This window comes from Tachypleus tridentatus, chromosome 7 (assembly GCF_004210375.1).
Source record: "Tachypleus tridentatus isolate NWPU-2018 chromosome 7, ASM421037v1, whole genome shotgun sequence".
In the NCBI taxonomy this organism is placed as follows: Eukaryota; Metazoa; Arthropoda; class Merostomata; order Xiphosura; family Limulidae; genus Tachypleus; species Tachypleus tridentatus.
In genome coordinates this window covers 145,666,610-145,954,967 of record NC_134831.1, presented here as the reverse complement: position 1 = coordinate 145,954,967, position 288,358 = coordinate 145,666,610, and the positions used below count along the sequence as shown (strand labels likewise).

Sequence of the window (288,358 nt, the reverse complement as noted above, 5' to 3'; positions counted from 1 at the left end):
GTGTAATACTACACAACGAGCTAACTGTTCTATGGCCACCGTGAATACCCAAACTAACCTTTTAGCGTAATAACCTTTGAGCGTCTATGAGGAGGAGTCATTGGTAGGCTTGAGGACTTATAATGCTGAAATGCTGAGTTTTGTATTCCAATGCATTCTGGTTCGTGCAACTGACAGAACTCTGACTATTTTCACATATATATGTGTTAGGTATTTAAAAGTTTCAAATTTCAGATGTTTCAAAGTATAGTATTTTCAGAATGAACGATATTTTATATCCAAATTAAAAATGAACTTCTAAAAAGCTTTCTATACGTTAACGTCACATTATTTTACGCTAAGTGTGTGTGTGTATATATATATATATACATGTACATTAAATTCTATAGGGAAAAGGGAAAGGTCTCTTCTCGCCTATACAAAATGGCACGTGCATCTCGGCTTTCTTTTGTCTGTTATTTATCAAAACTGTTTTCAAAAGAATTGTTTACTTTAGAGGATGAGTTGACACGTTGACCACAGCGAAAATCATAAGAAAAGCAGGGTTAGTGCTATACTGGATTCCTAGGGCCTCAACTCTTGGCCACTGTTAACCCAACTCATGGAATTCTCCTCTCTTTAGTAGAATTCTTTAGTGACAGGTGAAAAGCGAAAGCTGACAGAGAGTATTTTGTTCAAGGCGTGGAAGGTGGAAACAAATTCCGTCTCTTTTTACTTCCCCTCCTCTTTTATGATAGTTTCAACACATGATCACATTCCAATGTCTGAACTCTATGTTAAGAAAACGGTAGAACACTTGGCTTATTAATTAAATCTTTTGAAAACTGAAATTGAATTATAGAATACGTGTATATATATATATATATATATATATACTTTAGAAGCTGTTGTTAATTAAACGGTCGAAGCGATTAATTACGAAAATCAGCAATACTTAAAAAATATAGTCCCTGGTTGAATAGCGGTGAGCTTACGGAGTTGGCAACACCAAAAATTGGGGTTCTTTTTCCGCGTTGGAGAGTTTTGTGAATAATCTCTTGTGTAACTCTGCGCTAAAGAAATAACAAGTACAATTTTATAGACAAGTTTTCTTGCTAGCATTGATGTGATTATTTTATAAACAACAGGTTTACCAATAGTCTATAATTTAATAATAAATAGTGTGTTCGAAGTGAAAAATCGCACATTTTTTCCTACGAAAAATGTTTACATGTTCACTAAAGAAAAATACATTGTATGTCATGTACTTGAGAAGAGCTCTTACTTTTTGTTAATAAGTCTCCGGATTATATAAAGTCCAATGGTTTGGTAAACAGTCATTAGAGTAGGTCATGCCAAATACATATGCACACTAAACTATTCTTTAATGTGTTTCGCAAAAAAACATTATGTGTAATTTTCGAACCGATTATACAACAGTCATGATTTAAAAAACAAATGAGCATAAAGTTTGAAATAAAACCATAAAAAGGTAAAATTCTTTGTTTAACATTTTAAACATCATAAGCCTTCAGACTTACCTCTAAGCCATAGGGGAAGTGATGGAAATACTAAATTGTGTGCATATGATTCTTAAATGTCAATAGATATTTCTTTTTAGCTATAAAAATTCATTTAAAACCCAGTCAGTTGTGAATACTGAAATCAATTTATTTACAAGAAAATCCGATTCCTTCTTATCGCAGTTTTTATTAAAAGTGTAAAATTGTTTCGTGATCATTAATCAATAGCCTCTTGGATTTTGTTTTGTTTGTTTGTTTAAGATTAAACGCAAAGCTGCACAACGGTTTCTCTCGTTGTAAGTCGCAGACGTGCCGCTGTGCCACTAGGCGGGCATTCTCTTGGAACTTTTTCAGTCTTTGAGGCTACTCCAGTTTCATTCAGTTTTAACTAATTTAGTTGAAACTAGTTCCATTTGTCTTTTCCCCCCTTTTTATTGGAAACTCTACACATACATCTATACCGCACCGCTAGAAACGGGGTTCCGATACCCGTAGTGGGCAGAGCACAGATAGCCCATTGTGTACAAGTATTCCAAAGAAACATCATATCTATATCTATCTACTTCTAGTTTCGACAAAGAACGAAATACTGGAAACACAATTATAAATCGTTTTTGGATTTTATTATCTACCACTTTGCACATTTGAGAACTTTAATGATTTACGCTAATATGATGAATGTTAGAAATATTAACAAATTTAGTTGTTATTTTCAATCGGTTTCCAACATGGTTTTGTTTGTTTGTTTTTTGAATTTCGCGTAAAGCTACACAAGGGCTATCTGCGCTAGCCGTCCCTAATTTAACAGTGTAAGACTAGACGGAAAACAGCTAGTCATCACCGCCCACCGCCAACTCTTGAACTACTCTTTTACCAACGATTAGTGGGATTGAACGTAACATTATAACGCCTCCAGGGATGAAAGGGCGAACATGTTTGGTACAGACTCTATCATTCAGAATGAGTACGTTTCATCAAACACATAAAGCTACTTATCTTCAAACACTTAGTCAGTAAACGTTTGTTTATAATATTCAACTGTAGGAAGATAAGTTATTCCAACTGATCTGAAACTTTCAGCTAACATTAAATGCATAAACTTGGTATGAGCCGATCAAGCAAATAAATGTGGCCTAGACCACAAGTGCAGGATTCTAGAATTATTATGATCCCACGTTCTTCCAATAAAAAAAAAGGTTGTCGAAGCTTTAATGATGAAAAGTTAAAATTAAAAAAAGAGAAACGATTACACTACTGGTATTCTTTCTTCTAAAGCAGTGAAGAACTGTTGTGGAAAGCGAGTAGATTTTTTGTCATGTACAAAGGAAAGTCTTGAGACGAACTTAATAAAAGAATTGACAAGACTCGTAGATTTTCCAAACTATAGAACTAGCTTACAAAAACTCTGTCACGCCCGTTGTTCCCTTGTTCACGTAAGAAATATCTTGCTCTAGTTCTAAAGAATATTTATGTAGAAGAGGCTAACGCGAGAGTTCTCATTACTTGTCAACTATATGAGATCAAGGTTAGGTGGGTCGGGTTATTCATGCACCAGGTGGGTCAGGGTTATCTAATATATACATGCATATATGTGCCTTATGAATAATTCTACTTTCTTGCAGTAATAAAAAATGAGCTAAAATGCTTTTGTTGTGTTACAATGGTACCGCAAAAGCTATGAAATTTGCTGTACCAACTTATCATATCATGAAGCGAAAATGGTGCTTGAACGGTAACCAAAAATGTCACATTTATATTGCAAGAAAATAAGCGTAAATGTGCTTATGCTAGTTGCTAACTGGCTTTGAGATTAGTAATTGCTTATAAAAATAAATAATTTATTAATAAGGACGGTTTCTTAGAGCCTTAAGTGTTAGTCCGAAACGCCTGTATTGGTAGATCTGTTTCTTTGATTGTTTTAAACAATATGTACACAACGTTTTGTTCCTAAACCAAAAATGTTATAACAAAACAAACAAAAAAGATTTTTAAGCCACATAAATAATTTTTGTGAAGTTGCTACAACCAGTTCATCCGATGGAATAGCGATAACTTCATGACCTTTAAACGATAAAATTAAGGGTTAATTTCTCTGCAATAGCAGAATTAGAAATTATATATAAACATATATATCCATAATTTTAGTACAAAGGCAAAAAATATGAAAAAAATATTACTGTTTGTTTATTTTGAATTTCGCGCAAAGCTACACGAGGGCTATCTGTGCTAGCCGTCCCTAATTTAGCAGTATAAGACTAAAGGGGAGGCAGCTAGTCATCACCACCCACCGCCAACTCTTGAGCTACTCTTTTACCAACGAATAGTGGGATCGACCGTACATTATAACGCTCCCACGGCTGAAAGGGCGAGCATGTTTGGTGCGATGGGGATTCGAACCCGCGACCCTCAGATTACAAGTCAAACGCCTTAACCCATCTGGCCATGCCGAGCCAAAAAATTACTAATGATAGTGATGGAGATCATTCTAAATCGTGTTTTTTATTAAGTTTTTACTAATTATTTCTTAAGTTTAACTAAACCATGTTAAACAGTAAGCGGAATTTAAAACTAAACAAAAAAGAAAGAAGGTGTTTATTTTCGATCTCTAAACTTTCTCGTACATTACTGACGTCACATGATGCTGCTAATGCGACATCGAGCTTAGAGTGCTCCTACTGGCGTAGCGGTATGTCTGCAGACTTACAACGTTAGAAACAGTACTTTGATACCCGTAGTGGGTAGGACACAGATAGCCCTTTCTGTAGATTTATGGATATTTACAGAGAAATAAATAACTGGAACCGAATAAAAGACACTTGAAATTAAAATACAGAGAAACAAATAACTGGAACTGGACAAAATATACTTGAAATTAAAACGTATGTTATCTAAACGATCTCAACATGCAAGTTGCCTTTAATCTGTTCCTCTTCAAAGTATAATTTGATTAGACATACTTATAAAAATAGAGTAAAATAACTGAATTTTTGTGAATTAGCAAAGGCATTCAGCGACAAATCATTAGTTTTGTATGGTATTTTACCATACTGGGACAAGGACGGACCAATCGCGGGCCAAGTTATCGGTTACGTTTCGTTATCGCAAAAATACATATACAAATAAGCGTACTTATGCAGAGTTCCCGAAAGTGTTCTATTTCAAGAATAAATGAAACCAAAATTTAGACTAACATATATTTTTATTTCTTGTTTTTGAAGTTCATGTGTCATGCTACGCTGTCAAGGTGCATAACTCTTCTCGTTATTAGTGGCATGCGCACGTTTTACTGACGTCACGAGAGTACAAAATGCAACGTTAAACATCCCCTATGTAACGTCATTTTAGTTTCTAATGACTGACTGACAGACAACACACAACTGTATTGTGGTGTAAGGGACTAAGATATATAACCTAACCGCCTTCAACACTATGGGGATGTGAATGCTTATAAGAGTGATAATCAAATCCTACTATTCAGTTTGACAACAGCTGATTGTTAAATGCACTTCCTAATCTTTAATTACTTAAACAAATCTCAGACAATTGTTGTTATTATTTTCTTTGAGCAAAACTCCACAATGGTCATTCAGCTTCTGGAGGAAAAGTAACTGAACGACCGTTGTGTAGTCTTGATCTAAGAAAATAATAACAACAATTGTCTAAGATCTATTGAAGTAATTAAAGATTAGGCAATGCATTTAATACATTTTTAGAAACTATTTTTTTTTAATTTTAATTGTTTAGACAGTATGCAGCGTATGCTATTGCCCGGGCTGATCCTTTAATATCAATTCTCTAGCCTGTTACTTTAACATTAGGGGCTATCGTGAATACTCTCGTGTAGCTTTGCGCGTAATCCAACGACGAGCCTAATAAATAATAATACTAAAAATTCACTAGACTTTCAAATAAGTTTTAAATTAAAAAGTTACATTTGAAACATTCTAAATCTAGCATTTGACAGTTTGTTCTCTCTACTGTACTTATTGGTTCTTCGTGAGATTCCGGTTTAGTAATTGGTATATTATTCAATTTGAAGTGTGAATGGCGAATAGTTTAATCTTTAATTACTTCAACAAATTTTAGATAATTATTTTTATTATTTTCTTAGTGCAAAGCCACACAACGGTCTCTTCGAACTTAATTCAATGCAGGATTGAACCTCAAATATTAGCGTTGTAACTGTGGGACAGAGTTGAGCAGAATAATATAATCAGTTATAACTGCTAACTGGACGGTTGTTCAAATGGTTTAGTAAATCATGCATTAAATTTCGATTACATGTTATAAATTAAAGTAATAGAACATGTACTTTTTTTGGAAGTGAATGAAAATATTAATCTGTTTCAATAGGAAAAACAAACAAACATTTTCTTTTGATAAAATGTTTGTTTAGAATGGACATGAATTTCAAGCAATGTCAATAGAGTTCATATTTTTTTCAACAACTATTTTGTAGCCACTGGCCACGGAAGTGAAAACTAAAAACTTTTACGTCACATGGGTTTGCAAAAGGCGGTATAAACACCTGCCTCAAATATAAACACTGATGAGGTTGAAAACCTTTTAACAGCACCACATACAATAGTTCCTGTTTCAAAAAATTCCAAAAATGCAGCACTGTGAGTTTCAGAGTTTCAAGTTTGGGCTCAAAAATCTTTAGGGTTAAAACTTTGATCCCGTAAGTGTCAATCATTTCTACTCGCACATCAGCAACTTACTCTCTAACTTCCGCCATTTTGAGTCTGCATTCTAAGGTATACGTCTTTAAATGTACGGAAGAAGAATATTTACTTCAAGAAGCCCCGCATGTGTCTAACTGTTGTTCAATCGAAATAACCTCTAAGGTATTATATCACGCTGTTATACTGAATCAAAACAGGTAAGACATGAGCAATCAGAGAGATGTCATACTCTCGCTCCATTGCTCTTTATTCGAACTGCATGCGTTTATGTTGAATAACGTCAAATTTTAACTTTGAAAACTCAGGAAATCCTTCTCAGATCCAGAATGATCAATGATCGAGATCCTTTTTTGTAGTATAATAAGCAATCACAACCTTAATTTGTCCGTGATAATTGGTACAAATCTTATCACACTTTGCAGAGTTGTTAACCCAAAACCACGAAAATGCCTTATCTCCCCAGTATAAAACATGCTTCAAAGTGATCCAGAATCCGGATTCGGATTTGGTGAACCACATTTGTGGAGGACTGTCCTATAGTGACTTTCCTTTCTTGTGTAAAATTGCCGTGTATATGTCAATTATTGTTCGAGATACGCGCGCGGAAACGCAGACAGACAAACAAATACGGACCTGATTGCAATACCCTCTCCAACCTCCACTTAGGGTCTGGCATGGCCAGGTGGTTAAGGCGCTGGACTCATTATGTGAGGGTCGCAGATTCGAATCCCCGTGGCACCGAACAAGTCGCCATTTCAGCCGTGGGAGTGTTATAATGTGACGGTCAATCCCACTATTCGTTAGTAAAAGAGTACCCAAAGAATTGGCGGTGGGTGGTGATGACTATCTGCCTTCTCGCTAGTCTTACATTGCTAGATTAGGGATGGCTAGCGCAGATAGCCCTCGTGTAGCTTTGCGCGGTTTGGTTTTGGGCGAAATTCAAAAACAAACAAAACCTCCACTTATGTTTACAAGTTCGTTGTTAACAACAAAACCATTTAATGGCCTATATATGTTCTTCGCGAGTATCAAACCCATATTTTAGAGTCATAAGCTCTCACACTTACTGCTGAGTCACCAGGGGGTGAGTCAATTGATGTTTGACAGTTTGTTTTAGAGCAAAGCCACATCGGGCTGGCTGCTTTGTCGACGTGTGAGAATCTAACCGCGGGTTTTAGCACTATAAGTCCATAGACTTACAGCTACCCCACCAGGGGGCTTCACTTTATGAATGGATTGTTTTGAAGTTTCGCTTCTGGACACTTTACTTTTTATTCTTACAGCTGAGAAGTTTTTTTCACTTTTGTTTTTTTGTAACTTAATTTAAGCTGTAAATCTTTCTTCTAGGAATAAATAGCCCATTTGTTTAATTTCTATTCTTGTCAGTATTCATTAATACTCACAACAGCATGTACTCCTCCATGCGGAAGAGGAAAACCCTGAGGCATGTGTCTACACATGTGTTTTTTTCCTGTGCTGATAATAGCAAGACAATAACGGTTGACACAAAAGAAAACGTAAACTAGAGTGATATCCTGTAAAACGTACAAAAGCATATATGTATATATATATATACATATAAGTTACTTTTTTAAATTACAAATCTTGACCATTTAAGTCTGCAGTAAACAATAATGACAAAATATTCAAAACAAAACTTCTGGTTACAAAATGTAAAGTCTGTAAACACAGAATAGCACACGGTTATATAAGACATCAAAACTGTAAACTAACAGCTTTTAGATTACTAGTTGTTTAAGAAAAAATAAATAATAATATACAGCAGAATAGTCTCAGAAATATTAGTATTACCCCATTAAGAAATGATGTTCTGTTATTTTGAACTAATTATGACCAGTTAGGGGGAAAAAAGACATTTACTCTAGACAATAATAAAAAGTACTTTTATTTCAGTCAACGTTTCGCCATTTGGGCTTCATCAGAGATAGTAGTATCAAAATTGTATCCACTCGTAATTTGAAGGATGCGGGTTCGAATCCTCCTTACACCAAATATACTCGCTTTTTCAGCCGTGGGAGTGTTATACTTTTACGGTCAATCCCACTATTCTTTGATAAAGGAGTAGCCCACGAATTGGCGGTGAGTGGTGATGGCTAGCTGTCTTGCCTCTAGTCATATATTACTAAATTATGGACGGCTAACGCAAATAACCCTCGTGTAGCTTTGCGCGAAATTAAAAAAAACAAACAAACAAATTCCGTGAAAACCAGATTTGTACAAGATTTATACAAGCACGTGTCTGGTGAGTCCTCCAACAGTGTTTAGATGTATCCTAAAAAACTCTATGACAAAAATTGAAAATTCTATATACAGATATTAAATGATCTTATATCTGGCTTTTCTACTTCAAACTATGTCTTCCTTACGAAAACGAACCTCTCAGTCTTTCTCTACAAATGTCACTTGATCTCTAAAGAGAATTATATTTGGCTGTTCTTCAAAACTTTGTTACTTGCTACAGTTTTAGATTTTTTTTTCTTCTGTTAAAAGAAGAAGTAGAAATATCTCATGTTATTACTGATGTTTTTTTTATAGTAACAGAAGCTTTATAAATATTGTGATAAATATGTCGGATTGAAGACCCTTGCTGGAGGGGACAGCAGTAAGTCCACGAACTTAGAACGCTGACATTCGCCAATCGATTCCCCACAGTGGGCACAGCAGATAGCCTAATGTAGCTTTGCTTTAAAACAAACAAACTTTTTTTTGTATTTATTTCAAATAGGAATTTTGAGGGTCACTGATCGAGAAAGAACACAAAGAGAAAGACGTTGTTTTCTTAGGACCCAAAAAACATTCAAAGTATCAAATGTCGAACTATTCGTTAATAACATAGAATTAAGTTGGCAAAGGATAAAGTAACTTATGCAATATCAAGATTTAACTTATTAACAGTAGGGCGGCTGTAAACTGAAAAATTCGTGTTTCTGTAGTTTTGTACTTTACTTAGATGTGTCGCTATCTGGCTTGAACAGATAGATAAAACACTCCAATAATAATTTCATTTATTTATGGAACTATTTATATGAATATAGTATCATAATGAGTTTTGCCTCGACCTTTTCATAAATACGTTAAATGCGTTTTGTTGACGTATAAAATGCGTTAAATGTGATTTAATATTTTTATTTAATGTTTTTAATTGCTTTAATTTGGAATACTTTTATCAAAGCAGCTTTTAATGTATCTCGATAAAGATTTCTGTTTCATTTTTACCTTACATATTAATAATACCAACAAATGAGTTCTTTCACTTTAGTTTTATGTACAAAATTAGGTTATACATACCATGTGAATGCAGTCATCTGACTGCCCTAGTCACAAGTTCATGTGTGTGTAATATATATATATATATATATATATGTTGTGGTATCAATCTGTCACAGTCTGTGTGATTATATATTGTTATGATATCTAGTATGTCACTAGTCATCGTTCTCAGTCCTTCTGTTATGAAATATAATAATAAAAAAACATTTTCACACTCAAAACTCCAATAGTTGTCACAATACAGGGTGTTCAAGTAGGGTAGACCTATAAGGGAAAAATTATTATTATTTTACTTGTTGTTCAAATTGCATGTGAACAACAGCCATACACATATAAGTTATTGGTATACTGTACCATTAGGGTATTTTCTTTCCTTAAATATGTACAATTCACATTATAAATGCGGTTGTTTAACTTTAACAATATAATATCTGTATTCCCTATCGGTCTAAACTTCTAGGATACCCTGTATATCTCACTCAGCCCAACTAAACACATAAAAAAATGGTCAAGAGTCAGAATGCATGTTTTAGGTAACCCTGACAGTCTATGGTAAAGTTTCTGTCGACTTTTACCTCGTGTATTTTTATTTAGTTATGAATCATAAGCATTTCAAATTCAGAAGATTATGTTATACATGGATTATTTTATGTCATTATATGAGTGCTTTTTTATAGGTTTACCTTAGTTTTAGTCCAGAAATAGAAAAAAGAAGCAGTAGTAGTTTTTTTTTTTAATGGCTTAGTTTAGCTTTATTGTAGAGAGAGGGAAAGAATGGACGAGGTATACAAGTCATTTGTGTTTTATTTATATAAGTAAATCTAGTTCCTCTTTCTAATACCAAAACGTATGCTTGAAATCATTGAATAACTACACCCACAACTGTCATTCATTGCTCGCAACTAATGTGTGTGTTTTGTTATAATAAAACTACCTCAGGCTGGCCCGGCATGGCCAAGCGCGTTAAGGCATGCGACTCGTAACCCCCATTTCAGCCGTGGGGGCGTAGAGTAGCCCAACAGTTGGCGGTGGGTGGTGATGACTAGCTGCCTTCCCTCTAGTCTTACACTGCTAAATTAGGGACGGCTAGCACAGATAGCCCTCGAGTAGCTTTCTGCGAAATACCAAAACAAACAAACAAAAAAATATCTCAGGCTATCTGCTGAATCCACAGAGGGGAATCGAATGTTTTGTACAAAAGTGGATCATAGAGACCGTATATTAGAAATAGTCGTGTAAAATATTTATTTATAATCTTAAATATTTCTTAGTTACTACAAAGAACTTACTGAACTTGGAAAACGTTATAAAGCCCACGATGGGTTATGACAAAAATTCGCGAATCCTTTTTTAAATAATCTACTTGTGTATATAATAAAATGAATTGTATATAAATGTTATGAATTTCTTCATTACTTACCCAATAAAAATTCGTTTTTTTTAGTTTAAATAGTAGCAAAATTTAGAAACTATTTTCATAGGCTGTATATTTCGATTTATCCATTGAGTTGTAAATTCTTGTTGTGAAGCACAATATTAAATTCACTAACTGGTCATAGAAAAATCTCTCTTTTTATTACTTATACTTAGCTCTACAGACATTATCTATCAAAGGCAAAATTGCGATATAAGTAATGACTAGAGATATGAGATGTATTATTTGCAAGAGTTCCCTAATATATATATATATTATACTGACAAATGTTGCCATGATGTTTACTGCCATGTTCTCAACATACTTAAGGTTCAATAAAATATCCATCTTGCTTGAAATTTTATTTCAAGTTACACGAATGCAAATTTATAAAATTAACCTACAAACGATAACTGCCTTCTCTGTATTTTTCACCTCAAAAGAAGGGACATCTAATGTAGATGAATTTCTAGTAGCTTTGCGCGAAATTCATAAAGAAACAAAGTCAGTGAGATGTCACATATCAGATGTGTTGCCCATATCCGCGAGCGAATCAGAAGTAACTATACACACACTGAATATCAAAAGGTGTACTGGTCTGTTTATCTCCTGATATTACGCTGTCAGGGAATAAAATAATCAGAAAAAGTAAGAAGAAAGAAACCATTCAAAAAGAGAAAAAGTGAAACCTGAATTTTGATCAAGATATTTTTTGTTAAGAAGAAGAATCGATTATTTTATCGTACCATTGTTAATAAGTACTTGTATTATTTCACCATATAATAGCACTTAGCATAATTACATCTCAAGCATCAGAGCAGCTTATAATTTACAGATGTTTGTTTGTTTGTTTGTTTGTTTTGAATTTCGCACAAAGCTACTCGAGTGCTATCTGTGCTAGCCGTCCCTAATTTAGCAGTGTAAGACTAGAGGGAAGGCAGCTAGTCATCACCACCCACCGCCAACTCTTGGGCTACTCTTTTACAAACGAATAGTGGGATTAACCGTCACTTTATAACGCCCCCACGGTTGAAAGGGCGAGCATGTTTGGCGCGACTGGGATGCGAACCTGCGACCCTCAGATTACGAGTCGCATACCTTAACACGCTTGACCATGTCGGGCCTCAAATACAATTTACAGATGTTGAGCGGTCGTTCACAAGGTTTCAAAGGCCTTTTTAATAAAGTTTAGTATTCAATTTTATGCGATTTATATTGTGGCTTTGATTAATTAAATACATATATAACGGCCGTGAAAGTGTAAATTAAAGTTTTAAAACAGGTGTTTTAGTTGACACTCATTCAGCACGTTTTACTTTCAGAATTAAATATTTTCACTCTGTTGACTACGTGTAAAACCAGTCATTCTGGAGATCGCAACATAATCCTGATCATTGTAGTAAAAAAGCAACGCTGTCTTTCCTTTTCATTGAATTTGGAAGAAGTGATTTCCATGTTTGATTTCCGCGATTTCCTGCTGCCACAAACAATATCCTTCTTTTTATAATGAGGGTTAGAGCGTTCGAATCCTGGTCGCGACAAACATGCTCGTCCTTTCAGCCGTGGGGGTGTTATAATGTTACGATCAATCTCACTATTCGTTTGTAAAAGAGTAGCCCAAGAGTTAGCGGTGGGTGGTGATGACTAACTGCCTTCCCTCTAGTCTTACACTGCTAAATTAGGGACGATTAGCGTAGATAGCCCTCGAGTAGCTTTGTGCGAAATTCAGAAAACAAAACAAACAATCTTTTTATGCTCTTAATTCCTTTCTTTGATGAAACTCTCGCGACACCCAAGTATGTCGTGACACACAGTTTTGAAACAACTGAGCCTTAATTATAAACTTTAAGTACAGAGCTGGCCATATTAAATCTTCAAAAAATGGAAAACAATACTAAACCTAACGCAACAAACATTTCTCTTTGCAATAATCTCTTAATGAATTAGTCTGATACAAATATTTACAAATTACACAGCTAAACTTGTTAATATTACCCCAATAAAATGTACATGAAACACAGAGGATTTAATATCATTTAGTATTTTTACTGAAGTATTGGCGATGATCCACCCTGTACAACAACGACTTGGGCTTTAACAACAAATTTATAAATATTTATACAATACTCTAATTCTGTGAAATGCTGCAACGAAATTAATACACTGTTATAACTGTGACTCAGCCTGATCAGACTAGATCGATTTGAGGGGAGGAGGCAGAGCTAGGCACTTTGCTCATTTTGGGCAAACGCATAAGGGGCACAACTATGAATCACGCCCACTGTGTGCGACAATCCCCTATGCCCTTCCCACTCGGGATGATTAACTGGGATAGAGGCAAATAGCAGAGTACTTCAGTACGTCATATCCGCTTGGAGGGTGCAGAAATGTTGGACGTGGTGGCGCTAAAGTGGGTTTTAAAAATCAGAGTTAATAAATTGGAAATAAAGTACGGTGGGGCTGAAGTGAGTTTTAAAATACAGAGTTAATAGATTAGAAGTAAAGTAGTATTCGTTTACATTTAATACTTCACAAGCGAGATGATTGTTTGTAGGCTAAGCACAAAGCTACACAATGAGATATGTGCTCTGCCCTCCTTGCGTATCGAAACCCGATTTATAGTGGTGTGAGTCAGCAAACATACCCCTGTACCACTGGGTTGGGGTTGTGGACAAAAACGTATGTAGTGATAGTTCGTGATAATTGAGACAAAACTTCTTGTACATATTGAACTAACACATGAGTGAACGCAATTCATTGATTGATGTGATAAATGCTATACGTAGCTTTTGTGTGCTACTACTGACTCAATAATATCCATCTGTTTTATGAATTAAAAGAAAAACCTATAAACCATGACGAACCTTCAGATATGTTAGTTACCACGTGCGCTATGTATAGCTATGGCACGTTTACGTAAAACACCTGCCCACAACCGTGAAAGAAACAATGAGATGTAATTTGTGTGGATAGAGGGACATGATAAATTTAGAGCTCTGTAGCAGCTATGTTAAACATTTTGTGACATCAGTGGACATTTTCTTTTACATCTTAGTTTTTGTATGATATGTTTGCACTACACGAGTTTAGTTCGCTACATGTAAGACTACTGTAACGCATTAGTCTTGTTTCTCTAGACAACTAAAGACTTCACCAAACTTCGCAGTGTGAAGGATTTTTTGTTTATTTGTTTTGAATTTCACGCAAATCTACACAAGGGCTATCTGTGCTAGCCGTTCCTAATTTAGCATCATCACACACCGCCAGCTCTTGGACTACTCTTTACTTTTATAAACTTGTTCATATTTCTGAGATTTCAGGAAAAAATAAATCTAAATTTGCTTTTAAAAGATCCCACATATCATTACTTCCTAACTTTGTTTGAAAGACATAGGGGTGGGGAGGGCTGAGTTAATATAATATAGTTATTAAGAAGAGAAAATATATATACACTGCTGACCAAAATCTTAAGGCCAATGAACATAAAGAAAAAATATGCATTTTGCGTTGTTAGACTCAACCACTTATTAGAGTAGAGCTGCGAAAGATGAAAATAAGAAAAGGGAAAATAAAAATAAATAACTTTTTTAGCATTTAATAGGGAAAATGTGAACACTATGAAATTAGCCTAAATACTAGCTGGTCAAAAGTTTAAGACCATACCACAAAGAAGTCCTAAACAGGGTAGGAAATGCCCAACAAAAGATCTCAGTACTGAGTCGCACGACCGTCATTATGAATAGCTTCAAACATTCGCTTTGGCATGGTCGATATAAGCGTTTGCAGAAGGCTGGCTGGAATGTTACTCCAAGTGGTGAAGATGGCTTCACGAAGATCATGCATTGTTTGGAATTGATGTCCATTTCTATAGACTTCCCTAGCCATCCACCCTCAAACATTTTCAATGGGGTTCAGTTCGTCGAACACGCTGGATGATCCAAAAGAATCACGTTATTCGCCATGAAAACTTCTTTTGTCCTGCGGGCATTGTGGATTGCAGCGTTGTCTTGCTGAAAGATTCAGTCATTTTTACACAAGCGAGGACCTTCAGTCAATAAGGATGCTCTCTCCAACATGCCAGTGTAGCCAGCTGCTGTTTAATGTCCCTGTATAACCTGAAGCTCCATTGTTCTATGGAAGGAGAAAGCACCCCAGATCATGATGGAACCTCCTCGTGTAGAAAATGTCTTCGGTGAGATATCCTTATCGTGCCAGTAACGTTGGAAGTTATCTTTACCATCCAGGTTAAATTTTTTCTCCTGAGAAAACAAAACCTTCTTCCACTTTTCTACGTCCCATGTTTGGTGTTTCTCAGCAAAGTTTAACCGAGCTGTTTTGTGGTGTGGAAGGAGGCGTGGCCTTTAAAGACCTTTAGGGTTTTTAAATCCTTTCTCTCGTAGATGCTTTCTTACTGTTCTTGAGTTGCATTCTGCATCCGTAAGGGCCTTATTCTGGTTCGACGATCGGCTGGTGTCTTGCCGGACAACTCGTCGAATTCTCCTGCTCAACGCCGGCGAAATTTTCTTGGGCAAACCACTTAAAATTCTCGTTCCGTATCCCTCAGGGTCTTTTAAGAAATTTGCAATAGCAGTTTTGTTACGCCCAACCTCACCAGCGATGGCACGTTGAGAGAGACCTTGCTTTTGCAGCCACGTTCTGCCACGTTCAAACTCTGTCAACTTTTTAGCTTTTGATATGTTTTTACCCAATATAACAAAGAATATGTCAGTGAGAGATGTTGACAACGCTAATGCTTGAACACAAATGACTAAATTTTGTTACGTGTTTACCTATCAACGCTTCGTTTCAGTATGGTTTTAAACTTTTGACCAGCTAGTATTTAGGCTAATTTCATAGTGTTCACATTTTCCCTATTAAATGCTAAAAAAAATGTTTTATTTTTATTTTTCCTTTTCTTACTGTCATCTTTCAAAGCTCAACTCAAATTAGTGGTTAAGTCTAACAACGCGAAATGCATATTGTTTCTTTATGTTCATTGGCCTTAAGATTTTGGCCAGCAGCGTATATTTACAATATAGTATTAAATAAAATATAGTTTAAGATAGCATTAGCCTGTGATGGTACATTTGGTAGCTCACATAGCGTGATAATTTAATGTTAAATACTACTTACATCTAATAAAAATATGATATGTTAAGAAACTCTAAAGTATCCACGAACATGTTTTCTTTTATACGTGGAAAAATGTTCTAAAGTTGCTTAACACAATATTAATTCCACGAAATGGCTCTGAAATCACATCTAAAAATATGAGATCTTAAATTAGTATGAAAAAGGTCTGTAGCTTTACATGACCAAATAGCATGTTCAATTTCCTATTTGCAAAACAAACAAATATTATGCTGTTGAATCCCTAATTTGTTTTAAAATCTTTAAAGATTTCCTGTGCGTAATATTCTATATGAAATTATTGTTTGAAACCATCTTGATCTTATATCTTTTGTAATTATAAATGATAATTTATATAATTGTCCAATACTTTGTATATCATTATTTTTAAAGAATTTTTTCCTTTTTTCAAAAGTCTTCATTTTAAATTTTATATTTACAAAAGTTATTATAAATTTGTTTGATCAATTTATTTTATTTCAAAATAATTTCTACTGATTTTGGCATCAAAGGATAATTCAGTTTAGCTGATTTGTTTTGATTATCATAATCACTATAAATTTATGTCTCAATTATTTTTGTGATTCATCATTATTCAGTTATATCATATTTATATACATCTATAAATTCAAAATAACTAGTTAAAGTTTTTTTCAGAAGTAAAGCCATTTAGCAAATATATTCTATTTTGTATTTAAAAATGAACCTAAATTTTGGTTATTAATTTATACTTTTGATTTATACCATTATTAACTTTTTATTAAAAATATACACTATCCATAAAATGCGCTTAAGCTAACAAAAAATTTTATTACGTGTTTACCGATTAACGCTTCGTTTCAGTATGGTTTTAAACTTTTGGCCCACTAGTATTTAGGCTAATTTCATAGTGTTTACATTTTCCCTATTAAATGCTAAAAAAGTTTTTTATTTTTATTTTCTATTTTCTTATTTTCATCTTTCGAAGTTCTAGTCAAATATGTGGTTGAGTCTAACAACGCAAAATGTTTGTTTGTTTTGGAATTTCACACAAAGCTACTCGAGGGCTATCTGTGCTAGCCGTCCCTACTTTAGCAGTGTAAGACTAGAGGGAAGGCAGCTAGTCATCACCACTCACCGCCAACTGTTGGGCTACTCTTTTACCAACGAATAGTGGGATTGACCGTAACATTATAACGCCCTCACGGCTGGGAGGACGAGCAGGTTTGGCGCAACCTGGATGCGAAGCCGCGACCCTCAGATTACGAGTCGAACGCCTTAACACGCTTGGCCATGCCGGGCCCGACACAAAATGCATATTTTTTTTTCTTTATGTTCATTGGCCTTAAGATTTTGGTCAGCAATGTATATACTGACTGGAAAAAGTGGGGTCATGTGTCCCTTCTGTCTTATATGTTAAACACCTATAACATGCATCGTTTGATTTTGTAAACGCTTGGCTACTCATTGAATGATTGATTGTTTCACATTAAGCACATAGCTACATGAGGGGCTGTCTGTGCTCTGCCCACTACGAGTATTGAAACCTGATCTCTGGCGGTGTGAGTCCACAGATGTAACTAGGCTATCTACAATGAATTCATTCATTGTGCGCATTTAAATCTATAAAAGAAAATATTTTTTGAGTAGCATTCTAGAAATGCATTTTGAAAAATTATAAATCGTTGTACTGAAGCTCAATGTGTAGAATTTAATACATTTTCAGAAGATACAATTGCATATACTTTTCCAAAATCTATAGCCCTGCAATGTCGGGTGGTTAAGGGACTCGACTCGTAATACGAGAGTCGCGGGATCGATTTTCATCGCGCTAAATATGCTCGTCCTTTTGCCGTGTGGGCGTTATAATGTAACGGTTAATTTCACTTTCGGTGGTAAGAGAGTAACCCAAGAGTTGGCAGTGGGTGGTTGATGACTAGCTGCCTCCTTCTAATCTTACACTAATTTAGGGACAGCTAGTACAAATAGTTCTTGTGTAGCTTTCCGCGCAATTCAAAACAAACCAAATCTTTCAGGTTTCATTCTGCTTATGCTCCCACAAATTATGCCACCACTTCTATTTTTCTACTTGTTCTTTCTATGGTCATTACAGTGTCAAGCAAACAGTATGGCTAAAAATACACTTTCGTTTCTTCTGTATCGGCAAGATCTTAAAATTTAATTTAATAACTTAAAGTACACATTCCTACAATTTTCATTTGAATTACGTGCTGTTTTCTTATAGAATCCTAGAAATTATATTCTTGGTAGACTTTGTTTCAGATTATAATTTGGACCAGCGCGCCTACTTCTGAATTTTCGCAGATATGTTCCTTGGGCTTCTCACCTCTATGACAAATTCCAACCTTAACAGTTCTCCCTCCCCCCCTCCCCCACATATACACTGGTCTGTTTATGAAACTAATCTGTAATGATTGGCAGATAAACGAAGAGTACAACGACTCTAGGGTTGGATTATTCGATTCAACAAATTAGCTTCATTTCTCTTTTTAAAGAAGTTCTCATTTTCGTCTTTGGAAGCAGAATATGATGACCAATGACTAGAAAATATGTTGTTTCTGTGATATTGTATTTATTTTAAACTTATTTTTCAGTTTGTGTAATTTCTTAAAGTGTTTTTGCTCTTTGTGAAAATTGCCTTAGTTTGCAAGTTAGTTCACTTTTGAACAAACGAGTCATATTTGAACTTTCTCTTCTGTAGCTCTACTTACATATGAATATATATCCTTTAAAGAGAGAGAGTTTGTGTATGTGTGTTTTCATATAGCAAAGCTACTTTGGGTTATCTGCTGAGTTCACCGACGGGAATCGAACCCTGATTTTTCTTTAAATAGAAAACTAAAACACCAACATTATAGCATATATCAAAACGTTAGACACAGTATATGGAAAGTGTGTAAACAACATAATAAAACTATACGTTAGATACGTTCTCATTTTCCAAACTGTACTTATACCTTCCTTCATTCAAAAATTCAAAAGACTTGTAAAAGAAAGAAGATTAAATAAATTAAAGATTTCCATGTGAATATTGTCATTATTTCCTAACAATACTTAGTGTCTAAGGTAAGACCACTAAATCAACCAAAACACATTTACTGGGTTTTTATTTTCAAAGTTAATTTTACTTCACTTTACGCTTTCAGTGTCACGGCAATACATCTGCGAACTTACAGAAATATTTAATAGTCGTGGTTGGCAGAGCACAGATAGCCCTTTGTGCAGCTTTGTATTTAACAAAAACAACTATTTGGAGAAGGCATTCTCTACCATAAGCCGATTCAATTGCTTTCGAGAAAAAATCAAAATCATTGTGTTTACAGCTGCTATAAATGCCAAATATTACTCGGTTGTTCTTTACTATCTTCCTTGCATAAACCATTCAAAACAGTTGACAATGTAACTGTAACTGAAAACGATGAAGTGTGTATCAACTTGCACTATCTTGAAGTTTGGTTACTGCAAGATACAGGTTGTGCTTGCATGACTGATGGTGTTTGTGGACATTTATAGAAATGGTGCTATTCCTGGAATATTTACAACGCCAAGAACATGACAACGATGCTAACTTCAAAGGCAAATACAATGGAATTCTAAAACAAATTATAGACTGAAATTCAACAGAATATTTCTGTAACTTAAAGCACACTATCCGTCAGTCTCTTGTTGAGTGATGCAAGTAATAGTTACACAGACGTTCTTCGACTTGATTTAAAGCATCATTGAGAAGTCTGGCTATATCATGTTTCCCAGTACTTAATGTTGCAATAGTTACTGATCGAAACGGGCCCAATACAAGATGAGTGAGGTTTATGGCGATCTCGTTGCCACTGAAGAAGACAACACACTCACAGAAGCCAGGGAGAAAAGTCTCGTTTCGAAATAAAATGAATCATTCCTCGACACTAAGTTAAAGTTTTGGAATATGTGGTACAGCACAAGTTACTGAATGAGAACAATCTTGCCAACAAACTGCTGTAAGATATTGATCCTAATATATCTCGAGCTATTCCACCATTAGATAACATTAAACATTTCCTTCATCATAACAGGCTGATAAAGATTTTGCAAAGGCATTTGGTAGATGTAAAGGACGTTACTGAAAAGATGGAAATCGATTTTTTTGTAAAAATAAGAGTTTAAATCAAACAAACAACACGACAGTTTACAATCGAACGTTGTAATTAAGCTAAACTCAACCCGTACATAACAATTCTTTAAAGTGAATGTCTTTAACAACGTGTTCGATACATTCATCGAGTCCATATTAAAGAGATTTCAGCATCTACAAAACCAAAGTTCTTGTTGCGTTTTCTTTACTGCATTGCTGAAAACGAATTAAAGGGACTTGCTGGAACATTGCATGAATCCCTAAGTTGGTTTATTAGACCCAACTCGTTATCGCACAAATATATAACAGAATTGATTGACGGTTATAAGTCCGCACACAGAGACTCACTAACTTGTACTGGAATATGGAAATACGTGTAAACAAAAGAACATATTAATGTTGACCGTCGTTTCATAAATCTTTCATCGCACTGACATTTCTGTTGATTTTGCCCAACACCGTTTTCAACGGATAAAAAAGCTTTTCCAAGCTCAAATTAACTGAAAGATATTTGTCACAAACAAAACTGGTTGGACTGGCAACAATTCCGATAGAGCATAAACAGTTGAACAACAAATAGAGTTGGAGAAAGCAGCTTGCGATTTCGCCTCAATAACATCAAAAAAGTGAAGTTGTCGTATTTATAAAATTATTAACTGGAACACCATCCACGTGTCATCTTTTACTGTAACGTTCTGTCCAGCTTTAATAAACAAACATAAATAACCAAATTAGGGTTCAGATTTAGTCCTTCGATTTCGTTCGCAATTTGAAGTACATTTGAAAGGGGGGTGCCTCCAGTGGGTCAGCGATAAGTTTATAGTCTTAAATTGCTAAAATCTGGATTTATATTACCCGTAGTGAACAGGGCGTTTATGAATGGAGGAGCAGAGTATTAAAAATTAGTCTACTGAGGCGAAATAGCCGGAGGGGAATTAACTCAGATTCTGAAGATCTACGTAATACGAAAGGATTGTTTGTTTGTTTTGAATTTCGCGCAAAGCTACACGAGGGCTATCTGCGCTAGCCGTCCCTAATTTAGCAATGTAAGACTAGAGGGAAGGCAGCTAGTCATCACCACCCACTGCCAACTCTTGGGCTACTCTTTTACCAACGAATAGTGGGATTGACCGTAACATTATAATGCCCCCACGGCTGAAAGGGCGAGCATGTTTGGTGGGACCGGGTTAATACGAAAGGAAAGTGATATATTATAATAAAATATTTTTAGATTAATTTTGTATATAACTAAGTGAAAGGTAACAAGACAAATGAAACATAACGCATAAGACAGTAATGTATTTTCATCAGTGTTGTTGTCCAAACAATGCATCGATTAATGTATATCCAAATACGTGATTTTACTTTCCATAGCTGTACCATGTTCGACACGATGCTGCTATGTAATTTTTCGCTCACGTGCCATATCACGAAAAACGTCACAGTTTACGAGTGCTGCTAATTAGCACGCACCACCTGAAGTGTGGCAGATATTATGAAACTGATCTGCTAATCTTCTCCATTTAAGTGACATTTCCCATTTATATATACATATATATATGACTATTTGTATACGTAAACAAATTCTATATATTATTAAAGAAAGTAAAACAGACATTAAAATGTATCCAGATTAGGAAAGATATGATGCGTGTGAATAGAAAAAAAACAACAACAACTGAAGTATAATTTCTTGAGATTACAGAACAGATGGCGTTGTTTCATATAATATTTTCATAAGCCTTTATTTTTTTCGGCTTTCAAAAGTCAGCGGTTTTAAGTTTTTCTCGTTTTCCAAAATAACGGAATAATTTTGATTACATTACAACCTCGGGTTAAACTAATCTGGTAGTATTTGAATGCACAATGATACATTGACAAATGACATTTATAATTATCCTGAGTCGAAGCAGAAATAGATGATTGCTAGATATTTCAATGTAAATATCTATAATCTTCCATCACCAAAGCTTTTCCAGTGGCACAGCGATACGTCTTCTGACTTACAACCGGGTTTCGACGCCCGTGGTAGGCAAAGCTCAGATGAACCATTGTGTAGCTTTGTGTTTAATTACAAACAAACAAGCTTTCCCACTATCAGCTCTTCTCAGCCTTACTCCTTACATGCGGCTGGTATTTAAGATGTAACACGTAACGCGAGTTACACTAACGTTCTTTAAAGTAACAAAGTTGTAGTTAATAAATCAATCGATTAAATTTCATATATTGAATTATTATGAAAAAAAAACTATGACTTAACTTCACGAATGTCCTGGAAGGTTTGCATATTTCTCGTTTAAATGATTCTTTCACAAGGGACCCTGGCCTGGCATGGCCAAGCGCGTAAGGCGTGCAACTCGTAATCCGAGGGTCGCGGGTTCGCGCCCGCGTCGCGCTAAACATGCTCGCCCTCCCAGCCGTGGGGGCGTATAATGTGACGGTCAATCCCACTATTCGTTGGTAAAAGAGTAGCCCAAGAGTTGGCGGTGGGTGGTGATGACTAGCTGCCTTCCCTCTAGTCTTACACTGCTAAATTAGGGACGGCTAGCACAGATAGCCCTCGAGTAGCTTTGTGCGAAATTCCAAACAAACAAACACAAGGGACCCATAAATATAGTCACAAGTTTTATGCTAGAGAAAGTTTCAATATTTTCACAAATGATCTCGATTGTTACTGGTATTTGTCAATAAAAACTTAAATTTCATGTTTTCGTTATTTGTGAAGTGTTACGCTTATAATATATAGATTCAAATAAAACTTACGACGAATTTTAAATAAGTCAAAATTTAAACTTCAAATGTCTATAGTTTTCAGTATACATCAGCTATAATTTCATACTATAACAATATGTATCACTGTTTACGTACAACATCCACTTTTGTGAACAGATTACCTGGTACAAATTGGTATTAAAATACAACTGTTATGGGAATTTATTTTTTGTTTTGTTGATAAATGCGTAAAATGCAATTCTTACAAGCAAAATTGTACTTGTCACAAGATAGGTATTTTGTTAAAAGACAATGTTGTTAGTTTTATACGAAATTAAATTTATAAAATTCAGTCGCGTATGTTTCCTAGTGTTTTACTACATCACATTTAAATATCCTGAGTTCTTTTGTTGTCATTTCGTGAGTTAATTGCTATGCAAACATAAATATCATTTCACTCCTGTTCTTGCCTTGTTACAGCTTTTTGTTTTATTGTTATTATTAACCCAACTTGAATTAACGTAAATGTCGCAGCTGGCTTTTAACTTACAATGACAGCCGCTAGAGGGCTAGGGCAGGTGGTTTTATTTCCTATTAAAGCGTGTTAGCTTGATATTTGTTAATATACTTTTGCAAAACATTAGATATAGCTGTTTCTTCCTAAAATACATCTTAAATTCAAAAATAAAATTACAGGAAATAATCTGTAAATATTTGTCTACTTAACACAAAACAACGCTTTATAATTTAGAGTAGTAAATAATGCGTTAAAACGCATTAAAAAAAGGTGCGTTTCAAAAAGGAATTGAGGTGGTTTAAAATGTTTGTATATTCCAAGAGCTTCAGAACTTTTGTTCTTGGCTCTCCATTAATAATTAAGCTTAAAAATCACAACAGTGTAGCAATATAATGCGTGATAACTGTTAGCACTGTTTAAATAGCCATTAAAAATTTTAAATTAATTTTGTTCTGGTATTGTGTGTGTTTTCTTATAGCAAATCCACATTGGGCTATCGGTTCTAGTAAAGCCTAAAGTAAAAACTTAAACGTCTAGATATGAAGCACCCCTATAGTTTTCAATTCATGCGATATGGTTAGTTATTTACATATGATATGACACGAGAAAGACTCTATTAAGCTCAGGTTACCTACTGGTAACTTTAGGCGCTTAGTATTTTATCATTCTTTCTCTAAAAGGATGCTGAGAACACTTAAAAATGTCAAAGTTAATCAAATATGTTACTAATGGAAGCAGTGATTACGAAAGTATTGAAAACCTCAATGAATAAGTGTTTCGTTAAAATTCGTTAAGGCTCCTCACCCTGAAGGAAAACATATCGTGGTCTTCCTTATAGGATTGTTTCTCTCTTCCAATGGTTACTGTTGCGCGCTAATCCTTTATTTATGACCATATCGTCTCGAAGATTTGAAAACTTGGTCCAACATTTTTTTTACTTAAATAAGGTTCTAGTTTTAAAGTCATAAAAATATATTTTAAGAAGCGGTTCTCTTAGACACACGTTTTGCATAATCCAAACATGGTTAGTTGTTTAATACACACTGCTGGCCAAAATCTTAAGGCCAATGAACATAAAGAAAAAATATAGATTTTGCGTTGTTAGACTCAACCACGTATTTGAGTAGAGCTTCGAAAGATGAAAATAAGAAAAGGGAAAATAAAAATAAAAAACATTTTTAGCATTAAATAAGGAAAATGTGAACACTATGAAATTAGCCTAAATACTAGCTAGTCAAAATCAAAACACAAAATCTATATTTTTCTTTATGTTCATTGGCCTTAAGATTTTAGCCAGCAGTGTATATAGGTCAAACAAACCCGTCTTTCACATTATTTCACATATGTGGTAATCCCTGTCTTCAGCTTTTTTAAATTAAATATTGCTGCTCACCCCCATAACAGATGAAAACACTCGCCTACTAATAACTGAACAAATACAGATATATAGACATTAAGAATAAAGTTTAGTCTAAATAACGAATGAATTTTGCGTCCTTAAACGCTGACCTTAACTTTCATAAAAATGTATTCATTGACTTTTTCGCGTTACAAAATGTTTCGAATTTATGTTTAAAAACAAAACTCTTATGCTAACACTAGTACAGAGGTAAGTCTACTGATTTACAACGCAAAAATCAGGGGATCGATTCCTCTCGGTAGACTCAGCAGATAGCCCAAAGTGGCTTTGCAATAAGAAAAACACTTTACATACACTATATTTTGTTACTCGCTGGTACAGCGGTAAGTCTTCAGATTTACAACACTTAAAAGCAAGGGTGCGCTTCCCCTCCGTGTACTCAGCAGATAACCCGATATGGCTTTGTTATAAGAAAACAAACCAACTTTAATAATATAAACGTGTAGTTTATTGAGGTTGGAATGACTTTTATTTACTTATCATAAAAGTTACATCGATGGCGAAAAATTCCGAATGAAGCGCTCGTGATATGAAACTTAAAACGAGTCATAGAAATAGAGTTTCAACTAAAACCTTTTGTACTGTAATCCTCTTGTATTGAAGGGATGTTCAACGTGATCACACGAAACGTACTGTTTAAATATGGTTTACACATATTTTTTACTAAAAACCCCGTATAACACTAGTAAAGAATGTTGTACATGAAATTATCATCAAACTTATTGTGAAGTAAAAGTTATAGAAAACTGTAGATCAAATACATCTTCTGGATATCAATCACCTCAGAAATTATGGCTCTATATTATTTGCTCAGCGAGGTTTCGAGCAAATACTCTTTTTCAAGACAGGAACAAACCGAAACATCGCCGAGAAAGTAAAGTATAACCACAGTTTTTAAGATTATTTATCTCCAAAAGTATATTATTTTATTTTATCACCTTGGCATTAGTATACTCATTCATTTACCGTTCAAGTTTGTTTACTTAAAAACGTTACTTTCTGGACATTTTTCTTGCAAACAAATGTTAAGTGCTTCATAGTACAAATTATATACAAAATGAAGTGTTCAATATTCTTTATCGAACTAGTGTCGAGAATTATTGTATCAAAACGCGCAGATTGTTCGCAAAATTCACCTTATGTTGATTTTCTACTATTTATTATTCAATTAAGTAAGATATTCCACATATTGACATGGTGAACATTGATTCCATCTATATGTATACAAATCTATGTATTTCTATGGTAACTTGCTTTATGAACTCCTCCAAATAGCTTGAAAATCCGAATGCCGGGTCTTCTCGCCTCCGCCAGAATATAAACAGAATATTTTTGAATAATTCGTTTCACGACCGTGATTTGGGGAGATCCCAAGACTGGACGCAAGGATTTACTTGAAAAACTGACAAGAACAGGTAAATGGACGTTCAGAATAAGGTGTGCAAATATTTTGCGAATTATAATTTTGTTTCACATGAACATTCATCAGTAATTTCTCACCTTTTACATTTGTCTTATCTATCACTCAAACCAAAGTTTATATTTTTAATATGAGCAGACGTGATTACTCTCTCTCCATACAATACAGTATCAGTACGAATGTGTTCCAATAAAATACTACAACAGAGAATTACATAATACGTTTCTGAGTGCAAAATGCCTCAGATGTAAAACCTGCATAGAAAGTCTTAGCGTTCAAATGTTGTATCTAAAATTTGCTCCGAAATGTTTTATCCAGCTCATTAAAGTTTTTAAAATTTTGCTTCTTCCCCAGAACAACGGCTCACAAAAATATCATAGTACCCTAATATTTAACTTAAACGTATCATAACAAATGACAGAAGAATGATGTAGTTTTAAAACAACGTAATATAATTATACCAGCTGGTATGGTAACAAAATAAATTGGTATTAGAAACAACTCAATGAACCCTAGACGTATTAATATGATCATTATATTTTGAGTTTTAAATATATTTTTCTAATCTATTTAGATTTTCATTTGTTTGTTTGAAATTAGGCACAAAGCTAAGACACTGGAGGACAGTCTCTTACACATATGAATCGCATAAAAAACATACCACTAATACTGTAATCGTTTCAATAAACTACTGTTGAAATTATATGCGTTTTATTTAGAACATGAGTAGTTTCACACTTTGTTTCAATTTTTTTACAGTGAGTGTCGTAAAATACGCCAAATCACAACACTATTTAATATGATGGAATATCTGAACAGTGAATTTTATAAAAATAAATCTGTAGTATGAAGGTCAAAAAACAATTAAATTCTTGGTATAGTGTTTCATTAGTTTGTTAATTTTCTGTTGTAGCAGAAAATACGCAGTATTAAATGATAAGCATTTCACATTATTTAGACGAAATTTAGAATATTTAAAAAAAGCGTAAAACTAAACTTCTGGTACTTGTTTTAAAGACATCACGAGCTCGATTTAGCAATTCAAATCACGCAATCTATCAAAACTATAGGGTGATTAAAAATTATTTTTCTATTTTAAAACTTAATTACTAAACAACTATATAAATATAACTGTGTGGCTTTCAACATCTTATAGCCCAAATAAAACAGTTTTTATTGACACAGTTAGGCTACAAGATTTTAAAAACTACATGATTGTATTTCATAAATTATTTGATTATCAAATTTAAAAATAAGGCAGATAGTTTTGGAGCAGTCTGTGTTTTATTTACCAACATACGAGCATCTATCGCTAGTGCTAATTTACAGATGAACATCCTGATATGGCAGGACTCGTCATGAAGCTCACAAGTTATTAATCAAGGTTTATTGATAAGCCTAAGATATTTGATAACTGTGAATAAATTATAAATTTAACAAGCAAAAGTATTCGTCCCTAGTGACGGTAAAGTTTAACTTAATCCATCAACTTAAATAACTTCAATAAAGTTAACTGTTTTACTCTGTTTATTTTACTCTGAGCCGAAGATCTGAACTACTTATACCGCGCACCGCGAAAAATTATTGAGCATTTCAGTCATTCTAAGAGCAGTTGGACAGTAACCTATTGTAAATCTACATTTTTATTCTTTATGTTACGTCATATTCTGAAATGTGAATGGAAGTGTGGTTAATTCCTAACACTTTAGTGTAGAATATCCTGCTCGTGAAATAAAATTTGGCATCATCATTATTCAAGCCGATTCTCCCGTGCGCAGCTTTACCAACGAAAAACAGACGATCGCTCAGACAGAAGCCACGGTTAGCAATATAAATAAAACAGAAAAACAAAACTGGGACAAACTTGTTTACTCCTTACTGGTAGAACAGCAAAGGATCCTGCATGACTCACATGTTTGTTCTTTGTAATAGATAAAATAAATATTAATAACTACTGATAATAAGGAACTTGTATTAAATTAATAGGATAACCCAAGGTATGTACCTATAGACTACATACAGTAAAATTAGTGTTAAGATATTGAGCTAAAATTTAAAGCATTTTATATATAAAAATAAACAAAACCTACGTGGCCTTACCTCTGTATGTATTACACAATATTTTATTTCTGACTTATGGCTTTATAAGAATTACTATAAAAATACTTTTTAGTTAGTACAACTTTAATTACGAAACAACAGGAGTATTAAACTGAAATAAATGCTTATATAACTTTTAAAGGTTAAACTGCATCATATATCCAACTGTAAAGCTACGCCCTTTGTCAGTGTATCCAAACATAAACCAAACAGAATAATTATAATCAATGAGATATAATTGACGAACATCATCTTACTGTATCCAAATTAATTTTAGAATTATTCGTGAAATTGAGCACTGAATTAAATGATTTGCAAAAAACACTAGAGATGAAAAACGGCCCGGCATGGCCAGGTGGGTTAAGGCGTTCGACTCGTAATCTGAGGGTCGCGGGTTCGAATCCCCGTCGCACCAAACATGCTCGCCCTTTCAGCCGTGTGAGCGTTATAATGTTACGGTTAATCCCACAATTCGTTGGTAAAAGAGTATCCCAAGAGTTGGCGGTGAATGATGATAACTAGCTGTCGTCTCTCTAGTCGTACACTGCTATATTAGGAACTGCTAGCAAAGATAGCCCTCAAGTAGCATTGCGCAAAATTCAAATGATAATAATACGATGAAAAACACATTAGTGTTCCCGTTTATCTGTGGCTGAAAAGGGTTGTTTTTTTATGATCTTGATAAGAGTGATTTACCCCAACACCTGTTTAATTGGACAGCAATTTGTAAGTTTTGGGTATTATTTCTTTAAAAATTAACAGAATATGACATCATGAAATATTGATACACATATAAAAAAGGTTTGTCTTTCTGAGCATTCGTGAGTTCTAAAGAAATCAGAAAAAAATTCCTAAAAAGTATCATTTTTAAAATGCACTTCATGTTTAAAGGCTAAACATCTTGATGAGCAAGATGTTGGCAAATATAATTTTCTAAAATAAAAACTTCTTGGAAAAGTCAAGACATTAAAAATGTAGATAGAGATTAAAATTATATCATTTACGTAAGAAATTTTATTAAATGAAGTTTAAGAACGTGACTTTTGAAACACGCAGCTCAGCCACTGAAACTAGTTATGTGATTAAAGGTAGAGGAATCTTGTCCATATGTGTTTTTCGAGGTTGGCAAATAAACTTTTCTGAAATAAAAACTTCTTGGAAAAGTCAAGACATTAAAAATTTAGTTAGAGATTGAAATTATGTCATTTATGTAAGAATTTTTATTAAATGAGTTTTCAGAACGTGCTTTTCGAAACATGCAGCTCAGCCACTGTAAACTAGTTATGTGATTAAAGGTAGAGGGAGCTAGAACCGTCTTCTAACATGTTAATCGTATAGAGCCGTGAGGATCTGGCCAGTATAGTAGCGCAATAATAATAATAAAAAAAACTTCCTTCTGGTCACTACATCATCTGCTGCTACGTCACTTTGTCTGCAGAAGATTAATTATGGTCTACCTGAGTGTAGCAAGCAGGCCGAACCCATATATATCCACCTTTTTCATAAACCCCGGTTACAGTAGGAATAGGCTCTGCCAATGTAGAATAGAAGCGTCTTAAGAGGTATGAGTCAGACTTTGCTAAGATTTTTATGTTTAGTTTGAGCGGGAAAATGCTTTGTGTTTAGGATATTGAGCAAACCTTCTGAAAGCAAGACCTTTTTTTACCTGCCTTAAGACGACGACACGTAATTTGACCTTTTCAATCTACTACCTCTTTTCATAAGTCCTGCGATACTTGTTCATTCTAAGACCAATCCTCACGAGCATTATAACCACGTACATTTTTAACACAATCTTTTGTGATTTTTCGATCCAACAAAAGAGATAAAGGGAGACCAGTTTTGTAATAACGTTCAGATAGACAACCTGATAAGTACTATGTGTAAATTACGTAATAACAGCATGTATTGTAGCGCGAACAACAAATCCAAGTATTAGTTTTTACTATTTGGAAAACCTCCAAGTTTACTAATATATTCAGAAGTAGTTATTATTTATATTTAAAGAGGACAGTAAATTCGTTATTATAAAAAAAATAGCAGTGTGTTATGTTTTTTTTAATTTCTCCAAATACAGTTAATGTTTTAGAACTAGCACCTAGAAATTCAACATGATTAACTAGTTGTCTGTTTTGGAGACAAGTTGCATTGGTTTATCTACTGTGTCCAACGCGGGGAATCTAACCTTAGCTTTTAGCGTTGTATGTCCACAAACTTACCACTGTCCCACTGAGGGCATTCAACACAAAATCTGTTACACAGTAAACTATATTACGTATGTAGTGCCTTGTAAATATAGAGCAAATATCAATTTTGATATTTCGATTTTTTTTAGATAATTCTGTAAGTACTCGTAAGGGTGCTCGACTCGCAACCTGCAGGTCGCGAATTCAACATCCATCACTGCACATGTGAGGGCAATATAATCTACGGTAAATCCTACTATTCGTCGTTAAAAGAGTAGTCCAAGAATTGAAGGTGGAGATGCTAAATAGCTACCTTATCTCTGGCCTATCGCTTCAAACTTAGGAACGACAAAGGTATCCCTTGAATAACTTATAGCAGAATTCAACAACAAAAACAATCAATAATCTGTACATTAGAGCACTTTAGTAGTCAAAAATACCAAAATGGTTTTGTTTGTTTTAGCGCAAAGTCACGTTATAAGCTATGTGCACTCTGTGAGTCGAAGGAAATTGCATTCTGTATTTTAGCGTAATAAATTTGTAAACATCCTGTTGACTCAAATGAGAACAAATATTCCTTGAAATTTACCGGGCACGAAAATTAAATGTTAAATCAAAATGACATCTGCATGTTGTCAAGCAAATGTCAACATGCGAAGAATGTTTTGATTTAATATTTAATTGTCATTAATGTTTATTTTTTTTCAGCGTGCTTATAACATTTTACGGAATATTTGACAGGTTATTTGCACAAAATATAAAAATGCAACCAGAAGCAGAATGCTGTATATTCCACAATATGGCATGACATCGTACATATGTATGTCAGCTTAAAGAGTAGGGTTACAATAAATAAACTCTAACAGTACAGAATCGCAACAAACAAGATGTTAATAATAAGTGTGGATGTTACAACAGCCAACCAATATGACGATCCACTTTGTTAAGATGTCTTTTTAACGTCTTCGTTTCTAAAACTTTTGCTTTTTCGGTTCTTTATTAATATGATTATTCTATGAGTAATAAATTGTGTATATATAATATGTTTATCCTTAAAATATATCTATATAAACTTTGAATAATACAAGAAGCATTTAGAATAACTTTGGTTGCCCCCCGCTAGTACAGCGGTATGTCTCCGGACTTACAACGCTAAAATCAGGGGTTCGATTCCTCTCGGTGGGCTGAGCAGATAGCCCGATGTGGCTTTGCTATAAGAAAAAACACGTTGCCCCCCGCTAGTACAGCGGTATGTCTCCGGATTTACAACGCTAAAATCAGGGGTTCGATTCCCCTCGGTGGGCTGAGCAGATAGCCCTTTGTGGCTTTGCTATACGGAAAACACACACGAATAACTTTGGCAACACCAAGAGACGCTTTACATATTAGCGCCACCTCTAGGTATTAAATAAAAGTAACCACAATCAAGAAAAAGTGTAGAGATATTTATAATGATGTTTAAGTCTAGTTAAGTGTTTCGAGTATTGAAACTAGAAGACTAAAGGGTGTTATATATTCAGTATTTTCCCATACTATTTAGAACCTTACATTTTTCACAAAATTATTGAGACATTTGTAATAATTTCATACACGTTTTCCGATATGCGTTTACATTTCAGTCCAGTATACATCAGTTTTAGGTTTTAGACGCACGTAATTAATTAGTTTGTTGTTTATGAGCAAAATTACGTAGGACTATAAGATATTGAACTCAGGATTTTAGCATTTTAAATCCGAAAATGTACTGGTGTCACACACGTAACTACTTCGAAATTATTAAGGGCTCTAAGTAATATTTTATGTGATATGAAATGTTATTGTCAGCTGTTAAGTTTGTTTGTTTGTTTTGAATTTCGCGCAAAGCTATACGAGGGCTATCTGCGCTAACCGACCCTAATTTTGCAGTGTAAGACTAGAGAGAAGGCAGCTAGTCATCACCACCCACCGTCAACTCTTGGGCTACTCTTTTACCAACGAATAGTGGGATTGACCGTCACATTATAATGCACTCAAGGCTGAAAGGACGAGCATGTTTAGTGTAACAGGGATTCGAACCCACGACCCTCGAATTACGAGTCGAGTGCCTTAACCACCTGGCCATAAATTTCATCTTGTTCAGAGCTCCCAGGACTTCTGTGATAGTTTTAGCAGTTGAGAACAACTGTTTATTTTGGAAAGTGAAATCAAATAATGAGTGTATTTGAATCCTTGAATTTTTATTTGTCTTGCATTTGTTAACGCATAAATGCTTCTAACACTGACATCAAAGAAACCGCGAATTTAAGAAATACTTACTTCTGTTAAATACTTTTTCCTGCTTCCTGTTTCCGTACGTTACTATGTTTTCTTGGCAAACCTATGTAACGTTACACCAAATTCAGAAAATTCCGAATTGTTGAGACTTAATATTTTTAGCAACTGAATAAGGCTTTTGTGATCTTTTTTAGTTCAATTTATTTGCACTTTTTGTATTTAAATCAGGAACTATTTTAATTCAACAACTCCATAGTTATACCAGTGTTTACTCTTAGCCGTAGAAACAAATCTCGTTTTCAACATTGTACAATCTTTTACTTTTGTTATAGCACTAACATTTGGGAATTTCTCGCATTTTTTTTTACTCTTTCAAGTTAATTTAAGGGTTGTTCGTGCTTGTTAAAATGCGCCCAACTTATATACAAGTACCGATCTGCAGAGCGACTTAGGCTGCAAAATTATTCGGTTTCGATACTTTTTTACCACCTATTTTATTCGACAAAGAAAATGTTTTAGTTTATATTTCGGACTAAACTACATGGGGGGGGGGCTGTCCCAACTAGCCAACTCTTGGATTATTCTTTTAGCAAATAATAGTAGGATTGACCACAAAGTTATAACTACCTCACGGTTGAAAGGACGAGCATGTTCGGAGATGGAGATCCGAACCCTCGACTCTCATGTTGCGAGTCGAATGTCTTAACCACCAAGCTATGTCATGTGGTTCACATTAGCAAATAACCCTCAGTCCAAGAGTGGTAAAATTCGGAATGAATCAATAGCGGACACGACTGTTATAGATAGTCAATTGGGAAGGTTGAAAAATAGATAAGTGTGTGTGTTGTTGGGTTTTTTTTTTAGCAAAGCCACATCGGGCTATTTGCTGAGCCCACCGAGGGAATCAAATACCTGATTTTTAGCGTTGTAAATCCGTAGACTTATCTCTGTACTAGTGGGGGTCAATAAATAGGTAAAATATATTGAAGGAAGAGCTGGAGATGAGAAATTGAATTTATATTTCATTGTTGTTGCTTGTGATAATTTTTCATACCAGGTTAGCCTAGTGGGTTAAAGTACTAGGTTATAATCAAATAGTTAACGTTGAAGCAGCAATGTGTATCTGAACACGTCCGCATTTACAGTTGTGAGGATATTATAAAATTGTGACAGTCGTTTCGTTAAACATAGAGAGCCTCTGCTTCTGACTGGTTATCCTCTCTCTGGTCAGCAGCTCTATGTTTATATTTGAAGGTGAAGGGTATTTGATTTGAACATTTTAACCAGTGTCGCATAAAGTCCCATTTGGGTTAAAACTATCAGCAACAACCAGGAGTTTCCTTCAGGACAATAAATTCACCTAGCGACATTCACTAATTAACAGTCGAGATCTTTTGCGATGGACAAAACCAAGCATAAAGTCAGTAAAGAATTACTAAATGCCTCAAATCGCAATCTTTGGTCATGGGTTTGAATCCCCGTCATGCGAAACATGCTTGTCATTTCAGCGATGGGGGCATTATAATGTACAGTCAATCCCACTATTCGTTGGTAAAAGAGTAGCCCAAGAGTTGGCGGTGGGTGGTGATGACTAGCTACCTTCTCTCTAGTCTACATCGCTAAATTAGGGTCGGCCAGCACAGATATCCCTCGTTTAGCTTTGCTCGAAATTTAAAACCAAAAACAAACAAACAAAGCATCACAATCCAAAATACAAAAATGCCTTCATACATACATACATACATACATATATATATATATGATGAAAATAGTGATTTGAGACGATGAGAGAACAAACTTCTTTAAAATGCTATATATAAACCTGCTGTCAACAAGAATTTTATCACCAATTTTTAAGCCTACTAATAACAAACATTTTTCTATCTTTTGGCGATCAAACTATAACAACATATACGATAGCAGTTTAGAGAAACTGTTGTTTCTCTCTCATCACGAATGTTGTTTCTGTCAACGTTCAGTTCAAATGACATGTTTTAATAATGGTGAAGATCACATTGTGTAACAACGTGTGAAAAACAAAAGACGTTTTTGAAATAATGTTTATATAAACCTATGGTATTGAATTCGCAATGCACAAATAAAAAGAAATAAAATAAATTATTTCCAGTGAATGTGATTTTTATCACCACATAATTGTGATAAACAAATAGAAAAAAACACTTCTTTCAATACCTTCTAAGAGAACATCGCCATGCAATATAACTTAATGAGCTACACTCTTTAAATAAAAAGCTGTGTTTTAATTATTTTTTTAATATCTAACTTGCATTTAATAAGTTTGTGTGTCGTTTCTAAAGAACTGAAACTTCAAGAAAACTTGTATCCGGGCCAGGCATGACCAGGAGGTTAAGGCACTTGACTCGTAATCCGAGTGCCGCGGGTTCGAATCCTCGTCACACCAAACATGCTTTTTCAGCTGTGGGGGCGTTATAATGTGACGGTCAACCCTACTATTCGTTGGTAAAAAGAGTTGGAGATGGGTGGTGATGACCAGCTGCATTCCCTCTAGTCTTACACTGCTAAATTAGAGGCAGCTAGCTCAGATAGCCCTCGTATAGCTTTGCACAAAGTTCAAACCAAAACCAAAGCTTGTATCCGAAAATTTGTGCTTTTTCTTTAAAATAAATGGAGTAAAACAGTTTTCATACTTGAAAAGGAAAATCCCACTATTCGTTGGTAAAAGAGTAGCCCAAGAGTTGGTTGTGGGTGGTAATGACACTAGCTGCCTTCTCTCTAGTCTTACACTGCTAAATTAGGGACAGATGGCGCTCGTGTAGCTTTGTGCGAAAATAAAAACAAACAAACACTAATGTTAAGGTACGTTTGAACAGAATTTTTTTTTTCGGTTAAAAACAAACTATTTCATAATAAAAGTCGTTACTTTAGATTAATTTATTTTTTGTTATATACAATACAATTATGATTTATAAACATAATGTAATTATAACATTAATTTTCAAACATTTTCTGATTCATTTAAAATATGGACGGACTGAAACCACCTAGAAAGGTAAAAACAAATACATTTGTACTATTGTCTTCGGTATTAGTTCAAAATATTTTTTCTTCTTTAAAGAGTCTACGTGTCAAAAAAGTCCATAAGTTTTATCATATACAGACTGTCATATACCTTGAAAAGATTTTCATGGCGATTCATAAAACTCTAATAACTCTGCCTTTATTTTTTTTAGTTCCTGCTTTGTGATTTCCTGAAACATCGTATTATCAGTAAAATCTTAACAGTTTATATGTAAAACACCCTACGACAATATTTGAAAAAGAAGTCGTTTTTAAAATAGCATTTTAACACAACAGTTAGAAATAAAACAGAATATAATATGTGTTAAGAGAAATTTTTTGTTTACGAAACACTGAGCTTGGTGCCAAAGTAAGATAAATTAGACCTTAAATAATGAGTAAAGATAAAAATAGAAGTGACTAAAACTGAAACATAAATGTTTCGGTTTAGAGTATGGAAAAAATCGAAAATTATTCACTAATCGAAAGCCAGTTCTGAACCAGAAATAATTAACAAAATAATACTAATTAGAGTAAAACAATATCATAAAGTAGCAGAGTAAAACAATATCATAAAGTAGCAGTTAGGAAGGTAGTAATTAGAGTAAAACAATATCATAAAGTAGCAGAGTAAAACAATATCATAAAGTAGCAGTTAGGAAGGTAGTAATTAGAGTAAAACAATATCATAAAGTAGCAGTTAGGAAGGTAGTAATTAGAGTAAAACAATATCATGAAGTAGCAGTTAGGAAGGTAGTAATTAGAGTAAAACAATATCATAAAGTAGCAGTTAGGAAGGTAGTAATTAGAGCAAAACAATATCATAAAGTAGCAGTTAAGAAGGTAGTAATTAGAGTAAAACAATATCATAAAGTAGCAGTTAGGAAGGTAGTAGAAGATATTTTTCGAAGCTCATATCACATCCAGTACAATATTCGAGCGCATATTTTTAATCCGTTTTCTGATAAGACAAGTGTGATAAAGGAACAACAATGGTTAACTTTCATATGTTATTGTAAGGTAATATCTTAAATGGTAAATATGTATGTTAAATCGTAAAAACAAGGTTTAATTATACAAATGTTTATTGGTGTTTTCATCCTTGTCTGATGAATGCTTAAGGCCTTGTTTAAAAGCAAAGACACAGAGGGTTATCTACTGTATCCACCACGAGGAATCGAGCTCCGGACTTGAGCGTTGAAAGACTGTAAACTTACTGTTTTCCCACCGGGAACCAGGGAGAAACGTTTACACCAGTTAAAAACATTTTCATTTTATTTATTTTTTTTTTTTTGGAGTGACATCTGGAGACATGCTCAGAGAAAAAGTTCATTTTAAACACTTTTAAAATTTTCAGTCATAGTTTTAGCCAATAATATTTTCAGGAGTTTGCATGTGTAGATTACAATTGATAATAAATCACTTGATATTTCATCAATTATCAGTAAGTTCATAACTGAAACAGCTGAAGACAGGTTATTTAAATTGTGGCTGAAAGTTTTGAATCGAAAAACAAAAATAGAAAAGATGTGAGAAATATATTCACTGTTACATTTTAATATGCGGTCATCAGATTTGCTCTCCACCATTTTGGAAGATGTCACTAGGATATAAGTAAGTGAACTGAGTCATGTTTGAATGAAGATCTTTTGGCTTAATAATGATCTAATAAAAGAAACAGAGAAAGGGAGAGAGTTTATTAGAAATAATTTACCTTAAGCTTGGGTCAAAGTTTAGAATGTGTTAATGAATGATGTTGTCAAAGTTGTTACACTTTATCATAAGTTCCTAAACTGATGTGAATAGATCACTATTGTATCAGATGAGTCTTGTCCCCGTCATCGGCATAACTGGTAAAAATATTAACAATTCATTTCCATTCAACTTTGAAAATATCATACGGGGTCGAATTCAACAGTTTCTTTGGGGTTTTTTTCCACAAAAGCTCTTTGTTCCTTACTTATCACTAGTGCTTGTATACTGAACAATATATTCCTCTTTCATGTTGTCTGACAGGAAATTGAATGGTATGTGGGTCACCACAAGATCTCATCTTACTTAATGCAAAGAACTGGATATTTTTATAAATCTTTTGATCTCTTTCAGTCGCCTTTTGGTATGACATGTGTAGAGTATTACAAGGACACCATACAACTATTTTTTTTGTTGAAACTGTCTTTTAATTGAACTGGAACTTCTTTCCATAAAGAGTAAGTTTTTAGTGCACTTATGCCCCCAGCTAATCTATCACAATCGACTTCACATCTGCTTAAGTACTGCATACAAGAAAGCACAAACATACAGATTAAAGGTCACCAACCATTCCTATGAATAACACCGTGGGAACCTAAGTCAAATAAGTATTATGATGTTCTACGGAATTTTAGAGAGCAGATATTGGAATAAAAACAACAACACTTATTCATTCACCGTATCCTCAAAACAGTTTGAAAAGAAAGTGACAGAGTGAGCTTCAAGTGTTAAGTGTAGTGCATATATCTGAAAAATAGAAATGTCTTTCAAATCAGGAAAAATATGCATATATATATATATGACCCTCTAATCTTTAAAGCACAAACTATCCATCTAATCAACTTAAATGTGACCATTTGAAATTTACCATCTCGCTCCTATGTGTAGTCAATGTTTTACAATTTCCTAAATCATTAGCGTACAACGGTTTTCTCCTAATACAGCAAGTAAACCAGTGAAATAAAAGGCAAACAAAACAATTCAAGACAATTAACAACTAACGAATTCACGAAAGGATTATCAGAAGGTAGAAAGAAGGAAGAAAATGAACCAAATCTTTAAGTAGTCAAAAATGACATCTTCAGTCAGAGACTCTCCAATCCAAAAGATAAATTATATTGGAAGATTTTCACTTCTTAAGGGATAAAGTTGCAAGAAAAACAGGTTTTAGTTATTGTTCTTTGGTTTGATATTTCATCAGATTTAATGTTTACAGAGTCGTAGTCAGTATTCTTTCCTTAAATAGATAAACTTTTATTGTTAACGTAACTACGCATGCTGATAAATATATTTCCTTGTTTTCTTTTTCTCTTTTACAAACATCAACACGTGCCAATGATCCGTTTTCAGCCTTTAATCTTCTAGTGCAAACACAACACGTACTGATGAAGCTGCCTTCTCAATTTCTCTCAGGGTTTTTAGAGCAAATCAACAATGCATGTTGACGAAACCCGTCATTATATATACCTGTGTGGACTGCTTCTGCAACCAATCCTTTAGTGGAAAGTTTATTTAATGGAAAGAAGCCAAACTACATTTTGTGAAGGAAGTGCTGTTTATTTTACGTCTAATTTTGCAGGTTACAGAATACATTTCCTTCACTTCAAACCTTTGTCCAGTCACGCTCAGTAATTATAGTTGTTCTCTTTATTGCTCGACACGTTGCCGACCAATTAAATACTGTATTCCTCACGTTGCCGACCAATTAAACACTGTATTCCTCACGTTGCCGACCAATTAAACACTGTATTCCTCTTTTTGTTCCTGTGCTAACTTACTTGATGACAATTCTATGAAGAAAAACATCACATATTTTATATCGGTAAGGTGCACGTTTTCATCTTAAAATGTCGAGCGGGTCCATGCTCATAGATGTTTTACTTACATTTGTCTAAATTATGTACGCACGCTTAAGTGATTGTGGGTCATCAGCTTTGTTGGATCACTTGTTATGAAGTCCAACCTGAGCTCAAAAATTAAGAGTGTGGTAAGGGGAGATGAGAGAATGTCGGTGGTGACTGAAAATCAAAAGGTAACGTCTAGCGGTTTGGGGGAAATTCCACACCCTTCATCCATAAACCTGTACACAGACAAATCGAAAGAATGACCCTAGCCTTTGTCCAGGATTACTGATGATTGATGAAACCCCCGAAACCGGTATAATTCAATGATAAGCGATTAGACTTCATATTTATTTTTAAATATTTCAAAGAGTTTATCAGCTTAATATTTCATAAGAATAAACTAATTGCATCAGTGCTACATGTTATTGAAATTTCTGTATAAATATAGAATCACCATATAAGTAAAAGACCATAAAACACCATACGTATAAAATAACACAATATGCAATACAACTGTATTGAAAAGTGCTTTTGAACTGAATTTTTAGCTCTACTGTTATTGTACTTTTGATTGCTCTTTGTTCTTAAAGTTATTGAATTTTAATAAGTTATATATTTCTTGAACGCTTGTTTACTCATTTATTTTACTCTCACTATATATTTCTTGATAGACCGTACTGTGTTTTGAAATCCAGGCACTCCGGGTTTCCTGTGTGGAATGTCCAAAAATGTCTGAGGCGTTAGTCATTTCATCCAGGTTTTACTGTGTTAACCCATATGATCAACCTGACCCTCACCCAAAACTCTTCCATTTTTCTCATCCTTGCTGTATTGGTATAGACTCAGACTTCTGTGTACCTTCTGCTTTTGATGTATCATCAACATGCAAATGTTATTGTTCCTGCTCTCCCTGTCATCACGTCGTCACCACTTTGACTGTTCTTCCTTTATTGCCTTCTTCACAAGTCGTCCTCGAAATGGTGATTCTTGTTTAGATATAACTTCTATTTTGCCAAATTTATTTGTCAATTTACCACATAGATCTTAAATTTTACTGTACTTGGACACTATATTTGAAAGTTACGAAATAATGTCCCCAGGTCAATATCCATCAAGTTCTCCTAACCCGTAGCAGTGTCATCATCAATAATTACAATAATTTACTTCTTTGCCCCTTTATCATCAAATGAACATATTAAGCCTGAGTTCAAACATCTACCTCTAGAAACTCAGTTATCCATCCCTCAAATAACAACTGCCATCTAAAACTATCTCCACAGTTTTCGTGTGTTATTGATTTTGTGGATCCTCCAATCACTGAACAGGTTATTATTTTTTAACTGCTTGAGGATAAGTTCAAGGTTCACTGGATCAGCAAGTTTTACAATTCTCTAGGTCTGACCTACCTCTCTTATGTCCTTTGTAAAAGCAATGATGTCACTGAGGTTTCTTGAACATATCTTTTTTTCTCTTGCGTCACAACTTTCACTTACCGTTTTCCCTCTTTATATTGGCCTACACGTTGTCTGCCAGTGCACTCAGTTGGAAATGACCCCAGTTTCTAATACTTGCCACTAGAGCCACCTTTAATATTCTGACAAATGCTGTAGTAAATCTTCTATATTGGATGATCCTTTCACAGTAGTTCCGGTCATTATCTCTGACCCAAACTCAGTTTTCCCTTCTTCTGCTCTAGAAAATATTCCTTAAAGTCTTCCAGTTTCATCAGCTGAAGATATTGCACATTAGTTATGTTTTTTTTTTATGTCGATATCATCAAGAAGTACGATAAAAACAAAACTTGGTAATCGTCAATTCTGAGTGCATGTTTTGCACATTACTAAACTAGAATAATTTTAATGATATTTGTGGTACTGAAAATAAACGAATCGGGCCCTTTAACTGTGAGCGTATGATAAAGTTTTAGGTTTTTATTAGGTGAAAATAATTTCTGTTATATTATGTGTACTAATAAACCATCCTAGAATTCCAGCTCCACCAAATGTTATAGTGAGTTCTTTTAACTCGAAAGCTAGAAAAGTTTTACATTTTATTAATTTTTTATATCTGGAACTACATTATCAGAGCTTCTTGGTTCGGGTAAGAAAACACTTCCGTATTTTCTTGCTCAATATTTATATTTGACATTGAAAGCGTTAAACAGTACTACGTTTACAAACTTTACCGCAGCAGGAACCGTGTTAATTCTTAATATGCTCCTGCACATCTGTTGCTATTAGTTAACTTTTCTTCCAAATATTGAAGCATAGAGCCAAATGCGCATGTGAGATGAAATACTACATTAGCTTCCCTGTTTCAAATTAAAACGTCACAAAGTTATTATATACTAAAAAATAAAAACTGTTGGCTGTATTTCACATACAGCTGTCTCAATGTTTCCAAAATAGCTTTAGGACACACCAAAGCAAGAAATATATATAGTGCAAATTTCAGAAGTAACAAACAATCTTACATTCTGCTGTCGAGTTTTTAGATTAGTCAGCAAACCTGATTTTAGCTTACATTAATCTAAAGTCACACCAAGGTGCCACTGTATTTAGTGTCTGAATTTACTTCGTTTTGTTATTATGAGAAAGAATCGCATGAGAACAAAACCAGTTACGATAAGATCATGAATAAGTTAATACATGTTTAATTTAATACCTCATTAGTAAGCATTAGAGTGTGGGGATCTGTAACCAAACAGGATTAACTGTCAGTACGAAGTTACTGAAACCGAGATATTATTAAAACATAAGTTGATAATCTTCTGTTTTGTCTGCTTATTTTTACTAAATTAGAATTACCTTAATGGTATTTTTCGTAAGGATTGCACATTACCTAAATTATAACTACCTTAATGATATTTTTCGTAAGGATTGCACATTACCTAAATTAGAATTACTTTAATGATATTTTTGATAAGGATTGCACATTACCTAAATTAGAATTCATTCATCTGCCACTCAATTCCTTTTAAGGAGCATAGGGCCGCAATCACTGCGATTTCTGTAACAGGTTTTAAGTGAGTAGGTGGTTAGCCCACTGCACCTAGCCGTCCCTAATTTAGTAGTGTAAGACTAGAGGGAAGGCAGGTAGTCATCACCACCCACCGCTAACTCTTGGGCTACTCTTTTACCAACGAATAGTGGGATTGACCGTCACATTATAACGCCCCCACGGCTGGGAGGGCGATCATGTTTGGCGCGACGCGGATGCGAACCCGTGACCCTCATATTACGAGTCGCATGCGTTAACGCGCTCGGCCATGCCGGGCCGAAATTAGAATTACCTTAATGGTATTTTTGGTAAGAAATGCTGAGTACTAAATTAGCATTACCTTAATGATATTTTAGTAAGGATTGCATATTACTAAATTAGAATTACCTTAATGATATTTTTGGTAAAAATTGCACATTACTAAATTAGAATTACCCTAATGGTATTTTTGGTGAGGATTGCACGTTACTAAAGTAATTCTAATTTAGGTAATGTGCAATCCTTACCAAAATTAGAATTACTTTAATGGTATATTTGGTAAGGATTGCACATTACCTAAATAAGGATTACCTTAATGGTATTTTTGTTAAGGACTGCCGAGTACTAAATTAGAATTACCTAAATGATATTTTTGGTAAGGATTGCACATTACCTAAATTACAATTACCTTAATGGTATTTTTGGTAAGAATTGCACATTACTAAATTAGAATTACCTTAACGGTATTTTTGATAAGGATTGCACATTACATAAGCTAGAATCACCTTAATAGTATTTTTGGTAAGTAAAATAAATAAATTCAGCCTTTTAAATGTGAGAGCGTGATAGCAATTTGTTTGTAATTACATGTGAAATAATTCCAGTTATATTACGTCAAATAAAAAGCCCTCATTACGAGCGAAACGCGTCTGGACAGTTGTAAAACAAAATATCAGACGTGTTTTTCTGTAATGAACCATGAGTTAGATACGTTAATCAAAACAGACTGTACATCTAAGTATATAATCCACTAAATATGGTTTTGCTATTTTGGTAATGACGCCCTCTAATAAACAACAAATAATTATCTAGATACTTTAACCTGGATTAGGCTATAATTTGTACTGGAGTCTTTACACACTTTAAAGTGAGTTATGTATGCATGCATTTTTTAATACAAATATTTTTCAAATAAACATATTCACACCTTTCTTGAATCATTCGAGTTTAAACGTTTGATATTCGATTCTGGAATAAAACAAATATACTTATTTGTATAAAAGCATTCATTTCTCCAAGTAAATAAATTAGTTCAATAATCATATAACTTACGAGTGAACAAATTCAATGACTTGTGAAAATTTGCATTAAAAATTCTAACTTTATTATTTCATCTTTCAAATAATTTTATTTAAATACACACACACACATTAGAAGGTGTTTATAATCCCAAAGCTTCTTTTATAAATTATACGTGTTAACATGGCTAACATCTTCATTCAGTTTTGTTGTTTCAAAATTTTTATTGAATTAATATATGTTTGCTACAGTTATGAAAGCAGAAGCGTATCTTTGAATATTGTTGCTAAGTGAGCTTTAAAGAATCTCACCCAAAAGATTTATAAACCAACGCACCAAGAGACAATATATATTATTGGTTTGCTACAGTTAGTGTTTTATAAGCCTCAAAAGTTATAACTGTGATAAACCCTTATTAATAGGAAAAGTACAGATATTTGACAAAGAACGTTAATAGATTCTGAACATTACAAACTGTTTAACTTCAGCAAATTAACTTAGAACTTTAGTATTTCGACGAAGACATCGCATATCAACGGAAAAAACTCACATATGAAAAAATAGATAACTTCCGGTTAAGTGAAGTGTACCTGTGCATCAACTCGAACTTAATTCGCTCATCGTGAACCGTCAATAAAATACTCGGTTCCAGAAGACTCAGTACTGCTTGTAAGTTTGTGAAACAAATTGTATATAAATCATTATTTGTAATAACCGCTAAAATAAATTGTGTTGTTGTTTGTATAATCAAATATACTTCTATTAAGAAAGAAAACTATATTTATCAATCTCGTTGGCAAATATCATAAACTTGATACATATCGACATTCAAGTGACTTCTAAATTAAAATCCAGCTATTTGAAATCGTTATACCTAATATACGTAACATGAGACTCTTCCGAGATAAATTATAACACGTAGCAATAATAAATTTAGGGACTCGTCCGGGATAAATTATAATAAATAACACAGCATAAAATTTGTCGTTTGTCTTCATATTTCAGATTGCTGAGAAATTATTGTTCAATGAAGTGTAATAGACCAGCATAATGGTTAGCGTGCTATATGTTAAATCTGAAAATCTAAGATTCGTGTCTCTCTGCAACAAATAACACACCTGATTTGAACATTTGAAGCAAAATGTAATACTGAGCATTGTTTGTTCCTTAAGCTTCAAAGGAATAAGATTTGTTTGTTTTGAATTTCGTGCAAAGCTACACGAGTGCTATCTGCGCTAGCCGTTCCTGATTTAGCAGTGTAAGACTAGAGGGAAGGCAGCTAGTCATCACCACCCACCGCCAACTCTTGGGCTACTATTTTAGCAAAGAATAGTGGGATTGACCGTAAATTATAACGCTCCCACGGCTGAAAGGGCGAGCATGTTTGGTGCGACGGGGATTCGAACTCGCGACCCTCGGATTACGAGTCGAACGATTTAACCCACCTGGCCATGCCGGGCCCGAGCTTTATGCACGAAGCTATAAAACATTATTTAGTGGAACTGGAAAACAATTTCAAGATCAAGGAATTGATAAAGAATATGATGAATACTCGGGATAACATACACTCTTTGATTTTTCAGCAGATAGATCTGGCGAAGATTCTCACTTTAATTCTTGGTGAAACAGAAGAACTTACGAACTCAAATATATGTTTTGGTAGTACTTTAATAAACTCTCTAAACATTTTAGAATACACAGAATTCCAGTCATTTTTAGAAACTGATCAGTCTCGAAACATCGTATCTGATATCTAAGAAGTTATGAATACATTAGAAATTTATTTAATACTTTTACAATACCTGTGTACACAAAAGACGTTTGGAGGTGTGTTTTCCAATGGCCAACTACCTGATCATGCAGAAAAACAATTGTATATTATCAATGTTAATACAACATAATCTGTACTTTAATCGAACTGAAACAGGAGAATATTTAGATTCTTTAGGATCACCTTCACATAATCTCAATACAAAAAACTTAATCAAGAAGAGCAGATGAATGTGGACTTAGAACAAAAACAGCACTGCAAGGACCATATTCATCTTTATGTGGACATTGCTGTATATATATATTATACTTGTCATCATGTCTTGAAACGAAAATTCTTATATAAATATGGACCCCACAGATATAGTAATGACAACTTTATTAGTGGTTTTGTTGCGAAACGTTTTCATGTAAATATGTCAGTAAGAGATGTGTCTTTTTCACATAGATCACACTGCAAAATCTTTATTGGAAGAAAATCAATCAAACGCTATAAAATTGTTTCCAGATTTTTTATTATAAACACGTTACCGAATATCTTTGAAATAATCATTTGATATATAATTAAAGAGTTAAACTGATGAAATAATAAAATTTAAATCATTGCACGATATTTAAATAAGCGTCTTTTTCAGGATGATTTACATATAAATGGTTAGGAAACTTAATAAAATACAGAAGTAATGAATTCGTGTTTTGAACTGATTGTATTAAATCTGGCCATGTTGAGACACGTTGTTACATTTCATGGACGTTATTGCCTCTGATATCATGATCACCTGTCATGGCGACCTAGCAGTATGCCCTCTGGCTTCACGTCGAGAATCTAGTATATAATCGTCTTTGACGTCATGTCCCTCGTCATGGCGCCCTAGCAACGCACTCGCTCTAATAACATCATTGTATCTACCCTTTCACTCCCTCCCCCATTGTAATACAACATATTACCATATTATCATACTAGGAAAATCAACGCTTCTCAAAATTAGCATTATTAAAGTATAGCCTGAAGCTTAACGAAGAGGTTTTCACAAAGATTAAATATTTATACAAGGTGGGGCAAAATATATTATAAATTGGGTACTATACGGTTGATACTAAAAAAAAAATATTGCAAAGACAACTGACACTAGTTTAATTGCTGTTTGTTTTAGAGTAGGCATTAGAAAGTGAAATAAATAAACAACTGTATATTCATTTTCTCTTCCGCTCTGTTCGTTGTTTTGTTACAAAATACTCTGTGATCACGTTAACTGCTTGAGACTAAACTAACTTGACTTTAGGTTAGTGTTTTCACACACTCCGTCTTCGTGTTTAACTAACAAGGACATGCGGGAAAAGGTTTTGTTACAGGTTTTACACTTGTACTTTTTCACGTCCGAATGTGTCTGGAGGTGAGACCGCAAGTTAGACCGATCAGCAAAAGCTCGATTACAGTGTGGACAGAAGAAAGGTTTCTCCCCAGTGTGTGTCCGGACATGACCTTGGAGAAGCCAGGGTCGAGAGAAAGCTTTCCCACATACACTACACTTACAAGGAAGAGTGTGAGTTCTAATGTGCATCTTGAGGGCCGGAAGAGAGGTATACACTTTATCACAGTGCTTACAACAAGAAGTTTTTTTCTCTGAAACCATGCAATGAAACTTTTGATGTTTGGATAGACCAATAAAAGTAGAGTAGCTTTTGCTACAATCGGAACACTCGTAGCGGGACTTCATTGTAGGTTTATGACGATTATTTCCGACGGTGTCATGACCTGAGTCACCGTCTGAGCTCCCGAGAGGCGACTCCGAAGAAACTGAGGCATGTCTTCTTTTGTGTACTAAGCTGTACAGTTCTTCTTGCCTTACACTATCTGTTTGCATACCAGAGTCTTGGAAAGTTGGACAGGGCGACGGTATGCTATAGTTGAATCTCGGGGGTTCCCTGCTACATGAAATATGACATGGCGAAGAAAGTTGCTCCAGCTGAACAGGTGAGGTCCTTTGCTCAAGGGTTTCAGGCAACGAAGACGAAGGGATGAGCGGATAAGAAGTTGAATAATACGAGTCATTAAAAGGGAGATAGGAAGAGCTAAAGCAATTAAACCATCTTTGAAGACCATTGGACTCTAAAGGCAAAGAACATTCATATGGTCCTATCATTGATATGCCTTTAAAGTGTGGTGTCGCCGCTGTCAGAACCACACACAGCTTACATTGACAATTAGTTGCAAAGTGAACATCTTCAGAATGAGTTCTTATGTGTGGCTCACGATGTGGACTGTATACTGTTAAATGTTTTAATCCCGGCATGAGATAGCGATCGAATATCATGTTCTCATCTAAAAGAAAGTATATATGTATTAAATCAAAAGGTTAGACACAATTAATAAATGATCAAACACTAATAAACAGAACATCAAATTATAGTTACTGCATGAAAACAGTACATGAAACTATAACCTGTATGTTAACTTAGAACGTTATGTTACAATTGATATAAAATAATGAAACTTCAAACCACAGATAAAATATGTTAAAACAGTAAATACAACCAGAATCACATCGTCAAGACAAAAAATCACGACAAAACATACAATTACAACACGTTTTGAAGAACAAGTAATCAAAGTATAGAATTTATCAGGAAATAAAATCCACCAATAAAAACGCATGAAAATACTTAAGAAACAGTTTATCGTGATAGCGCAAGACGAAAATACGCAGTATATCAAAGCAAATTAGGCTAGAAGATAAAAAAAACAGTAAACCAGAACAGAAAATATCATTTTCAAAAGTTATATATACAAAGTAACATATCGCAACAAGACATGACACTGCTAACAGTATTTAAAAATAATACATGCTCATATCGAACAACATGCCAAAACAGGACTCATAATTACAAAGAACACGTCATCATACATAACACTTTATCACAAACAGTGACAACTCTACAGTTTCACTGTTGGGAGGGTGGATGGAATGATTATATTTCATTAATCCCACTATAATTTGGAGCCCCTCTAATGATTCCTAGAGAAAATGTTTCTTTTGTCTACCCCTCCCGATAGCACCTTCTCTGTGCACAACCATGCAATATCTACAAAAACGTTTAGTTAAAGTTAGTTAAGCAGTCTGTGTTAGTAAAGCAACACACATTATCATTATTAATAACGTGTTCTTTGTTATGTTATTCATTGTTTTTTTCTTTTTTTGTTACTACAATTCGTGTTTAATGTCATTACACAACAGTAACACAATTTATATTTTGTTCCTCATAATATTTCGGTAATTTGACAATTACATTGTACTTGCTTGACGGTAAAACAAAAAACTCATTAGTATTACAGTTAATACCATATTTATGAGCTGTTTGGATCCCCGATGTATTTTACGTAAAAAGTGAGCGATTTTCAATTTGTGGATTAATTTGTGCAAAAGAGAAAGAAAAAATGACTTATGTTATATGAGAAATATATTTGTATGTTCATTGCAGTTATTAAAGCCTCGAAATAATTAATTACGGAAACCAAAGCATCTTACGATAGCGGCAGAATGATCTGTGTTAATTATAAAACATCTTCTAATTTAAAATAATATGTTTACCTTTTGATGCAAAGGTTATCGGTAGTAAGTAGCACTCCGCATTGATGTCAACGTCTTGTTTAGTTTTCGGAGATCCACTCGATAGCTGATTCTTTCTGATTAGGAAAGATTTGGGCATTCTACTTTTGTAGTTGTGGCAGCCCGAGAAACTAATTGTTTGATGATGTTTTCCTCACGAGAGTCATTTTCACGAAGTAGGAACAGCTAAACCGGCTCGTTTTGTGGCATACTGGTTTTGCTTTCTTGGCTTGATGCAGATATTACAAATAGACGTTACTAAAGTTTGCTTTCCGCATGCGAACACAACGAACCCAATGACAGTACCCATTTTTCTCCTCTCGCCAGTGCAAGATGGTTTAGCCAATAGTACACTCGCAATAACTTCTCTGGTAAGTCGCTATCCTATTAGCGCACTCGGAACACAACTCGCTATTTTGTTTCATATGTGCCAAAAACCATCTGAAGTCCGACGAAAAAGAGCAGCACGCTGGACCGACGCAGGTGAAACAGACGTTAGCGGACTAAGCTCGTGAGTCGCGTCTTCTGTAAATCAAAAGCCACAACACGTTTACAGTTATAAATGGAAGTAACCACAACACATTTATTCTTTATTTTCCCAAGGCGATAGATTTGTTTGTTTGTCTTTAATTTTCACGTAAAGCTGCACGAGGGCTGTCTGCGCTAGCTGTCCCTAATTTAACAGTGTAAGACCAGAGAGAAGGCAGCTAGTCATCACCACCCACCGCTAACCCTTTGGCTACTCTTTTACCAACGAAAAGTGGGATTTACCATCACATTATAACACCCCCACGGCTAAAAGAACAAGCATGTTGGGCGTGACGGGAATTCGAACCCGCAAACCACGGATTACAAGTCGAGTGTCTTAACCACCTGGCCATGCCGGGCACCATTATAGGAAGATTAACAACAATTGACTGTAACGATTATATTCCAAAATATCACGTGCAAAAAAAAAAAAAAAGAGTTTATGTAATGTAATAGCTAGAAAACATTAAAATAAATAACCTAATAATAGAATTACAGACAACTAATGTGTACTTACGCCTGTATCCTTAGTTTTTTATCTGTATTGGTGTATCTTTAGTTCAGAGTATAACTATGTGCGTATCGTTTAATTTAATGATACCTTTCTCCCATAGTCACTATGAAGATTTGAGTTATTCAAGCATATGTTATTACATAAAGTGCTGTTTTAAATATCTTTTAATATAAATAGATAAATGAAATAACAGCAGCTGGTTTTCTTTTATTGATCACATACACCTAGTTTTAAAACACGTGTCTGTTCTATTTTATTCGTATGAATAATTTAAGCTTGTCGTAAACGAGTATTCAATTGGTAATACTAAAGGCAGCTGATTATAACATAAAGAATACGCGATCAACATGCTTGAAACTAGTCAATTTCCAATAGTTTGCCCAAGTATCCCACCTCTGGGTCGGATGGCTCATCAGTATTCCAAACCACAGAGTGAGAACGTAAAACATGTCTCATAATTGTTTTTACTTTTACAATGAATCAGTAAATTATCTTCCTGCTCTCTTACTCTCACTCCTCCTGTCCGTGTGAGTGCAGGATGATACTTGTATATTTATTTCCTAGTAAAGTTGATAAAAAAAAAGCCTCAAAGTCCTCTTAGTTACTAGACTCTAACTAAGTTAATAGAAATGATAAATAGATAAATGTTTGAATAAATCATATTCTTAATTACGCCTTAATTACAGTCAAACATCGATATAAGGCGCTAGTTGGGTTCCAAAAAATTCGACCGCGTTGTATCTGATTGCGCCTTATACCGATTTGATTATATATTTTTTTGACCCTCGGGGTGAGCGATAATGCAAAATTTACGCGTTTTGTAGTGAAATAAAGAAGAACAAACAAAACTACTTACACCAATGATATAGCATTTTTTTATTTTTTTTTATTTATTTAACTCAATTTTAAGACTGAAATTAAATGTAAAAAGCAGAATTCTAAAGAAATTTATCGAATTCATTACTTTGATGGGGGCTGATATTCTAAAAGTAGTTCCGTCAGAGCAATCATGTGATCGTTTTTACGATTAGACGCTGATTAAAATTAGTTCAATTTTAAAAGTTAATACATATAGTAATTAATTTTGATAATTTATTTACTAATTATTAAAATCTAAGTACAAACTGAAGTCAAATAATTACCAGATAAAAAAAAATGTCATGGCAAAGTTTAAAATACGAATTCAGTACTGAAACAAAAACGGATTTTTCAAAAAATTTAATAACAATAAAATATAGTAAGCACATAAAACAAGTTGAAATGCACAAATTTATAGTTACTCAGTAGTCTTCTTTCTTTCAAAAGCCTCCAAAAGTGTCTGTTGTCTTCCTCCTTGGTTCCGCATCCTCTTCGCAGTTCTCATTAGGTCCTGGATCTGTAGTATCTTGCAAATTCCTAGATTGTGGTGTTCTGCCCAATATAGAAGTTGTTCTGTGTACTGTACTGCCTGAGTTGAGGTGATGCAATTCCTGAGTTCTTCTGGAATGGGGTCATCTTCTTCTTCTTCATCTGGAGTGGTAAAATCTGTGGGTGCTGCCGCTGGGTTCTCTATTGCTTTCTGGATCTCTTCATCTGTGAGGGGCGGCTGGGTAACTGGTGCTACTTCGTCAATCTCGGCCCACTGCTTCACAAGGGTTGTCAAGGGGAGTCCATCCTGGTAGTCTACAAACTTCCTTTCTGCCTCCGCTACTTCTTCTGCTGTAAATCCATGGAAAATGTCATCTTTTTCTTCTATTGGTTCTGGTTGTGGTTCTGGTGCTGCTTCTTTGAGTCCTTTATTCCAACAATTGATGATGGTGCTCTGGCTTATCTGGTTCCATGCTATGCTGCTCTTCTGTATCTTCTCTTGTACTGTGTAAGCATTCCTTTTGGTGCCTCTCTTCTCCATGGGTATAAATACGCTGTATGTTTAAAAAATATGAAAATCGCAGTCTGTCGCCACCGGATGATCACTATCCCATTCACTCACGACAAAATTGATTCGGTTGACGAAATTCTGCCTACGAGCTGGTGTTACAAGACCTTTCAGTTATTCGGCGATATTAGAATAAAAGGGAATAGCTGACGTCACAGATTTCCAAGAAACTATTTCGTCTGAAAGCTTCTGGGGAGCGAGCTGTTTCTTAGAAATTTATATGGTTTCAACATTGACGCTATCGTTTGCAGCACTTCATGCCACTGTCACTGGTGTATGAGTGTATATGACTCATCCTTCGTCATCCATCGGTCGATCAAGGATGACTTGTGGTTTTAATGAAAATAAAGTTTTGATACTTCTTGCCTACGCACTGAGAGCTATCCTATGACTGGCAGATTATGTACTTTACTGCAGTTGACAGCGCCAGGAATTATTACATGCAGGCCGGGGTTTGATCACAATATGCGGCGTGAAAACCATACAAAAAGATTGAAGTGGATTTGGTTTTTTGATTTTTGATCACATTAACCGGCTGATTACATTAAGCAGTGGTAATATTAAGCGGCGGCCTCTGTAGAAACCCCAAAAAATTTGGGGCCTAAGACCCCATCGCGCCCAACTGATTATCGCGCTTTATCGATGCGTTTTATATCGATGTTTACCTGTAATATTAATATAGACACAATTCGAGTTAGATTTTTATATAAATTCATCTGTACGTTGTTATTACGTTACGATCCATTACGTTATAAAATAAAACATTACACAGAACCAACAAAAATTAAATATCTACCCTTTGTTTATCTATATAAAGCCAGTGTATATGTGTGTTTTTTTCGTTTAGCAAAGCCACATCGGGCTATCTCCTGTGTCCACCGAGGGAAAAAAGCCTGTGTGACAATAGTATTTATTGGAAACTTCAGCTAATTAATAAACACCATTTACCACATCAGTTGAATAAGCTATTTAACCGACGAACACACCTTTGGTAATTACATTGTTATCATGACGTCAACGATAATAGGCAAAACTTCAGTGCTTAATTAATTTCCACAAAGACACCACAATAACTAACGCATATAATAAGCACATACGTGTATACGTACGCCTGTCAGTGGTCGTCTTTGGTCAGGGGAAATTGATGCAGGTGTCCCACCAGTATAAAGAATGCATCATGACGGTTATAAATTTGAAGTACATGCCTGAATGTTTTGCATTTTCACACAGCCCGTCGACTAGACGTTCTTACTGGTCGGAATGTGTATAATATGTTAATAGGTAGAGCTTTGCTATGCGCTACGAATTTTGTGTATCGGAGCCTATTACATGACCTTAAACCACAGAAAATTGTACCATCTGGCTGTAAGGTACGTGTAACGTAATCTCCCACGGTCAAATAAAATTGATCATTCGAAGTTGTCCGAGTCTTTGTCTGTCAATGACTCAAACTGCCTCTTCTTTCTAATACAACATTTTGTTTTTATAATCTTTCTCCGAACGATATATACTACATTCATGTATCTTTACTTCTTCCTGTCTGCATTTTTTTTTTTTTTTGGTACAGAGTCAGATTTGAGTGTCAGTGTCTTGAAGAGTTATTGTCTATCATAAATTTTGTTTGTTCAACAGTTTTCCAATTATTTCTTTCCTTAATTTGTCTTACTAGTTTTTCTCTCTTCTTTGTATGTTCTATTTATGTCCATTTTGTCTATCGTTGGTCATGGTTCAAAAATGCTGCTTTCTTATTCTTGCTTTCTCAACTCATTATTTTATTTCAGCCCCTTTGTTGTTTGTTTGTTATTTTTCTCATTTTCAACAGGTTCGTTTTTGTCATTTTTATTTTATCTTACGCTACTTTGTCTTGATTACTTTATTGTTGTTTCTAACACAGTTTTGTATTTTCTATTATAAATTCAACTTCCTTTTTCCCTGATATTTTATTATCATATTGTAATAGTTGAGCCTAGTCTAGCAACTTTATTTGTTTACTGAGCTTCGCTTAAAGTTACTATATGGCTATCTGAGCTAATCGTCCATAAATATTAAGTGATACATTAGAAAGACAGATAGTCAACACTGTCAGTCGTAGGATTGGTGGTGATTGCTGAAAGTTTGAGCATATTCATTGAAGGGCCTAACAACGTTAGATCAACAGGTTAGCTAATAGCAAGTAATGAAATACCCCAAACACATTTGTTTTCAAATGTAGCAAACTAACTATCAATGACTCAGCACAACCTGCTTAAGATAATGTGGATTAATTTGACAGTTTGCCTAATGATAAAATCTTATGAGAGAAAATCGCGGAAAATGTAATAACATGTCAGTCATAATATATCTGTTCGAACAAAGCCCTTCGTAAATTATTTAAATGTGATGATGATATTAAGGTTTGGGACGATGCAAGTTGTGAAAGGAATACTGCTGCTTTACAAAAATATTTGATTATTGTATGAATTGAGTGAATAAATGATATATGGATTTTACTTATAATAAATGCAAGATAACATATGTGGTATATCTTAATTTGAACTACGAGTAAAATTTTGATGTGAATAATAATTTTAACAGTTGTATGGAAGAAAAGTATATACAGTATAGTTAATTGTTTGGAATATTTTTCAAGTGTTATAGTTGATAAATAAATATCTAAAGATATCTAAGCAATGTGCTGTTGATAATATCAGGGAAAATAGGACTTTAAGTTATTTCTACAGAAATACTGAACACAAGTCTAACGACATTATAAGTTCATTGTATATGTCAGTTGTTATGCCATATTTGGAGTACCGTTTTTCATTTTTGCGTGCCTTACCTTATTTAGGTGTTTAAGGTTGTTAGATGAGCTGACCCTTTTAGAGTGTCGTATATATGCATAATATATCGTAACCAATAACTCGAATGACTGTTTTTTTCGCCAACAAATTTGACAAGGTGTATTGTCGGCGCGTGAATTGTTTGAAATCATTGTCAATTCCCGCTATTAAGTATTGGCTAAAATCATCAGCCTCTATGAACAACTGATGTGATGTAAACTAGTAAAAATGAGTGAATTATAATTTTTACCAATCTTATTCAAATCAAATAGGTTGTAAGGGTAAAAATTATTAACGCAATATCATTTATTTACTTTTAATACTGTTCGTTATTAGTTTATTTTGAATTACCTTTACTATGATTTAGAAGAAATGGTGAACTAGCAAGCTAGTCTTAACGTACACTCGTATTTTTCGGTCGGGAAGGGGTTAAGTGACCACAGAATCAACAGGAAAAGACTACATTATTAGTAAATGAATAAAAGAAAAGAATTACTATGTCGATCACACTATCTCTGCTAACCATCCATTGCCAATGAAGCTTTCCACTCATCATTTATGCTTCGATACACAAAGCAATGTGTCAAATTAGGCATAAAAAATAAATTACTTCATGGAAAAAAATAATAAAACAGTTGCTTAAAACCGAAAGACAACGCAGTAGTGGTACATAAAAGCATATGCTTGATATTCGAGTGTATGAAGCAACGTTATCGGAGAGTGCACTAGCACTCTATATATGGAGATGGCACGAATGACTGTATTAAAATAATGCAAAAGACATTTCGATTTCCTTCTATACAGGTTATGAGAAGCTGGATATGATTATCTGTTTGCATCTGTACTCTTTGTCTGAGGTATATGATGCTTTTCAACTATCCAGAGCATCACAAAGTCGAAAATCCTCGAATATCCAAAACCGATCTTTCTCAATATCGTTAACATCATTTCTCTTCAACAGGCCTAGTGCCGACCTAGTTCTAGCAGGAACTGTAATTTTTAACATCATTTGATAGAGCAGAATAGTCTTCACGTACTTTCTCTACTTATATTTTATTATTATATGCAAGATTTTAAATAATGATAGATTGTTTGTTTCTTTTCTGAATTTCGCGCAAAGCTACACAAGGGCTATCCGCACTAGCCGTCCCTAATTTAGCAGTGTAAGACTAGAGGGAAAGCAGCTTGTCATCACCACCCACCGCCAACTCTTGGACTACTCTTTTACAAACGAATAGTGGGATTGACCTTCACATTATAACGCCCACAGGGCTGAAAGGGCGAGCATGTTTAGTGCGACCGGGATTCGAACCCGCGACCCTCAGATTACAAGTCGAACGCCTTAGCCCACCTGGCCATGCCGGGTTCTATAAAGAGAGAGAAAAGCAATCACAATTCTTGTGCAAAACGATGTTATTCCTTTTCGAAATTAGCTTTTTTACATAAATCTACTGTTCGTTTCCAAAGTATAAGTACAAGATGAAAAAGGAATTGCCAGCCAAATAATAGACAAAGATTAGATGACTTTCAAGTGTAGAATACTCCAATCTTACTCTGTACACTATGCAATTGGTGTCTTTAGGAAGCCAACCTCTATATTATATTTGAAATAATACCAGATTTTCGAATCGTAAAATGTAAAATAATCATAAAAGCAGTATTCTAAAGTTAACTAAAGAAAGTTATAATGATGGAAGCTGAGATTCTATTCAAACACCGAGCTTTCGGTCGACGAAGTGGAAAGCCTGTATTGTAAGGATTTTATTCTCCATCTAAAGTTGAAACAGTTTAGTCTGCTATGTGACGATCAAGTGATATGTCCACCTCCAACTTTATTTTGTTTTGTTCTCTTTTCTGCAAGTTCAGTAGCCACCACAACATGCCTTTTTTATTTAACTAAAACGATTTCCTTATACTTATATCAAGAAAACAAGCTCTTAGTGATATGGAAAATTAATCATAAATGTAATATTTGTTCAGTTTAAACTTATAATGCAACATATATCTATATGCATTATTGTGCATATTACAATTCGTTTTAAAGGCAAGAGAGATTGTAAATTTTCTATCATTATTCGTAAATTGGTCATTCATGATTTGCTGCACGTGAAACTGACATACTCCTCGATGATGTTCTTTCTTCCAAATCGCCTGCTGTCTGTCCCCCACTAGTACAGAAATAAGTCTACAGATTTACAACACTAAAATCAGCGGTTCGATTCACCTCGGTAGACTCAGCAAATAGCCCGATGTGGCTTTGCTATAAGAAAACACCTACACCAACCCCTCTTGACATAGCTTATCAGTCGAAGTTTTGATATACTTGGACAATTTTTTGTTAGTAGTAAATTTAACAACATTAATCCTATCGTACACGTGCTTAATTGATAGGTTAAATTAGAAATAACAGTAATGTTGTCATAAATTTTCAACGTTTGATGTTAATTAAATCTAAAACAGATATTGCTCCTACCTGTTACTGGTCTGAGTGTATCCTAGTGTTTAATAAGTTAAAGGACGGTTCTTTCAGGGTTCGAAGAATGGCGCCGCTAAAGGTTCTTCACATTTTTACCAGTGAGCGCATGTTATAAGCCTCTACCCATGACCCAGTTACACACCGGCATATCTGAGAACTTACAACTCGAAAAATCGGGTTTCGATACCCGTGGTGTGCAGAGCACAGATAGTGTTGTAAAATTAGCACTAAATCGTATTATCCACTTCCAAAGAGCCAAACAACACCTTTGTGGTGGTGATAGTGCTGACTGTTTGCTTCTCTTTGGACCACTAGTTCAAGATTAGAGACGGCTACGCTTGAATTTCATGGGTTTTTGATGTAACCGTTTAGGCCTAAGTGTCTATACGATGCAGTTCAACTTGAAACAGTTCCATTTCCTTCTCTTCATTAAACATGAGCTTACACGAAAGCTTAAGACCTATCTTATAAAAGCAATATGTTTTATAAACAAGTTTTCAACCATTAGTATGAAACTACTTTCTTAACTATCTTAAAATTCTTCACTAATTAACATAAAACCTAATTTAATCACCAAGTACAAGCGTACATTGATATGAAAATTACACAGAAACAACTTGGTAATACCCATTGTCGTCTAATTCTGATAACTTAGTATTGGCAGAATTTGAAATTTAATCAATGTGTACTTAGCCAGTTTTTATGTGAAATCTCCTAATACTAGTGTTTCGTTGCAAGATACTGTTGGTTTGTATGCTGAATTTTTGTCTACAGTTTATTATGGATGGACTTTATAAATATGTGTTTTGTAAGCAAGTATTTTTTGCCGCTAGTGAATCATATTTATAAACAAACTGTTAGTGTTTTGTATATGTTCTCAGAGTTTGCACCCCCTGTATTTATGGGTTTTCATCAAAAACAATGGTTGTAAGTATGACTTATTGACTCATGTTGGTGAATTTTAGAAATAGTTGGAGAAGAAACATTCAAATATAAAACCTTCATGTGAGTGTGAACAGGACCCTTTTTAGATACCTTAGTATATAACAAACAAGGTAGTTTCGAAGTGGATGTTCACTAGAAATCAACCTTTTTCAGGTCTTTATGTCCTTTTTAGTTTCGTTTTTAAGGGATGTAAGTTCTGTGCTGTGTAATGAAAACGCTTGTATTACAAACAGTTTAAAGGTAATCAATATGATGGTGATTTTATTCATAGCAATAAAAATGAAAAACTAAACGCATTGACTATCCCTGATATTTTGAAGTTTGGTATAAAAAATTGTAAGAATACTATTATATTTAGAACATTATTCACAGTACAAAAGAAAGAAATTGGTTTTAATTTTAGACAAGACGTCTTCACAGATAACAAATTGATGTACATTCAAGTCTATGGCAATAATAAAATAATTGTTTCAATTTAAGGTTCCTTTGTCATCCATAAATTTGTATTTCTTGTTTGTGTAGATAAACATATAGGTTAGACCATTAAGTAGCTGTCGCCTTTGGAGTTAAATCATCGAAGCTTTTTTCCGAATTTCGAGATTTTGGTGGCTCAAATCCTGAGATCTCAAACAGATTGTTAAATATTTTATTTATTTAAATTATGTGTTGTTTCAATCAAAACTGTTTTCACTCGACATCTAAGTTATATAATTAAAAAGAATGCCAAGAAGATTGATAACACATTACGCATTTCCACGAATAGATTTTTTATTAAAATGTTATCCTACCTCTTAAATAGGGTCCTTTTGTACATACTTCGCCATCATTCAGAAACAAGAGTCGTTCATTATCCAGTGTGTAAGTAATTAAATTTGATTATAGGAAGCTTTCTATTAGCTTATTCAAGAAACCGCATTCTTTAAAAATGTGTTTAAATACGGATAGATCAACAAAAATTACAGACGAAAACCAATGTTTATACACTTTACTTCAAATAAAGAACATAAATTGAAAACCACATTCAGTGAATTACCTTTTGATATCCTTCACTGAGTGAATTTTCTTTAGTTACTTGATTGATAGTCATACGTATGTTTTAAGTGGACGCTTAAAAAGGTTTATGTTGTTGTAACTGTTTAACTTACAGCTGGTTATCTGTGTTCTGTAGTAACATAATATTTTGTGCAGCTCTTATAAGGCTTAACGTTTTACGACAAGAATTTGGAAGACAGTAAGTGTATTTTCCAAATTATTCGTAGGATAATTATTCTAAAATAAAAATTAGTGAAGAATGAGTTTGAAAAATAACTATTTTTTTATATTTTGACTATAACTACAACAAAAGTAACCATGAGCATTTTAATGTTTTATTTTTTTATATTTTGACTATAACTACAACAAAAGTAACCATGAGCATTTTAATGTTTTATTTTTTTATATTTTGACTATAACTACAACAAAAGTAACCATGAGCATTTTAATGTTTTATTTTTTTATATTTTGACTATAACTACAACAAAAGTAACCATGAGCATTTTAATGTTTTATTTTTTTATATTTTGACTATAACTACAACAAAAGTAACCATGAGCATTTTAATGTTTTATTTTTTTATATTTTGACTATAACTACAACAAAAGTAACCATGAGCATTTTAATGTTTTATTTTTTTATATTTTGACTATAACTACAACAAAAGTAACCATGAGCATTTTAATGTTTTATTTTTTTATATTTTGACTATAACTACAACAAAAGTAACCATGAGCATTTTAATGTTTTATGTTTTAACCATCATCAAATGATTTTCAACAATACAAATGAAAAGTAAATAAAAAAATGAAGGCACATAAAGCACGTGAATTAAGAGCTAAATTTTTAGTTAATTAACATCTAGACATAAATTAGTTAATATCTAAATGTTTAACATCAATAGTGTGTCTGTATGGATATGATACTTACAAATACAATGTTCCCTTTTAACCCAGAAAGGTAGACTGTTGAATTTACCAGTCTAGTCAGAGTTTCTGATTTAACTCTGTACTACAGATTCTATCCTTTTTTTTAAAGTTATCTCCAATTAGTACAATAATTTGTTCGTAATCAATAATCAAAGTAAGACAGTACAGTGAAGTTTTGATGCTGTAACCAGGATTTGTTTTAAGGGAGTTTCAATACTGTTTTTTTGTGAATGTACTTTTCACTCTTACACAAGATACATTTTATTCTTCACAAAAACTAGGAAATGGAATTTTCCGGGCAAATGACTTATGCACAAGGAGAGGAGTTTGACATTGAGGGCAGACTGTGATATGATAGAGTAGCAAGGTCAAGGAGACCACCATGGGTGTCTCGGCCTAATGTTGGCCAAGACGTTGGTGAAGGTGTCTTTTTTCCCTAATCAGAGATCCCTAAACAAGATGAAACATATCTCTTCTCTGGTGTTCAAGAGTACAAATAAGAAGGAGCTTTACTATTTCCTTAAATATTTCAAACAGGTCAGTTGGAATGAATGGACTCAAGGGTAGAAGCTTATACACTTGAATTTGAGTCACAATGACTTAGTTGATCACCAAGATAAAAAAGAGATCAGTAACAGAAATACATTTAGATCTGAGTTGATTCAACATTGTGACCAAGCTATCTGACTTGGCTGTCTATGCAAATTACTTGTACCATTTACATGTAAAAGTATATCCTAATATGGCGTCAGCATATCATGAAAATATTATCAGAGATAAGTTCATGGATAGACTATCAAGCAAAATCACAGAGGCAGTATATGTTTACTAGGCTGAAAGTATTAACTTTGATACAACCATCATACAGCTGTATCTTAGCCAGACTGCCCTCATATGATGATTACATCATAGAAATAGCACCTTGACACTATAACACAGAGATGCTGCTGATGCTTCAACAGACATACTACTCTGGAAAGGAGAAATAAAGTTTTTTAGATGTGTGTTGTTTTAGATGTGTGTCTTACCGTTCAGCAGACAAAATACAATCACCCTTTCAGCCCAACTGCTCAACAGATGCATGAAGGTTATAATTATAGTTAATGCCACTTCTGCTCTAGAAAGCTAAGGAAACCAGTTCAGGTTGACACTGAATTGGAGGACTATGGTAGTCAGACAACATGAAAAGTTTAGTACACACCCCACCTTGTTCAGGGCTGAAAGGTTTTTAGTATCTACTAATATAGTTATAACAGATGTGAGGTTAAGTTTCTTGTTGATAACAGAGCTTCCAGAATTTCTGCCGACCTTGTGAAGTAGCAGACTATCCAAGTGAATTCATCATTTTGTCCCAAACGTGCTTCATCCGTGATCAGCTAGATATGAATAAAAAACACATCTGGGTTCTAATATTAGAGTTTTGAAGATAGGCCTACTGCAAAAGCCTTCAGTCGGTTTTCTAGTGCAAAAGGTTAGTTATTATTCAATGGAGAAATTATCCAACATCAGCCAGATTGAGCTTAGGAGCTGTGGGCGTGTTGAGTATAGAGTGACAGTATTTCTAAATGACCATTGGTTTTCTATACTGTAATATGGGCAGAGTTTAATGCCTTGTCACCAACACACGAAATATGCTGTTTCTGTGCAGAAACTAGGCTGCACTTGCTCAAACAGTAATCTGTTTGATTGGTGGCAAAGACCTGGTATCTCTCTGTAGTTATGAACATTTAACTGCCCAGCTTTATGCTAGGATGGTTGTGAACAAAGTAAGTGAATTAGAAAGTAGCTGGAGCCAGCTGTACATCTAAAGTCACTCCTGTTACACTGCATCCAAAAAATATACATGACTGCCAGAATTTCTCTGGTCGTTGATTGATGGTTATGCAAACAATATGTATTCAACATAACGACAAGGACTCGATAAATTACTGTCTAAATATGCCAGTGTGTTTGTAAGACCAGGTAGCCAGTTGGTTCAGACAACCATAACATCATAACTTGTCCACACATAGATACAGATGTTACTTATCTGATAAAACGCCAAATGTAGACTTTCTTGGAGTACATGAGATATAGTCAGTCCTGAGATATTGTGAATGTTGAATACAGTCTTCAGAATATGCTTAGTCATAACCAGTGGTGATTGTCAGAAATAATGACAAACCAATATTATATCTAAGTATACTTGAAAATGTCTATCAGTTCAGCACTTTAGATATGGCTACGTAAAATTGGTAAATCTAGTTAGATGATGAAGGCATGTCCAAAACTGCTTTAAGCACTCAGGAAAAATTTTACAAATGATTTGCCATGCCACTTGATTGATGTAGTGTCCCTGCATCTTTCGAGTGACTGATGAGCTTACAAAAAAAGGACTCAATAGAAGATATGCCTGATCGATGATGTCTTGATGTTTGGTGAAATATTTCAGTCTGTTGCTGGAAAACCTACAAATACTAAAGGCAGGCTGAAAGTAAAACTATGTGCTTATGCATAAGGAGATGAAGTTTGTCAATTACGTCATCACAGTTACTAGGTGTTGTGTTATATTGTCATTGGTTCTTTCAAATGCTGCATCATTACCGTCTCTGATTAAAGATATACACATTTCAAGTAGATCGATATCTGTAACTATACATTTCAGCCTCTAAAATGTGCTTTAGCAGTACCACTACCGTTAACTTACTGGTAATGGGACTGTCCGTTCCTATTGAACGATGATGCCAATAACAGTGAAATTGGAGCACTATTATTGAAGGTGCAGAATGGAATATAATGTGTAATTACATACACTAGTCTTGTGATGACAGCTTCTGACTTCAAATACTATATAAAAGAAAGAACTGCTAGCAGCTGTAGTCCTTATTAAGCATTACTGAAATTAATTACATGAGAGAGCGTTCTCATTTTTGTGAAGCATGGTTATACATTTTTAAAACTCTGGAAGAATAAGTGAACATTGAAGAACAATATTTCAAGTATATAAGCTTATTGCATAGCATGGTCTGAGACCACAACATGCATCTAAACAAAAAATAATCACCTGAACCAATTATGAGAAATTTATTATCTATTGAATACTCAGATGTGAGTGTGAAAGCCAAATGTAGTACATCATGTAGTACATGATGGTTTCACTAATGAATGAACAACAGAGATTCTAGAATGCACAACTTAGGACCTAAATCTAGGTTGGCACTAATTTTCTCATCCATGCTGAAAATTTATTTCAACAGCCTGAACTGCGTAAAACGTTAGGTGTAGTAAAGATGTTTAATTTCACTATATTATCCCGGGCAGTGTGGACAACGCAGATTATCAAGTGGACTCTTTAAAACTTTGTAAATCCTGACCAAATTAATTAGAATAAAAGCTGACCGTATAGAAGTCAACTTGTTTGCTTAGCATATTCATCTTTGGTTAACAGCTTCCTAGGGTTTGCCCTCAGAGGAGATGTGCTTCAGTATCCAACCTACATTGAATGATTGAAGTCTGTATTAGTTGATGCACATAAACTTGCATGCAAGTAGCTATGGAAAGCTGCCATATGACAGAAGATATACTATGATAAGACAATGAAGATGTTTAAGTTCAAGCAGGAAGACTGGGTACATGCTTCTGTACAGAAGTAATTCAGCTCCAGCTAAAATGGTCATTTTCCCAATCTTGAGCAACACAGTCAAATAAACTAGAGGACCAATAGGTAGAGTGCATACCTTTGCCACACAGCGCCGATCATATTTAGCTCTGAAAAAATATGAAAATGTGTTCGGACACGGACCTTTTTTGGCAGAACAATGACGAATCATATTCGATGTATGTCCACCAAGTTTCATCAAAGTCTGGTAATTTTTAACTGAGTCATAGAGAAAAACATAAAATGAGAAATAGGTCCCCATATTAAAATATTTTGGTATATTTTGTAACCTCGATCTTTGCCCTAAAAATTACTTATAAGTTGGGTAATAGTGCAAATGAATACCAAATTTTGTTCAAATCCATTTTGCCATTGGAGAGAATTCTTGCTGATACACACACTCACACAGAGGTGGAAACATAACATATTTACAATTTACAGCTTTCCTGTGGCATGTATAAGCATGTTGAATATGAAGACATGCAATAATGTATGTCACTTATGAATTTCTCATGAACTAGTTATGGTTAGATCAGAAATTTGAGGTTCAGGTTAATAAGCCAGACAATAGTGAAACTACATTTTTATCATCTCAACTCATCCAGTCAAGAAGAATATGCTGAAAAACTTGTATAATGTCCAGAACATTAACAATTTGTACAACTGGGGACTATGCTAGGACTTAAAAACTACGTTGAAGTGGAGTTTTGACTCTTACCTTCAAATATGTTGACTGATTTTTAGTGTTAAGATAATTTGATGTTTAAGATATTTATATATGTATGATATTTTGCGGTAATTGCTCACATTCTACAGTTTAATACTGGAAGATAATTATACGAAACATCGCGTGGTTATTGCTAGGCTTTCTAATGCATCTGAAGACTGAAATAACTTCAATTCTTGTTTCCTGGTAATAACAGTGGAACTTTGTGATAAGCATTTACAGGATGCATATTTAACTAGCACCTAAGATATCTATATGAAAGCGTGGCATTTAAGTAGCATTTACACACAAACAAACAAGACGTAAATCTAACTTCTTGGCCTGAAAAAGCCCGGTAGTTAGAGTGCTCGACTCACGGGTTCCAATCACCGTCACCAAATATGTTCGCCCTTTAATCCGTGGGGATGTTACAATATGATTATCGATCCCACTATTTGTTGTTAAAAGAGTAGCCTAAGAGTTGGCAGTGGATGGTGTTGACTAGCTGCCTTCTCTCCAACTATCAGTGATAAATTAGGGCTGGCCATCTTTAGTCAACTTATTTTTATGTTTATTTGAAAAACAATATCTGAAAAATTGCCTGCAATAGTTTAAATATCTTTAAGAATGTTGTTCAATACCCAAAAGTAGACACAACATTAGCCTTCTGTTTGGGATACCATAATTATTAACAATAATGGAGAATGTCAGTGTAAAATTTACCGTAAGAAAACATTTACAGGATTATATTTTAATTTTGGAAACTTTAAAAACTTTAGATAAAATATTATTTTATTATACTTATAAAATACAAAGCATGTACGAGTTACGCATAGAGAATTTAATATTAAGATTTTTATGCAAAACTATGTTTCCATGTCTTATGATTGACAGAATACTTCGTACTTATCTGAATAAATATAGTTTTAATAGAATGAATCCAATTAATGTGTCTAAATACCCTCTAATTATCAGTTTCCCATTTATGGGTAATAATAACTAAAAAATAACAGGTAGAACAGATTTCCTGAAAGGTATACCCACAGATGCATACTTTCTTTCTTTAAATTTAAGAACCAAATTTCAACTTTATAACCATTGTTAGTAGTTTATAAATTCATTCCTAATTTCTGTCAAATTATTGAATGGTTCTTCAAAAAGGAAACTATTAAACGTATAAAAAACATTCCAACTTTAGATCACAAATTGTGTCAAGTATATAAGAACATGCCCTAGACAAATGTGGGGTGGTCGTTCATTATTTTCTTTTTAAGGTCCTTGGAAGGATCAATGATGAACAGACCCTCCGTACAAAAGAAAATCTTTTGATTCACAACGTGAGGTTTAAAATCAACAATATGTTTGGTTCTGCAAAAGCAATGATTTGATGCTGATTGATATTCAACAGTCTCAAATTTACAAGATTCCAGACACATACGGTTTATATATATAAAGAGAGAGGGGGACTTTAGATAACTATTGTAAAATACGAGTAAAATGTAACAAAATCTAGTAGTACACAAAACCTAAACATAATTAAATCACTGCTTACAGTTAAACTAATTTCATATAAAATGTTTATACAAAACGACTGAGAGAAATAAAAAAATATTTACACACTCACGAGCTGGTGTACTGACCCTTGGTGTAAGTTAGTAAAGGTAACCCATCATTTCCTATCATTAGTTCACCTTTACGAGATGGAGATGGATAAAAAGCTTACCAGTTTTTTTCAAGTACTGTTTAGTATTGATTGTAAGTACATTGTTGCTCGATGTTACCTCTTCAACTTACCAGGTAGTATTGCTTCTCTAACAATGTAATATAATAAATTTAGAAGTTGAAGGATAAGTTTTATACCTATTCACAAGTGATACGCTTAGAAACAAGAAAGATTCAGTCATTGGTCCCCGTTAATCCTAATATGCACAAACCTAATTATAACATTCATACCACTAATGAACAGGAAATATAGATAGCGTAGCAGCAGTTTCAATACTGAGCTGTTTCCTCAATATTACTATCTACTACACAGCATTCTTTAAAACTTTGTATGCAGATTCTACTGAAACAAGAGGCCTCGCACTAATTTATTTATGGAATATGTGGTTTTTGACCAGCGAAATTTTTTATTTCTATGTGCTTTTCATATGGCATTCGAAACTGGGAACCACCATTACTTGACATAATGTAACTAGAATGAAACATTCTGATTAATACAATGCCAACAAATCACAATGAAAGCTATCAACATGTGATTGTACTTTTGTGTACCCTTTTTTCTCGCTACTTTTTAAATATTTTAAATACTGTATATAAATATATATTTACTGAAGAAGCATTAGACTAAGCAATGTTTCAGTTTGAAAGTAAGTAAAAAGAAAATCAGGAAATACAAACTTTTATCTCAGTGACTCTCAGTAAAATCCTGAATACTACATTTCTATCAATATCAAGACTGCCTATGTAAGCAGGATTGGTTTGGTTTGTTTTGAATTTCGTGCAAAGCTACACGAGGGCTATCTGCGACAGCCGTCCCTGATTTAGCAATATAGGACTAGAGGGAAACACAGCTAGTCATCACCACCCACCGCCAACTCTTGGGCTACTCTTTTACCAACAAATAGTGAGATTGACCGCACATTATAACGCCTCCACGGCTGAAAGGGCGAGCATGTTCGGTGTGACGGGGTTCGATCCCATGTAAGCAGAAACTGAGAAAATAAAAATTAAAACTTTCTCTTATCTTCAAGATAGCGCAGCCATTCAGGTTGTGTTTAAAAGCATGTGGTTTCATTTTAATTCTCAACTTCTATATATCTATGTCTAAAACACTCAGTAACATAAGTTTCCAAGTTGCAACGTTTCAACATTACAATGAGAATACCAATACTGTCTAAAACTGTGAGAAATCTGGCAGGTGTGGCATCCTTAAGATATTGTTTCAAAAGTGGTTGTTTCTGTATGTGTCTTTTCTTCTCATGGAAGTCAATAACAAAGTATAGTTCCGTAACAGTTGACTTTACGACAAACTTATTGAACTGTGGCAAACGTAATGAGTTTTATTACCTCTTGAAGAGTAAACGCTCACAGCTTTGGCCATTGATGTATGGTGTCTGTAAAGATGTAAGCATACCTTTTAAATTACTTTCAATATATTTCATTCTAACCTCACAAAAGTTATGTAAAAAAAGACAAGATATTTCATTTAGAACAACTCGTATTTATAATTATTATTTATAGTAAAATATGTAATCATGACCTTTCTAACAAGTAAACTATTTTAAACAGGAAATGATATAATATTTAATTATTACTTCACATTATGCATCACATATTTAACTTGCAAATAAAAGTATTGTTGTTCGACTTGCTAATACTCTACAGGTTGTAATATGGTTTATGTTAAACCAATTTATTATCATTTATTTTAGATTTTCAATCACTAATTTAGACCAGATGCTAAACATTTTACGAAATTCTCACAGTGTGATACTTAGATACACTTATAACCTACATAAAATTGTAAATATTTGCAAAATGCAGGTTACAAAAAATGTTACGTAGAGAACCATTTCTAACATGAACAACAAATAAAACAGTGAACCATCCTAATCCTGACTTATACATACAGATTATGTTATTTGCATTATTGCTCTGTTGCAGGAAAGTTCTGTTTCTATTAATATATATGTATATGTGATCATTGGCGTCGTCCCAGTTGTCTTAGCGTTGCTTGCGTGTCGTAAAATGATAGGTTAACGTGGATTTTCTATGTAAATGATCTAACTCGTTTACTTACAAACAGTAAGCAATTGCACTAAATCATCTAACTCATGTTTACTGATAGACAGTAAGCAACTTTACTAAACAAGTGTCACCGAAAACTCGGTTTCACTCCACAGTGCCATTAAGACAATATTTCATCTATTTGTTTTTACTGTATGACAACGGCATCAGAACCATGTGTAAGAGATAAAACAAAGATTTTGGCTGGCGCTATTTGTTATTAACTACAGTGGCACCAACGTTTGTCTCGTAGCTAACAATGCGTGCAACAAGAAGCGAGGCTATTTTAGTCGCCTTTGTGCACGCGTTTGCTGCGCACTTATTCAGACAATACCACCCAGTGTCAGCTCGTGCCAAGACCGCTAGTTGCTTCCAATTAAAACGCCAAATACCCATGGTTTCCAGAAGAATGTGAATAAATCCACCACTTACAACGCACAGGAAAATGATTATTGTATATCACACCCAGAAGCGCAGTTCCATCTGATCTTTCAACCATTTATTTTATCCATCTGTCAGTATCACTACAATTGGTAGTAACTGATAGCTTGTTTGAGTTCTCTGGTGTCTGAAGTTTTGCAGACCTCTCTTTTATTGAAAGGTTTGTTTGTTTCAGAACAAAGCCACAAAGAGCTGGTTGCTCTGTCCACTGTGAATAATCAAACCACGGATTTTAGCGTCATAAGTTTGTAGACTTATTCCTGTCCCTCCCGAGGAACAAAAAGCAATAAGATCTATATGATATTTATGTAACAAACTTTAGACACAAGTTTTATATCCACCATATTTGCTACTCTCTCACACTAATTTTAAAACTTAAAACTAGCGTCTACCTCTCCAAAAGTACAGTATAATAGGCCTAAAATATTTGCGATGTCTATGGAAATATAAAGTTTCCCCAATATGTTAGATAAATGGATAATTTGCGATATTAATGCAGGTATAAATACTTCTTAAAAATAAAAATAAAAATCCTAAAATAATACAATTTCAAGACCACATTAGACAAATGTAGGATACTAATAAGAATATACAATACATATGGGAATGCAAAATATGGTATGTGTATATAATTATAAGAAAAATAAGTAAATAAATAAAATAACAGCCTTGTGTAACAATATAGTTTAAAAAACAGTTGGCTCAGCATGACCAGGCGGTTAAGCCACTCAACTGGTAATCCGAGGGTCGCAAGTTCGAATCCCCATCACACCAAATATTCTCGCCCTTTCAGCCGTGGGGCGTTATAATGTGACGGTCAATCCCACTATTCGTTGGTAAAAGAGTAGCCCAAGAGTTGGCGGTGGGTGGTGATAACTAGTTGCCTTCACTCTAGTCTTAAACTGCTAAATTAGGGACGGCTAGCACAGATAGCTCGCGTGTAGCTTTGTGCGAAATTCAAACCAAACAATCATTAAATCAATTAATAACTTAGTTAAATATACGTAACATATTTTTACTTTGCTTAATATTACAAGAATAAACCTATTAAATAATTCTGTACATTTAAGATGAAAAGTTATTAATTCAGTAAATGTTCTTTATCGTGTTCAAACACAGGTATAGATGATTACATATAAGTCCGCGCATTGAAACTTTTTAAAATACATGCTAAACATGTACATTTTTATGTATTTAAGAGCAAAGATACAGAATAGGCTATTTTCATCATTATAATCCCTCAAACTTACCACTCAGCCACAGGTTACACGTGGGTGAATTAGAAATGTTAAACGATTAATCTTCCTATTTCAGTTTTTTCGAGTTTTCACCACAAACACTAAATATCTCCAACAGAAATTACTCGATTTTGAAAGTACAAAATCAGTTATTTTCAAGGCTATTAAATGTTTACACGCAGTGAATCAATATACAGGTTCCGATGATAGTCATAGTAACAAAAGAAGTAGCATTTACTGTGCAAATATACTTGAGAAAGTATAATGTCCTATCTTAAGCACCCTAATAGAACAAATACGAAAGCAGGTGGAGATAAAATGAGCAAAGACGACCAGTTTTGAGTACCCGTATGAAGAAAGAAAATCAGAATTCACTCATTTTAAAAGCACAGACTTTGGAATGAAGAAATAATTTGAAATGACGACTCTTCGAACGGAAAATCGGTTTATACAAATTTAGTATCAAAACTAGTAAAATGAGCTATCAAACTTCAAATTTTGAAAATCATTAAAAAATTTAAAACTGTCTTTCAGTATAAGTTTATCACTAAAACAGCGCTTCAAAAACTAAGCAGGCTCCTAATACATCACTTCAAGTACAAATGTTTGTAACTCTAAGTCTTAACAAACACCCTATATTATGTACTTTAGTGAGTGTTGAAAGTATTCTATTGATCTAATCACTATATACTCTGCTGAATTTATAAATTATCGTTTAAATCACAAAACTTTCGAAGGTGTGCAGATGGCACTTTTACTTTCTTTAACACTTTCACTGTCATGGACACAAGTAGTCCCACTTTAGGCATGTATAGATAGGCACACCAATATGTAGAACATAGAACACTGTCATAAACATATATATGTGCTCTCTCTAAAGTGCTGCCATAGGCAGAGACGTGTCGGTCTCTAAAACATTCTCATGAGCACATATGTATGTTCCCTCGTAGAGAACTGTCATAGGCATATATACACAAACACATATGTATGTTCCCTCGTAGAGAACTGTCATAGGCATATATACACAAACACATATGTATGTCGAGCCATAGACACACATGTATGTCTTTTTCTAAAGTTTTGTCATAGACACGTATATGTCGATCACTAGAACATAGCCATAAGCCCGTATACGTATATGTCATGAACACATCTGTCCCGCTATAGAGCACTGTTATAAATATATATATATATATATGTCCGTCTATAGAACACTGCCATAAACTCATATATGCTCTTTTCTAGAGTATTTTCATGGATACATATACATCTCCCTATAAAGTATTGTTATGGAAATGCATATGTCCCCCTTTAGGACACTGCCATGGGCACATGTACGACGACCTATAGAGCACTGCCGTGGACAAATATACGGAACACAAAGTTAAAAGTTTTCAAAGTTAAAACAAACTTTGAAAACTCTACATATTTTGGTGGAAATAATTCCACCACCTTCAGGAGAACAAACCACGTAGTAAACATAATGTTACATATAAACCTAATGTGCAAATTACATACGTACAGTAGAATCAGACATGTGTGTTTTATTTTAAATAGTTTCAAACTGTGTTTCCCATTAAATATCGCATACAGTGTGAAAGGGAAGCATGCATTTATCGTACTGTCTTAGAGATCTCTTTCAACTGTTTCCATACGAAACTGAATTAATTTAACCAAAATGAGGATGCTAAATATACAAGTTTAGCAGCGCCCCTGTACTTGTATAAATACATTGTCATAACGCCTTTACTGGTATATTTTACTTCTGTCTATTGGATGAAATTGGCTAAACATTGGTTAAATGTCAAGTCCTGTTTTCTAGTAGCAAATGAGTTTCTCTCTTCTAGACTATTTAAATATTGGCGATTACGAGCAAAACAATAACACAAATTACCCCTTCAAAAATGGACAGTATTGTTCGGAGAATTGATAGACTATTTTGAAGTTTGCGCAAAGTTACATGAGGTATATCTGCTCTAGCTATCCATAATTAAGCAGTGTAAAACGAGAGAGAAAGAAGCTAGTCATCACAACCCACAGCGATTCGTGGAATTGACCGTTATTTGTAACGCCCATACGGCTAAAAGGGCAAGCATGTTTGTTGTGACGGAGATTCGTACTTGTGATCCTCAAATTATCAGTAGAGCGCCCTAACCATCTGACCATGTTGGGCCGATATCTAATGATGTTAACTTATGGTAAGCAATAGTGTCACTGACAAGGATGAATAGAGAGGACTATGATAATAAAGTAATAAATATTTTGAAAGAGCCAATACAGATGTATATATTTAAAGGATGTTTCGGGAAAAAAATTAACAATAAGGTATTTACTTGAATTTAAAAGGTAAATTTTAACTGAAGAATTACACAAAGATGTGAAACTCACTGGTTCACGTGTATTTTACAATCTGCCAAAATTTCATACATCAGTTGTTTTGTAATGCTAATAATTCCTAATAAAAGGTGCTATAACAAAAATTTAACGATATGTGTGTGTGTGTGTTTTCTTATAGCAAAGCCACATCGGGCTATCTGCTGAGTCCAACGAGGATTAACAATATGTTTAAGCATGTTGTTAAAAATTTGATGAAAGGTGATTACAACTTAAATTGCAGCTTAGTTCAGAAAAAAAAGCTAGAAACTTGTTATTCAATGACTGGTTTTGGGGCTAATCTACATGTTCAGTCGTTGTTAACGAGAATTTCCTAAAATGAAACAATATTATTATACACTACTTAGCGAAAATATTCATTGCCTGCAAAGTTTTCTCTCTTTTTGCCATCTGAGCTTGCAATGATGAAATTTTCAAATGGGACTTATATTTACATTCTATTTGAAACTGAGAAGGCTAAAAGAAATGCTGATATTATGTAAGTGAGTTACATTTTCAAAGAAAATTAGAATATTCGCAACTGCATAAGTATTAAATTTTACAGCAACCCTAAATCATTTCAGGTGCAAAAATATAGTGTAATGGTCTCTGCCTGTGTGTAATCAAAGTGGTTTGACTTGACTGATTTCAGAGTAAATGCATCTTTTCGACCTATAACTCCCATTGTGATAAAACAAACCAAACATAAAGACAAAGGAGCTCTTCAAACAAATCAGAGATAAAGTAGTAGAAGTCAAGAGAAGGCTACAAGAAGAAAGTATCCAATTATCACTTCGAGTACGGTGAAGTCCATAATAAGAAATGAAATGGGCTTCATACCACCCAGTCACTACCCAGAGCATCCTTTCCAAACTAAGCAACCCAACAAGCAGAAAACTAGTTAGGGATGCAACTGTAAAGCCAAGAGTGGCTTTAAAAGATTTGTAAAGTTTCATGTCTCAGGTAAGAGTCAGTGTTTGTAGATCAACAATACTCCAGTCTCTACACAAAAAATGGCTTGTATGGGCAAATGGTAAGGAAGAAGCCATTATTGAAAAATATTTACCTTAAATTTTGTATGGAGTTTATGATAAAGCATGTATATGATACTGCAGACATGTGGCAGAAGATTTTGTGGTAAGACGAGACAAAATTGAGCTTCCTGGTATAAATTCAAAGCGTTAAGTCTGGCACAAGCTCAAGAAAGCACATCACCCACTTAACACCATCTCAACTGTCAAGTATAGTGGTAGCAGCATCTTGTTATGGGAATTATTCTTATCAGCAGGATCTGGGACGTTTGTCAGGACTGAGGGAAAGATGGGTGGTGCAAAGTACAGGTGAATGCTAGAAAAAACCCTTCTTGAGTCAGTCAAGAATCTGAAACTTGGTCGAAAATTCGTATTTCAGCAGAACAGTGACCCGAAGCCACATTGGAATGGTTTCAAAAGAAGAAAGTGCACGTCCAATAGAATATTTATAACGAGACTTCAAAATTGCGGTCCATCGACGATCCCAACGAGCTTTTCAGATTTGGAGCAATTTTGTTAGAAAAAATGGACAAACATCACACCATCCCATTATGCAAAGCTGATAGATACCTATCCAAAAAAGACTCATACATAAAGAAAATATTATTAAAAACCTAGATTTTTATTTGTCAAGTACTTTTCTTCGCTGTTTAAATAAGAAAAAAACATTACAAAGAATTTTTATTTAAGATAGATTTCCCCAAAATGTGTTAACAAATTTGTAATGTCAATTTCCACCTCAAAGAAAGTGCCAACTCATATGCCAAAACAGAAAGTTCAGTGATTGTTCCCTTTTCGTGGCGGATTGTATTGGCTAAACAAAATACTACACGGAAAAACTAAAAAGAAGCTTTATTCACATGGTTTGTTTATGAATTTCGCACAAAGCTACTCGAGGGCTATCTGTGCTAGCCGTCCCTAATTTAGTAGTGTAAGACTAGAGGGAAGGCAGCTAGTCATCACCACCCACCACCAATTCTTGGGCTACTCTTTTACCAATGAATAGTGGGATTGACTGTCACATTATAACGCCCTCACGGCTGAAAGGGCGAGCATGTTTGGTGTAACTGGGATTCGAACCCGCGACCCTCAGATTATGAGTGGAACGCCTTAACACACTTGGCCATGCCAGGCCCTTATTCACATGGAAAGTGTAATATGTACTATACCAACCAGTTAAGTTCTATCAAGATTCCCAGTTCAGTTACCATATCATCTGGAACAACAACTACAAGAATAAAATTAACATCACGGTGTTACAATGACTTTAAGTTATTACTTTTACTAATCCTTCTTTAAAGATTAAGTGTTTGTTGACACTTGATAGACCACGTTCCTTCTTTCTGGGCCAAATTAAAGAGATTACTTTGTTCTTCTATTCTTGAACCCCACTATGGCCATGTGAAAATCAAGGTGTTTCCAGATGTAGCTTTTCCTCTTCAAGGGTTTAACATTATAACTTGGTTTCCTTTTTACATAGCAAAAATGTAAAAGTTTGACATTTTTAATGAAAGAACTCAAAATCCTCTAAGAAAGATTGAAAATAAACTTCAAAAAACCCTAAAAAACACTTTAAAAATAAAAATTAATATTCGACTATAGAATCGTTAATTAAACAAACATATATTTGCTTTGAGCGTGACTCGGGGCAGGTGTGTGAAGTGGAATTTGGTAATAACCGCTTATAATATGCCCCTTGGTCAACCATATCATCTTACTAAATTTGATTTAGTTTGTTCCAAAGACCACGACATATTTCGTAGACAAACAAACAGTTAAATAAACAAACCGTTTTTTTCCCCTTGCTGTTGTTTTCACTATTATAATGAATAATTGGCTCGCCATGGCCAGGTGGTTAGGGTGCTCAAGTCGTAATCTTAGGGTCGCGGGTTCGATTCTCCGTCACACCAAACACCCTTGCCCTTTCATCCGTTTGGTCGTTATTATGTTATTGTCAGTTTTACTATTAGTTTGTAAAAAGATAGCCCAAGAGTTGGAGGTGGATGGTGATGCCTAGCTGCCTTTCCTTTAGTCTTACACTGCTAAATTAGGAACGGCTAGCGCAGAGAACCCTCGTGTAGCTTTGCACAAAATTCAAAACAAATAAACAAATAAATGAATAAGCAGTAGGTAAATTTAATGTATAGAATCACATCTTAGTGTTCTAAACTCAATATCAATAGACATTTACTTTCCTCACCTTACTTCTGCATGAATGATCAGATTTTCTTTTCAAGAAATCCGTAATTATCAATACCTCGATACGTTAAAGCTGTGTTTATTTAATAGCAAAGCAGAACAACGAATCAAACCACGAAGTTTAGCGTTATAGAATATCACGTTTACCACTGAGCCACAAAAGAAGGAAGAATCAAGGTAAAAGGGTGATCACCAATACAGTTATTTATTAATTCGGTATATAATTATGTACACTGAGACATGAGATGCTGTTATACTGGATCGAGTGTGGTCCAAAAATCTTATGATGGACTGTAATACAAACTGTCAAATCCTATTATTCAACCTAAAAGGAGTAATTAACAGTTGACAGAGAATGGTTTTGACTAACTGCTTTCCCTCTAATCAGGCCCGGCATGGCCAGGTGGTTAGATCACTTGACACGCAACCTGAGGGTCGCGGGTTCCATCTCCCACCAAATATGCTCACCCTTTCAGTCGTGGGGGCATTATAATTTGACAGTTAATTTTACTATTTGTTGTTAAAAGAATAGACCACGGGTTGACAGTGGGTAGCGATGACTAACTGCTTTCTCTTTAGTCTTTCACTTTTAGATTAGGGTCAGCAAGCGCAGATATTCTTCGTGTAGCTTTGCGCAAAATTCAAAACAAAACAAACTCTCTAATCAATTACCTCAAAATTTCAGATGGCTAGTGCAGGTAATCTTCGAATAACTATGTGCAAACTAAAACAAACAACAGAAAAGTTTTTATTTCAGTCAAACGTGGTTAAACATTCAATTCCAACAGACAAATGTGGTGAGATACACAGACAGAAGAGATGAGACCTTCAATACAGACAGACAGGCGTGGTAAAACATTAATAAAGACATATATGGTGAGTAAAAATCTATCTCAGAACGGGTGGTAGGAGTATTAACATTTTTACCAATATAAAGCAGAAAACAACGTTTCAACCTTCTTAGGTCATCTTTTCTTAACATGAAGATGACCTAAGTCGAAACGTTGTTCTCTGATTTATTAGTAAAAGTTTTAATACTCATACCACCCGTTCTGAGATACATTTTTACTTGAAGTGGGCTTCTCGTCATCACGAGACGTAGTAAGTGCACAATAATAGCAACAGTCAAATTGAGCTCATTGTTTGACCAAACTCGAGAATGACGGTGGATGCTATTGACTAGCTGCCCTCCCACATGTTTCTGAGTTCAAAATTATGGGCATCTGGCGCAGGTAACCGTTGTGTAGCTCTGCATGAACTTTCGAAACAAATTATCTATTTAGACGTTTACCTTTGTAGTTATCTACTACCATGAACATTTATTGGTCCATCTTCCTAACAGTTCGTTAACTTATGAAACCGTTTTAAAAACAAGAGGGTTTTCTAATTCTAACATCAGAATATGAATAATGCTCATCATTATGAATAACGGACACTGCAGAATCACTGAAAAGAAAATGAATACAGCTGGTTTAACATCATTATACCTTAAATATCAGAAGAAGAAAAAAGGTACTCAAAAACGTTAACTTCATGAGTAACTTAAATGTCTAATAATCATGAGAATGACATTTACTAGGAAAGAGTATTATGACATACAGATAGAGTAGAAGGAACTGGACTGAAACACCTGCCCACAACTTTTTTCTTTCTTCTTGTGATAACTGTAACTTAATTCTTAAAAGCAATTTTCACTCGTTGTAACAGAGCTTGCTCTTAAAGGTATGAACAATGTGATGTGAAACGCATCACTTGGCGGTCATCACTGGTAAACGTAGGCAGCTGGTACCACTAAAACTACTTCGCATGCATCATCTAGTCTACTTTGGATGGTAATTCACCACAAAAGAAACACCTGCAGAGAGATTCATAGATCTCAGTGCTTAGTAGGAGTAAATTATTGCAAGCGCACAAAGCGTGCTACGCGCGTGTGAAATGACAAAATCTATAAGCCAAAATATCTGTCAAAAACCCAGCATGTGAAGTGGGTTCGTTCGCACCTGCTCGACTTTACTTACCTGTTGATTTTAATTAGTCATGAACATAAAATCGTCAAGAGGAAATATTTTGATATTGACCAAACTAATTGTAGAAAAAAAAAAATCCTTTTTCAGCTTAAACTAATAACACAAACACTTCTGGGCTCAAGTTAACCAGATGTGAAAACAAATTGATCGAACTGACTAAACTTATTATTAGTTTAGTTCAGGTGTCTACGGATGAGTGCTTTAATTTCTTTTTTTTGAATTTCGCGCAAAGCTACCCGAGTGTAAGACTAGAGGAAAGGCAGCTAGTCATCACTACCCACCGCCAACTCTTGGGCTACTCTTTTACCAACAAATAATGGGATTGACCGTCACATTATAACGCCTCCACGGCTGAAAGGGCGAACATGTTTGATGCAACCGGGATTCGAACCCGCGACCCTCGGATTACGAGTGGAACGCCTTAACACGCGTGACCATACCGGGCCCATGCTCATTTCGACGATTTTAAAAACAACACCAACCAAGGACTCATATACCTTCTAATGAAACGTTACAAGTTTATGTACCAGTTGTTATAACGATTAATATCTTAAAACACATGTTTATAATTACTTAAACACTTGTTTATCTGACAAAGCACAATTCATTTTCGTACTAATAAACAGGAAACTGAATGCAAGTTATACCATGTTGTTTCAAAATATTTTTTTTATTTACTCATGAAAACGTACAAATGTTTGTATGCTTTTGACACAGAGATACACGAAAGACTGTCTGCGCTTTTTCCACAAGGGAAATCGAACCCTGAATTTATCATGATAAGTCTGTAAACTTTCTGCTGATCCACCGGTAGACGTATATTAATGTATGCATCTTAAATTTAAATTTGATAAATATAAAAGTGGAAAATCTTTATTTCATCTAGAAATCTTGACGGCCAGTCATCGATAACCCAGTTAATAATCTAGTCGAGAGAAACCTTATGAATTCAATGACGTTTTTAATTGTGGTAATTTGTATTTGAATGTACAAATTTTATAAAATGTAAAGTCAGTGTTGTGTATTTAATGTGATTAAAACAGATAAGTAGCATACCTAGACTACTCACTATGACGTTAAGTAGTAGAGTTTTGAGTGAATATGATGACCGTTCGAAGCGCCTCAATGACCATGAGGTTAAATCATGGTTGTGTTAAACCTACTTCACATAGTTTGATCAAAAATGCCATACTGATCGACGCAACTGTCCCGCGCTGGTGCAGCGGTAAGTTTTCAGATTTACAACGCTAAATCATCGGCTCGATTCGGTTCCCCTCGGTGGACTCAGCAAATAGTCCGATGTGGTTCAGCTATTAAAAAATACACACACACATTCGACGCAACTAGTAAGAGACACCGGATTTAGCGATCTTTTCAAAATCCTTGGTATAGGGGGTAATTATTAAAACTCAACAGAGTGAAGATACAGGTACTCAACATAAATAAATGAAAAAAAATCACATATAAAAACAACTGACTAAGATAGGACTCTAGCGTAATTCAAGTACATTCTCCAAATACCTTTCCCTTTGCAGTGCATATTGCTATCTACATTCATCCATTCATTACACATGTGGTGCCTTTTATCCGTAGTACCCTATCCTTCATTGAATTTTTACATAATTTAATAAAGTTTCCCATACACGCACGCACGTTACTCTTTCAATAGATTATATAATCTATCTAACCTGTCCACATGTGTGTGTGTTCGCCTGCTTGTCAATCACTTACACGTATTTTATGAGTAGAGGTTATGTATTTAAGGGTACAGAGCCATCTCGATTTTTTCTTATATTGGTTACCTGATATTTAATGAAAATTGAGTGGTCAGTAGCAATCGAGCAGTTGATGTTTCGTTTTTGTTTTTATTAATTTCTAATTTGTAAAATGTTTACTTCGTGACGAGTCATGAAAAAAAGATTATAATTTCCATTGTATGAACAACATGACTTCAAAGTTTGCCGTTAGAAACTTTTCCTTCTTGAAAAAATTCTCGGCTTAGATAATTTAAAGGCCGTTTTCATATCTTTAAAACTCCAATGGCTCAGCGATAATTTTGAAGGGTTATAGCACGAAAAAAAAGTCAGGTTTTGATACATATGGTGGTCACAGTACAGATATTCCACTGTGTAGCTTCACGTTTAACAACAAACATACCTACAGGAAATTTATATAATCCACTAATCATCCTGAATAACTCACTAATTGGTGAAGATAAATTGGGGCCAATAGCCAAAATTTCCATTATTTACACCGTAATTACAATAGCTTCTGCAGAATTTGTAATATATTCTGCATTTAGGTACTTTACTCGTTTTGGTTTTGTTTTGTTTTCTATAGTTGTTTCTTTGTTTCCATCATTGCTGACCCACGTGTGCTAATAAGGGTTGGCATATTAGAGCTTACGGTCTTCGGATAATCATGAGAAGAATCCAAAAAGTGTTTGTTTGTTTGTTTGTCTGTCTGTAATTAAACACAAAGTTGCATAATGGGCTATCTGTGCTCTGCCCATCACGGGTATTGAAACCTAGATTCTAGCGGTGTGAGTCCGCAAACATACCGCTGTGCAACTGGGGGGCCCAAATAGTGTGTAGTAGCGTAAAAAAGCGAAGGGGGAGGGGCGCCAGACCCAACACACTTTTCAATATGACCTAGTAACAATGCATAAAAATTAGGAAAATTACCCTGAGTGAAAACAGGAGAACGCATAAAACTTAACCCAGAACCCGGAAGCCGCTATGACGACTCTTGGAACTTGACCGTAATCAATTGGTCAAATAAACCTTGGGTTCCTCCACTTTTAATGTGCTTCGTACACCTCAGTAGTGAATTGTATCAAACTGCTAACCATTCTCTCCTCAGAAGGAATGTATTCAACCAGTGAGAAGTGTACTATTACTGTCGCTTTTCTGTTACATTAATCAAATTATGTGAGGTGAAAATTAAAAGCGGCGTCCTTCGACGTAAACACAAGCTGTCGGTTTAAAACGTAGTGGTTACACCGGAAAATATATTTGATAACAATATTAGATGAAACAAAATGTGCATCGAAGATAAGAAAAACAACCGACAATAACTCTAAGGAGAAGTTTACCGAGTGAAACCTACAAGCTTAGGTACTTACTCCTTTGAAGTGGCTATTTTTTAGGCTAGCTGGAAAAATGACCTATAGACAATTTGCCCAGCAATAATAGTAGCGATGTGAGATTATTGATTAAATTCTCATCATGATAGAGTAGCTTGTTGCTCTTAAATATAACAGCCTCGGTCTTTAGTTTTCCATCATAGCGTCTAACTTCGAGCGTCTATCCGACTGTATAATGTGACGGTCAATCCACTATTCGTTGGTAAAGAGTAGCCCAAGAGTTGGCGGTGAGTGTTGATGACGAGCTAAATTAGGGACATAGCCCTCGAGTAGCTTTGTGCGAAATTCCAAAACAAACAAACAAACAAACAAACTTCGAGCATAATAGCTACTACGATACGACTGTGTTTCGAGGTCAGTTAAAGAAACATAGCTTCATAAAATGTACAATAAACCGACATTTCGTTTGTTTTTCAATAAAAAAAAATAAAAAAATCATCTGGAATAAAATATTGAATTGAATTAAAAGGATGAAAACTTAAAAATCAAACAAGAAAAAAAAATATTGACGCTGTATTCCTCCGGTGGGACAACGATACTATTATGGACTCACATCAAAATCCAAGGACCGGTTCCCCGCAATTAACATTATCGAAAACTAAATGTTATTCTCTTCTAAAACCGACGAGCATTAGTGTTATAGGCCAATCGTTTTATCCAATGTGCAAGCACCAGTGGTGCCAAGTATATTATTTCGATTGTCAAAAACCTGAGTCATTGTACTACTTTTCGTAGTATCGCTATTAGCTTCTTTCAGGAGTTTACGGAAATACGTATCAACAGTCGGGTCCTCTGAATAAGCCCAGCATGGCCAGGTGATTAGGGTACTCAACACGCAATCTGAGGGTCGCGGGGTGTAATGCCCTTCCCATCAAACATGCTCGCCCATTCAGCCGTATGGGCGTGATAACGTTACGATCAACCCCACTATTCGTTGGTAAAAGAGTAGCTCAAGAGTTGGCGGTGGGTGGTGAAGACTAGCTGCCTTTCTTCTAGTCGTTCACTCCTAAATTAGATACGGCTAGCGCAGATAGCCTTTGTGTAAGTTTGCACGAAATTAAAAAAAAATCAATCAGTTCTTGGAACAACACAATCAAAATTTGTAGGTGAAATTTATTACCGTTTTACTCGCAATCGTGAAACTTTGATTAGTCTGTCTTGGCATGTTTCTTTTTCTTATTTCTAATTATCAAAACTTAACAGGTTACCTAAAAGATGCTAAATTACATTTAGATGTAGTAAGCATAAACAACGTAATTATTATTCTAAAAGTGATCAATCAGTGTTCGTTTAGAATTTCGTGCAAAGCTACTCGAGGGCTACTTGCGCTAGCTGTCCCTAATTTAGTAGTAATAAAACAAACGGAAGGCAGCTAGTTAACACCACTTACTGCCGACTTCTGGGCTACTCTTCCACACCTAGAGAATGTCACCAAAGTACACCAACTCTGATCGTGAATGTCAAACTTTCGCGTTCCTTCATACTCGTTGACAACTTTCTTTTAGCATACTCAACGTAGGCTTGCTGAAGCAGAGACAAATACCTTTATAAACTACTTTCGATAACTTAAGAACACATATTTCTTTAATGATGTGATGTTTAATGATCACAAAATATTTCCTCATGTGTGCCAAAAAGTTACTTTGGGGTTTAGACAAATATTAACTCGATGTTACATTTGGTGATTTTAACAGACCAACTGTTTCAGTTACGCGCTTGCATCGGAAGAGTCCAATATTCTATTTCTTTCTGCACTCACATAAAGTATACGTATCACAGAAAAGTGCTGCCATCTATTGCAATGTTTCAACCTAACAGCTTTATTTAACACTTAAAAAAGATTAGAGGGAGACAGGATGATACAAGTTCGTATTGATTTAACAGGTAATTAACTTAATTTTGACTGTTTTACCCATCAGGTTTAACGAAGAATGTTTTCTTTATCTTACTTTTGTTTTAACAAAATGACCCCTGATTCAAAACCTGACTAAACACACTTCCCCGTTATATAACTTAAGTAAAAATTACTTATCCTTGTAATTAGACTTTTTCATTACAACTTTTCTTCTGAATATCACACTGAGCATGACTACCTTGAAAGTACTCTGATGACAATATTCTAGTCTTTGTCATGTATTTTCTCATATCGAAGCTGGACCTGCCTGTGATACCCAGTAGCTCTTGGTACATAAAGAAGGAATCACTTTCATACAAAATGTATCAATTTTGGTCTACTTTAATGCAAAGAAGATTGTAAAATGTTTTTGGTCAATCACTTTGTAAAAAAATGTACTAATAAATGTTTTGGAGTTATTTGGAAAGGAAAACAAAATTGAAACAAATTTTATAGATCCTAAAGCTTAATACTGAATTAAAACTAGCTGTAACCATCTACAAGTGTTTAAGGTGAGGTAAATTAAATTTCTACTAACTGGAAGTTTGAGATGGTTAATGATAAACTTTTAATATTTAAGGCAGAACATTTCAATAAGTATGTAGATACAAATACCTCAACAGTATTGCGTATTTGCCACAACCACCACTTTGGAAAAACCTGATTTAGGATTCCATTTCATTAAAGATTTTAACAATTTATTCAATTTTAACATTTACATTTAAAAAAAAAAAAACATTTTATTTATTTTGTATGTTTTGAATTTTGCACAAAGCTACACCAAGGCTATCTGCACTAGCCATCCCTAATTTTACAGTGTAAGGGGAGGCAGCTAGTCATCATCACCCACCACCAACTGTTGGACTACTCTTTAATTAACAAATAGTAAGATTGACCATCACATTTTACACCCCCACAGCTGAAAGGGTGAGTCTGTTTGGTGTAACAGGTATTTGAACCTGTGCCCCTCAGATTACAAGTCAAATGCCTTAACCACCTGGCCATGCAGGGCCATTTTATCTATTTTAAATTAAATTTAAGTATTGTATTATAATGCAGCAGTTTAGAAAATTTCTTAATTTCTTGCATTCTATCACAAAAGCATTTTCAACAAATAAAATATAATCTACCAAGAAGCCACATGCTGTTTGAAGATACCCACTAGTTCCAATCACTCATTTAAATATACAAAATATCCCAGAGGTCTAGACCCATAGGGAAAATAGACATTATATTCTAAAAGTTAAGCAAACACATTTCTAATGCAAATTGTACACATTTCAGGAAAGAAAATACCTTATTGAAATAGTATACCAAAAAGTGATACATGTAAGGTTGTTAATGGTGTACAATTTGAATAATAAATAAATGAAGAATACACCATGTATTTTTCCCTATGAGACCAGACTTCTATGACACCCTGTATATAGCTTAAGACCTCCTGAAGTCTGTTGGTTTATTAGTTACCCAGTCAATGTTATAGAAACTGTCAACTGTATGTTCATCCAAAATTCATTGTATAAAAACCATTCTATGTTCTCTTATGTGATCCCCACAATGTATGACTAGTCTAATAAATGTAAACTGATTATTAAAATTTATTCCTAAACAAAACTATTGCAAAATAGTTTTTAACATTATAAGCCCCCAAATTTACCTCTGAATCACTATGGAGCAAACTAAGGCTAATTATGATCCTTACAGGAGTGACTCAGTCATTTACTTGACATTTGTAGAATTTAAAGGAATTGCTAAACATTCATAATTAAAAACGTTTTTGGGTATTACCATGTTTTTAATATTTATCACATATTACAAATTTGTATCATATGTACATTAATTACTAATTTAACAAATACAAATATTTCAGAATATGTTACTAAACAACAAAGCATATCACTCAAAATTTTCTAATGTCCCACAGTTCAAACAATAACCAAGGAATGTAAAAACAAACTCTGAGTATGTATGTCCATGGATTCAACAGTATGATGTAACTGATCACCATATAACTCTTAAGAATTAAGTTGATCCTTTGTTTTCTTTTTGTTAAGTGCAAAGCTATATAATGTGCCCTCCACAGGTATCAAAACCCAGTTTTTAGCATTATAAGTCTTCAAACGTAGTACTGAACCACTAGAAAAAAAACTAGGACTAATTATGATACTTACAAGAGTGATTAAGCTATTCACTTCACGTTCTGAAAGCCATTTAAATGTTAGTACATGAATCAACTAACTTCAGCATTATTTTACTAATTTGCATTATGAAGTTCCACACCATACATATCTTTAATAAAGATAATAAGTATGCAATGAATGAAAATAAAACTCAAAATAATTGTGAGAATGTTTTTGTAACAGAATAATATTTGTCAAGGAACACTGGTTATTCATAGTTTCTCTCTTTAATAATGATAAAATGAATCAAAAATAACTTAACTGTAATAAGTAACAAAAGATAAGAATATGAATATGAATATTTCTGTAAATCTTTCTTTAATACATCACATCAAAATACAGATCCACTGAAAGTTTAAGTACAAAAAATAACCATTTACTTCAAGATGATCATAACTTTGATACAATAATAGATGGAGTGACAATGAATGAACCAGACTGTACATTCTGCACAACCATACAGAGGTTTTCTTTTATTTATAAACAAGTGTTTGATTAATGAAATATAACAATAGTATAACAGAATCTACATCATCCACATTTCCAGAGAATTTGTTTAGACAATTCATCTACACATGATACAAATCCAACTCTTTCTTTTGGCATTACTCATAAAAGACCAGGAAAAATTGCTATTAATTTTGTACACAAGAAACATTAATCATTTTAAAAATATGATAGCATGTTTTTGTGTGCATGTATATAATGAATGGTACTTCAGTTCACATGCAAAAATAATACTTGAAATTTGGTAAAATAAAATAAATGCACAAGATCCCAAAATAATGCATTAACCCTATGAGCATAGGTTGGTCAAAATGAACATGTCATGACGTTTTTACATTCAAATTTTAAACATCTTTATCTTAAGGTATGTCAGTAAACTTGGCACCAAAACTAACTTTTTTTATTCAAATTTACTATCATGTAAGACTTATTTTTTTAACTTGATATGGAAATATTTCAATAAAGTATCAAACTTGACTTCTTTATATCAAGTGATACTCTGTCATTACAAATTGGTCAAATTTTCTTTCTATCCCAGATAAATTTCAGTTTGTCAAAAATTACACACTCAAAGTACTGCCAAGTCATAATACAACTTTATAACCTCCAACCTTCTCACTTCACTGAGGTATAAACAAAGAAGTCAAACCCATATACCATGTCTCTCCTGTCTTTCAATAAGTATTAACAATTCTCTGTCATTTGCTATTGGATTATCTATAACAAACAAAAAGAGATTCTGCTTTACTAAATTTATAATGAGGCTAGTCTGATCAGGTATCAATTTTGGAAATATTTAGTCTCAGTTTCGTCATGTACCTATGTGACGTTTAGCTCTACCGGCTAACGGAATTTTTGTATCCCGTTTATAAGTTTGTTTAGAAAGTCAATTAAGTTATAGTTGCTTCAAGGCATTCTGTTTTTGTGCATGATAATATTCTGTATTCAAAATCATGTATTAAAAAAAAAAAAACTATTTTGGTACACCAACACTGTTACAAAAAAGCAGGCTTACAGTGCTTCATCTTCCAATGACAGAAAAAGGCAAGAGTCCAAACATAATGTATTAAATTTGTTTTTATGTATATTTTTTATTTTATTGTAAAAGTAACTAAAATGTAAAAATTAAAGATATTAGGTTACATAAATCATATATAAAAAAATGAAATAAAAACCACTTGTGATACTTCATTATAGCACATATACATCACAAGGTATAATTATAATCCAGCTGTTGTGCACTTTTAACTCAATTGTCTGTTCATATTAAGGTTTCTGGGTGTGATAAGTGGCTTTTGGAGTATTCTAAGAGAGTCAAAGTGCAGCTCTAAGCAATGAAAACATAAAAAAACCCAGGTTTAAAATTGCCTATTGGATTTGACTGTAAGAATAAATAGCATGTAATAGTCAATTACAATATAGTCATTCTGAACAGAAAAAAAAGAGGTAATTTTGATTTTTTTCTTAACTTTTCATTTTACTTACATTGATGATTTCTGTATAGTAAGTGTTAAAGTAAAAGATATTGCTTTATTCAAAAACTTAATTTTCATTTAGAAAGATCTAAAAATTATGCAAGTGAAATTTGAAACTAAGATGAAGAAAAATCTTTTTTATTCTTAATGAGAAAATCACCATGCTCTCACATAGAAATCTTTATTAAAAAATGTTTTGTTTTTTTTTTTGCATATACTATAAAAGTTAATTAAACCTTCCAAATTTTGTGAAAGTATAATTAGTACATTCACTTATAGTATGCATAGTTTCATGGTTACTTGATGGTTACAAGGTTTATCAAAATGATAGAGCTCATGTTCAAAGTTAACATAAAAACTACAGCAAAAAATTTCAAACTATTTTTTGTTAATTATTTATTCAAAGCAAAATTAAGAATGTTCTTCAAATTGGATTTTAAAAAATTCTACAGAAATGAATTACTTTTCAATTAATGTTTTATAGATATGTTATCACCAAAAAAAATCACGGGCACATGATTAATACATCAGTTAATTCAAAGTGGTAATGTTATACAAATTCAAGGAAAATATGTGTACTCGTATATAAATGCAAATTTTTAAATGACCTCTCACATTTATTTACAATTCTATAATAGACAAATAACTCATAAAAAGTAAGTCACATAAAAGCCATTTAAAGATTGTAAATTGTGTTGTTATTCTATGATCATTGTTTAACACACATGTAGACATTTTAACACAGAGAACGTAATTGAAATTCTAATTGTCAAATAGTTACTATTCAGAAAAACTGAAATGAAATAAAAAGGCAAGGACAAATGTTTTTATAAATTTACATCTGCATTAAAATGATTAGTTTGTTTACCTAAAAGTCTTACAAATATTTAGAAATATAAAATCATAAAAATTTCAACAGTAAATTTTCTATTAAATTGTAGCTAACAATGAAATATTTGTCATAAAACTATGAGAATCATAAGATTCCTTAACAGATATGCAAGAATATAAAATGCTTTGTCTTCTGGTATTTACCTGCAACAGGTCACTGCTATTACCTTTTATTTAAAAAAAAATCAGTGACTGTCATATGATGAAAAAAAAGGGGGGATTCAGAGTCTTCCAAACCCATCACAAATATATAAAACAGAACCTAAGGATAGAAAAAAAAATACTTCAGTGATTCTAAAATATTTATTATGAAGGTGTATCAATTTCAGGACTACATAAAAAATTACTACTCTTAGATTTATTATAGTATCAGTTCACATTTATTTTTGGTCTAAACTATTTATGTACAAACACAGAACTCATAATCTTACTGAAAAAAATACCTTAATGATTTAATAAAGTATTATATTTTAAACTAAATTACACAAAACTAAATATTCAATACAACATTTAATAAATTTCACTTTCCTCAAGCATATGCTTAAAAATATCCATTCAAATCCAGTATACCTTAATTTTACCTAGGTTTACCCCAGTGGCATACCTACAAAAGATGCCTCTCCCTTCACATAAAAAAAAGTAATTAGGACCCATACATTTATTCTCCTAGCAAAATAGCATCAGCTTTTCAGCTCAAATAATTTTAATTCCAATCTTTTGTTGGCAATCCATTCATTTGTTAGGCCCTTCAGATCCTCACACATAATTGATGGGGCATACTTACACAACTAGTTTAGTCTCAATTTGGACTGTTAGCTTGATAATGACATTATAAAATTGTTAAAAAGATATTGTGTTCTTTGCACAATATGTCATAAAAGTGGCAATATGTTAAAGCTTAAAAATAAACAACTTACTAAGATTTTCAGAAGTTATCCAACATTTTCTAATTCAACCAGTGAATTTCACAAACCTTCTTAATAAATCTGTATTGTTTCTAATGATAAATCTTAATTATATTGCTTAAATACCTTTCTGGTTTCTACAATAACTTCAATCAGACTAGTTTTTCTTTCACTCCAAAAAATAAATACAAAGTCAAAAAATAAAAACTGTTTCCAAATTATTAAGTGACACACTGGTAATTAAAGTTAAATGTACAGAAGTCTGTTTGTGAATGCAAGAAATACCAGTACATCCTAACATAAAAAAAAAGTTTAAATTATCTATGCACACTTTCTATATGTGACTCACCTACTCAAAGCCTGAGGAAGACTGGAAATAATAGGTCCATAACCTTGAGCATTGTCATACAACTCAAACAGTGGTGCTGCAACAAGCTTGTAGTTTTTTGGTACAGCAAACAACGCTGAAACAAAAAAGTTAAAAACTTGGTAGAAACAACAAAGAAATATAAATACTTGAATGTGTGACAGTTACGTTGAGTCATTTCCTTTTCAATATAGTATTTGCTTAAATACAATTCTTTAAAATATAAATATGTATTTGATCACCTAAAAATATATAATCCATAATAATATAATTTTAAACTTATAAATAGCACAGCAGGAAAAACCCTCATACTTAAATAGCAAACTTCTCTAATTCAAAAATTACATCAAATATACATTTGAAGTAAGTGACTTTATATCCTCTCCTCACAAAACTTACAGTTTTAGTTCTTTATGTCCATTAAATATTAATTACTTAAATGAACTGGACAAAAACAGCTATATTTTGTAAAAAGAATCCAATGGTCAGACGACCTTACAGCCAAAGTACATACACACTTTTCTTGCTATTACAGATTTCAAAAAACTTTGGTTCAACTGCAAGAGTTCAGTTCATCTGGTGTCTTGGACAACAATTCATTTTTTAAAAAAGGCATTTTATTTCTCTAGGAATGTGTCAATTTATCAATTAGAGTTGCAATTTTATGAAACAAATGTTCTTCAAGTAAGCTTATAAAAGTTATTGGTAAATACTTTTATTGAGGAATAAGTTCTAGCAATTGTGGGAGGGAGAACATACATTACAAAATAACTATCTTTGCTGCTTCCAGTGTCAGTAACATGTTGTATACTAATACAATAGAAGTGAAATAACAGTTATTACAACAATGATTTGATACGACAGTTTATAAACTTAAATGTATTTATTCAAATTTTAAAATCTTGATCCTGATTACTTGTTAGGTAAATATTTTTAAAATTATCATTAGTATCACAGCCAATGTGAGCTGATTTCTGCTCATCAAAAAGTTACAAATGCTTAAGTGCAAGCAGTATGTTACTCATTACAATTTCATATGCCTACAGCTCAGTTAAACTACAATTTAAACATTAAATAAATGCCAATATGTATCTAATTCATGACATTTGCCAACAAGATACAGTTTTTCTTTAATACAAACATATTTTAATATACGAAAAATAATACAACAACAATAATAGTTATTACAAATAATAATCCATGTACAAAAGTTTTGCAAACATACAAGCAATATCAAGTTTTCCTTTTGGTCTGGCTGGAACTTCCTTGATGTCTTATCAAGGGTTTACGATGAGTGAGTTAATTTCAAGTTAAGTTAAATGGTTTGTAATGTTCAAAATCTATAAACATTCCTGGTCAAATATTTGTAGTTTCCCAATTACTAAGCATTATTCACAATTATAGCTTCAAGGTTTATAGTATAATGACTGTAAAATCAACAAATATACTGTTTATAAGTTACAAATACTTATAGACATGAGAAACTTCAGTTTATACAACAATATAAACAATACACCAGTGTTTATATAAACACATACTGTTGAACCTCACATTTGGGAGAGTTCTATAATTTTATGAATAGGCAGAAATTTTGCAATACAGTTTTAACAGTACACATTATGTACATTTCTGAATATATATATATTTAACTCAAACATCAATATTAAAATAGATATATAATAGTAAATTTGTCATACTGCCCTCCTTAGAGAATTAAAAATTGGTGTTTATCATTTTTAACTAAGATATTATATACATACATTAACAACAACTCATTAAATATAATACACTGTCAAAGAATTATGTAACTTTAATAATTATGACAGTATATAACATAATCAACACAAATAATCCAATGATCACAAAAGTACATAACACGTGAAAATGCATCAGCACAAATGTTATCTTTTTTGGTAAAGGTACAACACAAGTAACAGTCACATGACTGGAGGGTTCTTCTGAAGCTGGGACAGGTTTCAAAGGAGCAATAGAAAATTTCTGGTTAGGGTTTTGACCAACTGACAGGTTTAGCAAGTTTTAGAAAAGTGAGCGACATCTTGCCTAATTGTTGACCAAAAGAAATGTCTCATAAATCTGTCACATGTCTTGTTGACACCAAAATCATAGATTTGAGGATTTTCTAGTTTCTTAATATGTTATTTTTTTGTTTGGGTCCAAAAATATGTTCATGTTAAATTACATTTGTTTGAAAGCTATATAACTTTTCTGTTATGATAAGATATCAACAAAGTTTAGTTAAATTTATCAAGTAAGTGAAAGCAAAATATTCTGACAACTCAAATCCTTATTTATTGAATAATGTTTTTACATTTATTGCATTTAAACAATGCACAAAATTAAAATAACTTATTATTTACTGAAAACAAACTACACATATATTATAAATTTATGTCAATCATGAATATTGTTAGCGAGAATCACAATACCTATTCTGACAAAAATAACAGAGCTCACACATCACTAGTAAATTAGCATTTTCTTTTATAATTTATAGACAGAAGTGGTGGAAAAGTCACCTGATAAAATACAATATAAAAAAAACTATTCCAGTTGGAACTTACTGGATATAAAAGAATAGAGCTTTCTGATCAACAATAAAAAAATTAGAAACTCTATGATGCAAGAAGTATTTTAAATGTTGCTACTGTTTCAGTTTTTTCTTTTCAAAATTATGTCTCAAAACAAAATTAGAAAATTTCACAATTAATAAAATGACTAATATACTAAATTAAAGCACATGATTTTTTAAAGTATAAACCTGATACTTTTTAGTAAGTTTTTTTTACTGAATTTCACACACTTTGGTTAAGTATTTTCATTGTGAGAGTGAAAAAAAATGAAGTATCAGTGACATCTCCTAAAGTACAGAAAAAGTTACATACGATTAATGACAGAAGAATACTGAGGAAAGAATCAGAAGCAGTAAGACTTATTTACCCATTAAGCTATCTATACTCTACCAACCATGGAAACTGAAACCCAATTTTTAGCATTATGTGCCCTCAGAATTGCCACTGAACTGCAAAGAAGCTAGCAGTAAAAGAGAAAAGTGTCATGTTGCATAATAACCTATTAATCTTTGAGAAATACTACTTTTCTTTAAAAATTAATTATTTAAATGCTTTCTCACTGAAATAACTTTTGAGAAATCTCTATCTCTTTTCTAAATTGGAAATATGCATTCAAGAATTATATTAAGTAACTAACATGTTGAAGCAAAGCAGTTTAACTAGTTAAACTTTTTACATTTCATTAATAACAGTAAACAGTAAAAAAAATTTATTTTTTTATTTCAAATGGCAAATATATTTTTTTAAGGTGTAATCCAAACCAAGAATAAAATTCTTTGAAATCAAATACACGAAAATTAGTTGTTTATCTATCTACAAATGCAATCTAATAAGCATCTTACCTTTTTCTGGAAGCTGTACAAGAAATAACTTCTTGTGTTCTTTAGGTTTTGTAATATGAGGTGGTATATAGGGGTACTGGAAATAAATGTAACATCAAAACTAACTAAAGTTTGTACTGATTTAATTTTGTTACATAACAAAACAAAATCACTTTAATGAACAAAAAACATTGGTGATTTGTTCAACATATATTTTTTCTTAATCTCAAATAGTTCGTTTCATTATACAAACATTTTCTGAATTACATTTTTGTCTGTGGTATTGAGCAACAATTATACATGATGTCTATGAAGAATTAAGACCTTAAACTCTTATCTAAATTATATATCTGGGTTCAACTTTAAAAAAAATTTCTAGGTTGTTCTTCAGACAACGTGACTTGTATCAGAAGTTGTTCTGAAAGTTGAATTGGTTTTCAAAAAAAAAAAAAATACACAGACCCACAAAAAAGATCTAATTATGATAATATTGGTATAAAACCACCCGAAAAAATGACCCAATTACAATACTTTTGATGTTTTTATATCTTATTTATTTCTAAAAAGAACAATTAATATTTAATTAGTAATTTTGCACCTGTAGGGTCCTGGAAAGGCCGTCTCATTCACTCTGATGACTGATGCCAGAGATGTACAGCACTGGTGGGGTCAAAACCTCTCCTGCAGTCATAATGGATAGTATTACCCTCACTTCCCTGTCTCAGTCATAAGAAATGAAATATGTCTAATTTTTAATGCCTTATTTCCCAGGAAGTTTCATTACCTTGGAATAATAACCCAAACCAAGTTAATGTTTCACAGCATCTTAAGGAAACAAAGAGTCAATGATCTGTAAAACCATAAACAACACATTAATCTTGGCCAATCATTCTAACCAGCTTTGCCTGTGACCAAGTACAGTAAAGTACAGCCTTTAGTAAGATTAGACTTGTATCAGAACACTCACACATACTAGTATACCATAATACATACACAATACCAGAGCACTGTACATGAATACACATACACATACTACTGATATGTACTGGCATTCATATTCGTAGCTTGTATTGACCTGGAGAGAGGCAAAGCTAACCTTATTTTATTTATTGTTATTGTTTCATACTGATCAAAATTTTCATAAAATGTTTTTTGCAGTTGTCATTATTATCCTCTACTTCCTACTTTCCTCATGGTAGCTAGATCTTTTATATTTCCTAGACTTGGTTGATCATGCTTGTCTAACAACAGCCTTACACCTATATTTGCATAATCTAAATGGGGTCAGAATATCAACTGTGACAATTAATGATAAAAATTCCAAGTTTGATTTTGTAACTTTGATCACTTTAGTTCCTACTGATGATTTATTGGTAAGAAGTTGAGACAGCCATGTTAGTTTTATTGTCATCATCATCTACAACTGATATTAATCTCACTAAATATTCATGCTTTTAGCATTTGTTTTCATTGTGAATTCCTGCCCACCCATATATATATATATGCATATATACATTGTGCAGTACAATGTATGGTAATATAACTAAAAAAGCTACATACAGTTTACTGTATTACCACACAGCCATTCATGCTCACTTGAACCCTATACAAAACTAACATGCATAAGAAAGCACAGAGATGCAGCTTGTCCACAGTTTAATGTTTATTGACTAGAACAGTATTATTAGCCTATCACAAAAGAAAACTTTTCTTAATGATTTCTCCCACTTTTCATGAATTGTTCGATCATTTCTCTTGTAAAAAGTAAAATCATTTTTAAACAATAAATAGGCCAAAAGATATTTTTGTGGGGGCTCAAATTTTCAAGTTCTGAAACTTACCAACAATCTAGATCGAAGATCCGAGTCAACATCATATGTGCAGTGTGGGGATAGACAAGTTTACGGTAAACTACAATGATGTTTTGAATAAATGTTCCAGGACACTTATTGGACATGGGAGGGGGAGTAAAACAGAAGCAATATTCTTGTAAAAACTAATTTACTAACAAATACTTCAGAAATTAGACTTTAAGGCAAATATTGTTCATGTTTGTTGTACTGTGGTATGTTAGATTTCTCTAGGAACTTTACTGATGTAAAAACAATACTTATAACAAGTCTATATTTAGAAATAATGAAATGACTACAAAAATATTAACCTGTGGAGGTTCAAAATTAGGTCTCCACCATCTTCCTACAATATCTTCAATAATCCACTCTTGTTTAATACCATCTTGTCGTCCTAAAATCTTACAGATGAAAAAAAAAGAATGAAAAAACACTTCAATGTATTCTAGCTTAACACTTGTTATAATACATTGTTTTATAAAACATATACTGTTCTCATTTATGAAATAGCCATTACAGATTTATTTTAAACTGATAAAAATAAACCTAAAAACTCTCTCTAAAATCACATATCATGCTTCTTAGAAATGCCATCAGTGACGTATCTCTCTTTTTAGCACGTTACTTCAGAATAAAACATATTATACAATACAGACATTTAATAAATAGGTTAAAATTAGGTCAAATATATAATCTTTAAATACTAGGTTTGGTTATATTTTGACCTTAAGGTATTTTTATTTATTGATAACCAATTTTCTTATTCTGTGATAATTTTTAAACATTTTATTCATTCTTAATATTTAGAAAAATGTTTTTGGTTTCTGTGACTTCCATCAAAAATTATCCAAACAGTTAAGGTTATTTGCCACAGCAATGTCGTGTCTCATCAACAGTAGGCACAAATCCCCAATTTGAAGGAATTATAATAAATTAAGTAAACTTTTGAAAAGATAGCTTCCAGAAAATAAATAACAGAAGTGAATTGAATTATAAATAACAAATGCTTTCTATTATTTATAATATGACACAGAGGGAAAATAAGAATAAGCTTATTCAGGCTGATCACAATTGACTACTATATCAACTCTATAATGTTGTGGTTTATTTCCGTGCTTCAACAAAATGCACCATGTAGCACTGTAAAAAATTATCCCTTAAAGTGAAACTTGAAAATAAAATTTTTTTTCTAATTATCTAATACCACAAATCCTCTTGCTTGTATCACATCTCATATAAAAATCAAAGCAATTGCATTTAAAATACATTACTCACACAGTAACAAAGTAGGAATATGGCTTGCTTTCAATATAAGCAGGTATGTACCATTCTGCCAGCTAATATACCTAATAATAGACCTAAGTCTAATTCTGATCATTTTCTTCAATCTAATAATTTTTTGTTCAAAAATTTTACTTTTCAACTTATAATGAAGGTTTGATCACAGTAATGCAGCACATTTCAATTGTGTATAATGCCAGTATAAAATAAAATATAAATTTTGATAAAGGAGACCAACTTTTAAATAAATTCATTTAGAAAGAAACTGTAGCTTTACAATTCCTAGCTAAAGAAAATTCCATAAATCAGTTTTCTGTCTAAACAAGGCTGGTCAACCAATTAAACATATAAACATTTACTAAAACATGAGTTTTCAGCAATAACTACTGATAAACAACTGATTCTGATCACCTGAATTCTTATACCTCAAAGACACAAAAATACCGAAGTGTGATTTTTTTCTTTTCTTTTTGTGGAGCAAGATGAGGTAGAGTTAGTTATATCACTTTGCACTTCATTATATCAAATTTTACTCTGCTAACAAAGTTGCTGAGTTTGGATTTGCCTACTTTAGGCCTTAGTGGCCTAAGCTGCAATTTGAATGTACAAAGAAAATCACAGAAAAACTTAGAACAAGAAATACATAAAATAACACAAGTTGAAAATTTAAATTTATTAAGAGAAACTTTTTGATTAACAACTTAAAACAAAATTTTAGCTTGCTTTAAATTTTCTATGGTAAAAAGTTACTTTTAATTATGCAACATTCAGAAACAGTGAAACTATGTCAGTTGTTTTTTGAATCAAAACAAAGATAAAATTTAGGTTTATAAAAAAACTGTATAGAAATGTTTTAAAAGAAAATAAGAAGACAAATATTAATAAGTAACATCTACAATAAAGAAAATCATTTTGAATTATTTCTTAAAACACACCATAATGAAATCTTTACAAAATTTCAAAGCTACAAATAAATGCAAATATAACTTTAAAATTAGACATTTTATTTGCAGACCCAACAATTCTGTCAAAAAGTTTCAAACTAGTTCAATCAGTAGTTTTCTTTTTCACCATGCAATATAACAAACCATACAACAAGGGCATTAAAATGATGCACCTATGTCTCATATAATTAAAGAAAAAAAAGTATTTACCTCTGCCATTAACCTCTTCAGTCCTTCTACTTCATCTTCACCAGCATTAAGTTCTCCACCAGGTCTGAAAGATAAATACTGAACATTTAACAAATACACAAAAATATGTTAATATACATCAGGCTCACCAAGTTCCCATAGGTGGTGAAGAAAAACAAAAAATTTGAGTCACCTATTTTTGAAAGTTGAAGTCTTTGACCTCCTTTTATGAAACTGGTTAAACCTTACATATGCAAAAACAGCTGGTTTGGGTTGAAAAATTTTTTTATGTGGAGGAGCAAACAATGTTTTGACCTTCTTCGGTCATCGTCAAGTTCACTAAGAAAGAAAGAGATAATTGGCCGATAGCTGACCACATATTTGAAGGGGGTTGTGTAACTGAGTATAGGAATGTAGAGGGTGTGCTTAAATGTTTGATATTATATTATATTATTAATATAGGTATAAAGATGTTCCTTTGCATTGGTTTATTTTGAGCCTAAGCTGTATAAGTAAGGCTTTTTTAATTTTGCGTTTGTTTATGTTTGTTTCTTTATTTAGTATTTAAGTGTTTTCTATGGTTGTGTATATTTGACTTGCAGTGTTCGAAAACGTGTGAAGGTGACTTTTGTGTTCTTTGAATCTGGTTTTCAATTTTCTACTTGTTTCTCCAATATAGAAGTCGTGGCAGTTATCACATTGTATTTTACAAATAATGTTGGTGTGGTGTTTGTCAGTGTAGTTTTTACATAGTATAGACCTCAGTTTTGTGCCTGATTTTTAAATAAAGTTGGTGTTAACTGAAATGTCATATTTTGTTACTGGTTTTTGCCAAATGTTGGTTATTTTTCTGCTGATGTCAGGAATGTATGGTATGCAGCAGTATATGGTTTTGTGAGATATTTACTTTTGTTGGTTGATTTTGCTTTTTGTCTAGGTGTGTGTGTATAATGTTTTCTACAGTTTGTGGAGAAAACTTACTGATGTTGATGAAGTATTGTTTTATTTTGTCTAATTCATCATTAATATTATCTGGTGAGCATAGTTTCATGGCTGTGTTTATTTGGTTTCTTAGTATGTTGAGTTTTGGTTTTGTTTCATGTGCTGAGTCCCAAGGAATGTATAGCCCAGTATGGGTGGATTTCTGTTTTAAATTGTGTATCGGTTCTTGTAATTTTGAGGTTAAGAAATGGCATTTGATTGCTTTCTTCTTGTTCACATGTGAAGTTGATGTTGGGATGTATAGCATTAATGTGATTGAAAAAACTAAGTGTGTGTTCTGTAGATGCAAATCCTGCAACCGTGTCATCTACATATCTGTACCAGTATAGTGGTGGATGTAATGCTGTGTTAATTGCTTGTGTTTCAACTTGTGTCATAAAAACTATTGGCTAGAACTGGTGATACTGGGTTGTCCATACTTAGGCCATTTGTTTGTATATAGTTGTGATTATTGAACATGAAGTTTGTCTTCATCGTGGTGAATTCTATGAAGGTTGCTAATAGGTTGCTGGGAATGTCTATAGATGGGTTAGGGTCTTGGATATAGTGTTCCAAGGCTATCTTGCAAGCTTTAGCAGTTGGAACTTCTGTTTTTACACATATATTTCTCTACATTTGGGTTTTCTCATCATCACTGGTTAAACCTTATTTGGATCCTGAGTTTTAAAATTATCTCACAATTATGAACACAATGTTAATATCCTGTTAAGGGAGCCAAAGTGGTATTAATTCAAAAAATTGTAACTACTAAAAAAGATTTAAACATTTATTTCAAAGAGCTCAAAATTATTTGATTCAGGTGCTCAAGAAGAAGGTTACAATTTGAATATATTTACTTGTGAAAAAACTTGCACCAAAGACTATTATGTTAAATCAATAAATAATCACTCAAAACATTTAGTTAGGTTTAAAATTCTGCCACTAATGTTGTTCTAAGCAAAACAAAAGTCAGGATGATAGGGTAAAGGATTCAAAGTATTTGGTTGGTTGGTTGTTTTTGTTATTTTTTTTCTAAGTTGCATGGCAATTCCAAATATTATACAAAAAATGTATTTGGAAAATAAATATGCCAGGATATCTGAATGTTCATTTGTTGAATAAAAACAAAAACAACTAAACCTAATCTATCCTATCCACTTCAAAGCATTCTGAACATTATGTAAATGAATCAGATTCTAAAAAGCTAGAAGTGTTGTATTTAAATCAGCCTTCTGTGCCTCCCTTTTATAATTAAAAGATTTCAGTGAGTCATGTAAATCATCAAACATCACTAAAACACCAATAGGAGTATAGTACTATCACATTATGCATGGCTTCCCTCTTTTCACAAGATCAAGTAGAATTCCTCACTCATAATGAAGGACAGGTGGAAAGGCATAATAGAGCTCCCTCCCCTCCCCAAAAGGGAAATAAAGGGTACCTCCACATTTTAAAGAATCAAATTGAAAGATCTGACCAGGTTTACTCTTTGCTCATGTGTGGAATAAGTAAGAAACCAGAGTGGAAAATAAGAGCACATCCAAGTGGGAAAGATTGTTTTAAAAAAGTGATCCAAACCAGAAAAAGAAATAGTAACTTAATTTCACAATAAAAAAGTTGGATAAAAGAGGATATGTCCAACAGTGTGGAGTGGCTAGAGAGGGGTGGATAGTGCTTGGTTAAGTCAACTGCATCGAAAACCTACTCTGGGTACCGACATCCACACAAGGGTTGGAGGAGGATCATACTCTCTTCACTTCAAACCCAAGAACCAGAGAATTGAGAACCACTCTAATTCCTGGGTATGGCACAGGATTAGCTTTGAGATATCAATCCAAGAATGAAACATCCAGTATCCAAAAGAAGTCTCTTACATGAAATCAACTACTATGACCATGAAACAGTTAGAATTATCCACAGAGCAATAACATCCAAGCAATAATAGAACAAGGGAGAGCCAAAGATAAAACCACAACAATCCCAAGTATCCTTTCTATGATGCACAACACAGAAAGAGAACTCAAGGGAAGAAGACAGACAACATAAAACATGTGTGAGAACAATGTTGATTGGTTCGATCTAAATCAGTCGTAGAATACTGACATCAATGTGAGGGTAGAATAAGGACTTCCAATCAAAGGGATGAACTGATCATACAGTTAATCACAGATTGGAGGATGTCATCTACACTGACAGAGCAGCACTGCCCTAATCTGAATAGAGTGGCTATAGCCATGTGAAGCACATCAAGCTGGGTGCCTCAATGGTGACCACCCCAGTGGCTTAGAACTGGTAAGTGGTACAGTATCTCCCATATTTCACTAGGAGAAAGGAAGGCTGAGAATGTGTTGGAGAGCCTGGAAGAACATCAACACCCAAAACAGTACAATGGATGATCACAAAAACCCTATATTTTATTTAATCAAAGCATGGCAGAGTTGAGAAGTTATTCCCTTCTGTTATACCAATAGTGGTAGAGTCAAGAATGGGCATATTTATGCAGAAAATATCTTGAAGTTATCCATCTAAAAGTGATCTTGTGAAACATACAATCTCAAAGGTGAGTGTGCAGAACCATGAAAATAAAGCATTACTGAACATGGTATGCAGTAAAGATTTAGAATTAAAGAACAGCTGGTCAGGTACCATTCACCACAAAGTGAATTGAAGAAATGAAAATTAGGCTACTGAAAGAAAATGATTAATAAAAACTTACCCAGTGTCAGAATCATACAAAAGGTTGGAGAATAGCTACAGGTGGAAGGCAAAAACCATGATATAATATAAATAATGATATGAGTATAATAAGATTGGTCCACATGCCTGACTGCAGAATTCCTCCAGAAGTTGATAAAGACTCAAAACGAAAGAAAATAAAAGCTGTAGGTTTCGATGAAGAGTAATACAGTACAAAGTTTACTGGGAAGAGGACAAGTAGGGAAAAAAAACCAGTTGGATCATAAACTGAGCACAACTAGTGGGGATAGAAGGAAAAAGATTCCTGGATGAAGATGGCTGCCAAGGGACAGAGAGACAGAAATGGGAACTATGGAAGGAAACCATGTAAGCAATATAGCAAAGTAGAATATGCACAGAACATAGAGGTCTACCTAAATCAGGACAGGGACAAAGATGAGAAATATGAGGTAAAAAAATCGCCAATAAAGTTTAGTTACACTCCCAAGCCACTGAGATTTTGGAAAGGAAGGACACTATCTGGATAAAGTAGAAGATTGGTATGATTGTAAAGTGTAAGTGTGTGTAACATCAATGCCCACTGGCCAGAAGGAGGAAATACACCTGAAAAGACAAGTGAAACAAAGAAAATGAGGATATAGGTTCCAATAGAGACAAGGTAAGGGAATGGAAGACCACATTAATGTCCCAAACTGGATGGGTAGGTCGCAAAGGGCACTGATTAATTCAGAAGGAAAGGATTAACATGGTAAAAATGGGTGACAGAAAAACTCTGCAGTAATGGGATAAAGCTGACCAAAAACCTGAAATCAAGGAGACCAGGAACCAAAGGACAAGCAGCAGTAAATCCCCAAGCCTGGGCCAAGGTGTGAAAGACATTCCACCTTCACTGATACACTTTCATGGAGGAAGGAAAGATATGGTGTGCCAAGTGGAAAGCTATATGATGGGAAAAACCAAAAGCCAGGCACGAAAAGGGAAGGTGTGAAGTGTGCAATACAGAACCAGCAACTGGGTTGGATATTAAGGAAAATGATACTAGAGGAACCAAATGTTGGTGGAGTAAACTGGGAAACCATGATTGAACTTGTCACTAGGGAGCAGTCAGAAGGGCCCAGCATGGAGTAACATGGATCAGGTAAACAACCAAATGAAGCAATCAGAAATGACAATAAACATGTAGAAATTTGTGTGATAAATCCTGCAGAAGGCATGTATAGCTAGAGCCAGAGGATGGGAAACCTGGAACCATAGAAGGGCATCTAGTAATTTAGAGTGGTGGCAAAAACATCAGTGTGAGGAAAACCCCAGAGATTGCAAAGTCACCAGTAAATGTGAGGATAAAGGGAACACTCCATTGTTTAAACCTAGTCAGGGTGGGAAAGACTATATACCATATGGTTGAAAGCACCTGAAAGATGGCATGGAATTAAACAAATATGTTGCATGTGAACCCAGTACAGGAAATCCAACATACAAAAACAGAGGGATCTCAACCAGATGCCACTTTGGTGATTAATATAAGTCACCAATATAGAAATGTCAAAATGAATCATTACCAGACAATGTCCTGCAATATGAATAAAGTGATCCAAAGCCTGACAAATGGCTAAGAGTTCCTGAACATTGATTTGTAAAGACTGTTCTTCCAGAGATCAATGACCCAAAAACCGCTGGTGATAGACCTTCACACCCCAGCCCTGAAAGGATGGCATTTGTAAACAGATGTAAATCCAGATAAGGAGGAGAAAACAGGACACCTGCTGACGTGCAAGTCTTGTCCAGCCACTAAAAGAGATTGTCTACAAGGGAAAGAGGAAGAGTTATGAGAGGATCCAAGGGATCTGTAACAGAATTACCATTATTCTTTTATTTTAATACCTACATGTGTTTCAGTTAGATGCATGTGACATATATTATCGGATGTGTATTGCACAAGTCCTACATGTTCTGTAAATTTGTAGAAGATTCTTGAAAGCAAGAAGCAACAATATACATTTTAGAACAATGTTGAAAGTTTGAGAATATCATATCATTAGTATATATAAATGACACACCAAGAGACACTGTTATTGTTTGTCAGCTACATAAATATACTATAAGCCTCAGAAGCTATAATTGTGAATAACATTTAATTAATTAGAAAACTACAGAAATTGGACCAGAAATGTTGACAGATTTCAAACACTGTAAACAGTTCAACTTTAGTGAATTTACTTTGGATGTTAATATTTCTACTAGGGCATTAAATATGTTCATCAGTAATAAGTCAGCAGTGTGAATCCAACCAAGCTCACTAGCTTAAGTGAGGTGTGACAATACCAACTCAGAATTGATTTGTTGAATCATTGATAAAATATTCAGTTCTAGACCTGATATAATACTCAGTATTGTTTGTAAGATTTTAAAACTCTTGTATATAAAGCAACACTTGTAATAACTATTATTAATAACCATTAATATAAATTGTATTTTTTTGTTTGCACTCTGAAATATATTTGTGTTAAGATAGAAAATTCTCTCTCAATCTTGTTGGCAAATATAAATTTGATACATATTAATATTTAATTAACTTCTAAATTAAAATATATATTTTATTTAAAATCTTAATACATAATACAGTACATTGGAGACTCATCCAAGATAAATTATAATACATAACAGATTTGAGCAAGGTTCCAATGATCATGCAGAGTCCACTGAAAGGAAAGAATGGGTGCACAGTTAATTGGGATTAGTGATATCACAAAAGATCACATCCTCAAAAGCAACAGAATACTAAGTGCAGAAGGTGAGAGAGCAAACAAGATGTAGCAAACTGACAATTCCATAGAATGGAGTCTGAAAGGAAAAGATTAAGCCCAACTGATGTGAATGTTGAAAAAGACATGCAAATGTACAAGGTATTGAGTAGTATAGAGGATGGACTTCTTCAAGTTTATCAACCAGCCTACAAGAAAAGCTTCAAGAAGAATCTGATAAGTACGACTAGTTGACTTCTGTTCAGAATAAGCCAGTTATCCATGTAAAAATTGATATTCAGCCCTAGGACTGAAGAGAAAGATCAAAAGATTGTACCACCTGACAGAAAACATAAATAGTTGAAGACAGCCCAAAGAGTAGGATGTAAAATTGATAAACCACCCCTCGATGGATGAACTGAAGATAAAAATGAGATTGTTCCAAAATGATAATATGCAGATAGGTTTTGGAGGCATGCATCTTAGCCATTCATAGACCTGAAGAAAAAACCCACCTAAGAGCAAGATAAAATTTCCTGGTGAAATGTGGTAAGTGAACATACCAAATGTGGCAGAAAAAACCATTAACAGGCCTCCAGTCCCTGATCCTTTTGGGAACAACAAACAGACAAAGACTAAAGCCTTGGTAAATGATGTGAGAAAGGTTCAATAAGCCTGATGGATGAGGAGGTCCTGTACCACCTTACACAGACAATGGCAAATTACAGGATCACAAGGAGAATGGAAGGAAACAGAGAAGTGAGGTGGAGAAAAAACAGAATTTCAGATAATGTAGACAAAACGTCAACAACCCAAACATCTAAGATGAAGGGGTGCAAACAGTGAATAAAAACTAAGGTAAACTTTCACTGGGTGGTTACAGAACTGTTAGCAGCATATCGTGCTTCATTGAGAAATATAACAAGCCATAGCACCATGAGAAGAGGAAGGATGGTAAACCAGAATTGATGCTACATTTGGCCCTCACTGAGATAAACAAGCAACCAGATGGTAAATGGTGGATTATTGTTGGGCAGATTCCACCTGTGACTCCAAAGTTTCTGAGACTATATCAAAGATGAAAAGTCTTAAAAATGGAGCCATACTTAAATCCCAGACATAGGGAGAAGGCAAATGGGTTTGAGATAAAATCACATCATGATCCAAAAGGTCCCAACAACAAAGAAATTACACTTGTAAAACCTGAGCTGATGATGATAAATGAGCTAACAAGACAAGGAGTGAGAGGATGTCCCCACAAAACCCCTCATGAAGATCGTCAGAGAGAAGATGGCATGTGGAAAGATACTGAAATAGGGTCATGAGGGTAAAACAGAAGCAGGAAAATTGAGTATAGGTGAGACTAATGGGAGATTTGAAGCCCATCCAACAAATGGGCAAAACTGAATGCAACAGCTGTCTAAAAATATGGACAATCAGCCCCATGAAAAGTGAGAGCCAACTGATCTGAAGAAGAGAAGGCATACTAACACCATCACACAACACAGAGACAAATTCATCAGAATTAATCCAAATATCTGGGGATAGGGAAACACCAAATTGGGTTGGGAAGTATGTGCATGCAATATCAAAGGATGCAGGCAATAAGATATAGGGATAAGAGATAAATCATCACATTCCTGAGAAATAAAATCAGCAGAAACCATGGACAGCTGAACAGAATAATTGGGAGGGTATGTGATGGCCTAGCAAAATCAGGATGAGGAAACAAGTGATTAAAGTCCTTGTCAATCTGACTTGGTTCTACAGGTTCAGGAGGAAGAGGTACAACATCTGGAGATAAATGTTGACTCATATAACTTTCAACCTCCTAGCAAATAAACACAAATAAATTTTCTGTGGGGCTTCCAGCACCTGCAACTTGAGGTATAGCTACCCCTGTCAACAGAACTAGAAAAAAAAAAAAAGACATCCAAGTACAACAGCTGCTAAACAAGAAGTGATAGTTTGTTAGAGGTGGATAGTGGGATATCATATGCATCAAATGATAATACTATGCTCCTGTTGGTGAAGTAGTGTTGCACACTGATTTATTAAAAATTCATTAGAATATTGTGATTCTAGGAGGGACAGGGGGCACAAGGATTATGGCACGGGTAATAAAAATATTTGCATATAGAGGAAACACTAAATGAGAATAACTAATCTTGTGACATAAGGGAAGTAACCATATTGGAAACACAGTTTGTTATATATTTTTTTTAACTTTAAAATAAAATATTCAAACTTATCCTCAATCTCTGTTTTGTATGTCATTTGATATTTTTGTGATAAAATTCTCCTTTTTAAAACTTTTTATCTTCACCAATAGGACACTATTTTTTGCATAAAGGACAAAACTTCCACTATAATAATAATAATAATGTGGTTTAATTAGTGTTGACCATGTACTACTGAAGTAACCTAAGTAAGCCAAAGTAAAAAATACTCTAAAATATATAAAAGCCAATGAATGTCATGTCACCTCAAGCTTGATTTCTCAAAGCAAAAGCCACAAAAGCCAAAATATGTATATACAGATAGAATATTTTGATGCTGTGCCCAATACGATTTTAGCAACAGTGATGCAAAGGTGTCATGAAACCTTATAAGTGCACCGAGTGGTGAAGTAATAAATCTAAAGTAAAGACAACCATCTGATCACCTAGCCTTAAGTCAAGAGTGCAAGTTTTAACAAGAAAGTAAGAATATTGATTCAAATTTAAATTAAATTGTTCCTGAATTACTTTCTGTTATATCCCTACCATTTTTAGGAGGCACTCACGAGCCAATAGGGGACCATCTTTGCTGAAAACAAAAACTACCCAATCTTGTTTTTCTCAATTTGTACCAAAATTTGACATTTTTACTGGCTTAAAAGAAGGCATTTCCTGCACTATTTTAGTTTTTGCACTGCAAATGATCTGAGGTGGTAAAGTGACTGAAATCCATAAATGCATCACAAGCTTAATGGCCAAGCACAAGAATCACAAAAGTTTCCAAATGACATGAACCTATTAAGGAACTATTTAGAACAATTTTGGTAGATAAAGTGCAACAAGATAAGGGCAGTATCATGCTTGCAGCTGTTTATAAAGTGTTCCTATCTACTCATCTTACTGGTGATTACCATGAATCTTAGACCTTCCCTACCAAATCACAGGTGAAATTATTCATATCTGAATTAAAAGCTCAACACAAAAAGGTGACAGCATAAGCACAAAAGTTTGGCAATGGCAATTTCTGAATTAATGATGCTAAGAATGTGACTTTATAGATACATACGGTATTTACTCCCAGCAAGTAGACTTTAGTACTAACTAGTATGGAGACTTGAGGTTGCTGTATTTCACATATAAACTTATCAATTACAAGTTTCTGTATTGAACTTACTATTAATATTCAACAAATTGTAGTGTAAGTACACCCATTGGCTCTTGAGAGACAAAAGCAAACCTTTATAATCAATGAAGTCTCTTAATTAAGAAATTAGCAAATAATTTTCAAGTTTTGTTGTCTATACATTTCATTTTATATTTTCAGTACACAGACTAACAATATGTTATAAATTTGTTGCTAAGCAGCATAACATGAAAGCTGTTGTTGGAATGTAGTGTTACCAGAATGCACTACATGTTAGAAGCTGTTAATATGATTTTTACCAATAATTATTCTATGAATACATTACAAATTAATTTCATAATGATCTTAATTTGTATTGACTCATAAAGAAATTTACTAATGTTTTACTGCCTCTACTGCACTTTCTGGCCTCTTTGTTGGTGAAGCTTGATTTTGAAAAAAAAATTATTTGGTTAACTATGAAATATGAGGTCAAGGTGTAATATGGAGTGGGGATGGTAGAACTTGTCCTGTCATTCTTGATGGGTTATTTTCTAGTGTTAATATATTCTGTAAGTGACTAGCTCAGTCAAATTATAATTCAACAGTTTTAAAACTTATCTTTATTTTTTGCAATTTGACTGATATAAATATAAATACAGGTAATAACCAATATTTAAATTTTTTAAATTAAAAATAAATAGTTATAATTATTTCTAATCATAATTAAAATGAAAATTATAGGACTGGTGAATAAGATACCCATTTTCTAGATTTTTCTAATAACAAGTCATTACTTATTCATATACTTGTATTTTCACTTATTTTAAACATCCATAGTACAAAAATCTTCCTTCTGAGAATTCTCACTACTAAACAATGAAATATTGATTATGTAAGAAGTTTGTGTTGAAAGAGCTGCAAGTTTCCTAAAATATAGTAACTGATGAAAATGTTCTGTGGAATTCAACAGTCTTTTTGAACGTAACTCTTACTTGATGTCATCTCACTACTACGGTTGAAATATAATTATTAAAATCAAAGTTTGCTCACTATAAAAGTTGCTGTTATTATATATTTGAATTACTTGACATTCATTGGTATTTTAGCTTAGAAATAACCAGTTATTAGCTGAGGCCTTAACTATAGATTGCTGTAGATTCTAGCCACAAAAATTATATATGGTAATTAATAGCCTGATCAAATAAAAACACTGATATCTATTGTTCATTTTTGATGCAATATGGTCTGTTGAGAACATATCGTTGTTTTTATTAATTTCTAAAAAAAAAAAATGCAGAAAGATTCAGCCTCCACCTTCTTAAACAACATTAAAGAGTTGTCCCTTAAATTCTTCTCTCCTACATCCATGCCTGCTTATACAACATAAAAAAAATTTAATTTTGAAGAAAAAAATGGAGGGGAATTCTAATTCTCACTTTCCTAAATATGCAGCTGTTTATACAACATTAAAAAATACAGCTATGCAATTATGCATTAGAAAAATCACACGTATAATAAAAATAGTAAATCTAAAATTTATTTGATACCTAAGTTGCTGTTGGTTGGTAGCACTGAATGTTACAATGGGAATCAAATCCAAGAACCTTAAAATTGTGAGGCACCCCCCAGTTATGTAGATCTGTACTTAACAACAAATTAACATAATTGCAATACTTCAAATGTCACAGCAGCTGGAGCAATCAAGAACAGTAAACAATCAGAAACTATAATTTTGATCAGTTGATTACTTTTGTTGCAACTGATTTAACCATAATTTCAATTAATTAATAAATGGAATAATTCAAACACTTAATAATTAAAAATACTAATTTGATTAGTTTATTATTTTTATAATATTAGCTGATAAATCCTAATTTTGATTAGTCAATTAGTTACAAGACACTGATCAATGTAATTGCTGCTCCTAGGTAATCAATTAAATCACCCAACTCTCTTCAAAACAATAATATGCATTTTTATAACATTTCATCAAGTCACATTTACCTAGAATATTCCAAGCTTAATTAAGCCCTAAACAACATTCATCCATGCATCAAGTTGCATAAAGATAACAATGACCTTCATATGAATATCAAAACTATCAAGTAACCAATAATTACTATTCACATAAATTACCCTGAGTTTTTGTAACCACACTCATATTGTGTCACCTAGTTCCTTCAACCAACATTGATAATTCCAATGGTGCTCCCATGTACCAAGTTTTCATATTATATGCAACTCTAACTACATCTTTCAGTTTTGGTCAAACAGAAATAATTAACATTAACTAAACACTTACAATTTAAAAAATGTGGTTCCCAGTTGCAATAAGAGTAAGTGTGGAAGACCATGTTCATGGACCAAAAGAACACCTTCTACTGAATGCCTCATTCCAATCTTATCAAACTCATTCTTCATTCGTTGAAATCTTGCAGGTACAGAACTATCTCTTTCAAACAAAGGCTCTTTAGTTCCAAATGTATAGTTAGTTAAGGGATACCTAAAATATCATCAACAAAATAAAAATATTTTGTACATTATACATTAGTTCCTCAAATTCATAACAAATATTTTATTAATATTACCCTAAGGTAGCTCAGGCTGTAAAAACTCCAAGCTGTTTAACATCAGAGAACCATAATACTGTTTACTGATGAAATATGTTAATGAAATATTTAAATATTTAAGTACGTAATGAAACAAATGAAAAATGCAGGTTAGAAAGTACAAGCAAAATATTAATGGTCAATGTAACTTAGTTGAGGCAGCAAATACCAGATTACCATTCTTAAATTAGCAAGAATGTGACACCTTGTCTGTTACACACTTTAAATTCAGCTGAGAAATGAACCAAATGATAGAGCTGTTGACATGGGCTTGTTAGTTAAAGTAACGTATTTAAGTAATAAAGAAAATCTTTATTTTATTACTTATTTATTTTGTTCTGTTTATCACTATTTACTATTTGTTTTCAGCCCATAATTATAATTTCACTCTTTTTATATTCAGTATTCTACAATTTCAGACTTACACTACGTCAGGATACTTAATTAACTTACTCTTTCACCAGATTTGAATGTCAAATTTTACAACAGGGCCAATTTGAATTTTATATAGACCAAAAGGAATATTATTTTTTTTCGATGCTATTTTCAATGAGCACAGCAATGCTATACATTCATATGTAATATTAACTTCTCACAAGTAACTATATTTTAAAGATTGTTTTTTGTTTGTTTTTTTGGAATTTTGCACAAAACTATATGAGAGCTATTTGCACTAGCCATTCCTAATTTAGTAATGTAAGACTAGAGGGAAGGCAGCTAGTCATCACCACCCACACCGCCAGCTCTTGGGCTACTCTTTTACCAACAAATAGTGGGATTGACCATCACAATATAATACCCCGCAGCTGAAAGGGCAAGCACATTTGATTCAACAGGGATTCGAACCTGCGACCCTGAGATTACGAGTCAAATGCATTAACCCACCTGGCTATGCTGGGCCATATTTTAAAGAATATAAAATGAAATGAAGTATTGCTATGATCTTTATAGTTGCTAATTAGTACTTTTAATTTTCCCTTACAAACATGCAACCTCAGTTTTAAAACAATCTATAATTTTGTGTTTGTATTTTTTGCACAAGTCAGTGTTCTCATAACACTGAACAAACCATATCATAATAATTGCTGTTTATTATAACTGTTGTAATTTTTTTATTATTTGAGATATTTCGTCAGTTTTATTTATATTCTGATTATAATTTTTCATGATTTAGTAATTATCTTTAAATTGCCAATATTTATAATATTATCTGTTGTTTAAACTTACTAAACTTATGTTCTGTTTTTTGGTGACAAAAGATATATAAATTATCATAATCCATTAAAAATATTATTAAAATGCTCAAAATTCTGATTATCAGCACTTTCTTTGTTGGTTATTTCACTATATAATTTTAATTGGAACTATATGACATATTTCTCCATCAAAGATATTACACGAATTTCATCTAAAAAATTATTTGTTTAATTAGAAAACATCTAACTGAAAGCAAAACAATCATACAAATTACAATTCAAAAGTAACTTATTTACAAAGTGAAAAGAAATACATATTCATATCCAACTATATAATGCTACAATGACTGACATGCACTGAATCACCAACTGGGTTTATCTTTACTATTTAAGAGCTTTGAAGTTCTCTTAATGTTTGGTTTTGTTAGTTGACAAATCACTGGAATCTTAGTCCAGGGTAAGAATGAATGTAAAGTGAGAATCACAGATCATACAGTGGGGAAAGCTAAAACAGATGTACCTCTTAGCACAGAGTGGCTAGGGTGCTTCAGACTATACTAAACAGGCCAACTCCAATTCAAAACCATGTGGCATCAGACATACATAATCCAACCTATGGTAGGAAGAAGGCTCACGCAGTCTTCACATTACATTGAGTAGAATGGAAGGAAGAAAATTCCATATGAGTTAATTAAAAAAGGGCACATGCAGAAATCCACAGCCAACATCAGTCATTCAGGAACCCAACATCTGAATGTCAGTAAGAAGGTACATGTCAGTTCTCTTCAAATCCAAAACCAAGTGAATAGGTTCCATTTTGCACATATGATTCAGGTATTGTGTTCAGTTTTGAATGTCTTATTTTTTGGGGAAGGACACTGCATTCTCAAAAGGGTTCAAAGGAAGGCAACTAATGTGATATCTGGGATGGAAAGGTTGGTGTTAAACAAGATAGGATAATATCTTGGAAATTTTCTCTCGAGAAAAATAAAATAGTTAGAGGAGATAACCAATTGAGATATCTTAGGTTGTTAAGGGGAATCAATAGTGTTGAATCATTATCTTTTATTTTTATACTTCATGGTAAGAATGGTAAAACTAAAGATATAAAATAAATTTTGGCAGAGTAGGAGTTACCTTCAGCTAAGACACTTTTGTTATTCAAACAAGGAATAAGTTACTTTCTGATGTGGTGGATGCAGTTAATCTGAGAAACTTAAATATTTGAATGACAAGAGCTGACCCTCAGTGATTATTTTAAAGTTTAATGGATGAGTTGACCTATATGGACTAACAAGTTCCTTACTGTCCTCAAACTATGTTTTTTTTTTATTTTTGAATTTTGCACAAAGCTACTTGAGCTCAATATATATAATGTACTGTAATTTGTAAAACTAAAAGGAACTGAACAAGAGCTTCATGCTAAAAAATAAATAAATGCTACAAGTTCAACACAGCTTTATGTACAATTTCAAGCTTCTCACATAATTTGAAGTTTTGAGTAAAACTAAAAGTAACATCAAGCCTTAAAGTTAAACAAAATTTGTATGTAGTCTCCTAATAAAATTAAAACAAATTTAAAATACTCTCTTTGTAATTAGTTACAAATTAGATCGTTCTATTACTATTAAGCAGTAATAAAGTAATATTATTACCAACTGGCACTATATTAGTTATATTAATATTACAGCAAGCAGATTACTACTAACAGTAATACTTAACATCCTACTACAATTAATACTATTAGTTGCAACACTTGTCTTAATCATACATATTATTATAATTTAAATAATTTATTAATTATAGATACATTGATAAGCCTTGTAACTGGTTTTCAGTTTGGCGTTTTAAACACCCATAAGTCATTTATCATAGAAACTTGAAAAAGCAGATGCTTAGTTCTTAAAAAAAACATACGTACAAATTGATACTTCTGTTTATAGTTAACGACAAAAGATTACTGCTTTGATTTGAGTATTTTCCTGGTATTTGATTTTGTGTTTTTCCTTTCGGCCAACCCGGTGCTGAGCTCCTTCCATGTGACGCCATATCAGTTGTATAAATCAAAAGGTGATACATACTTGGGGAAAAAAAAAGAGTTTCAATACACAATCTACATAATTTCAAATCAGACCAATTAGAAGTTGTTATTATATTGTCTAAAGCTTATTTATTTTTCTATTTTTTTGTTGAGTAAACCTATTTTATCCTATTTAATTCAATAACATTAACTAATACTCATATTTTTACTCCTGTTATCGCTCGTTGATGTAAGTCTTAATAGTTGGGGCCCGGCATGGCCTAGCGCGTAAGGTGTGCGACTCGTAATCCGAGGGTCGCGGGTTCGCGCCCGCGTCGCGCTAAACATGCTCGCCCTCCCAGCCGTGGGGGTGTATAATGTTACGGTCAATCCCACTATTCGTTGGTAAAGAGTAGCCCAAGAGTTGGCGGTGGGTGGTGATGACTAGCTGCCTTCCCTCTAGTCTTACACTGCTAAATTAGGGACGGCTAGCACATATAGCCCTCGAGTAGCTTTGTGCGAAATTTCCAAACAAACAAACAAACTTCATAGTTATTTGTAATAACAAAAAACCCACTTGAGATACATAAGTGTTAATAGATCTAAAATTATCCGTTTGTACACAACTCTCGAGAAGATGTGTATTATTAGCATTAATAACAGAAATGGTCAATGTTGCAGTCCAAAATTTCAGAAAACTAGTGGTCGTGTAATAGTACGTAACATTTTAATTAACCATATATATGACTATTGAGTAGAAATATTACTGATGACCTCACTTTAATACACTGCTCGAAAACTTCTACAAAGAAAATTATTTGTTTGTTTGTTTTTATTTCGTGCATAATTACACGAGGGTTATCTGTGCTACCCGTCTCTAAATTTATATTTGTATGTACTAGCCTTACTATTCTCATTGTTAAGTATAAAAAAGAGGATGCACTAGCATTATCGTGTCTCTTTACAATCTTAAACATCTCAATCAGATCCCCTATAACTTTTTTTAAAAAAAATTCTCCTAGTATGACGAATCTTCCATCCAAGGCACCATTCTAGTTACTCTTTCCAACAATTCAATGTATTTTCTAAGGTGAGGATTGTTGGTTTGTTTGTTTTGAATTTTCCCAAAGCTACACGAGGGCTATCTGCGCTAGCCGTCCCTAATTTTTCAATCTAAGACTAGAGGAAAGGCAGCTAGTCATCACCACCCATCATTAACTCTTGGGTTACTCTTTTACCAACGAATAATGTTTGGTGTGGATTCGAACCCGCGACCCTTCGATTACGAGTTGAGTTCCTTAATCACCTGGCCAAGCCGGACCTCTCAGGTAAAGAGCACAAAATTGAACACAATTTCCAAATAAAGCTTAACCAGTGACCTGAAAATGATATTAAAACATCTTAAGACCTATATTTAATATTTCTGTAGATACAAAATAAAATCCTGTTTGTCCTACCACTAATTACAGCATACTGCTTGGAAGGCATAACAGACTGATCTACTATTACACTGAGATTCTCTTTTTTCAGAACACTATTAAGGTTATTCCAATCCAAATTATACTTACAATTCAAATTATGGTAACCCACATCCATTATCTTACATTTATTATAATTGCAACCCATTTGCCTAACTCACTAAGCAATCGAAATTCTTAAAATCATTGGCAAATGTAACTAATTAATTTCTCATTCCTCCACTTGTGTCGTTGATGTAAATCAAAAAGAGCAAAGGTCCTAATTGAGCGATGGGGTGCTCCACATGTAATATTAATTCAGTTTGACTGAACTCAATTTGTCATAACTCAATGATTTCTTCCATCCAGCAGCTCTTATATCCAAATTGCTAAATTATCCTGTACACCTATAAAGAACATTTCTTACAAGCCTTTCATGTGATACATTGTCAAAAGCTTTCAGAAAATCCAGATACACCAAATCTACACAAACAGTACGTAATATTTTCAAAAAATGTCAAAAGATTTTTAAAACAAGAATTTTCCTTAGTAAAACCATGTTAACTATCCAATAAGATTTTAAACTTTATTAAATGACTTTAAAAGCATCTTTTATCAGACTTTCAATGACGTTTCACACAAGCGATGGAAGATTAAGATGGTTTTTGAATTGCTGGAACAATTTTTATAATTTATATTGAAAAGAGAAGTTACATTAGTTAACTATCAATCTTCTGGAACTTACCCACTATTTAAAGAATTACAAAAAATAGTAACAAGAGGCTCACTTATTCAATCCTTAACCTTCTTCAAAATCTTTGGCGAAATATTATCTGACCCAAGAGCCTTAACGTTCTCTTAACTTCCCTTTTTTTTTTTTTAGTAGCGCAAAATTAATGCAGTTCGATTTTGTTTCTATGTATCAACTGTTCGAGATATGGAATGCTGCTTAAATATTAATTAGTAAAAACTGAAGAAAATGCAAAATCTAATAAACTCGAGCATTTTATGATCACCAGAAACCTTCCTTTATATTACTCAAGAGTCTTAACACTTTGTTTACCCTTAATGTATTTAGATAAATCCTTACTGTTGTTTTAGTTTTTGCATTTTCAGCAAATCATTTCTCATACAACCTTTTTGATATCCTAATTTTCTGTTTCACAAATATAATATTCTAAATATTCTGTTATACCAATCAATTTAGGTCCGGCATAGCCAGGTGTGTTAAGGATTTGGAGTCGTAATCCGAGATTTGCAAGTTCGAACCCCCGTCGCACCAAGCATGCTTGTACTTTCAGCCATGGGGGCGTTATAATGTGACGGTCAATCCCATTATTCGTTGGTAAAAGAGTGGCCCAAGAATTGGCGGTGGGTGGTAATGATTAGCTGCCTTCCTTCTAGTCTTTCACTGCTGAATTTAGGCACGGCTAGCGCAGATAGCCCTTGAGGAGTAGCGTTGTATGAAATTAGAAAAAAAAAAACAATCAATTTAACTTTCTTACATTTATGATGGTTTTCTTTAACTTTGTCTCTTATACTTTTTGTGAGCCAATCTGTTTTGTTTTTATTTGAAGCAACTCTTTTCTTTCTACAAGGAATATGTTTATATTGAATATTTAAAAGAAATTAATTCTGAATATCTTTCACATTTGATCAGTGTCTTCAAATAACTCAACTGCCCAGTTTACATGAGATAATTCTTGTTGCATCCATTCAAAATTTACTTTTTCAAGTTTGCAGCATAACATTGTACCTAACAGAGTAATGATTACTTGCACAAAGATGTTCCCGATTTCCACCCTCTTGATCATTTTTATATTTGAAGTTAACAGTAAAAGTAAATTATCATTGTTACAACTTATTTGATATGCTTCCTCTTAACTCTTCTTTTAAGAAGTGCGGACTTATAAAAAGTTGTTTTATTACTAATTTAATATTTTTTTTTGCAATTTTTTTATATTTTTTTTCTTTTTTTCATATTCCTACCTCCCTCTATATTTATTTGCATTAAAATTGGAAGAAGACTTGACCTTAAGCCTTAAAACCGTAAAATAGAGAAAAATGTCAGGGTTTACTGATGCGGCTTTTGAGAAAAAACTTGCTGAGTTGAATTGTTCTCAGCAGAGTATTCAAACGTTATCTCTGTGGTTAATTCATCATAGGAAGCACCATAAAACCATTGTTCAAGTTTGGTATCGTGAGCTTTTAAAAGGTATCACTTGAAGTTGCCCTTTTTAAGTTTCTACTTCAATTGTTATAATATTACTTCAGTAATTGTGGCGTGTTGAGTAACTCACGCTTAGTAACTTGGAAGTTTAATATTTGTTTTTAAATTTTAGTATTTGGTGTTAGTCGTACTACTAATATGATTAGTACTAATATCCTGTAATCACTCTGTATCCCTAGATATACCATATATTGAAAAAAATCGAATTAGTGATGTTGTGTGAGTTAGAAGTTAGAGAAGTTGCTAAGTTAGACGTAAGTTCATTACATTTAAATCTATTTAGTACATCACGTATGGTTATATGGAGTGCTTATTTGTGTTTTAAAACGTGATGTATTACACACGTGTAAGTGAAAACGTATTGAATTACCTTTTTACAGAAAAAATGTAAATTTTCATTATGTTTACACCTGATGCAATATCCCAAGTTTGTTACTTGCTTTTGGTGTCTACTATTAAGTGATATCTTGGGATCAGCTGTAACTAAATGTTTTTGAGGCTCAAAGTATGTAAGAGGTGTTCCAAAAAGTGTAATAAACAAACATGCAGAAACAGTTTTTATCATCGACAAATCTCTGATTGGGGTTAGTCAGATTTATCTACAAAATACCTTGTTCATACTCACTGGAAAAAAATATGAATACAACTTAGGGAATTTTTCAAATGCTGCAGTTTTTCCACAACTATCTTTTCTATCGAGCACTGACAAAGTCTACTGATCATGCATCTTTCATTTAGCTGAAGTCTTATCAGTAATTTTCTAGCCTCAATTTTGCTCGAGGTTAAATGAGCATCAATGTTTTCAAACCAAGGCTTTTTTTGTTAACTAAGTATGGGTGTGTGTGTGTGTGTGTGTGTGTGCGTGCGCTATGTTATACCACCATCTTCACTATCAGATAACCTGTTTATAATTAATTTTTTAAGATTCTGTAAAAAAAACTTCTGGATTAATTGGAGCTCCTTTTTGCAATCTTCGTTGTGAAATTAAACTTCCTGGCAGTGAATATTTTCAGTGTCTGCAACACCATTTTTATAATATGGTCCTGGAATCATTCATCTGTGTTTAAAAGTTGTACAAGAGCTTTTATCTTTTGATTTGCCTTGTACGAATCTATCATGCTCTTGTAAAAATCTAAACTCAACTTAAATAATTCTTGAAAAGTATCAAATATCAATTGTTGATGGAGTATGAATTCTGTCCTTCTAAATTTTTGCTGTAAGCCTTTATCAGCATATTTTATTCCTCATTTCTGTCTCTTGTTGAATCATGCTTCACTTCTTTGATGTATTACACTTTGGCTTTCACAGCTTTGCTATTGCTTCCTGTGTTCCACAGTTGACAGTTTTCAGCCACAACACACTTCTCTCATTATCGGTAGTTTATTTTTAAGCACTAAAATATAAACTACCAGATCAAATGTGTTCTTAAAACAGTTATAGACAAATTGTTTAAGATTATTCTAGGTTAGGAATAAAAAATTGCACAAATGCTTGCTTTATTATTAAAGCAAACTTAAGGACTTGGAAGGGTAGTTCAGGTCTTTTCAACTTGTTATTGGTGCATATGAACACACAATAACTCTTCACCATGTTTGCAGATTTGAAACAACAAAAGGTCAGCATAAACACAAATAATCCTTATAAAAAATGAGTTTAGACAATGGGCAGGTGTACAAAATGAACAAAATTTCCTCTTTGTTTTGTGTTTTGTTTGCCAATTCACCTTAATTGGTATGTGGACACTGCAATGTGTTAAGGCAAAGTTCCCAAATATTTGGTCTTAATCTAGATTTATTCTCATGCTCATATGCATAAGTGAAAACAAAATCTTGTATTTTGAAATCACATACCAAATTGTACTATTTTGCTTTATAGAATAAAGAATTTCCAAGGGGATGTCTTTACAGCCCCCTCTCCCCCCACAAAACATATGACAACGTTAATCACTTGCAACACATTACTGCACCCTAAAATTTTACTTTTCCAAAGTTTCATTCAAATAAATTACTAAATGTTTGTAGCTGTAGTTTAACTGTGGTGATAAAAACAAAAAGATCCTAATTCTTTTTATACATCTGAAGTTTTTAAACATAAGTTATAATATTGCATGTTTGAGACTGGTCTCACATTCATTACTGATGAAGTTTTAGTTTCTCCTATACTCTATAGGAAGGATATCAACATGCTAAAATGAATGAAGAATAGGTTACAAGTGGTATATTAAGGATGTAAGATGGTCAAAGAAATTTTGGTTTAGAAGAGTGGTCTAAGTTTATGGACTTGCTTTTTCTGGAGGCTGGAAAAGATAGGGTTGAATTGTCTATTCAAAATTGTAGGGAGTTTGCTTATACATAAGTAAATGTGTATGTATTATAGTCTTATTATTTTTATCCCAATTTTTTAATACATAATGATAAAGAAACACAGAATTTTCTATAAGGAGCTAGGGTGTTTGCAGCATCCTATAATTACATATACAACTCATGTTGTATATATGTTAACCATAGCAACTAATCTATGGCTTGTAGATTGTTTTAAATTTGAATAAGTATTTGAACTTTTTTGACATTTCAATATTAATATTTTTTAAAGATGCAGCAAAAAGTAGATTTTGACACATGAAGATTTGGAACCCATTATTAAACAAAGGTTCAAACCTTGGTAGTTCTTAGTTGTGCAATTTGCTGTTGATGTAACCATAACATTAGTTTATATTTGATTAAAAACTATTTTGAACATAATCTGTATGAATGATATACATGTACACATGTAATTTAAGATTATATATTATTTTCCTCCATATTTTTATATTTAAAGAACAAATGCACATTGTTTATATAAAAACATTTGATGCAATTTGAAATAATCATGTAGCTACTTACAATAAGCATGCATTAAAAGAGGACCCTGTTGCAACCATTTAAAGGATTTGTATCAAATGGTACAGAATCACACTTAACAGTTTGATAATAAAATAAACACAACTTTCATCTATACCAAAAATGTTACAAGAGGAATTATTATTATTAGTCCTATCTCTTAACAACATTGTTGATTAAATAAACACAATTTGTGTTGAGAAGTGTAAAATTACCCTAGTGCCCTTTTGTGAACATTATCATTGTTGGTTTATATTTTGTTTCATACTTATCCTGTAGTAAATTTTTTCTTTCATCCTGTGTACTAAGTATTCAGTATATTAAGGCAGTAAGCTGCTAAATATATTCTACTCCCACTTCCTTGTGCTCCACTAATGGTTCACTCCAGAGCGTGGAGAAACTGCTACATATAACATTTTGGTGGTAGTGTGTGTTTTAATACCATGTATTTTAAGTATTCATTATACAAGAAAAAATCAGATTTTTCACATGAGTTGAATTTAAGATGTGAATACTATTCAAGCATTATTAAATGATTTCTGTGATGAAAAGGAAAAAAAATTTGCCTTTAGTTCAATACTGCCTGACGAGCCTTCCAAAGTTTGGACCTTTCAACACAGGCTTTTTTTTCCTCACAAGAATTAGTACAGTTTTATTAGCTGTTTGCACCATTTTCATAACTTTTATGCACTAAAGAAAGCATGTTTTTGTTACTTGTTTAATTCTTTGATCACTGGTTATGGGTCCAAAGCCATGTCATCATGTTTGTTGACTTGCATTCAAAATTTTATTGAAATACAATATTATGGATTTATGTCAATAAGTTTGGAATCAAATTGCAAATTATAATTACATATGAGTCAAGTTTTTTAATTTAAAAGTGATTATTAAAAGAACATGCCTAAACATAGATTTTAATGAGTCAAGTGGTATTTTGAATGCATTACTGGTTCACATTAGGAGTTTTTGATGTTAGAATGCTAAGTCTATTGTTTCGTACAAACTAAGGACTCAAATTACCAATATTAACAAGCTAGAATATAAAATATGAACCTCGTATTTTTTTGTTTTGCTGAGATCGGGCTTATGTACTGAATCAAACACACTGGCCCTGTTCACCCCTTATATACACTTATTTCAATACATGATGTGAATTACCAATCAACAGCTTAGAATGTCCCCCTAGTGGTTTTTTCAGTCATTTTAATTTGTGAAAAGGCTATTACATTCTTTTGACCAAGATTTCAAGAAGATAGGTTGTGTCATTAGTATGTTTTTAAACCTAAATACATCTTGGTTACTAAGCTTAATAGATAATAATGGAATTCTATGCTATCAGTATAGTTATTTACAATTTTTGTTTATACTCCATGTGCAAAATTTTAAAAGGCTTGACAATCTGTGTCTAGCAGCAACTGAGTTCAATGGAAACCAGATTCAAAGAACATAAAAAGTCACCTTCACACGTTTTCGAACACTGCAAGTCAAATAAACACAACATAACCATAGAAAACACTCAAATACCAAATAAAGAAACAAACGCAAAATTAAAGAAGCCTTACTTATACAACAACTTAAACCCAAAATAAACCAATATAAAGGAACGCCTTTATACCTATATTATAATAAAATAAATAAAATTATATTCAAACATCTAATACCGCCCTCTACATTTCGACACACAGTTACACAACCCCTTTCAAACATGTGGTCAGCTTCCAGTCAGTTACCTCTTTCTTTGTGAACCTGACGATGACCGAAGAAGGTCGAAACGTTGTTCGCTCTTCTATGTAAAATATTTTCTCAACCCAAACGAGCCGTTTTTGCATATAAATTTCTCAACAAGTGGGTTTCTCGACATCACTGAGTTCAAAGGTCATAGCTAGAAGAGATAATTGTTTGTTTTACTTTATTTATTGTTCTATATTATACGGAAAATAAGTTTTTAATTTATTTCTAAATAGTAATAATCTATAAAAATGTATAATAATTGAAATGTAACTATATATTATAAAATACCAACCACTAAAACACAGCCAAATCAGGGAAGAATAAAGGCCAGCTTTATGTTATTGGATATGTAATATGAGTGCACATGCACTGAGTTAATGTTATGTAATATTAGCTTGACATGACTGGAAGATCAGTAAAATAAAAAGTAATAAATATGTAGCATTATGAGATTTAAGCTACTCAGAATAAACATTTGTATTTTGATATTATGTGTAGTCATTCTAGCATAAAAAAAGTATAACCTTTTTATTTCCTAATTTTTTTTATGATTATTACAAGGTTGTTCAAATGGCAGACTACATAGTTAAGATATAGAAAATAACATACAATATCATAGTGAAAACAAACATTTGAAATGTATATGCAAATAATATTTGAGATTTTTTGAGACAAAGTATACTTTTTTTAATTATGATATGAAATCACTGAGACTAGTATCAAAACAGTCTTGATATTTTCACAAACAAATCTTTAGTAAAAATATTTCATTAAACAACAGATTTTTTGTGTACAAAAAACAACTTTATTATTTATCAAAATCTACTAAATTTTGTGAGAATACACATGCTGTATCAAAACTTACAGGGCAAATACTTAACCTGTGCAGATGTGTAGACATACTCTTATATTCTACCAAGTCCAATGTGAAAGGGTTAATAAATTACACCTTAAATGTTAATGGAACCTGTGAACAGTCCTGAATTCATGGTGTAACTTGACAGATTTTCCTCATTTAATTTGCTGTAATTTAAGTATTAACAATTAAAATTAAGTTTGGAATATAAAATTTATTTCAAATACCACTTTTTCATTTTGTATGTTTTATAACTAATAGTGCTATATAAACCTATTTTTGCAATTTGAAAACAAATCCATGTTAAATTATTTCCTACCTCAACCAAATATCCTTTTTCAGGAATATTTTCATAAGAGTGATCCATAAAATAGGAACACCGTAGTAGAAATCATAATGTTAATTGGTTTAACCTCTGTATATCATTTATTTTTGTATATGTTTGTCATGTGTTATTCCTAAAAATTGTTTATATATATAAAGTAATGTCTTTCTTTCCCCACACAAGCTCATTATGTAACATATTACTTGTATTGGGATTAGAATATAAAACAAGACCAACCTTGCACAGAATATTAGCAGATAATTTTGAAAGAACAGTCTCTCTTCTCAATGCATTAGCATGGTATAAGGCACCGTGTAAGATCACCCAAAGTAAAGATATATCTTATTTGTTTTGTAGAACAAAATTTTATATGAAATAATAAAAATAAGATAATGTGTGTGTCCTGACAACAAAGAATACTATTTTTTGTTCTAAAAATTCTCAGGCAGATAGCAACATTTAGTTCAATCTATGAACAAGACAACTACTGTTGTATGTATCTAAAAATTCAACATTATGTTTTTATTAAGAGATGCTTTTTTCCTGAGGTTTTTTTATTTGTTTTTTAAACAGCAAAACCAAGTCGAAAGCTTACCATGATGTACCTAGCTAATGATGTGATTCAAAACAGCAAGAAGAAGGGACCAGAATTTTCAAGGGAATTTTTGTGTGTTCTGTACAAAGCTTTTCATAATGTGACAGAGTGAGTAATTTATGTCTCCAGAACAATTTTGGCCTTAATGATTTCAGATTATCATATATTTCTCCATATCTCAGTAGCTAAATGTGAAATAAACTATGAATTCTTGAATATCTGCATTTTAACAATTACTTAGGTATACAACTTTTATGGGGAAAATAGAAGTTCTAAACACTGTTTTAAAAGAAATAGAAGATAAATTTAGTATATATATATATATATGGAATACTTTATAGACATCCAAATCATCTTTCTACTGACTAAATAACCCTCTTAAAATCTCAGACCATCTGTTCAGATTGTTGACCCTGATGAGACTATGTATGTATAACTTAATTATGTTGTTTATAGAAATGGGCTTTTTAAAAATTTGAAAACGACTAGGTGATAAAAAAACACCTAGTATAAATACACAATATTTTAACAAATTATTTTATTCTCAAGTAAAAGTAATCGTAGATAACTTTACAACAAATGAAGGAGAATATAAAAAGAAACCACAATCTGTTCTTGTTATCAGCAGATTAGATTGACCACTAAACAACACTGAATGACGACTTCTGAGCAAAGGCCTGAACTTTGCTGTCAACTAACAAGACAGTTCCATACCTAGAGTTAAAGACCAGTCTGAAAGATTTATCCAGATAATTGGTGATACACAACATGAAAGAACTAGAAGGTACTTTCACATCACACAGCACACAACAACAAGAAATTCCAAATGCAGACCAACAAACTTTTGTAATAGTTGAGAACTTCAAGAAACCAGATTTTGTTATAATTACCTCTTTTAAGGAATTCTCTAACAAAATCAGTAATGTAGTTACCCAAACCTGTGAACTGAAGACCAATCTTAGAAGTAATGCGATAAAATACATCTGCAATCTGTATAAAGATATCAGCATTAAAATTCTAAAAGCTGACAAAGGCAATCATGAAAAACACAGTATACATTGACAAAATGAACATCCTTTTGGTCAATAAGAAATTTTAACCTTTCCCAAACAACAAAACAAACGCACAAAAAAACAACTGAACAAAACTGTTACAAATGAAGAAAGATGACTTGATTGCTGAACAGCTTTATTTTTATCTGAGGAAAACTAACTTGTGCACACTGCAACTCTATGGCATTCTCAAACCACACAACAAGACTGCCCCATATGACATGTACTATTGTCTTATGACTCATTTAACTATATCCTTTGAAAGTACATAGCATATGACCACACGCCTTGCCTAACTTCTGCAGGTTCCTTTTTTAAAGATGTCTTTAACTTTAGAAATGCATTAAACCAACTAAAGCCTTAAAGGCAAGTTTTGACATTGTCACTTTTCATTGAAGTTCTCATCAAAGAAGCTTTTAATATTGCACTTGACCCAAATCCTGTTAATTCATATCTGCAATAAACTTTTTGTTTCCATCTTAGATTTTGCTGCAACAAAAACTAACTTCATTTTTAACATCAAAAGCTTTTTTCTGACAGATGGTTTAAGTATGAGCAACTCTGTTTCACCTGTTCTTACCAATATATTTGTGACTTAGATTGAAACACAAGTCATACAATTCACACTTTATATTCCTATGCTGGTGCAAATATCTTGTCACCACATTTATACAAAAAGTGGTAATTTTAAACACAGAATCACACATCAATAATGCAGAATAAATGAAGCTGTCTCAATATTACGAAATAGCCCTATCCTAAACCAATACTTGCAAAACCAGGATACTTATACTAGGCTTTTTTACCTCTTTATTATTTGTTATATACTGTGTGTGTGCATGTCTAACACACACATACACATTCATTGATCTCTGTAAAGTAGTTGTATGATACATGAGGATGGCATAATCTTGTCAAAACATCCAACATGTATAATAAAGTTTTTTCATCATTCAATAAAACTGTCTCCAAAAACTGTCTTGTTTTCTAAAAAGTGACTTCCTTATCATCAAATTTGAGCATATTTTTTTATTATAGAAGACTAGTTTTGAAGAAATTTACTGTTACATAAAACCAAAATGGGAAAATAATTTAAAAATTATTTGATTGTATTTCACAAAAGGGAATATTTCTACAAATTTTTCCATTTCAATTTGAACCATTCTTGAACTTTCCAATTTATTTAAATATATGTATATTAATGCATCTGGTATACTTTTTGGTCATCTACATTATGAAAAAAACTTCTGTATGAAATAGTTCGAAACTTCAAAATTACTTTTTACAGATTACGTAGATTGCAAAGTAAAATAATTTTGTGTAATATTGGATTAAGGCGTTCGACTCGTAATCTGAGGGTCTCAGGTTTGAATCCTCATTGCACCAAACATATTTGCCCTTTCAGGCATGGGGGCATTATAATGTTACAGTCAATCCCACTATTCATTGGTAAAAGAGTAGTCCAATAGTTGGTGGTGGGTAGTGATGACTAGCTGCCTTCCTTTTAGTCTTACACTGCAAAATTAGGGATGGCTAGTGCAGATAACCCTCATATAGCTTTATGTGAAATTAAAAAACAATAACAACAAATATTGAATGAATATGCAAGTGTGAAATTTTTTCAGTATGATGTTTAGGGGGTAAAATGCTTAATCATGTTATATATATATATATATATATGAATTGACTGTTATGTCTTTCAACATATTTGTTGAAACTTTTTCTAAGGTTTTTTATTTTATAAGACTTTAATTTTATAATTTTTTAATTTAAAAAAATAATACATTTACTTTTACTATGTTTAAGCTGACTTTTTGAAAGTTTAGATCAGAAAATTTGATTTGATACATGAAATAAGTTTTTCAACACATTGTGTATTCATTCATATATATTTCCATATTTTTTCACATTTAATTTTGGCAGTTTTCTTTGCCCTTTCAAGAAATTATTTAGGTTGACATTGCTTAATTTGGGGGGGAAAGAGGCTTAACAGTAGCTTTCCTGATGAAATGACACTTGATTTGGTCAAGGGCAAAATGATGCGAGTCACCTTACACCATCTTCTTTCCCAAAGAACTCATCCCAGGTTTTTTTTTCCTTGACCTTGTTCTTTATTCCTGTTCTTCATCTGGATTAATCTGCTAGTTTCAGCCCTTCTTTTATCTTGTCTTCCCTCTGCCTGACATCTGGCTTATTGCTCTTCTCATCAGTAACTGTCATTTTATATTTTAACATTTTGGATACACATTTTTTCTCCTGTTGTTGGTCTAATTTTCTGCTAATAGTTGATTTTAATTGTTTTACCTTGATCTCTTTTTCTTGCTTCTCTTCCCATTTGCTTTTTTTATCTCCTTCAGGTCCTGCTTTTGGTCTTTTTCACCCAGTCAGCCTCCTAGAGGTGGATTCCTGTGTATGGTGAGGGACCTCCCATAGAAGATTTTATATTTGCAGTTTGCCTCCTTGGGAATCTAAACATTCATCCATGTGTGGCAACCTGTGATAAGGAAAGGATCCTGGTAGTTGAGGGGTGCAACTCCACAAACTACTCTGGCCTTGAATTTTTCTAGACAGACAGCCTTTAGTTGGACTCCCAGGGTCAGTTGACTGGTTCAGTTTGGCTAGGGTCAGCAGAGTACTAGTGTTGGATGTTTTCAACAGGTATTGTGGACATTGTGTCTGATGATGGTGTTCGGGTACAGTGCTCACAAAACCCTGATGTTGCTGCAGTGTCCTTGTTTGGCATTGTAGTGCATCCCCTCATGATGCTCAATGGTAGGTTGGGTCAGTGGGCACTAAAATGTATTGTCTTTATCATAGATACCCCCATTTATGAAAAAATAAATACAAATGAAAAAATTGAGAAAAAATTTTTAGAAAAATGGCCTTACATTGACGACTGTTGCACAGTCCAATTCTGTACCTTGATTTCTAATTATGCATTCTTTGTCAGAGAAATACTTAGGGCAGATGTGCCCCATTTTTATTCAGAAGGTACTAGAGGGACTTGCTGGTTCTCCTAAGTCAGTTAAAAAGCTTCATTTTGGGACATGAAGGAAATCTCCACTCCTACACACAGTGAACTCTTCTTGCATTCAAAGGCTATTGAAGATGTACCTATTGAGTTACTCTCCATGTTACTTTGAATTCATCATGAGGAGTTATTGTTAAGAGGGGTTTGAAAAACATCCCTGAGTCAGAGATCTTTCTTGGTTTCTCCTCCCAAGGAGTTTTTGCAGTGAGGCATATCTCCACTCACAAAGTTGGAATTATGATGCCAACCAATGTCCTGATCCTGACTCTTGCATCTCCACGTCCATCTGCCACCATCAAAGCAGGTTATCTTAATTGAAAGGTATGGCCATATATTCCAAATCCTCTCAGATGTTTCCAATATCAGCAGTTTGGTCACTCAAAGACATCATGTCTTTTGTTAATCTTATTGATAAACAAACAATAGTGTGCCATTTTAACAAAAACCTTTATAAGGAGTGTAAATGTTATTTGGAAAAGTATGAGTTTAAACTTACAAATATATTTGTAATAATTTAATTGTTAATATATATGTGTTCTCTCTTTGTGTATTGTTTGAGTTGTATCATGGTATCCTTACAAACAACAAAAATGGATAGACCCTTAGTGCAAGCTTTTTTTTTTTTTGTTACATTGTAACTTCATCATATACAGTCCTTTAATAATTTAAATGATTATACTCACTAAAGATAAAAATTATTCATCAAACTTAACCAACTTTTTACATAAGATCCTTATTTTTTATGATAGTTTTATTAAATCTTGTGTCTTCCAAAAATACAAAAAAGTATCCAAGTAGAAAAAATCTTCAGTTATTAATAAAAATCAACATGTTTATGGGCTTTGGTGTTAGTACTGTGTGCAACCAGTTTGTGGTAATCACAGCAGTGGAAAACATGTTTTCCAGACAAAGAAGATCCTGGAATTTCGTTTTTCAAGCCTCAGAAGGTGTTATATATTGATTTTCCACCACTTCAACAAAGTGCATTCTAATGAAAAGCATGACTCTCTGCATTAATTTTAAAGCTTAAGTTTGTTTTGCATTTCACTCAGTGATTTAAGTTGCAGTACTTGAAGCTGCCTCACTTTTGAACACAGGCACAAGTTACGAAATATTTTATATTTGAATTAACAGCAGTTTGGAAACTGCAGGATCCTGTGGGGATGCTGTAAGTGGAGATTTCATAATTATAGTAGGATTATGGGGTTTCATGTGATGCTCCAGAGAACTAGTAGCAACAGATTTGAGATAAACTATTTTATCACTTTTAATAACAGCATTACTTTTTAGGGTAATTTTGAGAATATGTTTTAAAACAGAAAAGTCAGATAAGATTTTCACTATTAATTTATAGTGCTAATTGTGTAGTTCAAGTGTTTGAGTTTGTCAAACATTTCATATACTGAATTCCAGCAAATTTTGTAAGACTGGATAAATAGTGTTACTTCCAGACCCCACCTCTTTACATTGATGTTTAACTTTTCACCAATGTTTTCTGCAGGATATTGTTCTGGCAATGGTTTGTTTGTAGAACAGTGATCAAATTTCCCAGTTTTCAATGTAATGACAAGTGATTGTCATGTTTTGTTATTTACATGAAACAGAAGTATGTTTAACCTTCAGACAATTTAGCATCGTGCAGGGACTGTTTATACTCATCAGATCTGTATTACGTCTTTCTAGTGATGTGTTCTTGTAGTTTTCCAAAATGATTCCATGTGTAACTTATTTTCAACTGCCTCTTTTTTTCTTTTTTTTAAACACATGCTTATTGTTGAGAAGTAGATACCAAATTGTGATACTTCATGCAAAGTAATTTGATGAGCTGGTACAATTAACTCCCTCTCAGCAACTGTGTTTTTCTGATACCAGTTATTTTACTAATCTGTATTATACATTAAGTGCATTATGTTAAAGGTATATATGTTTTTCACATCCTTAGAATTTGTATTTTTATATATGCTTATAACAGAGTGCAACATTGTACTTGTTCTAGTTCTCATTGTATTGTATGATATTTATGCAAGTTATAGTTCTTATTTTTAAAAAGTGTCCCAGATGAAAAGACCCAAATAGGGGTAAAGAAGATTTTGAAAGTTTGGGAAGATAGAAATGTGTACAACATCAATGATATTGAAGAGTTCCGTAAAGCTACACATCATCATATTGATCAGACTGGCACTGCAGGTAGGTTCTATATGTATGTTTATATTTCTATCAAGAAATAGAGATGCTAAAGATCTTTAAAATATATATGCAATGTATTAAAAAAACATTTCACATCTGGTGTTGCATTAAATGTATGGTAAAGAGTAAGAACAAATAATGTTTGTATCAGTATGAACATGTACTTTTCTCAGAAGTGTATTTGGTAAGAATTTGTAAAGCCATATGGAAATTATTGTATTTTGATTGATTGTTATCTGAGATCAGTATTTATTTGGAGACTTTTTTAAATTCAATGCTGCATAATTTTTGTGATTAACAAAACTGAAGAAGTTAATTAGCTAATCCATAATACAGAATTCAACAGATTTTGATACTCTGTTGAGGCTAATTATGAGGAACCTATGAGCCAAAGATTAGCAGAATGTCTTACAAACCACCTAGCTTTGTTTGTTGGAATTCTGATGATGTTATTAGGTTATAGTGAAATATATAGAATTTTCATGAAACTGCTTTTTTTTTTTTTTTTTAGAGACCATTGTATTCATACAATGGAAAGAGTACAAGTACATATAAATAACATGGGATTCATAACTGCTTTAACATTGTTGGACATTTTTCCCTAACATGGTTCCTGAAATTTGCTTATGAGGCATATGTGTCAACAGGCATAATTATTGGGTTTTGTGTATCGCAGGAGCTTTGAATGGAAACGTTGTATATAGACACATGTAGGTAGAATTCAACAGTATTGAAAGCGGTAATATTCATAAGGATTGCATTGTTTTTATTGCAGTTTTTGTCAGAATTTTGAAATTGCACAAAATTAATTGTAATTAATATAACAGATTCCAGAATCTGTATAGTTGTATTTATAAATCTTACATTTATATAGAAATACCTATTTATTGATAAAATTCTATATAAACATGATCAGTACTTTGCAGTACAAAATGTGCTTTTTTTTTTTAACCATTAATATTACTATAAAAAGCTATATAATACAGACACTGACTTAAATGTTAGTAATTCCTTGCATGTTAATATATACTCTTCAAAAAAAGAAATGCAAAAGGCAAAATATGAGACAAATTGTTAACAAGTTTATTCCGGGTAGTTCTGTATGACATGTGTGAAACTTTGCACATTCACTGCTGAACATCCAAAGTCTGCAAAGGCGAAGTCCACACCACTAGGTGAAGTTTAACGTCACTCAACGTCAAGGACGGGTGTACCCCCCGTGAGTATCAATAACTGCTTGGCATCTCCTGCCCTTGGAAGCGATGAGATGATGAATCACATCCTGTGGAATGGCTGTCCACTCAGCGTGCAAAGCTGCTGCAAGCTGAAGTAGAGCCTGCGGTTGAGGTTATCGCTGTTGCAGATGTCGGTCCAACTCGCCCAAAGATGTTCGATGGGGTTTAAGTCTGGTGATCTGGAGGGCCAGGGAAGAACGTTGATGTTGTGGTGTCTCAAGAAGGCAGTGGTGAGTCGGGCTGTGTGAGGACAAGCGTTGTCATGTTGAAAAACGTCATTGACGTTCACCATGATGGGTTGCACATGGGGCCTAAGAATCTAGTCAACGTATCGTTGAGCCGTAAGATTCCCTCAAATGTGCAAAAGGTCTGTTCTGGCATTGTAGGCGATGACAGCCCACATTATGACGCTGCCACCACCAAATCTGTCAACATCCTGCACACAGTTTGCTGCAAAACATTCACCTCGACGACGGTAAACATGGGTCCTTTTATTCTGCCTACGAAGCATAAAACTTGATTCATTGCTGAACCAAACATGCCTCCATCGTTGATGAGGCCATACCTGATGTGCCCGAGTCAACTGCAGCTGTGCTCGACGATGTTGCTGGGTGAGGATGACGCCTGTGACTGGACATCGATGTCGGATTCCTACATGTCGTAGACAGTTGCGTACGGTCTGATCGGAAATCCTACACAGCCCTGGTATGGTTGAGGCAGTAGACGTCGCAGTGGTGGTCCTATCCCAAAGGTGACGTAACCGGATGTTGCAATCTTGTGCGGGCGTGGTCACACGAGGTCTGCCAGATTGTGGACGGTCACGAGTTGATCCATGTTGTTGGTGATGATTCCATAGCCTTGTGATGGTGCTTGGGTGGACATTCTCAGCTCTGGCAACATCTGATCGAGATTCGCCTGCTTCCAAGCGACCAATGGCGTTGTTGCGTTGCGCTTCAGTCAGTCTTGGCATAACTGTATTGCGTGTCGGTGGCTTAACTCTGAGCTATGGAAACCGAGAACCCGTCACTTTTATAGGGATTTTGCACATGTTGCACTTGCAGAACATGCAGATCTCTCAAACAAATTTATTGGACACGCATGCGTTTTGGTGAAAAATCTGATGTTTTCCTCCGTTTTCAAAGTGCACAAATTTTATTGTCATTTTGGTCTGACAATCAGTGCCTTAACATGTGTAACATCACATACTCTGAGCTTGTAACGTTATTACATATATTTCTCTTTAAAATAACAAAAATATCCCTTTTGCGTTTCTTTTTTTGAAGAGTATATTACTAGCCTCTCAAAAGTGACGGGCACATTACATAGTCTGAATATGAAGCAAAACTTGTACAAACCATCTTGGGTACAGCGAGTAGTTTTAAGTTTGTTCTCGTTAACAAGTTTGATTTGCCAGTATCCAGATGTCAGGTCTAAATTACTAAATCACTGGAAACCTTCTAATGTATCCAGACATTCTTCTTATGTTTATGGTAATGGAAATGCATCAGTGTGGATCAACTTGTCCATTTGTCTTAAGTTAACACAGCATCTTAAGATACTATTCTTTCTGAAGGCCTCTGGTTAAAATGACCATGCATTCTGAAATAACTGATGCATACTCTGAGCTTGTAATGTTATTACATATATTTTCTTTAAAATAACAAAAATATCCCTTTTGCATTTTTTGTTTTGAAGAGTATATATAAAATTCTTTTCAAACAAGATATAGTAAATATATATGATAGTATGGTCAATTTATTATTGTGCTTTTAATCGTGCATCAAACAAATGCATCAAATTCTGGAGTAGTTTTTGATATTACTTGGGACTGTAACCTTCACATTTATTTTCATGTAATAATCATCTTCAACCTTTTTATGTGTGAAGGAAGCTGCGACCTCACATTTTTTTATCACAAGCTAAATTTTTAGTAATTACCTGAAGTTTGAGGAGGTAATCTTGTTTTGAACAGAAGTTAGTATTAATTATAAAACAGATTAAACCTTAGCAATTTTTTAAATTCATCTCAAAATGGGTTTTTAATCGAAAGCTAATAAGCTTTGTATTAGGTCATATTAACCTAGAGTACCAAGTACTATATCGATCACTGATTTTCATTTTCAAATGCGTACAAGGAAGTGAAGTACAGCTTGGCATCTTTTAACTAGTCTAGAGTTCCAAAACCAGCCAGAATTCTTGAGATATCATTGGATTACAATATAAAATATCATTAAGAGCAAAGCTACCCAACTGGCATTCTAATGTTTACAAGTAGGATTATAAGAAAAATATATTTAAATAGCTGTACTGGTGGTCAAGTTGATTTTGTTTTGCTTCAGTTACGTAGCTTGTGTGATCAGAAATTAACTAATATAAGAGAAGTCTGAAAAGTTGGTAAAGCTACGATGAATTTCAGAGTTTTATATTACAGCGGCATGTTGTCAATATATTTTTCATGTCAGAGAAGTAACATTATACTTTTCTGATAGAAATAGAACCTCCAGTGAAGAAAATAAAACCAGTCCCTGAAGAAAAGGAACAAGTCCAATCTTTACTTCCTGGAGATCCACCAGATGTAAGTGTTCCCACAGAAGTAATGGTAGATGTTAGGAAAAGCACAGTATTCCAGCTTCAAATATATTAGTAGCTGAAATATTGTGTGAATGTGTCCTGCTGTTAGCATTAGTGTCTTATTTCTTTTGTCATTTTATTTTGAGTACTATCAATACAGAGCAGCAAGTTGAGGTAGAGCAGTTCTTGAACCATAACCTTTCAATAGTCTTACTTCCTCTTCTGCCCTCTAAGCATTGTAAAAACATTTTTGAGATCAGTGCACCAGTCAATATATCCCATAAATTTTGCATCATTTCTGAGCATGTACATATTATGGTACTGCTGTCCACCAAAGTATTGTGCCAACTGTATTGGTGCATCTGGATCCCTCTGGTGTTCATGCACAATCATCACTTTCTAAATTGATGCTACACTGTTTAGACTCGTGTTTTTTTGAGTATTACTACAGCTTCTGATTGTGCTTTGTTATAGTTTCTTTAAAATTTTTATTCAGTAGTTTTCTTCAACACTTTCATGTTTCAGTGTCTGAATTGTTGTTTTAACCATTTTGTATTTGCAATTACTATGAATTTGTGGATTAGCATATTGGAAACAGAAATTCCTATGACAGTTGACAATGCAAATGGTATGACTTTCCAGGACTCATGTTTGACTTGATTTGTAGAAAAAGTCCAGGAAGCTTGACTTGTAAGTTCAGATGATGATAATTTATTTTCCTATTGAACCTGAACAAAATTTTGAGGAAGAATACCATCATGGTGAAGAAAATCTGGACTCTTTTTCTTATTTTGGCCAGTCACAATCTACACCTATTCAGGATATTTCACCTTCTACCACCTTTTTACTACTTGTGAATCAGGTGGGTAGTATTCCAAAACATACTTTCCATCCACTGATGCTATAGCTATTTCTCAAACGCCAGAGAGCATTGTGATTATTTACTTTTATGTTGTAAATTTGAATGCAGATTGCATTTCTATAGTCATCTTTTTGTTTATATTTACACATTGCTTAATAAAAACAAAAAACTTATTCACAGGTATAGATTTTCAAGTTAATGTTTCTACTACAGTAATAAACCAGACCTCTTTCACTTTTGCTTCCTGGTGTTTAACAACAGCCATTGGAGGGGTCATTTTCAGTCGATGCTATCTGTAATATGATCCATTGTAAGATGGTTTTCTCTCTTTTTGGGGATGTGGGCATCCCTCGAGCCTCTCATTCCATTGAGACAAGCACATATGAGACTTTTCAGTGGTCATTGCACAACCAATGGATCATGCATTCTGATTTTTTTAATTATCCTGTCTCATTACTTTGGATTAACATTACCAGTTATGAATGGTGATTGGATCCGAGCAACACTACTATTTGGGTACCTATTCCACCACCTCTAACCAAGATGCCATCAGTTTATAGATATATCTTTTAAGAGATGGGGAGATTATCTTCAAGGTTAGAAATTCCAGGGTACGTATACAGAAGACAAGTCTACTCTTATTGTTATCGAACTTCTTGTAGTATATTGGGCAATGGTTCAAGATCTGTATTGACACATTTGGATTCTTCTTACAGAATGGATTCTATGTCATGAGGTTTTTCAATGGTTTTCTCTCAGTTTGAGTCTCCAATGATTGATGCTACCTTGGCTCATTAGAATTCTTAACTGCAGTTGTTTTGGTCTCCAGTACTTCATCCTCAAACAAGGACTGAACAATTTTACATCTATATTCCTTTTCCTCAATTTGGCTATTGCCCTGGGTTCTGACTATGGTTTGTTTTACTCCCTTCCAAGTTCTTTTGGTTGTAACTTTTTTGGTCAGTTCAGGCATGGTTTCTGCTTCTTCAGTATCTGCAGGAATGTCCACCTCCACCTCTTCCACATCAGAAGAGTCTGTTGAGATAACCTTGTTCAAACATTCTTCAATTAGATGTTTGGAAACTCGGCCTTCATGCTTGGATATTATGTGGTCCTTTGCCTGATATAAGGGTTTAACTTCTAAAGTTTCTCTGTACTTAACTAAATCTTTCCTTAAGCCAACCACTCTCATTTATAAGTGGAACTGGAATATTTATCATCACTGGTGTATTAAAAGGAATTTAAACCCTTTTCATCTAAAAGTATCTTTCATATCCCCTTTTCTAACTTTAGCATTTGAGAAGGGTCTTGCTAAATCTATGGTAGCTTCATATAAGGCATCCATATTCACTAAATATTGGAAGATTTTTGAATCCCCAGTTCTATCAGGTCTACTAAAATTCTTTTGTATTCTTCAATCCAAATGACCTTTTTAGTTACAGAATTGGAATTTTACAGTTGGTGTTACAGGCATTGTCTCATTATGCTTTTGCACCTTTAGCTTCTTGTTCTTCGTTTCACCTTTTTCTCAAATTGTATTTTCTGTTCATGGTGGCTTGTGGGCATTGTTGGTCTGAGTTTTTTACAATCCATATGCACAAGACTCTTTATTTTTCACATTGGTTCTTATTTTTTCCAATAGGTCTTTTCTCTGGGAGCCACAGAAGTGGAAAGATCTTTCTTACCAATCCATTTACCAGCCATTTCTCACCTTTATGGTTGCTCCAATCCTGACTGTTTGTTATATCCTGTCAAGACCCTCAAGTGTCATGTGGCTCACGCTAACTCATTTCAAGGTACTAGTAACTAATTGTTCATTCATTGGGATCTTTTTATTTTCTATGACTTACCTCCCATGACATTCACAATATAGCTTCAATATTAATTCATATGGCCTGTAATGGATTATTATTACAGGAGAGAAACCTTTTGTGTCTCGCATCTCATCATATTCATAATATCTTTCTCATTAGTCGCCTAGTTGAATTGTCCTCTGGAAGACATTGTGTGGGCTGATATGTGGATTATTCCTAATGCTTTCCAATCTCTTTACTTACCAGATCTAGCAGCTTCCCCTTCTGAGTTTTTTTATAACTGCCTTCTATAGTTGTTTTGACCATATCTGTTAAATTTCAACCAGAAGTTAGTATTTTCTCAATTGTGTACTCTTTTATTTCCAAGATCCCACTTTGTGGCAAGTGTTCCCCAGGTAGGTATGGCTTCTTTTCTCAATTTCACATTAGCAACCACTTTTACTATAATTACTACAAGTTGCAACAGGCTCTGTCAAAATGGAGTGTTTCATAAGGCCATGTAGATGCCTGCTGGATGGTGTCATCTGACCACAACCACTATTCATGGACAATCATGAGTAAAACTAAAGGGGATCTTGTCTGTTCCTGCCGATTTCCAGGTGGAATAATTTATGGTTGATCTGCTCTTCAAAATAGAGAATTGCAGACACCCATTGCACTTTTTTCGGTATACTGTTCCTCCAGAGTCGCCACTGTATTTACTTTCCCCTTTTCTTTTGTTTTCTGTCAGTGGAGTTGGGATGGTGAACCATGGAGGTTTCCTTCTGAGTGAGCTAAGAAATTTACTTTCTCATGCATACTTATGATTATACACTCATTGAGAAGAGGGCAAAGCTGGTTTCCCTCCTTCCATTTTCCCTGGATGTCAGTTGGAGCAGTTCTATCTAGCCTACACAGGATCCTTCTTATAATACTGGTATCAGAATGACACCAGCTTCTTAATTCTGGTTGCAGAGGTTCTTTCTTTGCTTCATGGTTGAGTTTGAGGGACTTCACCTGACTCATAATGTTAGCTACAGGACATACATACACTGTTCCTACAGTTGAGTGAATGTTCAATGTTCTCATGATTCTGGATGCAGAAGGTCTTTTTCATTGCAGTTACAGTTGAGGGACTTATGATTTCTGCTCGTAATAACAGTTAAAGATACACTGCTGGCCAAAATCTTAAGACCAATGAACATAAAGAAAAAATATGCATTTTGCATTGTTAAACTCAATTACTTATTTGAGTAGAGATTCAAAATATGAAAATAAGGAAAGAGAAAATAAAAAAAAACAACCTTTTTTAGCATTTAATAGGGAAAATGTGAACATTATTAAATTAGCCTAAATACTAGCTGGTCAAAAATTTTAAGACCATACCAAAAAGAAGTCCTAAACAGGATAGGAAATGCCCAACAAGAGGTCTCAGTAGTGAGTTGCATGGCCGCCATTGCGAATAACTGTAAACATTCGCTTTGGCATGGTCGATATAAGCGTTTGCAGAAGGCTGGCTAGAATGTTGTTCCAAGTGGTGAAGATGGCTTCACTAAGATCATGCACTGATTGGAATTGATGTCCATTTCTATTTCCCTTGCCATCCACCCCAAAACATTTTCAATGGGGTTCAGTTCGGTGAACACGCTGGATGGTCCAAAAGAATCACGTTATTTGCCATGAAAAAGTCCTTTGTCCTGCGGACATTGTGGATTGCAGCGTTGTCCTGCTGAAAGAACCAGTCATTTCCACACAAGCGAAGGTCTTCAGTCAAAAAGGATGCTTTCTCCAACATGCCAGTGTAGCCAGCTGCTGTTTAATGTCCCTGTATAACCTGAAGCTCCATTGTTCCATGGAAGGAGAAAGCACCCCAGATCATGATGGAACCTCCTCCACTGTGTCTTGTAGAAGATGCCCTCTGGTGGGATATCCTTATTGTGTCAGTAATATTGGATGTTATATGGACCATCCAGGTTAAATTTTTTCTCATCAGAGAACAAAACCTTCATCCACTTTTCTATACATCCCATGTTTGGTATTTCTCAGCAAAATTTAACTGAGCTGTTTCATGGTGTGGAAGGAAGTGTGGCCTTTGAAGACGTTGATGGTTTTTAAAGCCTTTTTTTCATCTATGCCGTCTTATTGTTCTTGAGCTGCATTCTGCATCTGTAAGGGCCTTAATCTGGTTCAATGATCAGCTGGTGTCTTGCCAGACAACCCGTCAAATCATCCTATTCAATGCTGGCAAAATTTTCTTGGGCCGACCACTTGAAATTCTCGTTCCGTGTACCTCAGGTTCTTTAAAGAAATTTACAACAGCAGTTTTACTATGCCAAATCTCACCAGTGATGGTACTTTGAGAGAGACCTTGCTTTTGCAGCTCAGCAATTCTGCCACGTTTCAACTCTTTGTCAAGTTTTTACCCAATATAACACAGGAGATGTCAGTGGGAGATGTTGACAATGCTAATGCTTGAACACAAATGACTAAATTTTGTTATGTGTTTACAGATTAATGCTTAATTTCAGTATGGTTTTAAACATTTGACCAGCTAGTTCATAGGCTAATTTCATAGTGCTCACATTTTCCCTATTAAATGCTAAAAAGTTTTTTTTTATTTTCCCTTTTCTTATTTTTGTTTTCTTTTTTCTTTTTTTCATCTTTCAAAGCTCTTCTCAAATAAGTGTTTGAGTCCAACAATGCAAAATGCATATTTTTTCTTTATGTTCATTGGCCTTAAGATTTTGGCCAGCAGTGTATAACTCCTCTTCCTGTTGAGTTGAGGCTACATCAGAACCCTATAATTCTGGATTTCAATTTGTTGTATTACTTGCTTTTATGGGTATTTTGGGTATTTGTCCAGTTTCGGCCAAAAGCTACTTCCTCTTTGTAATTCTAGATGCTTGATATATGACACTTAGTTTATTCATGGTTGGGGTTGATAAGTATATATAACATGGTTCACATGCTCTAGTTGCTATGTTTATGTTGCCAGATGTTACATTATGTTACAGTATTTTTTTTCTTATCCTCGGCCTTCTAATGCTGAGGATGAATTGAGGAACTTATTCTATTTATATTTTACTGTGGAGTGCTACTTTCAAAACAAATTGCATTTGTGCATATCTTTTTTTTCAGTCATAACAGATTAATTTCCTAGTTCAATGGTGAAAAGCATACCTGTTTCAGAAGTGGGATGATACCCTATAAATGTGCTTCATTTTAATCCTGGAGAATACCCATTCAGTATGGATGGTTGCTTTCTCCTTAATTTCCATGTTGTGTGCCTTAATCAGCCCATCGGCCTTTGCAATGTGGGATTCTAATTTTTGTATAAGAGGAGGTAAGACCATATCTGAAGTTAACATTTTTCTTACTTTGAAAATGTATTTCCAATAGGTACTTTCCATCCTCCTTCTCCTCTGTGGTTTTCTTCTTTTGAAGGCTGCTAATTCTTGAAAGTGAAGATTGAACAGGAATAGCAGAGGCAGCTAGTTGCACAATGTAAATGGTCTAATATCTGTTGGTATAAAGTAGTTACATGATCAGAAATTGTGTAAAATTGATAGGTCATATACAGACAGATGCACTGATCTTGAAAGGTTTTAGCAATGCTGAGAGGGCAGAAGAAAATCAAGATATAAGCACCAATTGGATATGCATTTTCAGTGTGAGGAATATGTTACCTTATGGATGTTTCATGTATTGTTGCAATGTTTTGGTTTCTAAAGTGTTTATTAGAAGGTTTGAATGTTATGTTTCATGTAATCATTAGTGGATTTTGCTATTACTCTTTTTTGTTTTTGCCCCTTAAGTATAATGGAGTACAAACATTGGCTGTGGGGTTTAGTAGATTCTTCATGCTTAATTTTGTGAGTTTTAATAGAGAAACCTTATAGTATTGATAAAAGAATCTTAGATAACTGATTAAGATCCACCAATTGGATATGCATTTTCAGTGTGAGAAATATGTTACCTTATGGATGTTTTATGTATTGTTGCAATGTTTTGGTTTCTGAAGTGTTTATTAGAAGGTTTGAATGTTATGTTTCATGTAATCATTAGTGGATTTTGCTATTACTCTTTTTTGTTTTGGCCCCTTAAGTACAATGGAATACAAACATTGGCTGTGGGGTTTAGTAGATTCTTCATGCTTAATTTTGTGAGTTTTAATAGAGAAACCTTGTAGTATTGATAAAAGAATCTTAGATAACTGATTAAGATCCACCATCATCTAGGGCTTTTCTGTATACAACTGAAAGATGTGTTAACAATTAATAATGGAAATCCTATTGAAATTTTAAACATTTTGTAAACAATTTATATACCAAATTGCTTGTTAATCAGAGGGCCCCTAATAACATGAGTTATGCAAAACAAATGTACAAAACATACATTACTTAATTTTGAAAAATCCTCAGAGGTGTCTGTGATGTCAAGTTCACATTTGATTCACAGAATGGCAAAGTTGTTCAGCTGATTCTTACACATAATCAGTTGGAGAAAATGTTTGATTATGTTTACTGAAAGCTACTGGCAACATGCAAAAGATCCCAATAGTGTTGTAAATTTCCTCAAAAATAGTTTGTGGTTTCATTTTGTAGATTGCATTCAGTAACTTCAAAGGTTTTAAACTATTTTGAAAAGGAGCAAAGATTTTGAATGTTGAACTTCACTTCCCAAACTTTTTCAGATTCTGGGAATATTTACTTAACTAGCTTTTCACATGATGTATTGATTTCATCAGCACACATGCTCCTAAACTTCAGAACTGTTGCAAAGTCATCACAAACTCTTCTAATGGATTGAAATTGACTGCTTAATGTATAATATTGTTCATTGTCACATAATACACTGTATTATGAAACAGTCTCTGCACTTTCTTTGTCGATTTAACACAGAAGTTACTTCAATTGCATTTGCCACAGTTTTAGCATCAGGAATAATGGCATTTCTTTTTGCAGTTCAGTTATGTTGGCTGATTCTATATTTAACAAAATACAACCAGATTAAAGAACCAAATTTTTCTTTTCCAAACTCTGTAGAACTTTTACCCAGAATGTGGTAAGCACAACTGCAATAAAAGTCTTGAAGTAGCTTTTCAGATCGTTTGCTTCAAATTAAATTATGCTACCTAGAGTTGCAATATTGCTAAGAAGGTGCTTTTTTAATAGTGCAAAATTGTTTCTATTCAAGTGATTCACCTGTTTCACTCAAGTGATGTAGAGAGCAACTTGTCTTTTCTTCCAAAATAGCCCTTCTTTCAGAACTGCCACTGAAAAGAACATATAGCTAATTCATATAGCCAAAAAGTGGCTATTTTGGAGCATGATTCTACAGCATGCACTCCAATTAGGTTCAGACAACAAGAAGTGCAAGGAAAATATTTGGCAAGTGGTTTTTTTCAAAGATACAAGCTTGTTCACCCATAACATTTTTGGACGTTTTGGCTTCATTATGAAAAAAAATCTTATCTGCAATCAGTGATGTCAGTACCGTTTTTGCAATCCTTGTTTCAGCATTTCTGACATTTTCTGCCCACTTTCGCTTGCAAAATCACTGAATGTAATAAAATATTAATAAATTTACCATTGTCTAGCCACTTTATCATTATTCACTTATCTTAAGAAAAGTATATTTTGTTCCATATGGGAGGTGTGTGGAGTAATGTTGCATTTCATAGAAAAATGAGAAGATTAAAAGCAACTTATGGCATGAGTTGAATCCAAAAAATATCTTGGTGTGCATTAAGAAAATATTTCCAGGACTTGTTACGAAATGTTTTGGTCATACAATTAAAATAACAAATAAAGCAAGCACAGTTAGCCCACCCTGTTGGTACTGAAATTAATCCCACTAATTACTATTAGGATCAATGTTTTCATCGATTTTTTTTGTACATGTATTGTTTTCAACTTTTACCATAAAATCATTTTCATTTTTTTCCATACCTTGCAAAAAAAAGTCGTATCACGTGCTGCTGAGACCTACGTATTTCGCTGTTAGAGTAATGATATGTTTTTGCCTGTTAAACATCATTGTCAAGAAATGTCATTAACTAATTTAGAAGGATATTTTAGGATAGAAATTAAAATATGTAATATAATTAAAGCTAATATTGATAGACTAGACAACAGATATTTAACCTAGCATGTGAATACCCATGATTATTATAAAAGTATAGTACCTTTTCAGAAGGATATTTCTATTGTGAAAGAAAAAAGTAGAACAGTTTTAATCCAGACTAGAGCATTTTGAGAGTTTCCAAAAAATAATGTATAGATTAATAAGAAAAGTTTGAATGAAAAGACATACAAAATTTAGACTTTAAGTTTAATTTTCTTGACAAAATTCACTCAATTTGATTTATCCAGGCAGTTTTCTGTAAGACAAGGTCTATACAGTTAAATGGCAACTTAGCCCTCTTAAAATTTATTTAATATTTAATATGCATTTATTTTTATTATTCCACAAATATTAAAAATTGCAAAAGTACACCAGAAAAATCATTTTCAATCTTTTCCATAACTTACCCAAAAAGTCACTTATCACACACTGTACAGTACATTTTCACATTCCACTTTCAGTCGTTTCCAGTTTAATCAGAAAGTGTCCTCAATGACTGTCAAAACATCTTGAACCACTTAAGTTCTGGAAGCAGGTCTTTAAAAGCTATGTCCATTATGGCATTTGACTTACAGTGCCCATACCGTTAATGATGTGTGTGAACAATATCCCAAGTTGTCTCGCACTTGCATGATACAAGCTATATGAGGCTAGCGTAGATAGATTTGTAAAACCTTGTTGTGGTGCTACCATCATCATCATCCTGCAGAAGAGAAATCATGCCTTCAAATTTTGTGCATATAAACTATATTAAGCTTTAGGTGACTGTATTTAGATGTGCACTGGCTGTGTTATTGCAAAGAGATTTTCCAGTAGCTTCAGACCAGAAAAATTTTAAACTCCTACATGCTATCAATGAACCAAGGAGCTTTAATGACAATACAATATTATAATGTTTTCTTTGGCCAATCCAACAAACTGCCATACTGAGCTACAAATGACATCACAGCATTGCCTTGCAAAACCCAAGGTTTTCTACAAAAGGAGTATTTAATAAATGTGACAACCTATTGTAGAACTTCCTGTGATTCCACTCTATTAAAATGAAATTTTGCTGTCAAGTTCAGTTCATGACCAGAATAATAGCTGAAGGTGCATTTTGAATGTTCATTTAAAATTTGTGTTGCTACTCCACCATCACTTTGCACAAGAGCTTGATCAGTATTTAATCTATGTGATAATAGTCCATGTTTGTAATGTTTTCAGCTGTCATATCACTGAGAATAAAGAATGCTATCCATTTAAATCATCATTGACCTATCTTGCATGTAAGCGTAATTGATCCCACTATCCAGAGTCACAAAAACACTTATTCCCAAATGAATCCAAAAAATGGTTGTTAACAGCTTTCACATCACAGAGTACTTTGTGAGCTATGTGCTTTATGATTTCTTTCTGTGGGACCCAGCTGCAGTATTTGTTATGGATGTATGAAGAAAAAAATATGTATTAAACTGGGGGTTGTGCTTTGATACCATTTTAACAATTGCATAAAGTCACTTTCATAAGCCTCAGTTCCCCTTTATACCAAACCTTGTTTTTCCCATTATATAATAATTTAAAAAAATCACCTGGAGTGCTTTTCTACTTGCTTTGATTTTTCAACTTCTTTGCTGCTAACGTATTTCCCCGTTGCATCTTGTGTTTCAACATTGATTGTAGTAATCCATTCTCTATGATTCTGACTTCTGTCGTGCTTTTGTAGACCATCTTTGCTTTTTCTAAAATCATTCCATCCTGTTAACCATGGAAATGTCAAAACTGATGAATGCTGTGATGGGAGTAAGTGATTACTTTACACAGTGCAGATACATACAAAAAACATCATTCATATCATACTTGTATTAAGCCCATGGGATCAGTTTTCCAATTTTCCTGGAAAATTTGATCTTTTTGTTGCTATTGTGGATGCTAATACCAACAGACTCATTGTTACTAAAGTGGATGTTGATTTTCCACATTGTAGTGTTGATACTTACAGGTTTGTTATTATTGGAGTGAATGTTGATTCAGAATGTTGTGATCTTGAAACTGGTAAGTTCATTTTTATTGAAAGTTCATTATTATTATTATTATTATTATTATTATTATTATTGAAGTAAATGTTGTTTTGCACTTGGCACCAATATTGGTGAGATACTTGTTACTGATGTGGATGTTGGTTGAGCACATCAATTTTACTGGTACCTCCAACTTTAGAAATGCTGTTAAAACTGCCTTTGAAGTTTTATGCTTCTTTGGAGGATTCTTTGTCTAAAATATTAGACATAATATTGGTAACATTTTATGTTGTAGATAATTTAAGAAATGATATGTGCATAAAGCTGAAAAATAATTAGGTTCAACACACGTCACGGCAGGACTTGTAATAGGTATATATTTGAATTCTGTCCTTATTACAGTTGGTAAGTTGCTAAGAAATTTTATAATACTCACAATGGTAATTACTAATTGTGATTTATTAAAATTTTGGCAAGTCTAGCAGTGTGTTTATATTGTAATATTACATACAGAAAATCATATAATCAAAATTGACCTACAGAAGGAAAGAACTCACCTTATCATGAACCATGCAGCAAGAATAAAATGACTGTGACTTTCTTTAAATGATACAACCCTCTCTGTCTTGGCATCTTTTACTACACATGTCACAAGGGTTTTAGTGAGTTACATTCAAAATTTAATTAAACTTCTTTTTGTTTGTTATACCAGTTGGTATACTATAAATTTGTAGTGAAGTCATATTTTAATAGTATATAAGTTTTAAGTTCTTAATTTTATAAGACAATATTTTAAAAAATATTTGACTGCTTTTTATTGATTACTCTATACAATTTTATCATTTAGATTATTCTATATGATTGTGATCTAAAAATATATAGATAATTCAAAATATTTCTAAATAATTATGATTTAAATTTCATTTTTCATTAAACCTGTTTTAAATTCTACAAAATGTACTTAGAGTGTAGGAAACAAATATTACATTTAAGTCTTTTATAAATATCCATGGACACATGTAATTGTCAGAATGTTTAGTGGAATATGTGTTGAGTTTAAAATATCACTTTTTTATATGAAATTAAAGCTGTCTACAAAAAGATTTTATTTAAATTAAAATAATCAACTAATAAATATTGGTAGTTGTACACTATCTTGGGCAACAAATAATGTTAAGTTTGCACATTAAGGGTTAGCAGTCAGACTAATCTTAAGACTAATCGAGAGAAGTTTTTACACAAATATCCAAGTTATTCAGGAAATAATTATTTACAATTTTCTGAGAATTTGTGAAGAGATTTCTTGGTTTAGCTCTCCATGCTTACAAAAAGTTTGGTGGCTATGATAAGGTAACCTAAATATTATTTTTGTTTTTTTTACATTAGAAAAATCCTAAACAATACGTTTTATTGCTTGCTTTGATTTCTTCTAAAAATGTCATGCAAAACATGATGAAAATTTTGTTTTCTGCATTTTTCTTAAGCTTTTTATCTGAAAGTGTAATCTTCTACTTTTTGTGTCATAAGCTATTTCTTTGAGTAAGAATGATTAAAAGTTCATGAGTTAATTGTTTGAATTGGCTCTTGTAAAAAAGAAAAAAAAATTTGTTATAGCCAGAAGAGTTAATCAAAGCACTTCAAGATCTAGAAAATGCTGCTTCTTCTGATGCAATAGTTCGAGAAAAAATTGCAAACCTTCCTCCTGAGGTTTCTGATGTATCACTATTAGAGAAGTTGGATGGTAAGGTTGTGAGTTTTGAGTTTCCAACTTTATTGCATGATTCAAAGGTATAATTATTGGTGTGTTGTTTGTAGTAAAGTATTTTTTTTTATCTTTCCTGTTACAATCCCAAAATAAATTTCTGATTCTGTACAAAATTATGAATTATTTTTTTCCATAATATACTTCCGTATGGATTTCAAAATTTTATGAGGAATTTGTAGTGAATAACAATTTTGAGGAAATAAAGGTACAATACTTACAAAGAAATTGATCAAACTCAAAAAAAATTATTTTTAACATAATTTCACAAGTTGACCTGGTTGTCTTGACCATTAGTGTAAAATAATTATAAAATGTAGAAATTATGGCTCATTCTAAAATGTTCTCTTCTTTTATTTTCAAAACTTAAAAAAATACATATTACAGTTTTAAGTAGGATATTAAAAGCCAGTCATCAAACTTGTTAATCAGGTAACTGGTATTGTATATTGCATACTTCTGCTGCTGGGCTCTTTTCAATATAATTACAAATTCTAATCTTATTGAACTGAAATAGCATTCTCCATCCAGAATTATTAATTTTTAAAAAGATTAATTACCAGATAGCTTTAAAAAAAGATTATCTTTTACCTCTGTGCTAATAAACTTGAGAAAACCATTGTTAAATGTTTTAAATAAGTAAAAATGTGGAGACCAAAGCACAGAGAGAAATAAATGGACAAACCAGTAGTTTACAGTTGTCAGAATATGTGCCACAGACATGTATTAAGGTACATGTAATTATGTTAAACTAGGAAGCCAAAGGAAAAAAAAATATTCCTTGCACTTCAATATATATTTCATATTTATTTGCAAAATGCTTTAAGAAGTTGGTCATTTTTGTATTTAGTAAACTTGTTGATAATTTAAGATAAGGAGGCTGCAGATAAGTTGTCAAAACAGGTGGATGAAGCATGTTCTTTACTGGATGACTACAACAGTCGCCTACAACAGGAATTAGAAGACCGGAAACAAGTAGCCAAGATGTTGAATGATTACACGTATGCACAGCGAAATGCATTAGCTTTAGCTGAACAAAAACTTGAGGTATGCAAATATTCTAAGAAATATAAAAGTTTTTCAGTGTGATGTGGTTAAATAACAGTAATTATTGAATAGCATATGTCCATGTGTATATGCTACTTAGTAAATCTTTTATTACAATAAATGTTGGATATGAGATCCTGAGACAGGTTATTATTTGTAAATTTTTAGCCCATCTTCTTAAAATTACCTGTAAATAAAACATATATTTTTACATTAGCTGACTAATGTGAAGTCTAGGATGTTTTAAAGTGACCATTACAAAATATTATTTTGTCTTGTATTCTCTTTCAGTCTTATAAAAAGCTGATCAGTATTTTGAAATTAATCTGTTTTAGTTATTTAGTTACATAAGTTATATCAAAGAAGGGTGAAATCTTTTAATATTTATTTATGATACTTCCACATGAATAAAATATTCTCTATGTATATTATATCGGGGATTATGTTCTGAAACACAGAAAATTGTACTTCGTGTTTTTGATACAGGAATACAGAGAAAAACTTCAAAAAGTAACAAGAGTACAAAATGAATTGAAATCACACCTTCAGAATCTCCCAGACCTGACTTTACTTCCAAATGTTACAGGAGGCTTAGCTCCACTACCCTCTGCTGGAGACCTTTTCAGTCATCGTTGAACCAGCATTTAGATCACTTCTGTAGTTAATATATAGAACAAAGCTATATTCAAGTCACATGAATCAGAATAAAAAGACTAATTTAAGGAGAATATGATTGAAAACAGGGTAAGCTTAAACAGTTGATAATGTTTGTTGGTAAAATCATGAGGTCCCTTTTACACATCTTTTAGTACTCGTAGAACATAGCCAAGAGTGAGGCACTGGGCACAGTATGAAGTCCTTAAATTTCATTGTAAATATCACAAAAAAGGAACATTAACATGTAGAGAAATACAATAGCATATATGCACACTTTGCATCACAAACAAAGCTTTATTACACAAATAAAAACAAGACCATTAAAAAATGATGTCTCAGGTGAAATCAAAAGGTTGAGTATTAGAAAAATAAACTGATGCTTATGCAAGTTATGAAAATTAATGGATTTGTTATTGTAAATTTACAATAACAGATGCAATTATCATCTATATACAATGTTTTTTTAAAAAAGGGTAAAACATATGAATTTTGGTTGAATAGTATTGCTTAAATAAAACAGAGCAAATCTTAACTTTTAATTTAGTTGTATGCAACTCTTTTATATCTTTTTATAGTATTTTGTTTGTACTTCAATTATCATAGGCTTTTGTTTTTTAAATTATATATTGTAGTTAAACTGAAAATAAACTTAACTAATGTGAGTTTGGTCAATTTGACCAACCTTGTGATCTCTTTGTACTGGTTTAAAGTCTCTATAGATTTACCACTTTTAACTTTGTATATCTTCACAAAATTTGGCAGTCTTTCATTTAACACTAAAAGACTTTCACATACAAAAAATATTTTTAGGGAAGAATTTTTAATGAACTAAGATATTTACATTAATATATTTAGCATTTGTTTTGAGTAGTCCATGTTAAAAGTAGATTTAGACAAATCTAAATTTAGATTTAACACAAATTTAGATGTCAAGATTATAATTAATTTTTTCATCTCAAAAATCTCAGATTTTCCTTGTGTAATCCCTAAAACCTAAATTCATTTCAAACGTTTTTTTTCAGTAAAACATTATATTTTATCTGTTATTTTCTCTACCCTAACTGAAAATAGGAGCAGTCAATTTGAACTTCATAACCACCAAAACAAAGTCAAAATATGTTACACTTTTTGTCTTTCTAGAATGACTTCAAATTGTAACATGAAACAACATCTGTTTATCCTAATAGCTTTAAGCTTGTAACAGTATACATCTATTTGAAATTAAATTTTATTAACCTTTTGATTGCCCTTTGAACTGTTTAACCACTGTCTGCACCATTATAAGTTGTAAATCATTTGGGGTATATGTAGCTCATGCGATGCTGTTGAATTACATTACCCATGTGCTTACCTCATGAAACATTTTTACATTGCTGTTATATATTTTACCTAATCTAACTAACCAAAAAAATTCTCTTGACATTTTAATTGCTTTTATAATAATAAAGAATAAACATTAAAAACAAGAAATAAGTTATTTACCCAGTCTTCTTTCTTGCCATCAGTTGTTGAGGACATTTGATCCTACTTTTTATACAAATAGTAGTAATGCACTAAATAATTTTTATTTAATTAAATAATGCCACAAAGAATACAGATTAACAACATGCAAAAAATAGACAATTTCCCCTACCTTTTACAATTTTTCTGTCTTTCTAGCTGGTTTTACGTTTTTTTGTAGAATTGGGAACATAAAACTTGCATGCTACTGAAACATGGGCTGTTAGTTAAGATTTTATTATGTACTAATTAGTATAACATATAGTAGTTCAATAAAATTTCAGATGTAAGACGATATAATTTTCTCTTGCACATCGTAGAGTGTCCAGGTTGAAAAGGTTAAGGATGTTTAACTGCTTTTTCAATAAACGTTGCATGATTGATAACTTGCAGTGTGATCTAAAACTAAGAAAATAGTTATTTTGTACTTTGGACACTTGAACTCCTCAGTCTTCAAAAGGTATGTAGCATTTTTAAACACTCACCAGCTTACCTTTTGAAATGCTACACTGTAGAACACTTGGAGTTCAACAGGACCTGAGCACAAAATGGACCTAATAGTAAGCTTTGGATTGAAATTTCAAAAACTAATTGCATTATAGCTATTATTAGGGTTAGTGTGCAATGTGAAGAACATAAAAATATGTGTATTGTGAAGGAAATATGTTGATAAATACTTACAAAATTTCATTGTTTTCAGTAGCCAAATAAGTAGTATTAAACAATTTTAATATAAACAGTATATTAAACAAATGTTAAAATTTTATTATTCTTCTATATTCAAGTCGTTATCTTCCAATATATGATGAGATTACCACAGTACTATTGCAAAATTTAATTTGAAGAAAACTAAAAGATGTACGTTGTGGGTCACCTTGGGTCTGGCTAGACCCTAACATGTGTAGTAGGCTATGAATTGAAAATCCAATAAACATGTTTTTTTATAACAATTATCCAACAAAGTTTCTATAAAATAGGTTACTATAGGTAATCATTACAGAGAACATTTGTTGACTGATGAGATGTGCATACATGCTTACCACAATGTTATAATCAAACAGATGAGATGACACTATACCATTTTGATTATTTATACTGTGTAACATCCTATATAGTGAAATAAACATTTAGAAGTATTGGTATGTTATAGGGTGAAATGCATGTATAGTGATGGTCAATGATAGTATGGAGCTCAGATAAATATTATATGGAGAATTTAGCTACAATTTGAGTGTTTTGAAAAAAAATAGTCGTATTATTAGAGGATTTCTGCTTGACAGTTACATGAATAGATAAATTTGTTGATTGTGTAAAAAGATGTACAACTGAAAAAGTTGTTGTGGTCTGTGTGGACCCCAGGTGAGCTGATGAGGGTTAATACATGTTTTTTAAATGTAAATAGCTACTTCAACCATTAACATTCATTTTGAAAACTATACTTACTTAACTTCTGTTAGAACCTCATATTTTCTTCTTAAAAAAAGGTTTTTAAAACTGCACTTAATTAGTATGATGGAAACCTTTTTGTCTTTCAATTGATAATTTTTGGTTTTACAAAGTTCAAGGAAATGAAGTTTCATATATGTTATGAAAATTTGCACTGCCAGAGTGCAATGTTGGTAAGGTATACAAAGTGGTTTGATTTATGTTAAAAGTGCAGTTAAATATAGTTATAAGGAACACATTTCTAAAGTTACAGCTATAGTGAAAATTTCATAAGAAAATAGCTGGCTGGCCACAAGGAACATGTTATCTTTTCATGTTTGCAGTGATCACTAAAATAAAATCAAGCATATAAAGTAATAATTGGCAGTCTTGAAAATAGAAAAATTTCATTTCATAACAAAATTCAATATAGTTTTATGTAAGTAACCAAAATTTGTTGGGAAAGTCTACTGTTTTGTACATGTACAATATCATCATAAATATATTTATATATCTATAACTCTCATATCAATGTACACGAACAGGTTACGATACACTTTTTTCTTTTTTCATAACAATGCAAAAACAATTATTCCAATTTAGTCGTGTGGTTCGGATCGCGGTCGCACCAAACATGCTCTCCCTTTCAACCATGAGGGCATTATAATGTGACAGTCAATCCCACTATTCATTGGTAAAAAGGTAGCCCAAGACTTGGCATTGGGTGGTGATGACTAGCTGTCTTCCCTCTAGTCTTATAGTGCTAAATTAGGGACGGCTAGCGCAGATAGCCTTCGTGTATCTTTGAGCAAAATTCAGAAACAGTTATATTCGTGACTGTTGCCTTATTCAAATATTAGCCATAAGTTAGTATATACTGTTAAATTCTTACACAGTGAATGAGTGAAACAAAGAAATGGAAAGCATTTACTTTAGATACTAAAGCAGAAATTATTAAAACATTGTATTCTGGTGTTAAAAATGCATCCTAATAAATTAATTAATATAAAAACAAGACATTGGTCATACTACATGCATTATTTGCGAATTCATGTTTATAGTGTATAGTGGATATAATAAATTACCATTATGAAGAATAAGTTGCATTGCCACATATTGTGCATCAGGTTTTAAATTACAAAGTTTGACATGTTAGGCATTTGGAAATAACAGTTAAGAACTGGTAAATTTATGAATGATAGGTTTTAGCTTTGAAATATATCCTTACATATTGTGAATTTATCATACTGACAATGTGTTTGAGTCTTAGTATAAATTATATCAGAGTTAATAATATAATACTTCATGCATTGTTCATCATGAAACAGAATATTGAACAGGGAGAGGAGTTGACTTCATTAATGCTTATATCATTGTTATAAGTTTTAACTGCAGAAATTTGTGATTATGTCTAAAAAATCTCATGATCTGTGGCCATTGTTTTCTTGTATCTTTAAATCTTCATCTTACTTGATAGCTCAGAGATAGTGTGTAAACTTGTAAGATCAGAGGATTTTTTTAATTTTATAGGTGTTTTCCAGTCCTTTTAGTACTCTAATATCAAAATTGTTGAAGGAAAATATTTTCATTTATATCTAGAGTGTCTGTTAACCTCTTTTCAACCAGGCTGAAGCAAACATCATCATTTGGACCTAGAGTACTTGTTAGCTTGTATTTACTGTTAGCATGATGGAGAGAAATTTCTAGATTTGATTTAATGTACTGTTTTATAGTTGGGTAGTAACTTTCTTTGTTATTCAGGTTAAGTAACAATAAATTTCAGAATCCCTATTTCTTTATTACAAACTGTTGTATGTGTTCTAGCATTAGCTGCTATTGTAAAAACAGACATGATTCAATTTATATTACTACTAGCATTTTTATTCTTTTGTTTGAATGTGCCTTTTACTAACAACATTTGTGTTTTTGACAATCTAGTAGGCATACACTTTTTCAGTTCAAATGAACATCAGCCTGTATTATATTTCATAAGTGATTTAATATTGCTATTGAATGGATAACCCACAATAGAAAGCAAAATACAGGAACTTTCATGGAAACATTATTTTGACATGAACATCAATTAATTTTTATTTTTATAATTTCTGAATATCTTAAGTTTGAAATACTATTAGTGTAACTTGAAGTCAAAATGATAATGTATAAAAGTACATTTTTCACTGTTTTGTGTGATAAAAACAATTAGTGATATGTTTCACCATTACTGGCATTATAATTCTTAATGGTTTTATCATTATAACTTTACAGTTACTTTTGTAATATGTATTACTTACACTCAACTAGTATATTAGTAGAAGTTATAAATTTTTTTATGTACATATGTAGAGTGAAGTAATTTGTTAAACGACACATTTATATTCTTATTGAATGGATCCTAACTACTGTGGTAATGTGCCATAAATACTTTCAGGCTTGAATATAAATTGATTGCTGCTAGGCTTACTTATCCAAATGTCTTTAAATATGTGAAGAAAAATAAAAACGTACATTGTCCAAATGCTTAGAACTAAATTGTAAAACACCACTAATTGAGAATCAAGAAAAAAAATTTGTGTATTATGAGATTTATTAGTTGAATGACTATGGAGTGGGGTCAGTAACTATGAGTAGGTTGACTTTTGTTGAAAGTGTTGCAGGGGTGACTTTTGATGTACAAACAAATAGGAGAAGTGGAAGTGTGAGAAACATAATTAATAGGAAAAACATTCAAAAGAAATTATTTTAAAAATTCCATACTTGCAGTGGAGAATAAAATGATTTTGTTTTATGTAAAAGAATGTTAACAAAATTATAAATGCAAAGAATGGAATATAAATTGAAAAATAATTTAATACAAAACTTAATGCAAATTGAATTCAAAAATTATGTAAACTGTAATAATTGTCCAATAAAGTTTAAGAGTTTTTTTAATTTTTCTTTTAAATTTAAAATGCAATACAGTGATTGGCCCATACGTACATAAGTCATACTTCAAACAGACATCATGAGTAAATAAACTGTCATTAAGATAATCTGGTACAGATTATTGAAATTACAAGGTTGAAATTTTGTTGTTGTTTTTTTGTAAAAATAAAGTAAGATCAGATGGAATATCTTAAACTAACAAAAAATACATTCAGTTTGTTCAATGTAAAATAATTCTTCATCTTTACTGACTAGCTGTTTGCCATTAAAATATTTTGATTGTCCTTTTAATATGTATTTTGTATTAAGTAATATGCAGTGTTTCAGTGCCTTGTAAACATTTGTATTATAGTAAGCAGGGTAAAAGGTATGGTTACACTTGGCACTTAAATTGTTATATTAAATGCAACATTTTAAACTTGTCATATGAGGGTATTGAAGAGACAGTTTTCAGGTTGCTTACGTACATTGGTTTTTATTTACATTATACATACTTTTCATATCACATGTTTTTTAAAGTTGGTTTATTTTGTAGATCTTTGTTAAAATTAGAATAAGTTTCTTATCTACACATATAATGTGTTATGAATGATTTGGACTCTGATCACCATCAAATTCATCAGGATGTACTTACAAAGTACTCGCAATATAATTTTCATAGATGAGCTTTTAAATTTTGTTATTGAAGTAATTTTTGAGGTTTTAAGTACTTTAATACTTAAGTACATAATTAGAAAACTGGTGTTAGATATAGACGTTATAGTAATGTGATTTTTAATTTTTTTTAGTTTCACTTTTTTATTGTGAAATAATCACCCTTTTAAATTTTTTCTTCCAATCTTCAGTAATTGTTCCCATCAAATCTGAGATTATTCTGTGTATAGGAATTTTTATATTTTTTTCATAATCTGTTAACCTTCCATAAGTTGTGATCAATTCACAAAATGTTTATCTTTCAGTCTTAACAGCCCTCCATAAAACTGTTGTTCAATAAGTTATCTAAAAACAAGTAATTTTTATATGTGTGGTTTAATAAAACATTATTACAGTTCAAGCTATAAATTAACCAAAATTACAGGAATGAAAGAAATTATTGAAATTTAAGGGTTCCAATATTAGTTGCAAATGTAAAAAATTCAAATGAGAAATAAAAAGACCCTGAACTTCAAACTTCAAATAATAAATTTTGTTAGTAGATGACAGTTGGATATTTTTTCTTTATTTGACCTCAGTGTCATTGCTTGTATTAATTTGATTAATTCTTGAAATTTTAAAATTTAGTTCCAGTGTGTATAGGTGAATGTATGAAATAAAACAAATTTGTAAATATTTGAATTGAAAATAAAACTTTGAATTCAAGTTAGTATTGTTTCTTTTATTGTAGAAGTATTTGGAACTGAATACTGACGCATTAAAGATCTCTTAGTGGAATAGTAACACGTTTACAGACTTGCAACACTCAAATCCTAGATTCTATTCTATGCAGCAGACATAGCCACTAGCCTGATCTGGCTTTGCTTGATAACAAACATAAAAACGTAGGCTAAGAGATGTTTTAACTGTTAGAAAAGAACATGTAATATACCTGTTAGAGGGTATAATAAAATATCCGTTTATTTTGGTCTGTCACCTATTTCATTTTACAGACTTATTTTACATATTTTAATTCCATATGTGGTTTGTAATAATAGTGTTTTGTTTGTGGTAAAAATAAATATTTACATGTGTACAAAATGGCAACTAGCCAATTTTAATGTGATTAGAAGATCTGAGTCTGAAAGAAAAATGAGTTAAAGTAACACACAGAAAGTATGTATGCAACATAGTTACTTGTCTTTGAACAACTCCAAATGATTTGGCTAAAGGTACTTAATATTTTTAAGGATTTTAAAAATATTTTGAACTTACTTGCCTAGTTATTTGACATTTATTGCCAAGAGCATGCACAGTTGTACCTTTGAATCCAATTCTAAAGTAAAAAAATATTTGCTAACCAACGTTCTCAAGTTGCAAAAATAATTTGACCCAGCTTGACCAATAATTTGTTGTTACTTTATTTGTGTGAAAATTATTCAATAAACTTCACAGTACATAAGTGTTACAGTACTAGTTGTCTGTCTGGCTATCAGTACTGTGTTCATGAATGGTAAAAACAAATAAGATACTATTCTTATAATTTAGATACAACAAAATAAAAATGCATGTATCGCATAACAATTTCTGAAAATATAGTATGTAAATTTTATTGTATTCTCTGCAATACACATTTATATAAACATGTTGATTATATATATATAGTGGCCAGTTACCCTCCGAAGGAAATATATTATGCTAATCTCAATCATTGTCAAAGGTAAACCAGCAGCCAACACAATTACACTGGATACCTGTGAAAGGAAAGGGTTTCCATGGCTTTCTCATGACACTTTTACCACAATCAGTTCTACTAATGTGTATATCAAGATGAGGAGAGACAAAGTATGGGTTTTATGTATGTGTAATTCGGCCACTTTAAATTTTATTTCTCGCATCTTTTATCATGGCTATGCAGGTAAGGCTACTAGTTTCACCCAGCTGTGCGTCAGGTTCAGATGAATCAACTGCAAGCTATAGATGCTGCTGCTATGTCCACCAACCTCGGAAGCACAGTGAATAGTTTGCACTAGGTTTGGGTGATGTTTGATATATGCTGTAAAAAGTACAGGAGCAGGAGACAGAATTCCTGGTTGACATACATCTGTCAGTATAGGGTTAACTTCACTATGCATCAGTTATTTCAGAATGCATGGTCATTTTAACCAGAGGCCTTCAGAAAGAATAGTATCTTAAGATGCTGTGTTGACTTAAGACAAATGGACAAGTTGATCCACACTGATGCAATTCCATTACCATAAACATAAGAAGAATGTCTGGATACATTAGAAGGTTTCCAGTGATTTAGTAATTTAGACCTGACATCTGGATACTGGCAAATCAAACTTGTTAACGAGAACAAACTTAAAACTACTCGCTGTACCCAAGATGGTTTGTACAAGTTTTGCTTCATATTCAGACTATGTAATGTGCCCGTCACTTTTGAGAGGCTAGTAATATACTCTTCAAAAAAAGAAACGCAAAAGGGATATTTTTGTTATTTTAAAGAGAAATATATGTAATAACGTTACAAGCTCAGAGTATGTGATGTTACACATGTTAAGGCATTGATTGTCAGACCAAAATGACAAGAAAAGTTGTGCACTTTGAAAACAGAGGAAAACATCGGATTTTTCGCCAAAACGCATTCGTGTCCAATAAATTTGTTTGAGAGATCTGCAAGTGCAACATGTGCAAAATCCCTATAAAAGTGACGAGTTCTCGGTTTCCATAGCTCAGTGTTAAGCCACCGACACGCAATACAGTTACGCCAAGACTGATAGAAGCACAACGCTAATGGTCGCTTGGCAGGCAAAATCTCGATCAGATACTGCCAGACCTGTGAATAGCTCATCACCATCACAAGACTATGGAATCGTCACCAACAACATGGATCAACTTGTGACCGTCCACGATCTGGCAGACCACGCCCGCACAAGATCGCTACATCCGGTTACGTCACCTTCGGGATAGGACCACCACTGCGACGTCTACTGCCTCAACCATACCAGGGCTGCGTAAGATTTCCGATCAGACCGTACACAACCGTCGACGAAATTCTTAGGCCTCATGTGCAACCCATCATGATGAACGTCAACGACGTTTTTCAACATGACAACGCCCGTCCTCACATAGCCCGACTCACCACTGTCTTCTTGAGACACCACAACATCAACGTTCTTCCCTGGCTCTCCAGATCACCAGATTTCAACCCCATCGAACATCTTTGGGACGAGTTGGACCGACGTCTGCGACGGCGACAACCTCAACCGCAGACTCTACCCCAGCTTGCAGCAGCTTTGCAGGCTGAGTGGACAGCCATTCCACAGGATGTGATTCATCATCTCATCGCTTCCATGGGCAGGAGATGCCAAGCAGTTATTGATACTCACGGGGGGTACACTCGTTATTGACGTTGAGTGACGTTAAACTTCAACTAGTGAGCGTGGACTTCGCCTTTGCAGACTTTGGATGTTCAGCAGTGAATGTGCAAAGTTTCACACATGTCATACAGAACTACCCAGAATAAACTTGTTAACAATATGTCTCAAATTTTGCCTTTTGTGTTTCTTTTTTTGAAGAGTATACTTATACTGTAAGGGCTGCAAGTGGGTAAACGCCTGGTCTAAGTTGATTATATTTTTGGTACTTGATTGCACATTCAATTTTGTTACTGAAAACCTGAACTTAGTATTGTAGTGGACACGAATAACAGACTTGAAGCTCAAACCACGGAATTATACACACACATATGAATGCAGGTGTAATTTCTTGGTTTCTTTGTGGTTAAAAATGAAGTTAGTTTGATCCTGCAAAGATTACAGCGGTATGAGACTAGCCTCAACTCGTATCGTGGTAAGATGTCTGCAGCTTTTTTGATCTTGTATAATTGTTGTCACAGTTGGAGAATAGAATAATATATAATCTAGTTAAGTGGAGATGACCCCTGAATGCACAACAAAGGATGAACAGCATCGACAAGCACTGCTGACATCGTTAATGATAATCGTGCATTGCTGCAGTGGCTCACGAGCCTTAAAACTATGGCAGAGAATAACTGCACGTTGTATCACAATGTTGCAAGAGTATAACACCAACGTTTATATGTGCATGAAAACTATTTGTATTATTTTAAAATAAATCTCACTGTACATTACTTATTGGGCAGGAAGATCCACTATCTGTAGGAAACAAAAAAGGACACATGAGGTTCGTTTATGTACTAGAAGCAAATGCTCGAGTTTAATTCGCATATTGTACAGTAGCGCCATTTAAAAAATACAACTCCAGAAATTTACTTACGTGATACCTGAATTTAAAATTGCTATTCAAAATCGTTTTATTTTTAACAATCACTAATGATTTATATTTCATTCGTTTTTTAAATTTGTCTACTAAAGTAATTTCACATTTTCCCAATCAATGACGTGAAGATTTCGCTATATGTTCAGCCACTCGTCTTTAATACATCAACAACTATATTTTCATACTCTCTTATTCTAAATTTCATATTTTTACGCTTCTTCCAATATATATTTAGTATAACTGCGTGAAATTCCACATATCCTATATTTACCCTTTAATTCAGTTTTATCTTTCAGTCCACTGGTGATACGAATTAGCTTTAATTTAGGTGTAAGGATTCTTTGACAATTTTTATCGTTCATAAACTATTTATGATGTTTCATCATGCAAGCTCTTTTTATTATTATTATCTGTAACAAAGTGTCTTCAGTGCTTCAGCAGTCTAGTGGCTGCTAACACTAAAAACCGGTTTTTAATACTAATGAAGAACACAGCACTGATAACCCATTGTGTGACTATGTCCTTAAAAACAACAAACAGCAGTACATTCAAATATTTGTAATTTATTGCAATAAGTGTTAGAATTTCCATCTATGATATCAGATTTATACCTTCTATCAATCGTTACCCATTTAAGTAATTTAATTCTAATATTACGCCTTTCTTATATAAGCAAACATTAAGAACTCTATCTATACAAGGTGATGTTTTGTATTAATTTGCTACACGATCTCGCATGTTACAGCATGATAATTGAAAATGGCTTTCTGTATTCGGAAGTAGGTAGAAAGATTGTTTTTTTTTAACATATAACAAAATTTGAACAACTCTCCTGTTCAACATCAAAAATGGACTGCATCATAAGGTTCATTGAATCAAGGTGCTTCTGAGCCCACATTACGGAAACATCAACAGGCTACATGATTTCGTCTGTTCATGAATGTCCTGATCCTGGAGACCATTTTGGAATTAAAGTCATTTCTATTATTGTTGTGTTAAATCATACTGAAAACGATTTCAGTAATGATTAGGAACCATAGCTGATAGTTCAAATCCTCTGGGAAGGGAAACTGAAGGACTCGGATATATGACCTTCAACTAGATGGAGCGTTAGAAAATACTTTAGATGTACATAATATGCAGCACTTTTACAAGCAGTTGAGTGCGAGAAGGTTTGCTGTACCATTTTATAAGAGGCAGAGACATGGTTCTCAATCTATGTTGCAGCCAGTGGCCCTCACAACTCTTAGGCTGGATGTACTTCAGTTTGCATAATGCAACAACTGGAAGTCACCTGACCACGGTAATGTGCAATGGTAGTTTGACTCACTATGTAAGAGTTCAAATATGTCAAAATGCATGATATGCCCCTCCCCCCAAAAAAAAGGCGTAAATAAACTCTACAGAACTGTTGGTCCATCTTTACAAAAATAGCTTCAGATTTTGCTGATCTTCTCCCAGAAAATGAATCTGAATGTGATAATTTGTATATGTTGGTCATCTTAAATTAATTCACTGAGTAAGGTAAAGTTTATTCATTAGCCAAGGCATTAATACTTTCTATCACTAATGTATTGGCAGAACAATAGATAGCATGGTTGTGTGCACTCGAAAAGCTTCTTATGGATCACGGAGCTAATTTCAAAAGCCAGCTGTTCTCTGAATTGTGCAAACTGTTCGGATTATTGAAGACATGCTCTTCAATTTATCACTATAACTTGGCTTACCATAATGGACAATAAACATTATAACCTGAATGATTGAGGTTTGCTAATCCAGACAGAACTGACTGGAAGGAACACTTGTTATATGTGTTGGCATATTGTGCAATAGAAGAAACACTGACTGGTTATTTTGCCAAACATTCTCATGTTTGGTGTGGAAATACTTATTTCTGTAAATGTATGGTATACTTTCTAGAATAGATGTGACAGAGTGTCTACAATAATATATGAAGTAGTTAAAGTATATGTTGGCTTATATGTGCAACCATATTTCAGAAACGATGTTAAAAAACAAACAAAAAACATTCCAGTATGGTGATTGAGTATGGCTTTGGTATTTGTTATTGGCATGAAATCAATTTGATTCTGGTTATACAGGTCCTTATAATAACACAATATCGTGCTTTGATGAATTGTCGCATTGCACTTAAATTGTAAGCAGTCTCGTAGTATAATTGGAACACGCTTACAAGCTAAGGTTTTACGCTGTTGACAAAGTTAGTGTGAATTCGCTAGACACAGGAATCAGATACAAATAAGTGAAAGCAGGATGAGAGTATTGTATCATAGCATGATTAAAGATAGTGAAAATGCTTTTATGGATATGGAATATTAGGGTTAAATGATGAAAAGCCTGAAGAAAAGGTGCAAGATAGCTGTGGTGATAGGTCGAGATGTTGGCAGTTTAACAGTCACTTATGGTATAAACAATGACTGAAAAGTACTACACTGTGTAATTACTTGTTTATTATACAGATAAAATGATTTGCCGAATGCAAAATTAAACGAACAGAAAGAGTATTCCGATCGTCACTCTATGATCTACCTAGTGAAGTTTCATTGAGAAATATTTACAGGATTTCAAGTAATATCACGCGATTATTAAATAGTTAGGATGTCTGCCAGCAGTATGTCTTACACTGCCAAATTAAGGACGGGTAGCGCAAATAGCCCTCGTGTAGCTTTGCCCGAAATTAAAAAAACAAACAAATAAACAACCGGGTAAAAGTAGTTCATGATAACAAGAGACAGAGAAACTAAAACGCAAATAAACAATATAAGAAATCACATCAGAGCACAAATAAAACAACAAAAACAAGCTAAATGGGATAATTTATGCTCAAAACTAACCCGAAAAAATTTTGGACACACCTTAAACGACTCACCAACGACAATGCAGCCGCAAAGAAATATCCTGCACTTAACACAATAATTCAATAACACATACGAATAAAGAAAAACCTGAAGTTATCAAAGCCCAACTACAAAATACATTTAAAACTCATTCTGATCCAGATATGAAAACATATTTCTACGACAAAGCCATCAACTATATACTAAACATTAAAAAAAAAAAAAACCAATTGTCCCAACGAGTATATCTGAGACAAATACAAAACACGTCACAAACTACGAAGACACGATACTAACGAAAGAAATATTCCTACAGGAACTTCTTGAAGCAATAAAAAACACAAATCTCCGGGTAAAGATGAAATACAAGTCATCCTTCTGAAAAAGGGCACTCCGAAATTGTTTAACCACCTAAAAACACTTTTCAATTTATCTTTATTCTCAGGATACATCCCAGTTTCTTGGAAGCTCACTAATATATTAATGTTCCATTAGGAAGGAAAGCCAGCCAATAACCTAATAGCTACCGATCAATCAGCCTGACCAACTGTGTAGGCAAAATTCTTGAAAGAATAATAAGTAATAGACTCTCCGCATTCTTGGAGATAACATCAAAATTACCAAAAGAACAAAATGGATTCAGGAAATTTAGATGAACAACAGATCATTTAATTAGATTAACTGAAACTATAATAAATAGATTCAATGAAAAAGAATGCACTGTCGCTTGCTTCCTCGATATCGAGAAAGCATTCGACATTGTATGGTACGATGGTCTAAGATTCCGTATGAATGAAATGGGACTACCGCGTGGAATTATTCACTGGTTATCTAACATTTTGGAAAATAGAAAATGTAGAGGGTACCTTTTCTGAGTACTTTACTCCAGAAGCTGTCGTCCCTCAGGGAGGGGTGGTTAGCCCTATACTCTTCATCACGTATGTAAACAATATGCCATTGAAAGATCCTAATCATGGATTCTCTTCACAGTTTGCTGATATGTGGCAGTCTGGAAAAGTGCCACAACACTAACAAGAGCAGCCACAAACACACAATCACAACTAAATAGAATAAGCGAATACTGTCAAAAATACAGAATAAAAATAAATACAGCAAAAACACAACTTGTCGTCTTTACAAAATTGACAAAGTACAAAAAACTAGTCTGAAATATGTATGAATGGAACACTACTTCAGACTGCCACATCGGCAAAAGTTTTAGGTCTAACCTATGATTCAAAATTAACATGGATTAACCATGTAAACGAAATTAAAAATAAAGTCTGGCGAAAAACCAACTATTCTAGAAGTCTAATTGGCAAGAATAATGGAGCATCTACAGACAACATAAGAAAAATTTACAAAACATACATTAGACTAATAATTGACCATACAGCTCCAGCACGGATAACTGTAAGTGACAAAATATTTAAAACCAAACTACAAACAATCCAAAAGACACTCCTCACAACAGCATATAGAGTTCCTAGAGCAACATTATCTCAATTTATACATAAATATTCTAACATACCAACCATACCAGATAGACTCCTACATAACACAATAACATACTTCGATAAAAATTGGATGAAAAACGAATTACTATGCGAACTAAACAGGTACCTCATACATGATGAAGTTAGTCCTAAACACCTCTCTCCGATCAATATATATTTTAAACATAAAAAAAAAAACAAATAAATAAAATAATAATAATAAAATAAATAACAAATGAAAAGATATATATATACATATAAAAATATAATGTAAAAAAAAGTGCCACCAACAAATTTATAGGGCAAAACAATATCTATATATGTATAAATACATGGACAATGCCCTCAAAATGGTCGGAGTAAATTCAGCTCACTCTGACCCAAAAATGCAATAACTACCACCATCAAATACTGCACGACCACACAAATACAGGAAGAGGTAAAAGAGAACCTGACCCTCCAGGGTACGTAAATATCATACCCAAACCCCGAGAGAGAGGGTAAAAGTTGTGTTTTTATTACGACACTGGACTATTATAAAGTTCTGTGTGTATTGATGTCTGTCATGCCGCCAGATTGCACTACATGTGTATCGACATTAGGCAATGGAAATGTTTGCATTTCTTAACAAAGTTTAACTATTTTGACATCATTATCTACACAGAATGTGCTATAATGGTTGTCTCGCTGACTTTTGAAAACATTGTCTGAAAAAAGCTATGAACACTTCAGAAATGTATCTGATATTTTCACAAGATTTGTGTACGCGAAAGAAGTTTAGAGACTAAGATAAATCCATTAAAAAATCACGAATAAAATTAAATATTTTATAAAGTTATATTGATATCAAAGTAAAACTAGTGAGCGTGTAAGGTGTTGCATGATAAGTAAATACTTTTTTTTTTCTGAATGAATTATTGTCAAGCGTTCTTTTACTTGACGATTTACATATAAATTATGAAGAAATGCACAAGTATTATTAAGATGATTGTTTTGAGTTTATAAACCAAGTTCGTGTGTAGACAATATTTTGTATATATTATACTTACTATTTTTAATTCATTAAAACTTTAAAAATATGGTTTACAGTAATACTATCCCGCAGTTTGATAACTGTAACATTACATTGATTTACGTTTGGTTCTGATCTAGTCCTTAAAAGCCAGTTTTTAAACTGACTATCGATAGAAAATTAGTAATAACCAGACTGTTTAGTCAGGTATCTATAAACAATGTGCCACGTAGCGAAATGTATATCAGGTATAGCACAGTTGTATAGAAAAAAATTACAACAGATTTTATAATTACATTAGTCCAAGTAAGTTTAAATGCCTGGGATAAAGGCATTCGCTTAATTTCCATGTGATAAGGGTAGTCTATAACTAATGGGAAACTTTTGTAGTTAATGAGGCGCAGGCAGAATACAATTTGTTCTATTTTTGTATAGCTGCACAAAGCAACTTTTAACCATTTCACTACTGCCTGTTAAAGCATTAAATGTACTTTATCAAAAATGTGTTTTTTCTTGTGCAAAAGCCTTGTAATGTTTACTCAATTTTGTGAACATTTACTTAATATATTAGAAATTAGTAGTGTGTAAACCGTAACGACAACAAATGATTTGGACATTGGTTATTTGGAACTAATAGATAACTTCAATTGTCGACCCTAGTTTTAAACTGATAAGTCCAGGTAAGGTAGCTAGTCGACAGCGTTTACTATTACATGTAATTCTTGCCTGAGCGGTAAAGTACAAAAGTAAAAAAAAAATTAAATTATAGTACATGTACTTGCCGCCAATACTGACAATTTCGGAACTATTTCATTAAAGTATAAGCATGTATTCCAAATAATGCCTACAAAAAGAGCTACACACACACACACACACACACATACATACACATCTAGCTTTTATTCATTTAATATGTAAAAAATTACTGCTGAAAGTCTTGAATTATAAGATATATTATTATAAATATGATGAAATAACAGTTGTAACAGGAGGGACTATAGTATTAAGATCGCTTATGACTCAATTTTATTTGACATCGTTTTTATTGTTTAATACGTATACTTTAGTTTTTGTCCTCCTGTCTGAAGCGACACAAATGTTTACATAGCCCATGACAGCGTACAGTAATTACGCCAAAGCTTTGCAAGAAGTTAAATTGATTTCCGAATCTTCATTGACTTTGCAATTTTCCAATTAGATACAAGGGAGTGTTTATATGAATCATGTAATGTGGAAGCAGAAACAGCACGTATGAAATGTTCCAAACGATTTTATTTGTCGTTGAAACGTTCGATGTAAATGATAGTGTAGGTGGTGACAAGAACATTTTTACAGCCTAGAACAGCTATCATAAAGTAACAAACAATCGAAGCTCAAAGATTACTGCATGTGAGTTAATTTAAAATAAGACAAAATATGCTACATTTATGTGGAGCACAATTAATTATGTCACATTTATTTCAAGAAACAAGTTTTGTACAAAAAACAAAATAATCAGGCAAGATATATTACATCAAAGAATGCGACATAAATACATAGTAACAAAAAATCTAATATTAACGTAATCAGTATAGAATTAGAAATTATTTTGTGTATGAAAGTATAACCACTGCGAATGATTAACATACAAAAGAAAAGGTTCTAATTCACTAATATAAAAAGTTCTGTTATCTTCTACACATACAAAAAAGAAAAAGAGGTGAAAGAAAGCACTTATTTGGCAGTAAGTTACATAAACATCCTTGTCATTTAAGTACACGGAGGTGTCATTGAGCTCATCATTAAAAATAAACTAGTTCATGGCACACATTCTGATCTCTTTAGTAAAACTTGTGTCAAACATTCTTGGCAAATTTACACCACCTGCATTTTATTTATGTGTACGTCATAATAATTGCAACAAAGAATAATCACTTGTCGCTAATGTTTAATTAGGGCGTTATACAGAAGTAGTGTTCCGTAAGGTTTAAGTAATAAAACGTAAAACAGTTGTATTTATAGTTGCAAATAGGCCTAAAATTTGGTTAAACCTACGTTGTTTGCTTTTCTTAATGCGACATTTTCCGTCATAAAAATAACACAATAATAAGCTTAGTGAACGGAGAGCACCATTGGCAAAATGAGTAAAACCAAACAGACAAGTGGTAGGGTTAACTGGCGGACTATACTGCTGTGACAAAACCTTTTCAAATGGCTGTTTTACTTATGCTTGTAGCATATTTCTATACGAAACACTAAATACACCATAGTAAGTACTGTAACAGATGAGACAATTTTCTACGAAGTGTATTTAAATACTTTGTTTAGTAGTACTCTCAAGTAACTTGTAAATAGTTATCTTTCTTCAAACGGATAGACTACAACATTATAACACGACCTAAATGTCAGTATCAACCGCTTTCATCAATTTATAGCGTGTGTAAAATCAAATTTGGCAAATATTTTACTACCACCATTATCTCTCAATGGTGGTAAATACTTCAGTATTTTTATGTTAGGGAAACACACGTAAAACTAATTTGATTCACTGAATATCTTTTCTTAATTGTTGAACTATTTTAACAGATATTCGAATTTTATTACATTGACACAAAATATAACGAAGGTTAAAGACATTTGACACTAGTTCTAACTACTATTAATCCTTATACAAATTTTCGTTACTTTAATAAACCATTTTGAATAGATACAATGGAGGTCACAAAAAATGTTAATTATAAAAGGTTTCTTTACAAACAGGAGTACAACAATCTACTTCATATGAAACAACCTAAAAGGCAAAAAAAAAGCTATAATACAAACACTGAATTAAATTCAAAGTGAATGATTTGCAAGCACCGTGTTTCTTCTGAGGTTTATGCATAAAAACAAGAAAATTTAAAAGAAACTCTGGGCCTGTTGTGACTGGTAATGGAAGACCAAAATTTAGGTAACTTATACTACCACAGGAGCAATAGTTAGTGTCACAGGTAATAAATGAATGGTGTGACCAACCATAAACTGAGCTAAACACCTTAAATATCAAAATAGTCAGTCACAATGAAAATTCTTCTATTCATTATAGCATTGAAGTAATATAGTTCATGTTAATAAAAAAGGTTTTTGCTTCTTAAGACAATGATACAATATTTAAAATACTTTTCTCCAAAGTACAATATTTTAATTGAGAATTTAAAAATCAGTAACCTTTGAAAAGCACTGTTCATTTCCAAAAGCTCAAGTTAACTCATTGTCACACTACCTTAAGCAATACTGAGTTACCACAGAAACATTAAGTAAGCAAAATTGTCTGACTATATAAAATCAACCTTGAGTTACTCTAGAAACTGAGAAAATATGCAAAGACTGAGTCGACCATAAAAATAGTACAAAACACTGATCGTGACATAAGTACAAAACAAATCATATGCACACATTTTCACTAAATATAACCACACTAATTCTTGTGGACAACACTGACTTGTACTATCTTACCTAATTTTCTAATTCCATTAGTGATATTAAATATTGTAAATGTAGTGGAAACAAAAATTAAAGATGAAGAAAAATATATTCTGCTCCCATCTAACTACATATATTATGCTGCCCAGTGTCTACAATAACAAAATTTACATTACTTTCACCTAACAAAGTGCTTTCCTAGCATGTAAAACTTTCTCTTAATAATTATAACCCCCAGCTATTAGTACCAAATCTTATTTTGGCAGAAAAAATATGAACTTTTCTTATCAAGCCTAATACTAGTACAAAATCTCTCATTAAATATCATAACCTAATTTCTGTAAATGTTTCATTATAATATACTATCCCACCTAAAGGTTGAATAATATTAGAAAAAAATCACATAAGGCCATATTTGGTTAATTAGACAATATTCTTGTACTTGTGTACAAATAAATTCACAGCTATTCTTACAGTGGCAAAAGTATCAAAATTCGTTATCTTTAATATTTTTGTCAAAAGAAAACAATTACAAAAATATGCCAAAATATCATTATAAAATTAAAAAATGTGACTTTACAAAAATCCAATAGATGTATAATGAATGAAAATAGTCTTATCAAATCCACTTAAAATAAATACAATTGTAAAGAATACAGCTCATTTGAACACAAACAAATGGGATCCAACAAGTTTTCAGAGAACTATTAAAATACACTGATGGCACACATTCTATTATAAACATACACAGGTTACTGATGATTTTACAATATGAAGTTTTAGTACAGAGGTAATATGCTTTGAGACAAATTCAGGCTAAATTACTGGGTAAAAATATAAAAATCAGTATGATTCTCCCAATCTAATCATGTGACTATGACATATGTATACTATTTCTTTGAACTTAATGTTTACCTACATATGTAATAGTTAGCAGTTACAAGTCACTGATAATTTTGAGTTCCATACAACAGCAGTCACCCTATTATAACAAATGTCTTACTTTCTCTATATTAAGAATTCTGCCATAAATAAAATTAAATTAAACTTAGTTTTCAAATTTTGTATACACTTCAGGCACAGTTTTTGAGATGTTAAAAAATGTTTTACTGATATATCTAAGTGAATCACAATGTTGAGGAAAGTTTCTGAATGTAAAACAAATGTTTTATATTTATGGTAACCATCAAGTTTTGTTTTTATAACTTCATGATGTAATAAACACAACTCCATCTTAAAGCAAGTCTGAGAAAATACAACCCCAGTGATATTTCTTTTTTATTGTCTTTAAATAGTTAATTATGAATGTTAATTATATATTTTTCTCTTCACTTATTAGAAGCTTTTTTTTTTAACACATTAAGCAGATAATTTCTGTTTGTACAGTTTCCATTTGCATCTTTGCCAAACAATAGAAATGTTCTTCACAAGATGACCAAGGATTAGCCAACTTGGGTCAGACCTCTCCCCCAGTGGTGTGTGTATGTATGACTTGAAATATCAAATACTTGTTAAAAAAATAATTTCCAAACTCAAATAAGTTTAACAGTAGACAAAGTAAAATACATTCAGTATGTTCAAACATCTAGCATATTCTAAAATAGTATAATTTCAAAAAGACCAGGTTTATGTATGCCACTTGAAATATGGTTATTTTTTTAATCCAGCATAAGACAAGTAATTTTGTGACCTGTAGCTGGAAAAAAACCCAAAAAATACAAAAATTGTCAAGACAGTAAAACAGGTACAGTTTGGATATCTATACACACAAAAATAAATTATTTTTTTGGGGGGGGGCTAGTCTGAAGTATGAAATCATAGAATTGAGAACTAAATTTAAGAGTTTTCCATTGAAATACAACAAAACATCAATTATTTGTTACTATTTAAGTAACAGCAGTTTTCATAAGGCTTCTTATTACTATGTATTTGGTTTAGAACACAAACCTAAATATACTATCCCATCTGAAAGTTTAGTAATATTAGAAAACAAAAAAAATGATGTAAGGCCATTTTTGGTTAATTAGACTGTATTCATGTATGTGCTTACAAATAATTTTACAACTAATCTTATAAGGATATAAATATTACAAAAAACAAAAAAACATCACTAATGAAAAAGTTAATCTATGTTTCCTAATACACTATTTTAAGGATAACTTTTTAAATATTTAGAAAGAATGATTATTTCATGAAAAGCACTAATTCAGTGAAGTTATGCTAACAATTAGTACTTCTATATTTAGAGAAAAACATTGTTTCTATATACAAATTTTGTAAACTTTTCTACATTTCTTATCCAGTTCAAACTTCTATAATAAACCACACACAGTGTAGCTAAGACCTACAAATGTTTTTCATTGTGAACACTTACTAATACTTTGTTTTTAACCATCAATTGGATTGTTTGTGTTTCAGCCATTATTAAAGGCTCCTTTATTATGACAACATACAAACATTAGGCCAATTCTAAACACACACAAACTACATTTAACAAGGTTTGTCTCAAAGCAAAATTCATACATCATGCTAAAACAAAAGAAAGACTAAAGTTGAAAAGAGAAAAGTTATTTATTCTAATATAAAGCATGGCAGACATTTTCAATTATGCTCAATGTAAACAGACTGCTAAAAATACAAAAAATAAACCTACATAGTACTGCATGGAAAAAAAGCAACAAGTCTGACTGGAAATTCAAAAATTTAGAAAACAAAAATCCAGTAAGTAATTACAAAAGTAGCAATAAACCAGAATAAGGTACAACAACAACAGGTCCATCAGGTGATGGGAAGGATAGCAGCAGGTTCTATATTGATGAGAAAGATGTGGTAAAGCAGTAGATCCTGTTAGGCTGATGAGAATGACAGTAATGAAGCAGATGATCCTGTAGTTGGTAAGAATAACAGCAGTAAAGTGGTTGGTCTGTAGTTGATGTGAATGATTGCAGCAAAGCAGAAAATCTGGAATGATAAGATAAAGCATAGTGGATCCTGTACTAGGTGATAACATAGCAGCAAACCAGAAGATAGGGCAGCAACAATATTAGCAATCTGTGAGAAGGACTGCATATGGCAGAAGACAGGACAAATGCAGTCCCAGCATTTGATGAGTAAAGTACAAGCAAAGCCACAGGTCCTAAGATGACAAATAGGACTGAGGCAAAGCATAATCAGATGATAGATCTAACAGCAATGAAAGGTGAGTAACAAAGCAGAAGGCCCACACAGTAAAACAAATGATAGTACAGTGGCAAGTTGAATGATAGGTAGAAAAGATAATGAAAAAAGAAAAAAAAGAACAGCAACAAAAATATGGAAGAATGTGATAAAGCTTTGGTCTTACTGGATGCGAGGATTAGTTTTTGTGTGTGTGTGGGAGCAGACAAAAAACATTAGAAGAGGCCTTTCTTCTTTTCCTTTTTCTTCTCTTTGCCATCCAAATGCCTGCAACACAAACACAACAAAGCTTTTCAGCATCTTCAAACAACACTTAATGTTTTAAATTATTATAGCTAAAAATACTTCAGATTTAAAAACTAAATTAATTAATTTTTATGTGTAATAAATGATTTAAATATGCCAAATCAAACTGATACAAAAATAAGGAAGACAAAACATTTGAGATCATTCATGCATAAATTGCAAACTACAAACAAAGAATAACACATTTTGAGTTTATATATATGTGAAATATATTTCTTGAAATTCAAGTTGATACATCCTCAGATACTCAGATTTGAATGACCAAAGGACAAGTTAAAAATTATGAGCAATAAAACAACTGACTTTATTTGTTAATGTTGTAAGTGCAAATACTTGTGTAAGAATGCAAAAAGTTTATAAGCCCATATTAATCAACCAAAAGATAAGCAGTACAATCTATGGCATCAATTAATGAATAAAAGTTTTATTATCATGTTTGTATGCCTAACCGGAAATCCAGGGATAAGTCAAACAGTTAAGCACTCCATTATCAAATGGAGGAATTTGTGTGGAGCAAGTACTCACTCAGTGAAATGTTTGTATCCACCCTAAGAATTGTATTCCAGAATACCAGTTACTTATGATATAAAGGCATTATTTCCTGATAGCAAACACTCAAAGGTTTCAGTAAATCATAATTTAAGAATGCTCTTATATAGAACATAGTATAATAAATATGACACTTCCTTCAAATCTTGTGAAACATATTTAACACTTCTTGCACTCAGAAATATTAAAACAAAGCCCAGAAAAATCTATTTTCTTTTGTTCTCGTTCATTTTAATGAGTTAGTATGTCTATCTGGGCAATTAGAAACATTCATGACAAGGATGTTTAATGTAAAATATGCTAAGAGTAATTACTAATGTCTGAGAAAAACCACATGAAAAAACAAACAAAAATAATAAAGTAAAGAATGACATGATCAGTTTATGATTTAAACATCATACACTATAATACAACATGTAGGGCAGAAGTCAGTAAACTAACTAAACTATATATTAAACAATACAATTAAGTGAAAGTTATCTCAGGAACTGTAATGAAAGGTGTGTGTGTGTGTATATATATAGATACACACACACCAGATTCTGGTCAAGTATATCAGTATAAAAGCAAAAACATTTCTAAGTTACAGTAGCATAACAGCCTTTAGGGTTATTTTGGTTTCAATAAAAGGCTGGAACATTTATTAATACAACATTTTATAAGCTAATTAAGTTCAATGTTCTATCAGTTACATATGGAAGTATGAAGATAATATTCTTTGCACTTTAACATTTTTCAGTTATAATAACCAAGTCAATGTCATAACCCACAGTGGCAGGATTCGTGGTTTATAGTTATAATCTGCTGTGTTACAAACTCATATTTGCTTTAGCAATAACTAAGATTTACAATAAAGAAAAGAACACAAAACCTGCCCAGCACTGAGATCACATTTTCTTTTACTTCAAAGTCCGAGTCCATCTATAACACTTACAGATGTATTGCAAATTACTTCTCAACAACTAAAAGTAACATCTTTACAATTTTTTGTAAGGTATATCTACTATGTTTTCTTTAATAATACTTATTTATATTTCTTTTATGTAACTAATTAAAAAAGGCCACTGGAAACCCTGAATACAATTATTAATTATACAGAGTAATTATGAAGATATTTAACAGTTGAGTGTATTTTGTATCACAAACAATATAGCACAAGAAGATGAAATAGCACAGAGGAATTAATAGTGTCATACAGATGCAAATGCTACAATTGGAATATTGCCACTAGAATCACCAATCACTTCTTTCATATATTTCTCATGGAAATAAGCAAGCCTGTCAATTGCAGGACAGTTCATTCAACAAGCATGAAACTGAAAAGTTCACAGAGAAGTAAACTAATAAAATATTATAATGCCAAAAGATGCAATGTAGAAATAGATCTCAGGGAATACTGTATAGTGCACAAGATCCATGAAGGACTTTGCTCCAGTGTTGCTATCCACAAATTCATGAACAAATTTAAAGATAGGCTGCACTTATGACAAGCCATGAACACGCAAGTCACAGACACCTGCTGAAACAATTGCCAAGATTAGCCAAACCATAGAAGAACATGACAACAGTGTTCATTATGCCATCTTATGTCTGGATTTGCCAATTTTAAAGGTTCATAAGACTCTTCAGTCAACTTTGCAAATGTTTCCTTACAAGTGGCATCACTGAAGGAGATAGATTTAAGCTAATGCACTGATGTCACATTACAGTTCTTGGCAAAACTGTAAGTCAATGACCTGTCAATATCTTATGGACTGATAAAGCATACTTTACCCTTTTTGATAGTGCCAACACATTCAACTGCATCATTCAGTTGGAAACTAATCTAAGTGTTACATTTTCTATACATCTATATGATGCTAACATAACAGTTTTGTATGGTTTTACAGCTGATTTTGTTACAGGATAAGACGTTTTAAAACCCATCATTACATGGACCAAAAACTTCTATAGTCAATGCTGCATGGTATCATAAAATGCTCACAACTGATGTAATCCCTATGCTGCAGCAATGAAGTATGATGTACATTATGGTTTTCATGCAAGATGGTGCCCTTCTACTTAATAGTACCCAGGTGAAACATGTCCTGTAGAGCATTTTTATGACAGAGTAAGTTATCCTGTGAAAGACCACCTTATTCACCACACCTCCCATCAGCTGGTTTATAGTTGTGAGAGTAGCTGGAGTCGCTCATTTACCATGGGAAGCTGCACATAATGCCAGACTTCAAAGATGTAATTGTCCAAAATCGATCAGCATTATTGACAAGATGGATGTTCTTCAAGTAATGTCTATTGCTACATAGATGCTGAAGGAGCACATTTTCAACAGTTACTGTGATTGATCAGACATTAGATCACAATGGTGTCCTGAGGGTAACCTATGACAATTGTGTCATTTATATCCCCATGATATCCTGGACATCCTTGTACAACTTCACTTTCCTATGCTACACCATTTGTAAAATATGTGTTGAACCCGCAAAATTTTCTTTATAATTACTCAGTACATAAGCCACATTCTCCATTCAATTAATTTTCAAACAAAACGTTGAAGAGTCAGTGGAGGTATTGACATGATTTTCAAAAAAATACTTAAACATTAAAAATTACCCTGTATAAAAATGAGCATTTCTTGATACAATGACTGCAATAATTTTCTGAAACAAAAATTATAAACGTTTAACACTAGGACCAAAAATCAACTGTATAACAAATATTGCAAATAAAATAACAGAAAAGGAGCATAATCCAACACACTTTTCTCAAGATATTTGGTCACACAAAAAAGTTCTCTGAATATGGATACATAAGACTTCCAAAATACTTATCCAATAACAGGAGTTTAAGATTTTAAACACAGTCGTTTTTATTATTTATTATAATAACAAAATGTTTAAAAAAAACCTCTTTGTTTAGATATTCGTCCTTACAGAATTAAATCAAGAAACTATTGTTATACAAAACTACATGAAAAACAAAGATAAGCACTTAAATATAAAACTAGACAAAGAAAAACTTTTAAAATATCATGAAGGACATACTATATACATTCACCACTATATACCAAAACTGTATAAACTATGAAACTGAGCTTTAACTTCTTGTTTCTAGGTTACTTCAATATCTAGACAGTTAGAATAACAATTACTGCCTTTTATCAAGTTTGATTTAATTACTTTCTAGTTTAAAGATTCAACATTTACATCCAAATGCTTAATTTATTTTAATGCGATGTATTTTTCTTTTTTACAGTACAAAAATACTGAATTTGCAATAATTTGACAGTACACTTTATAAAACTGGTAGCATCTTTTCTTACAGAATGTTTTTCTTAAATATTTAATATTTTACTAGTAAACTTTACATGAAAATATACAGAAAAACAACAAGAACAAGAAGTTACTTTCCGAATACTGCTTAGAATATTGGCACAAAGAAGAAGTGATGTTTAGTGGAATGTGTGTAGTATCAATTTTCATATCTTACAAAATGTGTTAGCTTCTATTTTATAGAACAAACTTACAAACTTTTCTAATGTTTGTGTGCACATGCATAGTTTCTTTTATAATTCCTAAAACTACAGCAACTGTATATGAGAGTTATTACTTATGCTGAATGGTGGTGTGTAGTGAAACAATATTTATTTTCCCACTTAACACTACCAATACTTAATGTACCTTACAGAACTTGTAAAAGTTGTTATTGCTTTATCAATAAAGAGTGAAAGTAACATGGAGCAAATTCAATGTGGTTCACTTTGAACTTCAAGTGATGAAAAAACATTTGATATTTGGTCAAAGAGCCTTCCAGAATTCATGGTCCTTCTTACTATCTTATTGATTAAATGTAAATACAGCATAGCTATTTTATGGAAATATTCATAGCCTCAAAAAAAAGTTATTCATACACAAAAACAACAAAAGAAATGTCAAAATGTAAATGGATGATCAGAAATGTTTTATTCCTCTGTGGGTATCCCTTTAACACAATATGAATAATTTTAATCAAATTACTTACAAAAAAGGTCACTTTGAAAAGTGAAATAGTTCTTTAGGATAAGAGAACAAGACAAGCACAAAAAAATCTCTTTTAACCTCCATGATAGCAATGATTCCTTAATCTCCTTGTTAAAAAATTTTAAAACTTAATTTCACTTTAATCATACCTGCACTACTTATGGAAATCCTGTTTACTATAACATATGTATGTTCACGTTTTCTCACAAAGTCTTCTCTGTAAAACATCTGTACAGTGTATGCTACAGTCTAAAAAAACTAGAAAACTTGCATATTTTTTTTAAAAAAAAAATAAGTAAATCAAAGAATTTTGAGAGTTAAGAATATTTTAATAAATAATTTAGTTTTCTCTTTAAAAAAATTTTACTTTCCTAAATTATACATTTCATTTAATGTGACAGTAAATGAATCACAGCATCTTATTAATTCAAATACAGACACACACAGAACACAGCAAGTAAAGAAACTGTTTAAACTTTATAAAGAAAAAAACAAACAAGTTCCCTGTAGCCAAATGTGGTTGAATTCTGGAAGCTAATAATTTGAATTTTATTGAGTATACTATTTAGAATGAGACCACAGGAAAGTAATGTAGTTGACAGTTATAGTAACATCAATTTGTACTGCAACCAAGACAGTCTTAAAAGCAACGATAATGTTTCTGTCTGAGTAAAGATAATTTAAAACTGAATAATAGATCTTGTATCAAACAAAAATGAAGCACTTAAGTGTTTCTGTTTCTTTACAGACATAGCACATAGAAGGCTTGCTTAAAGATAAATAATTACTTACCTTACAGTAAATTTTTTTTCTTTATATAGCACTTAAATATAAACGTGTGTGTGTGTGTGTGTGTGTGTGTGTTTTGTTTTGACTTTTTCAAAAGTCTCAAAATGAAGCAAGTAAATATGCTACACTAAAGAAGTAACATTCCTGATATACAAGTAATGTTTACCAGATGAAAAAAATAAAGTTTTTCCTTCATGTATCTGCAACCTTTTCAAACTTTGTACTGGCAAACATAACATTAAAATCATTAAGATGTTTCCTCTTTCATCACAAACCAAGATATTTCAACCCTACAGTTATGCAAAATAATCAGTTTATAATGAGTATTGATGGTAGTGTAGAATAGAGTAACCCATATTTTGCTAACTAGATTTATACACATGTGAATTACTTTATTTCACAGTATGAAAGTGTATAACTTAAATTCCAAAAGTTGTACTCTTACTCTAGGAAATCAGTAACTTGCAAAATATCATTGTATACTTGTGTCAAAAAATCCATTAACTTAATAAGGCATATAATCTTTATGCTGCTTCAACAAACTACTGGTATATTACATACATATTAGATATAAATGACCAAAGTTATACAGTATTTTACATGGGATGACAACGAGCAGAAACAGACTGTGACAAGTTCATAAGTGAGGAAGTTTTGGTCCTTCTTGCAACATACCTATGAATGTTTTAGGAAAAAAAATATCAAGGTGTAATCTTATTGTATCAAAAAAGTAAGGCCAAAAGTTTCAAAATTTCATTTCTGCAATTCAAATATTTTACTACAATAATAAATGAGCATTATGTTTGTCATAAGAAAATGACATATGTATTTCTGGTTGTAGGAATGGACTCTGTTCTTACCTAATATATTTGTATACATGAAAAAAATGTTTTATTACAATTCCGTATTGGCTGGAATTGTTGAAACAGTGTTCATAACAAAGTACAAGGTTTTTATTAATTCCAGTAAACTTAAATTTTCTGAATGATATCATTTATGCCTACATACACATACATAAAACAGTATAAAATTAGCATAAACCAATTAACAGATTAACAAAACTAACCTTCTATACAAATATTTAAAGAATGAAAGTTGGTAAAAATGATTAATAAAAGGTTATTCAGAAACACTTTGCAGTTTTTGGAAGGTTCAAGTCACCTGATTTCTTAAAATCCTTCATAAATTTTACATTATATTCAATGTGTAAAATTAACATATTCTGATCACCTGCAAGGATACTTTGACATCTATTCTAATTTGAATATAAGTTACATTGCATAAAGGCTCTCTATAGAATAAAAGCTGCCACAGTTAGTTTTATACAAGTCTTAAAAATGAAACCAAAAGGATGGTGGTTGAGAAGACGTACATTTATAAGATTGTAGTCTAGAAATTTTTTAGTCTTCAAATCACTTTAATTAAAAAACAAGAAACTATGGTTTCTGCACAAAAAAAAACTAGTTATATGCCTACAAAAAAAGTTTAACCTTCAATCTCCAGCACATTTTGTAAGTGAGCCTCTCTCTTTCAAAAGTACTAGAGTTTTTATGTTTTAAACTATTATTACAATCAAGGTCTTGTAGTACACATTGGGGGTAGTAATTAAATCTTCATTTGTTTGTTTGTCTCATATTTGTGCAAAACCTCAAAAACGATATCTGAGTTTGTCATCCCAAATTTTAAACTGGTAGATTAGAGGAAAGATAAGTCAACAGTACCCACTGCCTGCTCTTGGACTACTCTAATCAAATAGTGGAGTTGACCACCTCCATTAAAATGTTCCAGCAACCCCAAAGTGAGGAGCATGATTTTTGTTTTCTTTTAGCAACCAAACAGGAATCATGGAACCTGGAACCCACAATGAAACAATGCTAACCACTAAATTATGCCTGGCCCTAAAATGTCTTATTTATTCATATCTATTGCTTAATTGTTTCTATAAATACTAAAGCAATAAAGTTACAGGAGAAAAAAAAGTCATACACCAGTCATTGATACTGTAAAAAGGTACAATAATTAATACTTTTCAAAATAAATGTGCCACTATTACTGATCTTAGCAAAATATTCATTATGACAATACAAGCTGCATGCAGCAAATAATTTAAATGCAAAACAAATTATTAGTTAATATATTTTGAAACTAGGCCTACTTTTTAGGTAAAAATGGATGAAATATATATTTATGAACTTTAACTTTTGACTTGAATTATCAAAAGGAATGTTATAATGAAAAGGTTTTATCATAAATGATATTACATGCAAGAAACAGATCAAACACTTAAATGTATTCAAAACAAAAAAACTTCAATGATAACAATACCCTAATTCATCTTCATTTGGTCACTTTCACTCCTACAGTTCATTTGCATAGCTCAGCTCAGAACAAGAATTTCACCTAGTGACTGCTGCTTCTGGCTCTTTCTCACACATTTTCATTATTAATGGTAACACACTTTCGAATTTCTTCTAATCTACTTCACAATGTGTTTAATATTTGAAATGTCTTAAGTTGCTTCACTTTAAAAGTGTATTTTAAACACTAATGATTACAATGTAAGTGTCTAGGGTTGATGAGATACACAAAAGATACATTGAACAGATTCAAAAAACACTTAAACAAAAAAGCCAGATTCCGATTTAGTATTTGAAATCTCAAACAATGCTAAATCAAATAATTGCAACATAGCCATAGAAAACACCAACACACTAAGTTGGGAAACAAATACAAACAAACACAAAATCAAAGAAACTCTACTTGTACAAGAACTCAAACCAAAATTAAACCAATATAAAGGAACACCTTTGTACCTGTATTAATTAATAACCTAACACCTAATTGCAATACTCCCTACAATCTTGCACCTCTCTCCATTCTCATCCTTAAGGCTTGCCCAGCAACGGTCAGTTGCAAAATCTTTGTTAACCTGAAGATAGCCTAAGAAGTTCAAAATGTTGTTCTGCACATAATTTGAATTAAAGTTTTAATACCCATACCAGCCATCTTTAGAATGCATTTGTACTTCAAATTGATTTTTCATCATCATGGACTATTTACATTTAATTCTATTCATTCAACATTCAACAAATAAGATTACAGACAGTGTTTTCTCATGATCAAATAAAGCAAAGAAACTTACTCTTTTGAGTTAGCATCCACAGACATTCTATGAAAGGTATCATTTCCATTAGCACTTTCAAATGCTGCTTTCTCCTTTTCAAAAGTTCTTCTTTTTTCTTCCAACTCCTGTCTCTGCTGCTCTAAGCTTTTGTTCATTTGCTCATGTCTACGTTGGAGCTGTACATTTTTTTTAAATTTTCATTAAAAACTTCGGCTCAAAATTGCCATGGACAAATATTATAATTCTTTTAACTTTTTTTATATTAGCATACATAAGATACTATTGCAATGTAATATTTTGACAATAACTGGCTTTTTTAAGTTGAGAGTCACATGCCCATTAAAATTAACATTTTAATGTTGGCTAAACAATAATTCAATTAGTTGAAGATTTTCAGAAATAAATAACCTTGTATCATTCAGACAAATATTCAGTGTAATGGATAAAACATTTAAGAAATGGAATGTTAATGGAATTTTACTTTTTCCTTACATCAGATTCCGAATCTTTCAGTTTATTCATTTTTTCTTTTACTTTCATTTCAAACACTTGTTCCATTTCCTTTTCCATTTTCTTCATTTTAAAATCATGTTCTTTTTTTTCTTCTTCCATTTGTGAAAGGGGGTTTCTAGGTTGATAAAACAAAAGAAAATATAAAATTACTGAATAAAATTGAAGTGTTAATAAATCTAAGTAAAATATTTTATTCAATGTACAAAAATAACTCATGTAATCATGGTTTCAAGTAATTTATAAAATGTTTGTCTTTACATTTAATTTCTGTCATTACAATTAATTTAATTTAATAATAACACAGTAGATTTAACATGTTCAGATTATTCTAATAATGCTGCAATTTCACGATTTAATTAATTCTGTCAAATGTTAAGTTATAGTTGTGTTCTTCAGTTGTCAATTACAGGATTTTTCACGTACTTCTTTATAGTATAAATATACTGTGTTATTACTGGGACCAAGATTCTTCTATAACAGATGCCTGTTACTTTTTGTCAATAAATGCAAAGATAAATGGACAGCATGCTCTCCTCTTGTTTTCAAAATTATATATATACACACAAACATGTGTGTATTTATATTTGAGCAATATATATGTATAACAAATTCTTTACACTAAAGAGATTACAGAAATATCAAACACAATATTGTTTTCTTCTTGTCAAAAGGCCACTTAGGTTTATTCATTTACTTTAGAATTTCAGTTGATAAGCCAAAGTACTTTTCCCTATTTCTATTGTACTAGTATTCTGTGTATAATTCACTTACAATTATGCTGAGAGTTACTGTAGTCATATTGTGTTCTTCCAGTAATCATCTGTTCATTTTGTCAAAGTGCACTCAGACTGGTTCAATTACTTCAGAATTTGTTTTGACAGAATAAATTACATTGTCTCTTTTTAAGACTTAAGATTGTTTTCTAACATATCAAACATTAGGGCTAACAATACTGCTGCAGTTAACTTTATGCAAAACTCTTCCTTGGCTGTAACTTTACTCTCTTCTGCTACTGTCTGTCTATTATTGTCTCATACTACTTGTATGTTTACTAATAAATTGTCTGCTGGCTACATCCTCAACATCAATGAGTTACAACCACAATCTCCAATAGTTGTCTCCTTTTAATTTTCTTGGAAAAACTTCACACTCACACAAAACAATAAAAACATTCTTCACTGGTATCAAAGACTTAATATATTTTTCCTTCTTGTCAAATACTTTGAGTTATGAATGATTTTACAATGTATATAAAACATCATATGCCCAAATTCGATAACAATAAAGTATTAGCAGTAACATAATTTAACAACAATAACAACAGAAACAGAAAATACTTGTTTGGTATAGCTCCTGGTTTGCCATCTGCACCAACTCCAGCAAGCTTTCGACATCGGTAGTTTTCATAATGAACATTGTTTGTCACATCTTTAAGGTCTTGCATGTGAGTTCTTTAGATAGTAAGATATCTGATTAAAATCCACTTCATAATACAAGCATAAAAACATGCTTATATTTATGTCACTTGTAGTCAAAATACTAGATTCCTAAACAATTACATTTGTTATATGTAATCAGTAAATGGTGACTTTAGTAACAGAAAAACTTTAAATACTGTTTTATAAAACATTAATTCTATGTAACATTGACAGGTGGTTAAATTATTACAGTACTTACAGGAAATATTTTAAAGTAAAATTACAAACAAGTATATATGTACAAATATTGTTTTATTTCTTGATTTTTCACCATTCACAAATGACCATTTTCAGCATCTAAACAAGTGGTTCCCAACCAGGGGTGCTCGCACCCCTTGGGTGTGCAAGATAACATTTGTTTTGGCCACCTTCACCTTTATTCTTAAATAAATAATTACTGTGAGGGGTGCGAGAACATAAAATTTTTTAGGGGTGCAGGGCATAATAAAGGTTGGAAACCACTGATCTAAACAATGAATGACTATCAATCTTACATGAAAAGCTTATTACTTTCTTTTACTTATATTTAACAATGATGAAAACTATTCTAAACATGTTATGGAAGGCTGAGTCAAAATTTAAAACTAAATGCCTAAGAACATGAAACATTCTCTCTACAACTACACAAGACTCGTTTTACAAGTTTTTAGTCACTATCAATGTAGCAACTTCAGAGTGAAATTTGTAGTAGTTAAATTGGTTGAGTCACAATAATTTTGTTATCTTTGATTATTTAAAAGATAAGCATCTACATAACATAACAATGATGAGCCACTGTGTAAAAAATACACTCCTAATATTCCAGCAATAAAAAGAAATATACACAACTATTATTTTTCTAAACTAAAACAAACCAAAAGTTGGTACACATTGCCCATAATAATTACATGACCATAATATTTAATCTAAAATTTTATTACAAACTTTAGCTACAAAATAGATGCTGAAAAGGTCACTACCGTCATATAATAGCATACAAAGAACAAGTAATAAAGCCATAAATGAATACTTAAAATTAATTATGAAAGTAGACTACAACAACATTTTAAAGATTCACTTTATAGCATTTTTTATATGCAACTTACTTTAAAATCTAAAAGGTTGATCTTACCTTACTCCTGGAAAGTATTCTTTTTTTTTAATTTCTTTTTCCTAGTTATGTTTCCTTTGAAAAACATAATTAAGAAAAAGAATAACAAAAATTTCAGGAGTAAGATCAGAACAAAATCTTTGATTTTAAGAAAATGGATTACTTCTGTTTCTGAAAAAGGTATACACCAATTAATTTAGTTTTATAAAAAATATTCTAAAAGATGTTCTTACATCAATCATATGAATTATAGAAAAAAAACGTTTTTGTGGCATTATTTCTTCATTTGTTTCCTTCACAAACAATGTTATAACAAATATACAGTGAAACCCCTCTAAAGCAGCCACCTCCAGGACTGAGACGAACTGGCCTGATTAGATAGGTTCCACTGTACATAATTAGGGATTATGTAAACAAAAAAGGGACTGTGATTGAATGACCTCTTTCAAGGGGTGAACAAATCTGAGAGGTGACCACTTAGAGGGGTTCCACTGTATAACAAAATCCTTTTATTAAACCTTTCTAAGAAAGAATGTTTTCATTCCTTCAAAAGATGCTCAAAATACAGAATTTTATTAATTTAAATTGCTGCTTACCTGATCAACATATTCCTTAGAGCAATAAAATCACAATGTTCTAAATTTTCAACTGAAAATTAAAACATAAATTTTAAAATACATTTTTAAATCTGAAATTACAATAAGAAACAGATAACTAGCATACCACCTAATTCTTGATTTCCAAAAGTTTATCAATTACAGCTTTATACAAATATTACAATAATTTCCTTATACTTTTACATGAATGTTCACATCATACAGACAGAATTTAGTTAATGGCTATTTGAAGATGTCTAAAACCAACAAATCAATATTTAAAAAATAAAACAACTAATCCTAACTATTGTTAAATTGATTGAAGATGTACAACATTAAGTAGGAAGACATTAATGTAAAAAACAACTCGTACATAACCTCAGTAGCAAGATGATTTCAGTAACCAACTGTATCAAAATACATATAGCATGTAAAAGATACAAGTAGAAATGTTCAATGATTTTACTTTTTTCAAGAGGACTTTCCTTTACACAACAGTCAAAAAAATGTTATCATGCAGCTTATTTAGATTAGGCTTACTGTAAAGACACAAGATATGCTTTATTTCAAGGGTTATTGAACCTTTCAACTCACTTTGCATCCTTGACATACCTCCTGTCATTTTAGTTAAAAATGTTTCTTACCTTCTGCTATACCCCAGGGATACTTTCTACCACGCACTTTCTTCCCATTTACTTCTACTAGAGTGTTACTTCCTACTACTGCGAAAGGGACACGTGCCTATAAATATGTAATAAACAAAACTTTCATGAAAACATAATGAAGCTAAATCAAAAAATCTGGTTTCAAATGCATTAAAAGAAACAAATTTACATAAGAATTAATTAACGTATAATGATTACACAGAGCTAGTTATATCCTATAATGATTAATATCTTTTGAGTTCTATACAAATCCACATATGAATCATCATTAACTTTGTCTATATACACTCCAATTAACACTTAAGTTATTGAAAAAATTTTTAAATTGTTTAAATGCCACTTTTTAAAATGCAAAACATTCCTTTCTATATGTTAAGATTTCTTTCCATGCTCAAAAAGTAAATTGGTCTCTAAAGTAAGATTAACATCACTTGGTTTTGAAAAGGAATTATGAGCTTTCCATTATTTGAATTCAAACACTAAATTACTTAGATCATAATAATAATAATGAAGAGCTATATACTACTTTTAATGTTAAGTTTATCTTAGTATTGAAAAATTAAAATACATTACCATAATAAAAATAAAATTTCTTATGCACTTTTAGCTCTCAACATAAAATTCCTTTTACTTAGAGATGCAGCAAAAAAACTATTGCACATAAAAGTCCCATACATGAAATGAATAACATAATGTGGATTTCCAGAAGCAACAGAAGGAATTTTGTACAAATACATTTTATTGTGTTGCATCTACTGAGTGAATTTTTCATCACCAATAAAGCTCATCATATTAAAGTGCACAACAGTCAGTCTTACAAGAAATATTTAAAACAGGAATTTCTAATTTATCACTGATGTAATTAAAAACAAAATTATCACTATAAAACTGTTGCTATTTTAATTTACCTTCATAGGTTTCTGCAACTTATTCTCTTCTTCATCATCACAGTCAGGAAATTCATAAATCTTGATCTTATTCTGTGTTATTTCATTTAGTATCTGAAATGACAATCATGATACTTAATCTCACTTATTATACTAGTATAATGTCAGAAAAGCTTCTGCAAACATAAGTACCAAGTCAAAAATACAACATGAATGCTTCCATGAAAGTTCCATGGACTTGCTAGACTTAAGACTGCAAATGATATGATTGATATTGTTTTCATTTCTAAGGCAGTAAGGTTTTGTGTAGGATGAAACTTTTTATTCTAATTTTTTTGCCATGAATTCATCCACTAGCATGGGAGAAATATTTGATGAATGTGCTCATCTGCAATTTAATATCAGCAAACCATCTTGATGCAGTACTACCTGGGGAAATACCAGTTTGTAACATTTCAAAGCAGTATTTGATAACATTCATAATCAAAACCAAACTTCCAATAATGTTTCAAAAGAAATTTTCATGTTAAAAATTAAAAATCACTAGATTTTTATGATAAAAAGTTTACTACGGAGAAAGACTCTCATAGCAAAAGTAGTCATTGTTCCTGGGGGTGTTATGTAAAGATATATTTATAAATACAATCAACATTACCTCCTAATAAGAAAACTCCAGATAAACATCTTATGACTGATGTTAATTAAAAATTGAAGTTACTTGAATCAATATACAGGTTTACACACACTTCTATAAATTGTTTAATTCTGTATATTTTAAATAAATATTCATCACATAATTTTATCATTCTATCTTGCTTATTTATTGTTCCTTTCATTAATAACATAGATATATCACTTACAGTATCAATATAAGTATGTTTATTTTAATTTGCTGTTAAACTTACAAATATTGATTGTAATTGTTAGCTTAGAATTTGTGTTTAGTATGACTGACCTAAATCTACAAAGATGGCCAAACCTCAGACATATTACTGAGTTCATAGCCAAATGTATCATTGAAAGTTTAAGTTACCCAACTGATGAAACAATGCATTATACTCTTTATTAGCACAAACATAAGGAAAGTATATTTAAATAGCTTTGGTGAAGAACAGATTAATTTTTATTTTCACACCAAGTCTATAGGTTATTTGATCAAAAGTTGTTTTATTTCATTTTTATTTGAAATAAAATACTACAGCAGAACTCCTTCATAACATAATAGTTAGGATCTATGAAGCTATGATCACACTAAATTTGAAGCTGCACTATTTTAGGTACCCACAAATGGTCATTTTTCATATCTCTAACATTGCTATTTGGTATGAGATGTTTTCTTCTGAAACACAAAGCAGGGTATGAAGTTTGTTTGTCCCAACCTTGTTGGGTCCCCAGGTCACACGGCAAACAGCAAATTGAGGTTCCACTTTCAATTTAATCCACAACATAAAACATCTTTGATGCTAAATGATTTGCATTTATATTTGGTTTTATCCATCATATTCAATAAAAACAAATTAAATCATGAAAACCAAATGTGATGCATAAATTTAAGAAAAAAATGTCTTGAAATGCTAGAAGACAAATAAGTTGTGTTAGAATTGCTTTTTTGTTTACCTCTTATACACTAGACTACCCTCTAAAAAGCAGTATGCTTTAGTCATGTGACTAAAAAGGTTTCTCGCAAAAACGTACATGACAAGGACAATTCTTTTAAGGAAAAATATGCAAAATTATTGAGCTACATTATAAAATTGTAACTGAAAACTATCAAAACTCACAAATTTAGTAATAGAAAATTGGGAACCCAATATTAATTTCATTGCATACAAATTCACATTAATAGGGTTCTACTGTACTATTTTTAACTGTTCCCTTTACGTAGAGTTTATTTTTAAAATGTGTCTATAGTGCTTTAACATTACTTTTCCAAAAACTGCAAACATATTAAAATGTAGTAACAAGCTATGTTTACTATTTTATTCATGTGGTTTGTCTTCACTAAGATTATTCTAAAAATTTAGTAAATGCATTTTAAAGGATGTTTAATTGTTATTCTTATCTACCCATACAACTCTTTACATAACTGTAAAGTCTAGTGTGAAGATGTTTAAATAAGTATAGTTAGGCCTCTCAAAACCTATAGTTAACCCAAGAAGTTTTAGTTAGCAATATTTTAAAGGTACTCTCAGCAGTTGTTGATCTTTAACAAATACAGTGGTACCTTGATTCTCAAACTTAATCTGTTCCAGAAGGCTGTTTGAAAACAGAATAAATTTTTCCCATAAGAAATACTGTAAATTAAATTAATCCATTACAGACCTCCAAACATTATGCATTATGAAGCATTTTAAGTAAAAATATTGTTTATTTATACCTGTATAATAATACTTACATGCATAAAGTCAACCACAAAAACTATAAACACAATAAAAAAACAAATGAAAATTTAACTGCACTTTACCTGTGCTGAGGAGAGCTGATGGCGTAAGTGAAAGGTGGTGAGGAACGTGGAGAGTAGGAGGGTTATTATTGTTTGGAAGGGGAGTAACCGTCCATAAAAACGTCAGGTAACTCTCCTTCTGGGGTTCTTTCTCTTTTCTGTCTCTTCGCACCGCTACAACCTGCTTGAGACTCACTGGACCTATTTCTCACTAAAAACTTGTCCAATGAGGTTTGTTTCTGCCTGGCACCTTCCCCATGTCTCACCACACTATGTATGCCACTTCTCTTCCTAAATTTTTCAAACCACCCCCTACTAGCCTTAAAGGCATCACTTGTATCAGCACTCGTTGCAAGGGTGTTTTTCAGGAGGTCAGCATGCAACTGCTTTGCTTTCTCACAAATGATGGTTTCAGAAATGCTATCACCAGCTGTTTTTCATTTACCCAAATCAACAACAGTTTTTCTACCTCTTCCATTGTTTGTGATCTTTGTTTCATAAGCACTGTCACTCCTTTTGCAACAGCAGCTCCTTTGATGACCTCTTTATTTTCCAGTATGGTGCAGACTATAGACTTCACCAAACCAAACTGTGTAGCAAGGTCAGACATGCAAACACCACTCTCATACTTCGCTATGAGATCTTTCTTCACCTCTATTGTGGCTCTAACTTTTTTTCTTTTGGTTTGCTGCTTTCATTATCCTTCTTTGACAACATAGTGGCTTATTTAATCAGAATATTTAGAAAAACAACAGAAAACAAAACAAAAAGAAAAACAAGAATGTTCACAGCAGATTTTAGCAGGGGTGTGGACTGAGCGACAGGTGCAGGTAAAATGTTTTGGGCAAGCTTGGTGTGGACCTAAAATGGTCGAAGGGTAGTCCGGGTCATCAGTCGGGTTATTTTGGGGGTTCGGGCCACGACAGCTTGGTTCAGGAACCGAGTTTATGTTCAACAACTGAGACATTTTTTTCTCAAACAATATGTTTGAAAACCAAATTGTTCGAGAACCGAAGTACCACTGTATTAACTGTTTATCAATTTGTTTTTGCACTTTGAACACTTCAGTGTGGGAGATGAAACTAAAGCCCCGATAGTCATTCATACGTTTTCATTGAACAAGGTTATTTTATTCTATAAAAGCAGTGTTACTTAAAAAGCACAGATAACATTAAATGTTCATACATTTTTCAAACACTGAAGTTTATATAGAAAAAAAAAAAGTCAATTTTAGAGCATTGTTATTTACTGCAACTGGATAGCCATTAGAAAATTCAAGGTACAAAAAACAATTTTCTGAACTGTAATCTCAGCCTATTAGAAAATCTGAAACAAAAAACTACACTACTTAATGAATCATAAAAATTACAAACCTATACAATTTTGTTGTTGCAAGTAAACTAGCATTACATTTATCTAATCATATGATTTTTCTATGAAATACCAACCTGTCAGTATACATTAGTATTTAAGTTTTTTTACACTATATTATTTCTGTTATACAGTTAAGAACAATTGTTACAATCTAGCTCACAGCAATTGCATGTTCCATAACTGTACCGATCCCAGAATTTTTTTTATAATTAACAATATTTAATATATGGCAACAGAAACAGACTGATATGATAATGAAATGGCTATAAGCATTCAAATTGCAGTAATTTGTTTCACAAGTTTTACTGTCTACTGTATCCAAAGTTGTTTTTATTTCTATTTAGGAGGGAACTAACACAAGTTTGAAATACATGCATCTTTGTACATGCAGCTACTTTAGAATAACTTATTTTTGGCAATGCAGTGACTGGAAACAAACATTAACAACATATTGGCAACTTCTGCACATTTCATTCTGATCAGGACTACTTGACACTTTATATATATGTTATGTATTTCTTACTCTTACAGTAAATGTGTAACTACAGCAATTCAGACCAGCATAAACTATGAAAATAACTCAAATATAGTTTGAGTAACTTTTTACAAATCAACATAATATAAATGCACACCTTTGATATTTTATGTTTAAGGTTCATATTGTAACATGGCTCCAACTAACAGTTTGGATAATCAGAAGGACAGTATACAGCCAGAAAGCTATTGGTAACGTCAGTAAAAAAACTTTTCTATCTCCTCTGAGGAAGTTGGCTTCCAAATGAGCAGCCATCATTCATTAGCAAAACCCTTACGATTGCATCTCAGAGTTAAATAAATTACCAGTTACATACTACAAGTGAGAAGTTTGGCAGCTACACACAGCATTTACAGTAACACACGCTAATTTTGTTAGCACAAAAAGGTCACAAGCTTCATCAGAACAACTGTTAAATTGCTATCTTGTCATATTCATAGGTCTACAAATAGAGTGAACTTCAAATTTACAAACATAGTGATAATTTCTTTTTCTATGAGTACAATGTTACAAATATTACAAAGCACAGAACAGATAACCAAAAACAAACCTTAAAAGTTGACACAGTTTTGAAGTAACTGAATACAAGAAACAAAACCTATTTCAGAGAAGTGTTATTTATGAGGTTATATTGCTAATATCTAAAAACCATTAGACCAATTCTAAGCTCTAATTCCTTAAAAATAAAGATCTATAATTTATACCAACAAATACTTTTACACCAGAACTTCTTACAAGGAGAATGGATGTTCATAGCTAAAATCACAAAACTACCTCAAAACACTTATTTCTCTAGTTCACACTTTATGTCAAACCATTTTTTAAGGGCATTTATATATATATATATAAATTACTAATTACTTAAGAAAGATATTTCTTGTGATGAATGAGTGATGTTTAAAGAAATTAAACCTTTTGTTAATTTTGTGGATCTGGTGAACAGTGCAACTTCTCTTGTTTTTTGCAGAAGTCCTTGAAATGCAATCAATATAAAGTGACTTTCTTTCTAAATAAATAGAGGTATTCTGTAAGTGTTGTAACAAATCATTTTGGATTTAAAACAAAGGGTATTCAAAGTGTTAGAAACAATTTGAATGACACCATAGAAATATCAAACTTATTCAAAGGAATACAAAGTTAGAAATAAGTTATTTCAACAGAAATAATTCCTATTTGTTAAAAATAAATTAAACAATTAATCAGTAATCACTGATAAATTATGTTTGAATTCTTGTATAAAAATAAACCAATAAACAATAATTATGATGTGATTCCTTATGTAACTCCATTGTTCATGTTATATATCTTTAAAACATCCAGTTTACTTACTGTCCTTTTAAAAAGAGAACACTCTTCAGAAGTCATTGTGTCAGCTTTGGCAATGAGTGGAATGATGTTAACCTTGTCATGTAGTCTCTTCATAAATTCAATATCTAAAGTTTTCAAACTGTAATGACAAGTCTGATTAAGAATTTACAAATACAAAATGTTCACAAAACTATGAATTAAATAGTAATACAATGAAGTTGAGTGAATATAAACAAACCATTTCAATGAATATGTATCATTTTTTTTTTACCATTCTATTTAACCATAAGAAATAAATCCATTGCAGGTAATGTACTGAGACAACAACTGGATATAATCAGGTCTGTTGATTTAGAAACAAAGTAACAACTATGATATATATGTTTTTCCTGTGTTTACAAAGATGACTACTGATAGTGATTACCCGTGTCCAGATGGTGCAATGAAATACAGACAGCAATGTACCCTAGAGTCTACAATTGTTCCTCGATGAACCCTGGATTCTGCATTCAGGTATTCTTCATACTTATTTTCAATGTAGTTTGTAACTGGTTGCCAACTGTAGAAATGAAAGGTCTATGGTAAACATTCAAAACAATTACAGGTTACGTATTAACATTTTACGTAAAATGTGTTATTAAAAGTAAGCATGGCTATTAATGTTTTATAATAAATTTTTAGAATTAAAGAAACTACAAGGTAAGTTAAGTAAGAAAATCTTTCTCAGAAGATTTAACTTTATATAATATTTTGGAATTATTTGTCTTCTATACTTAAATTATGAGTCATTAACCACGATCAAACAGTTACTAAATATTAGCTTAAGTCTGTGATATACCAATCACTGTTATCTACAGCATCCCCAAATCCTGGTGTGTCCACAACTGTAAGTGTTAAATTGACACCATTTTCTTTTAGTAGCACTTTTGTGGTTTCAACCTTGAAAAAAAAAAATAAATATGATAAAAAACTTTGCATTTTATAAATGTTTAATAAATTTAAATATATTAATATGATATTAAGGCTTTATATCATAGCAGAAAGGCAAACATTAAATCACACAACACACTAAAAAAGGGGAAAATTAAACAAACTCCTCCAGATTAACATTTAAAAACATCTCGAACATAGAAAGAACAAATAATTAAAATTAACTTACAAATATTTTGGTTTGTAGTGTTGTAATTACTTTAACAGATGGTACTTACTACATTATTTCAATCCATTCACAGATATTCTAACTTTTACAGCAAATATATATATGTACATTTCTGTTATTGTAGTTTTTTTAAGAGTTGTATTAGCAGATTATTAGTTTGTAAATGCACAAGTATCATTTTTTTACCTATGCATATGTATCAGGTTAATACACTTAAGCTCAATGAGTTCCTTGTAATTCATCTTTGCTTAATGATGATATATACAAGATGTATTCGTACATCAAAAATTTACACTACAAATCCATTAAAGATCTAAGTAATCTCTACTTACAGTTTTCAAACATTTTCTCTAAATACATGTATTTAACACACAAGTTATATTCTTTTATTATGTTTTGCTTTATTTACATACTATTGTAATGTCCAACTTCATTCCCATTAAGTGGAAAATCCACTTAAAAACAATGAACTGATAACATACACACTTAGAAAAAAACTTTCATACTTGCACTGTTTTCTTGACCCTCAGGGCTGGACCAGGATATTCATTTGAATAAATATCTGTTAGAAACATGGAATTGATGAGGGTTGACTTTCCAAGACCTGACTCTCCTACATAAAAGAGAACAGTGGAATTAACTTGTTTATTATAGCAAATTAAAGCTTTGAATGTCTAATATACTCAAGAAGAGTTGAACCTTTGACAAACATTTCCAATATACAGAAGCTTTGGTTTTATTGTGCAAGGTCAGTATTTTCAGAAAGAACTGTTTTCTGTATTTTGAATATACGTAAATAATTTTACATTTTATTACACTAAGAAAATTCTTTCAAATATTAGCCCAAGGAAACAGCTTACATTAGATAAAATTACACCAGCTAATATTTTTCAATTTAAATATCACAGGATATTAAAAATGACTGATTTGTTTGTTGAAGTATGCACAAAACTATATGGGTCATTAGTGCTAGCTATCCATAATTTTCAAATGACAGACTAGAGGGAAGACATCTGGTCAACACCAAGAGCTAACTCTAATGCAATTCTTTACCAACCAACAGTTGAATTTATTCTCACATTTTATAAAAATATTCAGAGTTGCTATATGATTCAATGAATAATACAACGGACAAGAAAAAAAAAATTTCTTGGAATTTAAACGAATGCCAGACACAGAGGAAACAGTTATATATTTAGTTGGTCTGTTGGTATACACAGAAATAGCATCTATTTTTGTTATTTAGTATTTGTCTATCCATATTCCCTTACGTGTTCAACAAGCAGAGCACACGAGCTAAGACGAGGTAGAATTAAAAAACTAAATAGAGATTCATGAAAATCTTAATATAACTATTCAACTACCAAATTTGTTCATATGCTTGCTCAGTTAACTGTTTCAGAGAACTAATAAACTAACATCATGTTAAAGAGTATTATAAGTATTTAAAGTTATAAAAATCCATCGCCTCCTCAATTACTTAGGAACATTTGACCCAAGTTAAATAGCGGGTTGACTGAACATTTCGTCATTTCATCTCTTCTACCTAACGTTAAACATAACACCATTTGATTAACTTGGTGTAATATGATTGTGCTACACATTCCTCCAGATTCCCAAGACTTCTACGAAAAGTTACAGTTCAAGGCAACTTAAAAAAAATGCTCATCTTATCACTTAAAGATTAAAAAAAAAACTATAATCTCTAGCTCGACAGATCATACTTATTTTTACAGTATTTTATGAATAATAAAACATTTTAAAGAATAAGTTGCATAAAATCATATAACTTAATACTTTCATTATTCTATATTCTTTACAAGAATACTTAAAATAGATCACAGAGATCAAGTTTAACAGTAGATACATGTGTAAAGTAACATGCAATTGCTTTCAGTTTCAACTTTCTTCTCTTGTCAGTCTATAGATCCCAATGAACATTTGATTTCTTCATAAATGTACATTAGTGCTATCATGTGTCAACACAGCAGTAACCACCTTTTGGCATGATTCCAAAAGGCATGATATTCATAACAAACTAAGTTGGTATATCAGATTAAGTATGAGATTCTGTTTTTACTGGCGACTGATTCTTTCGAATACAATGACAGTGCTACAAAAACCCTCTCTAGTATAATCTTGAAACTAAAGTTGATTATGCTTTAGTTTGGTAGACCCTGCTCAATCTCGTATTACTATTTTTTAATACTGATGCTTATTTGACAAGTTATTTGACCGTTTAATTTTATAAATCAAACCAGGGTTATTATGAAGAAACAATGATCACACTAATACTTTAGTTTACACTGTTTTCTAATATTAAATTATTCCAAGAAATATTCACAAATCTAAGGTATTTTTGTTCCAATAATGTCCTCGCCACAACACACAATTCTGTGATTGAATGTTTATTTTTAAGCAAGAAGCTACACAAAACTACATATCACAGAGACAGAACTCAAAATTTTAACAAAAATTACTAGTGGCATACATCATCACTAAATAATACCTCAATACTTCAAGAGCTTTCAATGCATTTCGAACAAATAAGAACTTACAATTTTTAAATGCATCATTTTTAAAAGTTTTTTGACAATGTATATTTTTTTAAATATCCTGCATGGCCAGTAAACCAAACGTTCAAATTCCTTGTGATCTATAGTAAAGAACATGAGCTTTTGAAAGCTACAGAGGAATATCAAATTTTCCAATGTGACATGTGTGTCAATTATACCTCATACACGTAAGTTTGGAATATTTATTTAATATTATTTTATTCTCGTGTACTATTATTTCCAAAGCGACTGGTGACGTAAGAATGTCTTAGTGTTAGGAAGACCGAATGTTTCAAGTAGGCGAGTTGATTACATACAAGATAAAAACAAGATGTTTTTATTGCAAGATAGATTTGGAGAGCAAAATTACTTGGAACTGAAAAAAAAGGATAAAATTTAACTAGCATTATTACTACAACAAAACTACTTAATTATTAAGGGATGTCTACAGTTTTAATCATGTTATTTATGTTTACGCGGTCACAACGATAGGACTACGGAGTACATTTTAAGTATCACTCAGAGGTGTTGGAATCATGCACTATGATCATGCAGGTTTCATTTTCAAAAGTAATCAGTTACCAGCAGTTTTCAAATATGATTCTTGACCATATGCATTCTCAAAATAATAAATAAACCAAAAGTGGCAGTGAGAAACGTGCAGAGGTAAATTAAAACCAATATAATATCTGCTGCTCTTAAAATAATTTGGTATATAAAAACTGGTACATTTACACTAACACAATAATTTGTAAACAAACAAAATTTTGTAATCAGGACCGGATTAAAGCACAGACTCTCGGCCATCCAGGGGTCCCTGTCACTCAGAAAAATTATGCTTCGTAAAACTAGCAGAGCAGGGACAGGGTGAGCTATTATTATTACTATTCCCAAATATTACCTGGACTTAGGGTTACACTACAAATTAATCCGGCCTTGTTTGCAAATTATTTTTTCCCGATAACGTTTACAGTAACTTGACTTTTAGAACCCCCGTGATAAAATACTTTCCGTCGCTCCTGAAAATGTGCGTGCACTTTATTACCATGGATGTAAATATACCCCAGTATGCATATTAAAATGTATCAATTTTAAAAAAGGGCTATCGTTAGGTTGTACAATAACATTAACTTTATTTGTTGATAGTATTAAATACGGTAATCAGCTCTAACTAATCTAAAGCAGAAAACAAACACTACAGTGTTGATTTATCTCTTCAATGAAATTTGGCTGCATTTAATAGAAGCTTAACTAATGTTAGGTCTAAGAGTAATATACTCGTAAACCTTAGTTTTTTTATTAGAATTATTTTGTAGTATTCTATAAATCGTATATTTACAGAAGCACTGTTGCAATGAAGATAATATGATCGTAAATTTTGTGGGTTTCTGCCAGATGAATAAAAAAAACCTCACAATAGATGTATTAAAGATACTTGTGAATCGTGCCCGATGTCAAACGATGCGTTAAATTTCGCAAGTTGTATATTTCTGTAAACTGCTACCATACTGTACAAATACTGTTTCAGAACAGTTATAGTTATTGAAATAACTAATTAAAAATTTAAAACTCATGCAATTCTTTTTTCTAATAAAAATCAACTACATATTCATTTCCCGACTTCTTCCATTGGTATTTTTTCTTAATAAAAAAGCTTTGTGGAAAGTTCTGAAATTACTCAGTAGACAAACAATGAACGAGTTGATCATATTAAGCGTAACATTAAACTTTTTTTTTTTTCTTTTATATTAACCGTTTTGATAAACCCTAACTAAGATTTGAGGCGCCACAACCATCTCGTCGGTGGACCGACACTACTGTCAATAAAGTTCAATGTTGTACTTATGTACAATAACTTTTTTCAGAAAAAAAAAAAAAGTTAAAGAGAACAGAGGTTCGGAACTGGACACCAGTTCCAAACCTGTGTTTGTTTTACGTTCCCTTTCGACTATCAGAAAAATGAGTTAAAAAAAACAAAACATCTAATGTGTTAAACGTTAAGAGTACATATTTTGATACAATGAAAAACGAACATATTTAGTTTTTTTGCTTCTCAAAACAATACTTTCAAAAACATTTTAAACACGAAGATGAAATATTTGATTTAAATGAAAATATGTGAAAGAACATATTGGAGGTAAAAATAGAACAAATAAAGAGAACGGATATTTAAACTAGGAAAACTGCCAATTTACAGACGGCCTAGGTCGGGTTTATTTTTTTAAGAGTAAGAGAGGAAGTTTCCATGAATAGCCGAGACAGTTATGCTACGAAATGTTTTCTTTTTTGTCTTCTCGTCAGTGTGAATCATGTATTGTAGACTGTGAACTTCGAGAAACACTACTAATTATAGGTGAAATCATATCTATCTGATGTGTGGAAACATGCTGTTCCCATATGTAGCTTTGATATAGTACCTTACCCGGATTAAAGTTCTTCAACCGTCTTTGACCTTAAGCCACGTAGAAAAATAAATACATTCTAGTTCTGGATTTATGATGACTTAAATTAGAATGTTAGTCCTAAATGTTTATCATACACTGTGGTACAAAGTTACAGTTTTTGTTTTAAAGATGTTTTGATAAATACAAAACAGTTTTATAAAATGAAGATTACATTTTATTTAGTACATCCAAAACATTCTGGTGGGGAGCACGTTTAATGCAATATAACCATTTCAATGCAACTACAGCATTATTCATATTAACACTTTAACAATATAACTGGACAATGAAACTGAAATTTATGTTTGAATATTTGTTGTTTTTTACTTCGTAATCCTTCTGTAATTTTTCTGTTTATCTCGAATATACAGTTTTGAACCAGAAAATCAAGTTGCTATACAAATCAAATCGATCCTACGTTCAGTTTATAAATTATCCGAAGACTACTTTCGTAGAGCTACCTACCATGCGATATTTAATGGCGTACGATTCGAAAATTGAAAGCCGACAGCAACTATATATAAGAATCCCTACTATATTATATAAGCCCCTAAGACGTATCCAAGGGAATCCGGGGCCCCTAAAAATGTTGATATATTGATCATATATTATTTTCAGCTTTTTATATAATAGTCGTTTTTTTATCATTTAATAAAAAATAAAACCTCTATAAACACCATTATATTTACTTTGTTTTAATGAACATTTTATTACAAATTACGTTATATATACCACATGAACAACTACACAAACGTTGGTTGATTATCACAGCAGCCAAGCAATGAGATGTAAATTACGTAACGTGTTTATCCCTGCAACTGTACGAAAACATGTATTCTTATAGCATCATATGTGATGGACAATAAGCAAAGTGAATATTGACTAAAGACATCACACGCTTGTCTTCATTCAGAAACTGAAACACTTTTATTGGTAAAAAACATCTTTTTTATCCCCATTCTAACCCACATGGCCTTTTTTAATTCTTTTTTAATCGTGTACCCTTAATGAACAATTAATATAATCATAGCAGCAAAACGTCCAGGATCTTCGAGGTCAGACTCTAAACCTTCGGGAAATTTGGAGAACCGCAGGGGGTCACAGACGATACTGCAGCCCTTCACATAATCGAATCCTCGCTACTTACAGGACACATGGAAAGCAAAAGCAACTCGTGTATTACACCGAGCCCTTCAGAACTTCCATGGCTATCGATCGTAAAAATGTAATTATGTATTTGTTCTAGTTCATGTACGGTATTTACTGTTTTAAATCAGTTTGCTCTTCTGACGTTACTTTAACTGTCAGGGTGATTAACTGATTGTCAAACATTAGGCCACATCAAAACTTACTACTGGAAAAGTCTGTTGACTACCATGTTACCCAACTAATCCAGTTTTGATAGGCAAGTTTCAGTTGTCAATGCATATACTGTTGAACGTAAAATATTGAAACACCGTAATATCAAATTTCACCCTGATTAATTAAATTCGCTTGTATTTCAAATGCCATAAAGTATTTAAAAAAAAACACATTAAAATAACATTCGATTGTCATGCTTCATGGTGTCAATTTATACCTTTGTTTATTTGTTTTTGAATTTCGCGCAAAGCTACTCGTGGGCTATCTGCGCCAGCCGTCCTTAATTTAGCAGTGTAAGACTAGAGGGAAGGCAGCTCGTCATCACCACCCACCGCCAATTCTTGGGCTACTCTTACCAACGAATAGTGGGATTGATCGTCACATTATAACGCCTCCACGGCTGAAAAGGCGAGCATATTTGGTGCGATGGGGATGCGAACCCGCGACCCTCACATTACGAGTCGCATGCCTTAACCCACCTGGCCATACCGTGCCGTCAACTTGCGGCAAGTTTACAGCACGTCCATATTCAAACTGAGCTACCTTTAAAAACAAAGTACGTCAAGCTTACTTTCTGTGGTAATTATCTTCCATTTATCAACATTTTTTGTCGTTAATTTAAACTAAGAAAAATAAGAGCAAAACCTATATTTAACATCACTATCAACAAATTGATAACACATTTCCAAGTGCAGCAAGAGTTGATTACAAAATTCCTGGCCTCAAAAAAATTAGAAAAGTCACTTGGAATGCACACGTGTCTGAACAGCTTCTTGGCCAATCTTCAATTGCAAATTCCTGTTTAAGTTATTAGTCACAAATGCTTGACAAACAACGGATCACGGACATGCAATATGATAATAGAAACTGTTACATGGGTGTTACTTAAATGACGAAAATAACATTAAACATACAAAAATCTGACATGTAAACATAATAATCAGTGTTCTTAATTATTATGCATGCAGTAAAATATTTGTCAGTATGTTTCGTAATTTCGATTATTGGCATAACATTCAGGGTTACTGGTAGAAACTGGTTTCCGAACAAAAACATTACATAATTCATTGCGTCACGACTTACTCTGTCCCTATTGTGTAATAAGTAAAGCAGCAGTTACTGTACACGTATCTCAGAACGGCTGTTTACACATATTGATAAGGAGAGAACGTTCCGACCTTCCTAGGTAATCTTCAATACAAGTTTTAATATCCATACCAGCCGTTCTAAGATACATTTTTGTTCCAAGTGGATTTCTCGTCATTAAGAATTACTGTACATGCTTCATCTTACTAAAAAGTAAACAATTAACTGTCCAATTCAGTGTTTGCTAAGATGGTTCAGAATTATTTCTTCCAAGATTATGATATACATGATGACGTATATTTGTGGCCACTTAACTATTTAGTAGTAAGTAAAAAAAAAAGTGCAAAAAGCTATAGCAATGACATAACACTAAAGGAAGTGACGCACGATCTACACGGCAGTGAAAGAAGGTGAAGCACCATCTACACGGCAGTGAAAGAAGGTGAAGCACGATCTACACGGCAGTGAAAGAAGGTGAAGCACGATCTACACGGCAGTGAAAGAAGGTGAAGCACGATCTACACGGCAGTGAAAGAAGGTGAAGCACGATCTACACGGCAGTGAAAGAAGGTGAAGCACGATCTACACGGCAGTGAAAGAAGGTGAAGCACGATCTACACGGCAGTGAAAGAAGGTGAAGCACGATCTACACGGCAGTGAAAGAAGGTGAAGCACCATCTACACGGCAGTGAAAGAAAGTGAAGCACGATCTACACGGCAGTGAAAGAAGGTGAAGTATGATATATACAGCGGTGAAAGAAGGATGAAAGGAGAAATTTTTAAAGCACATGTTTAAGTGTAAAGATCGTATCATAAGTGTAACTTATAACCTTCTGTTTTTGTATCATGATGGAAGAACTCTGATGTGCGAAAATTACGTAAAAAGGTTTTGTATAATTTATCTTACCTGCAAAAACAATAACAACTCTCGAGATTCCAGCTGTTGTACAAGTTTATATAAATCTTGTAAACTAGTGTTCTTTTACAAAATCACAAGAAACTATAGTTTCTGTTTGTACCCACAAACCTTTTCTAAAAATGTGATATAACACAGTTTGAATTGCGGTAATCAATGTTCTATGTTACAATTTATTTATTATACAGAAAATATATAACATGAACTATTATAGATCTCATTAGTGTGAAGAGAAATTTATGTAGTCCTCTAGAAATTTAATAATACAAGTTAGGAAAAGCATTAAATATTTATAACGAAATTTCTAGTCCTGTGTGTATATAATGTCATTATATATGAAGATCTTTAGTTGGCAAATTGTTTCATGCGTAACTCTAAAATTTATTCTAATTTATTTTTTAGTATTTACTCTGAACAACAACACATGAGCATGTTTTTTTATTTCTAATAAAGTTCATCTTTCTTTTTTATAACACCAGGTGGTTACATTGCACGATGTCAATTACCACGTGGATGTTTTGATTGAGAGTTAACATTAAAATTTTGATATCCGCGGCAGGCAAAACACAAATAGTCCATTATTTGTAGTTTTGTTATTAACAATAAACAAACAGTTTCCTATTTCTATTGCCCTAGTCCATGTTGCACTGTATGACAGAGTGGAATGTTACTTACCGACCACCATTAGTGTAAAATCAAAGCCTCGTTTAACTGCTTTTCTATACACCTGATTTGGTAAGTTGGCGAACCCAACGTAACCCTGCATATCTTTCGATGAGGGCGATGATTCTTTTTCTTTGTCCTTCTCTTTCATTCCATCTCTTTCTCTATTCAAGATAGTTTCTTTGTTAGTCATACCGGAAGTAATGGTTGTATTGGTCGTAGATAAACTGGATGACGTACTGGAAGTAATAGATGTGGGCCCATCTTGTCGAAAAAACAGATCTCGCTTAGAGGAGAGCTAAAATTAAAAACAAGCAATTAGTCTATGGAAAATCTATTCTTCCATACATCTGAATCCCTTCTATACATATTACGTAAATATTCGTGAAACGTGCGTCATACCATTTACTGTTATTTTGAACACAAAACTAAAAAGTACGAGGTCTGTTCAAAAATACTAACGTCATAAAACAAAATGTACTTTATTTCGAAGTTACAGGTCTGAGACCCCTTCAAAGTATACTCCTCCCCAACGCACACACTTATCCCAACGGTGTTTCCACTTGTTGAAACAGTCCTGGTACGCTTCTTTTGTAATGTCCTCCAGCTCCTTCGTCGCATTTGCCTTAATCTCGGGAATCGTCTCAAATCTTCTTCCTTTCAAGGGTCTTTTGAGTTTGGGGAACAAGAAAAAATCGCAAGGAGCAAGGTCAAGTGAGTAGGTGGGGGGGGGAAGAACAGTGATCGAGTGTTTGGCCAAAAACTCACGAGTTCTGAGGGCTGAATGGGCTGGAGCGTTGTCGTGATGGAAAAACCAGTCGCCACTCCTCCACATTTCTGGCCCTTTGCGACGGATGGCGTCCCTCAGACGTTTCAGAACTTCAATGTAGTAAGTCTGGTTCACTGTGGAGCCTTCGTGGTGAACAACACTTTAGCATCGAAGAAAACTGTCAGCATCACCTTGACCTTGGATCGAACTTGGCGAGCTTTTTTGGGTTTGGGGGATGTTTCACCCATCCACTGGGACGATTGGACCTTCGTTTCAATGTCATAACCATAAACCCATGATTCATCAACTGTTATGATCCTTCACAAGAAGTTTTCATCTTCTGAACGATCAAGCAGTTCCTGACAAACCTGGACGCGATGGGCTTTTTGTTCCTCCGTCATCAGGCGTGGCACAAATTTCGCAGCAACGCGGTGCATCTTCAATTTTTCGGTCAAAATCTCGTAACAAGATCCAACTGATATCCCACACTCTTCAGCAAGCTCCCTGACAGTCAGACGTCGATTTGCCCGCACCAGGGTGTTGATTTTGTCGACGTGTGGGTCGTCAGTTGACGTGGAAGGACGTCCAGGACGCTCATCATCTTCAATGAACTGTCGATCATCCTTAAAACGTTCATGCCACTTGAAACATGCCGTACGCTTCATAGCAACATCACCGTAAGCCGTGTTAAGCATAGCAAAAGTTTCAGTCGCAGATTTTCCAAGTTTAACACAAAATTTCACAGCAAGTCGTTGCTCCTTCAGGTCATTCATTCTGAAATCCGCCAAACGAAAAAATCGCACTTCACTTAAAACCGCGTAGCTAATACACAAATGAAGATATCTGCAATCGGGAAATGGCGTCGTAATAAGCTGATATGTGCGAACCTAGCGACACCAAGCGGATTCCCCTGGAACCAACTGGAGCCGCGTAATTCAAACAGTCCGCGTATTTTTTGAACAGACCTTGTACAACACTGTGACAAAACTTTAAAAGTAACAGTTCTATACAAGGTTTTTTTATAGCTTTGAAAGTACAAAGTGACGTTCCTCTGGATGAAACGTTACGCTAATAAAATGAAAATTACATCTGTATTTTACACACATTTTTAATTGTAATACACAAATCGTTTAATGTGAAACATTCGGAAACACCATTTTGAATTCAAAATTATTTGAATGGTGCAAATTAAAACTTTTACTTGTAATCATTTAGCAATGAGTGTTTCTGCAAGTCATGTTTTTTACAGAGAAGTAGACATAATTCTGAGTTTCAATGAAACGAATGCTACGAGGCACCAGAACTCTGACTCTGACATTTGATATTTTTTTATATCTGTATGTGTGTTGTGTGCATCTTGTCTCAGTCAAAAGGAATTCTAATTAATCATCCTACACTCCCTAAAGATCTCTCATATTCTGTACGTTATGTTCAAAATGGATAACAGCTTCTTCATCTCCGTTCTAGAAGAATGTAATTCCGAGAACTTATGAATAAAAGCAAATTAGAATATATCAACTGCACTACATCTGAAATATATAATGATCACGAGGCTTTTCGCTCAATACTAGGGCTAATCAGACCAAGTGGGATTGGTTTTTGTTTTAAATTACGTGAAAAGCTACACGAGGGCTATCGGCGCTAGCTATCCATAATTTAGAAGTGTATGTAAGACCAGAGGAAAGTATCTAGTCATTACCATCCACCGCGAACTCTTGGGCTGCTCTTTCACCAACAAATAATGGGATTAACCATCACATTATAACGCCCGCATGGATGAAAAAGCGAAAATGTTTGGTGGGACGGGGATTCGAATCTGCGACCCTCAGGTTGCGAGTCGAGAGCCCTAACCCTGACCATGCCAGGCCTAGGTCAAATGAGACTCGACTTTCACAGCAATAGTTGAAAAAGACTATGGTCGGTCCTATGTGAACGTTGTCTGGACCAATTCATAATGTCATGTGAATGCCTAAGTCACGAATTTATGATTTATTTATTTTAGTTGTTCAAGATCCAAGTATTTTACCACCTTGAAGTATTTCAGTTCAGATTAAAAATAAGATCACATTTATGTTAAATACAAATGTAAACAAAACAAGAGTTGTCTTAACGAAAACACAACAAATGTCGTAACCGGACTAACATGAAATACACTGAATCATGTAGTTCAAGAATTTCATTACAATGGCTGCATGATTTCAATCTGTACTGTACTCATCTTTATAAACTCATTTAGATCAGAAAATCAGGAAAAAACACTTATATTCTATATATACACAATGAGTTGGACACATGACTTCCAGAACAACTAGAAATTCACTGACGTATAAAAACAAACTGCAGGAGGATTTTCTGTGTCATTAAAATGTATTCAACAATATGAACTTCACAAATATAAGCATAAATACACAAGAACTTTAATGTTAAACATGGATATCCTTGGAAGTGTACAAGACTTTTTTTTTTTTCACCTTTATATCTAAACAAAACCGTAAAAGTATTCATCAAAAATACAAACATGTTGATTGTTCACCTTGAACAAAAAACATTTCGTGTGGCTGGATTGTAATGAATTTAGAAGACGATTTCCCCTCACGACCAGCCCTTAACTACCGCAAATTATCTATACAATAAGACCAATAAAGAAAGATTTACAAAAATTTGTTATAACTCTATGATGTAATGTTACACTAATTACCAACTAATAGAGCACAATTCATCAGCATGTCTTATATCACTTTTGGCTATAATTTGATCAAAATATAATACCCTTTTAAATCAAGACTTGATCACATGTTCATTATTGCAATAATAAATAAAACCATGGAGATTAAATTTTGTCTTGAGAATTAATAGATACGTAAAAATGCAGGCATGTTCATAGTTTATCAGAGATACTTCGGAAAGCGAATACTTTACGATATGATGTTGTGATCATAAGAAAAAGGCTATATCATGCGAGTCACAGAGCAACTTTGAAAAGCAAATACTTAATATACAGCAGTGTTTCGATTATAAGGATGCTATTACGTCATGCGCACCACAAAATAACTTTGAAATACTTTACTGTACGACTGTTTTGATTATTCGGAAATAGTTATATCAATGAAAAATCAAGCGTTTCTTTATAACTTGGTTGCCAGACAGTGTATTTGTTACAAAATATTTCTATTTAGAAGTCTTACGTTGTTTATAATAATAAACAAATGTTCATATCGGTTACTTTTTGAAATGAATCACCAAAAATACATTGAGAGCTAACAAAATAAAGCAAAACAGATTCAGATTTACGCCACGTGACCTTCAGCATAAAAAAATGTAAGTTTATTTTTTAAACACAAGTACGTGACTCATCGAGTAAAAAATCGCTTTAAGAATGTGACACAAGATCGTAGCACATACTTGTTTCACAAAGGCCCATTTTATCAGTTCTCTCTCTCGCACACACTTCAACAAACCACATATCTGATCATTCAAGACAATTCTTTAAAAGTTAAATACCCATTGATCATCTATGTACAACTTTTATCCTAATTATACCACAAACAAAGTACACGACGAAAAGAACACAAAACAATGGTACAAACTAAAATATGGAAAAGATGTGCCTTTATAAGAAACACGTAATTAACAGCTTTGTGTGTGAAATAAAATTACACTAACATTTTTATTTTGACACTATTAGTACACATGGGTGTTCAAATTCATGATGTCTCATATCTCCATATTAACATTTACCGTCTGCATGCAGCCAGCTGTTGAAAGATATAATTTTGCTTCTCACATAACAGAAAAAAAGCAGTGAAATCAGGATCTCACAAGAATCTGACCACTGAGGTTAAGTCCAATGTATCTTGCGAGGTATGCACTCCTCGCCCCTCACAGTTAACTGCCTGTATAAACGGTATGATAAATCCTAAAATGTCTTATGTCAATAGTTGCTACTATAAAAAAACACGAAAAACTACTCCATGAGAAGTTTTACACATTCTTATAATAAAGAAAATAAAAGAAACAGTAAATCGCTTAGTCATTTGGTTAATGGTGGGCTGATTGGCTACCTAACCTTTGTTCCAAAGTTCAAAATTGGTAGTTGCAGTAGATTTTCCCAGTAGTTTTGTCATAAATACACATAAAAAAACGCTTTACTAGAATATTCCAAACCTGTGGGTCAGCATACAATTTGAGCTAAAAGTCAATAAGCGCGGACCTCTCAGAGTTTTAAAGTATAGTCTGTTAAAAGAGTACGATAACAAAAATAATTTCTGGACGCAGTATTTGCTTACCCTGAATCCCCTGACTAACAGAATATGGTGTTTGTGTGTGTTTATATGTCGCTAACAAACTTGATGTTTAGGTTTCGCTTTTCCTGTTCCTCTTTTCCTACTGGTTTCAGTCGAATTCCCACACTGAATGAACGAGCTCCGTTACCCCATCGGGTTGCCCTATTGTCACTGGCAAAACCCCAGATAAATATCTAATAAGAATGCTTGCCTATCAAATTCAGCCATCATTAAGTTTTTATCCCAGTGGAGAAAAAAGCCTGAATCAATACTGCTGCATTTGCAGTTTACACAAATGATAGCCTTAAAACTGGTCAAAACACATTGATAGTAGCTTTAGATCGGGAACAGAAAATCTACAATGGAATCCAGTTCTTGCTGACTAAATGTTCAGAATATTCGGCAGTGCAATATGTTTGGGATAGGTAGCGGGTTGCATTAAATAACAGGGAATGTATCAAAGTACGGAAGCAAGCATTAAGACATCTCTACTAATATTGCCTTAAGGATCATCACTCAACATCACGGATATAGCTCGCCTTGGCAGTTATTTTAACGAAATGTCTTTTTATAATAGCATTTTGTGATCCCATTCTCGTGCATACCAGGGGCTCTACGAATTGTTTTGTTTGTTTTAAACTTCGCGCAAAGCTTCACCATGGCTATCTGCGCTAGTCGCCTCCTAATATAACAGTGTAAGAATAAAGGGAAGACAGCTTGTCATCACAACCCTCCAACAACTCTTGGGCTACTCTCTTATCAATGAATAGAGGGATTGTCCGTCACACTATAACGCCCCCACAGCTGAAAGGGCAAGCATGTTTGGTGTGACGGGGATTCTAACCTACGACCATCATATTACAAGTCGAGCGCCCTAACCCTCTGGCCATGCTGGGCCCGCCTCTATGAAAGCTAAAATAGAAAGCAAGATGCAATCGTCTCTCAGCAAGGACGGTGAATATACGGTGGAAAGAAGCAAGTACCGTTTCCTACCAAAGTCACAACTATGTCCTAAATATTCGTACCGTTCCTACCAAAGTCACAATTATGTCCTAAATATTCAACAACATACTTCAGAGCATAAACTTTTGCCTTTGCAGACATTGCCATCACCTTGGAAGAAAATGAGCTACAGAAGATGAACTCCTTACGAATTACCAGTCTTATCTGCTCCATTTTGGATTATGCAATGCCGATTAATATTGTGAGCGTCATGCGGCTAGATAAGATTAAAAAGATACAAAACACCTGTTTAAAGTTAGCCACAGGCTGTATTTTGCCCTCCCTCCCCAACCATCATGATCCTACTACATTACAAAAATCTCGGCAAAAACAAGCAGAAGTTTTAAAATAAATGTTATTCGTGAACAGATTTAATGTTCTCAATATATTGAGGAAAGTAGGAAAAAATTGGAATTTTCTAACTGAATGGTACCTTATGTGCACGTGGAGTATGCAACCATGTCAGAGAACCCTGAAGTTCACGTACAGGCATCAATAAATGTTTTAACTAGTAGCCAAGAAAACATCTAGCCAAAATAATCGTCATCACAAGAATTTGTTCTATTTGAACCGAATAATGTTATTATTTCTCATTCTTTTTAAACACGCCCAAATCTGAAAGTGCAAGAGTTTGGAGGTGTAACGTCTGCAGTTCTAGTCACTTCGATTCACAACCCAAAACGGTAATCACAGGCCACACTCAGCCTGCCTTGTAAGTGGTCCTCCATTCATATATCACATTTGACTGTGGTGTACATTGTAAAGGTTATTCAGAACCTTTATCCTGACATCAAAATCTTAAGAGAAATTGAGTGCCAAATGAATGAACATATTAGCTCTCAAGTAAAAGACGATACAAATCAGAACTTGGGTGAAAAAATTTGAATTAAAGACAGAGAAAATCTTAAATCATTTATGTATATACAGAGAGTTTACTTATATTACGTTAAAATTATTCTGAGGTCTCTCCACTTCGTTCGGTCATACTCTCTCTGAAGGGTGAGTATCTCTGTAATGAAGTTTCCGTGACAAAAGGCTTCATCGTTTCGCTGTCGTACAAAAGTACACCATTGATTCTTGAATATTTAACACAATCTACCTAGTGTATGAAAACGATGGCTTCCCATCGTTCGTTTAAATAATATACGATCGCACAGAAATCTATCGTTGTTTTAACAAGTATGACTTCACACAGAACAAACAACACCATTACCGGTTTCATCCTTTAACTGCTGGAGGTATGCAAGGTTGAACGGATATCTGCCATGTAAGCAGAATGTGTACACGTGTGGAACCTTATTATATTGTGTACCGTGTGGTACATGGACGATTTTTATCACTGAACTTTAAGGATTCTCATCCATTTGAAGACGTCACACTTTGCTTACCACACCGCGATAGACTTCTTGTTTTTTTTTTCTTAGAGTGTACCGGCGTCCCACATTGGTCTATATTCCTTTGTTTTCCAGTGCCGCTAAGTATAAAGGATATCCCCATTTGGAAACTTGTATATCTCCGATCTGAACATATCTTTATATGTTCTGAGAGTATGAATACTTTGCGACGGAAAGAATTTATTATATACCCTTCTCATGAGCAATCAATTTTTGGTAGCATCACACTACCTTGGAAACGCCAAGTAATGTTATTCCATCATGATTTTATATTGGCTGTGGTTCTCAAGTGATTTGTTGGTTTGCATAATCAAAATCATTTTACTTAGTCTCACTGTAAAGTACAAAATTAAAGTTTTGACATAAGTAAAGCAATTTGCATTTTAATAAAAATATAATTTTCTTGCTTAAAAGGCAATTCCACAAACCGCATCTCTGATAGTTTCTAAATTGTGATATAAAAAACTCTCCAAAGAGTGACTGTGGATTGTTAGTCGACAAGACGGATGAAATAAAACAATTTATAAATTTGGTAAACATCAGGCACCGCTATTCAAATTCATTGCATATAAATAATTCCACTAACAAAATTAGTGCAGATTTAATGAACAATCCATAACATGAGGCTAGTTTTAAGTTTATCTTATCAAAAAGAAAGCTATGGTGAAAGTCGTTAAAAATGTTAACTTATGAAATTTCCTAATCCTCGCATTACCGATGATGTCTAATGGTTTTGCAATAAAAATTTCCAAACTATGTTTTACATAAAAGTGATTGTGAGCCCATGACCTCAACAGGTCACAGGTTATCTAATAATACATGCGTCACACACAAAGGAAACAAAACTTTAACTATTAATACAATTATTTCCACTAACTACTGATAAAATTTGTGTATTTCACACAGAATATGCGATTTTATCCAATTGTTTTCCATCAATACCTTATACTTTGTTGTAATACGCATAAAAATATAATTACTCAAAATGACCAAGATGACAACGATAGTGAACGGTATGCCAACAACTTGGCAATTTAAAATTTAATTATTAAAATATCAAGAAGATAAATATATTAGTATTGTTACAGTTTTTCAATTTTATTCGAATTTATTTGTGTTTGCCGTGTCATTTTTAATAATTAAAAGAGGGGGATTGTAATACGTATCTTGGATTTTGAGGTCTTCAATTTGTATGTTTTATTTGTTATTACAAATAATTTCACTATAAGGAGCTTAGTTTGTATATATATATGTTACATAAAATTAATAAAGTAAACAAAATCAAAAGGAAGGACTGTGTTAAAATACAACAAATCCAAACCTTTATATTAGTTTGTTATAACCTCAATACAAACAAAAATAAATTTAAAAATAAAACAAAAAATACTGCACTAATTAAAAAGATCCCAGAGTACAAGCTATAATGTGGGATATGAAATGTACTATAGGTTTGGGAGGTGACTGTATTGTAGGACCGACATTGCGGTGAGGATACACCGCCTGTTAGTGTAACAGTATGAAAAGGATCAGAGCAGGACATGCGAGACACCTTTCGCTATTACATTTTATAACATTTCCGGCAATATAATTACTATAATCAGCTTGCTAGGCTTAGTTATAGTTACACAGTATGTTAATAGTTAAGACTATTACACGTAACTTTATAAAGTTTGAACAATGTGGGTTCGACTTCCGCAGTCACCTCCAAAACCTAGAGTACATTTTATATCCCACATTATATCTTGAACCTTGAGATCTTTTTAATTAGTACTACGTTTTTTGTTTATTATTTTGTATCTTATTTTGTTTCGGGTTCTTTTTAGATTATAACAAACATGTATATACATGCGACCAAAATAATAAACAATGTCGCGCCCTCTACTGAATGATACCACAAATAAAAATCAATAACATTTTTTATACTTTAGGTATTCAGTATTCTGACAAGTGTTTTCTTATAGCAAAGCCACATCGGGCTATCTGCTGAGTCCACCGAGGGAAATCGAACCCCTAATCTTAGCGTTGTAACTCCGTAGACTTACCGCTGTACCAGCAGGGAACCAGTACTCAGACAATAAAAACAATTGTGGTTGTGAACAATTACTTTTTTATCACAACAATTTTAAACAGAAGTACTCTCCTCACAAGAACACAACTCTCACTAGGATTGCATGTGAAGGTTTGATTATACCGTTACTAGTGTAATTTGTAAATATATAAAGAAAAAATCGAGTTCATAAAAACTTGTTTTTTCAATAAAAAGTACCACTTTTAATATATAAAAACATTGGTTTATAACAGCGCAATCCACACACTTTTAAAATGTTCATTTTCCTAAATCTGTTCAACACGGTATGAAAACTACCATTAGTAATTACTAGCACTAATAGCCTCTCCTTAGGCGGGATTTCTGCTGATACTAATATTAATCACATCAACCAGATGTGACTGTTCAGAGTCACAACGTCTCAACATCTATGCAGTCAGTTGTAAGGCGGTGGTTACTTAGGAAAAATGAAGAGAAAGAAAGAAACACGAGAAATGGGGCCAACAGGTTATTAAAATTAGGGCTGTCGAGTAAAACTTGTCCCCTGACGTAAGCTGTCGATTTCGAAAAATAATTAAAATGTTCGTTAAGCTTAAAAAACTATTGAAACATAGACGTTAAGGTTGAAAATAATACTATTATACAAAAATATAAAATTTTAATCAGTTTTCAACAATATTACCACACCTTCCATACTTTACCGACATACAGTTAAATAACACAGCTCAAGTGTTTGTTTGTTTTTTACAAACACACACACCAGAGATGAAATGGATTATATTAAAACGATTCTGGAGTCTCAACACGTCATTACTGTCCCTGTCACCACATCCTGTCATGCGTTTTGGCAATACTCCTTCAATGCATCTATCCTTGCAAAAAGCTGCGTCGTAAAGCTATCTTGTTCAAAGCACACCCCTCCCTTCTCCCTGATAATTCTCCAAAATTCACTTAATGTACAAAGATGACAACTTCCCAGCACCCGTTTCAACAGTTCGATTGCACACACATATCCATATATTTTGCATCCGGCGACTTGACCATTATGTCCTTGTATGGAATAATATGAACAGTTGTCTCATTCTTAGGCTTTTTTAGGTATACGATGGATATTGGGAAGGTATAACTGGAAGCCTTATATTAATTAACTCCTACCCTGTTGGCCTAGTTTCCAGGCGGAGATCCCTCTTAATTATGTTGCTTGATGGCTTTTTGTCACCGACTTTTGCTTTCGTGAATACTCACCTACCATAAGTCTCTGCTTGATTTAAAATATTTCTGGATGGTCCTGGTGTGACGTGGTACCCAAGTTAGTTCACATTATTTTGTTTTCCAATGCCATTAAACACAATGGATGTATCTGTATTGAAAAAATATACATTCCTAATCCGAACACACTTTTTTATCTAATAAGCGTATGAATATTATAAGGGTTGTTACATATCCTTCTCAAAGCTGATCAATGTTTTGGTGGCATCACACATCTACGAAACGTAAACAATGTCCAAATGTAGTCCTGAAAGTGCTCCACAGCCACTTTATATCAACTGTAGTTAGCACATGAGTAACTGATTTGCATAATCGAAAATTGTTTCAGTATGCTACACTCAACTTGCTGTGTTCAAGTAGATGTTACGATCAAATTAACAATGAACTTACTGCACTAAAACAACCAAGTAAATTATGATACATTTAAGTTGCTATTACATGTTATACTCTTTCTATTCAAATTTATTTAAAAGATGCTTATAGTGATCAGAAATACAGCAATATATATAAGGTTTTATTTTAGTGTAAAACCAAATAGGTTATCTGCTGCGTCCACCATGGGAAACAGAACTCCAAATATTAGCATTTTAGGTCCATAAACTTGTCCCATTCACATTAAAATGTAAAATGGCAAAACTATTAAACATTAATTTATTTACAAATGGTTTAATTTTAAGTTTAAATATCTATCTTTATTACAAATTCCACAAAGGAGAATTCAATACCAAACAAAAGAAAAAACAAAAACTCTAACATGATTGTGCAGAGAATTAACGTTACAGCAGCTAAATCTCTTATTTTAAGCATTCGTTCAAACTACACATTTATAAAAACAACTGCGTATATAATGAACAAAAAAACTGCAGTACAATTATTTATGAAATAATACTTAGCATATCTATTATAAGAATACTATTTCTGTTTATATATAAAATCACAAAAACAATATTTACTGTTAAGAGAATATTGTAAATACTCAACAACAAATAATGTAATTTTGTTGTTTGTTGTTAAGCGCAATGTTACATAATGGGCTACCTGCACTCTGCCCACCATAAGCATGAATTTAGTAATACCAAGGTCATATCACAATTCTCAAAACATCTTTTCATATAAAATTAAATAATTACACACGAGAAATGTTTTCCTTGAAAATAAATAAGAAACAAAAATAAGGACAGTTTATAACGCAGTCCTGTCATGTTCTTTCATGATCTGTAGTTGTAAATATAGATTGTTCTGATGCACTCTCTAAAATGATAAATATTTCCAGGAATACGTAGAATGAAGTATATGTATTAATTCGTTAACATAAGATACAAACACACAAAATATTGTATGATAAATGAGTAGATTTTCCCCCTTCTTTTTCTATGCAAAGTTTGTTCAAGTGCCACGATATTAAAATACTTCAACAGATCAACGTTTAACGAGTGCATTAAAGACCAAAGCTGAACACAAGCGGTAATACTGTGAGTAAAGACAAGAGATTATACTGCTAAGATGTGGCGGATACCACGTGTTACAGTTTCTCAAAGTGTCATAGCTCTTTGTTAACAGGTTAAGGCTCTTAAAGCAGTTTCTACTTCCCCTCATTTCTTCTTCCAACCTAGCTGAATTATTACAGTACACTACGGAAAATTCACCCATTTACCATCAGAACCAGTCTTAAACATAAAAACAAACAAATAAACAAAAACTGTCCTTAAAAATGTTTGTTCAGTGGATTCGACGACTTGCTCTATTATTGGCTTAAGGCTGATGGACTCAATACTTGAATGAAACTTAATTCTGGTCACGATGACATTGTCACCTATCGAAGCAATGTTGTTTATTTTTGTTGTGTGTTTAAAATTTAGCAATAAATTATTGTAATAACCGTGATTCTTATTTGTAGCATAAAAACATTCAATTGGACGATTAAACTTTTCCGTGACTTAAAAGAAAATAATTTCTATGTAACTCATTATGAAGCAAATCAAACATTACCCAACCGGAAGTGATAGATTACTTTGCAAACCACACTCGATGCTGACTCATTCCCGTCACCATTCATGCAAGCCGGAAGCACAAGTTTGCCTTAGATTTGGATTTCAAAATTATGTAGATTTAATAATTTAATTGCTTGTTCTTAACATATAATCTACAGAGAAAGATAGCTCTAATTTTCTTAGGTTATAAAATAAACAACAAACAGTGCCCCCAACAATTCAATTTACCACAAAAATGTATGGTTATCAAGTGCTGTATACCAATCTCAGGTATATACACACACACACACACACACACACACACACATACTCTTAATTGCAAACCCCTATTGTGCAAAATATAATTTCTGGGCGTAATAAAACAGTCGTGAAAGATAAAAGAAGCATTCTCATTAAACATAATCTCGCGAAATAATATAAAAATTGCTATTCATATACCATTCAAGCTTCCACATAAACTGGTTGAATTACAATATGCATACATTATGTGCAAAGTATCGTCCTTGTATGGAACAATCAATACAAAAGATTCACCCCGTCGCTATACTTTGGTTTCGCAATACCGGTATGCTGCACTTTAGCACGTGCCATCTGCCATTCAGCTGCCCACATCATCAGTCACTCACCGAAACAAAGCAGCTGCTCCATGTGTTCATGTTTCTACTCATATGGCTCCTGTCACTTTCAAAGTAACCTGGTATCCACTAAGTATGTATGTATACACACATGTATGGGTGTCAAAGAACGAAGTGAGAATTCACGTGTACATTTTCTACAGGAGACAGTAGCATGTACCGGACTGTTCGCTTAACTGTTAGTTCTATGGTAAAAACATTTATTTTTCACAAATTAAATGAAATATCATTTTGACGTATCAGAACATAAACGAAAAACATGATATGAAGACAGGAGAAATCACAGACCCCATAGAAAATGATCTACAGGACTCATTATACGTAGTGAACTACGACCAAGAACAAAAAAGGCAGTATTATAAGACATTCACAAGTAAAAGGACATGGTTCTTTTCTCGCTAATTTTGAACTGAAAAGATTAAATCATAAATCATCAGTTATCTCATGTCACGTGACTTCTGTTTAACTACTTAATCCTTACATTAACCAGAGCTGTATAAACAATTGATTTAAGTACGTACTTAATATTATATTTCATTTAATCCAGCACGGAATTACACGCATTTCAACTTTATCAGATGATTCTTTCAAAACACGGTTCTTTTATTCACATATCAGGTTATACTAGTTATACACATTTTTAATATACAGATATAGTCATATCAAAATTCACGAAGTTAACGGGCGATAATCTAAAACCGTTCACAACAGAATTCAGTACTTACGTATTTTAGACGCCAGATCTTCAATTCATTATGTTTTTGAATGTGTAGTATACAGAGATTATTTTCATAACGAAACAAAACAAACAAAAATCAACTTCATTAATGTTGTTTTGTCAAAAACAAAGTACATATCAATCTAAAGAAACGTCTGTTTCGGCATGGGGCAATAAAACATAATACAACTTATCTCTCTCTCTCCCCTCAAAAAACAGACATTTCTCATTTCCTGTATATTTTTTGTGCATCTGGTCAACTTTAAAAAAACAGAAAAAATATAAACACAAAAAACTGAAACTTTAGAAGAATGAAAAGAAACAATCGGAGTTTTATAGATGAAAGGATAGATACTTCTTTGTGATTTCCTATTTCGCCCACCAGTGCTTTAAATGTATTTGTGCTGTTAGAATGTGAAAAACTTCTGAAGTTTACACGCAAGAAAAACATTATATGAATAAATGAAACCCTCTACACGCACGCACGCACACACATGTATATTGAAGGAAGAGGTTCACCAGTGATAGTCTCCTTTATTGTTTTGTTTGTTCAGAACAGACTTTTGGTGAAATATTTTACTCAATTTTTAACAATCGTACCGGTTTTCAGTAGTTTGAAAAAGACGAGAAATGAAATTCCGAGCTGAATTATACTTGTGTAAATCAGTGTTGTATAATTAGGTACTTTTATCGGAAACGAATATTTTTATAGTAGTAATACTAACAAAAAACTAATTATATAAACTATCTTGTACAAAAAAAAAGTACTTACTTGCAATAAAACCACGAAAACTTTAGCCAGGTATAGTTACACAGCCCACAAATGATGTACTAGCTCCTAGTGTACATCATTTGCCCAAAATATAGTTACGAGTAATTCAAGTTATTAAGCAAAACACCGAGAGAAAACCAGTAAATAGGCAGCCCTGAATGATTAAAATGTTGGTATGTTTGGGTGATAATTTATTCTACACGATTCTACAAACCGTAGATTGTGTATAGAGAAAATATACTGTGCAGACATTCAGTCAAATGTCTTGGGTAATAAAAACTAAATTTTTCTTTGCATCTTGACTACATATGGCGTGTTATGGACATGAAATCCATACTACCATCATCCAAAAAATGTCTCATTTTAACCCTGGGAGCACTGGATTTAGCATTCTCTCATATTCATCGCCGCATGGCTGGCTTTTGCGAGCGTACGTCTCGAGCGGAACGTCCTTGTTTGAAAGTAATCTTGCAGAAATTTGTTTAAAGCATGCATTAAGTTTTGAAGTTAACGCATAATTTTGCAATCTGAAGTTTATCTTTAACACCTAATAGGGGAAACAGTTATATATAGTGAAGTAACACTGTAGGTGCTTTAACTACGCAGAGGTAGAATTATATCCATGTACCCTTTTCATATTTAGTCGAAAAGTCTGTAGGATATTTTGTATTTACTGATGATATTAGCATCCGTACACAAATTGGTTATTCAAAACAACCATTACATACAATACGATGAAAATAAAGTATCAGTTGCCAACTCATAGTACCGTTTTGTTGTTTTTTACCCACAGAATGTACACTTTTTCAGGTTGCATACGAATAAGATTTACTTGTTCCCCAGAGTATAGTAAAATTTTGTTAATGACTAGTTTCAAAATAGAAAAAATTTACTTTGTACATTTACAATTACAGAATGTTCATTGAGTTTTCCTCAATTAAAAGGAAAAACCTCACAGTTATTGCAGTAAAAAAAACGAGTTTCGTCGCAATGACAGTGGAGGAGTGAATATATTCAAAAATTGACAAATTGTTAAAAGTTAGTTTAAGAAACATCAATAGTTCTTTATGTATATACATAGCTACAGAGCAAAAGAAAACGAGCAACTGAGAAAACCAATGTGCGTAAAGTTTTCTGTTAACAAGAAAACATTTTAGCCACTGGTGGTGTTACACCGAAGAATGAAAACCGTCAATAACTTACACATTTTTGATGGATTTATCTACGGAACATGTATACAATATAATAGTAATATATATCGTGTGTTAGTATAGTTGTATAGTTAGCAGTATAAATAAAGTTTAATATTAGAACAGTAATAATCAATACATTGTCAGACGCACGTTACGGCAGACTCGAGAAATAGAACATTACAATCAGTTTTACATGAATTGTAAAGTTAGGGTATACTATTGGGTAGGGGTGGTAACTGTCCCGTCATTACTAATGTATACCGATATTCCGTAGTGACGCGTCTGTTCCAGGCTTTTGTAAACAATTATAGCTGTAGCGTCTATTTACTGTTGTATGATATCCAAACTGTTTATATAGTTATTTTTCCTACCAAATAATCAGATTTTCCCAATAACCTTTATAGTAGTACTTTTAAAAGTTGCGGAATGGTTTAACAAAACTATTTGATTGGAAAACTGAAGCCAATACGTTTCCAAAGTTGGATATTATCAACTGATAAGAAGGTTGGTGGTGTGTCAAAAGAAGAACAGCTTAACATCACCAGTGATTTGTAATAAAATTATTTATAACTCTAATTATTCATTTATCAGTACCTTCCCAAGAAAATTTAAACGATGAGTCACTCACTGGTATACCTCAGTTTAACCCCTCTTTCCTAAAATATTAAACAGATGTATATGACTAGCATAATTTATGAATACCTCCCCTTAACTATTTTCAAGTAACATAGCCGTGTGGAGAAAATTTATTATAAAGCTTCTGGCTGTGAAAAATACGACTAATAATTGATATAATTAAATTTTGCGAAATCAAGCTTGACCAACAGAGGCAGAAAACTACAGACGAGGCAGTCAAACATTGGTGAGCCAATCAAAATTAAGATAATTCATGAATTCGTGGCGTATTCATGGCATAATTGGTACAAATCAGTTACATTAACAACTTCTAATGTATAGAAAAGCTACTGAAGTTTGGTAACATTAAGTAACAATAGCTTTTATATTATGTCGCTCAACAACAAAAGTATAGCTTAATATTGTTGCTAGTCTACGTACCTAAAGAATACAATGCGTGTAAAGACAACAAAACTGGAAAAATATTTGTTGATTTCTTAATTTAGAATCACCATTGATTTATTTTAAGAGGTTGGTTTTTATTTAAAACATTGATGATATAACAAAAAATAACTGAGAAACGATTAAATTTAAAATGGAATCAATATTTTAAATTTCATGATAAATTTTATGCACTTGGCTTCCACAACACGTCTTTAATTTAGGCTTATTATACGTGCACTCACTATACTTATAAGGTCTCATGGCACGCACACACACTCTCACGACTGCCTTGCATCTCCTCACCAGAATTACAATGGACAAACAGTAATCGAACTATTATATTTGCATCAATTGACACTTAGAAGACATTCATATTTATGTTATACACGACGTCTACTCAATCTCTGTTGAATATCAATATTTATGTCTTTCCAAATAAAGTCTTGGCTCAATATTTTATAATCTCCAAGACATGTATCATATCTTAAAATTATAACTTCGCCAAGTCGCTCACACAGACTGAGGATAATATTGTACGAGTATTAATGACAGACAAATTAAAAACAGTATTATCTGTTGGTCGCGTCGAGCGGAAGTTAAAAAAACAAAAAACTAGCAGTTCTTGCGGATAAACTATAACAACCTTACCCAGCCGCAATAAGAAAATAATATACAGTAACTTGAGAGATGATCTTTATCTAATAAAGTGACATATGGGGAATAATGTGACTAATAAAATCGTTGTTGACTCAAACTTTTTTTTTTTTTTAAATCGGAAAGATTTGTCAAATGTTTTTTCAATAGTCGTTTTTCCCAAAATGAAATGTAATTCCCTACAAAAGTCCATCGGCTAAAATTTTCGTCATACTGTATTCAATAATTAAACCGGCAGATTAAAAAAAAAAAAAAAACACTGGTAAGAAAATATCCGAAACAGAATTCGTGTAACTAGCTTTCTTTAAATGCATACATGCAGCTCCCTACAAATATAGTTACAGCTTTCTTAGTGTACACATACAGCTCGCTTCAAATACTGCTACAGCTTTCTTTAAATACATACATGCAGGTCCCTACAAATATAGTTACAGCTTTCTTAGTGTACACATACAGCTCGCTTCAAATACTGCTACAGCTTTCTTTAAATACATACATGCAGCTCACTACAAATATAGTTACAGCTTTCTTAGTGTACACATACAGCTCGCTTCAAATACTGCTACAGCTTTCTTTAAATACATACATACAGCTCACTACAAATACTGCTACAGCTTTCTTTAAATAAATACATACAGCTCACTTTTAATCGTGATCTAATATAAAACAAGCTATTTAATTAAACTCTAGTTTTTAGGTTTTGATGTTAATGTACTTCAGGATCAATTTAAACAGTGGATGTTGGAAAATACAAACAAACACTACGTCTTATACAAATATTTTCACGTGATAAATAATTTATTTTCCATAAATCACCTCTTAGAACAAATCCAATCCATCTAAAAACGCTTATTGTTTTACACATAGATTACATATAAGAAAGCATACAAATCTCGTTATGAATTCAGAAAGTCACCTCGCAGTGGCGACAGGAAATCGACAACGCTGACGCATACCCATATACATACACCAGGAGTATCACATACCTACTTACACTGTCTGAAGTGGCGACAGGACTCTCCTTGAAGTTTTTTTTTTTTTTTATAAGCAAGTTTAAGACCACTGTATTTTTTAAGTCTGCACATAAATATATCTAACGTTATTAACTAATTAGGAAATCCTTTGTGTATTTTCTTGAGATGCAAGCTGTTAAGTTTAATGATAAATACATGAACATTAAGTTTCTGAAAAGGAATTTCCTACTTAAATACTAAATTAGTTCTAGAAGGCAAAACACAAGATTCATTTTGTATATCATATCCTGTTTTAAAACTCAATATGCAAGACGACTTGCTCGGTATTATTTCATTTTTTTTTAATCAAGGGGCACCTGTTCTCATGTTAAAATTAATAATACCCTTTATTTACCATATATAAAACTAACACCTTGTCACATTAAACGTAAATGTTGCATTTATTCATGTACGATACTAAACGTTACGAAAATATAATCAGCAGAATATAGAAACTAAAGATGTTATTTGATGTAATCAGATCTGGATCAAGCCTACTAAGGATCTAAAGTGCTTTTGGGTTTCACCGCCGTAAATGTAAGAATATTTCATATGTTTTCAAGGTCGGAGAGGCCTCCAAAGCTTTTGAAGTCCCGCCAACCACTGTGTTAACCCATAAACAACGGCCATCATCAATTGATACTGTTACCTACAACATTCCTGCTGTTTAAAGGTTAATCAGGACTCTGATTATAAAGCAATGCCTTCGTTGAACAACACAATCACTGACGGTTATTCCTTCTTATTAGTTTTATATAACGATAAGCTGGCTGAAACAACACACATACGTGCTTTGTCTTAAAAATAATTTTAAATTTTGCGCAAAGCTACTCGAGGGCTGTCTGCGCTAGCCGTCCCTAATTTAGCAGCGTAAGACTAGAGGGAAGGCAACTAGTCATCACCATCCACCGCCAACTGTTAGGCTACTCTTTTTACCAACGAATAGTGGGAGCGACCGTAACTTTATAACGCTCTCGCGGCTGAAAGAGTGAGTATGTTTGGTGTGACGGGGATTCGAACTCACGACCCTCGGATTATGAGTAGAGTGCCTTAACCACCTGGCCATGCCAGGCCAACCCACATGCGATGAGTTGAAACAAATCAATATATATTTTCTCATAAACAATCAATCGCATACCTATCTTTAACAAAAATTGGATTAATTCTTATTTTATTGGATAAATAATATTAAAATACATCTAGTAAGGTTGCCATCTGAACATCTCTGAAATAAGAAAAACTTCTGTAGGTGCTAGATAATTTTCAGCACTTTCGTCAAGTCCTAACTCTTAAGGTTTATAAGAAATCCATCCTACAAATCTTATGAGTGAAAATGATGCGCAGAAACAAATCAAATACGCACTATTATATCCAATACCCAACACAAACTGCGTTCTTACCTGGAGCAGAACGATATGTTATAACTGAATGAGAATGATTTCGTAAAATAGTAACAGGTGGCAAACCCACAGCTTGTTAATTATTCATGGTTCTGAGGAATAAAGATCATGATAAGAAATTGAATGAATCACGAAATAAAAACCCCAATTATCACAGCTTTCGAAACACGTCTTCTTTTTTCAAGAGTTAATGGAGGGGAGGGGTAGTTACATGTGACAATAAAAACAAAAAACGTTTTCTCTGCTTTTAACAGATTGTTTGCCGATAATATTTTATATAGGAGCTTCGTACACACACTTATGATCTTATTCCATTAACTTGTAGAACTTTTTTAAATTTATAAACACAAATTTCCGATAAATTTAATCTGAAATAATTATATGCCATTCGTATCTGACCTAGACAATATCTCCTGTACTTGTTCAGACATTAAATTAATAAAATGATTATTTTCTTCGCTGTCATGTACAATTAGAATACGATTAAAAACAGCTATATAATTAAAACATTTTTAAAACATTGGAAAGTTATCATCGCAACAAACAAAGCAACAGCTTATGAGTTTTAACAAAAAATAGCGTTTTCTGGTAAGAATTTGCAGATATGTTAAGATTTTTCGTTGTATTTCAAATTTAATAATGTTTACGTCAAATTTCTTAAAAGAAATATTATGAATAATTTCATTACGTTAAATTACACTAGTTTCATATCAAACAGTAGACTAACAAAAAATAATCCAGTTGAGCTTAACCTAACATGTTCTCGTCAATAAACATTATTTTAGTATATGTACTTAATTTTGACATCACCTGAAAGTGATAATTAAACTGTGGTATAAAAGAACTTACAAAATATTAATTTTGCATTATTACACATTTTTAGATATATACGTGCCTAAAGAAACGTATATTCGCAAAAAACACAAAGCATCTTCAGTGTCTCATATAACGTAATTCAATATGGGCATCTAACTACACCAGTAAAAACTTAAACTTTCCTTCAACTAATTAGTGCTCAAGAAAAAAACGAACAGTATAAATCTTATGATCACAATTATTTAACTTGTGTATCCGAATACTTAAGATATGAGACAAAAATGTTACTTACTGTTTGATGAAAAACAATATCCACATCAGGAGAAGACATGTGGAAAAAAGAAAAGAACACTTTAGTTACACAACAGGTAAATATGTACAAAATAATTTTAAATTGCAACGTTACAAGATTCACTATCGCAACGTTTCTCACGATAAACGTATCAGCGAACGAGACAACAACGACTGTCCAAACATCTAAACAAACGTCTGATACTATAACATATTTCGTAAATCTACCCAACTCCTTAGCCACACCCCTGAAGTGTAAAGTCATGTGAAGTGACTCGCTAGAAACCAATCACAACACGCTTAAAACGACATTTCCTTTTACAACGGTATGTGTCCTGAACACATACCATTAATTAATCTTTGCTGCTTCGGGACGAATGGCGAAAACGGTAAAATTCCCTTGTAAAACTGTAGCTATGCTTCAAAATACAGGTCAGTACCAATTTGTATATTGACGTAATACTTTTGTAATCGTTTAAACGTAACGCATTGTATCTTGCACTTTGTTATTTAACCAAATAACTTTACTACTACGATTTTAACTAGTGAAGGCCGGCCAAGTTTTGAAACCTACATTCTACTAATAAAAAACACAACGTTACATTTTTGCGACATTGTACCTAATACCTATTAACTAGCACGTTACGGATTTAATATCAGAGCAGTTTGAAAACAGTGCTTATTTCTCTCTTGCCACATATTAACGACCAAAAGGAATAAAATAGTTAAATACTATATTTTGCATGCCTCTAATTTTAAATCCCTAACAAACTTCGTTACTACATATAATACAGAGTGAGAGGGGGAAGATTTGTATTTTAATCATTTTTATAACTAATATTAAACCTATTGGTTTCATAATATTTCTAATTTGCGCATTTTTGAATAAGACTAATAGAAGTTGCAAAACTCGGTCCAAGTAACATAAGCTGAGCACCAAATCGTATGTTTTTCGATATTCTAATGTTTGTATGTCGCTCGTGTATAGTACATTGATTCATTCGTTTTTGAATCACTCGCAGTTTTTAACAACACTTCATTGATCCGAATACATAATTAATTCTTTAACTTTCCATGTATATTTCTTCTATTAGTTAGTACTGCTTATCTGAAATAATTTAATTAGATTTTTTAGCTACACACACTTTCAACCATCATTTCGTTACGACAAACCATAATGTACAAACAAAATGTACTATATTTTTATGCTACTTAAAATCCTGCTAAACCCCATAAAAAACTGTAGTTAAAAATAAAAATATAGTTATTCGTTTTAGTTATAAGGTGCCAACAAAACAAATGTTTAGGGTTTAACGATTTGAAAACAACATTAAGCGCTAACGGTCTTGTTTTTCTTCATGATACGAGTGACGTAACTATGCTATAAAACGCCATTCTACTGACCAATGACTGTAAACCAAAACCAAACAAGTTCAAAGTTTTACATCCCAAACAAGGTTCTTTTGCTAATAAACAACTAATGCCTAAAAACAGAATTATGGGATATTATACTCACTAGCAGAGACCAGCAAAACCTTTGCAGTCAAGTTAGTATATTTATTGCAACAGTACTTTAATTACAGGATGTCTAAAATATTACAAGAAAATTATAATCGTAGACATCGAAATATGCGAGTATACTTGTCTTAGCGCTAACATTAGTTAAGCCTTTATTAAGTGTGGTCTATCTATATAAATAATACAAATGGGTTTGACTGCCCGGAACTTTTATCGTAAACGCTACAAATTTCTTATCGTTAGAAAGGCCAATGTCCTAGGAGTCTGGACATTATATTAGCTATTCCATTTAGGGCCATCCTACCTGTATTTTACCGCGGTTCATAGAATGGCTGTGAGTTTGAGTTACTGTTGTTTTTTCTTTCAAAATACAAACTTTTACCTCATTGATCCATCTCTTGGCAGATTTGAGACCTAGTTACAGTCGCGGCTATTGAGGATTCCCTCTTTTTTAACTTTTATACCATAACTCCGTCATATTTTCATCAATGTTTGATTTAATTACAGTTTTGGATATAGGAGGTCAAACCCTTTTGATTGATGTATTTGACCATGTCTAAGGTCTCAGATTCATTTATTCTGATCCTGCCTGAAAGAATTTCAATCTCAGGGTAGGCTGGTAATAATATCGAATCGGGTATACGTGCACCCAACGCTCAGTATTATTGCCGCACAAAAATATAGCTAATAAAAAAAAAAAAAAAGTCTCATTAATTTACTCTAATAATGCCTAAAAGACTTAAGTGCCGCGGCTATTGTTTGCTTATTCAAACTTTTTAATGGAACGAGTGAGTATGTTACAGGATGGCACAGTGTCATCGTCACATTACGTGACTGGTTTCGATTTCAATTTTGATTTGGAAAGTATTTCACACAACTAACTTTATCCGCGTGTTTTCTCCTAAAAATGAATATTAAATATAATTGCTCTGGCCTTTCTCGACTTATTTGTCTAAAATACATATGCGCAGTTCGTTCAAACCCACATGCATATTTCTTTGTAAAAACGTTTTCAGACGTTATAGCATTATCAGCCACATTTGCCTTCATAACAGCTTTACATTTATTTTGTAATAACTTAGTTTCAATTCGTTTCGTACATAGTTATAAATATCTTTTATTAACGTTTTTCTTTAGTGTGATTTTTTGCTTAAACTCGTAAAACCGTGTCATGCATTTACTGCTCATGACTGTTTCATACTCTGTAGACTATTACTAATACCATTACTATACTTCACTGTTTACGTGTAGTTTTAAAGTTATGTCTACCTGAGTTTGTTTTATTGCCTAAAATTTATCTAAATAGATCAGGACGTGTTGACTTAACACAATGCATGCAAAAAAGCATAGCTTAAATGCCGTGCGTGTAAATGATAAAATACGGAAAATTCAAGTGAAGGACACAGAAACTGCCACAAATGTTTTGCGGAATGCGACTAGTATTCGATGAAGGGATAAGTTAACACTATAACTTAACATTTGTGTTCAGTTAGGTCTAAGCTCTACCACACACGCCGTCCTATTTTTGCTGGTAATTACTGATCGTTGTATCCCATACCTCATTGACAAAATGTAGAAAAAGTAAACATTTTACTGCAGATTTTTTTTTCTGAAAATTAATGCACGGAAAAAGTGTTCTGAATGTGTTCTTTAGTCATAAGCAACTCATTTTGATGAAATACAAACAATTTATTTTAGTAACTATTAAGTGTTATCTTTTATTTTAAAAATAATACTTTTCTTAAGAACTCCAGTTTCTCTGTACCACATTCAAACATTTCAAGAATAAATATATTATCAAACTCTCACATACATTCCCAATGAAAGTCGTGTTTTTGTTGTGAAAACTTTAAAGTTGTGTTGTGTGATAAAGAAATGGTTGTTGCACACACCACAGTTATATATTTTTCTTAGTGTTTGAATCTTGAATAACAAAAGTTTGAATTTTATTTTAATTTGCACGAATACTTTTAATACATTGATACTCAAAACTTGTTAAATATTTTCTCGTTAATCAATCTAATTACTAATAATAATATCGTGCAAATACTGTGGTATTTCTTAATTCAAACAAGTGTGTCAGAAAGATTTTATTCATCCAAACTTTTAGTTAACTTGAATTAAAACAAACTGGCCTACTTCCTGTTTGAAAGAAGTATGTGGTTGGTTTACCAAAGATAAAAAGGTATTAACTTATATTATACATATTATAATACATACTGTTGTAGATATAATGTTTCGGACAATGTCCTTCGTGCATTTTTATGAAATAGTACATTCATAAACGAAAAAATTTTAAATCGCATTTAAAACTCCAGACTTTACAAGCGATTGCATGCTAAAGTGTATTTTAGTAATTTCTGAATAGATACATTTTAAACGTATATCCGTATGTTCCTGAATTATCCATATATAAACACAAGAACTTAAAAAGTATATCTCTTGTTCAAAGATTACTATTAGCCGAATTATTTAGCGTTCACAACACGTGGAAAATAGCCCTAGGCACAGTGAACTTTCGCCACGGTGCACTTGTTTTAGATGTCACCCTCTTTCCTCGCAGATACAATTATTATTGAATAAATTCGCTTAACAATTCCTGCAACCAGTAAGGTCTAAGAAACCTATTATGATTTATCATTTTCTTCATTGCAGAATACCATTTATTTGGGAAGTAATGGACATAAAATATTGAACTTTATTAAATATACTTGCTATCGTCGGAGCTCACCATGTATCTGGATTTTCTTTCATTTTATCTCATTTCCGCAAGCAACCTCAGGCTATAAACTTTGCTCTCGCTCGAAACTAACAGACGCTGGAAACCAACATTAAGGATTTGTACAAACAATTAACCTCAATTCAAATACACATTCCAAAACTTAATATAACTGAATACGAGGAAGCAGAAAGTATTTGTGGGTCAGAATACGTCCAGAATAAATCGAATAATTTGTATAATGCTATGAAGTGAACCATGATGGTACCAGTGATAAATGTACTGCCTGTAAATTAAAAAAAAAAATAGCGCATTGTCACATTTTAGACACCATGTAGCTCACAAACCCTCGTCCAACCAAATTCAGAACAACGCCTCCAAGAAATCACAGCATATTACCCAGTGTAGAATTTGACACAAGTAGATGCTTCGAATGTCTCAGATACACACAGTTTGAATGCTGCATTCTATAACCAATATGGTTTGAAGGTCTGCGAGCTTCCTTTTTCTGTGGTATTTTGACTTGTGTTGTCTGTGGCAACTAAAGACGTTTATAAACCTTATGCTTCAATGCATCCATGGAATTCATATGCATGTTATAGTTGAGGCATGCTGCTGAGATACATTTGGTGTGTGTGTGCGTGTTGTAAACTTATTTTTAGAATTTTGTTTTAAATAAACGCTGGATAAAACGTGTTTTAAACGAAATAACTTCCATGAGTTTATATTATAAATGTTATGCCAAAACCCGTTTTTCTGACCTAAACTTCTCAAGATGAAGTTTTAGGATACAGTGATGCAAGTACCAAGAAATCAGGAATAACAAATGTAAATCGAACAATACGTTTCAGAAGACGCACAAAAAACAATCAATGGTATATGTCATAAGACAATACTATTTGGACCACTGTATTTTAATGCTGCATTCTTTATTCGTTCCCATAAATTTTATTAGAAGTTCAACTACACTGCATCTACTGTACACATTTGCCAACAAGTTTTGATCATTACTAGAGCTAATTAATTACTGAAAATTAAATTTAACAGAAGAAAATTATTTAAGTTGAGTAGTTTCAGATTACTTTATTTTACCATATGAGTTACCACTTACTGTTTCAGCTAGAATAGAATTTTAGCTTCCTTTTATTAAATGAAGCATTAGTGGGTGGATTCTCGTATCTATAGCTTCAGTTCAAAATGTTGATTTTGGCACAAAAATATTAAAAATCGCGACATTTTCAAAGATGCACATTAACCTATTAATTAAATATTAGTTTCGAAACCAAGATTGGTTTGACGTTAATTACTCCACTCTAACTCAAATAATAACAACTTGAGTCAGCAACTTAGTACAGATATCATTAACGAATTGTGTACGTTTGTAATTAAGTTCAGGACAACACACACTGTGCTTTGTCCATCAGGGATATCGAAACCCGGATCACGGCGTTGAAAGTCTGCAGACATTACTGTGACGCTAGGGGCAGCAAATTATGTAAGCGGTACACGTCAACTACCATCCAATATTACCGTTAGAACACTCAATGTAAAAAACTGACAAAAAAAAAAAAAAGACCATTAGGTGAAATGTAACATTTTCTACATAAAGCATATTGGGAACACTAGCAATAATTAGTAAAATTAATTGGAATATATGACATTTGTATTTAAAGTTTTTTGTGACTCAAGTTATAACTAGATGGCCAGGCAGTAAATAACAAAACCGTTGTTTGTTTTTGTACAATTTGGCGCAAAGTTACAGGATGGATCTGCACTGACTATACCTAAATTTAAAATGATAGACAAAAAGACAAGCAGATAGTCACCGCCAACCTCTTAGTCTGCTTCTGTTCCATCCAGATATGATTTATATATATATATATATATATATATATATATATATACACACACACACACATTATTCGGTAACGGAACGTGAACCGTAGCTACGTAGTCTGGCACGTTGATTGCGGTTTCATACACAAACAATTAGATTTTATTTTAATGCTGATGGGATCCAGTAAATGTGAGTGGCACGAAACCGTATACTACAAAGTAAAGACTACACTGCTAACATTTGGGTGGACTATGTCACATACTTTATTATTATCACCGTTATTACTATTACTCAACAAGACCAAGATATGTGATAACATGGCTCTCGATAAGAAGACTGTCTTCTGAACCGTGCTTCAGGTCAAGGTGATGCGTGACCTTGGAGGCTCAGGTGTAACAAAGACCTCTTCTTCCCTCAATAGCATGTAACTGATGAATTTTATTTACTGAGCCAGAGGTTCCAGAACACTTCAGCTTAAGGCTCCCCAAAGAGCTTAGAGAATCTTCCTGAAGACCCCATTTAATGATTTAATAAAATTTTAAATAACATCCGCCCTTACGCACCTTCCTTCATTGAAATCAGATTATTTAAAACTCATCTCAAGTACAAATAACCTATTTACTGCAATTATAAAATTATCAATCAAGAACTTTGTTTTTCGTTCGATGCAAAAGAACTATCAAAAAGAATATTTCTGCAAGTGCAGTAGCCTCAGACACTCTCGTAAACTCGCTGGACTAAGCTAATATAGTCTATACATAATCAACTTTAACCCACTTAACCGTTACCAGACCATGTTCATTACCTTACCCCTTTTCTCCGAAAATACAGTTAAGATAATTATACTCCAAACAAAAAATCAATTATGTTTGATATATATTGCAGTTCATATAAGAATCAAACAAAGTGAATTAAGAAACATCGAACACGGTACAACCTAGAATTATGTAGTTTTAGAAACATAGCAAATGTTAAACTTACAATTAACGTTATCTTTATTTGGTTTAATACGGTAAAGTTCACACACGAGATAAAAGAATTAATGACAATGAAGACTACTTGGCAACAAAAGGAGGTGTCATTTAAGAACTCTTTGCTGGAGTTGGTAACTTTATAATGCTTAATTTGTTGGCACATAAACCACGTGTGACAAGCATATTTTATAACTTATTCGATGAAAGTTTTATCATTAGTGTTATATCAAAGTTTTATTTACGCTTCGTCTTTGGAAAGAAAGCCTCTTCGCAATATTTTTTATTAAAACTACCTATCACTTTTTCTGTGCCTAACCAGGTGATTTCCTGTTTTTTATTGTTTGATGTTTGGAATTTCAGTTAATCTTTAACCTATTTCTATAGTGTGATTGCAGTTTGTGACATTTTTCTTTCAACAAGTTTTCATAAACAGTAAAATTAATGAATCTATAATAATCAGATTTATCCGCTGGTTTTCACTCTTTAAAGGTCACTGTAGCATTTGCCTACTTACAAGAGCATGGTTGTACCCTGATATTAGAGATAATTTGAAAGAGATATTCACACAGCCTCTGAGGGCCTTTTTTAGCCTTTTGCTATTTGTTGCGTCCGTTATTATTATTCCTTAGGACCTTATGGGCTTAATTTACAGTTTTATTATTCAATCCAATGATGTTTGGTTTGTATTCTATAAAATATATAATCAATCAATCAAACACATCTTTAATATTTCGTCAATTTTCTTGGCTCCAGGGTATAAAATACCTGGTTAATGTATAACTTCTATTAGAATCTTTACGTTTCAGATTTTAGTTGTTCCAGTTTAACTGGTTATGATAATATTTGCTGCAGTTGTTACTGGAAAACAGACTGTAAATAATGTGGCGTTTGTTTGTTCGACTGGTGTTACTTCATCAAAGAAGACAGTGTTTATAATGTTTTAAATTGTCGCTATGGGTGAGTGAGTGGGGTTGTTTGTGCTATACAAGTCACTGTTAGAATCGCATGTAAAATGTTTCCAGAAGTCTTTAAGATCATTTGAAAGTGTCAAGTTCTGAGCAGCTGTTGTTTTTCTTTGATCGTTGTATCGCGTTACGCATGGTGTTTAAGTAATGCTATTTGTTTGTTGTTTTTTTAATATTAGAGTTGGGTTCGTGCTTTTCTAAAAGCGTTAACAACATCTGAACTTAGATGCCAGATTGTATTTTTTGTGTTGCATTGTTTAGAATACTTGTAAACTACATTACTGGTTTCAGAATCCGCGCGTACTCACGAATTCTGCCGCCATCCACTCTGTATTGAACGTTTAGTTACTTTAAATATGTACTAAGTCGGTCGATATGAGTTGTTTGCTTCAACATACTGAGAGAGAGCGTAAATTAGAAGCAAAATAAATTTGATGCATTAAGTGAGTGAATATAATTTGATATACACTATGTCAAGTTCTTTATGGGTGTAGACCGTATGTGGAAGATTCAACATCACCCGGCTCTCTCTCTCTGAATGAAAAAATATACTTTATGCACATCTTAATGTGTTCACAATGGAACTTAAGATATAACACTTAGAAGAAAATGAACGTATTAAAAGTTACACGAGTAACTGCCAAGCAATCACTAACGTATCAAGTTTTTTTAAATCGAGATATAGCAAGGCAGTACCGGTTTTATTGAGTCAACTAGATTAAAGCTTCTATCACAAAGGAAACTCACCTCGTCGTACTGCTGAGTCATACGAGCCAAACGACAAAGTACAAGTACTTATAACCATTACTGCTGATGAACAACCTATTATGTTGAATTTGATAGAAGTATTAAAGTTTAGACAACACCACAGCATATTGAATCTCAGAAATAAAGCCGGTTCAAGCTGGCATAATTGTTAGTGTATAGCACACTACATTTCGTTTTTACTACTATTATCGGAATAAATTTAGATACGCTTAGTTTTATGTGAAAAAAACAAACAGAAAATACATTTGTTGATTACGTTTACTTCATACTAAAGGAAAAAGGCGCCTTTTCAACTAACATTTTGTTCACAATTTAAAACACGTACTATCAGTTACTGGTATATTAAAGCATCTTATACTTAGCTTTACATTTGTGCTCCTTACTACTGATTGACAAGTTATACTAATTAATAATTTTTAATTAAGTGTTGTCACTAATAGTGTTGCAGAGTTGTTTACACCATTTGCACCAGCCATTCATCTATTACACAGATAAATAAATATTCACAAACTCCTCTGTCCCCTCTAAACATTTTTCCTGGCAAATAATTACGTGTTTAAAATGCTTGCACACAAACTACAACAGATACCATTGCTGCTGATCTACTATTTAGTGTTGTTTCTATATATTTTATATATCAACACATTTTGATACAACTGTTTGTCACTGCACATAATTTTTTCATCAATCCTAAAATTCCAAATCATTAAAAATAAAAAATCAAGTCCAGAATTCCAGATGGTTAACTCCTTTGCAAGGAAAGTATAGTTAAGTTAATTAAACAAGGTTAAAAAACATCTCTTTTTGTTTTCAAATATTGAAATCCATTAGCTTTCATGACTGACTTAAAAACTGTATTACACAGTAACTATACAGAATAAATTGTTAACTACTACAGATTTAAAAAATTACAAAAGAACTATAGACTTTTTTTAATGCAGTTATTGTGTGTAAAGGTTTCTTAGCCATGGTGAAGATAAACTAATAATGGTACAAACAGATAATAAAATATATCTGTTACTACAGTGGTACTCAGCAAGCATCTAAAACTGTTTTGTAGTTGATCTACTGTTCATAAGCAAGAATATTGTTTACAAAATTCACCTGCAAGCTTCATTCTTATAAATAGCCTATGAAAAAATTCGGGAGAGCCGAAAGAGCCGTACATATTTACAGCACTTTTAACTTATCTCCAACATATGCATGTACAGAACTGCTACAAATGCTATTTAATAAATTAATTAACCCTAAGTACACAGATGAAGGTTAAAATGTGCACATCCTGACCTTATACAAATTACCATTCAACATGGTATTATGTACATGTCAGAGTTATCAAAATCAACATTTCATGTTACTCTACATTAGTGATTTCATTGAAGTTTATATTGGAGAAAGTCACTGATAATATATGGGGATAATAACAAAAACAGATATATATTTAGAAGCAGAGGTTACACAAACTATATAACAAAAGTATTTTTATTCTTAATGGGAATGCCACCTCACATCCTGACTTGTCAAAGTTTGACTCAGACTGATACTTTAGACATTTTTAGTATAAAACCTTCAATAACACATCTTATTCTTTGTGAACAACAAAGATGTATCACTGATTAAAGGTTTGCCAAACAGTGAGGAAATGCTTAATAAATTCAGAATTATAGTCAATGTAACTTACCCAATAAAGAGCCAGTCCACTATACCAACTCTGCTCATTTAGATATAATTTCTAACATAAATACATGAATGTAATCCTTAATAAAACCTAACTTAATCTTTGATTTAAAAAAAAAAATCAAAATTTTATCACATTTTTTCTTTAACCTAATCTTTGCATAAGAAATATCAAAACATGGAATGGCACTCAACTTACAACTTAATAAAATAAAAAATTAAATGTTAAGATGAAGGAAATTTGTGCAAAACATATCCAGCTAACCACAACCATTGTAAAAAGCAACCAATTCAGAATAGATATAGTTCTTTCTATCCATACACCTAATCAATCAAAAATTATGGTAGCAACACAAAACACCACATTTACAGTCCATTATTTTAATTTGTTTTCTCAGCTTAAATTCCTCATAACAGAGATCTTTAAAAAAAAAACAACTGAAAACCTTGTGGGACAACAAAAACTTTATATTTCAATGTGGTATACACATTGTATACTTTCTTGTATGATAACACATACTTATGTCTAAACAGCATTAAAAAAATAATTGTTTTCAATAATATTTGTTATTAAGGGTTCTGTCACAAATATCCATCATTACATTATGATGATTACAAATAAAATCATAAGCCTATTTTTTTTAAGAATGAACAAGAACACAATACTGAATTAACAGTAAATAACCTGGAATAACCACTGAAAATAACCTGGCTAAGGTTGAAACTGGATAAATAACAAGTGACCTAATTAAGTATAAGCTAACAAGATGTCTTTAATGGCAAACATTTGACTAGATACAGACACAATTGTTAGGTTTATGACACTATTATTGCTGATTTGACTAGTATCTTTTTTCATTAATGAATTCTGGACAATAACTGAGGAAATACTTAGGCTAGAAATGTTCATTATTATTCTATAGAAAAGCTTTTTTCTCCAATTACAGTTGCATCTGTGACTTTTTTAAATGCTACTGCCAAGCACTGTAGTTATTCAAATCAATAAGATAAATAATGAACAAAATCCTCATAACAGACCCATGAGGGATATCATTAACATCAAAGATCCTAACACAGATTTTCAAATGTCATGTTTTAGTTCACAATAACCATTCTTCATTTTGAAAGACCATATGAAGTTTCGTTTTTTGACAAAATTATCTTTTGATTAGATAATCTTGTCAAATGGTTTTACTGGAAAGTATAATTCTTTCATTGTTATCTTAAAGAAGTACATGGATGTAAACAAATAAATTTAATTTGATCTTGGTATTTTGGATGGTGTCAAGGTGATCTTATGAGACCAAATGAAGTACTGTCATATTGCTTTTATTATTTGTTGAAAAATCAGTGCAAGTTTCAAGTTGAAAGCAAAATTCTTGAACAAAATTACAAAAATTATATTTCTACAAGGTCCCTATACTTTTTGAACAATATAAGCACACTCAATATTCCAATTTTCTTAAAAATTGAAACAAAATTAAGCCTTTTTTAAAATCTAATTTTCACTCCCACTCCATACCTATAGCAGTCCAACCTACCTACATACTCTAAGTTTAGAGCAGAAATTGTGGATTTTTAAAAACTAGAACACAACTATGCCATTTGAAAAATTTTAAATTAAAATTGAAAGTCATAAAATGTATTGTTAACTAATTTTTCCTGTTTCAGTTGTCAAAAAACATTTGAACAGATCACAAGTATTTTTAATGCTTTATATATGACCAGCTGATATCTTAAACTCTCTGAAAAATCTTTTGCAACAGAAGATTTGGAGAAAGAGAGTGGTGATTGTATAGTTTTAACAACACTGAATCAAATAATTTTGTTCACAATTTAAGCATCTGGCAAGTAAAATCCAAATTTTTTCCATAATTTAAGCACCTTCAACTGCTTGAAATGAGATTTTAAATTCAAACCTTTTTCAAGCAAGTGCAAAAAACCCTAAGTTTTGACAAAATAGCATATTTATTTTGTATTTTAATAAGCTTGTTATTATGCACTGTACAAGTTGAGGGTTTTACTATTGTCACAAAAATGTAACTTTTGCAATTGGCCGTACCAAATAAATGTGTAGACAAATAGGTTTTATACAGAATATTTTAAAGAAAGTGCAATTGTATAACTGTGAGACATGGCTTGAAAAACTAAATCCAGTCCTATAAATTAATCAACTCCAAACTTTGAAAATCTGATTTAACATCAATAAATGAAGTCCTACAAGTTAAAGGGAAAACCTTAAAAGTTTCTAGTCTACCATAAGACTATTGATTAAAACTTTCAAATCTACATATACACAAGATATTTGTATTGATACACAATGTCTCTTTAAAAAATATTCTAAAAATTTTAATTCTGCACAGAGTGAAATAGATAAACACACATACATTATACTTATAATGCATCCCCCAAAATAAAACTAAAATCTAGAAAGACAAGAACAGCATTCCTTTTGGAGAACAGCTTCTAAAATCTAAATAAAATAATTACATTCTCAAATTAATAACTACAGAGTAAATTACATATTTTATATAATTTTAACCTTTTCTGATTAATAACCAATGAATCAGTTCTATCAAAATTTAGCACTTTACTAAATTTTGATATTTTTCGTGTGAATCTTTGAAAAGTTTCATTTAGTGTACAAGAATTAGTTTTATAGCATTTTAAACTTGAGTGTCTATCACTAACATTATTCTCAATTTGTGTAGATTATACAACCAAATTAAGTTATGATTTTTAAGATTTTAAGTAACATCAGTAAAATACCAGTACTCACCATAACGCCTACTTGAAGAATAACTGGGATAATCTGTAATTAGAAGGAATTACAATACTGTAAGTTAATACAAGACAAAAAAATCAGTATTTGAAAATAATAAAATTCTAGATGTGTACATCTACAAAATATTTAAAAGACAAATGGATAACAGGATTGTAGCTCAAACTGAACCAAATCACTTTACTGTAAGAGTTTGTCTTTGCACTCTTCACAGCATATCAATATCCTTCCTGTAATGTAATTTTCTTTTAAAGGAAGAAATCAAAAAAGGATCAAGAAATTTAAAGGCTGAATACACTAACTTCTGTTGCACATGTTGTTGTTTGAGTTTATTGTACAAAATTATTTAACTAAACATCCTGAAAGTTTGCCTTCAATAAATAATATTCAATGTGGTAGAAAACAGATTTTTTTTGTTAAATTCCTTTTTCTAATCAAATACCTGTTGTTGCTGCAGTTTTGGTTTTTACAAAGTCACCCAAATAATGTTGTGCCCAATATCACTGAAAAAACATTTTAATAAGGTGTCATAAACTCAATTAGGAAAAATATATTTGAGTGAAAATATGAATTTTGTTAAAAAGAAATTTGGTAAAATGTGATACTTTTCCCACTGGTTTAAATTAGTTTAAGCAAGCAACAGCACAAGCCATATCAATAAGATCTTTATGAATTTATTTCTCAAATAATGAAACATTTTGCTTAGACCTTCACTATATTTACATATTTATTTCAGGATTTTATCTAAAACCTTATCCTTCCAACATATTACCCATGGGCACTTTATTGAAGGCCTTAAATACAGTAAACACATGAATAAGATCACCCCTTACTTCTTAAATGTTTATGCCAGCTTAACTGTTTAAAACCAGGAATCATTTTAATAGCCATTCTCGAGACTTTTAGGCAAATATCTATTCTGTGATGAGAAAAATCAACAGTTAATTCTAATAAAATCTTGCCATTCTTGTGCAATTATATAATAGCCTCCTTAGTCAACTAAAAATTTCTTTAAGCATATTCCATGAACATATTAGCTCTTTTTACCAATTACAAACATCAAGCAGAAAACTTAAAGCTTGTTGATCATCAGAACAAAATTCTTTTCACTCTCCATAACTCTACTATTTTTCCCACAATTAATATTTCCAAATTTTGTATTCTAATACATCTAAGTATTTAAATTTATTTTCCTTAGGCTAGCACATTCAGCAAAACTGTTTAAGTCCTTTTGCATTAAAGAAGCATTTTTCAAAGGATTAGCTTTACCCACTAATTTATACGTCTGCAAGATCACTGAGGGACACTACTATTTACATTTTCCCAATGAGGTAGGTACTCATTTATGATTATCATCTATTTTATATCTCCATACCAATTCTATGTCTGTCTGTTATCTCTATTCCGTAAAAATTTATATTACTAATTAACCTCTCATGAATAATCTTATCAAAAATCTTTTGGATGTCTAGAAACAGAGGTTTCCTCATCCACAGAAGCAGAGACTCATCAAAACACTTCATAACATTAGTAAGAGAAGTACTCTCTGAAGCAAAACTAAAAACTTTTAATTATATTCTAACCTTCAAGGTGTCTTTCCAAGTGATCTATGACAATGAATTGTAACAGACTACCAATAACTGAAGTGGGATGGTTAGCATGTAATTGCCTGGATCTATTCTAAACTCTTAAAATAGGTACCAAAATTATTTTACATTCATCAAGAACTTCTCCAGCATGTGAAAATCTTTGGAAGATTCAAAGTATTAGGATAAATATTAATATGGCCAGAGGGTTTACTGTCAGTAAAAATTCTAGTAATTTTCATAATACCATATTTTAATGATACAAGTTTAAGAAAAACTGTACCCCTTTTAAACATTTTAAATATCCCATTATCATCACCTCTGATATTAAACACTAGCAGAAGTGTTGTTTACCATTTCAGCCACATAAATTTCTTCTCAATAATAGTTGTCAGCTCAGTGGTAACTGTAAGAGCTTAAATGTTAAACATCAGCAACATTGCCCATCATGTAGCTTTGGATTTAACAAGGTTCCCATTCAAGTCTCTTAAAAGTTCAATATTTTCTGCTAATTATTTTTTATTGTTCTTATTGTAAACATAAGCATTTAAAAACTTCAGATCTGAATTAATTCTCTTATCTCAGAACCATTCAGTCTCTTAGTCTCACTAATTGTTTTCTTAACCTGTTCTAATGTTGATATTTTATATCATGTCTCTGATTTTACTAGTGGTTCTCATATTCTTTACTATGTCACATTTGCTATCAATCAAACAAGTCATATCTCTGTTCAAACTTTTAAGGTTGTGTGTGTGTATAAACTACTAAGGAATACAATATTTTTCAACAAATAAACTAAAAAATAAAAACCAAAAAGTAAGTTAGTTCTAAGATCAGGAACATAATACCAGGGCTCAGGAGAGCATGGATGGCATACTTGGTGCAAATCACCCAGGCACAGGCTCAGGCAAATATTTTCCACAAATATGACACCAAAAAGTCCTTATCCTCTTTCACTCAAAAAACAGTAGCATTTATATACTGATGCTACATTTTGGTTAGTCTTGCAAGTAGAAAAAAAACATAACTGAAACAGGTATGATAAAAGGATGAGGAGCCAGAATCAGGGCAAGCACCAGGGCCCAGGATTTCTCTCCTGGGCTCTGCTTACTACTTGGCCTCAGAGGTAATATTATAGATCAGTAGCACTTTAGTAGACATTTTTAACCATATATTACATGTGTTATTTCAGAAAATCTTTCACCATACTAATGAACATCTTAGTGTTATGAATAAAACAAACTTAATTTTTGTCTCAAAAATTGAGGTGTTCCATAGAAATAAACTTACTTTTACTGGAAATATATCTTAACAATATCCTGAGTCATTAGGTTTGTAAAAGAAATGATAATATGCATCTTTTCTTTTCCCCACTTAAAAACTTAATCCATACACTTTCTAAAATATTATTGACTTTGCAGATACCAACTGCACAAAGGTGAACATTTATATCACTTTTGACAAAGAAAACAACTGGTCTCCCATTCTGTTTATTGATTTTACAAAACATCTTAAACCCCCATAAACTTGTATAATTGTATTTATCATTTAACCATGACTGAAAAATACCACTAACATCAACTTCACTAAAAGCAACTAAATTACTTGCAAAAATTCAACACTTCTCTTTAACCTTCTCCATTCTCTAATATTTAAACTGTTTGTCATGTCTTTTATAAGCTAAAACAAAATTCTCAAATGTACAGAAATTATCTCTCACCTCTTCACCTTGGTTTGAATTCACATTTAGTGCATCTCCAGATGGTCTATTTACCAACCTATTTAACATTCCTTTCTAGTCTCTACAGATGAAACCTGATAATTTAGGTAGGTTCCCATTAATCTGTTCCCAAAACTTACACCACACTTAACACTTTGTCTGCACGTAACAAGTACATCATTTTATACTTTTAAAATTCTTCAATATTTCTTTTTATGTTACAAGTATCTATTCTGCTCTGTGTGTTATTACTTGCATTACTACAAGTCCTGAATCTTCATTTCTTAGCCTCAATTGTTTTTAACTATGTATCCATCAAGTACTCTATTTGTATTATTTCTAACATGCTAATACCAGTATAATTTTCCTGTAGTAATTCAGCAATTGCTATATACAGTATGTTCAATAACGTTTTACCAATATTATGATAGAATAACATACATCACTCCTTCATGGCTATCCATGCACACCCATCCCTGAAAAAAATAAGAAATATAATGCAAACATTTACTTTTTAAGAAGTCAATTTCTTGTGAGGTGCAAGCCTCTCTAGTGCAACAGCAACTCATTCTTTGAAATTGATAGTATTGTCCTAAGTAGAACTTAGTTTGTGTCTTTGAAATTTTAAACTTGTATACTCTCACCAACTGGTTTCAACACAAGCACAAACAAATCTTAGGTCTTTATTCTATAATTTTTCAAACAGTCTTATAAACTTCATTAAGATCACCTCTTAACATTTTTTCTCAAGTTTTTTGGACTTAAGTTTACAATTCCATCAACACAGGTCTCAGAACACTATATGACTTCTTTGCCTAAACCAAAAACCATATATTGTTGTCAACAGAACAAATGCAATGTCCAAGGTTTGAAAAGTTTCATCCTGTAAACTGATTATAATACATATTCTATTTATTGAAGAAATTCAAAACACTGTGTTTCGGAGGGAGGAAGTAGGGGAGGATAAGGCATAAGAACTAAATACAATAAAAGATAGAAGGAGAAAGTAAGTAACAATAACTAATATTACATTCAAATAACTTTGCATAAAATGCCAAGGTTAGTAACTATTTACAATAGAATTTGACAAAAACTCCAATAACAACTGCATGAGAAAAGTAGCAACACAAGTCTCTGGAAAGAGATTCAAGTACACTAAAGACGAAAATGCACAAATATTCTTAATTATTTTCTGAACTCTATAAACTAAAATTCATCACAAAGAACTTCGTTACATTTAAATACCAGAATTTAGAATTTTGTCTTATAACCTATTTTAACATTAATTAATACTAGTGTCCTGGTGTGATGCATTGTAGTGATTGTCTTAAACATCATAAATTATATATAAATCAAGTACAATTGAATCATGTGTGAACCAACAAAAAATTAACAAATTTTAGTCACAACCCAAAACTTGTTAATGGATGATAACAGGTTATACACTGTAATTGGTAACCCATTACTGCAATATCGTTTCTGTCTTTCACACAAATCGCAACCAAATTGTATTCGCTTTTAATTTTTAATGCACTGACAATACGTGTGCGAGACACTATTCTTATGACAGTTAGGCCTAACTATTGCTTACTGTTGGCATATTAACAGTAACAAAACATTTTTTATGGGCAATACACATTTTTAAAGTATTACTTACCACTTTTTTGCATTATGTTACGGTAAAACTTAGTTTCTCTAACGTTACATATAATGGACTATCGTACAATCAATTAAAGGATAATACATGCTTCACTTTAAACTGTCATTACTACCAACTAACTTTTAGCAAGTAGTGAATTACTAATAATTGTACTATCGTATTCGCCACGACCGTTTTGAGCCGCGTCTAAATGATAATATAATCAATAAGCATCGTATAGTTGCAAAGGGATACGATAGGGGACAGTACAATAAATATTCGAACATGATTTGTCGCTTTTATGTTGGTGTTTATCTTACTATTTTTATTTCTATATTTAACAAAAAGAAACTGGTTTTAAATTCAGGAACTGTTTATTTATACTGTAAGTTTAATTCATATACTTAGACTTCCTATAAAAATATGCATTATTTTCTAACTCACAGCACTAATATACGGCAGCGTTTTTCCTTTTTGTTTAGAAAGATGACTGAAATTTTCACATTTCAAAATGATCACATATACGCGCGAATGTGGACGTAATCGACAATACAAATACGACTGTGTAGTGTGGATAAATTGTTGATTCTTTAGTTGCACACTGTCATGCTATGTTTCCCTTGGCTGGTTTAGTACGTGAGCTTCACCAAACGGGTCCGCAAAAAATGATATTCGATGAAGACGTGGAATAACGCTGACTAATTGAGAATATGCTAACAAAAATGAATAAAAGGAGAATAATGGTAAGAAAAATGAACAATGTACTATATAAAGACGAGAGACCGTCCATCTGTGCGTCTGTGATTCCGATATTTCCGAAAACATACCGAAAAAAGTGTGGTACCGAAAAACATACAACTTATACAAAACGAAAGCGTTTTTTGCTGTGCCAAACAAGTTTGTCTTTTCAGAATTTTTTCAATCATATAGATATATATATAAAACGGAGGAGGCGTTAATTTGGACATATAATTCAGTTGGTAGAGATCGTAATGAGTACTGAAATGGCCCGGCATGGCCAAGCGCGTTAAGGCGTGCGACTCGTAATCTGAGGGTCGCGGGTTCGCATCCGCGTCGCGCTAGGGTCGCGGGTTCGTATCCGCGTCGCGCTACACAGATAGCCCTCGAGTAGCTTTGTGCGATGCTCGCCCTCCCAGCCGTGGGGGCTACAACTCTTATAATAACCCGCATGTTTCACCTGCAACCGGCCCGGCATGGCCAAGCGCGTGTTATAATGTCAATCCCACTATTCGTTGATAAAAGAGTAGCCCAAAAGTTGGCGGTGGGTGGTGATGACTAGCTGCCTTCCATCTTGTCTTACACTGCTAAATTAGGGACGGCTAGCACAGATAGCTCTCGAGTAGCTTTGTGCGAAATTCCAAAAACAAAACAAACAATCACCTGCAACAAATTTCAATCTTGAAAATGGCTAAATCAAAGTAAGCTAACAAACTCAAAACAAGGAAGACAGCGCAAATAAAAAACTCCGAAATTCATAATAAGATTCCCTGCCTTTACCATTAGGATTAATAATTTGCAGGGTCGTACAGTCAACCAAGTAGAATATGTTTTTGACAATCAGCTTTTTTTGCACGTATCAATCCATAGAGATGATAAAATATACATATAAACGTTGTTTTCGTGAAATAATAGAAAAGGATATAATTTTGTATATTTATATTGTTTCTAGAGTTTGATTAAATTTTAGAAAGCATGATCATAAAACATTTGTTTAGATATAATTTTGTTTAAAAATATTAATGACTATTTCTCGTCGTATGCCTGGCATTCCTTTTTTTTTTTAATTTCGCGCAAAGCTACTCGAGGGCTATCTGTGCTAGCCGTCCCTAATTTAGCAGTGAAAGACTAGAGGAAAGGCAGCTAGTCATCAGCACCCACCGCCAACTCTTGGGCTACTCTTTTACCAACGAGGGGCCTGGCATGGTCTTGGGCGTGAGGCGTGCGACTCGTAATCCGAGGGTCGCGGGTTCGTATCCGCGTCGCGCCAAACATGCTCGCCCTCCCAGTCGTGAGGGCGTTATAATGTGACGGTCAATCCCACTATTCGTTGGTAAAAGAGTAGCCCAAGAGTTAGCGGTGGGTGGTGATGACTAGCTGCCTTCCCTCTAGTCTTACACTGCTAAATTAGGGACGGCTAGCACAGATAGCCCTCGAGTAGCTTTGTGCGAAATTCCAAAAAACAAACAAACAAACTTTTACCAACGAATAGTGGGATTGACCGCAACATTATAATGCTCCCACGGCTGAAAAGGCGAGCATTTTGGTGCGACGGGCATGCGAATCCGCGACTATCAGATTACGAGTCGCACGCCTTAACCCACCTGGCATTCAGTTCGTATTTAGTAAAACACTCAACATAAAAATGATGTAGATTACTGTTTACCAGATAAAGGGCTCAGCTGGACTGAGGGAATACAAAGTTTTGTACTATTGCTGTATCCAAGCCCGTACAAGGAATATTTGAAAAGTGAGTTTCAATTTATGTAATCAACACATTTTGCGAAGCACAATCAGTATATTAATGCTAGGAGAGTCTGGGAGCATGCCCTCATAGAAGATTTTGTTAACGTTAGGTGCAATGCGATTCAATCTGGGAGCATTTTTGCACTAAATATAGCTTTAAAATTGTATAGATATTCACCTAAAATCCACAAAAATTCAGTGAAAAGTCAACAGATCATCATTCTATTGTAAAACTGCGTGGAGAGTTAGATTTAAATTAGTACAAATTGTTATACTAAAGTTCTGTACTATCTACATACAGAAAATTTAATAATTGTCAAATTATATTTCTAATTTAAACAACTCTCCACAACAATAATATTATATTAACTGTCTCAGTCATTGACTATCATTACATAGATTTATGTACTCTTGAAATAACATGTTAACGTGATCAATTTCTTTAGGGTCCATTTTCACAAATAACTTACATACAGTTTCAGTGCTCATAGCAGTGTGTCAAAGCTAGAGCACTCAGTCTTTTTAAACAGTCAGTTTGTTTACGTAATTGTGTACGAATCATACGTTATGCAGTACGAACGTTCAGTTGCTATGAACTTGCGATTATTATATTGTTGCGTCAAATTGCTAGAACTTTCTGAATTTTTCCCATTGTTTTAATTGGGTATTATTGTATCAAAATATTTAGTACTGCATGAAATGTTTCAGACTTCTGTCGGTATATAAATAGGTATCGAAAAATTATTATGCAAGTCTAAACTGCATGATCTTGAGTTATTTAGTGATAAAGTGCATATAGTGGCGACTTTTAAACTGAAATTATCACAGATTGTATTGTAATCACAGAGAAAAACAGCTTATCTTGTACATTGTGTTCTAAAGTGATTTAACAAGCCTATGTGGACGAAAAAGATGCAACTCTGATAACCAACAGTGTAATTAATATTTGTATATACATTTAACTTGTTTTCATATATTATTTTAAAACAAGTGGACTGTGTTGCTGTTTGCTTATTGTTGAAATGTATATCCAAAAGGTTACAAACATCTTCTATAAAGGATCCGGCCTACAACACCTGATAGAAGCAATACGGCTTTAGAGTTTCAATTACAAAGTGCCAACAGAAGCCATTATGTGTAGACATTTCAATTCAAAAACGTTAATGCTTCATCACTAGAATGTAGACTACGTAGAAAACGATAAATACAATAAGCAGCTGAGCCTCTCCCCCTTGCTTCTTGGTACATTCATGGTTTCTTTAGTCTAAGTTTGGTTTGTATTTCTCACTTTGCCTTGCTCCTTTGATTTCGGTTTAAATAATTTTTGTATTTATACTTTTTCATTGATACTATCACGTGACAAGCTATTCTCCGGTTAGCTAATAGCCAAATAATAATAAAAAAAACATTAAAGGACGTTACTAACTTATTTATAATACAAGGCTGCATTTAGCAATATTCTATACAGGAGGTTGTTGTTTGTTTGTTTGTTAAATATCACGCAAAGCTCCAAGAGGGCTATCTGTGCTAGCCCTCCCTTATTTAGAAGTGTAAGACTAAAGAGAAAGCAGCTAGTCATCACCACCTACCGCCAACTCTTGGGGTACTACTTTCCCAACGAAGAATGGGATTGGCTGAAACTTTATAACGCCAGCACGGCTGAAAGGGCAACCATGTTTGGTGCGACGAGGATTTGAATTTACGACCCTTAGATTACGAGTCAAGCGTCTTAACCACGTGGCCATGCCGAGCCTACACAGAAGATAACAGCAAGCAAATAATCTTTAGAATATACAGGATCAATGGTAACTTGAAGCAAGATAATAAACTTAGGAATTTTTTCGATCACATTTTGTGTGAAAACCTGCACATATTGAGAACAAATAACAATTTCAGAATAAATATTGTTATTCTACGAGAAGTTAGAAACCCATAATATATTCATACACTACACTTACCTCAGTCTTGTCCGAAGTCAACAATTGACTTTAATCTTACAACTATAAAATCACACATCTCAAGAATTATGTAGAACTCTTCTGGTTTCCAAATGCATATACACCTCATAGACGTCACAGCTCTTAAACAGAGATGCAAAATACAGCAAAATACTATTTAACTATGAAATACGTGAAATTACATTTTAAAGACCTGTTAAAAATAAAAGTATACACATTCACATAAATCTTTCAAAAATGAAAAAATAGCAAATAAAATAACAAACTACAATATATTAACAAAGGCAATGTGCACTATTTCAAAACAAGATAAAAATAAACCCTTTAACTATTAGAAATACGAAAACGACTTGACGAAAATACATATAATAATGGCAACAAACACGATTTATTCAAATATTTCAATAATAATTATTGTTGTTGTTTGCTGTTAAACACAAAGCTACACAATGAGCTATCTGCACTCTGCTCACCACTGGTATCAAAACTCAGTTTTTAGAGATATAAGTTCGCAGACATACCGCCATGCCACTAGGGGCCTAATAATAATTAACACACAATACAATGCTCCCTAGTGACACAACGGTAAGTGTACAGATTTATGAAGCTAGAAACCGGATTTCGATACCTGAGGTGGGTACTGCATAATATAGCCTATTGTGCAGCTTTGTGCTTAACTACAAATACAAACCAAACTTGCAACAACAAAAAAACTCTTAATACAAACGATTAAAAACTCCAAGATTTAAAACGTATGTAATGTAATTTGAAATCACTGATGGTGAAATGGGATGTCTTTCACATTTAAAACTCATACTCAACATCAAACAATTGTCACAACCATTATGCTATCAATAAAGACCAGTAATGTCTTTTAGAAGCTCGCCATTTTTTGAGTCATCTTATGAGGAAGGGTAATATCTCTTTTAGTTTTTACTTGCTTTTTACAGCAATTGAACACACCACACTACGTACGCTCATTGTTTACGACTTATGGAGAGTGACAAGCTTGTTTACTTTAAAGAAAGTCGTCACATTATTACCGCACTGAAAACCCTTGTGTTTTTTTTTTTTTCTTGTACTTGCTGGGAAATTCTAGGATTTGAGGTTTCTTTTTCAGGGTGCAGCTTCCCATGGAAATATGACAAAACTCTGGAACACAAATAACACCACTAGCTAGTTGGAGAACAATTTTCAGATACATCCACAATTCAAGCTCTTGTAGTGAAAGTAGACATTAAAAATGCAAGCTTGATCAATTTCAATCGATCAAAAGGTCAGTCAGGCGTATAAGTTGAAAGCAACAAAACCACTTGGTTACAACCATCTCTTGCTTCTGAAAATTACTTTTATAGAGTGAGTAACATGAAGGCTATCCTTGTGAAGTGACAATTCTAATCTTCCGTAGAAAATAGAATGCATATCTTTGCCATTTGAAAACTGCTAAGTTAACAGACCTTTTTTCAAAATGAACATCGCAGCATCTTTTTAGACATTCTCGTGCGGCACCAGCACTCATTAGTAGTAACGATATCGTGAGTGTCTCAGTAACGTTTTGGCTGAGATGTCATTGGAAATGTTTTGTTTCATCAGCCGCATCAAATAGGTAACTACTTAGAATATTTAGAATTTGTGTAATATTTAATGCAAAGTGTGGATGGACAAAAACACTGTTCTATGAAATATTTGAACTGCTACTTGTTATTGGGTGAAACTCACTTGTAACTTAGTTGCGACAGTTTTAATCTGATAGAGAAACAAATTATGTATCATGTCATGTTTAAGGCTTAAAAAAGAAGTATCACCGAAAACTTGGTGACTGTTATAAAGAAACTAGAATGACTGAAAGGTATTTTTCGTACATGGCTATATACAAGAAGTGTTGCATGTGTATGTGCCTCTCGCACTAAACGAAACATTACACACAGTCAACCTCAAAAAAAGCACACACACCAAGGATCTAAAACAAACAATGTTACAAAGAAGATATAAAGATGTCAAAATAGACAGACGAATTAAAAAGGCTAACAACACTCAGTGGAAAAACTTGGTAAATCGGAACAATACTAAACTTTCAAAAATAATTCGTCTTATTATTACCTATCAGTTTAAACTCAAGAACTTTTCACGAACTCTGAAAAAAAAAACATTTTCATCTGTTACAGCTCAACAATCGTTTTAAACAGATATTTCCTGAAGTTTCTGTATGGTTGTCATCCATGCAATAAAGCCCGTTGTCAAATCTGAAAGTTCATAAAACCATTGACTAATTTTCTGAAAAGCACAATCAAAGAAACTTTAAAACATCCAAAGAAGTCAGTTGTGAAACAAATAACACCATTTATATTATACAGTGTAAAAATTGTAGTCACCAATATGTAGGAGATACACAAACAGCTCTCACAGAACGTTTCAACAACCATAAATATTCTATTAACACCGACAAATATCTTCCTGTTGATAAACACTTTAATTAACCTGGTCATTCCATTAACAATGTTACTCTCATCGACACTGAAATAGGATTCAAAACTAAAGCAGATAGAGAATTAAAAGAAGCTTATTGGATCGCCAAGCTAAACACTGTTCAACCTTTCGGAATTAATCTAGATCTTAGAATCAGTAATCTTCGTTCATTGGTTTTAACTCTGCCAGAAAAATAAATTTTATTCTTTGCTTATTTTTTCATATAATATGAAAGCCCTAATACCTTTTTCACATATACTCTCACCATCGGCTACATTGTATCGCAAATAAGACGCTTACAACAGTACATAGAGAAATAGATATTTCCTGGGAAACCAGATTGCCTTCATGACGTCACTAAACTCTCTTTTTGCGTGTCACTCATTCGATTACATCTCCGTTCCCAGTTTGTCCCTAAAGAAGAAAGGTCCATCTTTCGAAAGCGCTCGGATTATATGGTTTTTATTCATTTGATTATATATATATATATTTATATAAATTATATAGGAATGTGTTATATATATATATATATATATAAATATATATACAGGAATGTGTTATATATATATATATATATAAAATTATACAGGAATGTGTTATATATATATATATATAAATTATACAGGAATGTGTTATATATATATATATATAAATTACATAGGAATTTGTTCATGCATGTATTATCACATGAAGGAAATATACAAAAACTACAACTAACAACTGATGAAGCGTTGTATAGGTTGATATAAGCTGGAAATTAATCTCCTCTTAAAGGTATAAAGAGAATGTCGATTACTAGGATTGTGGGATACTGCATTAAGAATTCTCCTTCTGATTTAATAGTACTATGTATCAGTAATCTTAATCCAGACTTATGCCTATATCGTCATCACTCCCTCTTCAGCTGCAGCAGTCAAATAACTTCAGTAAATGACATTAGAAATTAGTTTTTGGTGTCTATGCTCGTTCTGTTTTCTATCTAACTTAGTGCAGAATTTGCCATCTGTTATGGATAACATATAATTCGCCTGTGGAAAATGATGTATCTAAAATTATAGCCTCAAGATCTCTGAGGCAGTAGATACTTTAGAGTTTGGATGATTCAAAAACTATAGGCCACAAGGCTTTCTATCTATGGCATAAGAGCCTTAAAATAATTCCCAAACTTATTAAACTGAATACTCCAAGAGAAACTTTGAAACTGAAGATGAAATATAAACAATGCTCTGTTCTGAAAACAGCCTGATATAATATTTATTAGATAGATTAATTTTTTTTTCATTCCTATTGGAATGAATAATATAGTCCCACGCTGGTACATCGATAATTCTACGGATTTACAACGCTGAAATCAGGGGTTCGATTTCCTTCGGTGGACTCAGCAGATACAGTTATGACAGAAATTGATCGTACCCCTGCCTTTTTTTTGCTCATAACTAAAAAAATATATCACGATTAGGCTAATAGACGTATAATATATAATATAATTATTATACTAACACACATCTACATACATTTTTATGTAAATTAAACGACAAATAAATTATATATAAATAAATAACCAAAAATAGGAGGTGCAGAAAGTGTTCGCACATTTCAGAACGTGTGAAAAAACTGATGTTCCCGAAAAATTTTGTTTAGTTTGGCGAATAAACTACATTATACCATTCCAGAACTAGACACTGGGTTCATAATTATTGGAATTTAGCCAGCACAAAATTTACTTCCGGCAATTTAGCACCGTCTCCGTCATTATCTGCTTGGTCATCATGGCGAACAGGAAACAACTGTTCAGTGATTTTAAAAACCGAATAATTGTCAAATAGAAGTCTCGTGTGTCTCTTTTCGGTATTGCTACACAACTTAATGTGCCAAAATCTACTGTTCAAAGTATAATTGCCAAGTTTAAGCTTACAGGATCAACTGCTAACTTCCATCGTTCCGGACGCCCCACCAAAATTCCAGAGAGAACCAAGGGGAAAGTTCTCAGAGAAGTTAGTAGGAACTCTCGTTTAACACGTAATGATATAGAGAAACTGGTAAGGGAAACTGGGGTTGAAGTAAGCACGTCTACTGTTACGAACATGTTACGCTCTTCTGGGTTCAAAGCATGCCGTCCTCATCGAACTCCATATTTAAAGCCTGTTCATTTAGAAGCACGATTGAGGTATGCAAGAAAGCATGTAAATAAACTCTTTACCTACTGGAAGACTATTCTTTGGTCAGACGAGGGTAAAATCAAGCCCTTCGGCCACAATGATGTTCGCTATATTTTCTGTAGGAAGGGGAACGAAATATTCCAAAAAACACCGTCCTACAGTTAAACACGGAGATGGCTCGATCATGCTATGGGGTTTTTTCAGCTCTTCTGGTGTAGGCAGCGTTCACCGCGTCAACGGAATCATGAAAAAAGGAGAGTACGTTGATATATAAGGCACTTATATCAAGAATTATGCTCTGAACCTGCGGCTTGGACGTCGTTGGATCTTCCAGCACGACAATGACCCTAAGCACACATAGAAATATGTGCAATCCTGGTTTCAGATGAACCATATAAGCGTTCTGAAGTGGCCATCGCAGTCACCCGATCTCAACCCAATTAAAAACGTTTGACATGAGTTGAAGACCAGGGTTCATCAGCGTCATCCGAAAAACTTGCAAGAGTTGGAGGCCTTCTGTAAAGAAGAATGGAAGAAAATACCAGTCGAGTACTGTCAAATGATTATGGAGGGCTATGAGGAGAGATTGCGCCAAGTAATTCACCTGAAAGGCTACACAACTGACAATTAAAGTAGACGCACGAACACTTTCTGACTCTCCTATGTTTGGTTATTTGTTTATAAACAGTTTATTTGTCGTTTAATTTACATAAAAATTTATGTAGATGTGTGTTAGTATAATATTTATAATATACTATATTTTAATTATCCTAATCTTGATATTTTGTAAGTTATGAGGAAAAAACTACTCACGACGCAGGGGGTACGAACACTTTCTGTCGTAACTGTAGCCCGATGTAGCTTTGCTATAGGAAAACATACACATACATAAGTAATACAAAAAAAACGTCAGAGAGAACTATTGGTAACTTGTTAAAGAGACGACGTGACAGGTGGTTGGGTTAAGGCGATCCGATTTTCCAGTTTATTACTTTGTAAACAAATAAGATTGAAGGCTATAAAAATTACTTTACCATAGTAATAGCTGTATTATAAATAGTTATTTAAATTAAATTTCATTGTTACTTCACTGAGATATGTTAAATAAATTAGAGAAAGCTACAGAATAAAAATTACGGTTCTCATACTAGGAGAAATTGGAGATTAAAGAATTCATCATAAAACATAGAATTTAAAACTTAAATAATATTATAATTTGTTTATTAACTACATTTTGATGTCAAGTTTATTTGTGTCCATCAGTAATAAAGTAATTTAATTAAGTTTTGAATGTAATTCGGTATAAAATCGTGGCATGCGCACTTTAAATTGTCTTTAGGGAGAGTTTTTTTTCCACAACCAATGAGCAGAAATATATTTTCTGTCCGCATCGACAACGTGAAATTGAGATACATACTGAATGGAGTTTGTTTGTTTTGGAATTTCGCACAAAGCTACTCGAGGGCTATCTGTGCTAGCCGTCCCTAATTTAGCAGTGTAAGACTAGAGGAAAGGCAACTAGTCATCACCACCCACCGCCAACTCTTGGGCTACTCTGTTACCAACGAATAGTGGGATTGACCGTCACATTATACACCCCCACGGCTGGGAGGGCGAGCATGTTTAGCGCGACGCGGGCGCGAACCCGCGACCCTCGGATTACGAGTCGCACGCTTTACGCGCTCGGCCATGCCAGGCCCTACTGAATGGAGAGAAAAAAAAAAGTAGCAGAGTTGAAAATTTATATTGCAAGTAATAACTTTGGCTTTAGATGGCCATATACTGAAGACTGAAAGCTGTGATCAGATTATACTGGTAATTATTGATTACCAGTAAATTGAAACTTTTGCTGTTTACATAATTAAGCAGTGGATAACAAGACTTGAAACACCTTAAAAACTCCTTATGAATCATAGAGTAAAGTTTAAGTTTTTTTTAGTTGTACGAATTATGAAATGTGAAGAAGATATGAACTTCCCCACATCATCTTCAACTTAAAATATTTTGAATGAGTTATTCAAAATGTTGAACCCATGCTTGTAGGGTTTGCAAATCCTTTTCTAACGATTAAAATGACTACCTGCAGCAGTCTGTTAACTAGTCTTTGAATCTGTTAATTTTGTTTTATGCATCAAATAGAACCTCCACAAAGATTAGTTACCTTGTATTAAAATAATGTTGGAGTTTTCCATATCACTACAATTGATGTCGTGATGTCTAGTCATGCACCGTCTGATGGCCGTGTCTTTTGAAATTAGCTCTGCAGTGTACTTTCCATTGCAAAAGACACTATCCTAAATCACAAAATTAATCTCAGAATTGTTCCATGACTCAACTAGAGTAAGAAGACAGTACTTTCCCAGCACTAGTTTCAACACTCTGATCACACAGAAATCAATAGAAGCAGTTTAATCAGCATGACTTCATAAGTAGTAGTACAATTACTCATTTCATTCTCCTGCTGTTTGAGGTATGTGACTGTTGAATGGATATGTGTCATGAAAATAAACTGTGTACATGTGATTTGTGCTGCATTACCAAACACAGCTTTTTATTATTTCGTGGGCCCGGCATGGCCAAGCGTGTTAAGGCATGCGACTCATAATCTGAGGATCGCGGGTTCGTATCCCCGTCGCGCCAAACATGCTCGCCCTTTCAGCCGTGGGGGCGTTATAATGTGACGGTCAATCCCACTATTCGTTGGTAAAAGAGTAGCCCAAGAGTTGGCGGTGGGTGGTGATGACTAGCTGCCTTCCCTCTAGTCTTACACCGATAAATTAGGGACGGCTAGCACAGATAGCTCTCGAGTAGCTTTGTGCAAAATTCCAAAACAAACAAACAAATTATCTTGTGTGCTGCTTTCTGAAACACGTGGACAATTTTTGCCAATGAGCTTTGCATTTCTAAATTGTCACCTGTTACAAGATGTTTCACTTTGCTTACCACAATTGGTGTAGACTTCATGCAGTTTTCTCTTCTTTCTTTTTTTGCCTGACTTGGAAATTGTAAATCTTCTATCTGGACACATCATTATTTTCTGTTCCTTGCTGGTACAGTAGTAAGTCTACAGATTTACAATGCTAAAATCAGGGTCCCAGCGCTCCTCAGTGGACTCAGCAGATAGCCCAATGTGGCTTTCCTGTAAGGAAAACACAAACACTCATTATTACCCAGGTGTATTTTATCAGAAAAGGGTGTTGCACACTTTTCCCAAAAGCAATCTATTTTTGGTAGCATTATGCTACCTACAAAAAGCCAAAACAATCTCAGAATGCAGTTCTAAAACGTTATGGTTAATCCAAATTTTATATATGTTGTGGTTCACTTGACTTGCTGATTTTTATATAAAAAGTCATTTTAATATGATGTAGTCAATCCTCTGCTGTATATGTAAACCATTTTCCAATGATCAGTGCAGGTGTACCTGTGGAAGATATAAAGTAGTTCAGGTAAGGACTAATTAATGCACATGAAATTACATTTCAAGGCTGATTAAAGTAACCTTTTAGTCAGAGTAAATATGTAAAATGAAAATAGTAAAGGAACATTAATTTGAGTACAGGGATGGGGCTTAGCTTTTGTACAGACCTGCAGCATAGTATCAATTTTCATACAGGTGAAGTAGTCTTAATCTCATGTTTTGACAGCTCAGTACATTAATGCACAAGTTTTAGTGATCATGTATGTAGAAAAGCACAGAAAAATGTGTTAGTAAGTAGAGATGACCTGCATTGTCTTACAGTAATCATTCAGGTGGATTGTAGGGGTTATGGCCTCACCTATGTTGTGGTGAGAATGACAAGTCATAGGGTAATGTTAATCACCTGGGTAAATGCAATATCTGTTGTGAACTAAAGAACACCTGATTTAGGTAGTATGGAACATAATCTTGAAGAAAAAGAAGTTGAAAGAATTCAGTAAAAGTGATCAACAGTCTCATATAAATAAAAACAAACAGATACTGTGACTGTGTTGTAACAAAGATGTTTCATTTAATCTTGTGTCCAGCTTCATTATTCTTTTTAAAACCAAAACTCGGTTAGTAACAGATTTAGCATTACTTTGTGATCAGTATTTTAACCGAATCCTGGTAATTATGCAACCTTAACTAAGATCTCAAAGGTTAACTCAATTTGCCCTGGATATATCAAATAACTAGTGTATGTATTGCTTGGCAAATAATGCAGTTGTGAGCAGTTTTTCTTTATAATCTTATACTAGAATGATGAAGTGATGAATGTATAACTTGCAAACAAAGTTATATTCTCCATATATAATGCAGTTGTGAGCAGTTTTTCTTTATAATCTTATACTAGAATGATGAATGTATAACTTGCAAACAAAGTTATATTCTCCACGTCTTCTGCACCTGTGATAGCCCTGCTCTCATTCAATTGTCACTGGTATCTATGTCCAGGATTAATGGATAATCCTTGTTTAAATAAGTTAACATTAGGAAATAGTGCCTGTTTTAGGGCAAACAACCAGTGTAGTTGTTTTAGGCCCCATACTTATACTTTAAAAGTAAGTAGTTTATAATAAAATACCTTAAAATTGAAACATTGCAATTGTTTTAAAAAGTTAGTTTTGCTGAAGTATTTTATGTTACAGTTACTTGAGAAATGTATTTTTAGGGATTTATTAAATTATTTTTAAAAGGTGTAAGCACATATTAACCGAGATGATGTACATCTAGCTTTTAAAACACAGGATTACATTGATTCTGTACTTGATATGAGGTTAAATAAATCAGTAGATTGTTTCTTATAAATGGTAGGTGAAATACATATATTATGGCTATGCAAGGTTCATTTGTAAGTTGGAAAGCAGGGCATATACATGTTTTGTACCTCATGGTATATCTCTTTAACATTAAAAACATCTATTACTTACTACTGTTGCAGTAAAAGATGCACCCAAAGAAAGCAAGACATTGGCCAAAAGTATCAAAGTGGCAGCAAGAAATGAAATATTAAAACTGCTAAAGAAATAAAGGCTAAAAAGCAGGGTGGAGTCATTGAAAAGTTTATTCTTAAGAAGAATCAGTCAGGACACATAGATGCTTTAGACAGTAATGAAAGCATAAGACTGCTAGCAGACCTCAAATGACAAATAATTCATTTCATTATGAATTTTTTGATGAAAAGAGTAAATATATTGGCAGTGCAGTTTATTACATAATCTTAGCAATAAAATAATGTGGAAAGGAAGAGTTTCATCATGGAAGTTCTGGTAGGTAAGATCAGCATCCTGATCATGAAACGGATGATGATATACGTATTCCAAAATTTGAAGTTCCTGTGTTTTGGCCAGAACATATATGTATGACTAATTTCACTTTTTAGTAAGAAAAGGTTCACAGAAAATTGAAAAAGATGAGGACGAAGGTTTTGAAACAAACCACTGCAAATGGAAGCTAGCAAATGAAAATCATTGCAAATCATCAGCAGTTTGTGTATTTCACATCAAAATATTTTTTTGTTTGCTGCAAGTTCTTTAGTAATTTCAAAATGGCTTTAGGATTTGGTGGATTCTGTGATTGGGTAAATGCTAGTGCATGTTTGTCTACATGTCAAAAGTCAAATGGACACAATAGCTATATTTCAATTGTTCAAAGTAAAAAAAGACCATACAAGGGATGCACAGTTGTTAAACTAAACATGCAACTAATCAATGATGATAAAGTTCCCTGTTGAAATGTTTTTTAATGTCTCCTAGTTATCATACAGTTTACTGTTCAGTACAACTTGGCTCTTTGTGGTTCAGTTGACAAATTGTGCCAGGAACACATTGGAAACTTTTGGGACTTTTACAGTTAATAGCAAAATTTGATTCAAACATGAAGGAACACCTGAGAAAAGTGAAAAATGAAGAAATTCATATCTTGGAAAAGTGAATACAGAATGAGCTGATATCTCTTATGGGCTATAAGGTGTGAACTACCATTGTACACACAGAAAAAAATTATACTAAATATAATTCTGTGATATTAGACTGTACCTTACACCTCAGCCATAATGAACAGATATCATTCACTAGTTCTTTTAAACTTTGCACTTTACTTGGTGAACAGCTGTTTTCTACCAGATCAAATCAGCAATACAATTCTGCAGTAACTATAATTACAGAGCATACCTTCATCCAAACACATAGTAGTGTCAAACTCAAGAGAAAGCATTGAGTAGTTTACTCCTGTGTCTACATTTCAGGTGACTATTTGTCTTAACTTCTTTACTAATCAGTTTCAAAATTCTTGAGTTGTATCTTTGTACCAAATGTATGGCAGCAAAGATAGAGCCTTTTGTAAAGTTTCCTGGACCAGAAGTTGAAGCACCAAGTTAAAAAACAAACAAACAAACAAACAGAAAATAGCTCCTCTTAATTCATGGAGGCTCAAACATTTATATGAATGTGTGGGTGTTGCTCCCAGAAGAGAAAGAGCAATGTATCATTTTTGCAAGTGTGTCATTGGATTGTTGTGGTCAGTTAGAACACTGTATTGGGCTTCTGGCTTTAGCAACCTGTCTTTCTCTTCAGAAGAATTTGTGGCTGTGCTAGTGATCTTCAATCACTTAAAATGATTACCACTTCATCTGGCAGTGATGTAGTATGCCATTATCATAAAGAAACTCATTGATATTTTATGAAGATATGGTAGTGTTATAAACATCTTATAATAGCAATGCCCATAAACCAAAATATCAGGTAATATTAGATTTTCCATTCAAGTAAGATTTAAAAAACTTGCAATGGGTAACACAGCATTAGAAAACTTAGTATTTTGACTGAAATTTAACAAGTGGGTTTCTCGTCATCACTGATTATTAGAAAACTTAGTATTTTGACTGAAATTTAGGTCTTCAGATATTGGATAGTTGAAGTCAGTGTTAATATCTTTATGTTAAATTAGAATATTTTCTATTCTTATGTGCTACATGTGCAAAATTAAGTCTTGCTGTACTGGATATTCAATCTACTAATTAGAAAGGTAACTAAACCTTGAAATATTTAAATTTAATTTTCTGAGTGTCTATCTCAATCTGTTTCTTACTTTCAGACATTTCAAATGTTTTGTCCAGAAAAGACACTTTTTATAGACCTAGTGGTCATCACCTTCTTCCCAGAGAATCTTGACTCTCAAGGATCAAGATAATCTAGCTCTTATCCATTGCTCTTTTAAAGGATGTAAATCAGATGAAGAAATGAGGAGCAAGGTGACAATTTGTTTTGCATGTCCATTTGCACATACACACAAAGAAACTTATACTATGGACATTTGAGAAACATAGAAAATTATATAGTTGCTTTCATCATCTCTAGATAGATTAGCAATAATGGACAATTTTAATGAATTTTCAATATTTGAACAAAATACATGCACTGCTTGATAGAATGGAAAAAAACGTAACAAAAGTTAATTTTTAAGCTGGAAACCAAATAACCTCTTTAAATAAATAATCCAGTATTGAAATATTTTCCTACTTTTAAATAATAACCAAATTAATTTATTCAATTTCTGAATAAACTTTGTATTCTCTTTTATGTTTATATCAATTTACTGTTTTTCTCTTTCTTATAATTAAACTGTTCTTTTTTTAACTTGTTTGATTAAACAATAATGTCTTTTATTATTTTTACTTTACATAAGTGAATTTGCTTTATGTTATAAAATGAAATTATTGTAGAAGCCTGATCTGTAAAGTGGTAGTTTTTGTGATATTACATCGAATAAGATTGATATTATAGTAACTTGTATAACATTTTGCTTTACTGGCCCAATATTCACTTGTGATATTCTCAGCTGCACTGAATTTCCCCAAGAGTGATCAGGTCAATTTCATAGAATAACAAGAGAATTGACAAAAATGTATCATGGAGCACTTCTGAATTTTCTAATTTTAACTGAGTTTGAAGAAATGAGAGACTTGACACAATGTATAACAAGATGAATTAGCTTTTATTCACCACAACAATGACAAAAAGAGTGTATTCACATAGGATTTGTGCTACCTATGAGACTGTTGGTCATTCCCTTAAAAAAATAGGTGAAGTAATATTCTTGAAGAATCACCTGACCAGTCAGTAGAAAATATTCCTGTCTTAATTTCACATTATTCATGTACTTTATGCACTGCCATAGGCATAACTTTTCTTAAGCTTAAGAGAAGCTATTATTCTAACCGCTGTAACAACAAATTATTATAGGATAGAAATTTATTTCCCTAGCCAGCTCCAACAGTGGGTTTCTATCTTTTTTCTTCAACTTGTAATTCTTCTCAAATTAGAGTTCTACACTTCTTCATAGTTAACATTTAATTGCTACTATTGAATTCCTTTAAGAGCTGTCAGCATTTATCTGATAAAAATTTGTGCTAATGGGTTAATACACTGTTTCCAACTGCCCCAGGCAGATAGAGTTTATAATACTATCCAAAATTAGTTATTACCCATCACACCAAAGCTCTTAAATTTCTCATACAAGTTAATAAACCATGAGATAATGTCCAAGTTTATTTTTTAAACAAGTTTTCTGAGATGTTTTGAGTTTTTAATATTTTGATGTTTATGTTTTGTTGTAGATTTCTGTACATTGAAATATCTGTTTGCAAAAGTAGATAAGTAAGAAACAAGGTTTAGTGTTACATTTGAGTTTCAGGACTGGGCTGTTAGCTTTCACTCATGATGTTTCTCCACTAACCTACAGCAATGGTGTATGTACTTTAATTTTTTTCTTCTACTGGCTCGGAAAATTTTCGGTCATCATACAAAGAAAGCATGCCACCTTTTTTTCTTTCAGCATTATAATATCTTAATAAAAGCTGAAAATGAAAACAAATTAATCATCCTATATATAAATGTTATTTTTTACACACTTCTAGAGCTGTAGACTTAGATTTTATAATTATTTTATAGTTTTCATTGGCAAAACCACTTAGATAGAAGGGCCAGAATAATTTTTAGCCTTTTCCATCTTTCAGAATCTTGATGTTTCTACAGACCTGTTGGTATGGCCTTGTTCATAAATAAGTGTTTCTTCAGTTTCAAGCTGTGCCCACGCTGTGCTGATCCAGTTTATTGAGTGGTCAGTTGATCTGTCTTTGACCAAGACCAATTTTTCTAACATTAGTAATCTAAGAATATCTCTTTTTCTTTCAGCCTTTATTCTGTAATTTTTATGTATAAACTGCCCCAAAAATATTTTTTTCTATAACATTTTATAAAGCTAGAACATGATGTTGAGAAAAATTATTTTAACTTTAATAAAAATATAGATTATACAAATTTTCAGGGTTATAATGAATACTAAGCTTCTTTATAGTCAAATATGCAGAACAATAACCCTGATTTGATTGCCATCTTGCAGTTCCTGATAGCTGCAACCAATTTCATTTTATGACAGTGATCACAAAGAAACCATCAGTTACATCCCCACAGAACACAAGCAGTTTTTCTTGAAACATTTACTTACAGTTTTTTATAATTTTATATATATATCCTACATTCTTAATATAGAGACAGTGTAAAATCTAAAACAAATTTTAACACATTATGTAATTAGAATTGAGCCTCCAGAAGTGATCACAACTTCAGACTGTGATCATTCTATACAAGTTATATGTTTGACAGAGTTAAACTGATAATTCACATTAATATTTCTATATACATGTTTGAATTACTATTACACCACTTTCTAGTGGCATACTAAGAAATGTGATAATACAGTGATTATCATCTTCATGTTATTTTTTGTGTAAAACCTTTAAGTAACTTGAAGAATTAATCAAAATGCTTACAGAACCTTTATGTGTGGGTAATCTTGAAGATGAAACAATCTAGGAACTCCAGAACAAACAGCTTAACCTGGTCAATGTGTATTCTAGTTATTTGTAAAATGTTCAGTTTGAAGGTGAATAGAGCTTTCCTACAATTTTCCTTCTTCTTGCAAGGGATGTCTTATACTTCTTCTGTTTATTAACACTTCCAATAAATTAGGTACAACAGAATCTTCAAGCAATGCAGTACAACACACAATTGCATTTACTATAAAGCACATTTTGTGATATACCAACAGCTTCTTTATTTATAAATATGCAATATGAAATTAATGTAAAAGAACAATTACAGACAAAAAACAAACTAGATTATTCAAATAGTAATATTTTATTAACATATAATAGCTGTCTCAAGTACACAGTGTTAAGCTTTCTTATGATAACTTTTAACAACCACAGTATAGTAACTTTTAATGGAATACTTTTTACACAGCCGATATAATATAACTACAAATAAATACATATTTTCATCTGTTACTAAAGAAGCTCTTAATAATTCACACAGACTTCACTCTTTTTTACTTAAAATGTAACTTTTTTTCACCAAAGTTCCCAGTTTCTAAATATGGACAAGGAGCAAGGTGAGAAATGATGATAATTTATGAATTGAGCAATAAGCTAGTGGCTCAAAACTCATTCATTATATTTGCAACAGAAGAAATAAATATCAAAGTTTACCAACAGAGATGGAGAAAAGCTGTGAACATGTATTGTACATACTTAAAATGTTGAAATAATCAAGAATTTTTCCTATCATAGTTAAATAATTAAACGTCAGAATAATTGAAGAAAAATACAAAACACAATTTAATAAAAAAAATTGACAGAGAGTAAGCAAACATTGGTCTTTGCATTCAATTTTATGACACTAGAAAAATTTGGTTAATATAGCAAAGTATGAAAAAAGTAACAGTTTTCTTTTGTATAAATGATGATTTCTGAGATCTGACAGGCTGCCATAAAGAACATTTATACATTTTGATTTCAAACACAAGCAGCTCATAGCTTCATAAAATTTTGTCCAAGAGGATGCAGTAACCTGTATCTTCCATGTTGTAAAACCTTTGGGTACAAATTTTAGTTGGAACTCAAATCAGGAACAGAGTATTGTGGAATTAAAATACAAAATAATGAATCAAAGCTGGTCCATAATTTAAACTGATAAAAACAAAGCCTTTTAAAAAAAAAATGTCCTGATTCTGTATATATCCCTTTGTTTAAAGCCGCACGGGGACTACAAAGTGCTAATTGTAACTGAATTTCAAAAAGTTTATTCATTCTAAAAAGTAGATCCCTCTGGTGGCTGACTGAGTCTCTGATTTTCTTTCAGTGTCATAGCTCTACGAAGCTCTTGAAGAACCGTCTTAATCGAACAACTTCTTTGCCAACGACTGAGCACAGTAATAGATTTTTTCTCAACCTAACAACAAAATGCATATTAATAAAATCTCTTTCATATCATAGCTTTTAATTTACAACATAATAAAATAATGCATAGAACCTGAATAAATATTTTCCCCATTTACTGCTTATGATATGAGTAAACAAGGCCTGAATCTAATTTGAATATTTGCTAAAGTAAGAAAAACAATTTTCATGAACATCATCATCTGACTTAATTATAACCATTGTATCACACTTACTTTTAACCCTATATGAATGTAAAAACAAATGTTTTGAATCTGTTAAAGGGATTAAATGAAATTGTATTTGAAAAATGCATAAAAAAAGAAATAAGCAGAAAACTGTTTTTGATACTATTGGCACAGTAATGCAGGGGTAAAAATGAGTTATTTCTACCTGAAACCATGTAACAACAATAATTTCACTAGAACTATTCAACTTAACTTATACAAATATTCATGTACTGCAATTAAATGACACAACAACTAAAATTCATAATTTATGTAAAGCTAACATGAGACTTTCAGGTGATGTCCTCACAAAGTCCTAACTTGTCATATTTTTCAGAAAAGTGAAGAAGCTTTCACAAATACATATTTAATTTTTAACAAATCCATCGTATAAAAGTTTTTAAAACTAAAATACAAGTAAGGAAACTAATGACATAAGAACTACAAGGAAAAACAAAAAAGATAAATGTATATATTGTCTTGTTACCAAAGTAGTTAGTACTTTCAGAATAAGATCTTAGAATTGTGTAGAAAACATTTCATGAAAAAGATAAGTTTCTTCATAAGACAGACTGGAGGCTATTTTAGTTTATTTTATCCTTGAAACATTTCAGTTGCATACTTACATACATTATTAATTCAGTTAAAAGCAAAGCTGTTTATATCACAGAATTTCATACAGATGTGTAAACATTAGGCACATATTGAGAAGGTTTTGAAAAAATACAAACAACTAAAAGTGCTGTTTGAAATTCCATGATATAAACAGCTTTGCCTTTAACTGAATTAATAATGAATGTAAGTATGCAACTGAAATGTTTCAAGTATAAAATAAACTAAAATAGTCTCCAGTTTGTTTTTTGAAAAAACTTATCTTTTTCATGAGATGTTTTCTACAAAATTTTAAGAACTTATTCTAAAAGTACTAACTACTTTGGAAACAAGACAATATATACATTTATCTTTTTTGTTTTTCCTCATGGTTATTATGTCATTCATGTCTGACTACTTAACCTATAAAATGTAATGTCATTGTTGTATAGATTATGAAAATAAAACGTTACTGACAAATTTGGGATCTTGTATTTCTTCATATTGTTAAATTTAATTTTCACTGATAAATTTGAATAACCTATAAAAAAATGTACTTGTTTTCCACCCTACATAAAGAAAAAACCACACAAGAAAATTATAAGTTTTATTTGACAGACCATGAAAATGATTTATGTATGTGTAAGCAGAAAAGTGATTTCATACTATGGTCAGCACAATAATATTAACGGATGTTAATAACAAATTATTCCTACCTCATACAATGACTAGAATCTCATTATAAATCTATTTACCTTACGATATATATATATATATATGTCTGTGTGTGTATAGACAAAATATACACATGCACACAACGTATCTAATTCATGTATAACAATTTTTTTATAACATTATTTTCTAAATCTGACCTGATTAATATTTGTTTTTAATAACACAGTTATTTTTCTTGACTAAACTTGTTCAAACTAATTTTCAACAGGTAGGATTTTTAAAAAACGTTTAACATATTTAAACACAATAAAACTCATTTAATGAGTTTTCAAATTAAGTTTTCAAGAATATTTCAATGATACATATATTAAGAAGAATAGGTTTAATGAGATCCAAATAGTTTATTATTTTATTTCAGTAGTAAAAATCTAAACAGGGAATAAAGAGTGTGTGGTAATAAATATGAAAAAGAGGTACACATTACAAAAGCTCATTTGGTTGTTGGAAACTTCATCACCAATAAAATAAGTTTTCTTCAGAGTGACAATGATGCCATTTTTGTCAGATGACAGGGATGCAATGTATTTGCATTGTTAGATTTCAATAGGAGAGATTCAAGAGCTTTCAGGCCTTCATCACTCAGAATATGTGTGTAAAGAGAAGATACATCCAAGTTATAAAGAAATGTTTGGCAGAAGTGGGCCTTTACTGTTCATGTTAGAGGTCATTGGTTCAAAACATGTCTCTAATGCAAGATGGTAGATATGGTTGATGTAGACAGGTTTTTAGTATGCACACCAGTGTTAGAAATAATAAAGAAACCAGAACTGTAAGGTTTGTGAATCTTTGTTAATATATAAAAGCAAATGGGAAAAAGTGTGTTTAGGCAAAATTAATTTCAGAGTGTCACAACTGATAAGATGGTTTTTCTCCAAGTTATTTAATATTTCCTCAATAGTTTTAATAAAATGAGGATTAGGGTCAACACCTACATTTCTTATAGTAGTTAGGGTCATTTAGTTGTTGGTAAGCTTCAATGATAAGATCAGTCTTCTTAAGAGTGACAATGATGCCATATTTGTATGACAGACTAATAACAATATTTTTGTAATGTTTATTGTATGCCTTAGAATTGTTTCATTCTTAATGGTAATAATAATCAAGCTAAGTGTCATTCTCTGTTGACTGGGATTGACCAGTTGGATATCTATTTGAACTGAGTTATGAATTTTGTTGAGAAATAATTTTAAAACTGTTTAGATTGTTAGAGGGTAAATAAAAAGTTGAGATCTTCATTAAGAAAGTTAATTTCAGCTTTAGATAATGTTTTATAGAGGAGAGGTTGATTATATTTAAAACATTTCCAGATTTTGGTTGTTTGACCACAAAAATAACTGAACTGGGTGGAACAGGAACAGAATGGCTGTTATGAGACAATTTCCCACTAATTAAGAGAAAATGCATAAATAAGATGAGTTTGTCTACAAGTATTTCTATTTTGTGAATAAGTATCAAAGTTGTTGTTGAATAAATGCTTTTCATTTTAATGCTGAATGGAAAACTGACAACCTGTTTGGTTTTCATTTTCTTTGCACATTCTTCAAAAGTAGTTTCATTTAAACAAACCTCATGTTCTTGATGCTCAGCAGAAGAAACTGTGTTCAGAATTTATAATGGCAATGCTCTTATCAAGACTGGTTACTTTTATTTTGCAAAAGTGTTGTGTAAGTTTTACAACTTAAAATTTTCCAACACTAAAGCATATTTCAAATAGTTACTCACCTCTATTTACATACATCTTTCCTGCTTCAGTGCTGCCCTCTACATGCAAACCTGTTACTATCTTCGAAGCTCCCACCTAAAATCATTTGTCTGTATGCAATTTTGCTGTGTCATTGCATGCAAGTGAGCATGTGACAACCCTACACCAACAGCAGTGCTACACATTTTCATAGCACAGTTGGCTTCTTCTATACTGATTGTTTAGTCATTAATTTAAGATTGTGCAATAAAATAAGATGCACCAAAAGCAGAGTGCAAAGTTTTACCTGGATGAGACTCTTAGAAAGTTCCTGAAGGAAACCCTTTAACACTCCTACGAAAAGACGTTTCTAGTCCTGATTTCTCCAAGCCCGTTCCCTTGGCTGTGGTTTCGCTAGATAGTAGATAGGGACAGTGGGAATCTCGTTAATCCATTCATTAATGGATTTAAATGGCAATTTCATTTAAATACAAAATTATTAGCCTAATATTAATAATCTTTCAAGTTGCTCTGGGGTCTATTAGGCCCCACTTTTCGTAGGAGTGTTAAGTGAAATATCCTATACTTAGAAAAGTGTAAATGCATGAACATGGGAATTCTCACCTTGTCTGTACTAAGATACATTATATGTCTGGGCATTAAGGAAAGGGAGTGATACAGTTATAGGCAGGAGAAATCAAAATTCAAGTTAAAATAATTGAATTCAATTTAAATGGTTGGGTCATTACTTTTTTTACTTTTTGTTATATTCTATACTTGTCCTTGTGAACACTTTTTAAATGATTTTTACCCCATCACAAGTTTACCATTATAGTCAGGTTTTCACACTCTAAAACTTATTTAACAGATTGTCTTAGTGTCATCAAAATGATTTATATTATTAATTGCAAAAAAAATATTCTCACCTTTCACGAATGAAAAAAATTGCTGTCTGTACAAATGTACAACATTTTGAGAATTATGGAAACAGTGAACATGATATCTTTAAAATGCAAAGATTGTGAGATTGCTCAGCCTGTAGTATATGAAAATGAACTGCACCAGAGTATATTCAAAGTTCATACTGTCACTAACTGTCATACAAAACCAGACAGTGCTTATGAAAGTACAGGCATTCATAACATAATGTTTTGGGACAACATGGGACCTATTAATCCATCACAGTTGTTCCCTCTTTAAATTAAATTAAAATATTTTTTAAAAATATTAAAGCCAGCCCTTATTGCTCATATACTTATCAAGCTTTTTCTTAAATTCACTTAAATTTTCTGCCTCTACAATATTCAAAAGTAGAATATTTCAATTTTCAACAGGTAGGATTTTACAGGTTTTACCTGTAAAAGTAAACAAATCACCTACTGAGCAAGGTATTTCTACCTTGTTAGAAAAACAAAACTGTCTTAGATGAAGATGACTCCTACTCTGCCAAAATTTATATTTTCGTCCCCTAGTCCTTCTATTCCCACTGTTAAGTATAAAAAAGTTGATTTATTGACACTATAGATCCTCTTTACAACCTTAAACCTCAGTGAAACCCCCTCCCATAAATCTTCTCTTTGTAAGAAAAAATGATTTGAGATTTCAGCCTTTTCTTCTATAGCAACCATTCCATCCCAGATACAATTGTAGTAACTCTTCTCTAAACCACTATCAACAATACAATATCTTTCATAAGGTAAGGAGTTCAAGACTGAACATAATATTCAAAATTTGGCCTTTATGTGGTGAATCTACTTATTACTTTTAGAATAGGAGTGTTACATGACAAACATATCAAAATATAAGTTTTGATTGATTTCATTATTTATATATGTAGATTGAGGTTAAATTTAATTATACTTTTCATTAAACATTAATAACTAAGTTTATTATAGTTTTAATACTTCATTCTTTATCTAGTCACTTAAGGATTTTCAAGAATTGGAAGAGTGTATAAATATTTCTAACACACTACATTCACTGCATCCATTGTCAAAAACAAATTTTGCTCAATCCAGATCTCAAGAGATTAATACATTATATTTTAATACTGCACATATAGTAAAAAAAAAACTCTACTCACCAGACCAGTATTTTCACTAACTCCATTCATTTTTATTTTTGTTAAAAACCTACATATTGGAGGTTCTTCAGGATACTGTGAGCCACATTCTAGCTTTAAACTGTAAATCCTATTTTCATATGGTGTCTAAGATATAAAATAAAAATACATGCTTGTACAAGGTACCACTTTTGCATTGTAACACTAGCTTTAAATCTTTTTAGGTTTGAATATTTGGACATTAAACTCTGAATGACAGTGCACCTTCATATCTTGGAATGACAGTGCACCTTCATATCTTGGAATGACAATGCACCTTCATATCTTGGGATTAAACGTTCAACTATTGTAATACATTAACAGTAGGAAGGCTAGTATGGTTGCACATATTCATTTTCAAAGTAAATTTCAAGTGAAATTTATTACGGGAAGGTAGGATTGGTTGGTTGATTTAGTGTTTAATGGCACAAAGCAGCTAGGCTATCTGTGCCAAACATCTGGTAAAAAGGTAAAAGTAAATGTAGTAAAATTCATAAAAGAAAATGAAGGTAAAACAAAGCAGCATTGAAAAATATAAACAGCATAAAAGGGAAGGTAGGATCCAGAAAAACACATTTTTAAGAAGCTTTAATACTCACTATCTCTAAGATGTATGCACAAACAAAACAAAAATATTCAAATTACATCATAATGCAGCAGTACTATGTAAATTTCTTATAACAAGTTGTATTTAATTTTGTAATATTTTCATGTCACCATAAATACAAATAATCAAATTATGAGCTATAAGATACATTGTTATATATTATGGTAATTACATAATGTTAGTGTTTAACATACTATAATTAATGGTATAAACTTTGATCACACCCAGTCTTACAGAATCTAATCAAATTGAATGTTATGAAGGCTCCAAAGTAAGAATTATCAAATAATTGGTATCCTATACAAGTAAACAGTAAACAAGAAAATGAGAGTTTTTAGTTCACTTATATTCAATCAGGGTAGTCAAACTTACGACTTTTGAAGATAAAAAACAAAAAAGTCCATCATAATGGAAAAAAAATATACCAATATATCAGAACAACATGCTTACAGTATGGAGTTTTATAGGGACTTTCCAAGGTTTACAAACAGGAATGCCTGGTTGATGAACTATTTCTAGTGTGGACATATATATGCAACCATTAGCGAGACTTTTGACCATTTTTAAAAGTTTTTATAAAATGAATATTCTTTTAAGAATACTTTTGGGGTTAATATTTTCTAACACTGAAAATGTATTTATGATAGATACATACCTCCCCTTACATATAGTTTTCTTGATTCAGTGTTGCCCTCTATTTGTAAACTTTTCACTCACCATTAGCCTTGAGACTTCCACCTAAAATCATGTTTCACAAGATAATACTGTGCTGTTGTATAGAGATAAGCATATAGCAACCCTTCACCAAAAGGAGAGTCACACACCCTCCATACTTTGAGATTACCAAAGAAAATATGCACTAGATGTTGGGAGGATAGGTGGAAAGTGTGATTAGAGGTAAGTGTGTATTGAAAACACATTTGCAGTGTTGAAAAATATTAACTACTGATATGATACTTTACCTACGGTCACATACATCTAGAATCCCATGTTGAAGTGTTAGAGGGGCCAAAACAAAAGTTACAAAATGAGTTCCCTTAGGGAATTGCCAAATGGAAACCCATGGAGTGTCACACCCTCTCTCTGGAAAAACTACACAAGTAGTACTGAACTCTTGAAGTCAACCACCCCAAGAGATGAAACTAGAAGTGAAAGGATCTCCCATTCTCCACTTGAAGACCATGGGGGAAGAAATTCACATGAGAAAGGTGCAAGTACCCAATCAAATCCAAATATAAAATTGTTTTACTGGAGAAAGTGCAATGAGTTACCACAAAACCTTATTTGAAAAGCTGGTATGCCAAAGAAGTCAGAAAACACTCCTCTCGTGCTGGACTTTGTCCACATTTGTCCATGGAAGGTATGGTCTGATATATATAAATAACCTGAGTTGGGTTTATTATTTTATATTACTGACTCGAAGCACATTCAGGAAGTAAGTACACTCTGTGGACCAAAACTTGCCAGGAGGTATATTCTGAGAAGTAAATCTCCTAATTGGAGTGGTATATGGATCAGTGGTGAAGAATATATCACTTTTGTTCATATAAAATTGGAGTAAAAGAGTGTCATGCATGAAATAAAAGACAGCTTACATAGTTGGAGAAACTTAACTGATTGGCAAGAGATCAGAAAACTACTATACATGAAGACAAAGGGATGACACTACCAGGTGAAAGAGAGGTGTATAATGCAGTAGCAAGAGTGACAGGGACTGATTCAGAGGAAGAGTTGCCCTAGAAACTAGTCAGTGAAAAAAATGAAACCAAGACAAAGCCAGCCAAAAGGTGTTACCAACAGGCTGACACAAATCAAAGCCAAGACACATGGGAAAAGGCAAACAAGAAACGTATAAACACAGAAAAAGAGGAGAAGAGTTCTATCTGAATGGATGGCACAGTCAGAACACTTGGGTAAAGTACTTAAGACCAAAAGAGGGAAAGTTTGATACTGAAAGGAGTGATAAAGACATCAATCATTGCCATTCTTAACTGGGAACAGATTGAAAAAAAGATATGAGGATGGAGTGACCTCTGCATAGTACAAATCTTTTCTAGTCAAGAAAGACTATTTACCACCAAATTCAAGCTCCAAAGCATGATAGGCAGTTAGATGAATCTGATGCAATTGGGTGAAACAAAGTCCAACGCATAGAAGCAAAGGTCTCAATAGTGAGTTCCACCCCGACAATTAATAAAGGAAATGACAATATAATTGTCTGAGTGGATGATAACTAAGTGATCCACATCAGTGTTGTGTAAAGTACATTCCACATGAGACCAAACTCCCAAAGGTGTGGAGTCATCCAGAGATGCATCCCAACCTGAAAATGGAAACATCAGTGGAATGCCAACCATAGTGTTGGCACAATCCAGCATCATAAGGAAAGACAAAGGATCCTGGAATATATTCCACAGGTCACTCAAACTTCCATTGAAGAAGCCTCGTGTGAGCTCTGATTATAGGGACAAGATATTCAAGAGATATGAGATTTCCAAGAACAGATGGAACCTTTCACACACAAGAAGTTTAGAAGAGGAAAGGTTCAAGAGGACTAAATGCTTATGTCTTTCAGAGGAATGAGGAAAGACTAAACCCAACTAAGTTTAGAAATGAAAAAAGACTCTGAGATGGACCAAATATCAGGTCAAAATAACAAACAGCTTGGAAGATTTCATCAGCCAACTCATATTAGCAGTTTCTTGGAGAAGTGAAGTAAGTGGTCAAGAAAAAGTCTTCCTAGAAGAGGCAAGGAGGAGCCAGTCATCCATGTAATAAAGTCCAAGGCTACGATCACAGTGAGTAAACACTCCCATGACTTGGGTGAATACATTAGGAGCTGAACTGATGCCAAAGGAATTCTCCAGATATTTTTGTAATGCCATACTTGAAAGGTAATGTAAGTAGAATTCAAGTTTGAAACAAAATAAAATAAAGTTAACACTGGAATAAAGATACCACAAATTTCACTACATTAAATAAAGTTTACACTTTGATAAATACTTCTGTACGTGAGGAAAAAACGAAATTAATTTTGAATGCAAGTACTTATTGGGTCTGCTGCACATGATTTGATTAAGATTTTCTGTACTTATGTATATGAGGTCTGTTCAAAAAATATGCAGACTGACGTCATAAAACAAAATGTACTTTATTTCGAAGTTACAGCTCTGGGACCCCTTCAAAGTACTCTCCTCCCCAACGCACACACTCATCCCAACGGTGTTTCCACTTGTTGAAACAGTCATGGTACGCTTCTTTTGTAATGTCCTCCAGCTCCTTCGTCGCATTTGCCTTAATCTCGGGAATTGTCTCAAATCTTCTTCCTTTCAAGGATCTTTTGAGTTTGGGGAACAAGAAAAAATCGCAAGGAGCAAGGTCAGGTGAGTAGGGGGGGTGGGGAAGAACAGTGATCGAGTGTTTGGCCAAAAACTCACGAGTTCTGAGGGCTGAATTTCGCAGCAACGAGGTGCATCTTCAATTTCTCGGTCAAAATCTCGTAACAAGATCCAACTGATATTCCACACTCTTCAGCAAGCTCCCTGACAGTCAGATGTCGATTTGCCCGCACCAGGATGTTGATTTTATCGACATGTGGGTCGTCAGTTGACGTGGAAGGACGTCCAGGACGCTCATCATCTTCAATGGACTGTCGACCATCCTTAAAACGTTCATGCCACTTGAAACATGCCGTACGCTTCATAGCAACATCACCGTAAGCCGTGTTAAGCATAGCAAAAGTTTCAGTCGCAGATTTTCCAAGTTTAACACAAAATTTCACAGCAAGTCGTTGCTCCTTCAGGTCATTCATTCTGAAATCCGCCAAACGAAAAAAAATCGCACTTCACTTAAAACCGCGTAGCTAATACAAATGAAGATATCTGCAATCGGGAAAGACATCGTAATCAGCTGATCTGTGCAAACCTAGCGACACCAAGCGGATTCCCCTGGAACCAACTGGAGCCGCGCAATTCAAACAGTCCTCGTTTTTTTTAACAGCCCTCGTATTTTGAATGTCTATTTTTAATAAATATAGCATAAATAGCATAATAACTTTGTTCATAAATGTCTTACTTCCCTTGAGTCAAGCAAGAATAAAGTTCAGCTCAAAAATTATATATAATTAAAGAAATGCATGTTCACTGTCTAAGCCAAAAAACCTGCTTTAGCCAGAAATTTTACTCAGTCTCATGCGATTCCACCTGAGACAGTTTTACTGTATTTAGTTTACAAGCTCTCCATCAATTTCAAGGGCATGCTTTACAGAAAAATGTTAGGTAAAGTTGCATAGTAATCATTAACTTTTTCTTTCTTTTTTTCTGGAAAATGTGATCTTTGTAGAAGTGAGTTAAATTTTGTTTTGTGCAGGAACAATACAGTTTGAGATTTCAAATTCTAGAAGTATTTTTAAAAACAATATTGATTATTTTTTCCCTTCTCTAAAAATCACTTACTCTAGGTGGACCTATTATCATGCCTGTCCAGTGTGTAAGGGTCATATCACTGTCATCTTCTAGTCCCCAGCTTATTGTCCCATCTCCAACACCTTTCTGCCCCTGTTCCAATTCTTCAAGCAAGCGAAAATTTCTTGGAACAATTACTCCTAAAAATTAAAATCATTTTTTATTTATTAACTGAATTACTTATATGAAATTTCAGGAAAAAATAAAAGTTCCTTAAACTGTTTATTAAATCAAACTCATCTCTACTTGTAATTAAAAACAAACTTGGTTTATGATATACATTGATAATGTTTATAAACTTAACATCAGTGCTAGAGATAATATACTATCTGTGTTACAAGTCCTAGAACAAATAAAATCTTAAATACATAAAAGGGGTGAGCAAAAAATCCACATTTTAAAAATCAATTTAATTTTACATTTGCTGTGTACTTTTTTAACATATTTCTTTTCCCTTATTTTCAACATAAACATTTTTATAAATTAAAGGATATAAAAGAACAATAACTCAGACATTCTAATTTTGACTAATGACATTAATAATAACAAATATGAAAACCAGATCAACTTAAACAAAATGTTACAAAGACTGAGTCACACCATTCCTAGAGGAGTTTTAGTCTAAAAATTAAAAGTACTATGCACAAAAGTTACGAAAATTCTTCTGCATTTGTACAGTGTGCTACAGAGGAGCAAAATTACACACAAAAGAAAAGAAAAAAATATTGAGTTAGAAAAACATTACAATAAATTTCAATGTCATATTTTCTTTTGAGCAAACACAGAAAACATTACACACACAAATTACCTCCATGAAAAAAAAATAATTATTATGTACTAAAGATTACAATATGTGCTTGTGGTTTCACCTCTCAAAATTACCAAATAATAAAAATACAAAAAAGTACATGCATCACTGATAACAGGGTCAACCTTTATGCTGCAGCACATTTGATGTTTGGAAATAAACAAAAGAAATAAAGATATAATATTGATTGTGCCATATAGATAAAACTGATTAAAAGATTAATGTACATATTGTTCACATCTGAGGGTCAACAAGTGGCCTCTTAACCTATTATGGTTTTCCATCTGCTTCTTCAAACACCAGTTTTCCTATATAGAGCTATGATTTCCCAAGTACTTGTCAAGCTCTCTCTAACTTTCTAAATCCCATTGTGTCTACTATGTTTGAAAGCAATCTATTTCAAAGACTCACCCCTCTGGTGAAAAAAAAAACTATTTGTCTTGTATTTATTAAAATTTTTGTAAGTATTTTATTTGCTTTTCCATTGGAAACAATACTTTATCTTGAAACTTAAAACACTAATTGACCAAAACAAAACTCTTTTCTTCAATAACACTACTAAATTTCTTCCTCAACCATGTTTGTGTGCCAGCAATTTTAATAGATTATTCATTTATACATTACAGTGTTAATTCTATTTAGTTCTCATGTACTTAGTTATTCAGAATAATCCAGAAATAGAGATTGAATGACCAAAAGACCAAAATTATTTTTTTTAAATAACACCGAGTTGATCTCTTTCAAGATGGTAATTACTCATGTAGTTTAAGACAAAACAGTCCACATGCATTAACTTGCACTTAGCATAATTACATATTTGTAACTCATAATTTTCATATAACAATTCACAATCAAACAATATCTATTAAAAAAAAACTAATATGCAGATTACTAGTACCCTGACACACATTAAATTTATGCCTCCTAATCATACCATTCTTAATATTTAACAGAAAAAAAAGTGCTGTATAATTTATATCTATTTCCTTTATAACTTTGACTGCTGCAATTATATCCTCTTTTATACTTCTTTCCTCAATAGAAAATATTTTTAAGGCCCTTAATCTGTCCTAATATAATTGCTCCTCCTAGTTTATGACATCTGGTGCTAATAGGTGTACTACTTAGTACATCAACAGTTGACAACTGAAGACTATATCTGGGAGTTTGAAAATTTAGCTTAGGTGTTATGCTGTTTGTTTTATGAGGTGTCAAGTGAGTGTTTCTGGTAAAATGTCATCCAGTATAATACATGAGAATTTCTCACCTAACTTGACTAAATGGCAGGAGTTCTACAGAACATATTGCATGGTCCTTTCTGGATCTTTCATACATGTTGTGAGCTTATGATTTTCTACATATAAAGTGAAGAAGGTGTATTTGCTCTGAGTGCATATTATATATATATATATACACCATACTTACAACATTGATATTAACCCCAAATTATGAGAAGTTAAACTTTTAATTTCAGCTGAATTCTGCCAGTGATTACTTATTTCATGATGCTGTAAAGAAAAATGTGCTTACCCAAGAAGATCACAAAAAATTTGTGTAGAAGCTAACAGCAGCCTAAAAATGTGTAATGATAATATTACATATGGAAATAGGGTCTTACAAGTGTGTACAAACATCGCAAGAAGTATTTCATGAGTGTCATGATATGAAGTTATCTGCAATTACTTATCTGTAAGGTATTACTTCATGGTAAATTGCAACTATATTTTCATTAACACTTGTAAGAGGTTTCAATTTTGACACTAAAATAGTTAAGAGGTAATGGAAAGATTAAACTAATGAAAAAACACTATCTTTGGAATAAAAAACAGTTTGGCCAGGTATTTTGATAATAGTAGTTCAAGGTATTTTGACTGGATCAAACAGAAAAATTAATAAATGAATGAAGTTATCATTAATAAGTACAATTCACAAACAATTACTTGGATATCATATCAAATGTAAATCTGGTGTACCCAATATTTTACTTCATTATGATGGAGTATTTTCAATCATACAGATTGAAATATTTTAAAAGCAAATGGTTTTCAGTACAAGATACAATTAAAAATACATGAAAATACAGGCTTTATCATAGAGTCAGTAGACTATATGTACAGATGGCCAAGTATTCAACAAACATTATAGAAATATGGATACTAAAAAATCAACAATGATGGCAAGGTTTTACTTTTAAAAAAATGGCCACCACTTTTATTTGTTTCTCTACCTAATAAGCTCCCAAAACAATGAAAAAACCTATCCTTAAGATGCTAAACTCTTCATCCTTCTTCTTGTTTCAGTCAAGATAATTCTACAGCTACCATATTAGTAATGCCAGTTTAAACTTGCATCCATCCTATGTTTCCCTGTATAGTGCACAGTGTCATTGCTTAATCATAATATATAGCAGTAATTAAAACATAAAACCATACGATAGTATAAACAATGTTATCATTACTCCTTGAAGTTAGTTTTTTTCACAGAAAAAAGTGTTCCTTCAAAAAGTTTAAGTACAAGATGAAACAGGAATTACCAGCTAATGATGGATAAACATTAGATAGCTGTAGCATGTAGAATACTCAGTGCTTTGCACATTATACAACAGGTGTCTTTAGGGAGCTAACAATCTATCAAATAATACATTATTTATGCAGTGAAGGAGTAAAACCAAAAAAACTCAATACATGTAATATTAAAGTTTATTATACACATTTATGGAATACACTATCTTTCAATATGGGAAAAAAATTACAAAACAAATAACAAAAAAAAGTTTTCTAATTGTAAAACAATGTAGGGATGGCAGTAACAAAAAGAATGCAAATAAGAATATAAGATAACACAGTTATACATATATCATCTTTACATAGATAGTTACAGAACTTCCAGATGGCAAATATGATGGCCAGACACTCTTGTTCAATCACAGGAAAATTCTTCTTACTATACAACAGATTTTTACTGACATACATCAAGGGAAACAGCCCATTCCATGTTCTTGTAGAAGTACTGATCCAATTCTATCATTTAACATATAAGCATGAACAATGAATAGTTTTTTGAAGTCTGGTATTTTAAGGACTGGCAAACTTCCAATCATATTCTTCAACTTGTAACATGTCATCTGCTGTAGTTATTTCCACTTCACCTTGCTAGGTTTGCCTTTCTTGGTCATGCCCATCAGTGGTGCAGGGGCTTCAGAATAATTTAAGTTTAATTTCCCATAATATTCCACTAACCCCAGAAAGAATCTGACTTTCTGCTTGGTCACTGGAGCTGGTGCATCTGGTATGCAGGTTGGTTTCTCTTCTTTCATGGCCATCTGTCAGTCATTCAACTTGTGTCCAACAAAATCCAGCAAAGAATATCTGATTTAGCACAGAGATGGTCTGATGGTTAGACCTGCTGTTAGCACTTGCCTGAACAACTCTTTGACTTTATTCAGGCAGGTGATTTTCCCAACTGATTATGCAGGTCAGATTGTCAAGTTCAAACAGAAGGTCTTGGTCCTGCTACTCATAGACAATAACAAACTCACCCTACACTTCAAAAGGTCCTTGCCATTGTAGGGTGAGTTTGTTGTTGTCTGCAGGAAGCAGAAACAAAATCAGGAAATGTCAATTCTTGGCCTTCTTGTCCTGGAAGTGCTTCTGATTGCCTTGAGCTGTATACATACTTTTTCAAGCATGTTTACAGGTCTTCTTCAGTTGATTTCTGAGGTCTAACATGTAATGGTACGTGTTCCTCACTTCCAACTTTTCTTTCTTTGTTTACAGTTCTTTCAATATTTGCATTGGGCCTTGCAATGTTCCTCTACACAGCAATTTAAATGGTGAAATCCTCTTGTTGCTTGTGAGAATTTGCAATAAGCAAATAAAACAACTTACAGGTACCTGTTGCAGTCACATAATCTCTCCTGGCATATCTTCTTCAACATGTTCTTTAAGACTCCATTGACTCTCACAAAGTCCATTACATTTGGGGTTGCACAGGGTAGTAAAGAGCTGCTTAGTGATGATGAGTCTGCATACCTTTTCTATCAGTTCTGAAGCAAACTGGGTTCCTCTGCTGCTAAAGGCTTTTTCTTGGAAAGCTTACTCTGCAGAACACTTCCAGGAGGGCTTCTACTACTATCTCTATCTTTAGCAACACTATGGCTTCTGCATAATTTGTCACAAAGTTGACCATTGTAAGCATGTACCAGTTGCCCATGTAAAGTATATATGCTAATGGTCCAATCACGTCCACAGCTATTCTGCTGAACAGCTCTTCTATAAGAGGCATTTTATCGAGTGTCACCTTGGCTACCTTCCCTCTAGATACTGTCCTTTGGTAAATGTCACATGACTTGCAGAATCTGATCATATCTCTGATGACCTCTGGCCATTGGAGGTTGCTTGTGATTCTGTAAGCCATATTCTTTGCTCCTAGATGTCCTCCCAGAGTTCATCCATGAGCCAACTTCATCACTTGAGTCCAGTATTCTGCTGGTACTGATCTGTTTAACTTCTCCCAGTATAACTGCCTTGATAGGTATAGTATAGCAATCTCTTTTGGTTCTCTGTTATGTATGTCCCTTTCCCCTTTATCTTGTGCTTAACTTTCAGGCACTGTCCCATACTTTCTACAGTGAAGGATTTTTTTCTGTGCTTCCTTGGGTTTTCATAGGCTTACAACGAGGATGTCACCTGTCCAAACTTGCAAGTCTTGCTTGCTTTTCTTGAGCTCTTTTGGTGACTGCAGATAACTGAATTTATAGCCAAATAGAGGCCTAGAAAGTTCCACACACAATGAGATAAGATGATGCAATAATACTTACTTAAAACAAAAACAAAAAAAAACTTAGAAGATTTTAGTAACATGATCCAATAATACAACTGCCAAATGTATTATTCATCAACAATTACATAACCAAATCTACAATAAACTATTGTTTTTAAAAATAACTAACTTTAATACTCACATCATACTTAAACAGAAACATTCATGTATATCTAGTAATCTGTTTACATAATAATCACATGATGGTGTGAAGGGAGTGCATCTTGGATGAAAAGCAAGCTACGTTGGCCATCATCAGTGGTATGGCAACAGAGAGCAGCACAGCCTAAGGATAGATAAGTTCCTAGGTATTACAGGTACATCCACCTTCAAATAAGATGTGAGCATGTGAAGCTCTTCCAAATGTTGCTTGACAAAAGCACAGTTTCTAAAAGTAGTTTTCAGAGAATAGTACTGTTGCAGCCAGGCAATTACAATGCTCTTTACACAACCTACAAAACTGACTAGTTTTTCAACCAATCAAAATTTATATGACCTTAGATTTTTAACCTAGACTTTTGTTATTTAAGACCTAATTCTTCACCTTTCTAGCTATCTTATTCTTCAAGAAGATTGTAGTGTTTACCACTCTATTTCTGCTTAAACCTCAAAGTTTCTCTAGTGCTACACAATGGAAAGTATTGATAATGAAACCCAATACAATGAAAATTGTATTGGGTTTCATTATCAATAAAGGAGATGGACTTCATCACTGAGTCAAAGACTCCTGAAGTTAGCCATCTAGGCTGACTGTGAAGCATCCTGAAACCAGACAGTCCCAACCAATGCTCAAATACCATTAGAAAAATAAAACTAAGTTGAAGATGACTCTTATCCTACCAAAATTTACCTTTTAGTAATGCAGTCTTACCATTTTCACCATTAAAAAAAATATGCATCACCACTATCAATTCCTTAAACCATCTTAAGTACATCAAGCTAGTCCCTCTAATTCTTTTTTGCTCAAGAAAAAATAGTTTCAAAGATTTTAACCTACCTTCTTATGACAACCTTTCCACCCCAGGTATGATCCTAGTAGCCATTCCCTGAATTCTTTCAAACAGTTCAATATACTTTGTGAGGTAACAAGCCCAAGACTCCAAAACTAAGAAATTATCACCTCTTTAAGGCATACCTTCAACGTTTCTGAGGATACAATCTAAAGTCCTATATACCCTTCCACTAACAACAAAACATTTTTTGACAGATCAACCAGAATTCCAAGATTGTTTCTTTCTGTGATACTGTTAAGGTTATTTCCATCAACATCATGCTCATAATTAAAATTAAAGCCTACATGCATTACCTTATATTTACTGTAATTATTTATCCAACAAAATGTTAAAAGAATTCAAATTTCGAACATGTATCATATGATTGAATTAGTTTTATCATATATACCAAAAAGAGAGAGAGACTTGTGTGTAAGAACTGTTTAGGTTTCCAAGGGATAAACTTAATATTAAATTAATATTTTCAGCATTTTCATATAGGAAGACAATTTGACTTCTAACAATTATGAGCATGTGAATCAAGTCTTCCTAACTGTTCTGTACTTCATAGAAAAATTCAAAACACAAAGACTCACCTTAAAGCTTAAATGACTTATGGTAAATCTAAAATTGATTCTAGTAGTCCAAATTTACAGTCTTTTCAATATGTTCTTATCCTTCTTTTAATTATAGAATCAAAAATGCACACTGTATTCTTTATGAAATATTATATTATTAGTCTTAAAGAAGCCTAAAAAATATAACATCTGCACACAACCTTGAGAAGATTAAAAGTTTAAATCTACACTTTGTATTTCATGAAATCAATACATCTCCTCTTAAATTTCTTGTGAAGTGCTGGCCTCCATCAGTGCCAACAACAATTAATTCCATGAGACATTAACCCTTTTAGAAAAATAAAAATACCTGGACATGAAGACTAGTCTGCTTTTCCAAATTTTTAAATTATGTTATCCTATTGTTTCTTAAATAGAACATAAAGAAACCAAGACTTTTATTCTAATGGTATTTAGAATAATTTTGTAAACTCCAATAACATCACCTCTTATTTTTCTCTTAAAATATCCCTAAAAGATAACATTTCATCTTTTAAATCATAAGAGATATCCTCCTCTGAACCATTTTCAACAATCTAATGACAGGGAGACCAAACTGAACACAATATTCCAAAGGTTTAACTAGCAATTTGATGAAGGTATTTATCTCTTTTGACTTATAACTAATATGTTGATAATTTATAAGTTCACTAAAATTCTATTAGCAATGCTATTAGCCAAGAACATTGCTTCAATGACTTAAGCAATGTTTCCATCACTATTCTAAGATCCTTTTCTTCAATCATGCTATTGATTGGTTCATAAATATTTATCAAATACAATCCAAAATATGATGCCTAAAATCCCTTGCCTTGCATTTACAACTATTAAAAGTGAGTTGGCAAATATTTGTCCAATTTATCAATTGATCTAAGTCATTCTGTAGCACTTGAACATCTTCATCACAATTATAACACCTAAGAGTTTAATATTAATGGCAAAAATTTAATAATTTACTACATGCTAAAGTAAATGCTGCAGCACTGACCACTGAGGCACTCAATTGGTAAAAATGGCACAGTTTGATTGGACTATTAACCACAATAATATTTTACTTTCCCTCACCCAACCACTCTGCAACCCAATTACTTTATCATTCTCCAATCCCTACTCATTTGATCACCTTAGTTAATCATCTGTATCAAACTTCTTGAAAATCTAAGTAGATCATGTTCACACCCTTTCCATTGTACAGATAACAAGTAACATACATAGTATCTTTGTATAAAATTTAACGACAGGATTTGCTTTAGTGAACCCATATTAGTATTTACTGGGGGGTTTAAGTTGGCTCAAATGATGAAAAGGTGGCTGGATAGAAGAGAGCAGAAGGTTGTTATAAACAGTTCAGTGAAACTGGATTGATGTCACAAGAAGATTACCTCAGGAGTCAATATTAGGACCCCTGCTCTTTTTTATTTATATGCATGACACAGATGAAGGAAAAGTCAATAAATTATTTATATATGCTGATTAAAATTAAGGTTTATGGTGTTGCTGGCTGTAAGTAGGATGCTGCTTCTCTTGCAAAAGATGTGAATCATTTACTTAGTCAGGCAAATTAACTGCACATGGCTATTTATACTTATAAAAGTAAAAATTTATTTTTTTTGTTTACTCCATGGTCTTTAGATCAATCTCAAACAAATTTGGTAAGATGATACACTGGACAGTTACTACCTGCCCTCACGCACCATGAATTATGTACATAGTAAAAATATATTTTTTTAGCTAATGACTCTGTAGATTTGGACCATTTGTTTTCCTTTTTTATTAATTCTGTATTTTTCTTGATGTTTTTTTTTCTTGGAAAATATTGAATACTTTCACTAAAAATGTTAAATATTCACATTTTTGCCAGGAAATACAGGGACCAAAACAGACCCTCAAAGTGACAAGGCAACATCCGAAAACCCTTTGGTTTTCACGTATAATTTCTAAGTTTGGTGTTCAAGAGCAGGACCCACTAAGAAAACTTTAACAAACATTAAGTGATTTGTAAAAGGAATAAAGTAACTTGAACACCATTTCTGTTATGTGGAATAAAGCAGATGTGAAATAAAGTAACTGTAAAGTTGGTTGGTTGGTTGATTTAGTGTTTTATGGCACAAAGCAGCTAGACTATCTGTGCCAAACATCCAGTAAAAAGGTAAAAATAAATTAAATGTAGTAAAATACATAAAAGGAAATGAAGGTAAAACAAAACAGTATTGAAAAACAGAAAAAGCATAAAACCAATGTTGACATCCAGTCTACAAAGTTGTAAAGGACTCTCTGTAGCATAATGGTAATGATCATAACCCGCCAGGATGACTAACAGATAAGTACAAGAACCACTGTCAGTCACCTGAAGTTGGTCTTTCCAGTCCTGGTTCCAGGTTAAACTGTAAAGTAAATTATATGTGAAATAAATTGGCATATGCATACAAGTTCTTGATTTATTCAGTTCAAACCCTACAATCAAGAAGATGTAGGATGGGAACCTCAGCTTGTAAATTACAATAAATGTAAGGTAATGCATATGGGATACCACAATTTGAGTTATGAGTATAATTTTGAAGAGAATAACCTTAACAGTGCTACACAATAAAAGGATTTTAATGTTCTAATTGATAAATCTCTTAAACCACCCAAGTAACATACTGCTGCTATTGGAAATGCAAACAGGATTTAAAGCTGTATCTATAAAAATATTAAATACAAGACTAAAGAGGTTATAATGTCATTTGATAGGTCATTGATTATTCTACATATTGAGTATTGTGTTCATTTTTGGGTGCCTTACCTCAGGTAGCACACTAATTGAAAAAAGGTTCAGAGATGGGCTACTAAGATGATACCAGAGATAGAAAGGTCATCATATAACAACAGGCTAAAGTCTTCGAAATTTTTTTCTTGGAAAAAAAATAGTAGCACAGGATCTTGTATAATTGAAAGTATTGATGCATCACTTTTTTTATACTCATCTGTGAGAATGGTAGGATTTAAGAGATTACAAGTATTAATTATGGCAGGGTGGGAGTTACTTTCAGAAAAGTTATTTTTTGAACAGGATAAATAGCCTTTGAATTGGATTGCAACCAAACTTGGTAGATGTAGTAACTTCAAGGGAGTTTAAGGAAAGACTAAAAAAATATCTGAATTACAGGGGCTGGCTTGAAGCATTTTATTTTGATTTTAATATTTAGTTTAATGGATGGGGCAATTGTTTGTTTAACTAGAATTAAGCATAAAGCCACACAATGGACTATATGTGCACTGCCCACCACAAATATCAAAACCTGGTTTCTAGTGGTCTGAGTCCACATACATACTGCTGTACCACCAGGGAGGGGTTGGGGCAGGATAGGACAAACTAAATAGATCAACAGGCCCCATACTGCCCTTAAATTATATGTTCATGTTATATCATTACAAAAAAAGTTGTCCTACACTTCTCCAGTAGTTGTGTCAATGTCTGTAAACTGTAGAAGAAAAACAGTTCACCATAACTTATTCATGTTGAGCATAAAAAGTTGACTGTCTAATGAACAGATTTAGTTCTTTACGTCAGGATATTTTTTATCTCTAATAGCTTCTCATAAAAAATTTAAAGTGCATATTTTTGAGAAATAATTTCAACAGGATTACTCGTATTTTACGGTACTGTATTAACAGTTACCATTTTAGTGTAGTTTCACCTCTTTTATGAAGTTGTTTCAGTCACTTTATCTTTAGTGATTTCAGTGGAATCATTTTCTATTTTTCATATTAAAAGTACAAAATGGTTAAAACTTCATAATTCTCATTAATTTTTCTATAAAGAAAAAAAGGCTCTTTACTACCATTCCTTATTTAACACTACTGACTAGAAGAAAAGCAACCAATCAGAAGCTTTTACCAGCAATTATTGGTCTACTTTATATCCCAAAAAAAGGATTCGACTGTTACTCTAAAAGTAAAGAGAAAACTTTGTACGATTGCTTCAAATTCAACCCTGGCTTACCAGTATCAAAGGTGAATGTTTTACCCTCTGAGCTACATGAGCTCATTTAATTAACTAAAACAAAAACATAACAATAATCATACCATTTCTTACTTGATCTGTAAGATAACTGTGACTTTTGATGTCAATGTTCATGTGGTGTTGTTCATCTGTAAATCCTTTTGCAATGGGTTACTGGTCAAAGTCCACGTCATTGCATTTTTTTAATTGAATTCAAAATTTTATTGAACTATTATTTTATGAATTTATGCCAATAAGTTTGGAATCAAATTGTAATTCAAATTTTAATGTTACATATGAGTTAAGTTAAAAGTGAATATTAAAATAACACATCTAAATATAGATTTTAGTGAGTCACATGGTGTGTTGAATGCAGCACTGTTTCAAATTAGATATTTGTTAAGGTCAAAATACTAAGTCTACAGTTTTGTCCAAATCAGGAACTCAAATTATGAATATTATCAAGCTAGAATATAAAATAAGAACCTTGTGTTTGGCTTATGTACTAAATCAAAACTGGTAGCCCCATTTAACCCTTTCTACTCTTTTGAAACAGTCCCTTACATACTCTTACTACAGTATATGACATGTGAATAAACAATCAACAGCTTAAAATGTCCCATTTGTGGTTTTCTCAGCTGTTTTAATATATGAAAAGGCTACCATGTTCTTTCGAACTAAGGTTTCTTGAAGGTAGGTTGTGTCTGTAATCAGTTCATGGTTTCATATTTTTTAAATATATCTTAGTTAGGCTTAATAAATTATAGTGAAATTCTACAGTATCTGTATAGTTATTTATGATGTTTTGGTTATTCAAATGTATGTATAAAACCTAAAAAAATATTGTTTTGTATCCTCCACATACAATATTTTAAAAGACTTAGCAACCTATGTCCAGCAGCAACAGAGTTCAAAGGTTGAAGCGAGTACAGATAATTATTTGCTTTGCTTCTAGATTTATTGTTCTATATTTTAAGAAAAATAAGTTTAATAATTTCGAAACAGTAATAATCTACATATGTATATAATGCATAATAATTGAAACATGACTGTATATCACAAAATACTGGTCCACTAAAATACAGCCAAAAGAGTGAAGATTAAACATCAGGTTTTATAAGATACCCAACATGAATGCACATGCACTGTGTCAAAACAAGTTATGTAATTTTAGCTAGGTATAACTGGATGATCAATATAATAATATATATATATAGATGGCATTATGAAAATTAAGCTACTTAGACTAAACATTTGTATTTTTGTTTAATAAATGCACACATTCTAGCATGAAAAAATATAATTTATATTCATTTCTTAATGGTTATGAGGTTGGTCAAGTGACAGACCTCAAATAATTAGAGTAAAGAAATAACAAAATATAATGGCTTACTGGAAACAAATGTTTGAAATGTATTTTGGTTTTAGAGAACATGCAAATAATATTTGAGATTTTTGGGATGAAAAATAGTTTTAATCACAGCATGAAATCACTTTACACTCAAAACAAGTAATGAAACAGGCTTTATTTTCACAAACAAATCCTTTTTAAAAAGATTTCATTCAAAAATCTCATTTTTTGTACACAAAAAACTTGTAACCTTTACTAAAAGTCTACCAGATTTTGTTAAGATACACACGCTTTAACAAAAGTTATAGCATCAATACTTACTGTGTGCAAACGTGCAGATGACCTCATGTATATTATACCAAGTCCATAGCAAAGGAGTTAACAAGTAAAGTATTTCTAGAATTGATGGAATGGTTTATCTAGGGCAGTATTTTTTCAATAAGAGCTTTTGTCATTATTCAGTAACTCAGTTACATGGATGTAGAAAACACAATTCAGAACCTATGAATTTTAGTAACTGGAACTGGACAAGTGAATTTATCAAACACCCTAACATCTATGCTCTGTTTTGACGTAAGCATTACATTGAGTGTCTAGTTACTTCACATGTAATACATGATCAATTTAGTAATAACAACAGGTGGTCCTTTCTAAAACGGATGTAATTAGTCAACTGTCATGGCACTTTAACATACTAAAAAATTAAAATCACTTACTTGCCCATGTGTCCAGCTAAGTCTAATATTGTAAGTATACATTCAATAAGATTGAGTTTATGTTTTACTCACTTACTTCTCTAAAACTGCTTCAATGTATCTGTAAATTATTGCTGGGTGTATAGAAAGATTTAGTTTTTAATGACAATTTAATGTATTTTTATCAAAAGGTCAGTTTCTATAGGTTATTCCCTTTATTAGTTCCACAAATAGTACACACTTCTTAAAACATAACTTAAAAATTACTGAAAGCATATATTAACATTATTCTAATTAAAAAAGAATTCAATATTAAACTTACAAGTGTTAAAACTTCTTTGAACAGTACAAATATCTTCAAATAGGTTCACGTTAAATTATGCTAACTGATTGGAATGAAGTTATTCCTTTACAAAACAAAATAAAATTGTTTAAGTCAAGGTTTCTTAATGTAGTTAAAGACTTGAAAAAAGTCGCAACTTACAGTAACCAATTTTTATTTGTACAACATTTTGGTTGTTACTACAACTGTGTTGAAGTACAAATGAATTTCATATAAAAGTATTTTCTAAAACTGAATAGTGTAAGATTCAGTTGCCCTTTTGTGAATTATAAAGTACTTGTTTGTTGAATTAACAACATACTGTTCTGCACCCATAAACAGTTCATAACATCAGCAAGCAGCTTGTTACTGTACTTGCTGTGAAAGAAAAACTATCATTAACATTGTAACAACCAACAGATCTTGGATAACAAAATAGTTTCAATTATTTCCTTGTCAGTCCTAAGAACAAAGCATAAAATGTTGCATTCCCTGGTATTAGTACTACTGTAGGTTCTTTCATATGCTAAGAGAGAAGACACTCCCATCCATTCCCCACTGCGTCAAAAAATTATTTGGCATTATACAATGATGATTTTACTATTATTACTATTAGTATTGCTCAGTTAAAATATTGGGTGCTAACTTAAACCTTCAAATTCATACACTTTTCCTCGTAAGATTTATTTTCGGTTTGACTCACAAGTTGGGATTATATGTTAGTTGCTCTAAACTTTTGCATTTTAAGTACGAGTACGCATGCCTGTGTCATTAACAAGAATAATTTTGATAGCCCACTCGACTTTAACGTATAGGTCAGCTTGCTTTTTCCTACGAAGAGAAGTTACAATTTATACAAATTACACAGTAAAAACAATTTTCAAAACTTACAAATACAGCTTACCTTACAAGTTGTATACTTAAAAAGTACCGAGTTACTCTTAAAATCTTATGATTATTAATAAAACTAAAAAGTTAATTAGTAAAGACACCCGGAAAGAAAAATTCGTTCAACATTTCACATCTATTTACTGATTGTGATGATAATTAATCATCTAAAAAACAGAAAGAATCACTCATAAATAGAGAAACACACAACAAACAATTTCAGCATTATTTTCGAGCAGAAGTACCTGATCCTCCGATGGAAGTCGCCATATTTTCGTATGTGGTTATAACGTTTACAGATAATTGGTCAAAATGTGTTATTATTTTATATAAACAGTGAAACTAATATAAATAACAAAACACACTAATAATCATTTTATAATAAGTACACTTATAAAATGATATGAAAATTAATGTTGAAGAAAGATTTGAGCATTACTTTTGTATTCAGTTGTATTCGTAAATTCGCTCTCTCTGTCTCTCGGGTTTGGGTATCATGTGTACCCTGGAGAGACAGGTGCTCTTTGACCTCTTCCTCCTTGTATTTAAGCTAACAAGTTTCTAAGTATTGTTCCAAATAAGGCAACATTATGTAGATTAAATACAAAAATTTAAAGATAACCATTGTTTACCAACTTGTGTTTTATTAATGACAAAGGTTAACAATGAGCATTATTTGCTGTGCCTACCGCAAGTATCAAAAACTGATTTTTAACGTCAAAAGTCCTCATGCTCATCGCTGAGTCACTCGGAGGGGATGAGGTATTATCATCCACACAGAAAAAAAAGTTAAGTTTTTTTTAGAATTATAGGTACTACAATCAGGTCTATTTACCTTTACAGTTACTTAAGCTAATAATATTGAATATGGTAGCCTATATGTGTACACTTAATATATATATTTATATATATCACATTTAAATTGTTAGTTGAATTTTGCTCAAAGCTTTTGGAAGACTACCTGCACCAACCGTCTCTACTTTCAAACTGATATACTAGAGGGAAGGCAGCAAGTCAACACACTGCCAATTTTTGAGCCACTCTAATTGAATGATGGGATTGGTCATAACTTTCTAACGTCCCCACGATTCAAAGGGCGAAATTGTCGATGACTGGAGAGAAATACAGAGGGAGAAATATATTCAAAATACTAGAATACTTCACAGTGCATTTGACGTTACCTTAATTTTTGGAAGAGTTCTTATCTATTTAATGCCATTTGTGCTAAAAGTTTGATGGTTATTAAATTTGTAAATAAAAGTTTAAAGGAGAAGTGGTTACAAAGGCAGAAAATGTATCTAAAAGTTTAGAATCTCGTTAAATATTTAGCACATAGGATCATCTAAAAAAGCTGTAATATTTTCAAAACGAAACCCAAAACTCGAGCGCTTTCGAATGGTTGACTATTCTTCTTCAGGAGAATAAAAGGTTATGCTTAATAAGTGTGATGAAATATATAGGCTAGAATGTCGATGTCACGTAAACCGGATGTTCAATATGAGTTAGCCTTGAAAACTAGCCAATAATAGCCTAGTGTTGTTTGTGTCGGATTTAGTTTTGTTTATTTTGATTTTATCTTTAGATAAATTCTTATAACTATTATGAACTTTACACAATAAATGTTTTGCTGTAGTAGAATTCTTCAAAATTAAAAATAAAAAAAAAATCTTCCATTTTAGTTAGGATCAAAGGGTGGTATAATGGATAGCATAATAATTTGATTACTGAAAGGTCTATTTTTCACGCCACGATATCATTCAAAACACTAAAGTGTAAATCCGAAAGTGATGGGTCAGTATCTTTTGAGCAAGGTGGATGTGTGCTCTTATTCTTCTCCTTTTCATAACTGCCGGGATGCGATCCAGACTTTATATAATTGACTGAACCTCTAACGTTTTGCGGATGAACACCCTGAACATTTCATAGTTTATATATGTAAAAATGGTTCGTTTGGGTTGAGAAATTTTTATGTAGAGGAGCAAACAACATTTCGTCCTTCTTCGGTCATCGCCAGGTTCACAAAGAAAGAAAAAGGTAACTCACCGATAGCTGACCACATGTTTGAAGGGGGTTGTGTAGGAGTGTAGGAATGTAGAGGGAATGCTTAGATGTTGACAATATTTATTAATGTAGGTATAAAGGTGTTTTTTTGTATTGGTTTATTTTGAGCTTGAGTTGTTGTATAAGTAAGGCTTCTTTAATTTTGCGTCTGTTTATGTTTGTTCCTTTATTTAGTATTTGGGTGTTTTCTATGGTTATGTTGTGTTTATTTGTTTGCAGTGTTCGAAAACGTGTGAAGGTGACTTTTTTGTGTTTTGTGAATCTGGTTTCCATTTTTCTAATCGTTTCTCTAATATAGAAGTCGTGGCAGTTATCACGTTGTATTTTATAAATAATGTTGGTGTGGTGTTTGTTAGTATAGTTTTTACATAGTATAGACCTCAGTTTTGTGCCTGGTTTTAGAATAAATTTGGTATCAACTGGAATGTCATATTTTGTTACTAGTTTTTGGCAAATGCTGGTTATTTTTCTCCTGATGTCGGGAATATATGGTGTGCAACAGTATATGGCTTCGTGATTTTTTTTATTTGTAGGATATATTTATTTTTGTTGGTTGATTTTGCTTTCTGTCTAAGTGTGTGCGTACAATGTTTTCTACGGTTTGTAGAGATATAACAACGAGACTGGCCATTAAGGCTTTATGATTAAGTTGATTAAGATTAGAAATTAAAAAAATCTTTGATGAATGAGCTGGCTGATGTTATAAGAAGCCTTATTTATACAACAACTCAAGCCCAAAATAAACCAATACAAAGGAACACCTTTATCCCTATATTAATAAATATAGCCAACATCTTGTTTGTTTGTTTGTTTTTGAATTTCGCACAAAACTACTCGAGGGCTATCTGTGCTAACCGTCCCTAATTTAGCAGTGTAAGACTAAAGGGAAGGCAGCTAGTCATCACCACCCACCGCCAACTCTTGGGCTACTCTTTTACCAGCGAATAGTGGGATTGACCGAAACATTATAACGCACCCACGGCTGAAAGGGCGAGTATGTTTAGCGCGACGGGAATGCGAACCCGCGACCCTCAGATTACGAGTCGCACGCCTTAACATGCTTGGCCATGCCGGGCCGCAGCCAACATCTAAGTACGCCCTCTATATTCTTACACTCAATTACACAACTCCCTTCAAACATGTGGTCAGCTATCGGTCATCGTCAGGTTCACAAAGGAAGAAAGAGGTAACATTTTCTCAACCCAAACGATCCGTTTTTACATATATATTTTTCTCTACAAGTGGGTTTTCTTGTCATCACTGATTATTATTTCATAGTTTAATTTGTTGATGAAGCCATCAGCCTTGTAGACTATCTAATTATATTTACTAGTAGGAGGACTATTAAAAGGTCAATTAACTTGAAGACCTTTTAAATAAATAGTCATAAATGCGTTGTTGACGCAGTCGAACAGTAAAGTATTTATATAAGGAGAACCTTTTCCTAATGATAATCCTAACCTAATAGCCAAGGCAACAAAAGATGCGCATATCAAGTGTCTGCCTTATGAATAATCTGCCTCACCAGTTGTTAAAAGTAAGTTACAAAAAACAGTAGTGCCAGGCATGGCCAGATGGTTAATGCGCTTGACTCGTGAGCTGAGGGTCGCGGGTTCGAATCTGCGTCAAACCAAACATACTCACCCTTTCAGCTGTGGGCACTTTATAATGTGACGGACAATCCCGCTATTCGTTAGTAAAAGAATAGCCCAAGAATTGGTGGTGGTTGGGGATGACTAGCTGCCTTCCCTCTATTTTTACACTGCTTAATTAGGGACAGCTAGTGCAGATAGCCCTAATGTAGCTTTGCGCGAAATTCGAAACAAACCAAACCAAAATACCATAGTCGTAACGTGCAGTGGCTACCCTGGGTTCGAATCTGAAGAGGAATTAAAAGAAATGGCTTTTCTATCCAAGAAAATCCCACATTACCCGAATATCTTTCAGAAACTTGATTCTTTACTAAAAGTAATCTGCTAATATATAAAAGATGTTCAGTTAATGTCATCTTTTTTATAATGCGTATTTTTATTTTGAATTTCAGTTTTTTCTTCATTGCTTTCAAATCATGTTGTATTTTTATTTTGAATTTCAGTTTTTTCTTCATTGCTTTCAAATCATGTTGTATTTTTATTTAACAACAATTATTTTTAGTTCAATAATGTTTTACATTTTACAATTTAATCTTAATCACTGGTCAGCATTATTAAGTTTATAACGTTTTAAATTTTGTATTCCATGTCCTGTTTTATGTTATTATGTATTTCAGTTCTAGCCAAATTATATTTACTTTTGTATCCATATAGCGTTTATTTAGTGTTCACAT

At 32.8% G+C, this 288,358-nt stretch overlaps 5 protein-coding genes and 1 long non-coding RNA gene across 18 annotated transcripts; 2 read left to right on the top strand and 4 right to left on the bottom strand.

The window, feature by feature from the left end:
• Nucleotides 1-45,304: 45,304 nt before the first annotated feature.
• On the bottom strand, nucleotides 45,305-52,512 carry LOC143256837 (uncharacterized). Of its 3 annotated transcripts, none has more exons than XM_076514581.1 (2): nucleotides 49,015-49,538; nucleotides 45,305-47,747 (listed from the first exon to the last, which is right to left on the bottom strand). In XM_076514581.1, exons 1-2 carry the CDS (start codon nucleotides 49,130-49,132, stop codon nucleotides 46,693-46,695), a joined length of 1,173 nt encoding a protein of 390 aa, XP_076370696.1. In that variant the 5' UTR covers nucleotides 49,133-49,538; the 3' UTR covers nucleotides 45,305-46,692. The 3 variants fall into 3 exon arrangements, with proteins under 3 accessions (XP_076370696.1, XP_076370699.1, XP_076370697.1); XM_076514584.1 differs by lacking the exon at nucleotides 49,015-49,538 and adding an exon at nucleotides 51,355-52,512 and having other exon boundaries at nucleotides 47,610-47,747; XM_076514582.1 differs by lacking the exon at nucleotides 45,305-47,747 and adding an exon at nucleotides 51,355-52,512 and having other exon boundaries at nucleotides 49,141-49,557.
• Nucleotides 52,513-85,151: 32,639 nt separating this feature from the next.
• LOC143256836 (cleavage and polyadenylation specificity factor subunit 5-like) lies at nucleotides 85,152-112,318 on the bottom strand. 3 transcript variants are annotated; one of them, XR_013031570.1, is made up of 8 exons: nucleotides 112,162-112,318; nucleotides 108,738-108,938; nucleotides 96,693-96,756; nucleotides 94,569-94,658; nucleotides 92,429-92,504; nucleotides 88,978-89,092; nucleotides 87,868-87,985; nucleotides 85,152-86,684 (listed from the first exon to the last, which is right to left on the bottom strand). XR_013031570.1 is itself a non-coding variant. In XM_076514579.1 (7 exons), exons 1-7 carry the CDS (start codon nucleotides 112,287-112,289, stop codon nucleotides 87,964-87,966), a joined length of 696 nt encoding a protein of 231 aa, XP_076370694.1. In that variant the 5' UTR covers nucleotides 112,290-112,318; the 3' UTR covers nucleotides 85,152-87,963. The 3 variants fall into 3 exon arrangements, 2 of the variants coding, with proteins under 2 accessions (XP_076370694.1, XP_076370695.1); XM_076514579.1 differs by having other exon boundaries at nucleotides 85,152-87,985; XM_076514580.1 differs by having other exon boundaries at nucleotides 85,152-87,985; nucleotides 112,051-112,182.
• A 3,403-nt stretch (nucleotides 112,319-115,721) lies between these two features.
• LOC143256835 (regulation of nuclear pre-mRNA domain-containing protein 1B) lies at nucleotides 115,722-153,865 on the top strand. Of its 2 annotated transcripts, none has more exons than XM_076514578.1 (7): nucleotides 115,722-115,932; nucleotides 122,312-122,441; nucleotides 128,467-128,603; nucleotides 132,334-132,413; nucleotides 144,805-144,931; nucleotides 145,824-145,999; nucleotides 146,486-153,865. In XM_076514578.1, the coding sequence occupies exons 1-7, from the start codon at nucleotides 115,782-115,784 to the stop codon at nucleotides 146,633-146,635; spliced, it is 951 nt and encodes a 316-aa protein (XP_076370693.1). In that variant the 5' UTR covers nucleotides 115,722-115,781; the 3' UTR covers nucleotides 146,636-153,865. The 2 variants fall into 2 exon arrangements, with proteins under 2 accessions (XP_076370693.1, XP_076370692.1); XM_076514577.1 differs by having other exon boundaries at nucleotides 132,328-132,413.
• Nucleotides 153,866-164,234: 10,369 nt separating this feature from the next.
• LOC143256832 (septin-7-like) lies at nucleotides 164,235-239,012 on the bottom strand. 6 transcript variants are annotated; one of them, XM_076514574.1, is made up of 14 exons: nucleotides 238,799-239,012; nucleotides 233,833-233,865; nucleotides 199,302-199,587; nucleotides 190,770-190,876; nucleotides 189,943-190,043; nucleotides 189,529-189,663; nucleotides 189,126-189,243; nucleotides 183,466-183,558; nucleotides 182,537-182,633; nucleotides 181,893-181,944; nucleotides 180,066-180,179; nucleotides 178,708-178,843; nucleotides 178,234-178,391; nucleotides 164,235-169,695 (listed from the first exon to the last, which is right to left on the bottom strand). In XM_076514574.1, exons 2-14 carry the CDS (start codon nucleotides 233,833-233,835, stop codon nucleotides 169,644-169,646), a joined length of 1,452 nt encoding a protein of 483 aa, XP_076370689.1. In that variant the 5' UTR covers nucleotides 233,836-233,865; nucleotides 238,799-239,012; the 3' UTR covers nucleotides 164,235-169,643. The 6 variants fall into 6 exon arrangements, with proteins under 6 accessions (XP_076370689.1, XP_076370685.1, XP_076370684.1 ...); XM_076514570.1 differs by lacking the exons at nucleotides 233,833-233,865; nucleotides 238,799-239,012 and adding an exon at nucleotides 220,597-220,796 and having other exon boundaries at nucleotides 164,235-167,742; nucleotides 169,595-169,695; XM_076514573.1 differs by lacking the exon at nucleotides 164,235-169,695 and adding an exon at nucleotides 173,523-175,766 and having other exon boundaries at nucleotides 233,834-233,865; nucleotides 238,799-239,001.
• LOC143256834 (uncharacterized) lies at nucleotides 220,876-257,045 on the top strand. 3 transcript variants are annotated; one of them, XR_013031568.1, is made up of 5 exons: nucleotides 220,884-221,027; nucleotides 235,034-235,166; nucleotides 251,266-251,296; nucleotides 254,905-255,061; nucleotides 256,826-257,045. It is a non-coding gene; the product is annotated as an uncharacterized LOC143256834 (long non-coding RNA). The 3 variants fall into 3 exon arrangements; XR_013031567.1 differs by lacking the exon at nucleotides 251,266-251,296; XR_013031569.1 differs by lacking the exons at nucleotides 235,034-235,166; nucleotides 251,266-251,296 and having other exon boundaries at nucleotides 220,876-221,027.
• A 947-nt stretch (nucleotides 257,046-257,992) lies between these two features.
• Nucleotides 257,993-284,370, bottom strand: LOC143256833 (ubiquitin-conjugating enzyme E2 variant 2-like). The gene is made up of 4 exons (XM_076514575.1): nucleotides 284,217-284,370; nucleotides 269,484-269,632; nucleotides 264,405-264,530; nucleotides 257,993-259,100 (listed from the first exon to the last, which is right to left on the bottom strand). The coding sequence occupies exons 1-4, from the start codon at nucleotides 284,239-284,241 to the stop codon at nucleotides 258,960-258,962; spliced, it is 441 nt and encodes a 146-aa protein (XP_076370690.1). The 5' UTR covers nucleotides 284,242-284,370; the 3' UTR covers nucleotides 257,993-258,959.
• Between the last annotated feature and the right edge of the window lie 3,988 nt (nucleotides 284,371-288,358).

Coding starts and splice junctions, on each gene's coding strand:
- LOC143256832 (XM_076514573.1), bottom strand. Junction 199,588..233,833: donor ATTCTTCAAGTAGGCGTTAT/GGTGAGTACTGG, acceptor TTTTAATTTTAG/CTCTCCTCTAAGCGAGATCT. Junction 190,877..199,301: donor TTTTACACTAATGGTGGTCG/GTAAGTAACATT, acceptor TCTTTTATGTAG/GAGAGTCAGGTCTTGGAAAG.
- LOC143256835 (XM_076514577.1), top strand. CDS start 115,782: ATGTCAGGGTTTACTGATGCGGCTTTTGAGAAAAAACTTGCTGAGTTG. Junction 128,604..132,327: donor TGATCAGACTGGCACTGCAG/GTAGGTTCTATA, acceptor CTTTTCTGATAG/AAATAGAACCTCCAGTGAAG. Junction 132,414..144,804: donor TTCCTGGAGATCCACCAGAT/GTAAGTGTTCCC, acceptor AATTTGTTATAG/CCAGAAGAGTTAATCAAAGC.
- LOC143256836 (XM_076514579.1), bottom strand. CDS start 112,289: ATGGCGTCACATGGAAGGAGCTCAGCACCGGGTTGGCCGAAAGGAAAA. Junction 108,939..112,161: donor ATAAACAGAAGTATCAATTT/GTACGTATGTTT, acceptor ATGATATTTTAG/GTATCCCTTAACTAACTATA. Junction 87,986..88,977: donor CTTCCTCAGGCTTTGAGTAG/GTGAGTCACATA, acceptor TTCTATCCTTAG/GTTCTGTTTTATATATTTGT.
- LOC143256833 (XM_076514575.1), bottom strand. CDS start 284,241: ATGGCGACTTCCATCGGAGGATCAG. Junction 264,531..269,483: donor TGATAATAGGTCCACCTAGA/GTAAGTGATTTT, acceptor TTTATATCTTAG/ACACCATATGAAAATAGGAT. Junction 259,101..264,404: donor TTAGTGAAAATACTGGTCTG/GTGAGTAGAGTT, acceptor TTTTGTTGTTAG/GTTGAGAAAAAATCTATTAC.
- LOC143256837 (XM_076514581.1), bottom strand. CDS start 49,132: ATGCCCAAATCTTTCCTAATCAGAAAGAATCAGCTATCGAGTGGATCT. Junction 47,748..49,014: donor GATAACCTTTGCATCAAAAG/GTAAACATATTA, acceptor ACTTTCTTTTAG/ATGAGAACATGATATTCGAT.